At 38.2% G+C, this 246,364-nt stretch overlaps 23 protein-coding genes and 1 long non-coding RNA gene across 40 annotated transcripts; 7 read left to right on the top strand and 17 right to left on the bottom strand.

Annotated features, from left to right (window-relative positions):
- Positions 1–1,649: 1,649 nt before the first annotated feature.
- Positions 1,650–8,975, top strand: LOC311094342. Its single transcript, XR_014608643.1, has 5 exons — positions 1,650–1,781; positions 2,980–3,191; positions 3,435–3,489; positions 8,578–8,724; positions 8,838–8,975. It is a non-coding gene; the product is annotated as an uncharacterized lncRNA (long non-coding RNA).
- npas4a (neuronal PAS domain protein 4a) lies at positions 4,578–10,549 on the bottom strand. The gene is made up of 8 exons (XM_084132267.1): positions 10,027–10,549; positions 9,457–9,614; positions 9,209–9,311; positions 8,818–9,124; positions 8,591–8,700; positions 8,214–8,349; positions 6,359–8,124; positions 4,578–6,245 (listed from the first exon to the last, which is right to left on the bottom strand). Exons 1-8 carry the CDS (start codon positions 10,199–10,201, stop codon positions 6,217–6,219), a joined length of 2,784 nt encoding a protein of 927 aa, XP_083988393.1. The 5' UTR covers positions 10,202–10,549; the 3' UTR covers positions 4,578–6,216.
- Positions 10,550–22,863: 12,314 nt separating this feature from the next.
- Positions 22,864–34,528, bottom strand: efemp2a (EGF containing fibulin extracellular matrix protein 2a). Its single transcript, XM_084132919.1, has 11 exons — positions 33,968–34,528; positions 29,867–30,095; positions 29,621–29,669; positions 28,787–28,999; positions 28,113–28,235; positions 27,014–27,130; positions 25,626–25,745; positions 25,401–25,520; positions 25,173–25,299; positions 24,405–24,600; positions 22,864–23,741 (listed from the first exon to the last, which is right to left on the bottom strand). The coding sequence occupies exons 2-11, from the start codon at positions 29,960–29,962 to the stop codon at positions 23,580–23,582; spliced, it is 1,323 nt and encodes a 440-aa protein (XP_083989045.1). The 5' UTR covers positions 29,963–30,095; positions 33,968–34,528; the 3' UTR covers positions 22,864–23,579.
- A 1,671-nt stretch (positions 34,529–36,199) lies between these two features.
- fibpa (fibroblast growth factor (acidic) intracellular binding protein a) lies at positions 36,200–40,749 on the bottom strand. 2 transcript variants are annotated; one of them, XM_084133678.1, is made up of 11 exons: positions 40,454–40,749; positions 40,099–40,209; positions 39,812–40,010; positions 39,587–39,713; positions 39,369–39,469; positions 38,907–39,040; positions 37,949–38,057; positions 37,731–37,794; positions 37,563–37,649; positions 37,377–37,474; positions 36,200–36,518 (listed from the first exon to the last, which is right to left on the bottom strand). In XM_084133678.1, exons 2-11 carry the CDS (start codon positions 40,181–40,183, stop codon positions 36,449–36,451), a joined length of 1,074 nt encoding a protein of 357 aa, XP_083989804.1. In that variant the 5' UTR covers positions 40,184–40,209; positions 40,454–40,749; the 3' UTR covers positions 36,200–36,448. The 2 variants fall into 2 exon arrangements, with proteins under 2 accessions (XP_083989804.1, XP_083989805.1); XM_084133679.1 differs by having other exon boundaries at positions 40,599–40,733.
- Positions 40,750–42,366: 1,617 nt separating this feature from the next.
- ccdc85b (coiled-coil domain containing 85B) lies at positions 42,367–45,879 on the top strand. Its single transcript, XM_084132941.1, has 2 exons — positions 42,367–42,984; positions 43,102–45,879. The coding sequence occupies exon 2, from the start codon at positions 43,261–43,263 to the stop codon at positions 43,861–43,863; it is 603 nt and encodes a 200-aa protein (XP_083989067.1). The 5' UTR covers positions 42,367–42,984; positions 43,102–43,260; the 3' UTR covers positions 43,864–45,879.
- A 740-nt stretch (positions 45,880–46,619) lies between these two features.
- On the bottom strand, positions 46,620–51,423 carry fosl1a (FOS like 1, AP-1 transcription factor subunit a). Of its 2 annotated transcripts, none has more exons than XM_084132933.1 (4): positions 50,859–51,423; positions 50,000–50,260; positions 48,968–49,075; positions 46,620–48,874 (listed from the first exon to the last, which is right to left on the bottom strand). In XM_084132933.1, the coding sequence occupies exons 1-4, from the start codon at positions 51,012–51,014 to the stop codon at positions 48,296–48,298; spliced, it is 1,104 nt and encodes a 367-aa protein (XP_083989059.1). In that variant the 5' UTR covers positions 51,015–51,423; the 3' UTR covers positions 46,620–48,295. The 2 variants fall into 2 exon arrangements, with proteins under 2 accessions (XP_083989059.1, XP_083989060.1); XM_084132934.1 differs by having other exon boundaries at positions 50,000–50,257; positions 50,859–51,156.
- A 2,669-nt stretch (positions 51,424–54,092) lies between these two features.
- Positions 54,093–58,638, top strand: yif1a (Yip1 interacting factor homolog A). 2 transcript variants are annotated; one of them, XM_084132938.1, is made up of 9 exons: positions 54,093–54,156; positions 54,463–54,504; positions 54,930–55,171; positions 55,352–55,456; positions 55,791–55,869; positions 56,778–56,835; positions 57,030–57,185; positions 57,288–57,381; positions 57,459–58,638. In XM_084132938.1, the coding sequence occupies exons 2-9, from the start codon at positions 54,474–54,476 to the stop codon at positions 57,615–57,617; spliced, it is 924 nt and encodes a 307-aa protein (XP_083989064.1). In that variant the 5' UTR covers positions 54,093–54,156; positions 54,463–54,473; the 3' UTR covers positions 57,618–58,638. The 2 variants fall into 2 exon arrangements, with proteins under 2 accessions (XP_083989064.1, XP_083989065.1); XM_084132939.1 differs by having other exon boundaries at positions 54,095–54,156; positions 54,466–54,504.
- Positions 58,639–58,687: 49 nt separating this feature from the next.
- On the top strand, positions 58,688–63,084 carry LOC311094762 (uncharacterized protein). Its single transcript, XM_084132935.1, has 4 exons — positions 58,688–60,156; positions 60,265–60,386; positions 60,541–60,596; positions 62,024–63,084. The coding sequence occupies exons 1-4, from the start codon at positions 59,596–59,598 to the stop codon at positions 62,314–62,316; spliced, it is 1,032 nt and encodes a 343-aa protein (XP_083989061.1). The 5' UTR covers positions 58,688–59,595; the 3' UTR covers positions 62,317–63,084.
- Positions 63,085–64,156: 1,072 nt separating this feature from the next.
- On the top strand, positions 64,157–77,906 carry atl3 (atlastin 3). Its single transcript, XM_084132916.1, has 14 exons — positions 64,157–64,292; positions 65,350–65,573; positions 65,748–65,882; positions 67,894–67,998; positions 68,096–68,146; positions 69,806–69,862; positions 70,376–70,468; positions 70,565–70,703; positions 71,493–71,620; positions 71,705–71,761; positions 71,857–71,928; positions 74,694–74,885; positions 74,983–75,222; positions 76,559–77,906. The coding sequence occupies exons 2-14, from the start codon at positions 65,370–65,372 to the stop codon at positions 76,625–76,627; spliced, it is 1,542 nt and encodes a 513-aa protein (XP_083989042.1). The 5' UTR covers positions 64,157–64,292; positions 65,350–65,369; the 3' UTR covers positions 76,628–77,906.
- Positions 77,907–79,024: 1,118 nt separating this feature from the next.
- On the top strand, positions 79,025–83,709 carry cfl1 (cofilin 1). The gene is made up of 4 exons (XM_084132944.1): positions 79,025–79,166; positions 82,014–82,312; positions 82,571–82,647; positions 82,751–83,709. Exons 1-4 carry the CDS (start codon positions 79,164–79,166, stop codon positions 82,867–82,869), a joined length of 498 nt encoding a protein of 165 aa, XP_083989070.1. The 5' UTR covers positions 79,025–79,163; the 3' UTR covers positions 82,870–83,709.
- A 1,350-nt stretch (positions 83,710–85,059) lies between these two features.
- prss23 (serine protease 23) lies at positions 85,060–89,275 on the bottom strand. Of its 4 annotated transcripts, none has more exons than XM_084132921.1 (2): positions 88,828–89,275; positions 85,060–87,404 (listed from the first exon to the last, which is right to left on the bottom strand). In XM_084132921.1, exon 2 carries the CDS (start codon positions 87,384–87,386, stop codon positions 86,256–86,258), a length of 1,131 nt encoding a protein of 376 aa, XP_083989047.1. In that variant the 5' UTR covers positions 87,387–87,404; positions 88,828–89,275; the 3' UTR covers positions 85,060–86,255. The 4 variants fall into 4 exon arrangements, with proteins under 4 accessions (XP_083989047.1, XP_083989049.1, XP_083989048.1 ...); XM_084132923.1 differs by having other exon boundaries at positions 89,066–89,275; XM_084132922.1 differs by having other exon boundaries at positions 88,833–88,949.
- A 23,986-nt stretch (positions 89,276–113,261) lies between these two features.
- Positions 113,262–120,721, bottom strand: ubl3b (ubiquitin-like 3b). Its single transcript, XM_084132950.1, has 7 exons — positions 120,406–120,721; positions 120,207–120,308; positions 119,665–119,818; positions 117,097–117,205; positions 116,282–116,368; positions 115,999–116,076; positions 113,262–114,877 (listed from the first exon to the last, which is right to left on the bottom strand). Exons 3-7 carry the CDS (start codon positions 119,689–119,691, stop codon positions 114,825–114,827), a joined length of 354 nt encoding a protein of 117 aa, XP_083989076.1. The 5' UTR covers positions 119,692–119,818; positions 120,207–120,308; positions 120,406–120,721; the 3' UTR covers positions 113,262–114,824.
- Positions 120,722–121,079: 358 nt separating this feature from the next.
- Positions 121,080–130,327, bottom strand: slc7a3b (solute carrier family 7 member 3b). Its single transcript, XM_084132911.1, has 12 exons — positions 130,199–130,327; positions 127,396–127,808; positions 126,967–127,128; positions 126,461–126,632; positions 126,029–126,147; positions 125,717–125,939; positions 125,460–125,599; positions 125,260–125,362; positions 124,609–124,841; positions 124,297–124,463; positions 124,081–124,189; positions 121,080–123,581 (listed from the first exon to the last, which is right to left on the bottom strand). The coding sequence occupies exons 2-12, from the start codon at positions 127,763–127,765 to the stop codon at positions 123,451–123,453; spliced, it is 1,929 nt and encodes a 642-aa protein (XP_083989037.1). The 5' UTR covers positions 127,766–127,808; positions 130,199–130,327; the 3' UTR covers positions 121,080–123,450.
- Positions 130,328–130,639: 312 nt separating this feature from the next.
- On the bottom strand, positions 130,640–137,583 carry LOC311094748 (uncharacterized protein). 4 transcript variants are annotated; one of them, XM_084132909.1, is made up of 9 exons: positions 137,445–137,583; positions 135,039–137,004; positions 134,881–134,923; positions 134,156–134,314; positions 133,872–133,961; positions 131,286–131,351; positions 131,104–131,175; positions 130,920–130,987; positions 130,640–130,772 (listed from the first exon to the last, which is right to left on the bottom strand). In XM_084132909.1, the coding sequence occupies exons 2-8, from the start codon at positions 136,983–136,985 to the stop codon at positions 130,920–130,922; spliced, it is 2,445 nt and encodes an 814-aa protein (XP_083989035.1). In that variant the 5' UTR covers positions 136,986–137,004; positions 137,445–137,583; the 3' UTR covers positions 130,640–130,772. The 4 variants fall into 4 exon arrangements, 2 of the variants coding, with proteins under 2 accessions (XP_083989035.1, XP_083989036.1); XM_084132910.1 differs by lacking the exon at positions 133,872–133,961; XR_014608721.1 differs by lacking the exon at positions 130,640–130,772 and having other exon boundaries at positions 130,935–130,987; positions 134,156–134,331.
- A 1,748-nt stretch (positions 137,584–139,331) lies between these two features.
- foxo4 (forkhead box O4) lies at positions 139,332–148,413 on the top strand. Its single transcript, XM_084132912.1, has 3 exons — positions 139,332–142,366; positions 143,387–144,851; positions 145,191–148,413. The coding sequence occupies exons 1-2, from the start codon at positions 141,935–141,937 to the stop codon at positions 144,827–144,829; spliced, it is 1,875 nt and encodes a 624-aa protein (XP_083989038.1). The 5' UTR covers positions 139,332–141,934; the 3' UTR covers positions 144,830–144,851; positions 145,191–148,413.
- Positions 148,414–149,889: 1,476 nt separating this feature from the next.
- On the bottom strand, positions 149,890–167,867 carry sesn4 (sestrin 4). The gene is made up of 8 exons (XM_084132918.1): positions 167,679–167,867; positions 160,286–160,483; positions 158,262–158,690; positions 157,269–157,383; positions 156,937–157,061; positions 156,044–156,210; positions 155,696–155,840; positions 149,890–152,874 (listed from the first exon to the last, which is right to left on the bottom strand). Exons 1-8 carry the CDS (start codon positions 167,742–167,744, stop codon positions 152,785–152,787), a joined length of 1,335 nt encoding a protein of 444 aa, XP_083989044.1. The 5' UTR covers positions 167,745–167,867; the 3' UTR covers positions 149,890–152,784.
- A 5,864-nt stretch (positions 167,868–173,731) lies between these two features.
- On the bottom strand, positions 173,732–175,984 carry cUnhxorf65 (chromosome Un CXorf65 homolog). The gene is made up of 6 exons (XM_084132949.1): positions 175,812–175,984; positions 175,536–175,622; positions 174,799–174,921; positions 174,638–174,703; positions 174,165–174,280; positions 173,732–173,902 (listed from the first exon to the last, which is right to left on the bottom strand). The coding sequence occupies exons 1-6, from the start codon at positions 175,834–175,836 to the stop codon at positions 173,852–173,854; spliced, it is 468 nt and encodes a 155-aa protein (XP_083989075.1). The 5' UTR covers positions 175,837–175,984; the 3' UTR covers positions 173,732–173,851.
- An 861-nt stretch (positions 175,985–176,845) lies between these two features.
- On the bottom strand, positions 176,846–180,712 carry LOC311094763 (cytokine receptor common subunit gamma-like). The gene is made up of 8 exons (XM_084132936.1): positions 180,498–180,712; positions 179,971–180,058; positions 179,654–179,829; positions 178,224–178,372; positions 177,996–178,146; positions 177,820–177,916; positions 177,578–177,662; positions 176,846–177,490 (listed from the first exon to the last, which is right to left on the bottom strand). Exons 1-8 carry the CDS (start codon positions 180,583–180,585, stop codon positions 177,299–177,301), a joined length of 1,026 nt encoding a protein of 341 aa, XP_083989062.1. The 5' UTR covers positions 180,586–180,712; the 3' UTR covers positions 176,846–177,298.
- Positions 180,713–180,736: 24 nt separating this feature from the next.
- On the bottom strand, positions 180,737–182,348 carry LOC311094772 (UDP-N-acetylglucosamine transferase subunit ALG13-like). 2 transcript variants are annotated; one of them, XM_084132946.1, is made up of 4 exons: positions 182,149–182,347; positions 181,838–182,000; positions 181,327–181,465; positions 180,737–181,204 (listed from the first exon to the last, which is right to left on the bottom strand). In XM_084132946.1, the coding sequence occupies exons 1-4, from the start codon at positions 182,227–182,229 to the stop codon at positions 181,093–181,095; spliced, it is 495 nt and encodes a 164-aa protein (XP_083989072.1). In that variant the 5' UTR covers positions 182,230–182,347; the 3' UTR covers positions 180,737–181,092. The 2 variants fall into 2 exon arrangements, with proteins under 2 accessions (XP_083989072.1, XP_083989073.1); XM_084132947.1 differs by having other exon boundaries at positions 180,957–181,201; positions 182,149–182,348.
- A 984-nt stretch (positions 182,349–183,332) lies between these two features.
- LOC311094766 (cytokine receptor common subunit gamma-like) lies at positions 183,333–187,113 on the bottom strand. Its single transcript, XM_084132940.1, has 5 exons — positions 186,986–187,113; positions 186,458–186,545; positions 186,141–186,316; positions 185,006–185,154; positions 183,333–184,928 (listed from the first exon to the last, which is right to left on the bottom strand). The coding sequence occupies exons 1-5, from the start codon at positions 187,071–187,073 to the stop codon at positions 184,725–184,727; spliced, it is 705 nt and encodes a 234-aa protein (XP_083989066.1). The 5' UTR covers positions 187,074–187,113; the 3' UTR covers positions 183,333–184,724.
- A 98-nt stretch (positions 187,114–187,211) lies between these two features.
- Positions 187,212–188,831, bottom strand: LOC311094771 (UDP-N-acetylglucosamine transferase subunit ALG13). The gene is made up of 4 exons (XM_084132945.1): positions 188,636–188,831; positions 188,326–188,488; positions 187,815–187,953; positions 187,212–187,692 (listed from the first exon to the last, which is right to left on the bottom strand). The coding sequence occupies exons 1-4, from the start codon at positions 188,714–188,716 to the stop codon at positions 187,581–187,583; spliced, it is 495 nt and encodes a 164-aa protein (XP_083989071.1). The 5' UTR covers positions 188,717–188,831; the 3' UTR covers positions 187,212–187,580.
- A 990-nt stretch (positions 188,832–189,821) lies between these two features.
- Positions 189,822–193,440, bottom strand: rap2c (RAP2C, member of RAS oncogene family). Its single transcript, XM_084132943.1, has 3 exons — positions 192,563–193,440; positions 191,293–191,602; positions 189,822–190,717 (listed from the first exon to the last, which is right to left on the bottom strand). The coding sequence occupies exons 1-2, from the start codon at positions 192,833–192,835 to the stop codon at positions 191,324–191,326; spliced, it is 552 nt and encodes a 183-aa protein (XP_083989069.1). The 5' UTR covers positions 192,836–193,440; the 3' UTR covers positions 189,822–190,717; positions 191,293–191,323.
- Positions 193,441–200,260: 6,820 nt separating this feature from the next.
- mbnl3 (muscleblind-like splicing regulator 3) lies at positions 200,261–240,726 on the bottom strand. 7 transcript variants are annotated; one of them, XM_084132924.1, is made up of 9 exons: positions 240,435–240,726; positions 226,856–227,963; positions 213,677–213,841; positions 213,385–213,585; positions 212,509–212,742; positions 207,713–207,863; positions 204,898–205,005; positions 203,801–203,895; positions 200,261–201,994 (listed from the first exon to the last, which is right to left on the bottom strand). In XM_084132924.1, exons 2-9 carry the CDS (start codon positions 227,027–227,029, stop codon positions 201,977–201,979), a joined length of 1,146 nt encoding a protein of 381 aa, XP_083989050.1. In that variant the 5' UTR covers positions 227,030–227,963; positions 240,435–240,726; the 3' UTR covers positions 200,261–201,976. The 7 variants fall into 7 exon arrangements, with proteins under 7 accessions (XP_083989050.1, XP_083989051.1, XP_083989052.1 ...); XM_084132925.1 differs by having other exon boundaries at positions 226,856–227,967; positions 240,435–240,716; XM_084132926.1 differs by having other exon boundaries at positions 201,115–201,997.
- A 1,618-nt stretch (positions 240,727–242,344) lies between these two features.
- Positions 242,345–245,528, bottom strand: hs6st2 (heparan sulfate 6-O-sulfotransferase 2). Its single transcript, XM_084132917.1, has 2 exons — positions 244,675–245,528; positions 242,345–243,364 (listed from the first exon to the last, which is right to left on the bottom strand). Exons 1-2 carry the CDS (start codon positions 245,232–245,234, stop codon positions 242,518–242,520), a joined length of 1,407 nt encoding a protein of 468 aa, XP_083989043.1. The 5' UTR covers positions 245,235–245,528; the 3' UTR covers positions 242,345–242,517.
- Between the last annotated feature and the right edge of the window lie 836 nt (positions 245,529–246,364).

Below are 246,364 nucleotides of genomic sequence, written 5' to 3'. Positions count from 1 at the left end.
GCTAGAAACGTTTAAATAATGTGTGTTACCTCACCCCTACTGTACCTATTGCATTTCTCTCAGCATTTTTCATTAGTCCCCTTTTGTAATCTCAGCATGAATATGAATCTTGGAAACGGTTTCCTTTCCTGAATTTCCACGTTTTTTCTAATATCAGTTATAGCCTAAGCTTTGTTTCCATTGAGTTCTCACTGGAGAATAAATTATGCTTTCTGGTAACACTTTACAAAAAGATTCCTTTAATTAACGTTAGCCAGAGGTGGTCAAAGTACACAACTTCTTTACTTTAGTGAAAGTACAAAATACTACTTGTCAAATATTACTCCGTTACAAGTAAAAGTTGTAAAGAGTAAAAGTACAGAAGTACTCGTTTTTAAAAGTACTTAAGTATCAAAAGTAAAAAGTAAATGTCAATGCATTGTTTTATTAGTGTTGTATTGTTGTATGTAATACTTACAGTACCTTATGCCTCTGAATCTATGCCTGCCTACCTGACCTCATGTCAATATCAAATTTATTTCTAGAACACAGTTCCAGTAGTGGGAATGAATGTGAGATTGAATAAGTGCACTCGATAACATCCACAATGGTTTCGGACACCCAAATGGCTGTTCCCTCCAATAGTGCCCTATTTAAAGTTTTTTGGCTTTTGTATGAATATGTTAGCCTTACTGTTATCTATAAGCTAGTGTGCTCCAAAACAATGACAAAATTCGCATTTACAAGACCAAACCCAACGTAGAAAATGAAAATCAGTTTGATGTCAGAATCCAACGTCAGATTGACGTTAATCTCCAACGTTGGACAGATGTTGTATTGTGGATGAAAATGAAAAAAAAAACGTCAGAAACCAATATCAGTCGGGTTCTGACGTCGACCCGACTTTCAGTTCCAACCAAAATCCAACGTTTTGGTTCTGACGTCAATCCGACGTGGTTCTGACATCAAACCGACTTTCAACCATTTTCCAACCAAAATGCAACCCCTGCAACTAAAATCAACCCCTGACTGACGTTACTTTCCACTCAAGGACCTTGACAGAAATGTAATGGAGTAAAAAGTACGATATTTGTCTTTCAACTGTAGTGAAGTTAAATTAAAAGCTTTCCAGAAAAAATAATTCTCAAGTAAAGTAGGCCTACAGATACTCAAAGTGTCAAGTGTACTTAAGTGTAGGCTACTCAAGTAAATGTACTTGTTACTGTCCACCTCTGACGTTAGTAACTAATACTAATACTTAACTGTAAATAAAAATACAGTTGTTCATTGTTTGTTCATGTTAGCTCAGGTCCATTCAATTATTTACAGATATAACATTTTATTTTAATGATGTATTAGTAAATGTTGAAATTAATATAAACTATTAATACATTATTTTTTCACTGTTAGTTAATGTGTAGGCTATTAATAAATGGATCTTTATTGTAAAATGTTACATGCTTCTGAACGCCAATTTTATTGAAAAGGCTATTTATTTTTTTCCTAAAATTGCGATTTAATTCACAAGGCTCTTTGAATGTCCACACGATGGCACTGCATGTTTAAAGACTGTTGCAGGTTGCTCACAGACTCGGGTGATCATCCTATGGTGAGTAACTCCCTACAGTACATCCTAGAGAGTTACTGTAAAGCCCGAGAAACCAGTCAGATCTGTGTCCCTTTGTGCATATAATTTATAATCACGCCATGCGTAACTAGATGCTTTTGTCTAAAGCCTGAGACAAATTTCTCAGACGCTTCTCTTCTGATCTTGGCTTCTGACTGATCGTCTTCGAGCTCCAGTGAGTGGCTTTACTTTGATGTGAACTAACCTTTGTCAGCTGCCTCTACCAACTTCAAACGTCTTTTTCTGCATAACGAAGGCAAAAATTAGTTTGCTTTTAAAGAGACAAAATGGAGTGTCATGCTACATATCTGTTTAATAAATGAATATCATGCCACCCCGCGACTGGCGTGCTCTAATTAATGTTTTCATGTGACGTCGATGTCACAATCCAAATCCAAATATAACGTTACATGTAAAACGAAGTCACTCGCCAATACGTTTAGAACGGTCTAATTTTGAAAGAAAGCAGGTAGAATACTAATCTGGTATGTAAAACAAAAGAAAAATGATGTCATCATTTACTCACCTCATGTTGTTTCAAACCTGTATAAGTTTCTTTGCTCTGTTGAACACAAAAGAAGATATTTTGAAGAATGTTGTAATCAAACAGGCACCCATTGACTTCCATAGTGGTGGGGGAAAATACTATGGTAGTCAATGGTGCCCTACAGCGGTTTGATAACCAACATTCTTCAAAATATCTTCTATTGTGTTCAGCAGAAGAAAGAAACTTATACAGGTTTGGAATGACATGAGGTGAGTAAATGATTTTTTGAGTAAATGACAGAATTTTCATTTTTGGGTGAACCCAAAGGTCTGTGTGAAGGTCCAAATGTCTGTACCATGCGGTAGTTGAATGAGCTCAGTGTTACAGGATTAGTTTCAAGTTTCCAAAACCAAAACCAATCAGACTTTGTTGGTCCCATGACATTGATAATTTAAAAATTATAATCCATGTGTAATAGATTAAGGCTAATAATTACATTAATAATATCCAAATCACACAAAATAATTATTCATCGCTGAAAGACAGACAATATCGTCTTTAAAAATCTCTTTTTGTGTAGTAACTTTAATTTAGAGTAGAAACTGGGGGAGTGGCTTCTTTGTCTGTCTCTTTGTTCACACCAAGTCTAATTTCAGTTTGAGATCTCTTACCTAGAACATAACCTGCCCTGGAACAGGTTTGCCATGGAGTGCAAGTTATTATGGCGATGAAAAGCCAAGCCACTTTCATTGTGCCTAAAACACAGGGTTGGCACAAACTAAACTGAAACATACCTGGCTAGGCTTATCCACCTTAACTGGCTTCATGGGTGCTTCTCAATACTCAAATTGATGTTTCCTTGTTTCCTCACTCCTACGTCCTTAAGCCAGTGACCCGGAAACCGATCAACCTCGGCCATCTTGAAGGACATCTCAGTTCTCTAAGTGCACCGTGAGGAGGCGAGGAATATGGAGCAAGGAATCTTTCTAAGGAGTCATGAGCGAGGATACACAGGTGTTTCCTTCCCTCGCATCCTATAGGGGTGGAGCTAAGACGCAAGGAAAGGAAGCAAGAGAAACAGAATGAGAAGCACCCATGGTAAAAACCACAGGCTTCCACTTCCTAATGTGTGTGTATTTGTATGTTTCCACAAGGGGGAATCCGTTTTAATTTGTTTTATATTATATTTTATATCTTTCATAATTTATTATATGTATCCTTACTAATCTCTTAACAGCACTGATGACAATATATGTTCAGAGACTAAAAAAAATATTTTGTCTGTGTGATATATAAACACTCAGACTCCTGAATGCTTTCTATTCCATCATTTTTCTACAGGAGTGCTATGGACCCAGGGACCGCCAACCCAGAATGAAGAAGTAATATTTTCTAGGTAACATTATCATTTTTATTAATAAAATTCCTTGCTGTTTCTCAGCTGGTGCAAGCTGGTAAACCCTCTTGGACCAGCAACAAACTATGTACCAGTCATACAAGCTTAAGTTGGTCAAGCTCTATCCATCCATGCATCCAAACTGTAGTTTTCAATGATACATTTTTAGGATTACTACAGAGATGCATTTTATTTGACACCAGATGGTGTTAGAGAGCCAATCTGGGTTTCTGTGACACTGTTTCGTCTCAATAAGCTGCAATGGAGAAGCGATGAGAGGCTGGAACAAAATGTTCCCATGCTGACGCACAGCTTGGTTCTACTCTTTTATGGCAGATGGTTACTATACTTATGATGCTTGATTATTTCTAAGCTCCCCAAGGTGCATTGTGCCTAAAAATAGAAGGTAAGAGGGAGAGAAAGAAAAGAGTTAGAGGAGATTGCGCTTTACATAAAAGATCTAGAATTGGGAGGAGGCTTTGAATCGCAGCTTTTGGTGACTTAACATCGGTTGCTTTAATTGGCTGACTGGCTCTTGTACGTTAAATTCATTAGCATAGCAACACAGCTCTCCTCTCTCTCACATCTCGCTCTCTCTCTCTCTCCTTTTTGGGAAGGATGCTGTGAGGAAAGGGAGGAGGGGACTAAAATTGGTGCCCCTGAGCAGGAAAGCCCATATATGGAGTCTGATAATGCTGTCATGCGACGTCAAAATAGCAGGTACATTGAGTGTGGGCTGAGAGAAAAAGAGAAAGAGAAAGAGAGAGAGAGAGAGAGAGAGAGAGAGAGAGAGAGGGAGGGGGGGGGGGGCTACGTGCGTGTGGCATTCAGTACGTGAGTGCGTCAAAGCGGGAAGCTGACGGTCTGTGCGAGCGCCTCTGTGTCAAGTGCGTACGTCAGTCTGAGTCAGATAGCGTCTCATCGCGAGCGTGCGTCAGTGGTGTTGCTGAGCAGTCTGCACTCCAGGGAAAGAGTGAGGAGAATGCTCTTAAAACAAGGGATACGGGGATGATGGAGGAATGGGAGCGAGGAAAGGACAGTGGTTAGCAAAAGGGAAGGAAAGGAGGAACTAGAAACTGACACATGAGTACTTTTAAGTGCACTTTAATATAAATGCCTCTGTTTTGACAAACCAAATACACTTATCAGCGACACAAAAGAACACTGATCCACAATGTCCATTCTTCATAAATAGCATATGTCAAGTATGTTTTCATCTCATATGATACAAATGTCTCTGATATGTACAGACTGTTGTTTGTACAAATGTACAAATTATTACAATCTTTAACCATTCCGCATCATGCCTAGCTAGAGGCACGTGCACCAAGCACCCAGTAAATCAGCATACATACAATAAAATACTTTTTGTTTTTAAACGTAGCATGTAAATAGCTAGAACATAGGAATCAATCCTTTACTTGACCGTAGACAACTCTACGTTAGCATGTCGACACCATGGGCATAGAACCATTCTCAACCCGTGTCGATTAGTAACTGAATAGAAATAGAACTTCATCCCTATTTTCCTGCTCATTTTTTAAAACAAAACTTTGCTTCGTTTTTATAACCCCTCTCAAAAAAGAAGAATCAGTCATTCACACAGTCATTGTCACCACTCCACACCGCAGACAGCAAAGTTACGATGTCACTGTGGTATTCACTAAATAAAGGTGCTGTTTCTCTTAGGTCTGCAACCTCTTGATGTGCCAGGCACACAAGAGCTTCTGCAGATTGCAAGCATTACAAATATTGATGCTGCAAAAGTCCAGTGCAATTCCTTCTAGCCATGCCCATCAGAGTAGCCGACCGAATGGATTCGTTACTCCTTCACTCAGTAGTAGCTAGAAATAAGTCCAGTAATGTCCGTGCATGCAAAGCCATGCACAATATTTTCTCCCTCTCCCTGGCGGCTTCCGCTGCAGCTTTTGTCCACCGGCCAGTAGGAGAACAATGTGAAAACTTGACTTGTCTTGCACACAAAGTGGAATTTGTTCACATTTGTACATGTGAAATGATATGTTCAAGAATTGCATTCACAAACTCGAAGCCCAATGTAGTCTGAATTCTGTCATTTATATTATCATTAGTTACTGAGCTGAAAGATTAGACTGGAAAGTCAATCAGCTGTGGTAAACATGCTGATATTATTACTTTTACAAACTGTTCACTTTTTGAAATGACCAAATATTGATCTATAATGTGAATACTTTCCACACATTGGACTTTGTGTATGTGTGATGCTGGATGACAAGCATTGAGCCATATAAGCTATCTGTTGTTTCTCAATGGAATCTGGAATCTTTTTTTCATGTCCTCAAAGTTCACAACTGAGTTTTCACTACAAGTGAATACAAATGCAAGTCTGTAAGTTGGTTTACACTTACATAGTCAGAGCTGTAACTCTCACTCATATAAGCTCATGTTACATTATAGCAGAAAGACATAAATTGATCTCTTAGTCCTCTTAGGACTTGTTACACACTAGTATATTGCATTGCTACCAAAGGGTTGCACAATTATTAACATAAATGAATGGATAATTAGATGAACAATTGTGAACATGACTGTTTACTCTCATTGGATTTGAGAAAGTTCAAGTCTTTTTTGGCATTATATACATTATGTATATATTTATACAATTAATTAATATTCACTTTTCAGCAAAAGTAGCTCCATGAAATATGACAATATGCCATACTTAATGAAGTAAGTCACAGACTTATTTTAGAACGGAGGATCACTTCCACTCCCATCTGTAAGACAAAAAGAAGGAACAGAGGACATAATGTTATTAACAATAATAATAATGTCAGTTTGGCAAAAGTGGCAACGCAGCAGAGTGATCAGCAAAAAGACCAACTCTCACCTTTGCGGAAGCACTGTTGCGGTGCATGACATTGGAGTTGATACAACTCAGGTTGTTGCCCCAGGCCGGGGGCGATCGAGGCACCTGCCCCAAATATGGGTTCCAGGGCGACCAGCTCCTCGAGGAGGGACTGGGCGCAGGGCAGGCCGGGCGGCGCAGGGCTGACAGGCGTCGAGACAGGCACCGAAGCGGGGGAGGCGGTCAGCTGCAGTGGTGGAGATGTCGGTATGCCCATGAATAGAGGCGATGATGCTACCTCTGTCTCCATCGCAACCTCGCCTGCCGCCTTCCCATCTGCCATGTTGTCTGCGTTGACTGGCGACATCATAGCCCCTCGCCCGGCCTCATTGTTACAGTGCGCCGATTGGACGCTACAGAAGTGACCGGCACTCACAGCAGAGATCCCGTCAAAGTGCAAGGGTGGGCACCAGCACTCAGGAGAGGAGGGGGGGCTGGAGTGAGAGGAGTAAGAGTGAGTCGGTGAGAGGGGAGGGGAGGATGTGAGGTCCTGGAGAAGGGTCTCTAATATACTCTCTTCAAACAGAGACTCGTCATCAGAGAAGATGGGCAGGTCCAGGCCTTTCCAGGACTTGAGTGTGTAGAATTCACCCAACAGTGGGACTGTATCAAGTCCTGCAGAATTCAGAGACGGAGACTGAGAGCGTTCAGAAATGGTGGAAGGAACCAGCTTGGCCAGGAATGGATCTAAGTAGAAGCCCTCTGCTAGTGTGCTGATGTGCTGGGCTAAAAGCGAGATCTCCGTTCTCTCTTTTTCTCTCTCACGCAGTGAGGAGAAGAAGGGCAGGCTGGGCTGTTTTCCAGGTGAGGCTTCAGGTGTGAGGAGACCGTCTGGTGGGTAAGTGAGTGGCCCATGGGGGACGTCAACATACAGTGGACCACGGACTTCTGGTAAAGTCATGACCGTGCAGTCGCCATCACCTGGACTGTCAGGAGTAGGAGGGAGTTTTTCATAGAGCGACCCACTGCAAGGCTCCACTGGGAAGAGGATATCTGTGGTTGGAGATGTTATAGTGAGTGGCAAAAGAGTCGAGAGTGTTGTCGTTGGAGGTGGTGTGCTGCCTTGTGGGTTTGATGGCTCAGATGGAGAAAGAGATGGAGCCGTCGTTGTTGTTGCTGTTGCAGTTGGAGCAAGAGGAGATGGTGAGGTGGCACCGGTAGGATCGAAGCTGAAATGAGGCTCCCCGAAGGGAAAATTGCTTCCACCTAGTTGAGGTGTGTATGGGGGTGTGCACACAAACTCCTTGGTCTGTTGGGTCTCGGAGGTAGGTACAGGTGGAAGAGGAAGGGGCAAGGCTGGTAGAGGAGGATCTATCTGGAATGCCGGTGGCAGCAGAATATTCTGAGTGAGGAAGTCCAAGTCAGACACTGTTGCAACCGTGACTGGAATGGGAGATGATGCAGAAGATGGACTGGCCACAGGTTCACTTGGCTCATGCTGGAAGAAGCTCTCTTCTTCCATAGAGGAGAGACTGGAACGTGGGCCACTCTCCAGTTGTGCAGGCTCCATTGAGGAGCTGCCACCTTGTTCCTCAGTAGATCCTGCACTGCATGCGGCCGTGCTGAAGTCAAATGACTGCCCAGAGAGGCCACTACTTCCTGGCGTGAACACTTGGTCAGGGCTTGAGAGTGTTTCTGGACTCTGTAAGCTTAGGCTTTCTTGTTGGGAAGTACTTGAACCCAGCACCAAGGAGAGCTGAGTCTGTTCAGAGCTCAGCTGCTGCCTGATTGACCAAGCCTCTGTCTCACTGTGGCAAAGAAAAAGAGTGATATTAGTGATATTCCTACTTCAACTTGGGTTATATACTTGACTTGATAGATGTAGGCTGAGCCTTACCTGATGATGTAATTGTTACTGACAATGGGGTTTTCCCCAGTTTCCAGCTGCAAGACCATATAAAGCCAGACCCATGAGTGATCTGTAGTCTCTACACGAACCACCATCTCAGCTCTGCCCTCTCCTCCCTCTCTCACTGTGTGGTGAAAAGAAAAGATGGGAGAGTCAAAACATATTCAACTCCTTGTGAGATTTAATGTCATGTCTTGGTGGGTAGTCAGAAATGCTTTTTTGCATTTGTATTGCTCTGAATTGCTCGCTGTGAGTGTCAAATGTTGATAGGGAACTGTGAGGTACGAGAGTGCTCATGCTAGGCCTAACCAAGCAAATGAAGCTGAGAATATTTTTTTGTTTATTCATTCAGGAGTGAGACTCACATAGGCTGCAGTGCTGAGCTGAGGCGTGTGAAAGATCCTGAGGATGCAGGAAGCTGTACCAAGATTGGGACCGCAGAATCTCCACATTTAGTCCCAAATAAACATTCACACTGAAAGTTGGAAAAAGATAAATGGTAAGGAAAATTGTATCTTTTAAAAACACATTATTATAAAATTACTTTTCATGTATAATTTTATTTATAAAAATACTAGTCATTTAACCTCACCTGTCTTGTGCTTCCTGAAGTCTCATGTCACGGCTATGCTGAGAACGGAAACATGGCAGGAAGAAGTTGCTCTCTAGTGTTGGAGCTGAAGATTGTTCTCTGTCCGGGGCAGTTCCCCCTTGGGAAGTGTGAGGCTCCAGAGGAGCACAGAAACATACCCACACTGGGTTGGAAGTCCAATAAGATCCTGGGGAAGACTCATCGGGAGTTTCTGACAGGCAGTGGGCTCGGATTAAAACAAGCTTATTGCCTGCACTCTGCCTACGCACTGATTTGGAGGTGTTGAATCTGCAGCGGAACAGACGATCTAAGGGGGAGAGGCACAAAATAATGAGTCCTTGCATATCTGACATGTATTATCCATAAGTGTGTAAAATTTTAAAGATCTTACCTGTGTCAGGTGAAGTTGGAGGCAGCAGGTTACTCCTCATAATAAAGTGGTCTGCAGTGTCTATTATGTCGTACACACTGTCCCCTTGAGCGACCAAATCTACCTAAATATTCAAAAGAGAATATACTGTAGGTGAATGTCCTCTTTAATTCATTTTGCTTATAAAAAGACTGAAATGACATGAGATGAAAGGGAGAGGAAGGCTATAAAGATTTAATGAGAATAACTGTTAAGTCTGCTTTACTCACCATTGAGTGTCCGAGGTGCTCTGAGACGCTGTCTGACAGGTACAGTAACTTTCCTTCACCAGTCAATAGCATGAGAAAACCTGGCATAACTTGAACCAACTCATTCAGTTCATGAAATGAGAGGAATCCCGTGGCTGCTTCAGCACTGCCAGCTGTATCTGAAAGAAGTAATTTCAAGTCTGAATAAACTATCAAACTTCATCCATATATAAAACGTCTAGTACGAAAGAAAAGTTAGTTAGCACTATTTCAGCACCATGGACAGTGTTTATGTTTCAGTACCATGGAGAGAAATTGCGTTCTAAAGCGATGTTTTCACTACGTTATTTTGTATCTTTAAAGATATTTCTTAATTCATATTACCAAACAGATAAGCAGCTCAGATATTTCTACAAAAAAAAAAAAATGTAAGATGCACCTGTTGCATCTACTCGCGGCAATAAAAGAGTAATATACAGAAATGTCTCAACACAAACTCAAATCTAAAAAGCTTCTTCTAATTTCATGCTTTTATTCTAATTTCATTACAGTCTTTTATTCGACTATATTTGCAAAACAAACGATATTTACCTTGGCTGAAGAAGACAGACTTTCTCGTGTACATGCAAGCCAGCGACATGATGTGAAGATAGGACAGCCGAGACTTGTCCGCATCGGAGATAGGCAACAAGTCCTTCAGGTTCCTAATCTCCGCGTTTATTTGGTCCCTTCGGGCTTTAGAAGCTCCTTTAGTGGACCGATACATTGTGGTTACTAACGGAAGAGGACTGTTTCTGAGGTTCGCTGAAAGTGTTGACTATGGTGCAAGTTGAGAAAAGTGTGATGCTCTTTCCCAAAAGAGTTCAGGCGTGTTCACAGGTGTGTCATCTCAGCACATGTCCAGAGTACGGCTGCTCTTCTCCTTTCACCTGCCTCTCCCGGGTTTCCCCCTGCGGTTCCGCCACAGCGCCTGGCTCAGGTTGCGAACCGGAGGATGGATGGAGTCAGTCGGCTGCTGCTGAAGCCGTATCTCGCCCAGATATCAGGAGTCCGTAAATCTGGTAGAGTAACATTGCAAGCCAGTAACTTATATAGGCTGGGACTCCACCAGTGTAGGGGGGCTCCCAACGCGCCAACACCGACGTAAAAAAAGAGCGCGAGGGGAGGGGGGGATGGAGTAAAAAGGGGGAGGGGGAGGGGGGATTTATAGGTCTCATATCAGTGTAAGCAATGCTGAAACTCACTCATCTCACCCCTCCCAACCCTTGCGCTCTGACTCTGCTCCGACGTCAGCATCCCCTCTCTCCATTGATGACGTTGGCTTGAAATCGGGAGCTCCGGCGACGCAAAAAGCCCGATTTGGACAAAACCGAGCAATGGGCGGGGACAGAGAGTGAAACGTAGACGGAGTCACCGCACTCCAGTGTAAAGACGTGTGTAGAGAAAGGGGAGGTGGGGGGGGGGTGCTGTTTCTGAGCTGCATACGAACGAGACCACTCTGCCCGAATTCTCTTGCTGATTGCCTCCAACTGACCGAATTCAGATATGATTCAGAAACTGATTCCTATATTGTATTACAATGTCTTGCGCTGCATGTTCATGGATGCAGAAAGGGTTACATGGAAGCACGGATGCAATCCCTGACATTTTTGCTGTTATAACTCACTGCGTTATTTGCATCATTTTCCACATTTTACAAGCTCTGTGACCACAGAATGAACCCTTAAACAGATTTCCATTAAAAAAAAAGGCAGATTATAGTAGCTCTGGCAGCATGCGGGACACTGCAGTGCTTGTGATGGCTTTAAATTCAGCAGTGCATTTGCCCCAGTGAACCAGACGGTGTAAACGAGAACATGAAATATCTGCTTTATTGTTACATAAATGCTTTCTCTCTGTCCTTATAAGGGAAACATGGGGCAATCATAGACAAGGACAGCAGCTGTATTGAGTTATGTCTTATGAGTTTGTGTGCGTAAGGCGACATTGTGGGGAAGAGCCAATGGCTCACTCAGAATCTATCAGCGCAATATGTAGTCACAGACTCAGTAATATGGGACACAAAATTGGTTGCTCCATTATGAACTTGAGATGCTCCCGACGAGCGCAGTCTGAGACAGTAAGTTTAAAGAATTAAATGGACATCAGGTTTATTATCCATCACAACTGACTAAATAGATTCTGTGATTCTTATTTCTCAGAAAATGAGAACTGTAAGGGAAGCCTACAGTTTGCTTAAATGTATAAACTCACTTGTTTTGTGCACTGTCTCAAAGTTCGGTATGATATTCCTATAATTGTCTGCTTCGAATTAGGCTTAAGTACAGGCTAGCTCATTGTTGTAATCAAATTTACTTGTTAAATATCCCGCTTTATTTTAAACATTTGAACATTGGACGCAAATAGAAATGCATAAAACAGATTAACGACTTTTAATCGCTCTCACAGTTGTCATGTGGTCTATATATAGGCTACACTCTCATATTTTCTGTAATATAATATCCATTATGATCACAAATCATATTATAAACCACGTTTGAAATTTCACTTTCAAGTTCTACTGCACCTCAGTGTGGTGGTCATGTATGATTTAACCTCTGTAGCTCTTTTTAATTGGTTGCACACTCTGTATTGCACCACTCGCCGGTCTCCACTAATTAACTTAAAATACCTGTCAAAAAATGGCTCGTTTAAGTCACAAGCTCGACTGGCGCCTATTTGCATCCTCTTTGGACAGTTTGTTCCATCCGTAATGTGGACAAGACGAGTGTCATGGACAAAAGTCTCGTGCGCTCGCTGCGGTCCTGCCATTCGAGTCGATTCGTTTTCAGAAGAGGAAGCGAGGTAGCCTGTTCACTGAAGGTGAGCTATTTTTAGCAACATGCAGAAACTCCAGTGCTTTTAGGAAAGTTACAGTGTTATCCATGTGGCTTGGCGAGGTTCAACGATGCAATATCATACGTTACATTTTCATTCATGATAAATAACCAATCCCAATCATTAAAAAATATACATCTGGATAGGAATATCTATTCATTTATCAATACAAAGCTATTTTAGAAGTATTACTCTTTTACCAGTCCTTCTCAGAGGCACGAGCACATCACTGAAACCTGTTGCGCGCGTGAGATGACCGTTTCGCTTTTCTAAAATTAGCCTTTGGATAGTGCCTGACAAAGAGATTCACCGTCCTCGGCGACACATTTAGCCTTTTTAATAATACATTTGTGTATATTTGTGTATGAGTAATTGAGGGTCGAAGAAGATTTATGCGAGAATCTAATTTCTGTTTTTGTTGGTTTCGGCTAGAATTCTCCCAACCCAAATTCCATCTTAAACGCATCTTAAACAGACCAGCTTGAGCAGGATGGGAGATCGGCTAACCGGTTTACGTTGGTTTAAGAAATTATTTTCAGCATAAGAGAAGTTTTCAATAAGCTCGGATCACATTTAATACAGAAATTGTATACAGCATGAAAAACAATCACTTGTGCAAATGCGTTTATAGTGGGATTAGCAGGAGGATATAGCAAAAGAATCCAGAGAGTGTTGCTATACACAGGACTCTTAATTTCCCTTTAGGATCTCATTATCCAAATTAATGTCTTGTTTGGTAGGCCCTAGTCTATTGACTAAGTTTTGATTTAGTTCCTAAAGCATCTTGTACTTGCTAAGACTAATTAAGATGCTCTCAAATTCAGAATCATGCATTAATGCTGAAGATAGATCAACCCGATCCCTAATGATCCATCCTTCAGTGCACCATCCGTGATTAAACCCTGGCAGTGGTCACCCTTTAACAAATTTCACCTCTTAAAATAGTTGGCAGGTTTTTCTGTTCACCCAGCCCACAGAGTGATTCAGAAACACTGAAGCGTGCCAGGCTTTCTGTGTGGCTTTCTCAAGGTATAGATTGTATGAATAGCCTCTGCTCTTTGGCATCTTCAAAAGAGGGACAGTACAATATGGAACGCCAGTGTTCAGCCTTCATCACCCATTTATGTTCAACTGAATGCAGTCCAAGAGCACCACTGAGAGCAAATTCTTATAAGGAAGATGGGTGGTCACCTATTGTGAGGATAAAGTTTAATAAGCCTTCTGCTTTCTTTACGGACCTTAATATGAAGAATTGCACAAAAGAATACCAAAATAATGCATTTCCTTCATAATTCAGAATCATTCACACAAAATCAAGGAAAGCTATGTTAAAGGTGAGGATAAAACGCATATTAGGCCTTTTCAAAGTGTTCAATTTTATGTTGCAATCTTGGTTTTGTGAACCTTTGAAGGCAGAAGGTAAACGTTCAGTGTTTGACTGCCGGATGTGAGTAAATGGATAATGGCCAGCATGATACAGTATCCCACTGTTAGCAGTATATCCCAGGGAACAGGAAGAAGTCATTATGCCTGTGCCCAGAGTACATGACTAAGTTGACTGTGCCTACTTGAAGCCTCCTATGATTTTACACACAGTGGACAAAAATAACAATAAATTATTCTAGTCTTTTCAAGTATGAATGGTTACTTTTGAATTCAAGACTTGTGTGCAGGCATGTTAAAGATGAAAAATGAGGGTAAAAAAATAATGCGATTTATTGCAAATTTATATTACCCATCTTGTCATGCATTAAAATACGAATGCATTATGTTTGGACCCAGCTGAGGTAATTCTAAAGTAATCTGTGCAAGTTTAATCCTGCTTTTCCATCAAAGACTTTTGTGAGTGCAATCAAACTGCGCTAAAGAACAGAGTTGAGGGGAAAAAATGCTTTAATGAGAAACAAAATGTCATTGGCCTCTTGTGCAGTTGAAGTACGTTGGTCCTCTATCTCAAGATTCTTTCTCTCCGCACTGCTGTTTATTTTTACACAGAGAGAATCAAGGTCTTCACTCTGCCTCTTGAAAGAAAGGAGCTAACCTGTCGCCTAGCAACACCTCCCACTCCTGCTGAAGCCAGAGTAAGAGAAGAGAGGAAGAGGAAGGATTGAAACAGTCTATGAAACTGAGGAGAGAGATAGAGGTAAAGAGTGAGGTGTGGGGTTGACTTTAAAGGCGAGAGAGTCCAGCACATCATGTGCCGGTATGTTTCCGTTATCTAGCCTACTGAGAGGCCAATGAAGTTGCACCTGTCGTGGTATTTAAATAATCTAGATTTAAGTATAATAAATTATCTAATGCATTGTTCAGCCGTGGTTCAGCGCTGGTTGATTCATATAAACTACTGTGAGTGAGCAGATGTAACACTCAGACACCCACACACTCCCTCCCTCCCTCCCTCCCTCCCTTCCCCATCTCTGTCAGAGATACTTCCCCAGCCTGCAGCCGGGTGAGGTTGGTTCTTTTTGTTTTTTTTGTGCAGTGTATTTTTAGACCCAGGGCTCAGAACAGTGGGAACATGACTTTTGTTGAAGTATTTCTATCTCTCTTGTGCTTTTCAGTGTCTGTGAATGGTGACTGTACTAATTCATGACTCTTTTGTACATTTTCATTGACAAACGTCAGTACATTCTTTAGTTTTTGCATATCTTTCCCTTTAAATCACTTTCTCCATTTTTTTTAAAGAATCATTTCCACCAGTCTATAAATAGTCTAGAAAAAGCGTCCTTTAATTCCATAAGGTCTATTTTCTCCCTCTTACTGTTTAAGCTCACTACTCAGTTCTAGCGCTACATGCCAGCACATTTTGCTCTCACCCTCCTTTTTCGCTCTCTCTCTCTCTCTCTCTCTCTCTCTCTCTCTCTCTCTCTCTCTCTCTCTCTCTCTCTCTCTCTCTCTCTCTCTCTCTCTCTCTCTCTCTCTCTCTCTCTCCCTTCATAAGTTGTTGCTGATGCAAGGTTGCCATGGTGACGTGATGTAGATGTGACATCAAAACAGACCTCAAGCAGCAGATTTTTTTTCCCTTTTCAGTCTGTCGCTCGCTCTCTGTTCTCCCATCTCATTTCATATTACGCCAAAGGCATTGCATTACAAAACACCTCCATGAGCTTCTGATCTAAACCTCACAAAAGTAAGAAAGATGCAATTCCTTTTAAAATAATGCAGCTCTTAGTGACCATAAGAGATCCATTTTTCTTCGCCATTCAGGTCTGCCTTTGATAGTAGCAAGAAAATGATCAGTGATTCAGCGTGTGCTTCTTCTTTCTCCTTGCCCATCTCTGTGCATTTCAAATCTGACTGTAATGTTCTCAATGTGTAGTGCAGCTGTCTTTAAAACAATATTTGTAGTACCCAGGGTTGCTCTTCATCCCTCTCATAGTAGTGTGTTTGAAACATGTTGAAAATCTAGGATTTAAAAATCCTTTTAAGTCAAAGAAAAGAAATTACTAAAATGCATAAGAATATATTTTAATATATTGTTAAATAAGAATAATATCTTGTGGACTATTTCTAGGTCTCTCGATGTACGTGTTAATTTGTCAGTTCAACTAATCATTCAAATTGTTATATGCTGATTAAAATACAACTTAGAGAATAGAGAACATATATTAAATTAGAAAAATGCAAATGCAAGGTCGACAAATCAATGGAAAAACGAGAGAACATGAAGTTTGATAAAGCATTGCATAACTATTAGAAGAGAAGAGAGTGGGCAGAGATGGTTAGAAAGAGGAAGAGAATGAGGCGCAAGCAGGGAGGGAGGGAGAAAGTAAGGTACTTCAGTGTCTTTTTTTAGCTCCAGGCTAAAGTTACGATTATTGCTTTTATCCATCCTCAATTTCCCCTCGACTCCCTCTCTTTGCAAGCAAATATGTATTTCCCCCTAGGAACCGCTATTTTCCCCATGATTAGTGATTATTTCAGCAGCGTGAACGCTTCCGCACAGTTGGCAGTAGAGAAGCAGAATGACCTGTGTCATTCACCATTGCTGGATTTGAACAATAGAAAGGGTTTTTTTTGGGCTCACTGAATCATTGGTATGAATTTATGAATGGGGAGTCCATTACCTGACAGTTTCTCAACTCACGCTCTGAATCACTTGTGCCGAATGAACACCAAATCTGCTTATAAGGGTCATATGATAAGGAATCATATTTTCCTTCATCTTCTGAAATAAGAGGTTAGTGCGTCTGTATGAAATGCACAGAAACTTTCAGAACCCCAAATTTCCTCCCTAGCAAAAACAAAGACGATCTATTGAAAGTAAGCTGCAATGGATTGTTCCAAACTCCTTTAATGAAAAAGATTTCGTGAAGGTTTACTTTGAAAAATTTTCACATAGAAATTGCTTGTAAGTTTCCCAAATAATTACAAAGAACAGGCAAGTAACTCACTGAATTAAATGTGAAATTTGAATGTAGAAAGACTGAAATACAAAATTCTGTAATGAAACTGTAGAAGGTGCAGGAGGAAAGGTCCTTAATTTGCTTGCAATTACACCATTATCTATAGGACACAGCTGATTGGTTCCTGCTGTATCAGTAGTCAATCAGCTCGCTGATCAACATTTGCTACAGCAGTGCAGCGCGCTTTCAGAAACCCTCCACCTTCCCTAGCTCCACCTGTATATACGTTTACACATGGCCGGCTATTTTCATAAACGGACATTTCACCCTCTCCGTTTTCAAAAATAACATTGTGCACACCTGTCAGTTTTCAGAAAAGTGTTAGTTTCCACGAACCCGTGTATATATGCCGTCAAGAGCATGCCAAACCTGTAGGTGGCAGTGTAACGAGAAGCTCCAGCCCACGTTAGCCAATTAGAATCCTGAAAATAGCAACAACAGCAACGAATCACTTCCTCTTTCTCTTTTGAACAAGGTCGCACTTTTGTTCTGTCGCATACTGTGACGTCGGCTGCCTAAAACTGCCCAAAATCTCCACTCTGGCCGGAGTTTTTAGAAAGAATCATTTTCAGAGGCGAATTCTCCATTTGCGTGTAAACGAAGGGCATAAACGAAGGGAAATGTCTCAGTTTTTCAAAATAACCATGTACATGTAAAGGTACTTTGAGGGTTGAATGTACTTCCCCAGTGACAGGCTGATGTCTAATTTTTGCATGTGTTTTCTGACGGGTTTGAAGAAGAGCAGGACCATGAAAAGAGTTGTTCATTATATTTGCCTTAATGCTTCATGAACAGAATTAAGTCATCTGGAGGATCAGTGGAATGTGAGTGTGATTTGCATTTTTGCAATATGGTGTTAAATCTGCCTGATGCGTTATTTAGTTTTGCCACAGAAGCTGTTTTTTAACACCCTATGTTAACACTCAGCATTCAGACTCTCACCCGCAGGCTCATTCATGGTGACAGTCTCTCACACATTACTCATTCACTCATCATGAGGATAGAGTCGCTTTTCTGTCTCTCTCTCTCCATCTCTGACAGAGATGAGCAGCGTTAGTCCGAAAATACATTGTTCCCCTCTCTTGACATTCAATTTGAAGCAATAGGCCTCAAATCAAAATTGGCTATATGTGCATCCTTAGGCCATATGTGCATGAAATACATTAAGCAATAAAGGGTTTTGCTCATTATGAGAGTGCAGTGATGATTCTGGATGCTTAGCGTTTCATATGTTTTTACTGATTTAAAAACGTATGCTCCCTTCTTTGAAGGAATTGTCTCTTTATTGCCGTCCCCTCTGCTCGCACGCCCACGCGCCCATAGCAACACGTTGTCGTATCATAGTAACCACATTTGCGCAGGGAGAAAAAAAATTAGGGTGGGTTGTAGAGGTATCTTTCACTGACCACAATGAGCATGAAGCTTGATGATGGCTCCTTGTATTCAAGGGTGAGATTATGAAAGCATACAGTATAAAGAAATGTAGCACACTAAACCACATATTCGCTATAACTTCAAATATGAAATGACCTGTCAATCCTGATTCCCAGGTTGTGAGCCATATAATGTAATTAGCCATCCTCATTAGGCTCATCTGAATAGCCAATCAGTGGCAGATGAGGTAGATGACTCTTGTTATCAAAGTCACTCCAGCTCAGACGAGGCCCTAATCAAGGCGTGTTGGTAATATTCAGAGGTCAGTTTAATTCCCTTTAACAAATGGCCCAATTATCAGTGACCAACATGTGTCCCTTTTTACTCTCCATCTGTGAAAGAGCCCCCTGTCTGCTCTTCTATGGAGATCCTTCTTTAATCAGGACGCAGTGGACTGAAGCTAATGTCACATGCTAATAGAGCTACTGTGTAAACCCCAATCACCCAACTGTCCATCGAGGGTCGCAAAACATCACAATTGACACCTTTGATTATAAAGGCTATTTCTAATCTTATGTAACATAGGAACATAGGTGAGTCGGCCATATAGATAGATAGATAGATAGATAGATAGATAGATAGATAGATAGATAGATAGATAGATAGATAGATAGATAGATAGATAGATAGATAGTAGGCCTCCTCTCGTGCTGATTGGATAGATCATTTGAGCGTGTTCCTCCTGAACTTTGTTAATAAAACATCCATTTTGTACAATGTAATTGTTCCATAAAAAAGTTAAAGGTTCTTTATGGAACATTGATGTCAATAAAGAACCTTTATTTTCAAGGGTGTAGTTCAGGCAAAAATGAAAATTCCGTCATCAAAACCTGTATGAAACGGAATTATATTCTAAATATGCCTGATGTGTTTTTGTCCATACAATGAAAGTCAATGAGGTCCGGTGTTCGTGTTTGGGAAAAAAATCGTATTTTATGTTCCACAGAAAATAAAATCCAGCTATAATATAAACCACTTAGAACTAGTTTAAACTGGATTGTTATCCGGGAGGTTGGCATGTTTATTTTGTTTATATTTAGGACTAAAAGTAAAAGTCCTGTTTGCTTTGCCCACTGCCTCCCCACACACGCTTAGCGAATATAGATATCATGAATACTAATCTGTTGTTTGTAATGCCATTAATGCAGTGGATGTCACGAACGGTCAGGGCTTGTTTTGTAATGGCTTAATGTGTTTGAAAAAGCTGGTGGAGGGCAATAGTGTTTCCTCTTTTCATTCAAAAATAACCATGGATGTCCAGGTAAATATAGTGGTTCTTTCTCAATGACTGATAGCAGCAGAGTTTGTGGGGAATTTCCTGAGGGGTCCTGTGTCTCAATTAATGTGCGCACTCAAGCATGAAGGAAAAACGCTCTCGTTCCTAGCTATAAAAATGTATTCGTTCCTGGCTGTGCAATAAATAATCTGATCAGCAGTTTTTTGTTTTTGTTTTTTGAAGTTGCCAAAAAAAAATTGCCACAGTTTCACTATGGTGAGGACAAAATGAAAGATTGCAGACACAGCAAAAATCACCTTCACAGCGAGAAAGTGATGAATTAATACAGTAGTACTGCCTGTTTTAAGTCGAATAACAAACACATTTGGCCTTCGTTCATAGCCAGCAGTCGGTTCAAAAGAATTAAGTTCACATGATTCAAGATGATCAGAAATATGTGTTATGTATTATAATTTATGTTATGTTATATATGTTATATATATATATATATATATATATATATATAACATAAATTATTACATAATTACATTATATATATATATATATATATATATATATACATATATACATTATATATATATATTATAACATAACTTAACATAACATAACATTTAACAACATATAATATATAACATCACATTACATATAACAACATATAACATAACATATAACACAGCATAACAACTTATAATACATAACATCGCATAACATAATTTCATATAACATAATGTTATACATTATGTTGTTTTGAAAAGCCTGTTTTTGGTTGAATGGCAAACATATTTGGCCTTCGTTCATAGCCAGCAGTCATTTCAAAAGAGAGCGGAAAAGAACCACATGATTCAAGATGGATAATCAGAAATATTTTAATTTATGTTGTATAATGTTTTATGTTATATGACGTTATATGTTATGTTTCATAATGTTATATGTAATGTTATATGTTATGTTGTTTTGAAAAGCCTGTTTTTGGTTGAATGGCAAACACATTTGGCCTTCGTTCATAGCCAGCAGTCTTTTCAAAAGAGAACGGAAAAGAATCAAAGTTTACATGATTCAATATAAAAAGGGCACTTGAGCAAGAGAACAGTTCAATCCCAGGACATCTGGTCCTTTCCCATTCCACCCACTCACCTGTTCCTGACCCATAAATGAGGTCACATTTGGCATGAACTGTGGTGTGTTCCTCCACTCCATAGGACACCATGACACATGAGTCTGTATAAGTAACATTTTCACACACCCATGCAAATACACACACACACACACACACACCTTTTCTGAAGGACACCTCCACATGCGGAGGCATATTGGCAGAACTCATCAGCCCTCCTCGTTCTCTGTGCCTGCTGGGTGGGTACAGCACATCTCGCTCCTGCGTTTGTCTCACAGTTGGGTTTACCGTTTGTCTGCCATCCAACAGGAAACGGCACGAGAATGCCATGTTCTCACCCACATATATCCCCATCACCCACTTCCTAAAGAACACGTCTCTATATTGTGATCTCTGCTGTGAGGTAATGATCGAAGCAACCTGCTGGTGCCATCTGTGTCCATCTACGTTTCGGAATTAATGTGCCCGTTGTATTACTCACCTAGATTCTCAGGTGTGTATGTTTGTGTGTGTGTGTGTGTGACTGACTACATGCGTGTACGAGATACCATTCATTCACAGTTGAACAGTCTAGCTGGGGAACATGTAGCCAGTCAGTTTACAGGAAGGAGGTAAAGAATCTGGTTCACTGGACAATTAGGTTACAAAACCAGCTGCAAGATTCCATCACTTCAAGTTATGTCTATTTTGGGCCTTAGACTCTGTGTGCTGCACTGCCCCCTAGTGGCAGACTAGAGTTAGTTTTCAGACCTGCGATTATGTAAGACTTTGCAGGGAATGAGTCATCACTGGGTTGTATCAGAGAGAGTAGAACTCTGTGTGTGTGTTTGTGGGCACAGATAACTGGAGACAGGACAGTAGTGGGATGGGCGAGCAGCGCCGGGGACGATGAAACGCAAAAGTGGGTATTTTCCCATTGCTTTTTTCGGCTGTGATTGATCAGTGCAAGTGGTCACTTCTGAAAAGCTGCTAAAGAACAAACGTAAGCAGTGATGCTGTTGATGGCTGGTGGAAGGTTCTAGAACTGCATTCATGTTACTGCAAATAGTCTGAATGTATCTTTGATGCTGGAATGATCTTGATTTTGCTGTCCAGATCAGTCTATACTTGTGTAATGCAGCATAAATCGAACATTATGCATATTTAAAGTTTTTTTTTTTTTTTTTTTTAAATAAAGGCATAATCCAAAGAAGAAAAATCTGTAGTATATTATTGACATAATAATGTCATGGCCCTCTAGAGGATAAGCGTATTAGACAATAGATAATATAATATAACAATATATATTTGTCTACTTTTGAAATAAAGTGGCAATGTCAGTCAAAATAAGTTTAAATGCAGATATACTATAATATACAATATATAGGCTAATAATAATACTAATTATTATTATTATTATTATTATTATTATATAATAGCATAATATTAACATAATATAATATAGTGTATCCTAAGACTCTAGAGGATAAGCAGTTTGGAGAATGGATAGAAGTTCTTGTTCATATTAGGTTGTGCAGAATATTTTTATTTAAGTACAATATGTAATATACAATATATAATTATTATTATTATAAATAATACCAATAGTCTATATTTAAAATAAAAGGGACATTTCAGTCAAAGGAGGACTATTTTAATTCTGTATTATATTAATTATTATACATATTAGTACTTAACATTTATTCCAAAAAGTATGCATTTTAGCATGTACATTTTTTTATTTTTTTTTGCTATTTAAATATTAAATATTTTGCACCTAACATGAACAAGAACACCTCCTACACAAAATCATGTAAGTCTTGTGACATCATTACACCATTAGCCTCAAATACAGTAACTCCATTTATGATTCAAGCCACTGTAAATCCATTCAGAGAAGTTCTCTGCTATTCTGAGACAGGGCCCTCTTGCTGCTAGTGTTGGATCCGGATCAGATCCAGAAAGTTCTATTAACCTGGATCTGTGACTCAGTGGAAACAACATAGTATTGATTATAAAAGATTGAGTTTTGGACTTTGACTTTACTAAATAAATCGCCATTGTTTTCCACCTTAAACGTTTTCCCTATATAGTTTAGGCAAGATGCTGTAGATTATACTGAATATATATAATTCTCTCACCTCTAAATCAGATCTCTTTCTCTGTCAGGCTTGTGCTAATAAGGCTACAGAGAGGCGGACAGCTCCTCAATGGGGTTCAGTGTATCCCATGGTTAGATGACTCAAGAGATAGGAAGGGTGGGTGGAAGGGTTAAGCAGGGCACGTGAGCATTTTCCATTTGGCGGAAGAAGACGCATAGCAGAGAAATGCCAAGAAAACATCCCAGCGGGAATGCTAACATATGTGGGTCTGGAGCCAGATTTTTATGGTCTCATCAAATTTATTACAGTAATAAATCCAGGATCGAAAATACAACAATGGCACCGTGGTATAAAAAAAAAACAGCACAAGGAAATGTGAGCATTATTGATGGTGGTGGTGGTGGTAGAGGTTTGGAATGACTGAGTGGTTACTGAATAACAATAATGAATAACAAAAATACTGAACTCAAGAGATGGATTATACATAGTGGAACATTAATAGAGGCTTTTGACACTAAGAACATACAGAGATACTTTTTACAGCCTTGGTTTTGTAATTGCTACATCTATTTGAATAGGAGGGATTAATTATTATTGCTGACTTCTGAACTGGAAGAGCAAAACATAGGAAAGAGAGGAACAGAGCTGCACCCCTCATCCTGAGAAACAGGCATTTAGAAATGACAAAAGACAGTTTACATAGGTTGTACAGCAGGTTTGGGATCATAGTGCAGCTGGTAACTTCGCCATTTTCCATAAGACACAATATAGTGAGTTGTTATCTTGTAGACATATTGTCCTTAAAATATAATGCCAGCCTGTTTTATTATTTATGATGTAGAAGTTGAATAGGTTGGTACATGACTTCTGTACAATCTTGGAAATGATGTCTGTCATTTGGCAGACATATCAAGCCCTCCTTGTTGGATGAATCAATCAGTGCTTCCACTCTTCCACCCCGTTTACCTTTCTAGGCATCTCTGCATCTCTTTCAGTTAAAAAGCATAAGGCCCAACATAGATGGTTAAGCGCAGGGCAGAACTGGTGTGGTAGCTCATGAGTGGGTTGACAGAAACCATCTCCAAATCCAGCACATACTCTCTGGGGCCGTTCACGGCGCGGGCGAGAACAAGCATGGCACTGATGTTGTTGATTTGCTGAGGAAAGGCACATGACAGGCACAAGATCATTTCAAAACTTGGCAGTGTGAGATATGTATTAGTCGTGATGACACTAATCTTCTTGATTTCATGGACAAAACACTGTGACTTTTAATATTTATATATACACTGTATACAACTATATATCATTTTTTCCTTTTATTTATTCAGCAAGGGATGCACAAAAGTCACAGTAAAGACATTTATAATGTTACAAAAGATTTCTATTTTAAATAACTTGATAATATTTCTTTTGAAATAATCCTAAAAAAGTTAATCCCAAGTTTCTTGAGCAGCAAATCATCATGCCTCAGAATGATTTCTGAAGGATCATGTGACACTGAAGACTGGAGTAATGGTGCTGAAAATTCAGCTTTACCACCACAGGAATAAATTACATTTTAAAATACATCAAAATAGAAAAGTTACTTTAAATTGTAATAATATAAACCTATGAATGGTACTGTACATCCAAGAATATATTTTGCCAATGGGGTAAGAAATTAAATTTGATTCAAGATATAAATCTAGCTTGCTTTGAGGGTGTTTATATCATTGTACTGGAAAACAAGAAAAATGAATTGCAAAAACCAATAATATTATACAGCACACCACCAAAATAAAGTTTCAGAATCTGCAGTAATTAAAATCTGAACATACCCTGATGTAAAAATCTCCATTGTCATCTCCAGAACGGATGCGGAAGGTGTTATAGGCTCCAGGATAGACGCTGGTGGCCTGGATCTGAAAGATATCTGAGGGGACGGAGCGCTCGGATGTGATGCTCATGTAGCGATGCACAATGGAGTAGGGCATGTCTCGACAGCTGGGCTTTGTGACAGGACACATACAGCGACTGCAATGAAGAGAGACAATTATATCAGTTAGGAAAGACTGTAAAAGGTTTCAGCACTAAACGAAAGTGAATTGAATAGATATGAACTGATCTGCACTAAAATGAATCAACAAAATTGTACAGGACTGGACTGATTTAGACTGAATATACTAAATAGTATTGTTTTTACTCACTAGGTCATGTTTTGGCATGACTAATGACTGTGTTAGCCACAACTGTACCAAATTATAGAAGAATGTGTACCATATGTCCAGCAAACTGGCTTAAAATTTTGGATGCCATCCATCGAACCAGATATTTCTTCAGAAATGCCTGACCACCTGTTTTTCATTAAAAGCTTGTGGAACTTTGCAGATTATTTTTTGAGACCTGTTCAGAGGCACAAACTCAAGAACTGGCCTGAGATATGGAAAAATAAACTGGGTGATTTGAGAAACCATGTTAGGTATGTCTCAAATAGGCAGTAATGAAGAACAATGGACAATTAATGAAGAGGAAAATCTCTCCGGAGTTCCAATGCGTGAGCTGAACGGCCTGCAAGTGCTTGTGGTAATGCCAAATTGTTAACTTACTTTTCGGACACTTGCACATAGGGTTCCTGACAGCTTTTGGTGTCAACACATTTGTGACCTCCATGAATGTTCACACAAGTCTGTCCATCAGAGCACTGATGAGCTCCTGTCTCACATTCGTTTATGTCTAGATTGAAAGAAAAAGGGGGGAAAATAATGTCTCTTTTTATCCTATGAGTGAATTGGGAAGCAAAGCGTTTAACAAGAGAGCGTTAAATTGAGGCGAACCTTGGCAGAGGCGTGTGCCCAAGAGCTGATAGCCATCAGGACAGACACAGGAGAACTTGCCGTGCTCATTAACACACTGATACTGGCACAGGTAACTGGAGTAGCTGCACTCGTCTATGTCTGTAGACAGAGAAGGAATTTGATCAGTTGCTCCAGTTGTAAGTTGCCTAAATATTTTTCACAAATATGTGTATTTATTTTGGTTTATGTTTGCTCCCAGCTTACCATTGCAGGCAAAGCCATCCGACCCCAGCTCATAACCCTGCTCACATCGACACAGGAACGTCCCGTATGTGTTATAACACCTCTGACTGCAGGGGGCCCCCATGCCACACTCATCAACATCTGAGTGCAACAGAATGACAAAGCAGACGGGATCATATGTGAAAACATTCGGCGCAAGACAAGCAGTGAAGGATTGCAGTCACTCAAAAAGGCAATCGGATAATTGAGAAAATAAATACTTTCTGAGGTGGACTGGCCATTTTTGTCTAATAATTTTGTCTAATAAAAGTGGCTAAGCAAATCAAATCTCAGTTCATAATCGTTTGTTTTAGGGATACCCTAAAGGAAGGAAATTGTTCTGTTTAATTTTGATGCACCCAATGAGATTTTATTAAGTCAAAATTGACCCTATTTACTGATGCTTAATGCACACAGTAACACATCTTGCGTTGGTAATGGGGGAATATCTCGCCAAAGTGAATTGCAGCAGAAGAAAGTATAGTAGAAACCTAAGAGGAGGTTGGCATTTCACCGTTTGTATTTTATTCACTAGCTGTCTTCTATAAGCATTCAGCTGTCAAGTGTTACTTAAACAAAAGTAGTTCATAAGCAACACAAATAAAATGTATCATCCGATTCCCGCACACATGTGAGGCTCGAGGCACATGCAATTAGTAAACTGTACATTCCCATCACCCGGGAGGATAAAAAAAAAAGGTGAAAGGCTTTGTTCCACATCCTATTCTCCTCGTTACAACATTATTCTACAGAAATGTAGACACAAATATAGGGCATTTTATTCTACAGGCAAAAAATATTAATAATAATATCACCATAATAATTTGAAATTAAAAGACTTTATCAACATGATAAAAGTGTAATAGAAAAAAAGTAAAAAAAAAAAAAAAAAAAACTTTCATTTTCTACTGAAGTTACTTTGGCCTCTCAGGCTACTTGGATAATATAAAATAGCAAAATGGCTATTTTGAAGTTGTTTTAGCAAACTGGCATGACTCAATTCTGGGCCAATCAATTCCAATCAATTGGATAAAATCAAGTCACGTTCTGCTTCTTTTTTTTTCATGTTGAATATCTTGTTTCACTTGGAAATGCATCCAGTTATTAAAGTGCTGCAAACAACTGTTCACACTGACTTTAATGACTCAATTCCTCGTTTTCCTCCATGCACAAAGTGCTCTTTTACTGGTTTATATTTTGGCTCTTACTTAAAGAAAATGAGGTGTAGGATGCAGTTGTGTAAGCACGTGGGTTTGGATTCTGAGTGCTTGTGTGTGTGTGTGTGTGTGTGTGTGTGTGTGGGGTGGGTTGGCCTATGACTCAGGGTATGGCAAAACGGGGCGTGGGAGTAAGCGTGTGGGTTGGCTTACCAATACAGGAGCGATTGTTGCCAGCCAGCTGGAAACCAGGCTCACACTGGCAGGAGAATGAGCCAGGGACATTAACACAACGATGTTGGCAATAGCGGTACCGGCACTCGTCAATGTCTGAAAAGTATTAAAACATTAAATTAGATTACAAATAAATGTATATTCCTCATTGGTATGATTGGACAGACAATGACAGATCACCTTTCCATTTTATGTGAGTTAAGACACACTTCACTCAAACAGTGGTATCCACTCTTAACCATGAGAACAACTTAGTAAATTGAACTGATTATATTAATATGTGTGGATACAAAATTCCTAAGGTTCCAAAGTATTTTAAAGTTAATATTTATAGATATTTTTAAATATTAAATATCAAGATAATATTTAGATAATAATAGATACCAAATTAAGATCATATATCTCTTAATTTGTCAAGCTAGTAATAACATTTGAGGTACTGGAACCTCACATACATTTTTTTGTATGGCTTCAGAAGACTTGCAATGTACACAAGCCATATGTAATACTCTTAAAAAAATGTGTATGGTGATTTGTGTAATTTCTGAAGTGTTTTTAAAACAAAGAAACCCTTGTGGTAAAAGTACACCTTAGCATACTTTTCAAAACAGAACTTATTGTGCAAATAATACACTTTAAAAGAATATGCTTGTGTACAGTCGAATGTATGTCTAAAATATACTTGAATGTATTTTTTATTGCAACTTGTATGTAATGCATTTACATATGATTATAATTACACATTTAGAATTATGAAGTTACAATTTACTACATTTAAAGTATAATAACTATCATTAGTAACAACTATAGGCGTTATTAGAAAATTTATCAAGTACTTCATGTGTGCTTTAATACGTTAGTCGACACACCAAAATAAGTGTAATTAAAAAAGAATTATTAAGTTTTGAAGTACTCTGCAAGTCCACATTCAGGACAATGAAGCAAACTTATTTTTCACAGTGTGAAGGCTTGGAACGGCATGAGTATGAATGAATAAAGACAGATCTTTGTGATTTTTTGGAGACGTGAACTCTGTTGTTGTATTGCTACAGAATTAGACGGGCGTTTCATTTCTCACCGATGCATTCTGTGCCCACTTTGCGATACCCATCTGGACACTGGCAGGAGAAGGAGCCTTCTGTATTGAAACACTGCTGACTGGGCTGGCAGTCGTGACTGTCCCGTTCACACTCATTCACATCTGTTTTTGTGAGACAATAATGAAAATTTATTGTGGACACATCTCTGGTTCAGTTTTTATCTTTTCTTTGTCTTCTCAGTTTATGGCATTGGAGCTAGCATAACTCTGGAATGTAGCTATTGCAGTATTTATTGGTTTACTGCTCATGGGAAGTGAAAACTACATTGCGGTCTTGAGTAACGTTATCTGTATTTGCTTCCTCTTGACGATAGACAACAGCTGGGATGCCTCAGTCTTAGTAAATTCTTCGGCCCCCTGCAGACCAGCCACCTGCCAAGACTTCAGCATGACTCGCATAGTTGTCAGGGCGCAAAAACTAGCTGACCATTTCCCCTGACCACCTGTTTCTGCCTGAGTCATTCAAGCGCTAACAGTCAAAACTAAAACATTGCATGCAATAACCCCCACCACAACCATCCCATTCACATAACTGATTTTGACCTGGACACACATGACTCTCTACAAAGGCATGCTACTGATTACAAGAGCTGATTCCCGCACACTCACCTGACATCTGTTCTGAAAACACACACTCGTTTTCACACACTCACCCACGCAGCTGTCTCCCTGGGGCTCAAAACCTGAAGGGCACAGGTTGAATGACTCGCTGGCCATGTTCTCTAGGCTGGGATGGACCTGGTTGGGCGGATCAGGGGCGGGGATGACCGAGGCAGAGCGAGGAAGGCACAGGTACCCGCCATAGTGGTTGAAGCACTTCATCTCTCCCTTACAGGCCTCTGGGATTGTCTCACATTCATTTATATCTGCAGACAGGATAAGCAGGATATACAGTCTGTTTGAATGCCATGATCATGGGTCACAAAACTGTTAAGAAGAAGACATAAACTACTATTGGAACAGTCATTTTTCAGAATGTCAAATTATATTAATTTAAAGATATAATAATATACACTACAGTTCAAAAGTCTCTTATAATCATCAGGTTTTTGCATTTATTTGATACTGTAAAAACAGTAATATTGCGAAATATAATTGCAATTTAAAATGTTTTCTATTTTTAAGAAACTTAATATGGCTTAATAATATTTGATGAATAGAAAGTTAAAAAGAAATATTTTGTACCATTATAAATGTCTTTACTGTCACATGTGATTCATTTAATATGTTCTTACTGAATAAAAGTAATAATTTATTTAAATATATATATATTTCTGACCCCCAACTTTTGAACGGAAGAGTATATTTTATATAAATACACATTATATGTGTAATAACTAAGTAGGCTTATATATGACGTATATTACATATATCTATCATATCCAAAACTCTTAATCTGTGTGATTTAACTAAATGTTGTCTGTGTATATCCAAATATCCGTAATCAGCATTGAACACAGCATGAAATTGAAAATGTTTTAGGCTACCTTTGCAGTGCTGAGTCTGTGGATCCCAGTGATATCCATCTGTACATTCCTATAGAAAAACACATGAATTAGTTCATTAAACGTTATATAGGTGATCTATAAATCGAATAGTTACACAGTACAGTAACCTATGTGTAATGTAAGATATGAAGATGATATTAAATGATGTAACATTATGATATGAAGATTTATTTAGAGAGAGAAAAAGGAGGGAGAGAGACAGGGGAAGGTTTCGTTCCTCCTTACCGTGTAGGTGTCAGTTTCTGTGGGTGGCTGTGAAATAGCGCGACGGAGAAACACAGAGATGCACATACAAAAGACCAAAACACACCCGGGCCGCATCCTCACACACACCTTCAACAGGCTCTGATGAGCAGACACAAAAACACCTTCCAAGAGTGTTGAGAACAGACAGACGTGCACGCGCGCGCACGCTGGTACAGTGATGCTGCTGCGATAAAGTTCACTGAGGAACCTGTGGATGAGAAACAAACAGCTTGAGAAAACTTCAGAAACAAACTTTCAGGTTTGAACACATTTAAGTTATACCGCTGTATTAATCATAACTAAAAGTCAGAACGGATGTCTGTGAATTATTTCGGCTTTATTTAGTGTATCAGACTTTAATGTAATATCAGGACCTCTCATTTATCCAAGTGGTGCTGCTCACTCACTCAATGCACGGGACCGCTGAAATTGCTTGATAACCAGACTCCCTCTAGTGGTTGTATTAAAAATGCAACAATTTTGGTAACATTGTGATGGAAAATCAAATAGACTTGATCCTAGTCTGTTTCGCTGTGGACAATGTGAGGTAGACGGAAAGATTAAGACCTAGGCTCTTTACCTGTTCACAAAAGTAATGTTGCAATACTGTGGTGCAATGATTGTATTAGATGATTTATACCATGGCACTGAATGTTGATCATGTTAATGTTATTTACACAGGACTCCAAGGTACTTCACAGAGTACCAATAGCAATGGTACATGTGCTAAACATAAAAATTAGACCTATTTAAATACTAAATGTTTAGTTTATTAAATACTAATAGCCTACTACTAAATAATTCAATATTCTTAATTATTATGAAATTATACATTTGTGTGCACTGTATTAGCATGTAATGTTAATCTAGATTAATAAATGCTTCAAAAGCATTGTTTATTGTTAATGTAACCCCTTATTGTAAAATGTTACCAAATAAATTTCTTCATTCACACAGCACAAGAAAAATCTAAATATTAACTGAGGGGAGTGAAAAGTTGTTCAGTTTACACTGAGCAAAATATCACACAGACATTAAATGCAGCACTGTTTTCCTGGCGTTGTTTTCTGTAAATACACGCATATTGACATTGTTTGCAGCTGCTGTATGGAAACGCAAAAGCTGCTCCAACATGACACAGAGCCCAACAGTAGCTCTTGTTGTTGTGTGTGTTGTTGTTGTTGTTGTTTTTTTCAGAGAGTCCAATCTAAAAGTATTAGTCATTTTGACTCAGTGTGACAAACCGCAGACCACTGGATGACGTGCAAATCTGCACGTTGTATCTCAGCTGCATCAGCCTCCAGATAGAATTGTTGTGCTTTTCCTCCCAAACCACAAGAAATGATTCAAGCGATTTACAGTAGTCACCGTACAAGAAACACTTGCGACTTCACACGCACACACTCTCACAAATCCCTCATCTGTGAATTACCCGCTCCTATACTGACCTATACGTGCTATTATAGTTAAGTGGCATCCTGCTAAAATCTGGAATCAGGCTGTCCCTGTGGTGTTGCATCGGACTGGGAAAAACCTGAAATCAACCATCATAAACAAACTTGAGGCCAGCGAGAGCACGGTTCAGTCGCTTGGCCGGAGTGTGGGCAGTGTGGAGGCGTGGGTAACATCGTCTGCCATGTTGTCTGAGTGGCACTTGACCTTCTGGAATGCCAGCGGAGAGGATGTGGGCACCACTCTGAATAACGGTCAGCCAGACACTCGCTGTTTTTCCCACAGTATCACATTCCCGGGAACCCCCCAAGGTTCACTGGTAAGGTCAAGTGATTACCCAGAATGCCCTTTTATAAGTCCCAGTCTCTGTTCTACTGTTTTTAGATTTATTTAATAATTTTCTTTTCCAGATAATTCAGTATGGCTACAGATTAAATGTGGAGCATTCCAGATGCAACATGTGCTTTTAGATGGGAAGCAGCTCGTCTGTTTGCTTAACATTTGCTGGCTGGTAGTGCCGTGACTTTTGTAAAGTCTGCAGTGATTATACGACCGCCAATAACACAAGTAATAAAGAACGGACTTCATGAGCAGACCACTGCAGAGACCACACACATGTAATGACAAACGCTCTCCTCCTACCTCTCTCTCAACCTTATAAACTAGTCCAGTGTCATGTCTACGGTTAGCTCGGTGTGCTCAGCTGGACGTTAAACTCCAAATCTGACATGGTGGCCAAAGCACTCATACAGGGTCTCCAATTTGAAACCTTGCTGGTTGGTGCACTTATAATTTTATGAATACTACCTCCTTACCTCTCACCTGTGCAAACCTAAGTGGGTTTTTTATGTCAGGACCCCCATGGCCCCAACAACACGCAGACTGTCAACAAAGACATCATAGAGACACATGTATTAGTTGTTTCTTAGCTAATTTTCTTTAGGTGTCATTCTGGTCTTCTATCAGAGGAACCATAGATGCAGTTTATCTTATTAATTTATAATAATTAAACTGCAATCATTTCTGAAGTGACTCAATAGTGTGTTTATTGCTACAGTGTTACTGTATACAAAGACCAAAGATTGTCTTAGGTTTTACGACAACTTGAAACCAGCCAAGTACACTACTGTTGTTTTTCAAAAGTTTGTTATGCTCACCAAGGATGCATTTATTTGAAGAACAAAATATTGTGAAATATTATTACAATTAAAAAAATGTAATGTATTCCTGTGATGACAAATCATTACACCCATCCTTCAGAAATCATTCTAATATGCTGATATGCTGAAGAAACCAATGTTCAAAACAGGTGTGCTGCTTTTTTTTTGATGAATAGAAAACTTTTTTTACTTAGTAAGTTTAATTAATTTTAGACTTTTGTAACATTATAAATGTTATTACTGTCACTTTTGTTCAATTTAATGCATCCTTGTTGAATACAAGTATTCTTTTCTTTTGACCCCAAACTTTTGAATGATAGTGTGTACATTATACAACTTCTAGACTCTTTCTGGCCATCATCGGTGATGCTCACTACTTTCATGTTGCTTACTTTAGCAGTTCTGCCCTGAGATGACAAATTAATATTTCCAAAAATAGAGAACTAATGCGGCTATAACAGAGGCCCCCAGTCTGGCATATCCCGGCTCTCTGTCACACTCTCTGCTTTTAAATGAACGCTCAAGTCAGCATCCAGCCATATAAAATAAAACATCTAACATAAGTAATTAGCAGAACACATTAACAAAAAGTATGTAACAGCAGTGGCCTATGTAAGTACAGTAAAGCAGTGTTCCCTGTTCTGATGTCACATAGGCATTTTATTGAGCCTTCATTCTTATAATAACACCTGTGCTTCCAGAGAAGTTTAGAACGCTTTCAGATAAACACAAGTGTTACCACAAATTCCCCAACCTTTGTGTGTCCTCAGAAACCTTTGAGAGTCTGTGCGTAATAGTCCCATTCTGCTGTGTCTTTCACATCAAACCAGCTCGTACAAACAGACGGGAGTTAGTATGAATCAGCTTTTTGTCTTTAAAAATAGAAACATTATCTAAACAACGTCCCCCATTTTACGTTCACAGAGCTCGAGTAACAACATACAGTCAATGGCATTAGTCTGGTTGTGAAACAGTGCTTGGAAAAGAGATTGGAAAGTTTTGCAACACTTCAGACATGTAGAGATGTGTAAAACCATCATGATGGTTGAGTAATAAATGCTGAGGAAAATACAACACTATGTATGAGCACGGAAAGGTGGAAGATATGAGATGATACAATATGGTAGGAGATGAGGAATCTGCTGAATAATGTGATTGATTGTTCGTTCTATAGAGCGTAGTGTGGTGTCTGTAGTCGTGGAGAGTGAGCGTGACGTGTGCAGCCCTTCAAACAGCCTGGAGCAACCCGGCTAGTTGAAATTTTCCTTAGTCTGCCCTTAATCGCTTTCTCCCTGTGCCCCACTGTCTGCGGCAGAACTTCAATTCAGCCTGACATTTCTGCTTTCAGATGAGCAGATCCACAATGCCCAAAGACTCCATGCAAACAACAGCTATTGGAGTACTGTACAAGATGACATAATATTACAGTGCAATTTTAGATTTTCTCTCGTAAACATGCTATACTCACTTTCTTTCTTCCTGCTGTGTTCTTGAATTCAGTGGTTTATCTTCTTTTGTTCCGGTGGATCCCTCTCTTGCTTGTCTCTGTGCAGTGGTGGCACGTCTTCACTTCTATCCTCACTCCTCAGCCTGATAGAGTGAGTGTGGAGACGGACAGCTGGACTGTGAATGTATGCAAGGGAGGGAAAGACGGAAGAGAGGAGAGAGGGACGGCCCACTCCGACCCCCATACAGCCCCCCTGCACGGCCATCCTCCGCCCCCTGTACCCCCCTCGTCTGACCCCCCAGGATGAAAATTCCTGGTCTGCGGCCCAAATTCCAAAATTCCAAATGTGTCCAGCTCAACGACAGAAAAAACAGCATACGGATTCACACACACATGCAGCCAACCCCCCTCCATACACACATATGAACCAGCCCCCGCGCACACACACACACACACGAAGGCAAAGACCCCACCTGGTTTCATTTAAACTCGCCCCCCACAGCCTACAACTTTCTTTCTCTCTTTTCCCCTCCACCTCAAGTCACCCTTCATCTCTCCCATCTTTTTCGGTCTCTCGCTCTCTCTATTCCTTTCATTCGGCTGGATATTTATAGCTTGGGAGAAGCTAGTGGAATGTAGACAAAAATTGGAGAGCAAACTAGAAAGAGAGAGAGACAGAGGAGGCAAGGGTAGAGTGAAAGAAGGGAGGATAGGACACACGTCTTACTTGGAAAAGTTGGTTCGTTTTTTTTGCAGTCTAAATATTGAAACTGGAGGTGCTCGCAGGCTGATATTACTAGAAATGAGAGGCAATGGAAAGACTTTTACTTTTACTTCACAAACTCAAACAACATAGCAAGATTTGAAAAATGTGAGATTGTGGCTTGAAGACCAGATCTAATGCACTCTTTAACATAATTTCTCTTCTGGGAAAACCAACAAAAATATTGATGACTCATCCTGCACTACACATATTTTTGTCTAATCAAAAGCTCACTAAAAAAAACCCCAACAAATTCCAAAGAAATCTAAGTTATTTGGAACTACATAAACAGAATTCTGCCAAATGTATTCAAACACGCTTGTCTGAACTAAGAATTGTAATATCTTTGAAATATTGCTGCTGCTGTTAAATGATTATTAATTTGCTATTTGACGACTTAAATTTTTTTGTTTTGTCTTTATGAATTGTATTGTGATGTTAAGAGCTCCTCTTTTTATTCAATGTCACCGTTCTTTAGGTTTATGTATCAAGTGTTGAGGTCTTTGTATATAGTATACAACCTTTTAAAACTTAGATATCTTTGGTTTATAAGGTGAATACATAAACCTGTAGTTGCCTTCACAAATGTATTGGCAGAATGAGGCATTTTAATAAACAAATTACAAATGGGCAAAACAAAGAATCACTGAGAAAACTTGAAAACAAAAAATATATATAAATACATTGGTGCCTATTCTCAACAGTTCTTTTTTTACAGTCTAGAATGAGAATGTCCTGCCCACTAATACTAATAATTTCGATAATAATAAATATTGCTGGATTCAGAAAAGCATACTTAATTTGGCAGAAATTGTAAGAATAGTATGTTAGTAGATATACAATATATTTGTATTTTCTAATTACATGATTTGGTTTAGTTGAGGCTTTACATACATGTAATTAAAGAAATGATTATACATTGACCAAACTCCGTTGTCAAGTCACAAAATCAGTTGATGTTGGAGGCATTGCATTCAAGCTTTATCAAATTATACAAAGAAATAAACATTGTTTTGCTCTGCAAATGACAAAACGGCAAACAAATCTGTTTGCCATTACTCTTGTACCAAAAAATCCCTCTAGGGTAATGTGGTAGGGCTGACAGCTGTCATTACACACCATTATTGCAAAAACACACATGTACACTGTGCCACCAAGACCTGACAAATTGTGGCCCCCTACTGCTTTCCCACCCCTCAATGGGCCCACACACAGACCTCACACCCATCAGTGAGCCATGCGCCCACTTATTCTGGTCAAGCCAGAGGGGTCAGGAGTTTAAGGACCATAAGGGCTCAAGCCACAACATCCTTTGGACTGTTTGCATGTTAATTATCATTAGGACCCCCAAATTATGTCAGTCAAATCAAGTATGATCAGGGCATAATTTTGTTCCATCCATCATTACCAAATACACCATTTTTTTTCAGAGGGTTTGCTAAAAGGGAAACCCACAAAGCAGAGTTAATGAAAACACAATGCAGACAGTGTCTGTGGAAATCATGCTGTGTTTATTTACAAGTCATACAGTTCTGGAGGCCAAGGGGTGAAAGAATGAAACGGGGATAGAGGAAGAGGGAGGTGAAGACATGGACAGATGGTAGGGGGGGTTGGGGTATATTTGAGAAAAGATTAAAGAAAGATGATGATAGACAGGAGATATTAAACACCAGGCCATAAATTCATCAGATGCTAGACTGAGTTATCATGAAGAGAGAGAATGTGTAAATGAAGATTCTTTACTCATGGTACATTTTAAGGATGCAACTTTTGATAACTCCCATGTACCTGGTCCAGACAGAATGATGCCTGAGAAAAAAATCAGAGAGAGATTTAAAAATGTGTCATAACATACACTTTTTCTCTATTTGGTCTTATAAGAGCTTGTTTTTGTTAATACATTCAAAATGTTCACTTTGACCAATCAAAAGTTTGAGGTCAGTATGATTTTTTTTTTTAAGAAATCAAAACTTTTTTGGGGCAAGGATGCATTACAATTATCAAAAGACTTTTACACTGTTACAAGAAATGTCAAATAAATGCTCTTATTTTGAAGTTTCTATTCATCAAAGTATCCTAAATAATCACAGTTTCTATAAAAAATTAGGCAGCACAACTGTTTTCAACAATGATAATAATAATAAATGTTTTATTATTAAGCAAATCATCATATTAGAATGATTTCTAAAGGATCGTGTGTCACTGAAGACTAGAGCAATGATGCTGAAAATTCAGCTTTGCCATCACAAGAAAAAGATAAATTAAAATATATGAAAACAGTTATATAAGGAACATAAGAAAACAGTTATTTTAAATTGTAATAATATTTCATAATATTACTGTTTTACTGTATTTTTGATCAAATAACTGCAGCCTTGGTGAGCATGAAAAAACATTTGAACGGTAGTGTAGTTCAGGATAAATACAAAATTCCAAGTGATTTGAGGTGATTTGGTTTGAATAAACATAAAAACACATTCCACAGTGGTTAAACCACATAAATGACTAGACAGGAAACAAAGGTGACTACAGATAAAGCAATGTGCATTTGATACAGTGACCCCCACTGGTTGCAAAGAGAATTTCCCCTGAACTAAGACTTCCATATAAAGCAATTGTCTAGAAAAATACCAAAAGAAAATATACAACAGCCATAGTGACACTTACTTGAAGGTGTCAAGGATATGTGCCGAGTTAGTATAATGAGTAAGGTAGAGGTTCACATCTACTGATGTCCATTTGTCTGATCGGCAAGGTTCAATAAACTGTGAAGAGAAAAAAGAATAAATGCTTTGTGAAAAATGTGAGTGCTTCAGACCTGATAGATGCTATTATTAAATTTAAAAAAAGTACCTTTTCAACAAGGTCAATGAAGAAATCGCGGACATCTTTTGCGTTGATTAATTTGGCAGCGATATTCACAAGGCCTCTTGAGAGATTCTACAGCAGAAGACATTTTGAAATCAAAAATCATGTAGTAAAGCATTTATTTCACAAGAAACACATGACCAACTCTCTTACCTTAAAATTGGCTTCCATCTCGATGAAGACATTAGTTTTACCCCGCAGAGCAGTGCACACTAAACTGAGTGGATGAGAGGTTTCATTATTCAGATGGCTGAGACAGAAGGAGTAACCATGAACCATTTGGACATTTACAACAGCCCTCCTCAGACTCTATTCTAATCTCTATTCTCCCCATCCAAATCACTCACTCACACACAGTGCTGAACACACACCTTTTGTGTTGGTCTAAGAGATCCTTGTCTGTGATTAGAATTTTGAGGTCTTTGAGGTCTTGAAGGAATTCTTTATCCAGATCTACATCCATGTCCTCCATCATGTTATCTAATGGTAAGAGATCGTGGATTTTGAAAGTACAGACAGACAGACAAAAAAGGAGATAATTTCATCTATGTGTTTTTTCTAAACTACACAAGTGATCAGACAGAAGATGTCCATTAATAACCTCAGATTAGATGCTCAAGACACCATTAGGACATTTATGTAAGGGAAAATGTGCAGTCAGCCAGGCTTTATCGCAAAAAAAACCAAAAAAAAACGCTATATCAAACAACAAAAGACAAAAAGAAAATCACTCACTGCTCTTGACTGAATAACTTTTGTAGCTTTAACATAGATTAATCTATATTCAATTCATACAGTGAAGACTATACAGTGTTGTTTTGCATTTGATTATTCAATTTCTGTACCAGAGTACTTCTGTTACTTCCTACTTGAAAAACTTAAAAGCACTGTTTATTTCATTCATAATTTGTTTATTTGTTCTTATTGTATTACTGACTGTTCACTTTTCTTTAAAATCAAGCTTTTAATGTTGTTTATATGTCTATGATGTGTTTTTAATATGCTTTAAGACAAACCATGTGCAAATTCATAAGTCAACACCATCTCTGAGTATTTTCTCTTTGAAACTGCAGTGAACCAAGGACAGTCTCAAAAACGCGTTTCTGACGTCCATGTAACCAAAAAAACTTGTAATTTGTAATGATCAAAGATGCAATGTAATTTTGGTGATCAAAGATGAGTTTTAAGTTTTAAAATGATTGACTACATGTTTGAACTTTATATTAGTTATACTAGTAGTTTTTGCAGTGGTATAGAAATTGGAAATGAGATTGTGAAATTTCAAGTATTGCAGTTGGCTGTGTAAGAGCTGTGTAACTGGTCTTTTACCAACAGCTCCTAGAGTCCAGTTGTTGATGAGCTGCCCAGCACAGAAGGCAAAGTCCTGGAAGGTTAGATACAGCAACTTTTTCTTCCCCGTCTCAAAACGATTATTGGCAAAGAACACTATTGCAGCATAGTCTCTGGAGGAGGAATTGGCAAGATCGTTTAGCAAGAGAAGGTGAAAAAGCACCAAATCAGCACTGAAGCAACTGTTCATGGGATGAATATATCACTCAACATTTACCAATACATGTTTAAGATCAAGTGTATCTGTTAACATTATTTACATGAAAACCAACATTAGCAAAGGTTAATCAATGCTCTAAGAATATATCGCTCATTGTCAGTTCATGTTAGTTAATGCATTAACTAATGTTAACAAATGAAACCTTATTGTAATGTGTTACCGAAACTTCAAGGAATAGATCTAAGCAGAGTAATTTAAGCAAATGTTCATTTCTTTCTCACCTTGCTAATTGATCAGGTAACAGAAAGTGCTGCCGTATGTTTTCCACAAGGGGGCCCTTGAGTTCTTCCACCACTTTGAACACTCGCTTGAAGTTGTCAAACTATATTTGAGGAGATAGATATAATCATTTAATTCCCAAAAGTGTCTTGGAAAAGCATCCAAGCATAAATCATGTCAATGAGAAATATATAGTTTCAAATAGAGTAGTTCAGCCCACCTGTCTTCTGCAGCTCTTCAGCGTAATGCCTGTCTTTGTGCTAACATCATCAAGGTCTTTTTTTGTTCCCTTGGAGAGTTTTTTTCCCAGGACCTCTCGAACAAACAAATCATCAAAAGCATAATACCTAGAAGAAAATGTGAATACATGTAGTTTAAACTCAATAATACAAAACTATTCAATAAATAAAATATTTCAATTGGCAAGACACAAATCAGTGCATACCGTTCAATGAGCATGGCTTGTCGGTCTGGCGGTATCTGAAACAGAAGCTGATTGGCTAGTTTAGCTGGGTGGTGTAAAAGTCTCTCGCACATCTGGAAAGTTCTGTACTGGTCCATGGTGTCACTGAGCAGCACCTCTGCACTCACCTCACACTCCTCCATTACACCTCCTTCTATCCGCACCGTCACTGCATCATTCACTATGAAGGCAACCACATTGTTATAAATATAACATCAATTTCTAAGCAGGTATTACAGTAGTTCATAGTCTCATGCACTATACTTTACCTGTATATCCATTCAACCACAGTTGATACACCTCTTTGTCCATAATGGTGGTGTTTCCAACAAATACATCCAGCTCCACAGACATCTTGACATCGGCAATGTATGTTTAAGCTGTACAGAGGCACATGGTCATGGTAAGTTAATACCAAACGGATGCTTTTAACATTCAGTGACTTTGAGTTGCAAGGATAGTCTCACTCTTTGGCACTTTTTGCAAGTCAAGAACAAGACTTAGCTACAGCTACGGCCGTTAACTAATCATTAACCATTTAACTAATCCCTAACACAATTTAACACACCACACATCTCAGACATGCTACATGACGTATTTTCCAAATATCCTAAGAGGACTTACCAGACACACAAGCGTATTTACGCGACGGCTGGTGTTTAACTTAATCACATTCAGATATCACAACATTAGCTTTAGTTTTTGAATGTCTAAGTTAGTTCCTTTCAAAATGTACTCGCTCGAAAACATAAGCTTATCGGATACGTACGTAGAAATAATTATCACGAGTTAATTATGCATTGGTAACCATCACAGTTATGTTTACCAAACACAAACTGTCAAATCGAGCCACTTCGCTTCATCCATAGCAACAACACACCGTTATGATTACTTCCGGGTGTGCGCCGCATTCGTTTTACGTCACATTCACGTGACTGTAGTTTCGGGTAGTGAGTGTTCGGGTATCACAACAACTGTATATTAATATGAGCCCACTGTCAACTGAACTGGTCTTATAGTCAAATAGTGATATTTGTGACTTTAATAGGTTTGAATAGGAATACTAATACTACATACATAAAATATGTATGTCAAATATAGATGTCAGGAGGAGTAAAAAGAGATTTTGCTACATTGAATAGATCCTATTAAAGGACTATCCTACAATTTGATTGTTAAAATGGAATACGTGGTTTAAAAGAATCCATCATGGTGATAGTGGTAGCCTTCTAATAACAAGAGCTTTAATTTCAGGTAGAGGTAACCTAGATAACCAAGAAAAAGTTACTGACATCACAATTCTGGTCTATGATGCCCTTGAGCCATTTATAAAGGGAAATGTCGCTGCCCTAGCATAAGCAAAGCATCTGTGTGGTAAACAAAGTAACCAAATTAAAACGTTCACATTCCCTAGTTCACCAAAATCCCTCAACATTTTAAAATGTATTTTGAATCGTAAATTGACAGGGAAATAACATTTATAAGATGATTTTATATGAGAACATGATCTGATTTATTATTATAATGAAATACCAGACTCAGAGACAGGATTATCATCAAACAGGTATTTATTGAACAGATAAAACGCACAGATGAAGTAGGTGAATAGCGAGGTGAATAAAGAGTAATTGATGATTGATAATAGTGAATAACAAAATAATTTCCTTTTACCAGGTAGCTTGGGAGGAGACTATGACCGGTGAGTGGAGGAGACTGAAGAGCACACACTTTGTGGATGGTTGGAACAGGTTTGGAAACAAATAGTAAAAACACACATTTTTAAAACAGGAGTGCTTAGTTGCAAATAGTTTCTTACATTTCCAAGAAGAAAATTAGACTGACAAAGACACTTCTCTGCTTTCAATATGTTTCCAAGTAGCCTGGCTCTAACCATACCATCATTACCAGATTATTATTGGATATTTCATAATGTATAGGCTACTTTTTAATCCCCTGCACAGCAGTTTAGGCAACATAAATCTAAATGTTTTCTTTGCACCCAAACTGCAATTAATTAACTGAATCCACCAAAGGAGCGCAAGCGTGTTTTTGACATGGCCTTATTATTCTGCACCTCTCCCCTATTGTCTTGCATGCCTTTGTTCACCCCTCCCGCTCGTTTATCCGAAAGTGTGGCCTGTTTCCATTCTCACTCCAGCAACCCCCCTCTCACCCCTGGCCCTGGTTAACACCCACATTGTTATGTCCTCGTGCGAGCAATTGTGCTGGAGAGCAGGGAGGAAGGATGTGGCTAAATACCATGGCTTAAAGTAGAGAAAAAGCTTTTGTCACCCTTTCCGTTAGTTTTGTGTGTCCCGTGTGTATGCAGTCTCATCGTCGCAGTGGGAAGACCTCATCCAGAGATATTTCAACATAAACTTGTATAGCCTTTGAAATACAGTATATCTTGGTAGGAGTATCATGAAGCTTTAGACATTAGAAACAGCTGTGAGAGGGAAACTCTCCCACTAGCCAGGATACAGTGCAGATTTTACGGTAAGGGAAGAGGGGAGGGGGTGAAGAGAACAGGGGGAGGAGAGGAGGAGATGAGGGAAGACATCACTGCCTCCAACCACCACCACCGCCAAAGGAAACACTGTAATCTCAAGGAACATCTCAGCGAATTCCTCAGGAATCACCTCGAAGTAAACCCGCAGGCTGCCGCAATACATTTCAACCTCGTTGATTCGGATTATCCGGCATAGTTTTTTGGTAAAAACCGACCAATCGCATGCAGCACTAGTGTAACCAGCCTGTCCTACATTTTGACTCTGATTTATTTATTTATTTTTCATATTTATAACGCGTTTTAGGAACGCTAGCGATTGGATGTCTTGCCTATTTAGACAGTAAATAATAACGTGGTTATGCCGTGGATTGAACTGGAATGAGTGGAAGTTAGGGCGGAGAGAGAGCGAGAGCGAGCGAGCGAGAGAGAGAGAGAGAGAGAGAGACGGATGCGGACGGACATTGTGATCCCTGATAATACAGAAGAGAAGAGATGCTCCACGGGGATTATTTTAAACCTCTCTGTTGACCTCTCATCCCATCCCGAGGAGCAGGAACAAACGCGATTGAGCTTCAGTGCTTCCCAGAAGCCAAATACTGAGAAATTAATGCTGCCAAATACGATTTAAAACACCGAGGAGAGAGAGGTAACGTTAGGCCTGTTCAGTGTGTTTCAATCGGGATGAGCTTGTTGTTTTAATCGTTAAACACGGCCAAAGACAAGCCTGTTTGCATATAAGAACTGTGATTTTCCCTTATTGTAGGTTATAAATATCGGACCGAAGAGGAAATGGCCGTTTTCTTCGTGCCTGGGTGAGGAATGTTGCGATTCATTTACAGTGACAGACATCTCATGTGCCTCGTAAGCCTTACTTTGTAGTTTAATCGCTGTAATATCAATTGATGGTGAATTTGTGTACAATATGGGGAGCGACAGTGAAATATTGAACCGGGAGCTGTCAAAGATGTCCGATGAAGACTTGCTGACTTGTTCTAAGGAAGAGCTGGTGAATCGACTCCGCAAAGAAGAATCGGATAAGATGTCCGCTCTCATACAGCGCGGCCGATTAATAAAGGAGGTCAATAAACAACTGCAGGGACATCTGCTTGAAATCAGGGAACTCAAAGTCATCAACCAGCGGCTGCAAGAGGAGAACCAGGAACTTCGGGATTTATGCTGCTTTCTGGACGACGACCGTCTGAAAGTGAAGAAGCTCGCGCGTGAGTGGCAACTATTCGGCCATCACGCGGCCAAAGTGATGCGCGAGGACCTCGGCGGATACCTCAAGAAACTCGCCGACCTGGAGCGGATGCAGGACGGTCTGGTGAAGGAGAACCTGGATCTGAAGGAACTTTGTTTGGTGCTTGAGGAAGAGTGCGTGAGCAGAAGTGATTCCAGCCCGGGTGGCTCCACGGATCTCAACATACCGTGTATGGTGGCCCGGGATGTGGGTGACGGGAGCTCCAGCACTGGGAGTGTTGGCAGTCCAGACCAGCTGCACTTGGTGTGTTCACCAGATGACTGAAGGAGAGGAGCAGAGCCATATTACTTAACCTTCTCTCTTGATGCTGAGACAGACTTTTTGTCTACAAAAGTAGTTTACATTTTCTGGCAATGACATCTCAGATTTCAGTGGGGAAAAAAATAGACCAGGACTTCAGTAGGCTAGTTTACTCATGGCCTTTTGATGCCATAAGTACAGTTTCTCTATATTTCATTGATTAACATTTTATAGTTGGCAGACCTTTAAAACTTGAGGGAAATTATTGGGTGCCAGGCAAAATAGAATTATTTTTAAGCTTTAAAGTGACAGCCTTTTCTTTCAAAACCTGTCCTCGTGTTGGAAAATCCATCTTTAAGAAATAGTTTACACAAAAATGCAAAATCTGTGTTCATTTACTCACCCTCATGTCATTCCAAACCTGTAGACTTTCTTTCTTCTGCAGAACACAAATGAAGATATTGTGAAGAATGTTTATTTTGAAGAACTGTTTTTATCCATAAAATAAAACAGAATTGGACCCCATTGACTTTTATCGTACAGGCTTCACAAACTGGGGGTTTGTGAGGGAACTGCAAGGGGTTCATGAAAGCTAATAATTAAATTATAAAAATGTGAAATTAAAATAAATAATTTTAAAATAAAAAATAAAAAAATATTTTAGGGCAAAGTTTTTCAGCTGACAAAAATGTTTGGGAAATCCCTATGTATGGACAGAAACATAAGCATTTCATAATATCTTCTTTTGTTTTCTGCAGAAGAAAGAAAGTCATACAGGTATGGAATGAATGAGAGTAAATCATCACTTTCCCCTTAAGCTGTGTTTCTGAACATGGTGGCCGGTTTCTTGCTGGTCTAAGCTAGTCGAAAACCATCTGGACCACCTTAAAATGATATGACAAACTGGTCTAATTCTGGTCTAAGACGGCCTACCGGCTTGAACTTTCTAGAACCCATCCACCATGTTTCAAAATCTTAAAATTTTCCTGCAGGCCTATTTATCGTATTAGTAGCATTATTTGAATGTATGTTTTTCCAAGTGTTGCTGGAATGTTTCCTCTCATCTCTCACAGGGGTTGTAGATAGGGGCAAATTAGGGTTTAGTTTTGGGGTTGACATTTTAAACAACATTGGGAGAAACTGCTAACTTTTACCAGGTTTTACTGTGCACTGATCTGTTCACGGGCTGATGTTTCTCCTATGATGCACTATGACAGGGCTGCAATGAATCTTCAATCTTTAGAGATTCACATTTTTACTGATTAGAGCCATATACTACAATGATCTGTTTGAGATCATTTACAAAAAGCACTGAATCATTTTCAACAATGGAGAGGAACTGGTAGTATCAAATGATTGTGCAAAGCAAAGCCTCCATTGTAAGCAGATCAGATTTTTTTGTGAAATAATATGGCTGTTTCGCTATTGCGGAGGCCCAAGAATGATTCACTGGAAATGCACATGTTACTAGACCACTTTTCTACAGTATGAGATTGTTATTTCTTGATTATTTTGAACTGGACAGTATAATTCACTAGATGTAGTGACGTGTGCTCCACTAAACAGTGTTACTGTGCTCTGCACTGAATCCAAAATGAACTTTCTTTTGCATTAACCCCACTTTAACCATAGCTGTACTGTACAAAGCTTTTTGTGTTCAGTTGTTGCTTTGACAAGACTTTAATTAATACATGCTGAATTGACACTGATGTTTGGAGGGGAAAACATTGACAGAAATGTAGTTTTAAAATTATTGTGCTATATATTGTTATTATAATAGTCATTTTTGTTATATTTGCTGCATTCTACAAGACCCCTCCTACCTAGGATTGTTCTGTTGTACATGTTTTTATTCCAAATATATGATCAGTATTATTTCAATGACTTCAGTTATATAGCTACAAGACCCAGCTCTCTGATTGATTAGCATTTGCTTTGTTTCAGGCTATGCTCATAGTAATTGAGATAGCTTTAAATACACTTGACTGACACACCATGTTCTGTTCTGATCTTTTTTTCCTCATACTTTCACTTTCCATGAAAAAAAATAAAAATAAAAATATATATATATATAGTATTATAGCATATAATTAAATTTTCCCAGTCATGGCTTAACGAGGCTGTAGTCATGCTGTAGCTCAGGCCTTAATTTATTGATGTTTCACTGTTTTATTTTTGGCATGCTGTTTGCACAGCAGCACCGGAGCCAGAAATACTTTCACTGTGACTGGCATATACAGAGGTCCTTTCAGCAGAACATGTGCTCGCCGGTTCACTCAGTACAAACTCTTCATTATCTCAATCATATGTTCTCATGTCCCGTCTAAGTGACTCACTTGAAATCCAAGCGATAACAGAGGACGCAGTGTGGAGGAAATAGGGTCGCCATGTTTATTTAATAAGCTCTCTGTATATTTATGATGTTTTTGCCTCTTTTACCTCATACGCACTCTTTTACTTTCACTTTTGTTTATCCAGACTATTCATCTTTAATTGTTTTTAATGTATTTTCCATCTTTTTGTCACCATAGGCTATTAATTGCACTCTTAAAAATAAAAGTTCTTAATTGTTCCATGAAGAAACTTTAACATCAATTGAATCTTTCCATTGCACTGAAGGTCCTTTTATAGTGGAAAAAAGGTTCTTCAGATTTATTTAAACATTTCTCACACTTTTTTATTTTAATAATCCTCGCACACTTGTCATGCAGAGCACGTGATTTTTTTCCCATAAGCACAAGCATGCAGATGACACGAAAAAAGAAAACACAGAAAGTTTGTCCTGAGTAGAAATTTGATTTTTGTTTATTCTTTCAAAACATCACATTAGGATCAACACTGTTAGAGGAGGGACTTTAACAATTGTTTCGTGACTCGTTGAACTTTTTTTGACATCCTATTAGGAAACTGCCGCTTAACCCCTCCTCACACCCCTGCTCACTTTCCATTATGTAACTTACTAAGCATTTACTTCATTGCATATATCCGTGTGCCCCCTGAAATAACATTACAGCTACAAATAGACTTTTGAAGGGGCAAAACTTAAACAGTTTTTTCATACAGAATAGAAATAAATGGAATTCCTAATTTCAAGGCACTATTATTTTACAAAACATCTCAGAAGTCATAATATTGTGTAGTATTCCCAATAGCAGCACATATTTTCAGTAATTGTTTATTTGATGTTAAACAGCATGCAACATGTTTCCAGTAAAAAGTATTTTTATAAAAATATCTTGTTTTCAAAAATAAATACAAAACTATATGTGGTCAAGCAATAGTAGAATCTAACATAGTTTATCCAATACAGTATAAAGAGTCATCTTAATAATGTACTTCTACTGGCTTGTGAATCATTCACTTTTGTACTTGTATGGAAATCCCACTGTAGTGTAAGCACTGAAGTGTTCAGTGAAGTTCAAATATAATTTAACCAGTGTAACAGTAAACCGGTCATTGAAGTGTACGTTCTCAGTGTTGAGATGTGGTGTTGCAGACATTGTATGTAAAGAACCAGGTAGGCTGCATCCCTTCAGTTTCTTTCAAACTAGCTTATTCAGCACACACTGTTATTATAACATTATGTTTCTTAAAACCAAGGTTAAAAACATAAAATGACATGACAAAGAAATAGCATTACGCTGGCTGTGTAAATCCACAAACGTGCACAGCAAGACAGTAACCAATACAAATTCAGATCCATCAATTGAAACCAAAACATTTCTAAAATGAACATACTAATAAATAACTTATAATAGACACTCTTTAAAAATTGCTTTAAACATCCCTTCCTGAAAGGTATAATGGTTGTGCTCTCACCAACTCTAACTCTCACAGAAACTTGCTAGTAGGCCATATATTTAACTGCGACAGTACCGTCAATGATATACTAAATCTGTAAGTTAAAATAAATGAATATATCAATAATATTATCATTAATGCCACTACAGTCAAACGTTATGGGCTTTAATGTCAGTCAGTTTTCTTTTCAGTGTTATATATACAGTATGTGCTGTGATGATTTCAGTCTACTTCATATGAAAGATGCTTTTACCTCTCGTTTTGCACTACACATGCATAAAGGTGAAGTGTGTAATTTCTGCGCCACTATTTCTTTCACCAACTCAAATGGACCGTTCTCTGAAACAAATCACACTGTCTGTCATAGGTTGGACAAACAGATGCCCCTGGTTTAGCCAGTATTACTGATCAGCCAATGAATGGCATAGTTGTGTCTCCCTATTAAGCTGGGACAGGGGAAAGCGTTTCACCATTAAAAACTGTTACACACATCACCTTTAACTTGTGCTTCTGTATTCTTATGCATTTAAGTGACTTGATAATAGCCATTAATAAAGGTAAACAGAATACACAGGTAAAAGCATAACACATGCAGTACTTGCTTATGCTTGCGTGTAGTAGTAAGGACACTTTTGGAAGTCATGAACACGAGAACTCAAAGGGTGAGGATGGTTGGTGAGTTGAGAGAATGATCTGACTGATCCCCGCTGCTGCTGCTGCGGCGATGAGCGACACCACACGGCTGAGGGTTACGAGAATGCTGGCTGGTACCGTGTTGAGAGGGGGCGAGACTGAGGGATTGGGATGAAGTCGCTGAGCTGGTATCCATTGAAGGTGGGTAGCTGAAGACCAGGCTGGCAGAAAAGGGAGTCAGAGATGGAGTGGAGATGAGGACAGGAGTATGAAGAGACTCTGATTCTAGAAGTACGCTGGTAACAGTGGAGGCTGAAGCTGGAGGTGGGATGGTAATTTTGGGTTTGGGTTTGGGATTTTTAGACTTGGTGTAACTCTTTGATTCTCCAGAGGGTCCAGGAAGATCAGGGTCCGCAGGCTCAATCTTGATTCCACTCAGTGATGGGAGGTCATTGCTGGAGTCAGAGTCCGAGTCAGAGTCCTGGACTTTGCAGATGGGTTTATGGGCCTCGAAGACCAACTCAAGCTTTTCTTTTTGCTTCTGAAGCTCTGCAATCTCCTTCTGCAGACGTGATTTTTCATCCTCTAACTGGTCAGTTTGCTGTGAAAAGTTGAAATGTTCAGTGTTTGGGTCCAAGAAATACAAAGACATTTCAATTGAAAGGAGATGTCAAATGAAGCTAAATTAACTTACATTTTGCAGTGTGTCAGTCAGTTCGCGTCGACGATTCCTGCACTTAGCCGCAGCCATTTTGTTACGTTCCCTTCTAATTCTACGCCGCTCAAGTTCCTCAGTGGATAGCTGTAAAAAAATAATAATAATAATTAAAAACAAATTAAACATTATTATTAAAAATAATAATTGATAATAGTAATATATAAAATAAAAAAATATATACAAATCATAAAAAATAAATATAATTATAAAACTTTGTGTCTAATTGGAACCATGGTCAACTCAATTTTTATAGTTGTTAAACTTGTGGAAATACTGCCATCTAGGGGATGAGATTTTTAATTATATTTCAAAAATCATCAACTACCTTACATTCTGAGGCAATATGGCAATTTTCATCTCTGTAAATGCTCTATTATGAATCTATTTATATTCCTTTAATTCATTTCTCGCTGTCTTTCTTTTGTGAGCATCATTTGCAGTTTCCTGTCCTTGTATTGATGAATCACCTGCAAACACCCTAGTGACTCAGGAATGAGTCATATTCTTTTACTCCAGTGAATCACATGATATCCCATTTCCTGTCTCAATATTTCAGTCTCACGCTGCCATACTCAAGACTTGGAGTCAAGAAGGATTTCATGAGTTAATATTGATTAAGCATCTCTGCGATTCATCCTCGGTAGATGCTGTCTAGTATCTAGCATATTATAAAATCATAAGTATTTAAGAGTCTTATTCAAACAAACTTTTACAGCTCAATACATAGTTCACACTCTTCAATAAGCCCAAATGAGATTCACACCCTGTATGTATCAGCAAACACGTTCACAGATCACACATACACACTACAGACTCACAACAGGATATTACACAATTTGTGTCTTCCACGCTTTGATTTAGAATACACGCATGACTGGGTTTGGGTTTAGTTTTGGCCAAGACCACTGACAAAAATGGAGAGGATGACAGGTGAACATGGTGACAAACCATGCTGTCACCGTCTCCCGTCATGACTCATCACGTAGACAGACCGACAATTAAACTTACATGTTCATTATTTCTGCTTCTTGTTGAGCTGCCGACAGCTGTAGCTGCTCTAATAACACCTGGCCGGGACAGATGTGATAGAGTAAGTTGAGGATTCATAGATGGGATTCTTGGTGGCAGTGGGTAAGATGGTCGAAGTGCCCTGGATGGCCCCGGGGTGCCCAGAAGGGAGGGCTGGAGCATCCATTGAAGGTCCTGGTTTGAAGTTATAGCATTAAGACTGGGCACAAACTGACTGGATCCTGCCACAGAATACTTCTGCTTTAAAGTACAGGAGACACAGATAATATTTAATCAGTTACCAAGGCATTGGCATCAGAGATTTAAGGAGGAGACTTTATTATATCTCATTATGACGCAAAAACCCATTGTTGTTGTATTTGCAGAAACACCCAGATATGGCTTAAACACCATCCTGAATAGGCAATCACACTTATAAAGATAATAACATTTTTGATAATATCATTACTTCACTACTGTATGCTCTTATTTGGTCAATACAATTTAAACCAGGGGTTATAACTGTAACTTACTCCAGGAGGTCCACAAAGACATTTAAAACGTATGGAATTAAATTTTTCATGACAATTCAAACATGCCTGACTACTTCATGAATATGAATTACAACTAATTTCTAATTAAAATAAATAATATGTTAAGCATTTTAAGTATAATGATATGTTAGTTTTAAAATATCACTGAGGTAATATGTCTTTAATGAACAATGAAAATGGTACTGTAACTATCAATTATTATATATAAGTTACTTGGTTAAATATTAACTGAAACGGTTTTGAAATCTTAAATTCCTGAAAGAGTATAACATTATCTTGTTAGATATGATATAAAAGACGCTTACCTGCTGTTGTTGTTGCTGTTGTTGATGGTGGTGGTGGTGTTGAGTTGTGACAGTGGTTGTAACGTTAGTGAGAGATGCAGGGCTCGAGCCTGATCCAGAGCTGCTTTCTGGGAAGGTCCGGTCGATTCCTCTGCCCAAGTTTCCGTAGTTGTACATGTATGCCGTTTACTCTTTAGTAATCCAAGGAAAACTGTCGTCTAAGTCTGTGAAACTCTTGTGTTGCTGCTTTCTTTTCTGGGTCTGCTTCCCGAAAAGGTTCCTCCTACTTATATCACTGACAGTTCACGCGAAATTCAAAAGCAAGTTAAAAATCCACCTTATTGCGGGAAAGCGGTAGAATCCACCACGATACACCTGGGGGAGTCTAGAAGTTTCTGTCAACGTTCAAAATGTTCATATTGCATACAGCGACAGGATAAAATGTAAAAAATTAAAGTTTTAGTATATATATAATACAGTTCTGTTTTTCTGCCAGACTGGTGGTTCCAAGTGTTCACGAGAATAAATATGTGATCAAGAGCCGTACAGTTTTCGCCCCTCCCATCTTACGGGAAATGGTGCAGCCGGTATATTTGATATTTTTGAATGACGTATAGTCACATGGAAGATTACGTATATGACCATATTTGGATTTTTCCGGGAACTCCTTCTGCTTAAGCTAGTGATAGGCGCTCTCATCTCTAAACCGAAACTTGAGCTTTTTACAGCAACTTTAGTTTTTTATAATTTAGTTTTTAGTTTATACATCTATTCAGAATTTTTTTTTACTGGACTAGCATGCGGATTAATGTTAACACTTCTACATTTAATTGGTCACGCACAGCAGTTCACGTACTCTTCCGATGAGTAAATGTTAAGAGAGTGGTTGATCTTCCACAAGGGAAGTCGTGTGTGTACACTGAGGTTTCAGCACGTTCCTGTGGAGAGACCACTTTAAAGCACTATACACTAAATGAATGCTATGAATGAATGAAGGGTCATGAAACAATTTTCACTGCTTTTCACCATTTAGCTGAATCATCCCTACAGCAATGAAAGGGAAAATGATTCATCGTGTCAGGGAGTGAAATCTTGATTCATGACCTTTCCTTTTCTCTTTTGAAAACCACAAATGATTGGGCAGTTCACGGTAGACCTGCAATCTGGTTTATTTTGAGCGCAAACATTTTACAATCATAGAAGATACTTGAAGCAAGCCTGTGCTTTTTATGTAAGTTGCTCTCACTCAGTATAATTCCTGTTACTGTTCAACAGGTTCACTTCAGTGTCAGAAAAATATTTTGGCATCTTATGAGAGTACTTTTTTCCTCACCATATAAAAACACAGTACGTGACCCTTTGTTAAATGCTTCTGAGTCAATCATCTGAAATAATTCTAAATCCAAACAATTAAGACTAACATCACCAAGTATTAAAATTGTAAAAAATATTACAAGGGGCATTTTAATATCTGCTTGGGTAATTTTTATACATTTGGTGGCATTTTTGACCTAGTTAAGTTCTTATCCTGGTCCCTCTGACATCATTCGTACTTCCTGAATTTACAGTGCCAATTTCTACATACTGTAAATATGTTTTTCTTGTTTTTTTGTGAAAACACAAAAAATATATTTTTTTATTTTAAGTTTTATTTTTATTACCATTCAAATACAGTCATTGTTGTTTATGACCACTTTTCAAAGCATATGAGCATAATTTTCAGCATCATTATGACTCATTTTGGACTACAATTCACACTGATCTGATTGTGCCAAAGGAAATGTTTGTAAAAATGAAACCACAAGGCTGCTGGAGATATCTTATCTGCTTTCTCTGTGTTTGAGGAAAAATAGACTCCCCACCCCTATTTAAATGGTATTTTGATGTTTCAGATTGCTTCTGGCAAAATCTGGTTGTGACCAGATTTCTTCTGGCAAAATCTGGTTGTGACCAGAGTGTTAGTGCCTCATTAAGTGAATTATGACATAAGCAGAATGGAATGCTGTGATGACACACCCCTTTTGCAACTCTCTGCAACATGCCTTGACATGCAGGCAAGGTGCTTCTTGCCCAGTGAGATAGGATGTGCTATTTCCCAAGGCTTGGTACTGATGCAAGCTATTTACGTATGTTGAAGTTCTGGACACTAAGAAATTAAGGGCACTCCCCAATGCGCCAGTTATTACACGTATCCAACCAAATATGTTGCTATTCTTTCATTTATCACAAAAATATTACCAGTATTATACCAGATGATTTTACAGTTTACCAGATAAAAAATAATAATAATAAAATAAAAAAATATCTTATTATTTCTCACACACTTAGGTGTAATTATTGCATATTATGATGTATGAATGCTTTTATTTAAATGATTTCCATTCTCATAGTAATTGACTTTAAATGTGACATTAAAGACATGAATTTAATAAATTACGCATCATTTCAACAGGCCATAAAAGATTCTAAATTGTTCAATTGTTTGGCCTATTACAACAAATATATTGGGGTGTCTCAACTTCATGACTGCAAAAAACAGTGAAACATGAAAAAGGACAACTCTGTGGCAGTTATATCTTTAAGATAATCTCTCTCTTTATGTCCAAATCAGTTAAATATCTGTTCAATGTAGGCTATATTATTATCATGATACTCATGAGACTTATAAAGGAGTTTTTGCGGACCATTTTCCTGCATACAAGTTGAAGCTGTGTTTTTATGAAGTTGTAATTTGACACTTTTATGAGAATACTGACAATTAAATGTCACCAATTAAATTTTTTTAATCAATGTGGCTCTACAAATCAAATGACCTATGATTCTTTTTAAGCATCAGAAGCACATATTTGTTATGAGAACGTTTAGATATGTTTAATAAACTATTTTATACAGACCAACATTTGGTCCCAGTTTTCTAGCTAACCCCTACTGAGTGAGTTTAATTAGACCATTATTTTTTATATATATATTTAAATATTCATGGAGCCTTTTACACATTTAATTAAACGTATAAGAAAATGTAAGAAATAAAAAGGGATGAAGCTTAATATATGCAACTGATTTACTGTGTTAAAATCATAGACTGTAAAAAAAAAAGGGGGGGGGGGGGGTATTTTCCTTTCGGTTGCCTAGTACTACGCAGCGCTACTACCTTTTTGATTGCTTTGTTTGCAGCCAATCAAAATGCAAGAACTTCAGTCCACGCAACCGTCATTCTAACCAATGAAATTGTGATGTTTTTCATCTCTGCCACGCAGGCACATTTGTCATCAGCCAATGAGAAGCGAAGCGAGGAGGGTGTTAGGGTGAAGGCGTATCTGTGAGTATAAGCTAACATGAGAACTTATTTAAAAAACAATATTTCAAACTTATATTATACGTGACTACCAGTCGTTTGTATCCGCATGAAGATACATGTATTTGTAATCATTTTGGTATCACATTCAAGATTAATCGGACATGTTTTGTTAGTCATCTTTCAGATTAGCAACATAGCAAGCTAGTATATTATTACTAGTCTGATGCTGACATCAGATGCAACATTTTAGTGGGGAGACTTTAATCGCTTAGATTGCAGATTTTTTTCTGGTGAAGCTGATCAAATTATTTTTTTTGGAATTCAAAGCAGGAGAGAAGATGGATTTTCAACAGCATGGACACCGGGCAAGTACGTATGAAAGAACGTGGCAAAAGATTGTTGTTCTTTGACATACGTGGACAACTAACGTTACATACTGTACTTTAAAATCAGTCTGAAATGAATACATCACGTGCAGTTTGGCACCAAAGTACAATGCAGACTGTAGAGTAACTGATTAGTTATCTTAAACTAATTAGATCTCTTAGTTTGATGACGTGCTGGGTGAACTCTTTGCCACATCACATGTAATTAGCATGGACTGCTTTTATACCACAGGTCATAGTAAAAAAAAAATTAAATGGAAAGAAGGATCCTATTATTTAAGAAGCATAGCCATACATTTTATGTGAGAGTTCTGCAAAGGGGATGTTGCTTTATCCGTCATTTCTCATCGTACAAAAAAATAAATAAAAATAATTGTATATAATTTTTAATAATTTTTCTCCATGCAGCAAAACCCAGAGCCAGAGCATCTCCACCCAGTGGGGGTCCACTTCTTTTTGATGACACCAGTTCTGGGCCTCCTCCAATGAACAATCAGAACTACTACAGTTCAGGTTATAATATGGCTGAAGTGTCAGCGGGTGGTCAAGAGCCTGGAGTGGGCAACCTCTTTGCAGATCCGATGGCCAATGCTGCCATGATGTATGGCTCATCACTTGCCAATCAAGGCAAGGATATTGTGAACAAAGAGGTGAGATGCCATGTTTGACTTGGGAGGTGCACAGTGATATGTTATGATAATGTGTGAAAACAACTGATCTAACTATAGATATCAATCATGCATTGCATCTGGCTTCTGAAAAATGTTAATTAATTTGAATTGTGTAATTGATTTTTTTTTTTTTTGTCCACCCTGTAATCTCTTCTGCAGATTAACCGATTCATGCCAGTGAACAAGCTGAAGAATTTATTTGCAGTTGATACCAAATATGTCATGAAGAAACTGATGATTCTCATTTTCCCATACACACATCAGGTAAAATGTTAATTCCTAAATCAAATAGATAATTAATGCTTATTAACATTATTTTCTCATTTGAATCAGAATTACTACTTTGCTGGACAATTTTTTTGTCTCCAAATATTCTTAAAACTAAAAATGATTAAATGGAGCACAAAGTTTATTTAATCAGTTTTAATATGTTGTCCCTTTATCATAAATTAATTTCAAACTTGTCTTGCGTCACCCAAATTCATTCAGAAAATCTAATTTATTGCAAAATTATTTTAAAGGTTTGTCTTGCCTTTCTTTGAACAGGTTTAATATAATCTTTTGCTTTTTTTTTGTACGTTTACTCTGATATGATCAGGACTGGGAAGTACGTTACCACAGGGACACTCCTCTCACACCACGCCATGATGTCAATGCTCCAGATCTCTACATACCCAGTAATTGATGTTTATTATAAATTTTGAGCAACCTGAAAAATCATTGATCTATGCGTACAACATAAATTATTAAACATCTTGAAAATAATTTTAGAGTTTCTCTAAGGCCCAAAACAAACATTAAGCAAGTATTTGAATGCAAGCTCAAGCTTAATTTTGTGCATTACTGCACTCTAAAAATGTGTCAGAGCACAATTCATAGTATGCACTGCGTTCTCAGCATTACCACAAGTGCCGATGTGGTGGACATTTCCATAAACTGTCTCCTCCTACGGCTAGTATTCTCCCTCCAGTCAGCCAGGTCACTTTTTTCAGGTAATGGCAGAGCAGCAGTTGAAGAGAATCTTTGTGAGTAAGTTAGATTTTATAAACATGTTTATAACTGGCTAGCTACCCGAATAATTACACGTCCTGATGGCACAGACATTTGAAGGGAACTCTACTGCTCCCTTGGGTATTAGGCGAGTACTAGGCTTTGTTAAAGACGTATTCCCTGGTTTCACAGACAAGGCTTCAGCCTAGTCCCAGACTAAAATGCATGTTTGAGCTGTTTTAACTGAAAGCAACTTGCACTGATATATCTTTTTCAATATGTCAGTGCCATTGTTTTGTAGAAATGTTTTTTTAAACTTTTTTTGAGCTACATGAATGCCATAATTGAACTAAGGTGTAATCCTGGCTTAATCTAAGCCCTGTTTGTGAAACCGGGCCTAAGAGTGTGCAACAAAACTATGCTTACATTGCATTTGCATCTGTTGTCACATATTTGCATATAGTATGCATAATAGCAAGATCAGAAACAGTGTATTGGTGAATTTATAGATTTGTAGTGTTATTATTAGTTATTATATTACAATTATGTGCTCAGTGTAGATTTCCTCATCAAAATTTTTTTCATTTTCATTTAGCAATGGCTTTTATCACCTACATTTTGCTGGCAGGAATGGCTTTAGGAATCCAGAAACGGTGAGTAATGGTGATTATCATAGGAGAAGCACACTGATGTGTCATTTTATAGACATCCTGTTGGATTTGTATAACAATAATTAGTCAACTAGCCTATTACATTCAGTAACACTGATGTGACCCTATTAAATGGGATTCATAAATGTTTCATATGACATGAATTCATATGACATGAGTTTTCTCTACATGTTCAGGTTCAGTCCAGAGGTTCTGGGTTTGTGTGCAAGCACAGCTCTGGTGTGGATCATTATTGAAGTTCTAGTCATGTTGCTCAGTCTTTACTTACTCACCGTTCACACAGACCTCTCAACGTTTGACCTTGTTGCCTACAGTGGATACAAATATGTGGGGTATGTTTCTGTTGGATATTATATTGTATTAGAGCCTAGTTTGTAATTGGGTTATTTGTTTTTTATATAGAATTAAAAACTATTTTTGTCTTTGTCTTTCAGGATGATTTTAACAGTGTTGTGTGGACTGCTCTTTGGCAGTGATGGCTACTTTGTTGCTCTTGCTTGGTCTTCTTGTGCCCTCATGTTTTTTATTGTGAGTTTTGTTTAGGAATTTGTTTAAAAGTGATGCTTGCGCATTTAAGTTTTTCATTCTTTACATTTTTTTTCCAGGTTCGTTCTCTAAAAATGAAGATCCTTTCTTCAATCTCAGCAGACTCCATAGGTGCAGGAGGGAGTATCAAGCCCCGCTTTCGCTTGTACATAACTGTGGCATCTGCTGCCTTTCAGCCAATCATCATTTACTGGCTCACCGCTCATTTGGTCAGATGACCTACAGTATTTATACTTTGAAGGAACTTATAAAATGACAATGCTGGACTGGGATGGCTTCAAACTTTGGCATTGTTAAAAAAAAAAAAAAGTGACTTACCATGATTGTGTTTTTTCACAGAGGATTTATGTGGACTGATCTTCAATATTGGCTTCATCTGCAGATCAGTTGTTGAAAATATAATCTAAAAGTTTTACGGGATTGTGTTTTTCTGCCATTTTCACATGGAGAAAATGGGAAAATGACCATTCGACTGCTCTTGTGACTTTGCCATGCTGCTTTAGTGTCACAAAATCCAGACTTCTTTTTAAAGGGATAGTTCGCCAAAAATTAAAGGGATAGTTCACCCAAAAATGAAAATGCTGTCATCATTTACTCTTCCTCAAGTTGTTCCAAACCTGTATGACTTTCTTTCTTCTGCTGAACACAAAAGAAGATATTTTGAAGAAAGTCGGTAACCAAACGACTGATGGACCCCATTGACTTCCATAGTAGGAAAAAAAAAAATACTATGGAAGTCAATGGGGACCAGCAACTGTTTAATTACCAACCTTCTTTAAAATATCTTCTTTTGTGTTCAGCAGAAGAAAAGAAATCATACCGGTTTGGAACAACTTGAAGGTGAGAAAATGATGACAGAATTTTAATTTTTGGGTAAACTATCCCTTTAAGATTTTGTCACCCTCACCCTCATGTTTTTCCAAGAAAAGAAATACTATGGAAGTCAATGGGAGCCGTCAACTGTCTGGTTGCAAACATTCTTTAGATCATCTTTTGTGTTCAACAGAAGAGAGAAACTCATACAGGGTTGGAAAAACATTAGGGTGATTAAATGAAAAAAAATTTGGGTGAACTATCCCTTTAAGAAGCATGCTAATCTATCTGCCCAGTGCTGTGATTCTTGTGTGATGTGTAATTGGTGAACACATGGTCAACTCAAGTGCCCTTTTCTGGTTATCTGTGCATGAATAGCAGTGTTTTCCTCTTTATAGCAAAATAAAGTCCATAATTTAGGCCTTTGAGGTGTGTAGAACTGTTTTCATCTTGGAAAATTAAAATACTTGACTTTTGTTGTGACAGATCATGCGCTGTACACTCTGGGGCAAAATCCTGCAACCATGTTAGAATTACAAACGATGTTTTTCTATCGCATAGATGAGTACCAACGGCAAACATCAAACCAAACGCGTTTTATTTCATCCAGCTGATTGTCTCTTTAAGGAGGGGTCGCGCAGGAGGCGCGCCGGCTGCAAAGCGTCCTTCTGGTTTCCAAGGCAACGTGGGAAAGGACAGCGCAGACAGGACGGGATAGTGCGAGGCATAACAGCTTCTTTTGCAGATATTAAAACACTTTGACAGAAACTTTAAACTTATAAGAGAAAATAATAGGAGATTGAATGCTATAAATTCAGACCCAGTTGTTTAGGTAAGTTTTCGCTCTTCTTTCGCTCTTTTGTCTTGACATAAAGGGCTCACGCGAGCATGAATGCTTGGGTAATTATTCTAAATGTAACTTAATATTCTTGCGCCATTTTCTCAGGTGTATAGACCATGTGGCTTTGCTCTCTGTGGTAGAATAGTCGGAACTATTTTTATTTCTGTTTCATAAAGCCTGTTCATATTTCGCATTAATTAGGCTGTGTTTGTTTAGCACCAGTTGAATAATATGTCATTTCTCGCTTGACTACCTTGCTCAATGATTTACTCGCTTGTGTACTCAGTACTGTAAAAGAAATGATACTTCTGTGGAAGGGCAATGACTTTTACAGTGTCCTTCCTGAGTTTAATACCTTCAAGTTTGTTTATTTATTTAACAATTTCTAAATCGGTGTGCTTGTTTTGAGAAAGAAAAAATGTTAAAGGACGTGTTTGCACGTGTGTACATAATATGTACAGTGCATTAATATTAAGATGTTTGTGTGTTTCTACAGTTCAACAGGTTAATGTGTGGACCTGTATCTTGCTGCTGGGAAACAGATGGAGAAAGACACACAAGCACTGCCACCCCATTCTCCTCTACATTCCCCCCAAAATCATTCAGAAGCTCTTTCTCTATCCCCCTCTCTTCCACAGCCTGCCGCTGTTCTGCCTACGTCCCTCCCTTCCTCCCCAACCACCCCAGCCTCCTATCTTCACTTTTCATCAACCCCTCAGGTATATGGAGGATCACACTGCCCCAGTCCCTCCACAGTATCTGACCAGGATGACCTGACCTGCCTCAGCTGGTTGCATCAAAGAGGGAACCTGTTGCCCTTGCAGCCCCTGCCCAGAATCACGACACTGCCTCAGACTTTCGAGCCCATTCCTGCCCAACAGCTGCCTCCCTCCCCTGCCAAACCCCCGTACTCTTTTAGCAGTCTCATCTTCATGGCAATAGAAGACTCGCCTGAGAAGAGACTCCCTGTGAAATGTATTTATGAGTGGATTGTCGACAACTTTCCCTACTATAGAGAGGCTCCGGGTGGATGGAGGAACTCTGTCCGACACAACCTGTCCTTGAGCAAGAGCTTCCAACGAATACATCGAGACAAGAGTCAGGTGCGTCAGACCCCTTTACTTCCAAAACACATTAATCAGAATGTTCTGATCTCTTCTCATATAGATGGCTTAATTTGTTTAATCAAATATTCCTGTATTGTTTTACAGTCTGTTGGAAAGGGCTCATTGTGGCGTGTTTGTCCAGAATATCGGCCAGCTCTTCTGGAAGTTCTTAAGAAAACACATTATTGCCATCGTACCAACAGCAACTTGTTGAACAAGCCTGTTTTGTGAGTTTGATTCGCTTTCTTTTAATACACCACCTGTATGATGCATAATATTGAATTATCTGATTTAATATGCGTGATGTCAGATGAACAAATGACTCTTTCATTTTTGATATATGATACTGATACAAGCATATTTGACCTCCATTTTGAACAGGTTGGAGGCGACTGATAATGGGCAGAACATTTTGAGTGAGACCATGGAACTTTCAGGTCAGTCACAAGTTCACAACACAACTTTTGAACTTAACTCTAATGAAAATCTACTAACCACTTATTCTTTTAATCACAATTATTATAGTTTAGTTTAGTGTCCAGCCATGGCTAAAAATTGGTCTTTGCTTAGCTTGTCATACTAACAAACAATCAATTACAGCACAACAGACCAAAACACCTAGAATATCATTCATAGAGGTTAATAATAAAAATATATTAAATCTAGCGGCATAAAACAGACATGTAAAATAAATGCTCTAAAAAAACGTTTACAAGTATATACACTACTGTTCAAAAGCTGTATAAATGTTATAAAAAAGAATAAAGTAAAAACAGTTGTATTGTGAAATATAATTACAATTTAAAATAACTGTTTTCTATTTGAATATATTTTAATGTAGTTTATTCCTGTGAGCATCATTACTCCAGTCTTCAGTGTCACATGATCCTTCAGAAATCATTGTAATATGCTGATTTGCTGCTCAAGAAACATGGCTTATTATCAATGTTGAAACCAGTTGTGCTGGCAATATACCCTTTTTTCAGGATTCTTTGATGAATAGAAAGGTCAACAACAGCATTTATTTGAAATAGAAATCTTTTGTAACAATATAAATGCCTTTACTGTCCCTTTTGATCAATTTAAATGGTAGTGTATGATATTGTGCTAGCTTCTCTCGCATGCACTTTTTTTGTTTGCTAGCCTTTATCCACTTTTCCCAGACACGGTATGTTTGTGAGCTGTTGCCTTGGTAACAGCCAGACATTACCCTAGCAACTTATAGCCACTGACATAATGGCCGTCCTCTCTGTGTCAGGCTGTTTTACTACAGGGCCATTTAAGTAAAGATGTCTCGCATAATGGACAGTTTACTCTTCATTTGCACACATCTTTTACCATATACTACTAATTAAACAACAATGCAACAGTACAGTAATTGGTATTTGTTAGTGTGTGTTTTTTTTGTGTGTGAATGAAAGACATTTATTTAAAGGGATAGTTTACCCAAAAATGAAAATGTTGTCATCATTTACTCACCCTCAAGTTGTTCCAAGCCTGTATGAGTTTCTTTCTTCTGTTGAACTCAAAAGAAGATATTTTGAAGAATGTTTTGTAACCCCATTGACTTCCATAGTATTTTTTTTTTCTACTATAACAGTCAATGGCTACCGTCAACTGTCTGGTTGCAAACATTCTTCTTTTGAGTTCAACAGAAGAAAGAAACTAATACAGATTTGGAACAACTCGAGGGTGAGTAAGTAACGACAACATTTTCATTTTTGGGTGATCTTTCCTTTTAAAAAAATGATGCAACTGTGAGTCTCATATAGAAGAGTCACATAGAGTGACTGTCACACAAAATTCAGTCCTGTTCTGTATGGTACAATTATCTTAATTCCATCACTTTCGCACTGTTTCTCAGATCTAGATTCTCTGTCTTCAAACCCGCCGTGCTCTTTGATACCAGATCATGAGGAGCTGATCCCCATGGAGTCTGTGGAGCTTACAGAGGTTGCTGGCGAGGATTCGGAGAAAGATCCGTTGGCAGACAGCGGTTACATTGAGTTACACTATTATCAGTATCAGCAATATCAGTACCTGGTTCTTCCAGGAGACGCAGAGCTGGACCTGGAGACGGTTGAGATACTGCAGCTTGACGCAGAGGCTCAGGAGGCTGCAGGGTCACTGCTTGATCTCGCGGGAGGAAACCACTGAGAGGTTGCCTGTGTGCTATGTACAAGCATGGAGGGTTAATGGGGAGATGGGCCACTGTGAAAACTCTAGGCTTGATGTATTATTGGCACTTTATAACTGCCTGAACTTTTACTTACTGTCATAAAAGGTGCAACATAAGCAATCCCAAATAATGTAGTGATTTGAAAAGTCATTTGTAGCGACTGACAACAGCACTGTGAGAGTATCCTTGATATTAGTATATTGCAGGTAACTTTGGTTGAAAAAAGCATCTGGAAAATGATGAACGGTCATTAAGAACAAAATATTTATTGTTTATTGTCATGGTTGACAAGTTATATGTAATGCACTTCCATGCCATTGTTCATTAAGTCCCTCCTATTAAAATTCATCTAAAGATTTGTTGTATTCTAGGTTCAAATAAGAGGGATAAAGTTCTGATGTACTTTTTTTTGTAAAGAAAATTAGGTTTTTACTGTATGAAATTGTTCAAAATTATGAACGTATTCAAGTATTATTGAGACAAACTGCCAGCTGTTAGTTTGGGTAGATGGAAAGATTAATATCTAACCCTTATTTCTATTGTCTATTCTTATTGTTATGCTACAGCATTCTGTAGTGATTAGTTTTCTGTGTAGTATGATGCATGTCACATTTTTCTTTATTCATGGGTTTATTTTTTTGTTTTTGTTTAGTATGTTAAACAGGTTGACACTAAATTACACTCTGAACCCATTCTCTTCATGTGCAACTCATTTAGCAATAAAGTACTGAAATAATATGATGAAATCTTTGCCTGATTTAACCCATGAAATTATGTTTACCGTAGTTTCAATTAGCAAACTCTTAGTATATTACAGATATAACAAGAATACTTTGGGGAGTGAAACACTGAAGTTAACAATTTCTCGCATGGCTTAATTTATGAAAATTACACATCTTAACCTTTAGATAATGGTTGGTCTGCAGTGGTCTCATCTGTTAATGTGGGTAATTGAGAGAAAAAGACAGTGTTCTGAAAGTCGTCCTACTTAAGATGACCTACCGGTTTAAATGCATAATTTAAGATACACCTTAAACAGCGTGAGACAGTAAAAACTGTCCAGATGTGCTTCTGAAAGTGCTGCAAAAGTGGGTAGCATGTATGCAGTCTGGGAAATCATCCTGAGAGGGTGGCTTGGATTTTCAATACACCTTGTATGTGTTCCTTTTAAATGTAATAGTTATATAATACTAATGGATTGATGTACTGCCAAATGTACACATGAAAAGCAGCAAAGTAATTAAATATAAATGTATAAAAAAAAAATTGTTATAGTTTTTCAATATAGAATCAGTTTGAAAGTGCAGGTAAAAATGTCCCTTTAGAAATGTTTAATCATGAACGTGCTATACAGATTTAGGTTAAGCTCTGCATACCAGCTGTTGTGTAATGTAGTGAATAAGATCATGTTCATGGGTGGTTCTTGGTCCTGGCTACTCTCTATGAAGGCTGCCATACTTGTATGACTCATTATGAGAAACCTAGAAGACACTCCCTAGATATATGGCAAAACTTTTTTGACTTTATTGCTTGTACCCATTTCCATGTTGGCATGAGCTAACGATTTTAAATGCATTGACATACCAGTAAAACAGATCTGAATGTGCGTACAATGATGTAATATTAAAGGTAATATTCAATACACTTTTTAATAAAACGGAGTTTTAAAAACTGGTTAAGGCTCAATAATATCAATGTCCTCTGATTGGACCATGAAAACAAACCCCGCTAGTCAAGCGAGTTTTACTCTGGGTCCTCATGGATGTTGTAGTTCTTGTGTGGCCTGTTTACAGTTGGACTGTATGCAAATGTATTACCGTAAAAACTACCTTTCCTGGCAACACGCGCGGTGGGATGTTCTTTGACGGACAAAGTTGTGTTTATTAAAACTGAACGTTCATACTCTGGAACAGAAGAACCCGCGGAAGGTCTGCAGTGAAAAGCGAAGGACAAGGTACCGGAATGAATTGGTTGTTTTTAAAGTCAGTAATATGTAAGCTAGTTCAAGACACTTTTAAGATGGCTGTTTCGTCCGTTTCTCAAATACGTTGTCGCTTTGATTAAGAAACTCCTCAATGTTGGGGCGAGGCGACAGTAACTAACGTTAGCTAGTTTAATATCAGCTAGTTTAATTTTATATTCCAATAATATTCATGCATCCTTTAAGATCTTACCACGTAAACAACTTCTGGTTCATATATGGAAAATATTACATAAAGGGTCTGGAATTCAGCCAGTTTGAACAAGAAGAGGAGGAGGTGTCTGCACTGTTTCAGATTTACTCATAAGTATTTACTATTGTTTGATAGGACCCCGAACACATTTTGTAGCAACACTGGTTATTTTTATCATATTTGGCAGAAGTTGTTTAGTGGCAACTGCCACGTTTCTAATTACTACATTCAAATTGAGCAGTACTGCAATTGTCTGCATTTATAACATATTTTTTTAATAGACAGTCAGGAATTTCTGACATTTTTCAGCAGGTTTTTCTGTTCCACACCTCTTTTGACCGGTTCCAGTTATGAAATTTTATTCCTCAGGGTGTGTTGTTCTGCTTGTACACATATTTGTGCACAAACTCTTCCACCAAATGCAAAACTTATTGGCTTTGTGTAAATCTGTTTATTTCTTAAGATATTTCCACAGCAGTGTTGATTGTTCTTGTTATTTGCCCACGAGTGAAAGCAGTCAGAATGATTAAAACAATAAGTCACATTCAAGCTGGGGAATCAGTCAATGGAGAAGAGCATGCTTGAACCTTTTAGCTGGCTTGCCACATCGCAATTTCCCAACAAACCCTGCCTTGCTGGCCAACAGGGCCTGTACTGTCTCAATAATGCCTTCCAGAAATGGATTTAATACACTCTCTTTGATATGTCCAAGCAGATATTAACAGCTAGCTTAGCTTTAAAGGTCAAAACAAATAGTCATGCACTCAAATATGAACGTGTGCCCTTATTGTATTGCTGGTATTAAGCTGAAACATATTTATTGTCGCCCACTGAAAGCCTGTGATATAGGACAGAGGATGCGGGGTGAACCGGGGCCAGTTCAAATTGTGACAGTCAACAAGGAGGATCACTCCTTTGACCTGGATACAGACGCTCTCAGTCGAATTCTGTTGGCGCCTGAGGTTCGAGATAAGGATGTTGTGGTGGTGTCTGTCGCTGGAGCCTTCCGAAAAGGGAAAAGTTTCATTTTGGATTTCATGCTCCGATACATGTATAGGAAGGTCAGAAAGAAAGCCAATGCATTCAATATTCAGATCATGTAATGCTGCACATAATTTAATATTAAGGCAAAAATCTGCTTTGTTAGATTCCAAACACTTTGAAAGATCATTGGTGTACTGCTCTTGAACAGGTTCCTACAATATATTCACCTCTCCTTATTTTGTCCCCTGCAGCCTGATCAGGACTGGCTTGGGCAGGAGAATGAGCCCCTGACAGGTTTCTCCTGGAGAGGAGGCTCCGAGCCAGAGACCACCGGCATCCATCTGTGGAGTGAAGTTTTCATTGTGCGGAAGAAGGATGGAAGTGAGGTAACAAGCACCCAACAGCAGCCACCGCACTGCGGACATGTGGTGTTATTAAGAACTAAATACCAGAAACTATTTATTCACTAATAATTGCATACACTATTCGTATTTATACACGCATTTGAACTTCTCACAAAAACGTTCTGCCTAATTGTGCCACATGAATTTGTTCGCAACCTCATTCTAATGTTGATGAATTAGAAGTATTCTAAATGAGTGACCGCATGCCTGAGGTAAGTAATATGTATATATATATATATATATATATATATACTGTATATTATAATGTATATAAGACCTATATCTGTTTAGAATTTCATCTTAACGTGTTTATAAGGCCACCAAGTGTATGTGTGTTTTAGATGTTCCTACATTTTTTCCATAGACTTAGAATAACTTAGAAAAGTTATTGAGGAATCATGATTTGTTTGGAAAAAAAATGATTGCCTTTGAATGATTCCAAGCTGACTTATTTAACTGCAAATCATTACTTTTGGTCATATCTGCATCAAAAGAAATCAAAATTGTTGTGGCGTTAGGTTATTTTTAAGGCTTGTGAGATCAGTGTTACTAACTGGTTCTTTATATGACAATGTGTAGTTTTGTAGGCTTGTCAGGAACTTTATGATTTTGTTGTAATAAATGGAACTTTTTTAAATATTACCAAAAATAGCTGGATCAATTATTTGTTGCTTTCTTAGATGTACTGAAAATCATTAAAGGAGAAGTTCACTTTCAAAAAAACTTTTGCTGATAATTTACTCACCCCCATGTCATCCAAGATGTCCATGTCTTTCTTTCTTCAGTCGCAAAGAAATTAAGGTTTTTGATGAAAACATTCCAGGATTTCCCCCCATGTAATGGATTCTATTGGGACCCAAACGGTAGAAGGTCCAAATGACAGTTTAAGTGCAGCTTCAAAGGGCTTTAAACGATACCAGACGATGAATAAGGGTCTTATCTAGCGAAACGATCGGTCATTTCCAAAATAAATAAAAAAGTTTAAGTTTTATAAGCACAAATGTTCGCCTTGCTCTGTTCTGTGATGCGCGTTCGTGACGTCACGTAATACGCAATTACGTTGAAAAGGTCACGCTTGAAAAATTTCTGTCCTGAAGAAAATGTTCTTTTTGGCTTTTTAATATTAAAACACCCAGGATACGCACACGAAATGGGCATTTTAAACGATAAACTGACACAAATACATTTGAAAATGTGTATATGGTCCTCCTTCCGCACATTTGTAAACACGTCAAGTGTGACCTTTTCAACGTAATTGCGTATTACGTGACGTCACGAACGCGCATCACAGAACAGAGCAAGGCGAGCGTTTGTGCTTATAAAACTTAAACTTTTTTATTTATTTTGGAAATGACCGATCGTTTCGCTAGATAAGACCCTTATTCATCATCTGGTATCGTTTAAAGCCCTTTGAAGCTACACTTAAACTGTCATTTGGACCTTCTACCGTTTGGGTCCCAATAGAATCCATTACATGGGGGGAAATCCTGGAATGTTTTCATCAAAAACCTTAATTTCTTTGCGACTGAAGAAAGAAAGACATGGACATCTTGGATGACATGGGGGTGAGTAAATTATCAGCAAAAGTTTTTTTGAAAGTGAACTTCTCCTTTAAGTGGAATTCCCTACAATTCCTGTCATTAGTGGTCTTGCATGTTTGAGATAAATGGGGTGAATAAAGAAATGAGATTGAATGAAGAACTAAATGACTAGCATTAGTCAGTTTCAGTTCCCTAGATATTTATTATGACGGTTGCATTATGAACTTTATTTCTGTCTGAAATCTTAAGTGGTTTTTGTTCAGCAATCTATACTTGCACAAGCCCTGAAATCAGATTCATAGTACGTTTGTGGTCATTTCCTGTCAAGATTTTATCGTCAGTGATTGCGTAATGTTTTAAAAAAGTGTCAAAACACTTTGATCACTTCCGGTCACTTGCTCCCTTGAGTTTGGAAAACCTTATTATTGTTATTATTTTGTTCTTCTCTGTAGGTTGCAGTGCTTTTAATGGACACACAAGGAGCTTTTGATTATCAGTCCACAGTGAGAGATTGTGCCACCATCTTTGCCCTCAGCACCATGACCAGTTCTATCCAGGTTTCCACACTGCATCTTAACAATTTTGCCACAAATGACTTGAAAGAAGACGACTGGAAATGTGTCATAATTATAATTACTTTTTTTCTTCTTCTAGATTTATAACCTGTCACAAAATATTCAGGAAGATGATCTACAGCAACTTCAGGTTAGTCAACCCACAACTAGCCAACTGTTTTGTCTTGAGACTGTCCTGCATTTTCGATGTGGAAAACATTGTCTTTATTAAACCACAGAGCAATTAATGGGTTAAAATCAGGGTTTCTGCGAGTCTTGAAAAGTCTTAAGTCATCCATACACAAATTAAGGCCTTAAAAGGTCTTAAATCAGAGCAGAAAGTCTTCAATTCAGAGCAGAAAGTCTTATATTCAATAAAGTCATGGCATTAAATGTTTCATGCACTGCAAAAAATGAATATCTTGCTATTTTTGTCCGGTTTTTCAATACAAATATCTAAAAACATCTTTAAATCAAGATACATTTTCTTGAGATGCAAATGTAAAAAAATGAAGTCATTTATTTGGAATAGAAATCTTTTGTAACTAGTGCTGTCAATCGATTAAAAAAACATTTACATTACATTTTTCTGTAATTAATCATGATTAATTGCACCTAACATTAACGTGTGTAATATATATTTATATTGCTTCACATTTTTAATCTCCAAATTAATGTACAAACAACATAAAGACAGTAGCCTATATTTTAAATATTTGTTTAATGACATCTTTTTATGAAAAAGGTCAGTATCATCGATACCAATACTTCTACTGATGTCTCTATGAAATTGATTTTTTTCTTCAATTTTAGCCATTAATTATAGCCATTCAGCATTACAGTATAATTAAAAGGTATACATTTTAACATTTATTAGACTTACAACAATCTTCACATAAACTCATTGTAATAAACGTCACATTTACCTGTGCTCTTCAATATATCAGGGCTCATTTTTGTCTATTGGCCCAGTCAGACCAGTTCAGATTTTTACTTGCCCTGTCAAAATGCACAAAATGTTATTGTTTTCATTGTTTTTTGACCCATGTAACCTTGTAAACAGTGCTTTAAGATTTTTAGGTCGGTCTAACAGGTAGGATATATACAGAAATTGAATAAAGTTATCAAACACTTCAGTCTTCACTGCACAAATTATACATTAAATATAGATTAATACTAATTAAAGCTACAAAAGTGAAGAATAGTGAGTGATTTTCGCTTTTTCTTTTGTTCTTTGATTATCCTTAATGACAGACATCAGCATCGGTTTATTAGGCTGCTGTCACTTTAAGACATGACGTGGATCTGACACGCATCCCATTTTCTCACAGCTCTTTACGTTCATTGAAGACTTCATTAAACTCATTTAACACTAACACTTTCGAGGATACGCAACAAAAAAGGCATTTTGGTATAATTTTGTGTGTTCTTGTCCGTTCAAGCGCTGTCTGAAGCAGCTTTCTGTGTGCACGAGTGTGTGTGTGTCACACAGACAGGAGTTTCACAGACGCGCGCCAGTTCTGCACTGCGTTCTCTTTCGTTTCTTATCGGGCTTGAATGATTTAAAAGCATTTGCATAAATAACAGCGTGATCCTATGTAATGCTAGCCAAAGGATGATGGGGAAAAAACAGATGCTGTGTTAATTGCGTTAAATATTTTTAATGCGTTAAACTGAAAAGCCCATCTGTTCTGATGCATCTCTGTTCTTAACCTTACAGACCATACAGTATATCACAGTCATTAGTCTTTTTTTTTTAATGGTTTTTCTAACTTTTTTTATTACACCTGTCATTTTTGTGTTTGTGTAGCTGTTTACAGAGTACGGCCGACTTGCAATGGACGAAATCTTTCTGAAGCCTTTTCAGGTATGAACACACCTTTCTGATACTGACATTGTAGTAATCGCTGTTAGTTTAAATGTGTTTGTGTCTGTGTGTACCTGTAGTGATGCATGCCTTCTGTGCTCACATTTGTATTTCAAATTTGTGGTTTTTTTTTGCTTGCCACTCATTTAACTTTGTGAGCAGAATAACCTCAGGACCTAAAAAGACCTCTGGTGACACTGTGTTAAAATGATGGTATCAAATGCCAATATCATGGTATTCGAAATATTCTATTGAATGATTATCATAATTACATCTCATTGTATTTATATCCGTACCAAGATTCTTCAGAGAATACAGTGGTAGTACCGTGGTACCTATCCAAAATTACTGCATTAATATGAAAACATGGACAACAATATGTGAGAGCTCAGGACAGATGAATAACTTGAAACTTGAAGCTGCTTATCAGAGTGCATCTAGACAGACATGTCTGTGCTTGTGCGTTTTATTGTGTGTTTCCTTAATTTTGGTGCAACTCTTTCTTGTCCACAGTCGCTTATGTTCCTGGTCAGAGACTGGAGTTTCCCATATGAGTATAAATTTGGGTTTAAGGGAGGAAGCGATTTCTTGGACAAACGTCTTCAAGTATGTGACTAAGAATGACTTAAGGTTCACTATTTGTTCAGTTGTGTGTTTGTCTTCAGTGATCTCTCTCTTGTGTGTTTGTGTGGTGATGTTCAGGTGAAGCAGTCTCAGCATGAGGAGCTTCAGACAGTGAGAGAGCACATTCACTCCTGTTTCACCTCCATTTCCTGTTTTCTCTTACCACACCCTGGCCTGAAGGTGGCAACAAGCCCTGCATTCAGGGGACAGCTGTGTGGTATTAGACTTCATTCATGTTTTATTACTCACACTAAACACTCTACCTAGAGATGGGCACAAGTACCGGAGCATTTGATACTGCCAGCAAAGATTCAACTTGGAAGCACAATAACTTCAAAACATTTTTACAACAATTTTGTGATTGGTTACAGTACGTTTTTTCAGTAATTTGTGTTCAGATTTGTTTGACAAATTATTAGAGATGCTTAAAAAAATACAGTGTGGTGGGATGCAACATACACCCACAATTTAAAAGTTGGGTGACGGACCCTCAAATTTGTTTCATTTATCTGTTTGGGCAAAATGAACAAAGTGCCCATTCCTAATTCTGCTGTTACACATCCACACAAAAATGACATGCATAACCATTCAAACGTTTGGGGTCGATAGGATATTTTGTAATGCTTCAACGTTTTATGCCAACCAAGGCTGCATTTATTTGATCAAAATATAGTAAAAAACGTAATATTGTGAAGTATTATTAACATTTAAAATAATATTTAGAAATCATTCTAATATGCTGAACTTTTGATTCACTTTTGATCGGTTTAATCCATCGTTGCCAAATTAAAATATCAGGCAGAAAAAATCTCACTGACCCCAAACCGTAGTAAAGTGGTGTATATTTGTCAACACTCCATTTACTGATATTTGCCTATCTCACTGTGTGTGTTACTGTGTTTCATTTGCATTTTCAGAGCCTCATTTTATACTGGCATGTTTATGTTATTTGTTGTGTTTACATGTTCTAACTCTCTTTAACTATCACTCCATCTTCGATTCTTAGATGTGGCTCCAGAGTTTAAGGAACAGTTGCGTGAACTCATTCCCAACCTGCTCAAGACTGACAATCTGGCTGTGAAAGAGATCAATGGGAATAAGGTGACCTGCAGAGGCCTGCTGGAGTTCTTTAAAGTGAGCACACAACTGGTTTATGAACATCTTGGTCCATATTTGGTTGAACAGCATTTTTCATGAGTTTTGTTTGTAATTTGTTAGGCATATATTAAGATATATCAGGGAGAAGACCTTCCACAACCTAAATCCATGCTAGAGGTAACATAATATGGTTTTACTAATATTTGGTATTTATTTGGTATTGCTTTATCACAAGATTTCATGGTTTTGATGTGATGTTTTGACTCATTCAGGCTACAGCAGAGGCCAATAACCTTGCGGCAGTGGCGTCAGCCAGAGACCAGTACTACAAGAATATGGAGAAGGTATGTTACCTGGAATGTGTTAAACTCTTGTTATGTGTACAATAATTACAGTCCCTCCCAAAAGGTCAATGCATAATGCAACTGCTGAATATGTTTTGTCCCGTGAAAATCACGAATCATTCATGTTCATTAACTTTCACCTTAGTAGAAGATCTGTGTTTTGGATTCAATAACATTTTCCTACAAATTCTGAGAAATAATCAAATGTCTTAAATAATAAGCAAGAGACAGATAAATTGTGCCACTACTCGCTTGTCACTTTCATTTTGTTTTACTTGGTTAAGGCTCGGTGTCATTCTCACAAATAGGGTAACATGGGGGAAGATGCCCCCCTTAAGAACAATGTGGATTTACTTTTAACCCCCTGAGGTCGGCGGTATCGCCGGCGATACCAGCTCGCTTTTTTTTATCAGTGTAAAAGAAACTCATAAATACTCTGTTGACTTTGATTTTCCATAGGAGTTTCATACATCAATCGATTCTGTTAAATGTGTATTATTTTTGTGTATACTCACAATAAAAACAAAGTGTTGTGCTTTTTGCCAAATAAAGAAAAATAAACACGAAGCGAGTTCTGCCTTCTCTCTGCCAGTGAAGTCCATTCTGAAACGCGTCCGAAAATGAACAATAACTCAGCGAATACTCAGTCAAACAGGCATACAGACACACAGGCATGAAGCTTGAATTCTCTTCTTTTAAATGAAGTAATTTATATAAAAAACAAATATTCTCATCTTGTGAAATCTGTATTAAAAGAGAGCGATTCCAGTCGAGCTCATTACAGCTCATTCAAATGTAATGTGGCACGCCCACGGAGAGCGCACGCTATTCAAACGCAAATGATTGAGGCAATCCACGCAAACCTGTGAACGTCCCCATATCAGCTCGAGAAAACACAAGTTTATTCAGATCATTACTTGTTTACACCGTCTCGCAGCGCTGTGAGGAATAATAATAATGGAAAATGTACCTCAGAAGTGCGGGTATATCGAGGAGCGAGCTGAGGAATACTGTAGTAAGTTTTTTTCCTTCTCACGTGAATCGGGTTTCTGTTTATGAATGAATGAACGGCAGAGATGCGCGCTGTTTACCACAGCTCGCAAAAAGACAGTTTAAATTTAAATCGCGTGTGTGAATGAATGATGATGTTTTAGCAAACTGTATTGCTATACTGAGATGAGTAAAAATCGACTGAAATATGTTGAAATAAAATGTAATTTCATATTTCCCTAATATTTCATAAAAACAACGTTACAGTCAGGCGAAATATGAAAGACAACATTTTGTTGACTAGATTTGGGTACAGTTTTTACTGTAGAATATACTGCCACATCAAATAAGCTTTTGTTTAGCAATTTCTATATATATAAAATACTATTTTTGTCAAAAATAAAGTCATCAACTAAGATGTTAGCTGTTCCAATGTTGGCTATATTCAAACTAATGAATACATAGATAAAATGTAGGCCTATAATCTTTTTCTTTTTTTACAAAGAAAGTGCACACTTGAAATATTGTTGAAATTGTAATTATTGTTGTAATTGTAACCTTTTTAATAAAATAGCAAAACATATTTACAAGATAGATGTAAGCAAAATCTTAAATGGTCAATATAAGTCTTCTTCTAAATATATCTTTTGTCCTCGCATTGTGGCTCAGTCAGTTTCACACCTGAATGAATGGCTAATTATGCAGAGTGGGTGGGACATTGTATTCTCAGGTGTAAACCACTCCTCGTTCACGCCCCCCTCGCATATTGGCTTTCCAAGCAAAACCTGTTTTACATCAATTTAAATCAATGTATTGTTTTATGTGAACGATAAAGCAAGACTATTTTCACATAATTTTGAAGCCAGAACTCGAAGCGACAACATCCATTAGTCAAAAGTCTTATTGACACATATTTATTATGAGTTTTGTGGTCTTATTTCAGCAACTTTCATTTTTATTTTTTTCAATAACCACGCATAAACATTATTCTCTTAAAAATTCAAAAATATACATGCATGGTGATCACATATTTTGGTAGCCCTGTTTGTGCTATATAGAGTGAATTTACACCTTTGCCATTAACATGTTTATAAATAACTGAAAAAAGCACAAATGTCAGAGCATGTCAGAACACCTCCAGGGCCCAGAAAACCGCTCAGACTCCAGAGGGTTAAACTGTAATATTTTGGTATAAGTTTAGCATGTTCAGGATGATTATGTATCGGTCAGTGTTATTATAGGAAAGAAACAGAAACATTTGCTAATTTAGTTGTTATAGCACAAAATGTCAAATATCAAATACCCCTTTCTGGGGTAAGAAGCCAGATAAACCTTTACAGAATTTATAAATGACTTTTAATATATAATTATTATTAATATTTATGTTTTAAATTATCATTAATTTAAAATACTAAATAAACTATTCGATTTACCTTCCCCAAGGGTCTCGTTTTATCTTTTTATCTATAAACATGAATGTGTCCACAAATCCCTCATTAACAAATAGACACAAAAAAATTTGATATTCAACATAATGATATTCCTCAACTGTTTTCAGCTGACTAAATCTCACAAATGTTGATATTCAAATGACAAATTTAAAAATTGCACAGCCATTCATCAAAAGGCATCTTACCCCATGTTACCCTACACATTCTGTGCTGCAAACTATTGACATTTGCATTGGCATGTGGTGTTCGAACATTATATAAAAGGTTAAATGGATATTATGTCCTTTTATTTCTTTTTTTTTATAAATTCCCTCTCACTGTTAGGTATGTGGTGGAGATCTGCCTTATGTGGCTCCTGACTCACTGGAGGAAAAGCACCGCTTCTTCCTGCAGGCGGCCCTTCAGCTCTTCTCCAGCACTAAGAAGATGGGTGGGCGGGATTTCTGTCACCGATACCAGGAACAGTTGGAAACAGAGCTGATGGAGCAGTGGGAGTCCTTAAGGAAGCACAACGAGGTAACGGCAGCATTGTGAGAAAGAATCAAAAGAATTGATGTGAGAAAAATATTTAGAGGATTTTATTAATTTCTTTTTGTATTCTTGTTCCTCTCAGTCCAAGAATGTTTTCAGTGCTTTCCGGACACCTGCAGTGCTGTTTGTCCTGATCTGCCTCCTGTATGTGCTGTCAGGAATTTTGCACTTCATTGGCCTGGAAACTATTTCCTTTGCATGTGACTGTGTAGTTGGTCTAGCCATGATTGCTATGCTGACCTGGGCCTGTATCCGGTACTCTGGCCAGTACAGAGAAGTAGGCACAGCCATAGACCAAGCTGCTGGAGTAATACTAGAGCAGGTAAATATATTCCTTTAATAAATGGTGAAGCATGTAGTTTCTGCGACACTAGTGGCACCTAGCAGAATTACAAAAAATAAAGCGTATTTTCAAACAACCTTGCAAATGCCCCCTTTTGCACATCATGTCTCCCCCAACTCAAACATCACAATCACAGCTTTTACGGGTGCTTGTGAAGGCATGTCTCAACAGGTAAATGTAGCTACATTCAATAAAAGGTCCAAAATATTAGGAATACTTTTAGCTGTGTTGGTATGTGTCATGAGTAAGCAATTGAGTTGTCTAATAACACTGTCTTGAGCGAATGTTAACGTCTCACTTATAATAAACCCATGCAACGTACCTGCACAGGGCGCATTTTTGACTTGAGGCTTTCTACGCTGGACACATCTAAATAAACATTATATACGGTTACATTTGTCTTAAAGGGTTAGTGCACCCAAAAATGAAAATTCTGTCATTAATTACTCACCCTCATGTCGTTCTAAACCCGTAAGACCTTCGTTCATCTTCGGAATACAAATGAACATATGTTTTGTAAAATCCAAGAGTTTTCTTTACTACCTTTCTTGGTAATTACATTGCAGTCTATGTGGGGTCAGAAAGCTCTCTTAATTTTTATTCCGAAGATGAAAGAAGGTCTTACTGGTTTGTAACGACATGAGGGTGAGTAATTAATTACAGAATCTATTTTTTGGGGTGAACTATCCCTTTAAGAGTTCAATACCTGTTTAATCTTTGAAGGTTTTAATGCAGAAAAAAAAAGCCTGCTACAGAAGCCACGCCCCTAACTCTCGCTATAGGTCAGTGTTGCCAGACGTACGATAAATCTCATATTTGTACGATAATTTTGACCTATGTACGATCAGGTATAACGAACCTGCACTCTGGGTTCGGGCCGAACTCGGAGCACGCCAAATACGCATTAAACTTTACCCCCTCTAATTGCATGTAAGTGTGAACTCGTGAAATAGCTGTATTCTGTACGTTTGACTCGTGTACGATAATTTTCTTCCAAATATGATAATTTTGAGGTTCTGGTATGATACTTGGACATTTCCAATCTGGCAACACTGCTATAGGTTGAGCTGGTAAGAGATTGACAGATCTAAGCAGACCGCTCTCAGTGTATGGTGCCTGGTAAGGCTCAATATTTACACTTTTGGGGGAGATAAACCCATGAATGACATACTAATAATAGTCAATGAACAATTATCTTGATTAGGAGAATGTATTTTAACATAAAAATCTTACATTCTTCACCTTAAAAAATGTCCTTAATGGTTAGAAATGTTTAATTCTAAAGTTTTTTTCTCCATTTTTTTTTTTTCCCCAGGCTACAGATGTGTTAAACAAGACAAGAAGCCAGGGTCAGGTGGCTGCACAACATAAGAAGACTAGATAGCTTCTCAATCAAACCGAAGATGTAAACTGCACAGACGCGACCAATGATATGATACCAAATATCGCAGATCTCCGAATATAGCACTTAAATCTCTACTTATAATGCAGGTTGACAGATTTTTTGCAAGATGTCTTAAACCAGATTTTTAAATATCAACACAAATATGAATATAAACCAAATATCACAAACCAGCAGTTTTTCAGGGACAATTATGTAAATTGCAAACTAATCATGTATTTAGCACAAGGGCTAAACTCTCCACAGAGCTGCATTGTTACGTTTACAGTTGTTCATTCCTGTACAGCCAAATACATCCTCCATAGCAGGTCAGGGTCGTGTAACTTTTGGATTGCACTTGCATTGCGCTCTGTAGACACGTTGTTGGTTTGTTGTCTTTAGCCATGAATATCTTTGCACATGAACTGCCATTATTTCATTAAGGCTTGAGCTTGATATGATGTTTAGTATTAAAAGTGTAAGTACTTTATATTATGTGATCTTTGCAAGACCTTTGTTTTATTATCTCTGTACCAAACTGTGGCCTTTCTGTGCCTTCCATCTCTCCATCTTGTATACATCCATTTTTGAATTCTGTGATAAATCATGTCAATAAGTTTGTTTCACTTTGTTTCATCGGGGTAACAAACATATTGTATTCCATTCCAGTTATCTTGAGTGCTCGATTGGTCCTGTACACCCCTTTTTAACTGCTGGCATGTTTTTGGGTGTTCAAAACCATCCTGACACTTTGATTAAGTTGGACTGAAAGTATTGATAGAAAAGCCAATATTAACTATTAAAAAATGCCTTGAGGAAAGCTCAGTCATTGTGCACTATTCTGTTAATCATGTTCATATTTGCATATCATATTAGTAAACACCTGATTTGATTCAGTTTTTTTAGTGGTTTGAGCACTGTTGCATCTTTCATTTTCATTTTTGTCATATGACATTCTTCTTTCTTGTATGATGTGGCAGTGAAAGAGTATACCTGTACCTTTTTTCCAGATTTTTACAGACAATGACAATATGTGTTTGCCCCCCAAGGCATGTCTGTAATGTGTCTTTGTGGCATTGTTCTTTGTTGCATTCCACCAGAGCCTCGGTTGTGGGGTTTTGAATGTGTCCTGTGATCTCTTCACATGCATAGACTGTAAAAAAAATGGACCTGTCTAAACTGACCTACTAGGGATCATTCTCTGTCCCTGTTTATACTTTTTACTATTACATACACTTTACATATATAAACCCCAAAAATAAAGATTTAAGCATGCAATGCACTCATGGGTCTTGTTTGCATTCAGATGGAAGCAGAAATGTCAAGAATAGTCCAATTTTGTACACTAGGTGTCAGCATTGATTTGAACTGTGAGAACATTTCAGCGAGGACCGTAAGCATTCATTCATGGACACGTTTTGAACAGCCGTTAATTTGCAAGAGTCTACGAATGAGCAAACGCGAGTAAATGGAACTATTAACTATTATGGTTGATTGCAAATTGAAGATAATAAATTATATTCTGTGTTATTTGGTCTGCGAGATATGTTCTTCCCTCTTTGCAGTTTCATTCTTTCTTTGCTGCTGTACACCGCTCCCTCTAGCGCTTACTGTGTGAATTTTTTTCTATAGAAATGAAATGTCCTTGTTTCCTTATATGGCGATCGGAGTCGCGAGCCGCCTGATGTGCGCGGCTTTGGCTGAAGCGCGCTCACGACTGTCACCATTTGCTTCCTTATTTGGAAGCGAGTTAAGCGAACCTTAAAAAGGGGCAGAGACAAGCACAAAGGGTTAGGCTCAGACCACAGTGTGCCCTACGAGCCACTAATATTGCAATCGGTGTTATATGTTTTCAGTGCAGAATTAGTAGGACCAACAGCGCTTTCCATCATGTCATGTTACCGTAAGGTAGAAAGCGCCATCGCAAGAATTTCCCAAACCTATTTAAATATTAGATATATTCATGTTTACATTTAAATATAGTAATTAAATAAAGTCTTGTTAAATATTGAGATTTAATAATTAAGATTTAATTGAGATTTAAGATTAAATAATAATAATTACACACACACACACACACACACACACACATATATATATATATATATATATATATATATATATATATATATAAAAGAGTTGACATACATTTTAGAGTACTGTTAAACATATGTGCTATATATTGTATTTATGTTGTAAAATATAACTGAATTTTTTTTAATAACAAATGCTTAATAAAAAGTGCAACTTTAAAATGTACAACCTTGTATAAACGCTTTTCAACGACCATACGTTTGTGCCAATGTACTACTGACAACAGTGAATATATTTTTATTGGTTCATGACCATTTGTGTGGAGGCCAAAACTACAGTTCCCATAAAACCTCAATAAGCGCGTGACATGGATGCTCGCTCCCATCTGCCGCGCGGCCACGCGCAAAAGGGCGCGCCCGAGCGTTGTATCAAGTGTGAGAGCGAAGGACTGCATCACAGCTCATTCAATTCCTATCCAGACGCCGACTAGCACAGAGAAACAACCATGGTATGTTTATATTTAAATAATAGTTATACGATTTACGGCTATTTCCAACGTGTTTGAAGAGTTTAATGACTAGGCTGTGGGCTTTTTAGGGTGAATGAATAATCTGAGAATCAAATCTGTCAATTAACGCCTCCGCCGACTATAGCTGCAGGCTACGTTAAGTGCCGTAAATTGTTAGAAAAACGTTTCCTTGGCTCTTATGGCAGTGTTCTTTGAGCAGTTTTATTTCTGTATATATATAACGTTGCAGTTAATCTCACAGCTCTCGATGTTTTGGTTGTGCATGGCCTTCAGCTTTTCGGATGCGATGAGATTGGCAAAAATGAGACCCAAAAACTACTGGCGCCATTTCCCCGCTCAGCTTCCTTTATTTCCGTGAGTCGAGGCCCAGGAAAGGCCTCGCTGCTTTTCATCACACTCTACCTACAGGCCCCATCTCTCCACACGCCATTAGATCGCACGCCGAAATTAAGAGAGGATGTGTATAAATCAATGTCCGCAAACCGGTGTGTGTTTAACTGCGTTTTTCGTTTGCCAGATGAAGCGCTTTCATGAGTCTGTCCTTTGTCTGAACACGGCCAGAAAACACCATCGCTCACATTTGCCGCACCAGAGAGACTGCGGGCGTGTGTAAAAACGCAGATTATTCCCTTCTACGGTCGAAGCCCCAAGTGTTTATGCTACGCTTTTCGTCTTTGGAACGCGTTAATTTTGCGGATATTTGGAACGCATGCACGAACACCGCAACCGTGGCCCCACCCTAATTCTTGATGCACAGATGGTGGTGGTTTATTTCTTTGACCGAAAAAAGATACCTCGACTAGGGAAGTGTTTTAGGTCGATTGCAGCTCGGGTTTATATGAAACATTATAAAATATATGCGCTGGGAGGAAGGAAGCCGAGTTTAAGATCCGTTAACGCACTTGTGCGTTTGCGTATCGTCAGGCAACGTGTGCACGACTACACTCTTCCTGGTTAGACGTAACTTTGGTGAATCGTAGCGTATCGGACGTTTTATCTTTGCTCGACGCGTTTGTTTAATTTCCATAATGTATATGCATTTCGTTTTATCGGCATTTTGTCTTTAAGCACATGACGTTTCTTGTCTGTGACGCGCAGTGCTTGTGGATATTTTGGTGAATATGCTTTGCTTGCTTTATTATTTAAGCCGCTGCTGCGTCGCTTTCGTCAACTTGTTTCTGTAGACACGAAGATACTTGCGAAATTGAGAGGAAATTGCGTTCGTGTCGCGTGTAGGCTGAAGGAAATGCCGGTTCCGGTGTGAACAGTCTCGGTATCCTCGTCACTACGACAATATACACGTCACAGGCCACAAACAAAATCTCTTTCTGTGAGAGGCAAGTGATGACTCGTTATACATCTTTTCAGCTCTCTTTTCATTTAAGGGCCCACGATGTCATTTCCTGTATCTCATTTATACTGTGAGTTTCACTTCTCAGTGAACGTGGATGATTTACCTGCAGCATTATTGTCCTTGTGCTTTAACTTTGGACTTTTACTCTTTTTTTTTTTTTTATGACACTAGATGACAGATGAGGGTGTGTGTTTTTTTTTCTTAAGATGCTGACGGAAGATCTAGAATCTTTGGTGACCGTTCAAAACAAACTTAATCTTTTAAAAAATGTTAAGCTTTTGTCTTAAACATTTGTAGATGATTCTAAGATAAGTATCTAAAGGGTATTTTCACCTGAAACAAGGATCCCAAAATCATGGAACGTATTTATACAGTTAGTCATAAAAGACTGAAAGTCGTGATTCATTGGTCAAAAGGTGTGGGAATCCTGATTATCCCTTGGGCCTGTAATGCCCTATTTCTTTCATTATTTGTGATTGTTAGGTAATGAGGCATCTTAATGCATTCCTGACACTCACACCTTAAGCAGACCCGGTTTCCACCCGTTAGATATGCGTTTCCTGTAAGTGGGCCACTCAAACATCTACCCCGCAGGGCTCCTTATTTCCACCTTTTCACATGTCCTAATGTGCTATTCAGAAGCTAGATCTGCACTAGAGAACTAAATGTTCAGGTTTTCTCATTTCTTTGAGATGTTGAATGTTTGGTTATAGCAATGCAGCATTACACTGATCCCTGTTTCTAATGGAAATCAGAGGACTTGAGTAGGTTCAATGGGATTGGTGTGACTGAGGCCATTTTGATTTTTCACAGAAGAATCATTGTTTTGCAATCTAAAGCTGTACACCAGATTTGAATGACATGGCTCTCTTATAATTCTCTAAGGCCAATTTTATCCACATTTAATGGTCCTGCTTTAAATCAGATGCTCAGTATAAATTGAATCAACTCTTATGAGGAAGTGCCCAACCATCCCTCTGTTCAAATGTGTTGGAGGATGTCTGAAGTCGTGTGACCAGGAAAGAAATGGTGCCTTGTTCAAACCGCCCTTTTTCTTTAACTTGCTATTTAGTTTTTTTGGGAGTAGAAACCACATCACTGCAACAATATATAATTTGCACCCAGGATGTCATTCAGGTTCTTTTGCTATGACTCTCATTCCACTGCCCTTGAAGTGTGCAGTCCTGTTTCTCCCATGGCTGGGTTTTTTGTTTAGTCACTCGCTTCTGTCTTGTGTTGCAAAACCTGCAGGCCCAGTAGTTTGGATTCAGCCAAATGAGGTCCAAGTATTCAGTTTTGTTAAAAGGGCAGCCCGTCTAACTAGATCAGACAAGACGGTTTGGTGCAAAATCCCATTCATTCACTTCTCGTTTTGCACCCACACATTCATGCATCCTTGCTCATCAGCTCACTCACTTCCCTCTATTCAAACCCATGTGACCTTATCCTGTGTGTGTTTTGTGTTCTCGCAGGCCTCCGGAGTCACAGTGGAAGAGAATGTCTTGACGGTCTTCAACGACATGAAGGTTCGCAAGGCTCATAGCAATGAGGAGGAGAAGAGCAAGAGGAAGAAGGCTGTTCTTTTCTGCCTGAGTGAGGATAAGAAGAAAATCATTATGGAGGAGGGCCAGGAGATCCTGCAGGGAGATGAAGGAGATCCCTACCTTAAGTTTGTCAAGATGCTTCCTCCCAACGACTGTCGCTACGCTCTCTATGATGCCACATATGAGACTAAAGAGACCAAGAAAGAGGACTTGGTTTTCATTTTCTGGTAAGTCTGCGAATGTACTTCGTTTAAACCAGGGGTTCCTAGTCCTGTTTCTGTAGATCTGGCTTTCTGCAGAGTTCAGTTCCAGGCCTGTCTGTAACATTCAAGTGTTCCTGAAGGTCTTCATTAGCTGGTTCAGGTGTTTGATTAGGGTTGAAGCTGAACTTGGATCTCCAGTAACCGGACTGGACATCTCTGATGTAGACTTATGTCAAATGCTTGTGTGAAACAGATGATTTGATCTCTTGTTGTGTTGTCCAGGGCCCCGGAGAGTGCCCCACTTAAAAGCAAGATGATCTACGCCAGCTCCAAGGATGCCATCAAAAAGAAGTTTACAGGTAATGCTGTCCATCAAAAAAGGAAAATCAAAATAATGTACAATTATAAAATGTATAAATAAATGTGAGATCTGAAGCATTTTTGCTTTTTTGTGTTTCACAGGTATCAAGCACGAGTGGCAAGTGAACGGTTTGGATGATATCAAGGACCGAAAGACCCTTGCTGAGAAGCTTGGGGGTTCATCAGTGGTGACTCTCGAGGGGAAGCCTCTGTCCGATTGAGGCTGACACATTTCAGGGGTTAGCCGTTCATTCCGACATGGGTGGGGCAAGTGGGCCAGCACGACTGTTTGTGGGGCCACGGGGTGGGTTAATGTGGGTGGGGAGGGTTGGGCAAAAGTGACAGTTTCCAAACTCCACACTTGATGAAAGATGTAGGCTGTCATTCCAGTTCACACATACAATGAACAAGAACAAAAACATTAAAGAGAAAAAAAAAAGATCTTAAAAGTCAAAAATGAAGGATGATGATTATAAAAACAAAGTAATATAACTGTAAATGTGTACTGGCAGGTTTTCGTTCTTTCTGAGTTCCATGGGATTGTCGAAAGAAAAGACTGAGACAGCAGCCGTTACAATTCAGCTATACAACATACTCTTTGTTCTTAAGATTTAGGTTTTTTCTTTTTGTTTTGCCAAACATATAGTTCAGTTTTTCTAAGTATGTGTGTTGACTAGGTTAAGTACAAAATTTTCTCCAAAATCACACAATGTTATTGGACCATTCTGGGAACAGTTTACTTGCCCCTTCCCCCCCTTTTGTTTTATTTGAGTTCACATGTTATTTTAATGATTCCATCTGATTTAAATATTTCAAAATGTAATTCAAAACAATGGCACTGGTGTCAAGAAATTGTACACATTCCTTTTACCTGTAAAATCTGGGACCTAGTGGGTGAGCGGTCTGTTGATGAATTGGATTGAGTGGATGGATTGGACACGTATGAAGTTAAGATGGGGAGCGATATATTTGGGCAGCCTGTGTACAGAGCTTTGATTGGTATTGGTCAGTGGATGTTTTGTATCGTCTCCTTATCTCTAATAAAAAAAAGCACTAAACAACTCTGCTGTTACAACTGGTTTGTTTCTTCATGTTTTGCAAATCATCAGTGTGACGGCTGGCTTTATTTTATTTTTATTTATTTTTTGTGCCCCAAGGTGAATCTAATTTTTAAAGTCTTTGAATCTCGAGTTGATCTTTAATATTGGTATATATATATATATATATATATATATAATATATATAATATATATAATATATGTGCTTACATTTTGTTTATTCTGCATTTGTTGCTGTTTATCAGTGTTTAGCATGGTTTATGCACTGATATATGTGATGGTTGCAAAATTCATAAAGTTCAAATGGATCCAAACAAAGAGACTCTGATTGCTTTGTCATCCTCCCTATAGATTTGATGGGTGGCTTGGCTTTTAATAATGTTCAGTAGACTACAAGCCAATAATAAAAATTGCTGATTATATTGAAACTATGATTGCAAATCCATCTTGTACAATCATTCAGTATTTGAAGATGATGGCATGTCAACTGCATTGGATACTATTAATAAACATGCAATTCCATTTATAATCAAATCAATTCCTTAACAGGCTAATTGGTTAAATCTCTCTTTTTGAGAAACGGCAGCAGTATTGTTTCACTGACATATTGATATTTGTGGCATAAAGATGTTTCCTCAATATCTTATGCCTGTCATTTTTTTACATTTAGAATAGATACCACATAGAAGAGAGATGCAGGTGGGGTGACTGACGGGAAAAAAAGCATTCACCGTATGCACTGCATATCACATCTAGTATGTAGAATATAAATGTGGATGAAGCTATTGCCAGTAAACTGCCTGAGGATGGGGATCAGTAATTGAGAACATGCTGATAAACCGTTATTAAAACATTTGTTTCACTAAAAGTACCACAGGGATGTCTCTGAACAATTTTGAATGACTTCAATGAATTGATGTTTGTGTGTAGTATGATACGCTCCAGTTTGTTCTTTAAAACATATCTTACCGGACAATTTGTGCTATATTAAATCGCTGAGCTCCTGCAATACTGCTGAGTAATGTATTCACGTCAGTATAATCGCTCCTGAGTCCTGACTGACTGACCGAACCGCGAGGACTTACTGTTCAGCCATGTTGTGAAAGACTCAATGAAAGATGTACACGACAACCATTGGAGGGCAGTAGAGATTCATTTCAAAACCTTACTGAAAAAATGAACCTTCCTACTTCCTGTGCTGAACTACAATCGTCTGTCTGCACCTTTGCCTTTCGTAGTCCAGTATTTTTACAATTATGAATCAACAAACCACAAGCTATTAGTAGCTATTACAACACTGAACTCGCATATTCTCAATGAAATATAAACGAACAATAAACAATACAAGCCAAAAAGTGTAAGTGTAACTGTAATTGATGTTTAAAGGTTGCCAATGGTTTCTGGCAGTATTTTTACGTCTTCCTCTGCTTACCACCAGAGGGTATCAGCGTCACATTTTACATACAGCAATAATTGTCAGATTTTTTTTGTTGTTGTTGTTCTTTTTATCATACTTGAAATATACAACACAGAATCATATCTGCTATTATTACCACTTTACAACATAAAAAAAGTCAAATTTGCAATGAAAAAAGCAAAAACAAGAGACATATTTCAGTTTATTAAAATAAAAAGCTTTTTAAAAATAGAACTATAATCAACATTTACCCCACAACCTTTCTCTTAGTTTGTGTTTGTTTGGTCTTTATATTAATTCAACATAAAAGAATAAGAAAAATAATTTACAAACAGATACTGTAATTTTACCAATATGAGGTCTTCATCTATCTTGAAAAAGCGTATGTAACTGTAGAAGAGTGAATTGAATTCATGGGTTACAGATCCAGATGTATGCATTAAAATAAACTAAGGATCTATATGCTTTTAATTTCTATTAACTCTCAACACCCACACTACATCTCCAGTCATCGATTTTGTTATTGTGATGTTCAGGGATGGAAATTAAGGAAGCTTAGCCATTTTTCCTCTACTTTAAGTCACCAAATAAACTCAGCGTATGTTAATCTAGTGTTACACAAAACCCAAGGGATGAGATCAGAATAAAACCTCCATCCCAATTCTAGTTTCTAAAAGTGCAAACAACAGTTTAAAGCTTCTGTAATGTGGAATCTGAAGGCTGTGGAGAGAATCACTTAACCCGAGACAGCAACATAGTGTCGGCCCAGATCCGGCCCACATCTGGTACGTGTGGATTCCACGTGTACCAGATGTGGGCCGGATCTGGGCCGACACTATGTTGCTGTCTGGGAAGAGGGATCAAAGACTTGACAAGATAAATCTGTTGGTGTTGTCGACCTCAGAGTCTAAAGCTGAGTAACGTTGGCAGTATGGCGAGCAAAAACTAAAGGTAGTGGTTAAATGAAGTCCCAGCTCAACCCATGTGAGTAGCGATCTACCAGCAATGGACCGTCTTTCGTCTCAGATTCAGTAGCCACACCCGTAAAAGACTGTAAAGTGCAGGTTCCAAAATCAGGCACGTTGTATTTTGTCCATGATTTTATATTGTCCCATTCCTCTGTGTCATGTCTTCAGTCCTGATTGCAGTCCACCTTATTTCCATGAACCCAGTAACAGATCTGAGCAAACTTCAGTGGAGTGAAGCGAACAGCCACGTTGTAGTCACGATTCTCTCCATTGATTTCCAGCCACTGGTGGCCCGAGAAGATCCCGATGACCTTGCGCTCCCATCGCTCTAAAGTATCGTCCCACACACGTCCGTAAACACCAGAGCCACTCGCACCCGGACGGGCGTCACAGTGCTGGTAGATCAAATCGTTGGACTCATCCTCCACCGGACAAAAGCGGTACACCAGTTCCCCGGGCCGGTCACTGTCAAATCCAGAGAAGTGGATGCGTTTACCAGCCAAATTGTCTGAGGTGGGTGCCACAGCCAGCCGCATGAAGGGACGCCGGTGAGGCCAACGTAACTCTAGAAGTGCGTAGTCAAAGTCCATGCTGACCTCTTGAGGACCTTGAATCCAACCTTTAGGAACTCGGGTCCGTTTAACTCTCACCCAGCGCACCAAGGGTTTCTTCACAGGAGCCTGACCCGGCCTTGTGCCGTTAATAGACGGAGGGATCAGAAAGCCCACCCTGAGTTTCCTCGCTCCTTTGACGTAATCCTTCCCATCGTGCACGCAGTGGGCTGCGGTCAGGACGTGCTGCTGGGACACCAGAACTCCAGTGCAGCCGGTAGAGATACGGACGGCTGTGGAGAACGGGTAGTCCAGAAGGAAGTGGTCACCGCGGATGTTAAAGCGCCCGTCTGAACCGTAAATCTGCCGTTTTAGCCGCTTATGTCTGGGAGCGGTTACTTTGGGCTGCCTGAAAGGAAGTTCAGTCTCATTTTCATCCAGGTCAACAGTAGTTAATGTTCGGGAGCCATCTGCATAAAGTGTTTCGAAAGCTAGGTGCTCTTTATCCATGTCTTCTTCTTTGTGGTAGCAGCTCTCATTGCAGTGAGTAGTGAGGTCCAGCTGAGCTTTGGCGCTGAAGCGAGAGCGGGACAGCGGTAGGGTGGCATGAGGTATCAGCGAGGGGAGGTGGGCGGGAGACTGATGTCGAGGTTCTCTCACTGAAACCGAGCTGGGCAGGAGGAGTAAGAACAACAGGCCAACACAGCAAGGATGGGCCAGTCCCAGTGCGTGGTTAGGCACCATGGCTAAGATGTATGCAACCTAAAAGCAAACACAAACATATATGCAAGCATGAAATAAAACTCAAGATGTTCTTAATTTTGCAGATATAAGGTTATAGAAATTTAATGGCTTCACTCTTAAAAAAATTTTTTTGTTTTGTTTTGGCATCTATGGTGCCATGAAGAACCTTTATCATCCATGGAAACAAAAGGTTCTTTATAGTGGAAAAAGGTTCTTCAGATTATTAAAATGTTCCAAAGGTTGGAGTGTAAACTTGTCCAGGCTGTAAATTGGGGCACAAATGTTGTGTGGGAGTGTATTTCAGCCTTAAGAAAAAACTTCACTGAAAGGAAACCAAAAAGGCATTGCTGTGAAAACCCGTTTACAACGTTTATTTTTTTAAGAGCATTGACATGTTAAGCTGGCTCTTATCCATTCTAATAGTACCAGTGGTTTTGGACTTATCATACTGATACCCATCTGCCTGGATCAATAAAGTTTGTTTACTAACTACTGTCACTTCATACCAAAGCTGCTTGTTTATCTTTTTTTTTTCTTTTTTTTTGGTCTCATGCTACACTCTGGAATTTGAATTGTAATTTTATATTGTATTTAATTGTAATTTAATTTTGTTTAGTAGGCCTACTTTATGCATTGTATATGAGTTAAGTCACTTCATTTAGAATAAATCAGCTTTTTTAGAGTGTACATCATCACTTAATGTTGTACAAATTAGCTAAATACAATAAAAAGCTGACTTCACCTGTAAGTTTATATAGGGAAAAAAGCTGAGCTACTTATTATTCTTTAGGTTTTGTCAAATACGTGCCTTGCCTATTCATTTTTCTGGTGGAAAATATCGATAAAAAAAGATCAATACGCGATGCACATAATAGTCTAGACATAGGCCTTATATAAATTACTTGATATTGTCCCTTTAAACTAGCACTTCTCATCTGCTCTATTCATCATGGACACCCATGTGTGACACCTGAGGAATTCCCTGGACACAACCTGTTCCCTATACAACATCCCTTTGTCCCGAAAGCCCCTCATTTCGTCTTTTTTGTTGTCTTTCACATCATGAATGAATGTCCAACGAACCCTACCCACGCCTTGCGTTGTTGTTAAACTCAAGGAAAACAAACTGTGTTTACCTACCCTCACTTTCCCATCGCTCTGTACAAACCAACAACTACAATGCACTTGCGCCAATGGAAGCCAGGAGATAGCCTATTCAAAGATCTACACAAACTGAGCATTTTATAATGGAAAAGTGCGTTAAATAAAATAGATTTTTACTTTTTTTTTCTTTCTTTTTTTTGCAGCTTGTAGAGGCATCTCGAATTAAACGGGAATTTAATTGTGTACAGCCAACAAGAGCAACAGTGTTTGACCCGTGCGCCAGAGCTTTACGCGCGCGTCAATGACACAAAACAGTTTCGGAATTCGCGGAGGATACTTAACTTCAAGCTGTGTTAATAATGATCAAGGCTTGTTTAAATCCAAATCACAAATTCGTCTCCAGGAAGTTCACCGGGTATCCCATTCTCCAGGTTTACTCCCATCTCCACTGTGAAGTGCTGGAGCGCGTGACAGGTCCACCAAAAACATACACAATCCTTTTAACCTCCAGCTTTTATTCAAAAACGGCTTCTTTTCAAGAGTCCTTATTTCAACAAAGCAGACAGCACACTTACTCTCCGCTGAATGGTGATTGCGGTAGTGCAAAACTGAGGTCGTCCAAGCCCAATAACCGAGGCGCAATATTGCGCATCCCTGCGGGGTCCTAGTGCCGCCTTACAGGGACAAAGGGGAAGATGGTGTGTCCTAAACCAACATCAATGTGTGAACAGTCTGATACGTGTTCAGTACAGCACGTCGTTATCTCGTAATTCTATAAATGTAATGACAAACCTGTCTGCTAACAGAGCATTTATTCTGGGCATGTCTTGGCACACATTAAAATATTTCTACAGGTGTTTTTAAGCTGTCTATCAAACATAGGTGACAGTCAAGGCAGGCATGTCTTTAGGATATACATTCCTTCTCAGTTCAGTTAAATTAAATTGCACTGCATTTACTATGCCACTCAACGCAAGTACGAACACATGTACATGTGTTCAGGTAATTCTTTTAGCATGTATTGTTTATTGTGACTCCTTAAATCTATAGGTGTAACGAATCTTACCTGTTAGGGTTTAAAGGGGTTAAAATGACCGATTACTGTGGGTTGGTCTCATGGCAGGACACATTCCAGAAATATTTGGGTGTGTTTCAGTCGTGATGGCGTCTTGACTGACCCATAGTGCAAGCTTGAATATAACCTTCTGACCTTGATCTACCTCAAGCACTCACACCACTTGCCCTAACCTGCACAAAACACGTTCGTTCTTCCTTCCTTTCTTTCCTTCCTTCTTTCTTTCTTTCTTTGGTCAAAAGATTTCCATTTCTCAGACGCATTGCAAAAAACTAGGGACTGTAATGGCTAAAATACACTGTCTCCAACACTGTGCGTGTGAATGTTGCAGGGGGAAAAGCATTTCGAATGCTTTTGTTGCTCAAGTGCATAGCAAAAAGCATATCAAATTTGCTCAACTAAACTAGCCACACATAGTGCCAAAGTATGCAAGCCTGCAGTTTCAGAGTAAAAAAAAAGGGGGTAATTGTGAGATAATATGTAAAATAAGAAACAAATTCACATTGTGGAATACAGTTACAATTGTGAGATTCTAAGTCACATTGCAAGAAATAAAGGCACATTGTGATACATAGTCACAACTGGTAGATATAAGTTTCAATCACTTACTTTTTACTTTGAGGCTCCCATACTAAAGATAATGTTACATCTGCTTCATTTCCAATACAAAAGATTTTTTCCCCCACAATACCCCAGGGCTGTTCTCTCAACCTGCGGTTTCGCACTAGGTTAAGGAATGCTTGAAGTCTTGGTTCTGGAAGGCTGTAAATGTCTAATACCATAGCAAAACACTGTTCAGTGATGGTATCAGTACTACATTGAGTGTCACTGTGGGTGAGCGAGATTTGGTTGATGTGTGCTGGCACTGACACGCTGTTCTCATTGTCTGTTTCCTGCTCCCCTTTCTCCTGGTTTTCTTTCAGACACTTCCAGACATATATCTTATTTAACATCACAAGCCACCAGAGACTGAAGTGGATATCATTCTAGCTGACAAGCCACTGATATTTGCTATGCTCTTTCACAGTTAGCGATAAGGGGTTAGGACATAGGAAATGCAGCCTAAAGCTCATTCACTCGACAGGAATCTGCTACCTTGGACAATCCCCAGATCTCTTTACAGTGGGACTCTTGTTCTTGACCTGTCCTGGCTTCATGCCTCGTGGAGGGAGGTGGAGCGGGGGGTTCGCCATGAGGAGGGGCCTTTGAAAGTGTGTCCATTCCTCCAAAGCTGATCTTTTATCACCTCCAGCTCCAGCTCCAGTCCTGTGCCTCTGTGGCCTTTTCTCTATTCACCAGGCTGTCTATTTTCAGAACAACTGATTCTTGTCTTCTCTTCTTTGGGTTTTTTAGACAAACTGAAAAGCCTTTTCTCCAGCAACACCAGATCATTTGCAGAGGCTTTGAAGCGCCTATAAAATGAAAAGGGGGAAATTCTTTCACCAAAGGAAGCAAAATAAGTCAATGAAGAAGACACTTGGTTTCTTTCAATTCACAGACATATACACAACCTTCAGTATAAAGCCACTGAAGAACAGATTTTGAGGCATGTGTTGACATATCTCAAAAGTCAATAAGCACAAATTAAAGAAGCTGAGAAGAAACAACACTTTTCCAGCTAAATACATTTTGGGAACCAAGAACCGGTTACATAAAAAAAAAAAAAAAAAACATAACTGAATGATTTATGTAACAGCTGATGGAAGACTGCATTCAAATGTTCTTGATAGTGTTCCATTTATTACTATTCAGCGCAATACATACCAGTGAAGTCTGATTTTCAAGCAACTGACTCTTATTCTTTTTAGTAAATCCAAAACATACAGCATGTGCCCACTGAAGGTGATTTTTATTCAAAAACTTCAGATTCACAAGCAAAAAACTCTTACATTCTGGTCCTTTTTAGTGAATGAAAAACACATGACCATGTCACGTTGGACATGGTTTAGAGTTTGTTTTTATCTGTTTTTCTGTTCATTGTTTCATTGTTAATCTCTTAGTTTGTTAATTAGTTCAGTTCTCCACCGTTCCTATACCTGTACTCTGTTCAGGTGTGTCTTGTCAATTATCTCGTTTGCTCCTTCGTTTGCCCATGCATTCAAGCCCTCTGTTAAGTCAGTCTTTTCCCAGACAGCAACATAGTGTCGGCCCAGATCCGGCCCACATCTGGTCAGTGTGGAATCCAAATGTACCATATGTGGGCCGCATCTGGGCCGACACTATGTTGCTGTCTGGGTTGTCCACCATTGTTGATCGTTTACGTGTGATGTGGTTATGTTCTAGTGGATTTCTTTTTTTTCCAGTCGAACAGATGGATTATCAATTAAAGACTGTTTGTTCTATACTTTCCTATGTCGGGCGCTTCAGTACCTATCGTGACAGACCAGTGAAGTCTGATCTCCAAGCAAAGACTCTTTTTAGTGAATCACAAACACTTGAATCAGTTGGAGTATCTGAATCATCATATTCGACTCCATGAACCAAGAACTGAAATTGTTGTACTTATGGCCAGTGAGACCAAATCAGTGTAATTACTGACATGTTGTTTTAAAGATTCACTTTATTAGTGGTATATTACATTGTTATTTGTTGTTTTATTTTGATCACTGAAATGGTTCCCACAGTTTGCAACAGATTTACATTTCAGTATCTATCATATTTCTTCCTCAAATTCAAAAAAAAAAAAAAAAAAATTAATGGAACCATTAAGGAACCAGAATCATTCCATTTTTTGTTTATCCCTGATTACAGATAATGTGTGATTGACAGATAATGTGTATGGGGGATAGATGATAGCAGACTTTTTGTCTTGGACTGTAAGCTGAGAAGCCACAATAGCTTGAAGAGTATTCAATAGCATCCAGTCCCTTTTAGGGGGCCATGCTTTCTTCTCTGGAATACAGGAATAAAGACCCAGACCTATTCAGTGTCAACTTAATGCAGTTCCTGTTAACTGCACTTTCAATGTATGTATGAACTCTGTCTTACATACACAGGTGTGGTTAGCGCACAGTTTCAAATCATTAGGGTGTAGTACAGAAGTCCCATTCTTTCCCAGCTCTTAATTCCCATCACACTGAGGCTGAGTGTACAGTAGCCATCCAAGCAAATAAGTATTGTTAACAAGATCAGAGACTCCCTCTGTACTCTTTAATCCATTAATTGACTTCTGGTTCAACCCAGTGCTTTGGACTCACAACAGTGGAAAAAGCTTTTCATAACAATAGTCATTGTGCTTGACTCGTTTCCACAACATACTGCCAATCAGAGTCATGACAATGTGTGCATGGACTGGGGTGAGTGAGGCACAACCTGACGCGGGGCTAGTTGTAACACACTTGTTTTAAATACTTCCACACATACAAGGATGACAAAACTTAGTGTATTTACTAGTTGCCATATCAACAATATAGAGAAAAAATTGCGCCAAAATTCAGAAATATTTGGAAGATATCACTGAACATTTATTTAAATTTCTAACTTATGTTAATTTTTTTATCTCTGTTTTTTGTGTTTATTTAAAATTAGACACATCTGATATTATTTTAATCCCCAATCTGTTATTTAACAGTTGAGATGGTTCTTCGCTAATCAGCAGAAGATACTAGTCGGGTTTAAATCCCAGTTGTGCAGGTGGGGCATGTTGTAACACTGTGTTACAATGTGCCCTTATTAGAACTACGCTATTCTATTCTATACTTTTATGAATTCTATTGAGAAACCATGAGAACAAGGTGAATAAAGACTGAGAGTCACTGTTCAGAAATTATTAATTATTATGTTGTGAACTATGCTGCATAGCTGTGTTTTGTGGTGTGTTTATTGTCAAACTCAAAAATTAATTATTTAATTATTTAAAAAAAGCCATTATTTTATATGAAAAAATTAATAATTGTATTTTATCAAAAAAATATTTTAGTTTGTCTTGTATATATTTTTGATTAGATCAGTTAACATTTTAATCTGTAATTTTCAGAGTTGGACAGTAACAAAGTACATTTACTTGAGTACTGTACTTAAGTACACTTTTTGAGTATCTGTACTTGAGTATTATTTTTTCTGGAAACTTTTTTCTTTAAATTCACTAAATTTGAAAGACAAATATCGTACTTTTTACTCCACTACATTTCTGTCAAGGTCCTTGAGTAGAAAGTAGTAACGTCAGTCAGGGGATGCTTTTAGTTGCAGGGGTTGCATTTTGGTTGGAAATTAAAGTCAGATTGAAGTCTGAACCCGACGTCCGATTGACGTCACTATCCATCAGACAGACGTTGGATTTTGGTTGAAAAGAAAAGTCAGGTTGACGTCAGAACCCGACGTAAATTTTGTCATTGTTTTGGAGCACACTAGCTTATAAACAGTAAGGTTAACATATTCATACTAAAAGCCAAAAAACTTTAGACAGGGCACTATTGTCCGAAACCATTGTGGATGTTATCGAGTGCACTTATTCAATCTCACATTTCACATTACTGGAACTGTGTTCTAGAAATAAATTTGATATTGATATGAGGTCAGGTAGGCAGGCATTGATTCAGAGGCATAAGGTACTGTAAGTATAACATACAACAATGCAACACTAATAAAACAATGCATTGACATTTACTTTTTACTTTTGATACTTAAGTACTTTTAAAAACGAGTACTTCTGTGCTTTTGCTAAAGTAAAAATCGGTCTTTACAACTTATTATTAATAAATATTAATACATATTTTAAATAATACATTAAAATAACTATTAATAATTCAAATGACAAAAATGCTAAAAGTATATCAGAACTAAGAACCATGCATTGCCTCCATAAATGACACCAGACCTTTATGAACCTAAACAATGTAGCTTTTTTGTTCTTCCATCATCAACAGTTTTTTTTTATTTATTTTTTATTGGACCTCATCAATATGTCAAACACCAGCTCTTGACTGTCCTCATCTGTTCTGTTGTTCCCCTTCAATGGGTCTGACATCTCCTCTCCCACAACACAGCTGTCCACCGACTCTGACCACTACTGTGCTACACAGTTTCTTCTTTCTTCTTCTCTAACCTCTTCTGACAAACTCTATCTCTCCCTCTCTCATTCTGTACTCCCCCTCCTCATCTCCCCAGTTCTCCCCAGGAGCTCCAGAGGTGTATAAATGCAGCTCTGCTTCCCTACAGTATCAGCTCATTCCCAACTTGGCAGCTCGAAGGAGTGAAGGGGAAAATCGACACAAAAACAAGTCGAGGAATGCAGAACAACATAGTCTTATCGCAAAAACATTTATAAAGACCATGTAACTGGCTCCAAGCACTGTTTTGTTTAAATAAAAAGTTATTAATACTAATTTTTCCTAATCTTCAAACAACTTTGATAAACCGCTAAGTGATAACCTGGAATTTATGTTTGGTCATTACAAATCTTTAGAGAAATAATTCAAGATAATTAGCATTATGAGATCCAGACTTTTTAAATAAATGCAGAAAAATGATAATGATGTTTCTATATTTGATTGATTTGTCCATTTAGAAACAAAAACAAGGAAAGAGCAGCAATGTGACATCCGACCGTGCTGGCATGATGGAAATGAACGCATTATTACCATGCTGGAAAATGATTCTCATGGTGAGAGATGAAGCCAAGAAAAAGAGACGTTTTACTGAACCAACCGGCTGTCTGCAAAAGAAATGTCTTGCTTCTTGCAGTCTTACATAAATGTTTCTTTTTCCAATTACAGTAGCTGTGAAACACATTTCATACAGCACTTCAAACTATAGTTCACCCCAAAATGAACATTTTGTCATAATTTACTCTCTTCAATGTCATTCTAACCCTGTATTAAGAAATATGTTATGCAGAATGTACAATCTGCTCTTTCCTATAAAAGCAAAAGTGGGTGATTGCTTTAAAAATAACAAAAAAGCAGCACCTGAAAGTATTGTAGATATCTCGAAATTGACTTTCTTTCTTCTTCTCTAAGCTCTTCTGACAGAAAGATTTTGTCTTTTAAAGACCAAAATGCATACAGGTTCGAAATTCCCGCATTAAACATAATCTCAGTCTTTGTGTTAAACATTAACCCAAACTGAAAGACACAAGAGCAAGTAAGTTACGACAGAATTTTAATGTTTACATTTTCATGTTTGTTCACTCTTTCCATGTGGTTGAAAATGAAAATCGGGTGTGAAACCCGACTTTCATTTCCAACCAAAATCCAATCCAAAATCCAACGTTACTTTCTACTCAAGGACCTTGACAGAAATGTAGTGGAGTAATAAGTACGATATTTGTCTTTCAAATGTAGTGAAGTTTAAGTAAAACGTTTCCAGAAAAAATAATACTCAAGTAAAGTACACAGATACTCAAAAAGTGTACTTAAGTACAGTACTCAAGTAAATGTTCTTTGTTACTGTCACTAGTGTACACTAATACATTCATACATGAAAACAAACAAACAAATGACTATTGTTAACTGGTATAAAAGTGATTTCTGCTGAACATCAAGCTTGATCCACATCTGAGAGGAGTTGAGTAAATGATTTGGCCATGTTGGAGATTCCCAGCAGTGTTTTGAGTGTAGTCATAATGTCAGGACTGGTAGACAGAGACAGCTGTAGAGAGTGTGTGATGTGACTGTTGTGCAGATGTTACCACAGACACACTCCAACACTCATCTGGACGCCTGACCTTGTGAAAGGACTCCCTAAGTATTGGCCACTTTAAAGTGATCCACGTCAGCCTTGCGCGAACGCGTGCTGTTTTCAAGCCATTCTGAGCAAGAACTTTTATAAATGTCATAAATATTGCACTGAAACACTGAGAGCTTTTATATAAGCACAGTGAGATGATTGGGAAAAGGACTTCCCAAACAGCTGAGCAAATAGAAAATTCTGCCATAATCATGGCAGATTAATGCACATATTTGGGATAATAGTTCTCCACTTTGGGTTAATTTATGGTTCAGGCTATGAGAATGAGAGGAAGGATTATGAGGGAAAGAGAAAAAAGAAAGAGTATAAATGAATTTCAGTTTCTCAGCTGTAACTGAAGAAAACATCATGAGTCACACAGAACATAAATGAAACAATGAAATTACGCTTTTACCCACGTTGAATGAAATGCCTGCATTAAATATCATCTCCATTTTCATATTCAACATTAATCCAAATAAAAGGTATTTAGTAAACATCAGAAATACAGAGTCTTCTGCCTTCTTGACCACATACCTTCAACAGAAACTGATAACACACTGAAAAGCAATCAATTGAGCTTATTGCTTTAACACTGCAGTATTATGGCCATGTTGGGGAAGAGAGCAGAAATCAAGATGTCAAAACCGGTGTTCAGTTATGACAGACAAATGGACTCCAAGTTAAAAAAAACAGAGAGAAAAATATGCTCTGAGGCTCTCTATAAACAATCCAAAATATTTGCGGTGGATCTCACGGTGAACTGCTCTGCACTGCTTCTTTGTCTCTCACACGTGTATTTGCTCTGTATTATCAGACACTGACTGCCAGGATCACCCAGTCTCCGGCGGTGGCACGGCCAGAAATGTTAAAGTGAGTGGACCTTGGTGAAATAGGGTGGACCTCAGTGCCTACTCTCAAAATACATCATTTTACAAAACATGGGATAAAAATAATTTGACAATTAGGATTAGTTATTTATTGTCAGCCAAAAGTGTCTTGAAAACAACTAAATCCATTTATAAATAAACTAACCAAACAACAGAATACGAACAATAAATTTAAATGAGCGTGTTTAAGGCTTTAATTCCCCTAGCCACGGACATGAGGCGGATGGACATTTCTCACTCAAATCACTGCCTGCTGCTGCTTCTGATTGCTTTTAGAGGGAGAAACTGCTCATAATTGCTGGTCTAGAATCAGTTGCAATAGCATATTGGCGATTTGGCAAATGATCCAGTGTGTATCTTTGTTTGCACTCTGGAGAGCGTCTGGGTTTCCATTTACAACGTGTTTTTTCAGCGCTGAGAAACGTAGACAATCGCGGACAAATCTATTGATCTCTTGAATACAATGGCCAACCAGAGGTGTTTAAGTTAGAAGTTTTCGAGTTTTTGTTCAGTGCTGAGCTCTGCATGCTCACAAATCCTCTCATTATAACAACGTGTTTACATCATGTAAATAAGAGATTCATTGTGCAGTGTAGACAGCATCATTGATTATAATCGGAACTTTGTGAGATCGCATCATCGCTATGAAACAAGGTGAGTGACAGGTTTTTAGTAATTATAAAGGGAGCGCTCTTTGCGCACTTCCTAGGTGATATAGAGCCTTATAAGTCCAGAATTTGGATAAATATTTTGTTTTTCATGCTTGACCAGCAGCATCAGCTAAATTCATGTATTTGAGCGATTATTATTGTCCAGTATGCGTGATAAAAAAAAAATTTTGTGTCTCATTTTATTGGGTGGACCAGCCGTCAATCTGAGTGGGCCAGTGCCACCCTGGCAATAGAGTGGTGCAGGTATGATGTCACTTTTGTAGGCCAACAGGCAGTCAGCATCCCGCTGGTTCCCTCGACAAAAAACCCAATAGGATTTTTCCATAGGCTTTTGGATTATCGCTAAAAACAAGCTCTGTGATCAACAAAAGTTTATTATACTTGCACATTTTGTCCATCAAGATAATTATCACAGATGAACACAACTATTATGAATTTTTAAGCCTAAATAAAGTAAAAAGCTAAAGGCATAAACGAACTACACCACGGTCCAAAGAATTCAACGTCACCATCACTTAAAGGGATACTCCACTTTTTTGGAAATAGGCTCATTTTACAACTCCCCCAGAGTTAAACAGTTGAGTCTTACCGTTTTCGAATCCATTCAGCCGATCTCCGGGTCTGGCGGTACCATTTTTAGCATAGCTTAGCATAGATCATTGAATCGGACAGGACCATTAGCATCTCTCTCAAAAAAATGACCAAAGAGTTTCGATATTTTTCCTATTTAAAACTTGACTCTTCTGTAGTTACATCGTGTACTAAGACCGACGGAAAATGTAAAGTTGCGATTTTCTAGGCTGATATGGCTAGGAACTATACTCTCATTCCTGCGTAATAATCAATAAACTTTGCTGCCGTACCATGAATGCAGCAGGCGTAATGATATGACGCAGCGCCTGAAAATAGTCCCCAGCTCGGTGACTTCCAACGTGACCGGGACTAAGTTTGTCTAACCTATTAGACCTATTTTCAGGCGCTGCGTCATTTCATTACGCCTGCTGGACTCATGGTACGGCAGCAAAGTTTCTTGATTATTACGCAGGAATGAGAGTATAGTTCCTAGCCATATCAGCCTAGAAAATCGCAACTTTACATTTTCCGTCGGTCTTAGTACACGATGTAACTACAGAAGAGTCAAGTTTTAAATAGGAAAAATATCGAAACTCTTTGGTCATTTTTTTGAGAGAGATGCTAATGGTCCTGTCCAATTCAATGATCTATGCTAAGCTATGCTAAAAGTGGTACCGCCAGACCCGGAGATCGGCTGAATGGATTCGAAAACGGTAAAACTCAACTGTTTAACTCTGGGGGAGTTGTAAAATGAGCCTATTTCCAAAAAAAGTGGAGTATCCCTTTAAAGCTTCCGACAACTCTTTCAGTTTTTATGTAAAAACATTTTCCCAAAATGTTTGAGTTAGAATAGTTTGTAAGAGCACTATTATAACCATAACGAGGCTGTAAAAGCGGACCTTTTCGGCGTGATGACGTTTAATCTCCTTGACAGCCTCTATAGTCCCATTTAGCCACTTGATAACAGCTTCAGAAAATCACGAGTGAGGTAATATTGATGTATTTTATGTCGTAGAACAAAACGTGAAAGTGTCTTGAGCTTGTGTTCACCACAAACATTATTTCAGCCATTTAACCAAAACCCTATTCAAAAAAACAATTGACTTTGGGACGATGGAACCGGAAGTGGTAAAATGTTAGCTCGCTTCCGCGCTTTGGCCTACAAAGTGATGTCATACCTGCACCACTCTAAAGAGACAAAACTAAGCTGAACAGCAAACTGAGTTGAGTTGGGAATTGATAAGAATGACTAACAATTTACACGTCAACCATGACAACAGGGAGTGACCCGAGTAGCAGGCTGAAAACCTCTTGAGGGAGCGAGACTCATGTGGATCTCTGTCTCCGCAACTGGATTGTTCTGGAATGACTAACGCAACACACATAAAAGAAAACTACAATATAAACCACTGCTCATGATTAGAGCAGTCTGCCTGAAATATGAAAGGCCAACATTTCAGTTTTCAAAAATATATTCCTTTCTCAACCACAGATTTATTTTCTAAGCTGTCAGAATTAATATATATCTATATATACACATCACAAGCTCGTAAATTAGCAAGATGACAAAGAGACAAACAGAACAAAGACTTTTTCATCTCCTGTGTTTCAAATGGGATTTCTAATTCACCACAAAGACACGTTTGAGCCTCCCAGTGCATTGCATTCGTCTGCACGACGGCAGTTTTCCTTCACCACAGCTCAAACTAATTACCAGATGTACTTCACAAGCCAAACAAACTGCAGCCTACGTTTCGTCTCTGATATTGCGTAATGAGACATTTCCCCTTTGACACTTCACAACAATACAAACACAACTGTTTTGCTTTCCCTTGCACTTTCCCGATAGGTGTTGTAGACACCACACATCAGTAAAAAACATTGAACCATACTGAGTAGATTTAGAAAGACTTTTTTGGCTTCATTCAAAATGATGCAAAACTATTCCGTTCTGCCACAATGTTTTCTTCCAGCCTGAAGCATTTGGAGTACTTATTCCTGCCAAAATTGTGAAACGGGGGAAACAATGGATAGGAGAGTTTTATGTTTTTTTATTAAGAGAGAAAAAACAGTGAGTCGGATGGAGGGAAGAAAATGTGGCTTCTTTTCCTGCTGCATTCTTTCCTTCATCAGGAATTCTCTGAGGTTTTGGCAGGACGCTTTTATGTCTATCTGCTTTACTTGGTGAAGGATAGACTGTGCTGGGATAACAGTGCAGGACACTGAAGTGTAAATCAATATACAACCTCTCTACTCCATCTATTCATAAATAACAGCCGTAAGACTGGGTCAAAGCAACCTCACACTCCTGGTGATAAAAAACATCTCATAAATAATATTCTAGGATTACATGTGACCTCTTCGAGATTTTGATTTAATCTTCTTTACTAATCTCACCTTTGGTATTTCAATATATTTCAAAGAGCCCTGCCCTGACATGTGTTTTTTTTATCCACTTCTTTCCCTCTGATGTGGATTCCAGTGCTGTACCGCGAGCATCACTCCTCTGGGGCATTAGCACCAGCAAGACCAGGCTCATCACATCAGCACTGTTAATGCATGTCAGTGTAGCAGAAGATCCATGCACGATCTCAAACATTTAGTGTCTGGCCAAAGAAAACATGAGGGGAAAACATCATCCCTGTCCATGACAGCAGGAATCTATCTGAGAGAAGCTTATAAAAACAGAGCGACGGTGCTATAAAAGAGTGGATTGTGACAGCGGGTTTGTATCAGCAACAAAACCAACATCCCATCCTCGCATTAATCTGCTCAGAACAGCCGCATTTGACACAAGCTCTGTGTTCTATTCAGGACATAAAGTACAGAGAGAATGAGCTTGTTACAAGACCGTTACACTTGCATAAAGAGACGATGGGAATGAAGCTCTCTAGGGCCTTCCCATACTTCACAGCTGAAGTGAGTAAGCAATTTTCTACACTGTTTTGTCAGGTTGACTCAAAACGCACTTCATGTGATAAAATAATTGGTTTATTATAATATTTCATTAGCCAAATCAATCTGACTACATTAGCTGAAGTGTAAGTTTTATTTCAAAGGCACACCATGCAAGATTTGTACCTTAATATAACAGCTTCGAAATCATTTTGATGGTAAACGAACTCGTAGTAGGGTGAATCATCCCGATAGCAAAGCGGGGGGGGGGGCAAAACCATACACAGTAAAAGAAATGGACACAGCGACACCAATGGATTCAACGGAGAAAAGTGAAGTCAATTAGAAGCTCTCACTTCCTTATGGCTGAGCGTACTGCACAGACTCAAACTGAGTTGACGACGTAGATGTGACGTGAGCAACCCGTCTGTCTTCTAGTAGCTGTGCCAAAAGAAATCATTCCTTTCCGAAACTTGCAGAGATGGAGAGCGTGAGTAGGAGATGTCCATGAGCTGGAGCAGGAGCAACTTTTGCTAAGTATTCTGATTAATTATTTTGTCATTTTGCCTCCACGTCCCCCCGATTGCCCGCGAGCTTCTCCTCCTGTCCATACGGTAATTTCTCTACTGTGCAACAGAGAGTCGTGTGGTTATGACGCAATCGTTAGCCTATTTTTACAAAAACTGCTTCTACGGGGCCATAATGTAAGATACAAGGTAATGGAGCCTTTTATACATTTTCGTGTTTCTTTAGAAATAAATAATGGACAAATGGAGTCTTTAAACGCCTCAGATGTAAAGTTATTCGCTGTCAAAGTGACGCCAAAATGAATGGGAGTCAATGGAATGCTAACAGCAGGTGATGGTCTGCGTCTGCTAATCAATGGCGGCCCCCGGGGAAGCTTCAGTTTCCGGCTGATAGATTACCCCCCTGGGCAAAACCAGCAATGCAGGTTTGAGAGGTGGCACCCTGACAAATCTCGCGAAAATCATGACTTGCTTTACGGCACGATGTCACATACATCAACAACGTATGAAGCAGCCTCTGTAGAAGACACTAGCACGCATTTCAGACGTGAATCATGGCAGAGTCGACGAAGAAAGCGCGGTCGGAAGAGTGCAGAGACGGCTCTGCGTGAGTGGTATTTACGGCAGTAACGTTAAATACAAGTACTCCACAGCGACTCTAGGGGTCGCTGTTTGAGAAAAACGGAAACTGCATAGTGTGCCTTTAAGTGTCATGCTTGGTTGAAAAAGCTCTTTATAGATTTACAATTTTTTAAATTTACTTTATTTACTGACCCTCATGCCATTCTGTGACATTTCGTTATATTTTTTATGACACAGGACATGGATAATTTGCAGAATATATTTGCAGCTCTTACTGGCAGTTCATACCCAGCAACATTGTGTAGACCAGATTCGGCCCACATCTGGTACGTGTGGAATCCACATGTATACCAGATGTGGGCCGACACTATGCTGTTGTCTGGGTAGTGCCCATATATGTTAGATTAAAAAAGGACAAAAAAACACAAAAAGCACTATAAAAATGATTTGTTCTTGCTGGACATCAAACCTGATGCTTGCTGCCATATTTCGTTTGACAGCTATACACAGGATAAATTGGCAAAATCCCACAAAGTTTATTCAGAAATTCTCTTTTTGGATTACAGATAAAATATACCATCCAGTTTTTGGTTTTTGAAACAAAAAAGGTAAGTAAAAATGTACTTTTTAAAAAGAATATAAATATTATTAAAATAAATAATAGAAAAGTAAACATGAAAAACATGGATGTCATTCACATACAATATTATATACAAGAAAAATCTTTTGAGAGCTGTTATAGCTCACACCCTCTGGTCTTCAGTCTTTCATGCTCTGATGCATGAAGCTTTGATCTGAAAGCAGTCCTATGATTTAGTATTTTAACAGTGATCTGGGCCTGTGGTGCGTGAGGTGTTGGATTTTTAAACGCCCCATATGTCATTAACAGCAGACTCACAGCAGCACAAATGAGCCACTCATAACAAATACAGTTTCTGTTGTGCAACATTAAAGATGAATGATGCAAAGATGTGCAATAAATGTCCCGCACTGACTTTCTGTTATCCTCTTGTGTATCAAACTTCAGCTCAAAGCATGCAGGCACAGCTGTAAACAGCACTCAGACTTGAAGATCAGTCCCGCTGCTCCTTAATTAATAGCATGAGAGACTGAGATGAGATGATGCAGAGACTGGGCTGCAGCTGCGTGTCCTCTTGTTCAACCTCTATCTCTCTGTTTGGTCCAATTGAGCACAAAATCCAGTATCCCAAGAGAAAGCCTAGTCTCCCTAATACTCTGCCAAGCACAGGCTAATACATCCTCCTTCACAATTTTCCCCGGCACATCCCCAACAGCGAATTCCCGGAGCCAACAGTCTCCAGCATGCGGGAGAACAAGAGCTCCAACATCTTTAAAGACGAAATCCAGCTCATCCTTCTACACCTATATGAGAAATGATGAAGGTAAATGAATCATCCAGGAGTTTAGATATTATGTACTGCTGCCAGTGTCGTGTCTGAATTTATGGTGAAGATCCAGAGCCACAGAGCCAGTCCTGTTCTAAGGCCAATAACTGTCAGTGAGGACCAAATGCGAAGCAGCTGTTATTATGCAATACTTCCTAAATGACCCACAGCAATCGCCTCAGGGTGGCTGGCACAACCTGAGCAGATTGTAAACTACTGACCTCACAGGTACAATCCCATCTGAAGACTTCCTGAGCCAATCTACAGGGAAGGTGTTGCAGATTAATGTGCATAGTTTTCCAGGGTGTTAAGTGAAGAGGACACTGAAAGCTGTCAAACTAAACTTCTTCCTGCAGTGCTGAAGCATAGACGGAATATTTTGACAGAATAAAGGAATATTCCGGGTTCACTATATAAATTAGACAGCATTTGTGGCATAATGTTGTTGATTATCACAAAAAAAAAAAAAAAACATTTTCACATGTCCCTCATTTTCTTTAAAAAATAAAAAAGCAAAAAATCTGGGTCGCAGAGAGGCACTCATAATGGAGAAAGGGGGCGTTTGTAAACACTGAAACATTTTCTACAACAGTTTAGCCAAAAGACAAGCAATATAGCTTTGTAACCTTTTTTGAAGAAGATATATCCAATTTTAGCAACTGGTAAAAAATAATAATAATAATGCATTTTATTTAAGGTGCCTTTCAAATCACTCAGGGTTATCATACATCAAGAACAAGAGATAGCAATAACAATGTCAAAGTAATAAATAATAATAAATAACAATGCCAATAAACAATAAAAGAGGAAAGCAACAATTACAAACATAACAACTGTTAAAAAAGCCTGATCTGAGTGCAGACAGTAATCATGAAGGACAAGCTATTCTTAATAAGTGAGTTTTGAGTTTGACTTTAAAGTGGGATAGTGAGTCTGAATCACGGATAATAACTGGAAGAGATTTCCAAAGGCGAGGAGCAGCACGGCTAAAGGCCCTATGGCCCATGGTGGTTGGTTGATGAGTAGAGGAGATCCAGGAGAGTTCGAGTCGGGGTGTAGGGCTGTAAAAGATCTGAAAGGTAAGATGGAGAGAGGTTATGAAGAGATTTGTAAGTGAGGAGAAGAATTTTGAATTCAATGCGGAATTTAAAAGGGAGCCAATGAAACTGTTGAAGGGATGGGGTAATAATATATGTTGTATAGATGGAGTCCGGGTTATGATACGAGCAGCAGAATTCTGAATCAGCTGGAGTTTATGAAGAAACTTGTTAGAGAAACCAGATAAAAGAGAATTACAGTAGTCGATGCGAGAGGTGACAAGCGAATGAACAAGAATAGCGGAAATGCGCAGGGTGAGAGATGGACGGAGGCGAGCAATACTACGAAGATGAAAATAACAAGACCTGGTTATGCTATTGATGTGAGCTTCAAATGAAAGAGTGCTGTCGAAGATGACCCCCAAGTTCCCAACCTGGCGGTAAGGAAAAACGGAAGAACCGTCAATGGATAACGAAAAACTGCAGGACCTAGACAGAATAGATTTAGTGCCTATAAGGAGTACGTTTAAGAAAGTTGGCAAAAAAACAAACTTTTATTTCGTGAAGGCAGTTGGTAAGACAGGAAGGCGGAAAAATGGAATCAGGATTTGTAGATACATAAAGTTGTGTATTGTCATCGTGACAATGGAATTTAATACCAAATTTAGAGAAGAAATTACCAAGTGGGAGAAGGTAAATTAGGAACAATAAGGGACCTTGGACAGAACCTTGGGGGACACCACAACTAACAGAAATAGGTTGAGATTGAAAATTATTTAGTTGTACAAACTATGTGCGGTTTGAAAGGTATGAAGTGAACCAGGCAAAAGGAGTACCAGTGATACCAATGGCGCATAAACGGTTCAGCAAAAAAAAAAAACTTTTAAAGCCTAAAACAACTGTAAAATGATTATTCAAACTGCTTTAAACCTCAAAAACAGTTTTTAATAGAACAATCTTTGCATTTAATCTTTGCATTTCTCCTTTTAAATCCTCCAAAAATGGGCCCGATTTACATACATTGTACATTTCTTATCATACCCTGTTTTTGCCTTTTTTTTTGTAAAGGGAGGAAGTCAAAATGATTATTATTATCAACATTATGCTCAACCCGTTTTGAACCCAGAATATTCAGTTGCTTCCACTGATCTTCTTACATCGTGACTTTATGTCCCCATTATGTATGAATGCTAAGCCAAAAATAGTCAAATATTTATCTAAAAACCTTGTTTAAAATAACCAAATACAAGCTGATATGAATCTACTATAGTAGAATCTGACAATATTATAAGCTTGGCAAAAATTTGACAGCACAGCAATATGTCGATTTTGTAAAGAAGAAAATTGCAGAGTGGAGCCTGAAGCAGAGTTTGGGAGATCCGACAGCAGAGTTGATTTATAGCAGGGCGTCTCTGCTCTTTATATGATCATAATACAAGGGCTTCCTCTGCGTTTTTTTAACAGGCAACCGTAATGGAAGCCAACACCTAGCAGAACAAACTGACCACCTGTCTGGGGTTACACACATTTCTGTGGGCATCCCAGTGAAGGTTTATAGCACATTGTACAAAAAGGGATAAAGGGAAAGATGAATATCCTTGACCTTCACTTTACTTCAAGCTCATAATTCCCCCCAAAGTTTCCATGAAACATTAGATTGAACCATGGACACTATCTTCTTGGATGCAGATGAACATGAACTTCTGACATGCTCTTTCAGTGGAGGAGACATGAACGGTCTGCCAGTAAATGATAAAGTGAGCTGAATTTTCCACATCAGTCAGGAGGCTGGTCTGGACACGTTTCACAGCACTGAAACAGAATCCCCAGATGTAGAATAAGCTGTCCCTGCTCATATCTCTATAACACTCAATATCACACTAACAATTGTGTTAATATTCAGAAAAATGGAACAATTGCAAGTTTGATATTGCTTTTATAGGACAGCTCAAGAAATAAACTTTACATTGACTGAAACTGAACTGACTTACATTTTAGACACAATATTGTCAGTTTCTTTGTGTTTTTGTTCCCTCAACGAACATTTCAACAAAGTTCTAAACAAAGCCAAAGCAGACTCGACCTGCTTGTCTGAGGAAAGACTGTGGTGTTTCACTAAATGAATAAGTGTTTTATAATGAAGCAAATGATTCAACGGTTCAATCATGTCACTTGTCGCAACGTGTGTGTAACAATTTAACCTACAGAGTCAGAGGAATCCCAAAAATCCCCAGATTCCCCACCGTTAATAATAGTCACAGTCTGTCTGGAATGCGGCCAATCAATTTCGAGGACCGGAACAAATTGTTTTGTTATTATGTTATAAAACCATATAGGCAATTTGTATACATATATGTATATTGGGATTATTTACTTTCAGTGTTAAAAAGCATTAAACTGTTTAATTTATAATAGCAACCAATATAAATTAATTTGATAACTACAACAGGCTATTATGAAATTAATTTACGCATTCACTTTAATATGGTGGGAAAACTGCAGAGATTCCATTATATACAAAGGCAAACATTAAAAAACATTAACCACAAGCATTCAAAAAGGTTGACTGAACATTGCAAATATGTTTTGTACACATCTTCAGTATATAAATCAAACACAACAGGAACCAGTTAAGGCTTTGATGAGCATGACAAATTCCAGGAACAAAAAAAAGGAGACTAGCTGAAAGCACTGATGTTGTTGTGACAAAGTAGTGGGAGAGGTTGAATTAATATCATCTGTTGAGTCCATATAGTGAATTTTGAACAGAATTGCCTATTAGCCATATGAAGCACAGATGACTCAAGTTTCAAACCAGAGAGACACACAGTGAACTGAATACAGAATGTTTATTCTTTATAGGTCAGTGAAAGGCAGTGTATGGATGTAGCAAACTCTCTTTCTGTGTTTCTCTTTGACCTTTTATAAAACATATTGGAACGTGATTTTTTTTTTTACTGTTTTCTCCCTTCTTTCTTGATCCAACCTGTTTTTCTCATTTTGGCTGGAGCTGCAGGTACAGAACATCCGTGGAGCCGCAGAATGCCTAAGCGAGTCCAGAAAACTTTCAGCGCTTTGTAATCCTTCAGCTCTTTTCCTAATGACTGACCTTAAATCCTCAGTGTTGTGAGAGATATTGTGCTGTTAAAACAGCAGGACAGCATGGCAACATTAATCCTTGTTAACAAAAAAAAGTGATTCCAGCCATTATGGATTACAATCATTTTGAATTTGCAGAAAGACGTGTAATAAATCTCACACTGTGAAATATAATGTTTTTGGATTCAATTGTTTGTCCTGCAGAAATCAAATGGAGAATTGACTTCTAGATGACATGTAGCAATCTTCGACCTACTCCTGGTTCACACTTGTTTTGTCCAGCAGATCCTTCATTTATTAAATGTCTTAAGTAACATACAGAAACAAAATCCTTCATACGCCTTTTGAATACACTGTCACATAAACGCACTTATGGACTTTTAGTGCTGGATGACTAAATGGAATGACAGACTCCAGTGACCTGAGGGTTGGCAGGCCATTTGGTTCCCGAAAAAAAGTCCCATGGTTATACAATGTGAGAAATAATTCGGCAAGCTTTCTCAAGTCAGAATGTACTACTCTAAACAAGCCACCATAAATCATGCGCACAGATGGATTTAGTCCTCACGTACCACATCTAAAAGCAAGACGTCATATTAAGTCATAAGCGTGTGTTTGTGTGTGGCAAGCTGCTTTCACAGATTGGATGGATCCACTTTAAATGCTTGAGAAAGATTAGCAGAGAGGAACGCAAACAAACACACAACAAAATCTTTACGACAAACATAGCAACTGAGCTAATGTTTGGTTTAGGAATGTGTTTGTATATTTTGTTTAGAAGAAGCCTAATGAACAGTTATGGATAATGGGGGATGTTTTTGTTTACATCTCAGAGATGATAAATGCAAAGGATCCCCAGACATGTGCAGTTGCAATGAAGTATAAAGCCATAAAGAACAGCTCACACTGATTTTAACAGCTTTAATTTTGTGGTTTTAATAATTTCTAAACCTGTAGAATACAAAAATCTGAGGCCACTATAACAAAACAAGTGACCGGCTGCATCCAAATATCCATACTTCCCTACTATGTATAGTAGGCGAAAAACAACATGGCGAATGCTGTACGCCTGGATTACATTCATGGTACACACATTCACATTATATATAGTAGAACATACTTTTTAATGGATGCAAATTAATTACTTATTCAAAAGTAGTACTTAGAGATTATGCGATTTCAGATTTCAGTGGCTGCCACTGTCTTAATGAATGAGTCATTGAATTATTCACTCAACAGATTCGAGAACTCAACACTGATCATTCAGGAATTAAACACCAGTAGTGTGATTTATTTTGTGGTTAAGGACAAAATAACTGGCTATTTTGGGTCTAAAATGTAAGTCAATATTGATTTCTCGTTTATTGAAATGTCATATAAAATAAATCACATTAACAATCGTGCTGTTAGTCTAAGTATCAGCAGACTTTGATGGCCAGCAGTCTTGCTCATGTGATATTGCATAACGGTTTTATTATTAAAACTTTTTCAATGCGGTCTGAGACCTTTGGGCCCCACTGCATGAATGAATGGCTTTCAAATGTGGCCACTAAACTTAGCAGTATGTGAATAAACGATAAAGAAGCCAAATGCAAAAAATATCTCAAGAGAGGAATAGGCAGTCGACAGATTTTCTGTGGTCTGTGCTTCTCCTTGTTTGTGACTGACCCCTTAGCTGGAAATCTCCATAGTGATCCCAAAGGCTATTCGCAGAGCATTTGGCTCCCTCTCATCAGCTTTATACAGAGGGTCATACATCTAAAGCACCATCTCCTCAAAGAAAAAGAAAAAAACAAGAGGAGAGAACTCAGTGCTCTTAATGCTTACTCACTACACAAAGAAAGACAGTTCGCATGAAAATGTTCCAAAACCTCAACAAAAAAGACTCGCTTATTGTTCACACATCATCTGTGAGTAATTTGCGAGGCAGCAAAACCAGAGCGCTTGTGCTCTGATCTTCTCTCGTTAAGACCTATAGTTCTCATTATATTCTTCACAACTTTTTAACAAGGAGAAAATAATGTTTGTTTGGATTGTAAACCCATAGCAGTGAACACAAAAATGCATTATTCCTTTTACCCCCTAAAAATTGAAATTGTGCACTCCCTGTAATGGAGATCCCCTGAATGCCTGCCGTAAAGAAAACCAGGCAATAGGGCTCTTGAAGGGCTCCAGACTCAATTTGATGATTTAGATGCAACAACTTGACACTTATTTGGTGTTTTCAAAACAAGTGCCTTTAAGTCGAATACAAAAAAGTGGTAGAATTTCACCCTCATATAAAGTATGTTTCAAATTATAGCTATGACAATTATACATTCGTAATTTGTACTAAATGGCTCAATTGAAACATTCAGCCTTCACATTTTATGTGCAAATTCCACATAAAAAAGCAAAGAATAATCAATCAAATAGAAATTGCAGCACATGAGGGCACTGTCTAAAGAGAGGATAAGCGATAATACTGAAATGGCTGCATGACAGCTAGAATGAACAACAACAGCTGATGTTTACCACATTGCTGTACTAAAACAGTGTGAGAAACTCTCCACCCAGAATGCTTTGAGGCACATGTCTGCAAATCCTCTTTAGCTGGCCTCCCTCTATACCCCTCATTCTCTCTCCTTCCATCACCACAAGGTACAGAGCTCACATTGTTATTAAACGGCCCTCCCTGCAGCCCTCCCTCTCGCTCCTACTTTTTTACAGTGGCATGTTATTAAACTCAAGGGACCACCTGGTAAAATAAACAGGCAAATAAAAGGGGAGATGTAACAAAGCCCCGTTGCCTCCTCCGGCCCTGCCATGAAAATAAAGAAGCGTGTCCGGTTCTCCTCCCACTCCAGTCAGGCAGCTCCAGCTCACGGGTCTTACTTTACAGAATTTCCTATGTCAAACCACAGTCGTATTTGCTCGTGTCATTCCTGTAATTGAGAAAATGGCTTCTGGAGGAGCTGGAGTGAGTGGTGAGGGGCGTGACCTTTAGTGCAGCCACGAAAGAGTTTCGCACATTCAAGACGTGTATCCGCCAGCTACAGATTCTCTCATGCCTCGAGCAGCAACTTGGCAGGGGACGCAAGCATGCGTGCAGAATGACAGCGCTGGCACACACACTCATGCCCTCTTTGTGGCAGGGAAATTGGCTTGACACACAATACTCTCCCAGATGCACTACAACTTGCTTCTCTGATAAGCGACGGAATACCACAGAGCAAATGATCTGGATGGATGGTCAGAGAGTCCAGGCTAACGGTAGCCTGCTTTGTTCACAGCTGGTTTTAATATCAGCAATAATGACAGTCTGCGAGTAGGACTGACAGAATTGGAACCTGAAGAAAAAGCAAAAACAGAACCATGCTGTTGCTGAATGTGACACATCCATCATTCTGTGCGTTTATTATTTTCCACTCATTTAACACGGAGGTCACATGAAAGATTGTGCATTTTAGAGTGAAAGATATATAGAGCTTGTTGGATAAAGGTCTCAAGGGGTTAAATAGATCACACCACTTCGACTGACCACATACATATTTGTGTTTGACCTCAGGGAATCCCTAAAACCAAACAGAAGGATAAAGCAAGGGGTTTAAGTTGAGGCAGCTGCTCCGTCACTCTCATTGTTTCGTTAAAATCACCCACGAGACTTCCTGCTAAACCATTAGTGGAGCTTTCTGTTTAGGTCGACCCTGGATCTGATCCATCCCTTCACACATAACAAGCAACAGAGACCTGAACTCACACAGGTTAAGTATATTATTACAGCTAAGGTTTAGAAGATTGACAGGATTCAGACTGACTATACAAGTATATATTCAATAAACATAACTAAAAATGCTGTAATACATTAACTTTTGGGCTGTGATTGGTTTTTTTTTTGGAAATAAATATGACAGTAAGTAGGCTACACTACAGTTCAAAGATTTGGGCCAGTAAGATTGATAGTGAGTAATTAAAGACAGACTTTACATTTTTGGGTGAATATGCAGCATAACTGCTTTCCACACTAAGAAGAAATGTTTCTTGAGCACCAAATTCAGCATAGGCTGATTTCTGCACTGAAGACTGGAGTAGCTAATGATGCTGAAAATTCAGATTTGACATAAAAGAAATACATTACATTTTAAAAATATTAAAAAAGAAAAGTTATTTTAAAATTTATATAGCTTAATAGTTTACAAGTTCAGGGTTTAATTGTATTTTTGATCAAATGCAGCATTGGTGCATAATAAACGTTTAAAAAAATCAAACTTTTTAACGTTAGTGTACACAAGTATGATACTACATTGGATGTAGGCTATATTATTTTATATGTTTAATATTAGATATTCAACAGATAGGCTATTTAGCTTATATAATTCATTCTGTCTTTCGCAACTCTTTAGTGTTATTATAATTGTGTGGCCCAGTCAGTGCAAAAAGAAACACCACGAGAAGTTCACTATGAAGCGATTAAGAGTGTGCGTGATGGAGTCAGTGCACGATCTGGACAATTCCTCTTCCTCCAGTTCTCTGCCAAAGTCAACTGGAAACCTGGACATGTCTCAACAATAAGTCATGAAAGGACTTTTCAAAAACAGAAGGAAAATTTTATTAAACGAGAAAGGGTCTACAATAAATTAAGGCTCGTTGCAATCATTAAAAAGAGGAAAGAAATGTTATAGGTCAAGCGACTGGGCCTGCTGTCGAAAGGTCAGTGGAAATTGATGGTCATAAACAAAGCGACGATACGGACTTTCCAGAGTGAATACTATCATGGATATAACAGTGTTTGTGCTGGCTCGTTTATTTAATACATGTTTAATAGAATGCTAATTTCCTCAACATAAGAGCTAGCGAATATTAAACCGTGATCAGACAGACAGGCCAAAATCATGAGGAAAAGCACTCAGTAAAGGATAGATAACGTCACAGAACCACCCAGAGAACCGGAACCACATCGCCATCTAGAGGCAGAACCACAGCACAACATAAACACACGGTGCAGCTGATTCATTTATAAAGGACGTGAGAATGACATTCAACATGTGTTATTATTCACAGAATGCATCACTAGACCCAAAGTGTATATAATAATGTATATTGTATACAATACTGTGCCAGAAGATTTAGTTCCTGAAAATAGTGTTAATAGCAGTAATTCATTGGTGTTGCAGTTACATACGCATTGTGATTTACGTCATATGTTATTTAGTAATATCGTGATTTCTGCATGACTAACATTGTTGGCCAAGTGTTGGCCAGTAAAGGCTTGGGGAGATATAATTTTTAGTTGATGATAAATCAATAAGTATGCTAAAAAAGAAAAAAGGATAAACAACAACAATATTTTAAAATCCACAGGGACACAGTATTATTTGAAAGATTTTATTAATTTATAATACAAGATTTAGGGATTTTTTTTACATGTAATAATTTGTAGCTAATTTTCATAGCAGTGACAATGATAAAACACTCTTGCAGTAATTGGCCAAACAAAAGAAGATTGGAGACAGTTTCTGTGGACATTTCCACAGCAAACTCACTATCTTTCCAAAAAAAATCCTCATCCACTCTCACTCCCACACACACACACACAATTAACACGAGTCAGCCATCTGATGTGTACTAATAAAAACTCATACTTGGACAAGATAAAAAGGTCCCAATTATTACTCCATTATTAATAATATTAATTTCCCACAATCAAAAGGCAAACAAAACAGACGGCTTACAAACATTAGGAAATAAAACACTCAATTGTTTCTTTCTTCTGGCCCAGTGGGAGGCCATTAGGGCCGGCCATCCCCAACGCACATTTTTACCTCTAATGCAACAACGTAGCAGGGGGTCCATGAATCCATAGCGCTTATAATGGGGGCTTTGACCAGCCCAGCCCTTCGCTCCAGACAGAGGCTTTCGGATGATTTCCTTATTCTTTGCACCTGGACTGTGTCCCTCAGGACGCATTTTAGACAAGCATGGGACAGGATACAGATGATATATCCTGACTGGGCAAGAAGAACAGTTTGTGTCACTTCACATCAAACACATGCTTCTTCAGCGGAGACGAGGAAAAGAAAAGAAAAAAAACTCTATTCAAGTAGACACAGGGTGAATGGTTTTCAAAGGCGGCTGGTACACACCCAGGGCGAGGAAACACTAGACTAGGGTCATGCACAGATGTTGACGTAACTAGGTAGTAAGAGGAGTCTGGCGACTTTGAGATCCACTCTCGATTGGTCCTAGGACAAAGGCAAAAAACGCAGGTGGCCATGGCACAGTCAAATCCACCAGCGCTATAGCAGACTCCCTCGGTCCACAGCAACAGACTGGTGCTTGTGTCATCACACCTCTCTCTCTCCGTAAGCTCCTTCTGTTTGAGGCAGGCAGGAGGATTAAGACTACAACACACACAGTGACTTCAGATAAGGATCCGTGTTAAGTGCAAACCAAAGTCTGTGATAATGACGCATATTAAGCTTCATCTGAGTCAGGCGTGTAATGCCAAGTGAAAACTGACACTTGGGTGTTGGGAGAACAGGAGGTCTCTCGAATACAGGACGTCCCTCTGAAAACCTGTTCGCACATCCGTTTACATAATTTCCTTTCAATGATTCAGGTATGTCATATTTGCACAGTTTAATATTTTCAGAGGCGGCGGCCTATAAACAAATGGCCACTTTACCAAGCAAAAATCAATTTTGGCAACCAAACGAAACGAGAAAACCAAACCAAGGCAAACGTATGAGATTTGATAAACTTGGCACAAGAGAGTCTCCAGCTACTATAAGGAGCAAAAACACTGAACGAAAACCTAGTCGCACTGTCCCTGGAGCGGTTCTGTAATCATCCAGAATGCACCACGGGTTGGTGAGCAGAGACAGGAGCGGGGAGCAGAAGGACAGGAGGAGGTGGGGAAAGCTTTGTCTGGGTTTTACAGCAGTAGACAGCAGCTGCTCTCTGTAGTCTTCTCCCTGTTCCTCTGGCCTATGAGAAGAGAGCAAATATTAATTGACACCTAATAAATCAAAGAATCACAGGCCCTCCTCTGAAACACTCTTCAGTTACAAGAATGCGAGGGAGAAGAAGGACACTATGATGACTTAACAGAGGAGGAAATAGCCCATTTTCTTCCTTGAATGACAAGGTATAGTCTATAATTAATGAAGGGTGGTATTAAAATCAACAAACCACATTCAGAGCAGAGTTGCTTCGGTAATGTAATGCATTTCAGAGTGAAAGAGAATATTCAATGAGAAATGCAAATACAGGACTTTATTTTATACATCAGGAATGGATTGGATCAAATTCGACTTCAAATAAAAGCTGTTCTTTTGAATTTTCAATCAAATAATCCTGTAAAAAAAAAATTGTATCACGGTTCCCACAAAAATAAAACACTGATAATAATAATTCGAAATATTTCTTGAACAGCATATTTGAATGATTTCTGTAGGGTCATGTGACTGAAGACTGGAGTAATGATGCTGAAAATTCAGCTTTGATAAATTACATTTTAAATTTTAGCTGTGTTTTGGATCATATAAATATAGCCTTGGAGACTTCATCAATATATATCCTCTTTTCATGTTGACTTTGCATGAAATCAAGGGAATATAAAACCACAAAGACTGAGGGCTACAAATGGGCCCTTTGTTCATGTTAACTATCTATTGTGAAGCGACAGTGTGAATGCTGGCTAAAACAAGCCTCTGCTCTGAAGCCAGTTTCTCTATTTTATATTATCAATACATCAAAGCATGCAACCTGCTTCCTCATTCCAAATATAATAATGACAAGTCATAGTGAACAAGAAGCTTGCTTCAATAAAGCCAGCACAACTGGTTAAACCGGAAGTACCAAGGAAGTTTACAGTTTTGACTCAGCATTGTGTGACTGGATAAAGTTCAGTGTTAATGTGACTGTTTGCATCTTTATTATTATAATGTGTCTGGAAGATTTAAGCCAGTTGCTACCTGGCATCAGTCCTCCAATTACTGCTGTGTCCTTGTCCTTAAAACAAAAAATGGATGTGGATAGGCAAGCCAAAGACATTTAGCCGTGTTTAGAGCAGTAGGAGCTTGCCAGAGGAATATATCAGGACTTACCATGGGAGTTCGGCTCTGGCAGCGTCTCTCTGGCAACCAAGTGCATGACAGTTGTTCGGCCAGGGGGCAACTTCAGAGCTATTCAACAGAGAAGTGGCATTCTGAATATCTGCAAACAACTTGGCTACTTTGCCCAGTACAAACAGCTTCTGACCTCCAGCATATTTTAACATCCACATTCACTGTCCTCACAATAACGTAGAGACAGACAAAGAGAGCGAAACAACAGGACTGTCAAAGTGCGTTGACTGTGACAGACACGCAGACAAGGTCTGGTGCTCACCTCCTAGTGTGACATTGCCATGCAAGAAGCGGCCCTGGAAGATCAGCCTCAGGATACTGGGGCTGCTCACACTCTCCTCCTCCCAGCCTGCAATGCAAGTCATTACATTACATTCAAATTACATTCACATGAAGCTTCACTATGAAAAAAATGGTCAAGATCATAGTTGGACCGCATGTGGTCACAGATGATATCCAGTGAAAGTAAATCAGCAATAAGAAAAGTATCTAATCCATATATTTATTCCATATACATCTATGACAGACACTACCATTCAAAAGTTAAGGTTTTATTATGCTCACCATTTATCTGTGATGGCAAAGCTGAATTTTCAGCATTAATACTCCCGTCTTCAGTCACATTATCCTTCAGGAATCATTCTTATATGCGGATTTGGTGCTCATGAAACATTTCTTCTTACCATCAATGTTGAACAGTTATAAGTTATGTTTAATATTTTTGAGAAAAGATTCTTTAATGAATAGAAAGTTCAAAACAACAGCATTTATTTGAAATAGAAAACTCTTTAGTCACTTTTAATCAATATAATGCATCCTTTCTGAATAAATGTATTAATTTCTTTCAAAAAAATCTTACGGACCCTAAACTTTTGAATGATAGTGTTGCCATTTCAAAGTGATTGTTAACCAAAAAAACTAACATTGTTAGTAACATTTTACAGTGGATGATGTTTAGCAGTTCCACATATATTATTATTGAGTTTAACAAAAAAGGTTTGTGCACAAAAAAGTGTGTTAAACACAAATACAATACTTTAGCTACAAATACAATTAAAATATACACTCAAAACATACCAGCTGGCCAGTTTTCAAAAACATGGCGGGCAATGTCTGTGGCAGAGTCATTCGGAGAGAAAGTGAAATCCTGTGTCTTCCCACTTACAAGGATCAGCCGTAGATTCACCTGTATCCGAGTGAAAGGAGAGAGGAAACTAATTAAATCTTTAAATTGTGAAGCAGTGCCCTATAACTCATACACAGTGACATTTCCACCAAATAGACCTCAATGACCCTTTAATCTGTGCTCACCCCACAAAACATGAGACGACCTGGAGAGTCCTTTGCAGAAATGGGCATTCCCTCCTAATTAGATTTATGTTCAGCTTTAAGGGTGAAACTAGCGGCTACCCTCTTTAAAGGTTCCTGTGAAATGGTCTGGTGAGTGGGGAAACGTAGGGTAGGGCAGAGAGGAAGTGCTAATGCCTTTTCGTTTGCATGTAGTGATACCAGCTATATAAAAAAAAAAAGAAGATTTTACTATTATGTAATTACTATTTTATAATAATGATAATAATAATAATAATAATACTATAATAATTGTAATTAATTTTAAATAAATTCCAGCAATAATAGATACAACAGCTATAAATCCAGACATAATTTTGCTGGAAAACAATAACATACAGTTCCAAACCTTACTGATTTGTTAAGCATTTTTAACTCATTCTAATTAGTGGTTTCAATTTTAAATCAGTTTGCAACAATATCCAATACATCAGAAAAAAAACAAGAAAAAGAAGTTGACATGACCTTGATCAACCACCACAAGATAGTGATTTCGCCACACTGCCCAATTTAGGAATTGAACTGAATAAATTTGGCAACATCCTCTTTGAATATAAAAAGCACCATAGGACTCAATGTCTGCACAGAAAAGACACAGAGTGTCACTATATCAACCCATAATTAAAATCAGACCAGGAACTTTGAGATTCCAAAGAGTCTCTTGTTCAGTTTATTTCTTCCAGGGTTTATACGTCCCCCTGCCGCCTCATGGTTTTCAGTGACTGCACTTTAAAAATTACATCACCCAAACTCAGTGTACAGAGCTTGGCTGGGCATTAATGCTTTCGTTCAGAATCAGATGAAGAAAGGGGGGGTTAAGAAGGTGAGCCAGTTGGTCCTGGCACTGCTGTGTATGAGCCACATACGACAAAGCACAAAAACGAAGGAAAACTAGCTTCATGGAGACACTGCAACCAGTCAGCGGACCAGGAACAACTTTCAACATGTTTCTGAGAAAGTGGAAGTGAAAGACGACATTCAGTTCCTCTCAGTTTCAACTGAAAATGTGCGAGTACAAGTTGAGTAAATCGGTTTAAATTATTATTATTTAATTTGAGTTAAACATACTATATTCGTGGCATTAACACCAGCTCGCAATGGGGAGCCCCGAGTTTTCCTTCCACCCCACCGTGACAGCAGCCCAGGTCATGACCCAAATAGTGGAAGCAATCAAATAACATGACAGGAAAAGGACAACCTCTTCCAGCCACAAAAATGTGTTCATCCTCTCGCACCACGTGCCAGCTAAATCCTTACTAAGGGCCCCCCAATGCCCTAACCTAACCTACTGTGAAATCAGGCTCCTGTGCCGAGGGCATTTGCAATGTAGGGCACCCCACCCCCATTCAGACACTCTTGAAAGTATTCGGCTTTCACCTATGGGGACCAGCAGTGAGAACAAAAGAGGTCAAAGCATGACGCATGACGTCATGATAACAGACTGTTTACAAACCCCCGATAAAGGCACGGAAAGCCCTTCTCCAGCCTGCTCCGGTGGATTTAGGGTGTTATCAGCAAATCTGTGATGGATAATATAGACGAGAGCATAACAAACAAATAAGCACTCCCTGCTGCCCCAGTTCTTAAAGCCTTGACAAATACAAAACACCAAATCTGCCTAAATGCCCCAGAAACAGTACGCAAACACCTCTATAATCTCACGGCTTATATATTTGTCTGCAATAACTTCAATCATGTTGCTTTCATCCCAAAATTCCGAGTACGGGACACCATACTTGGCTACACGTCATGTCACTTTCAAATCGAGAGCTTAAAGGCATCACCATTTGCCCCATCCCCAAATAATGGCAGTAAAACGACATATCCCAGAAACAAACAGGTTCAGAAAACAAGAAGTAATCTCAAAGCAACAGTTAGACTGAGACTGTAACATACAAGATTCATTTAGTTAGTTCAAATCAAATTGCAAATTTTAGTCTATTCATCAGATAAAGCCATCAAAGGCTTCAGAAGTTTTGAAAAATAGTTAATAAATCATTGTTTTCCCCGTCTTATAACTTGACAGCCATGGTCACCATGCACTTTAATAGCATGGAAAGGAGCAGCATGAACATTGTGCTAAGTAACTTTTATTGCATTTAACAGACAAAATAATGAAAATATAATCAGTTCTGTGGAGGAACAAGGTAAAAATAGATGACAAAAATGTACATATTTCAGTGAACTCCGCACCTTTAAGGTTTGAACGCATTCTAAAATGACACCTGATGCTCCTCATCATATTGATATTGTGCAATGGTGCATGGTGTAAAGAGAGATCTGGCCTGATATACTCACTGTGTCAGAGTCTCTCTGAGAGGTCATGGCTGTGATCAGAGGTGGAGGGCAGCCAGGAATCGATGGTTGACCAGCAGTGAGAGGGCAGCACAACCCCTGGCACAAAGACTCAGTATGTGTCTTCTCCCTCAGGCCTTTCACTGCCTTGCACAGCCTAACACCAAGTCAATTATTCACAACATGCCACACAGATTTGTTTACTATACACAGTCCAGTGGTCAAACCAGCATTAACACGAGATAACTAATTACAATCTTAAGTGACATACTTTACTAAGAAAAACTGCAAAGTCTAACAACATACAGGTGAGATGACAAGACATTACAAACACTAATTGACGAGATCCTGGTGAATGTTTGGCGAGTAAGTTAACTGCTAGGTAGTAACTCTAACTTAAGTGATCCGATATACTGATTAATGAATCACCTAAACAATATGCAGCCATATAAACAATACAGTGCATATGGCTTATAAACAGATAACGTTAGACGTTTAACAGCGGAGATGTATAGGGAAATGCAACAAAAACAAACGTCACATACCTTTGCTCTACTTGACGTGAAGCCAAACTGTTGTTTGTGTTACTGGATCAGCATTATATATCAGCTTGAGTGCTTGAATCCGTGTTAGGAATCCAGACCTGCCTGTGAATCAGACACCAAACCAGGATGAGCTCGACTGATGATCAGGAAAAATATATAGTACAAAATCAAAGACACATCAAAACGATGATACACGAACCATTAAAGAAGAGAGATGTCTCGATTATGATGCGAGAGATGTGAAAGGTTGTATGAGCAGAGAAAGTGCGCGCGTCCGCTGGCCTTGAGCTGGAATAATTTTGACTGCGGCAAAATAAAGAGGAACTAAAACGACCGCTTTGATCGAGTTACAGACGCCTATCAAATCAGGCGCGGTCGTTTGATGGTCCAGTGCTTTCGTGATATATTAACTGATGGGTATATCCATCGTTATAATCAGATTAGATGTAGCCAAAATCACTCGCAGCGTTAGATCAGATTAATGGTTGAGAATTTAAAGACACCGGAAGTCAGCTGGCCATATATGCAGGAAACGGAGCACAAGGCTTTCTGGGACTTGTAGTTTTAATGCAGCTCTCCATTTTGTTCGCACCTTGCAGAATGGCAGTCATTTCACATGCTGTGTGATGGAATGTGGGGTGTTCTCTCTCTCTTTTTTATATCTAAATGAGCTTTTCATCTTTTGCTTGTCTTTGATTTTAAATGTGTTTAAACGTTCTCTTGTGCCATTATGTTAAACATTATGTAAGCAAACTCAACATTTGGCATGAATACTGACTTTATCTTCTATATGAAATTCCTTATAGAATTTAATTGTTTTCACAGATAGACCCTCTATTCGGCAATCTTCATTTTTAAAAGAAAGCAACTGAATGACAATATTTCATATATTTATTTGATGACAGCATAGCACATAATAAAGGCACATTGAATAGGCTATTTACATTGGAATAATTCAAGCTGAAGTGTGTCATTTTTTTTCAGCGTCAAAATACTTTCTCGTCCTAATATGCAGAGATAATTTAAAGTAAGGATTTGTTTTCCTATGTACCCAAAAATTGTAAATACTGCAGATCTATGTAGCCATCAAAACATTCCTCTGTTTAAGCATCCCAACCGGGGTGCGTTTCCCAAAAGCATGGTCGCAAGTTCCGCTGAATTGTGCTGGTAATGACGGATACTTTGCGTCTGCTACTTTTGACCAATGGCAGATGGTGGTGCGTTCTGGAAACATGTTTGAAAACAGTAACTATTTTTGAAATTTCATTTGCTGGCATTAGTGGCACAGAAACTTCACACTTCAGCTTTAGAGAGAAAGTATGTACATATATGGTCCATAAGTCTTACAATACAGTAAACAGTGATGTCTTTTCGATTACAGTAGCAATACAATACAGCTATTCAGTCATGATGTAAATTTGATGTAAAACAGCTTTGAAAGAGTGAGAAACAGCTAGTCACAACACTGAGCCATGTAAAACCATTACTTCTGAGGAAATCTACAATAGTACCCATAAGGGTCTATTATAAGAGAAGACAGTATCTGTTCAAAGGTAATACAACTGACTCATCATAACTAATAGTAACAAGTAACAGATATGATTTTATAATAAACTGGAGGAAACAGTCCCAGCTCAAGTACACAGCAGCATTGTGTAAACATTAACTGTAAAACAGGCTTTAAAGTCACAATATTTGCAGCAAATTGTAATAACTTTTGAAAAATATACTGTACAAACAACTGTGTAGTGTAAAGAGCCATGTCAATAAAATATACAGTATCACAGCAACAAAAAGCCACTAAATTCCCAAAGCTCCATAATCTCCACTTTCAGACCTACTTTTCCTTTAAGAAAAAAAGCATTTACATTGCAAAGTTTTTACAAAAAACATGAAAACAGCATAAACAATGTTATCTTAAGAAGATAACTACAATGGCAAAAATCTGCATGACAAATAAGAGCACTTAGAGGCTGACGCTCAATGTGAAAAATTACAAATTTTGTCACAAGTAAAAAACAAAAGACTATTTTAGAAAATAAGACAATTATGTAATGTCTGATTTTGCTATTAAGCACATTTAAGACAATGAAGTTTTCCTATTTTACATCCCAAATATGTACAGCTCAATAGAGACAACTTTTAAAAAAAACATTACAGTACAATAAACAATAAATATATTTTCCTTGTACGGTACATAAATACATCCATAAAGTTACAAAAATGTACAAGAATATACTTTTACATATAGAAATCTACTGATAAAATCCAATATTTTTCATGCATCACTTTTTCAATCATATCAAGTTTATAAATTTAAGCTGGACGTTTTGAGTTCAAAACAATAAAGCATATAATATTTTACTAAATATATTACACTTTCCCAATTATCTCTGGTCCAGTAAACATGTTTTGGTTCTGTTTACACAAATCCGAGTCGTCTTTAAATGTGAATTTAGGACTGAGATTTTGAGGACACTGGACATTGAGGACACTGTGATTTTCAAGGGATGAATTCTGATCCGTTTACTTACAGTAGATAGGCTAGTAAATACCTACATTGGTTGCTATAGTAATGATGTAAACGCCAGCATAATGCAAACAGACTCATACAACACCTGTTGGGGTGGAAAGAGAGGACAGACCAGTTTCAATTTTGCCATCTTGCCACAGTGCTGAACTCATGAGGCACATTAGAGAAACTCATTGTGCAATTAGTCACATTCACTAGTGAATGTCAGTGTGCTATAAGAGAAAATGAGTGAATTTGGACATGAAGGAAGTTAAATTCACGTTGCATCAAGAATTACAAGAAAACTTCAGTTGGATACGCCCAATGAGATATTTGCTGCCTGTCTGAACTAAGTCTTTGAATAACCTATTTATTATGAACGAGATGAGTCACCCTATGACCAGAGAACACCCAGTTCACAAATGTAACCGTTCTGGTCCATCTCTTAACTGGTACCAGAAAAAAAAAACATGTGCATACTAAGTACATGTAGGACAAGACCACAGTCTTGTCATAATGAAGTCTAGACATACATAAGTAACACTGATACACAGTACCACTACGCACTGACACAAGGTAAACTATTAGTAGGAAATACAGTTTACCTACTGAATAAAATTGGTCGTTTTTCGATGCATACTTCAGAAAAATGATATGGTGCAAAAATGAAAGTGACTGCATTTTACAAAACTGGTTGTTACGCAGCCGCCATACCAATCTAGTTTGCTCTTCTTAAGGAGTGGGCCCCTCATGTTCACGGTCATCTTCAGACAGGTAGATTGGCTTCTTTCCTTGAAAAATGGGCTCAAATTTTTTACCCTCAGAGCTGTTCCTTATTCCATACGCAAAATAAATAAGAAAACCTAAAAGAGACATGTAATGAAGTCAAACTTTGAATGAAAAACTGGCAAAATATCCATATTAGTGTTCAATTACAATACCATTCAAAATTTTGGGGTTGGTAAGATTTTTAAGTTTTTGAGAGAAGTCTCTAATGCTCAACAAGACTGCAATTGAAATAGTAATACTGAAAACATTACAAAGCTGAATTTTCTAATTTCTTATCATCAATGCTGAAAACAGTAGAGCTGCTTAATATTTTTGTGGAAACCGTGAACATTTTTGTTTTTTTCAGGATTTGATGAATAGAAAGTTCAAAAGAACAGCATTTATTTGAAAAAATACTTCTTTTGTTACATTTATAAATGTCTCCACTGTCACTTTTGATTTATTTAATGCATCCATCCTGAATAAAAGTATTCTTTTCTTTCTTACTGACTCCACACTTTTGAATGGTAGTGCACATTTAACACACAATTACATCAATTATCCAAGTCAACGATTTGATATGCCATAACTCACCAAAAGCCATCCATACTGCGAAACGAGCCCATGTAGGTCCATCTAATTGCATCATGAGGTAAATGTTTACAAAGATACTGACCAAAGGCAGAATGGGGAGCAAAGGCACCTACGAAATGTAGACAGAGGAGTATTATAAGTACCTAAACATCTGACACTCTCAATTTTTCAAGCACAAGGGTAATAACGCAGCTCTGTTAATGTAAGTCTCTGTACCTTGAAACTGATAGCCTCTTTACTCTGGGGCTGTCGCCAGATGATGACGATGCAGACAGCAGACAGAACAGACAGGAGAACAACCAAAGTGATATAAAGAGGGTTGCCCATCCCCACCTGCTGAATTTGCACTGACAGCACCACACACAGTAAAGTGAACAGCACAGCTGAAGAGCAAGAGAGAAGGTGGTTATCTGCCTGTTCACTTTATGAACAACAAAAGTATTATTTTACATTTCCCTGGGCTTAACTTTACAGTTACATGTTGCAGCAAAAAACGGTATCATAAGCGGGACCAAAGGAAATGCTTACATATGGTGCCAGTGGCAAAGTAAACAATGATTCCCGAAATCTTGGTGGGTACGTCATGGATAGGTTGCACCAGCATCCTGAAGGAAAACCTCTCCTTAAGGGGCGTTGTCTCCAGCTCCTGGCCGTACTCATCCCCACTATCCACATCTGCCATGGCTCCTTTAGCCTCCAGCCTCTGTAGTTCCATTGGCTTCTCATCCACAGCCCTGGAGCTAAGGCTGCCTGGTTGGTACCTGCAGATTTAAATAAATAAATAAATAAGAATTTTTTTTTTTTAAAAGTATCTTAATCCAGGCTCACCAAGGCTGCATTTATTTGATTAAAAATACAGTAAAACAGAAATATTGTGAAATATTATTACAACTTAAAATAACTTTTCTATTTGAATATATTTTTAAATGTAATTTATTCCTGTGATGATGGCAAATGTGAATGTTCAGCATCATTACTCCAGTCTACAGTGTCACATGATCCTTCAGAAATCAATATAATATGCTGATTTGGTGATCAAGAAACATTTATTATTATCATCAATGTTGAAAACAGCTGTGCTGCTTAATATTTTTGTGGAAACCATGAAACATTATTTCAAGAACATCTGATGAATTGAATGTTAATTGCATCCATATTTCTTTCTAAGTATATACTCACCGGAGAATGAGTACACAGACAGCGACCAGAGTGTATGCCAGCAGGGTCCCAATTGACATCAAGTCCACCAAGGCAGCGAGATCAAACAGGAAGGCCATCAGGGCTACAGGGAGGAAATAAAGGAGATTATAGGAGTTAGTCACAATTACTAAAAGAGTTATCTATTGACAGACATTATATGAATAAGAATGCAGTTTTACCTGCTACAATGCCAGACACAATGGTTGCCAGCACGGGTGTCTTGGTTTTCTTGTGCATGCGGGAGAGGGAGCGAAAGAGCAGACCGTCCTCAGCCATGGCATAAATCACACGAGGCATAGGGAACATGGAGCCCAACAAGCTAAAGAACATCCCCACCAAAAACAAAACAAATAAAAAAACAGTCAGAAAGGCATTAGTTGTTTCATGATGACTTTATGTCAACGTCAGTAATGTAATTACGGCTTCATAAACGTACCTGGTGGAAAGGGCACACAGAGACCCCACAGCCACAATATAGCGAGCAGGCTGCCAGTGCACATAATCAAAGGCCTCAGGAAGTGGACTCAGGTTGTCCAGTTTGTAATAGGGTATCATGAGTGTGAGTGCTGCAGACACTCCGAAGTAGGCAAAAAAGCAGATGAGCAGAGAGGCCACTATGCCGATCGGGATGGAACGCATGGGGTTTTTGGCCTCTTCACCTATGACAACATCATCAACAAAGCTGTGGTGAGTTTGGTTTTAAAAGTAAGGACATTCTGGTTTCACATGAGAAGTTTGTTGAACTTACTTGTGGTTGCAATGCAGTCAAAGCCCACAAATGCATAGAAGCATGTAGCAGCGCCAGAAAGGACTCCGGTAAAGCCAAACGGTGCAAAGCCACCTGAGCCGAATTCTTTTTCAATGTTGCTAAGACATGAAAGATATTTCAACTTTAAGTTTACAGACAACATAATGCATACATTTTTATATACATTTATTTACACACACAGTATATAAAATGTTTTACGTATTTTTTGTTTTGTTTACTACCCTTTCATTATCATTCATTTAATTGTCATTTTTATCTGATTTATTAATTTTATCTTTCTTGTAATTTAGTTGTATATCTGTGTTTAGTAAATATGAACAAACTGATCAAGTTTGAATTATGCTCGAAACTTGTACTTTCCAGATTACTATTGCTTTGCCAACATATAAAAGTTGAGGAAGTGTGACTTACTGTGCTTCAGATTTGTTGGTGCCATTAAGGTAGTCCTCCACAGTGAGGTTCCAGTTGGCAGTGTCGCCTTTCACAAAGCCCGATATGATGACAAATGTCAGAACCACCAGGTTGATTCCTGTGAAGATCTTGTTGACAAATGCAGACTCACTCACTCCAAATGCCAATAATCCTGTAGTGTGGGAGGTGAGAGGCAGCGAATTCACACCATTATGGTCTTTTGCATGGCAATGTTGAAAAGAAAGAGTGAGCAACAGTCCTAAGACTAACATATATTGGTGAAGCGGATTATTTAAAATGATTTAATTCCTTCAGTGTAGCTTGTGTAGTAGAACTAAAAAAATCAGGTGTTGGATAAGAAGTGAAGTCAAGAAGATTAATTCTGGAACAAAGATCCACTGGGTTAATGGAATAATGGAAGTCTTGACTTTGACTTTGAGTCAACTAGGAATTAACTAGGCACCATCGTGTTGGACAGAAAAAGTAGTCAGAAAAAAGTTTCTTACCAGTGAGCAACAAGACCAGGATGAAGGCAAACAGATCTGGATACTCCGCTAACACTTTTCCAGTGTCTGGAAATGACATGGAGCCATTGAAGAAAACAGAGATCCTTTTCTGCACTAGATGGTCGAAAGTTGAGCTCCAAGCTCGTGCCACACTAGCTGTGCCTGTGGCGAAGAGAGGAGCACATATGTAAATGCAAAAGACTTCAGAACGTCCACTTGTTAAGTTAAACTTAAGCACTTGCTCAAGAGTCCTTCACTCAAGTGAAGTAAACACTTCATGCGGTTTCAAAACCACTTCAGCTCATTCGTAATCGCATATAATTGGTCAAACTCTTGGGCTTGCATTCAGAATAAACTCTTGGGAGATGACAATTAATTGTTATATTTGAATTCAAAAAGGGAAAAAGTAATTTTAGTCAAAACGCTCACCAATCACATACGACAGAATGAGGTTCCATCCTGTGATGAAGGCCCATATTTCCCCAACTGTCACGTAGCTGTACAGGTAAGCGGATCCCGTCTTGGGAACACGTGCACCAAATTCAGCATAGCACAAGCCAGCGAGGACAGAGGACAAGGCCGCAATAAGGAAAGACAGCACGATTGCAGGTCCAGCCTTCTCTCTGGCCACTTGCCCAGCCAGGACGTATACACCTGCACCCAGTGTCGCCCCCACACCGAGGGCTATGAGGTCCAGAGTGGTGAGACAGCGAGCAAAGCGGGTTTCGTCCTGAGAGGTGTCCAGCATGCGGCGCCTAAGCAGCATCTTCCCAAAGGAGGTCAGTTTATTCTCAATCATGATGGATAACGTTGAGAAGACTGGGATAATAAAGCTGAAGGCACTAAAGGAGAAGAGAAACAATAAGTATATATATACATACATATATAAAAAGTATTATTTTCCGTAAATACTGTCTTTTTTGATAATTAGGGCTATTATTGGCAATAACAATAACTATAATGATAACCATATTATCACTACAACGCACTATACTGTTATGTTTATTATAAGCACGTACTGCTTAAAATGTTTAAAATCTGGCTGTCAATGTTTTTATCATTCATTAGCTGGGGAAAAATATTATTCTGAAAGTGATTCAAACTATATGGTTATCGTTATAGGTGTGGTGTGGAATTCTCTATTTTTATTGAATTAGAATGATTATTAAAACTTTATAGTTTTTGTCCTTGGTGTGAACGCCTTTTAACCAAGTCATTACATGTAAAGGGCATTAATATTAGGGTGTCTTCTTCACACCACACCCGTAGACACGGACAGAGCACTTTATGAACAACCCATTTCAGCAAAGGGCAATTCGATCCATCATTAATAAGATTAACATCTAAGAGGTTTATATTGCCTTTTCATTATTGAGCCATAATTCATAAAGTACAACAGCTTTAGAGCATTGACATTGGTGTGGCCGGAAACAATTTTCAGGCAAGACCAAACTGATTAGTCACAATTTACTGGCTAAATGAAAAGAGCAGACTGGGTGAAATGGGAATAGTATCATGGCGGAAGTCAAAGAAATAAAAAATTACAGGAAACATTTAAAAAAAGAAAAAGAAAAAAAATAATAGGGAGGTAACTCACCCTCTGAATGCAGATTGGTGAATATTTTAAAAATGCTATTTGAATACAGTGTTTACATATGACAAATAGTAGCGGCTGATGATAAGCAGTGGCAGTCCAAAGCGTTGCACACTTTCATAAGGAAATAAGAGCACATGCAGTGAAGGTCTTGTGTGGGTTTCTGACCAGCAGCTTTGAGTAGTCATGCATCTTTGATCAGGTCCTGTCTATGGAACACTAGAAGTAAACCTGCACCTGCTTACATGACTATTTAACAGTTAAAAACTTTTAACACTAATCTTTAAGCATTCTTTAAGCATTTGTGATCAAAGCATATACTCACACACAAAAATAAAACAAGGATGACTTTTTTTTCCCCCTCACATTAAACTCTTTCAGTCTAGACACCTATTTTTGCTAACTCCACGATGTCACTACACAGAAATCATTGACTTCCTTCCAGGATTTTTATATAAAACCACTAACACACACACACACACACAAAACAAAAACTTAAGAATAAAGCAAACTATAAATCTAGCTAGCCCATGAAAATGGTTGTTAAATTGCGATGATTATCAGTAACCTCACATAATGAACTGCCCTGTCCTAGACGTTCCTCTACCCTAAGCAATTAAACAAATAACTAATTCCAAGTAATAAGCAGGCAACTTAAACAGGTTTGGACAAGGTGAATTCACAGGTCCACTATAATCTGACTATCCTGGCACCTGCTTCACCCTACTGATGAGTTTGCTGGTCTTAGAATCAGATTCATATATTTCAAGATGATGTCTGACAGCAGCCCAGGTTTTTGAAGCAAAGTGGCCATTTCACTTGGCCATAATTATTTATTTATTTAAGCATTCAAATTGAAAACACTGATTTAAAGATAAAGCCAGTGATTTAACTTACATGCATGAAGTCCAATACTGCACAATTACTGGTGCATCGTTTACTTTTCAAGTGGAATAGACCAGCAGCACCTGTATGACGCCTATATTTACAGTAATGGAATTTCATCATGACTTAATGAAACTAACTTACACTACAGCTCAGCAACCCATTAATAATACTATAGTTTTAGACCCACAGGACATGAGTTACATATACATGTACTGATGCATTCAGTTTGGGATGATTTATTAAAACTAATCGAAGAGGTTTTATTTAAACCATGTTTAAATGAAGTAAAACTGTACCTGGAAAAATAAACATCAAGACACATGTGCAATGACTGCCTACATGATGGAAAGTATCATAGTGTCGCACGCAAGTATAATAATGTAGATGTAAATTGAAAAAAATATACATGGACGTATATTTTTCACATTATTAGACAAATATAATACGTTTTGGTGATACGATAACAAAAATATAATTTTCTCGGATTGTTTGAAATGTATTATGCTAGTATAAATAAATAAATACAAATAATAATATAGAAGAGTAGCCTACATTAAACATCGCGCGCTATTTCTACACGAGGATGTGTGATGCAATGATAAACATAATGGGATTTCCACTTTACCGTTAAAGAGGCTCTCAAACGCTTGACAGAAAACATAATTCAGATCTTTTACTTCACGAATACGTCACATATGTGAAGATTAAGAATGACATTTTATAAAGAATAAAGGTTAAAAAGGTAGTTACCCTCTCTTGAGACGATGAACTGAAAATCCAGACGAGACGATACGATGTGTGTAATCTAATCTAGAAGAATGAGTGGCTGACTGGCAGGACGTGAATACTAAACTCAGGCGGAAATTCAAGCCTTTTAAGGATAAAGTAATTTCCCCTGAGGCAGGGTCGTGTTTTTTCTTTTTCCTTTGCTGACGTCAATCGTAGTAGGACGGGTTGCCATCGACGACAATCATTGTTTTGAGAGAGCGATGGTTTTTCCAGCATTTTTAAAGTCCTGCTCTGCTTATTGCTGCATTTATTTGTAATACCACAAGATGACCTAACTAAGGCAATGTGTTACAGTGGAAAATGTAAAATATGAATCTTCTCACATGCCTTTAAAACAAACAATAAACAATATTGTAATATTTCAAATCATTTCATAATTTATTAGGGAAAGCCTAGAGACAATTTTTAATTGGGTTACATTTTATTAACAGTGTCTCATTTTTAGAAGCACATAAGCATGCATAGAACTGCATAGAAATTCCACAACTGGTAAAAGTTAAAACTTTCTTTGTCAACACTTCTCTTCTTTTCTCCTCTAAGTGTGGGAGAGAGAAAAGACAGAATCAGGCAAAGGTATACAATATTGCTTATATTAATATCAGCATAATGATATCATTTGATATTTATCTGTAAAAATAACAAAATGCCAAGAATAAATTGTGAAGAGACACAGAATACCTACTTAAATTCTCTTCAGTTCCTTTACACACATCTCAAGTTTTTCCTGCAATGGTCCCCAGTTTTTACACTCTATAAAAGACAGTTACGCAAAACATAAGACATTATCTCACAATAAATAAAGAGGGTAAAATTATTGGAGAAAAAAAATAATAATAATAATAAAAAAATAATAATAATAGAGATACCTGAACGCAAACCCATTAGTTCTTGGAGGACGCTCTCAAGTTTGCCTTGAAGTTGCAAACAATTAACACAGCCTGGATGGGGGGTTAAAAAGATTAGGTAGGTTTGAAAATATTAGACACTATTTGTGAATTAGAAAACTTACTACATGAGCTCTAAGATAATAACAACCACCAAAATTCACCTGATTCATGTGCTCCGTCAGCTGGATGCACAGCATCACTCTCTACTGTAGAAAGAGCAGCATGTGCTATGGATACAAACACACATGAAATACATTACAACAAAAAAGTGTTAGAATATTTCACAAACATTTACTATACAGTTTTTGTCTATTCAAGTTTTTGTTTTTAACAACATACGATGGTAACAAACTATACCAACCAATATCTTATTGTCTTAACAGTGTTTGCTCACCATTCACACTTGCTCATCCATATGAACACTACCGTTAAAAGGTTGGGAATGACAAAGACATTTTGTTTTTAAAAGGATTTAATATTAGCATGTAATTGATCAATCAAAAACATTTCTAATGCTGCAAATTATTATTAATATATATAAAAAAAAAAAAAAGGTTTTATCTTTACTAGCGATGCCAAAGCCATTTTCAACAGCCATTACCCCAGTCTACTAAGAAAACACTGTCACCTACTTCTGTGCTAATTTGGTACAAGAGGACACTTTCTTCGTATACAAGCACAGTGGCTCTTAATTGGTTCTTAGGAGAAAGCAAACTTAGCCAAACCAGGACAGAGAGAAGTGGGCAACAGAGGACATCAAAGGGTCTAGTTTGAGAAACACTCCTCTGAGGTCCTCATTTTGCAGCTTCATTAACCAGGGAATAAATCCATGTTTGAGTTGGTCAAAACAGCTTGATCCTAACATCCATAAAAAGTGTCTAGTGTGATCCTTTAATGAACAGTTTGAAGAACACAGAACTTATTTAAAACAGAAAACATTTTATAAAATATATATATTTTTTCTATTTTACATTCATAATTAATGCAGTGCATTATGGTGGCACGGATGCCAATGTACCATCCTATAATTGAGTTTGAACAGACCTATAAATCTCCATTTCAAAAAGAATGAAAACACTCAAAGGGAAGGCATGCACACACTACTCCTTCAACATGCATGAATTAAAAAGCTTTCAACAACAAGCTCCCAAATGCACCAATCTATTCAGTAAGGCTATTACTGCGCCCTTCACAAGTATATCAATCCGTCTGGATTACATCTGATCAAACAGGGAAAATATCTTTAATGACTCAATTTTCTTGCCCAGATTCCTGGCGGCTTCAGGAACGAATATTTTGCAGTGATATATCAGGAGCTGTCCTGTTGAGATTTGTCAGTGTGGCTTAAGGCAATGGGTGGCTATTTTCCACATTTTAGACACTATAATGTTCTTGAACATTGCTTTGACACACCCAATGCTTTTTTGTTCATAATGGACCAGATTTACTAAACAGGGCAAATTAGCGTGAGCGCAATCCCATAAAACCGCAGATGGGAATGAAAAGTTCTGCACGTGATCTACTGAAGACGCGCAAATTTAAGAACGCAGACGCAGCCGGGTCATTTCCATAATGACCAATGAAATCTATCAAGAGCAGCGCAAATTAGCGTCTGTTTTAAGACATGCTTTTTTTTTGGGTGCAACTGGTAATAATTGCGCAAATACCAGTAAATTGACTAGCGCAAACCTTAGTAAATCACCTTGCGTGATTCATTTAAATACTGTCCTCCCATAGATTTTGCATCTGAAAGGGAAACTCTTACAAATGCATATGTAATAAGTTAATCCGCAAAAATAACCCTGTCCATGATTTTTCAGTGCTCATTTTTCACTGACAGTAATTCTTAACAACAAAAGAGGGTTTGCGCTGGTGTAAGCTGTTAGTAAATCTGGCCCAATATCTTAATGTCTTTTAATTTTTAAATATCACAAAATATTGTCAGTAGCTAATATGTTTCGATCCAAAGTTGTTATTTTTCAAGATTTTAATCCAGTTATCCTATCACATCCACTGCGGATGCAAAGTCATTATGAGGTTTTTTTTTTTTTTTTTACACAATAAAGGGATTTATTCAGTAAATAATACCATACAGCAGGGATAGGCAACTCCGGTCCTGGAGGGCCACTGTCCTGCAGAGTTTAGCTTCAGCCCTGATAAAAACTCACCTGCCTGTATATATCTAGTAATCCTGAAAATGTTGATTGCCTTGTTCAGGTGTGTTTAATTAGGGTTGGAGCTAAACTCTGCAGGACAGTGGCCCTCCAGGACCGGAGTTGCCTATCCCTGCCATACAGATACATATGCGCATGTCTTAATATCGAATCAGAAATGTATCTGCCTCAATTGAGCACATATGTTATGTTTTTTGCGCATGTTAATAATTTATGCGCATCCTGGCGTTTCCATCCAGTGTTTTTTATGCAATGTCCCAAAATGCGCATAAACATTATTGTAAAACATTACAATAATACTAGTTTTAAGAGGGTATAATAAAAAATTACCACAGTCCCGGCCAACCACCACAAGAGAAAATACACCAGAGACTCATTATTACTTTAGTTGGCTTTCCAACTAAACTTCATTGGTTTAAAATAATTAAGTGTTATAGTGTTTAAAAGGTGTTGTAGACCTTCTGAAAGTATTAGAGATATACCTGTTATTCAGTCTGTCTCACTAATGCACTTATTTCCTATAGTTGTTAAAAGTAAACAATCATTATAAAAAATAAGGACAAATGATCGCACCAATTCTTTTTCTCTTTGCCGAAGGCAAACCATCATTGTTCAAGTGCGTTTGGCCCACACTGGGAAGCAGTGAATTCCTCGTCCTCATACCTTTTATAGATAGAATTAGAGGAAACATGATTGGAATGACAAAGCATTACATAAAACCAGAGTCCTTCATTTACATAATCATTTTGTCTTAGTATTTACCATGTATCCATGTTGCATAAAAGTATAAAATCAGCAACAAAATCTGAAGATACACAAAGGAAAAACTATCATGGAAAAACAATCATGAATAGTACCTTGTAATCCTGTTGTTGGTTTACTACTGGGCTGAGTCAGAATGGTTTCAACAGTGGATCGTGTGGTTTGAGGCGTCTTAAGAGCGAGTCTTTTACGGGTTGGGGGATGTAGTCCTGATGGTTTGTTTTGCGGTATACCAGAGCTTGAAGGCTTTGCAACTGCAACCACATTACAGCTTACAGAAAGCACAATTACTATATAATACACCATAGTAATAAAAAAAGTACAGTCATGTACACTATCATTCAATTTTAAAAGTCTAATGCTCACAGAGGTCAAAAATACAGTAAAAACAGTAATATTGTAAAATTATAATTTTCACTGTTTTCTATTTTAATATATTTTGAAATGTAATTTATCCCTGTAATGCAGTCACATGATCTTTCAGAATTCAGTATAATATGCTCAAGATTGGTGCTTAGCTGCGAATTTATCATCAATGTTAAAAACAGTTGAGCTGCTTTTGAGGGGAACTTAATATATTAAGGAATTTTTGATGAATAGAAGGTTCAAAAAGAAAGTTCAGCATTTATAGTTCTTATATATCTTTTGTAACATTATAAATCTATTTACTGTCACTTTTAAATAATTAAATGCAAACTTGCTGAATAAAAGTATTTTAAATAAAAACAAAAACCATGAACATTTGAACAGTAATATAATTGTGCATGTGTAAAATGTGTTAAAAAAAAAGAAAATGAAAAAATGTGTATAAGCCACTCACCAGCAGTAGAGTTATATCCAGTGACAGAAGAAACCATAGAGGTCTGTTTACCAAAAAATAAATAAATCACATTTTAACCCAATTAAACCCAACAAGTCCAACATTTTTATGCATCCAAGTGACTGATTCATAGCGACATAAAGCATAGAGTTTCCTACCTTAACAGTGCTAGCTGACACTGTGTTCTTGACAGGTGCGATGTTCTTCCCCTTGTTCATCTGTACTGACTTCCGGTTGCCAAGCAGGGTGGTGGATGTTGTGTCGCGATATTGTGGAACCTGTGTCCCTTGGATATTCTTTGGTTTGTCTGCTACTGAGGAGTGCATGGACGACTGTGGCTTTGGTGGAAGACTGGATTTGGGATAACTGAGCTTAGAGGAAAGTTGTGGAAGCTGTCTTTTAATTGGAGGTTTTGTGGGAGGCTTGTTCTCATTTGCTGGTTCTGATGTACTGTGACTTGAAATGCAGTTCGATGTGACCTTCTGACTTGAGCTCTCAGTCGCCTGCACAGCACCAGTTCCATTGTGATTACTCACACCAACAAGCTCATCATTCGATTGGGCCTCCATACTGTGGATCACAGACAGTCTTTTTCTCATAGGTGTGGGCTTTGCATCTCTCAGTATCTCAAATCTGGGTTCTCTGCCAAAAACGATAGGTGTGGATGTAACCATGGAGCTTGTTTTCATGTCCAAAGTATCATCCAAACAAAAAATACTGTTTCTGCTGATGTTTCCCATATCAAGTGAGGGAATGGACTCACTTTCAGATAATCCAGGTCTCTCTTTTATTTTGTGATGCTCCTCTGCTTTGAGCTCAGGAGCATCATTGGGAGCATCTACAGAGCAAACAAAAGCTAAGGTGCTTATCTCAACGTTTGTTTCGCTGCTGTTAGAGACTGGTTTAGTGATTCCCACCGAGTTAGAAGCACCACTGACCTGGTCTAATTCTAAAGCTAATTCTGTGCTTGAGGGCTTAATTTCTAGAGTGGTGTCCTTCAAAACTGGAACTTCTGGCACAGGAAGATCAGTGGTTGTATTATGTTTAGTAAACATCGTCTTAGCTGGTTTTAAAATATCTGAGCTCGATTGTTCAATCTCGCTAGAAGGTAGATGAGGTGCACTGGCTATTTGCTCCACAATATCAACCATTACATTGTCTTTTAAATTAGCTTCCGCTGTGTTTTTTATATTATCATCCAAAGTAGAGTTAAGATTTCCACTTGGTTTTTCTAGTGGCTGAATGTCTATGGTTACTTCAAGCTTTTCATTGAGCTGTTCTGTTGTAGTGTTTAAGGGTGCACTATTCACAGATGAATTGGTTTTAGAATGTGCACTATCTAGATTAGGAATATCCACAGTTGCATTAACCCTAGTGTCATGACTCTCTTTAGGGTCATGTGACTGGACCAGGTCAACAGTGGTATTTCCTGACTCAGTCTTAATATTGGGGACATCAATATCCACTGTTGAATTAAGTCTAGGGTCAGACCTCTCCTTTGACTCTTGACACTCAAAAGTGCTGTTCTTCTCCCTGGTGTTGTGTAGATCAACAGTCACATTAACACCAGTGTCAGACCGTTCTTTCAAGTCTTGAGTCACATTAAAAGTGCTGTCCTTCAACACTTCACTCATAAAATCTGATTTCTCTAAAGATGTAGTGGATACCGTGGGTTCATTGCAGTGCCCATCTGCTTTATCTGCAGTTGCACTAATGTCTTTCTCATTCTGTATTGATCTAGTAGACATGCTTCCATCTGCTGACTGACAGGGCGCTACAAGAGAGCAACTAAGACCGGATCCGACGGCAGCCTCTTTACTTAGAGTTAAAACTCTCTCGTCCTTATTTTTTGTTTGATTTTCTGATGGTGTGCAACCAGGGGAATTCAACACAGTTCCGGCTTCATTTGAAAGAAACGACGGGCCGACAGTGTCATCAAGAAATCCAGACACTTGGGGAAAAGGTTCATCTGCAATTGAATAGAAACTAGAACACACATCTGGCAATTTGATAGCCTGGTATGAAGAAATGGGTTTCTGAAGAGATGATCCACCCATTAGGTTGCCAGAGGCCTGGGCAAGCCTTTGCCTTAGAAAGCTCTCCATTTCAATAACAGGAAGGTCTCTGAAAAAAAAAATTAAAGTCTGGGAATTCTTTTGTGGCTTCCTGAAACCTAACTTACTTACTGACAATCGCACATCTCACAGAGGATGACACATGAGGAAACAAATATAATATACAATACAAAATATAGCAGCAGTTTAAATTCCTTAAATACTGATCTAAAATTAAACACTAAAGTACCTCATTGAAGAAACCCAAATGTGTTATTTAAACATCGGATAATAGTTCAGGAAGTATAACATTACACAACAGACTAAAAATACTAGAATGAACTCAGCTTGTAACTGACAACTGCAACGAATGTTTTGCTCTGGTAACAATAACCCTTGACACGGAAAATTAGTAACGAGCCTACTTTCGATAAGGAACTAACAAACTCAATACTATTTCTAAACAAATAAACACATCATAATCATTAGGAAGCATTATCATATTCTTACCAGGTCTCTAACATAGGGGGTCTCTAAACAGGCTCAGGCTGACTCTCTCTGAGTGTTAGATACTTCCGTGTCTGATGATTTGAAAACGGCGACCTTCTAGTCATTGGACAAGACGCTCAGACCTTGACCAATCAGAGCGACGATCTGTGAGGCGTTTAGAAACATCACAGCGCCCTCTAGTGCTGGCAGTTATATAGAACAAAGACCTCAGTTCTTTCTTAGTAATATACATTTGCATATTTAACATAGATATATGCGCACACACCTATTTGTTGTTTCATTGTGCTCTAAAACAATTGCCTACATACGTGTCAACCTTCTATAGGCTATATTAAGTGAACTATTTATTTATAACAAATGGCTGTCGGCCACAGATAACGGTAGTCAGTGAATTCGCGATATAGACGATGTAAATTTATAAACTTTGTTATGATTGATTGCATACATTATAGGTTGTTAAAAAAAGAAATAGGCCTACTTTTCAGTATTAACATCATAGAAATGGTTTACTCTTTTCTTGTTAACTTTAAAATCTGGGTAAAAAGGGTAAAATTCCATATTAGGCTACATTAAATTTCGTATTTCATTTAAAATTCCATATTACATGTGAAATTCAATATTACATTTAAATTATCCATATAACATTTAAATTATGCATAGGCTATACTTTTATTGACATATGTAATGTGTTTACATCAGTAATAATTATATGTGACAAATTCATTATTAGGCTATTATTTTTATTTTTAGAACATTAAATGCCAGACATCAAAAAGGTAGGGGGAGACCAGGGCGTGGTTGTAACACATTTTGTTACAGCATCTGTAACTAGATTGCTCAAACTTTTATACAAAGTATATTTGTTTACTACAAAAGATGCCAATTCAGTCCTCTACAAAAATATCACAGCCCTTATGAGTTGATGTCATATACATTTTGTGCCTTTGTTACAATCTAGCCCACTGCTGGGGTAAGTTGTAACAATTAAACAAAAGATGCAAAACCAGAGGCCACATTATGCAATAAGCTTCAAAAACAGGTATTGAAATGATCCAAAAGAACAACACAAAACAGTGTCTCTCTTTCTGTGACTGACCATATCAAATCCTGTTTGCCAGGTGTGTGTAAATTAGTCTACTCGAACAAACTCCCTTAACAGTATAATGAACACTCAACTCAGTGTACCTGTCTAAAGAACATGTAAGTCTAACAAAACAAAAAACAGTGTAAATGTGTGTGAGAGATTGTGTGTCTATAACAATGGTGAAAGTTTTATAGGCTTGGTGAGCCCATGCTGCTTGGCACAAATTACCCTCCCATTGACTTTGAGTTGCCATGACTCCATACAGGTTAAAAATGCATTACATTTTGCTTGAGAAACTACAATTTGATGTAAGTTATATTATTGTATCTGCAAATGTTTAAGCGTTTAACGTTTTTCTTTATGAAATCTGCATGTGCCTATTTACAGCCTTGACAACCATTATATGGGATCTGGGATGAAGTGGGTAAATAATGAAATGATCATAGGACTCAGCTCAGGCCTATCAAATTCATTAAAGCGTTGAATGTAAAAAAAAAAGCCCTGTTGTAAAAAGTCTAAAATTCTGTATTAAATCACTTCACTTTGACTATTGAATGTTTATGTGACATCAAAGGCAAGTTAGGTCAGACATGGACCATATAGTGTCAGAGATTGTCTGATTATTGGTAGTGTCGATGTAGTGATTTACACTCCTAGTAAAATGATATATTTTTTCCAACCACAAAACTAGGATCTGCTATTAACACTTATTTATTTTAACAATTATTTAAAATTTTATTTTATTACTTTTCTTTGTCAATCTTCAGTACAGGTTTTCAGAACCATAAACAGGAAAACATATCTTATTGTTTATTTTCAATTTAAAAGGGTTAACATAACTTTTTATTGCATACATATCTAATTGATAATGAGTACTAGTGGGGGCCGTGGGGTGTCAACTACTGATTAAAAAAAAAAAAAACATTAATAAAAAGTGGTGTTATAATGTGTTTTTGTTCAAAAAGACTGTTCAATTAAAATGTTTTCAAAATAAATAAATTACTTAATCACATATCTAATACTGGTTTTCACCAGGAAGAGTTGCATCATGCTGTGTCCATACTGGGAAAAGGGGTAATGCCTCGGAAGGTCCTGTGGGTATTGTAGTTCTCATGGTAGATCCGTGACCAGGCAGACAAACACATGCATTAAAAAAAACTTACGAGCAACAGCTGACCTAGAATGAACAACAACACAGTGACAAGTGAAAGTCTGTTTTAAAATGAGTACATTCAGTGGAGGTTATATTACACCACTGAGGGGGCTCTTCAAAATGTAAATGTATTGTAGGCCTATATAAACTTGAATTTAATTTCAAAACTACGTAAGAAACCTAGCCACGGGGCGATTTCAAATAATGGCGCGTCTTAACGATAACGACATTGTGGCGTAAACATCTAACATAAAAATAGCTTCCATCCAATTGATCTTAATTAAAAAATGAGATTGCCATTTCAACGGGAACCATTTGGACAGCATGAGGTAAGGGGATTCCATTGCATTCCACTGGAAATCTATTAGGGGATTAAGGATCTTCACCCGCTTCATAACAATACAGAGATTCTAAAATGACAAAACCATTTAACCACAGGCAGGACTCCCTCTCACACGCACACACATATTTAGAAACTATTACATAACATTTTGCGTGATCAGTCTTTTTCGGGATCCCGGTTCTCTCTGGTTGTGTATTTACGGACACGGTACACGACTCATCACATGACTGACTTCAATTCCCATCAATCCCTTCGACGCATGCGCACGACGCGTTGTCTGGCAGTGGTAAACAGACGTCAGAAGGGAGTCTTCGCCTCGAGTCAAAACAAAACAAAACAAGTAAGATCTACGAGGAATGGCTGTTTGTCTATCTCCATTAACAGCAGAAGAGAAACGATTTCGCATTGATTTCAAGAGACGACCAAGTTATTGAAAAGAAGCAGGTTTCTTCGACTTTTACCGGAGGGATTTTAACTCATAAAAACTGGAGTTGGCTAACTAGTTACTCCCTCTGTAGTAAAACTACGCTTTCGAGTTTTCTCCCAGAGGCCGAGGTGCCGGTGATTGCCAAGAAGCGAACGGGCTACAACTTTTTAATCTTTTCGAAGAACACATCGACTGTAGTGTGATTTAGGAAGGCTTCAACGGGACCGACACGTTCGGCTTAGCTGTGCCCGCGCAAGCATCGTGTGTAGCTGCGTCTCGAGGAACATGGCAGATGGTGACACGCGCCAGCAGCACACAGCGTGGAGGACCGTGCAAACTTGAACGACAGTAACAGAGATTTTTTGTTGTACGGTAAAAAAAAAAATACATAAAACAACCCGTAATGATCGAGCACTCCTGTAAGATGCTATCTTGGTATTTTTTTAAATGTAAAATTTTGATCGTGATTAATTAAGTTAAAGAGCCTTTTCCCCCGTAGTGCTTCTTTTGGCGATTAAACATTCTTGCTCAACGCATTTGAGTTAGGATGTACTTTAAGCCTTGCATTTATTTGTTTTAACTTAATAATGGATCCCAATTAAAAAATAATATGGCTTTGTTGACTTTGACAGGCAGCTCTAACAAGTAATTTCCATTAACTTGATTTCGTTTACAAGTACAGTATTCGTACACTGTACAGAAATACAACACTCAGTTTACAGGAGGGGTTGTTGTAAAACCCGTATTAAGGTGGTTTATCGCTTTTTGTAGAGTTCCTCAATTTGTCTGCTCTGTTTTTTTTTCTTGTTCAAGTCTAATTGCGAAAACCAATCAACCATTAGCTGCTATTATAGGAACCAGTTGCAGGTTGATATTTTAGCAATTACGGCGCATGTTATGATTGGTTTTGCTATTTCACTTATTTAATTGCTTCGGCAATAATTTTTATCTGTAAAAAGGTGTTTATTTTTCCATGAAAAGTTCATAGATTATCTCGTCACTCCAGGGCGTCCTCTTTCCTGAGGTTTATTTCAGTAGTTGCTCTTGACAATCCAGCTGTTTTGATGTGTAGTGAATTTCCTTTGTTCTTTCTACATAAACAAAGAGACCCCCATTCTGTCCTCGTTTGCTCTATGCAAATCAGATGGTTTATGTTAGTTACTATTAAGGAGATTATTTGCCTCCTTTAATCTCCAATCTGAGGATTAACTGACGCTATATTGGTGTGTTCAGATTATTACGAATGTGCTGTTACCATAGGCAGTCACGGTTAAATTTAGTCTGGATTCTGTAGTGTAATATATCAAGCAAAAAAAAAAAAAAAATTCTAATCAAAATTATTTTACTTATTTAGTTATAAATAGTCATACTCTTACTTTCATCGCCCAGTTGGTGTATTGAGCCGTGTTTTTAAAAGCATCGCCCCAAAACTATTTCACTTAAATCCAGCCTTCGTCTGAAATTATCTGGATTGCATCGCACAATGGAGGAAGAAAACGTACCCCCGATTGACCCAGATTTTGAGCCGCAGAGCAGACCGAGGTCATGTACATGGCCATTGCCTAGACCCGACATCTCATCTGTCAAAGCCGGGGGGGCAGACGGCTCAGAGTCCGCTGCTGGAACTCCGCCCGCCGAGGAAGATAAACACGAGCCTCAGCCAATCATATCCGAGCCTGAGAAAGTCTTGCTCTCTGAGGGCGGGGTCGTCGCTGGAGTGGGCGGGACCACGCCTCGAAAAGGAACTTCCCGGCGTAATGCTTGGGGTAATCAGTCCTACGCAGATCTGATCAGCCAGGCGATTGAAAACTCGCCAGAAAAACGACTTACTCTGGCGCAGATCTACGATTGGATGGTGAAAACCGTGCCGTATTTTAAGGACAAAGGAGACAGTAACAGTTCTGCTGGGTGGAAGGTACGTAGAAGAAAGTATTGATTGATAATTTTGAGTAATAATAATCAGGGTTTGAAAATAACCTTTTCACTCACCAACCTAATTAGCTACTAGAATTTTAAGTTACCGGCCAAAACAAAAATATCAGAAATAAACCACATTGTCAAAAATCAAAACTTATATTGAAATATCATATTGAAATCTATTTATTATAGAGCATTAAAGCCTCTCCTCCACTGATTAAAGAAGTTAATGATCATTAAAATCATGCCCTGTTGTGGAAAAAAATTATCTTTTCTTTTATCTTATTTTCAGTGATTTAACAAATGAAATGCCATACATTTATTTGGCTGTATTTTGAGTTTCTTTTATAATGTTGATACAGCTGGAAGGTGTGTGTGAGACTTAAGAGGTGGAAAGATTCCTGGGGGTAGGGGAGCCACAGGGGTTCCCCTGTTTCTTTTGTTTGGTGGGGGCTGTAAGAAATAGCTTTGAGGAGAACATTATAAAACTGCCAGCAAAACACCTCTGAGGGGTCTCACTCCGCCTGCAGCTGGACTGTGGATGGACTGGGAACATTTCTTGCAAGAAATAAATATCTTTTAAGGACAATTTGAATCATGATGTCTCTTATGCCTGATGCTGTTTTGTTAGTTATTTGTTTTTGCCTCAACATGCCCCAAAATATCATCATGATGACAAGGTTATACCCAAGCAATATTATTTCATAATGTTAAAATGTTCATGCTTCACAGTAAAGATGCTAGAAGGCGCTTTTGGCGTCTGTATAGTGACACGCAAAAGTCGTGGATGTGCAGTATTTTACTACTGACAGCTAGGGACGGGAGTGAGACTTTGAGTGTGATAGAATGCAATCAAAACGCTCTGAATTGGCTAGTGAGTTCATAGCGTTACCTGCCACGGTTGATTGGTGGGATTTCAAACCCTGATGATCCTAACCTTGTTATGCAGTAACATTGTTTCTATTTCATGTTTTTTTAAATTTGAGATTTGATTTTTTTTTGTTGTTGTCCTATTTAGAACTCCATTCGCCACAATTTATCACTCCACAACAAGTTCCTGCGAGTCCACAATGAGTCCACAGGAAAGAGCTCTTGGTGGATGCTCAACCCTGAGGGTGGCAAGACCGGCAAAGCCCCACGCCGCCGCGCCGCCTCCATGGACAACAGCAGCAAACTGCTTAAAAGTCGTATGCGAGCAAAGCAGACTAAAAAGCAAGCTGGGGCAACTGGGATTGGAGGCTCTGGAGCTGCCCTGCAGGGTGAGGGTGCTTCCGGCGCCAGCGGTGCGGACAGTCCCGGGACTCCGGGTCAGTTTGGAAAGTGGGGAGTGAACAGCAGCAGCCCTTCCTCTCGTGGCAACCTGGATGACCCCGACATGTGGACAAGTTTCAGGCCACGTACAAGCTCCAATGCCAGCACCCTGAGCGGTAGGCTTTCTCCCATTGCCACGGGGCAGGAGGACGAGGATGACCTACCTGAGGACGGCCTTCTTGGTGGCTATTCTACAGGGAATCTTCCCCCAACACTAACTGAGACCCTCATGGAAGAACTGGATTTGATTGACGGGCTCACTTTAATGACGGGTTCGCAAGGGGGTGCGAGCCCAAGCACGGCCCCCCCTGCCCCGCCTCAACCTCTACCCTCTGCATCCACTCTGCTGCCTCGAGGGTCCAGCTTTACATTTAGGCAGCTGCAACCAACGAAGGCTTTGCAGGGATCCACTCCATCAGGTCCGCAGAGCTCGGTTCAACCCACCGCCAGATCCAGCACAAGCCCTTCCAGCTTTGGAAACTCCCTCTTCAGCCCTCTGCCTGGTCCTGGTCACAGTGGTTTCAGTGCTCGCGTGCCCTCCAGCCTCGAAGCTCTCCTGACCTCTGATTCGCCCCCACCAAGCGACGTCATGATGACCCAGATGGATCCTCTCATGCCTAGCCAAGGAGGTGGTGGCCTTTTGGGGCTTGCAGGATCTATTTCCAGCAGCCAAGCCAAAGCAGGTCAGATGATGTTGAGCAAAGGCATTGACACAAGCACGGTGGGGCAGATGAGCCTTCAACCTCAATCCCAACTCCAGCACTCACAGATGGGCTTTGGAATGATGCACTCACCCATGAACCAGGAACCGCCTCAGCTCGCAACCATAAAGAACCAGCATCATGTGCCAGGCGCTGGGCTTCTGCAGCATGGAGCTGTCCCGTCACCTGGTGGGAACGGAGGCCTGCAAGGTCTAGGCCAATTTGCTTCAGCACCCTGCTTCATGCCCTCCCAGGACCGTCTACCTACAGACTTGGATATTGAGATGTTCACTGAAAACCTGGACTGTGATGTGGAATATATTATCAACAGTGATCTAATGGATGGAGACTTGGTTGACTTCAACTTTGACCCCATCATACAGGGTGGGCAGGGCTATTCTGGGCCAGCGACCACACAGAGCTCCTCCCATAACTGGGTGCCCAGCTAACTCCATTTTAAGATGAGAACAGGTAATGTATCAGAATTTTAGTTTGCTTTAAGGGATAGCTCACCCAAAAATGACATCTCACCTTCATGTCGTTCCAAACCTGTATGACTTACTTTTTTCTTCAGAACACAAAAGAAGACATTATTTTTATATATATATATATATATAAAACGTCAGTTGGGTCAAATGCTGTTTTGGCCCCATTGACATTAATTTAGCAAAAATGGTTGAAACATCCTTCAGATATCTTCTTTTGAGTTTTGTTTTTGAGTGTATGGTTTTGCATTATTTATATAAAGCTGCTCCTCTTTGTCTCCTAATATGTTAATGTTTTTTCTATGTATTTTTTATGTTTTTACAGGATTATCCCTCATCCTTAAAACAACTTCGAAAACAGATGTGGCACACTCAAATTTTTGCCTCTGCATTTGCCATTGTACCTCAAATACATAAACTGCTTTGGCTAAGGACAACACACACTTAGCCAAGAAGTCTTTGTCAGAATTTTCAAATAGATGACAAAATCAAACCTCATACATGTCAAGTGCCAATGTCAACTGAAGAGTGTGCTGTTGGACACAGAGAACATGGTCTTGAAACACATAGTTTTATCACTTGTCTTATATGTGCGACTTTTTTTTTTTTTTTTTGAAAGGTGCTGTTTTTTGGCCAATCTTGGACTAAAGAAGCACAACTAATAAACAGCTAATCATGTTTATTGCATTAAGGCCTATGATGTGTAGTATAAGATGGAGATGGTACTACTCCTTGATCTTCTTCACACTGATAATGGAAGTCATTCAGCCAGGAGGATCAAACTCTGCAGCTTTTCTTGATGTGAACTCTTGCTCGTTGAACAGCAGTGGAGAAGTCGCGATTCTGCATTGATGGAGTGACTTGCTGTTGCTCTCAGCCCCCCCTCTGAGGATGAAAACAACATGGCACCACAGGAATGTTAAGTTGAGAACAACATTAAATGGCGATGATTGCAACTACCCCTGAACACAGAGCAGCTGAACTTTTACGCTCTCTCAACGACATGATGCATACTTGTGCATCAAAGGGCTGAAACGTTGCTGAAAGTTTCAAGGTGTTTGGTGACGATGTGGTTCAATGTGCAATTAGCTTGACTTTTATGACCTCTGCTCTCAAGGGTTTTTCCCTGTGATGTGTTGAAGAGGCTGATAACTGAATGATGATTTAACTGTCTGCTCTTAAGTGTTTGTTAGTGATAACAACAGTATGAAGAAATGTGATTTTTTTTTTTTTTTTTTTACAGGGCATTTTGATGCATTTTTAATCCTGCCAACAGGTTAAATGGTATAGTGTTATTGTTGGAAACTCGGTGCCCTTTTGCAGAATGCAATATCTGAAGATTTTTTGTGTGTGCTGGAGGGTGTGTGTGTACATTTGTGTGCGTGCAAATATGTTTAATGCTCCCGAAACTTGATTCCAACACACTGACAACAGATTTTAAAGTTATGGTGAATCATTTCAAAAAGGCACAAAAGAAAGTTTGTTTTCTGAGTTATATGCGAGTTTGAAGCGAATCTTGAAGAAACATGGCTACGATAATGAGATGTTATGGTTCCTCTGGCATGTTTGACTTTGTCAACAGAGGCACAGAAGAAAAAACTATTTTCTCATTGATCAGTTTTTCATAAACAGCACTACTCATATTTTGTTTAAAAAATGTTATTAAAGAACAAAAACCGTTGGATATAACGACTATAATTCTAATTTAGATTGGAGAGTTATCCTTAACAGACTAATAATAAAAAAAAAACATGCTGTTAATTAGCTTTTTTTAACAGTCATTTTCTATGTAATCTTTTATTTTTGTAAAAGATGAGATGCATGTAGATTTTATACAATAACCAAAGGAACACTAAGGACTGCATGTTGGATGGATGGACGAATTGCAGTGCGAATAAGCTTTACAAAACCTTTCCGAAAAATCAACATGTAAACTAAATCTTGATTTGATTGGTTGCATGATTACGTTTATCAGAATACAATGCTCCAAAAGTTAAAATATGCTATAATTGTTTGTGCTAAAAAAAAAAAAGCATCATGAATTTTCTAGGCAATGAATATCATCTCAAAATGCTAGACTGGTCCAACCGAAAAGGATTAATCCAATGTTTCACTCTCAGGGTTCTGAAAAATAATAATTACAACAACTTCTGTAAGGAAGTAATGAGATAATCATATTATGACTTCAATGCTCATGGCTTTGTCTAAATTATAAGTCAGTTATGCAAGCCAACGTCACAGATATTTTACCATTGGAGAAATATATCTAATGTCGCAGTTTATAATGAGAGATTTAATGTATGCTTTTTTTAGAGTTCCTACAAAAACTTGTAAACTGCCAATGAACACTATAGCATGTCGCTCCAGAGCAAACCATACAGTTTTAATGCCCTTTTCTTTTCAACTTTTACCTTTTCTGTAATAGAAGGGTTAACTTTTATTTTATAATTTTCTCAGATGGTTTTTACTCTATTAGTTTAAAACCAGCAGTCTGAAGGTTTATTCATTTTAGGGGTGTATAAATTGGCTTCAGTTTGAGAGCTTGACATTAGTTACTCTTATGACATCGATGTAATGGTCTGAGTACATTAGATTAACTTAAAATGCTCTCTCCTTACAAAGGAATAATTTTTATCCTATTCATTGGTGCTAGATATTAAATGACAATTAAAGAGGGCCATATTTTATTGGTGCATATGTAGATATCAGGGCCTTTAATAAGTTTATGCAACACATATTGAATACAATTTCTTAATGTAGAACATAGTATGATAAATGTACCTTTGTTTTAATTCCCAAACTCAGTTTTTCTATTCATTATAAAAGAAGCTGTGAATGGGAAGGGAGGGACTTTGCCATCTCACCACATATTGTGAATGGTGTCAGCGTGGTGTAACGTTTGATACAGCAACTGATGATTTCCAATCAACCGTTTACATTGATGTTCTTGTCTTTTGGGGCATCTTTTCTCATGTTGTTATGTTTGTACTTGTAATGCAGAACCTTTAAGTGGTTATACCTGCATGGTACATCTTCCAGAAAGCTTAAGGCTGACAGTCACCTTTGGCATTTTCTTTTGTCATTTAAATGTGTTGATATAAGTTGAATTTTTATGATTAACACCCTTGCTTAGTTTCATTTCTCAAAGTACAAATATTGTATCTGCCCCATCAGACAGATGTCACAGGGCTGCTGCATGAAATGCAGGAATTCCACACCTTCCCTCTTTCCAAATCAAAACCTCTCTTTCCTTGTTTGATATTATAATTTTTTCCCTTTAGTATTCATTCTTTTAGTTCCTTTAATTTTTCCAAGAGTTTGCTAAGTATCCCAGTTGATAACACAGGACATTAGTTTAAGGTCTGGGTTGGGTTTTTTCCTCCGTTTTTGTTTCGGGTTATGGCGGGATGTAAGACTGACGAGTTGTGCATAGCCAATATACTGTATATGTACTTGATTGCTTATTTTGTTTGTTTTTTTGTCCCCCCATATTTTGTTAGTCAGAGGCCATTGAAAGCAATAGAAATAAACCTAATCTGTTTAACGGAGACTGTTTTGTTGTGTTCATTCTGTCATTGGTCCATTCATTTGACATTAGCACACATGCAGGGCATTCATTAAATCCAGACTAATTAAGCAGTATAAACATGATACACATTACAGCAGTTTGATAAACTGAGGCTCAGAGTAACCATTAAACATGAAATTAAACATATTAAATCTGAATGACCTGGCTGGCATGATGGTCGCACAAAAACTTGAGCTGATAATGCATCTCACCTTAAAAGAATATTCCATGTTTAGTAAAATTTAAAGTCAATCGACAGTGTGGCATAATGTGAATTAATTTGTTTGAAAATTAATTTCTAGGCTACTTATTCCTCCTTTGGCTAAAATCTTGGTTACAATGAGACCCACCAAGAACGATAACTATGACGTTTTAATAATCATTCTAATTTTATCAGAAAATTTACACCCTCAAGTTGTTCCAAACCTGTATGAGTTTTTTTTTTTGAACACAAAAGAAGATATTTTGAACAATGTTGGTAACCAGACAGTTGACCATAGCCATTGTCTTCCATAGGAAAAAATGACTATGGAAGTCAATGGGTGTCTGGTTATCTTCTTTTTAGTTCAACAAAAGAAACTCGTACATAAGGGTGAGTAAATAATGATGGAATTTCACTTTTGGGTGAACTATCCCTTTAAGCATTAAACCACTCACTGTTTCCATAGCTACAAGACGTAAATAATACGCATGTCAACATGATTTAAAAAAATAAATAATAATAATCAGATTTAACCTTTTCCGTGTAAAGAAGGTAAACGGTAAAGGTAGAAGGTAAATATATACAACTGTCACCATGACAATGCTATACACCACGGTTCTTCAAAATTGGCCTATAGGACTGGAGGTCCACTGTCCCCCAGAGTTGAGCTTCAGCCTTTATTAATATCACCTGTCTGTAATTTTTCTAATAATCCTAAAACCTTGATTAACTTGTTCTGGTGAGTTTGATCAGGGTTGGAGCTAAACTCAATGCTTCAGGGCGCGACAGTGGCCCTCCAGGCCAGGGCATATTTAAAGAACCCGCAGTAAACTCTAAATTTGAACAGCTTTACAGATCAAACAATACAAAGCATTTTAAATGAAGAGTTAATGTTAGTGATTTTATAACATTAGTTATAAACATTACTTTATAACATTTTATAGTATCACATTTCTCCTTTTAAACGCTCCATTTGATTAATCCTGGAATATTGTAATGCTTTATTTGAATTGCTCGTGTTATTTTCTCAAAGTGATTGTGAAGGGAGATCTACCACTAGATGGCAGGATTGCAGTTAGCAGTATCAGACGCCATTATTAAAAAAAATAATTCCTAAATAATTTGGATGCCGCGGTCACGCTGAAAAAATTCCCTTTAAGTTATTTGTAACCATAACGCTAGTTTACTGAATCTAGGCTGATAAAACTTATACACATTCATACTTAAAAACGAAGTAAAAACAAGACACATCAATAATATTGCATATCTTTATAGAAAAAATAATCTTTCACATTTCAAAACTTTTTTTTTTTTGCTAGGTTTTTCAGTGTCTTTTATTTTTTTCTTTCTTTTTGGTCAGTTTAAATTTTTATATTTCCTACATTTACGTGGTAAATAAACATTTTGGCAATAGCCAGGCTCGTTCAGTCAGCATCGCTGAGGAACCATCCTTAACGTCTTCCAGCTGAGGAGGTGGTGGAGACGGTCTGGAAGTCTCCACGTTTCAGGGATTTGGCAGACTGCCATTCAAGAGCAAGCATTTAAGACAGTCCTGCTTAAGGTAAGAATGGCTGTGCTGCAGTTGTATTCTGCTCCTCCTGACAAATGTCTCCGGTTGTCTGTTGCTGTTGGTCAGCCCGGATGATGCACACTCTTGACTTGTCTTCCATTCTCAGCTAGATTTAATGCAGTTTAATGCCATACTGATGAGCCAAGAGCCAAAAGTCAAAAGGCACAGAGCGTCCAACACAGACTGCGGCTCATGTACTTCTTTACACATTTCTGCTGATTTACATATCTTAGTATTAAATCAAAACAGTTCGGAAAAGAGCAAAACTGATACAACAACATCACCCTCCCTCAAAAACAAGGACAAAAGTAATGCAAATGATAAATATTAAAAACACACAAAACCAACCATAGGTGTTGCCCAAGTCATTCTGCCAACTGTAATTAGTTAACCAGAGCGATGAGAGTTTAACACAGTACAGGTATTTGGCCTTGTCAACAAAACTGGACATTGAATATATATGTTCATGGCATCAGAGGACTCAACGCCCTGTAACAATGACAGCTGCAACCACACTTGAAGGGTTTTGTGCAAAAGGTTCAGTGCAAAATAATAATAATAATAATTTTGTGCAGGTCAGCTGTGGGAAAGATAGTGATGACAGTCCCAGACATCTTAGTATAGTCCTGTCAGAAGCCTTCATTTGATCTATACCAACGTGTCGACGCTAAAATCACAAATTATAAGCTTATTCTGAGCCCCTTCTCACATACATCACAAGGTGACTTGATTTTTACATGGTAAAATATTTTAAAACAAGTCCTAATTATTGGATATTAATTTCTCGTGAATAAATGTCTACACTGGACAAGCCAGTATTACATTAACCAGTGCTTCTCACTGATCGCCGCTCCTTTCAGAATCCATTCAGTGTGTGAATTACTTAGGGCCTATTAAAATTGAAGACTGTAAAAACAATTTTAAACAGTTTTCAAAATTAGCATACAACATAATGGATTTCAAATACATACTGTGTTAATTTGGCCAGTCCGTAAAGAGCAGGTGAAACCGACTTTCTGCCCTAAGAAACTGAGAAAGTCTGAGAACATTACCACAAAGCAAACATACAATTTAAAGTAATTTAGAAAATGCAATTCCTTTCAAATGCACACTGTAAAGCTGTTTAGATGACTACTGAGATGAATGGGATTAATTATTATGGATTCTATAAAAGTACCAATAATCAACCTTTATAGCACCCATGCAGAGAGGAAAGCACGTGGAAGATTTCGGAAAAATGCTAATCGATCTGGGGTGCGTTTCCCGTTCAATGATGTAAGTCGCTGCTTAACTACCACGATGCATCGTTGAAGAAATCAACTAGCTAGTCACAACTGTTTCCCAAACCATATTGTCGTAAATTGGTCGTTCAACCACATTGGTAAATGATATCACGCAGGCGGTGGAGTAATAACTACTTGTAATGAATCTGTTTGAGATCGAATTAATGCTAGATGTTTTGCTACAAATCATGGACAAGGCTTCTGAGGACTATTTCTCATTTTTCTCAGTTATTTTGCTTCATTTCCAGATTTAATCATAGGCTCGTACTTGCGTAGTAGAGCTTGTATGCACATGCGCACTCTTCAATAACAACGCTTTAAATCTCGACAAACTAAGATACGTAAATTACATTATGTATTCTAAATAAAATATATAGATTGTACTGAATGTTAGCTTGCTTATTTGGCTCAAGATACGGATTTATTGAGTCCACGTCATGCAAACAAGAAACTCTGCTTCTAACCACAGGTCGAGAACTGCAGTTCCAACCACAAAACTTTGCGATACTGTTTGCGAATGTTCGTTAGAACTATGTTTTCGGGAAACACAGACTCGTTGATGCTGAAAACGATGGAACTTGCGACCAAAGTTGGCTAATGATGCTTTTGTGAAACGCACCCCTGATAAGTGAAATCAGTACTCGGACGACCTGCTGTGTGCTGAACGAAGCCACAGCCGAAAGCTTATTGAGATATTATTTAGATGGATACTGACTTAAAAGTGCTCATTAAAAAAAGAAAGTTGCAGCCGTTGAACCTTCTCTTACCCTTTGTTAAATTTTGCTCTGGTCTCACTATTCTACATTCAAATGAAATATCTGGAAGCCATGTTAAGCAAGCACCTTTGTCCAGTCACTCATTTCCTGTAAACAGTGACCTTTCCAGAATTTGATACCTTGGAAACGGACAGTTGGACACTGCTCTCAATTGAATAGCAACAGAAAAAACAAAAACAAATGGGAAAATATTAATAACAACAACAAGTGAATAAAAAGAATTGCACATTAACCATCTGGGATAAAGAAAAAAGAAAGAAATTGTACACACACAAAAGAACATCTAACAAATTCACGTAGGAGAAACACATGCAGAATGACAGTAGGGGTGAGCGATTGCTTTGCACTTTTTTTCTTTCTTTCTGAAGTTTCACCTTTGGCAAAGAAACTTTTCACAGCAGTACCTTACGTCACACTGATCAACTCAAGAGACAACAGATACAGAGACGGAGAGACAGATCTCTGCTTGTATTTCTTTGCCTTGATTTCCGTTGTACCACGTTCCCTCTGTGGCGCTGTCCTATGCGATCATGTATTGGGTGATGGCTCTGAGCGCATACAGCAGCTCCGCCTGCAGACGGGCCTCCATCACTAACAAATTTACATGAACCTAAAACACAAAACCACAGAAAGATTTGCATCAAAACACTATTATAAAATATCATACAGCCATTTAAAGTAAATGCCATGTCAGCAGCATCTTCATGGCGAGAACAAAGTAAATAACTAAAATACATTCAGGTGATGAAAAAAATCAGTTAATCAGTAATCATCTCAGATGTATTTGACTACAATGTTATCTCAAAGTAAAAACATTGTCCATTTACAATACAATGTCCAGTAAAGTATGTCTAATGTTCAAACTGAACATAATATGCAATTCGGTGCAGTTGCTGATATTTATATGGTCAAAAATTAGACGTGAAACGATACATTGTTATATTAAGATACCGCGATATGAAAATGCGATGTAAACAATATGATTCAGGATAGAGTTAGTTTTATCCAAGGCTAAGCTTACTGTATTTATAAGGTACTAGTGCAAAATGCCCGTGCAAAATCAGTTTTTAAGTGTGTTTTTAGTAATTGTTGGTTTGGTGTGTTTGAGTGCAGATTGTTACAATTACACAGCAAAAGTTCAGTGACATTTTTATTTGTGCATGATAGAAAACACAGTGAACTCCGAGAAAACGCTATGCTTGAGCAAACATTTTGTGAATAGGCAACTATTCAGTTTTTGTGGCAACTATTCAGTTTTTGTGAGCTGATCGCTGAACAAAAAAGTTCAGGAGATATTTCTTAGCGATGGCTGATTTCAACAGTTTCAATATGATAAAAAATAACTTTTATATTGATTCAATGGATTAATTGCATTTTGGGGAAAAAGTGTCATGAATTTATTGCATTTTTGGGGGAAAATAATCCGTTTTTATAATAAATCTTTGAAAATCAAAATCTGGATTTGAATTTTTTATGTTATTATAACCTAAAGATGCTATGTGAAAGTTTGAAACAGAAAATAGTGGTTTTCATCTTGGCACTTTCTTGGTAAAGAAAACACATTTTTATTTAAATTAATCAAAATGGATTTATCACGTTCTGGAACCAAACTATAATATTCAGAAGTAAACAGTGTAGCTGACAGAGTGTTTATGTCAGAATGTTTATTTTTAAACCACAACCTTCTAAAAATGATATATTTAACTATATCTTTTGCATTTCTCATCCAAACAACGTCAAACTTGGCACTGCACTTACTCGTGTCCGTAGCGAGACACCTGTCGAGTTTGAAATCCATCAGACTAACGGTTCGAGAGATATGCGAAGAACAGACATACACACACACACACACAGACAGACAGACAGACACACAGACAGACAGACGTTTCTGTAATTTATAGATAGATAATTAACCCAAAAATGTCAATTCTGTCATCATGTACTCACCTTCATGTCGTTTCAAACCTATAAGATTTTTGAAGAGATTTTTTATGAAACCTGAGAGATTTCTGTCCCTCCATTTAAAGTAAATTCCCCTCAAACTTAAAAGAACCAAGAAATGTCATAAAGGCATCGTGAAAAATAATCAATCGAGTGGTTTAATCCAAATCCAAGTCTTCTGAAGAGACACGATGGCTTTATATGATGAACAGATTCACAATGACGCTCATACTGTAGTAAAACACGGACAGTCAAATGCTTGCGTGGCGAGCGAAAACAACATGAGAGTGAGTAAATGCAGAATTCAATTTTTTTTGGATGAACTAACCATTTACAGTTTGGGAATAGTCATTTTGACATGCTTTCTTGTGATTAGAACTGTGCACGCTGTCGAAACGGCACTCCGTTAACATCATTTAAATCACCATATCACATGTAGTTGTAGAAGTACGATTATTTAAAACATTTTAGATGGTATATTCTTATATGTATAGTGCATTAATAGTGGGAGAGGCGGGACACAGCAAACACAGGGAGAGTCTGTGTGTGCACGGATTGTCTGTGTAAGAGATCCAACGAAAACCTGCATTGAAAGCGCGAATACTGTCTGCGTGAGTTTCAGTGACGTTACTACATTAAACTGCTATATATATATATATATATATATATATATATATATATATATTTTGTTGAATGTAATGTAGAATAATGCAATGGGGGAATATTTGTAGGTCCGGATAATAAAATAGGCCTAATTATATTATTATTTTAATAATAATAATAAAGTAATAATAGTGGGAAAAAACTCTTTATTTTGACTTAAATTATCACTATCGTATCATGACATGAGTGTATCGTTACACCCCTACATTGAAACGCATAAATTCGTGTCATGAACCGCACAGAGTATACCGTCACGGGTTTACATCTCTTCCAAATTACAGTGGTTATGGCGTGAACTTGTTGTTTTGGTTCAGGGGGAACTATAAAAGGTGGCTGCTGTTTCGGTTGCGGTGCTCTGTGACTGACGTCTGTCTAACTATGCATAGCATGAAAAGCGCTGATGACGTGTGATGTCTGCGTGAGCAGATTGCGCGGAGGTATGGGAATACATATGTTGTCAGGCAGGTAGGACATTGTACCATTGCATTCGGACCAAATGATTGGACGGACATTTTATGGTCCTACACCTTTCACAGACAATAATACACATATACAGTAGTAAATGCATTTAGACCACTTAACTTAGTGATTGCAATCAGGATGTGAAGAGACTTTCAACCAACATAACAATAAATGTTTCTGGAACAAATCACCCTCCCCATCTTTAACATGATTTAAAAATAAATAAATAATAGTTTCAAAGCAAAGATCATGTTGATCATTTAGAGGCCTTAGAGATTTCCATATTAAATATGATACAGTAGACTTAATAGGGTTAAGCAGATGGTACTGAAGTGTACGCAGCACAAATTTTGATAGGAAATCACCTTCTCTGAAGCTTTGACAGGGCCCCAGGACAGCGGGCATATAGGGGTCTTGCTGGAGTCGGGGTAGCAGGCCACAGCTTTAATGTAAAGTTTCAGTCCACGCTCCAGTAACCGGTTAACTTCCCCATAATCGTAATCATCATATCTGAAGGCAAACATGTCAATGTAAGTGCTTTTCAGCATGTTCAAGTTGATGAGTCACAAGAAAATTTTAATGTAGGAGTGTGTAGTTTAAAGCTAGGCTAGAAATAAACTCTAATTTCATTTCATGTTTCTTTTGCATAAAAAGTGCAAACTAAAACCAAATTGCAAAAGTGTAAAAAAAAAAAAGAATTCAGGGAACTGTACCTGATTCCATAGATACAATGAATGTAGTTCCAGATGGCTCGTTTGAGATCGGGACTGTGAGGGAAAGGGAGGGAGGCCACATTGCGGAATCGCTCGTCTAACAAGTGCCCTATATCAGAGTAGAGCCTGTTTACCAACGAAAAACCATGATCCTCCCATGAATAGTCCTGCGCAGAAAGACAAATAAATAAATAAATAAATAAATAGAGTTCATAACATCAACTTTACCACAGAATTTTAAAGATTATTAAAAGGTAATTTCTGTATATAATATTATATATAAATATTATAATTTAAAATAACTATTGCAATATATTTTCAAATATTTTTTATTCCTGTGATGCAAAGCTGAATTTTCAGCATCATTACTCCAGTATTCAGTGTCACATGATCCTTTAGAAATCATTTTAATATGTTGATTTTCTTATTCAGTTGCGCTGCTTAATATTTTTGTGGAAACTGTGATCGTTTTTTTCGGGATTCTTTGATGAATAGAATAAAAAAGAACTCTAGTAATAATATTACTTTTGATCAATTTCATGCATCCTTGCTGAATAAAAGTATTTACTTATTTCTTACTCCAAACTTTTGAATAATAGTGTTAGGATAAAAGTAAGAAAGTAGTAAGTTGGAATAAAACAAACTATATTAACATCAAAAAAATGTAACTACAGGAGTTGCATCCAATTCCCATTTAAATCAAATGTAGGAAGCCTAACAGGCATTTGAGAGGACTTGTCAGTGGCACAAAGCCTCCTTTTAAGGTTTTGAGAGTAACGTTAAGTTCTGACAGTCTTAAGAAGGGCGGGCATGAGCTGTATTTCTGACCCTTAGTACCCTTTCATGCTACTACTTTTGGTAGGTGACACCCAATGCAAACTCTCCGTCCCCACCTGCACCCGGAATACTTGGAAATGGTCCTCCTCCCGTCTGGCAAATTCCTGGTAGCCGAATTCTGGATCTGTGACGAAGCGAGAGGGGTCTGCAGAGAACATTGCCTCCTCCTCCTCCTCCACATCTAATATGGAGTTGCATTTGAGAAAGAGAAAGGCAGGTTACGAAAGAGGGTCCATGAGAGAGAGATATATACACACAAGAAAATGCCCTTGTGTAAAAATAACTCGAAACATTCGTCCCAATCCAAAATTACGCTTCCTGTTTACAGCAGCGTTTGGAAACATGGTTACACAACACGCTGTCTTTAAACTGGTGAACAACATCTTACCAGAATGTAGGAGTGTCTGTGAATGAAGTCGGTCTCCTTTTCTTTCCTTGATCTCCTCCTGTGATTTTTGAATTTGTTCTAGAAGGCAAGCAACTTCACAGCTGGAGTCTAGAGACTACAAAAAAAAAAACAGACCACTGTTAACAATAAGACATTCTGGTTTTGCCGAAATTACAACTGACTTCACAATGCTTGCACACCGCTGTACTAGGGTTGTCAAAAAATATTGTTACTTAAGAATCATGCTGATAGTTAAAAATAAGTAATGCTGCAGTATTTCTACAGTGTTGATGGTGCCAATTCAAAGTATCCAAATGGTATGTCCATGATCAAGCCAGCCACGATCCAAATATGTGTGTGCCTATTGTGAATATCAGAAAATGAGTAGAAAGATCGTACTTGTGCTGTATGAATGTTTGTAGAATTCAGTTTTTGTAATATAACTGAAGTAGTCTCTTGTCCTCACCAATTTATTTGATCAAAAATACAGTAAAAACAGTAATATTGTAAAATATTACAATAATTAAAAAATTTGCTGCTCAAGTAACATTTCTTAATATTATCAATGTTAAAAACAGTTGTGCTGCTTAATATTTTTGTGGACACCGTGATATAATTTTTTTCAAGATTATTTGAAGAAATGTTTAAAAGAACAGCTTTCAGTTGGAATAGAAATATGTTGTAATATTAATGTTTGCTGGCACTTTTGATAAAACTGTCAACTTTATAAAAAAAACAGTAGTGTATATTTGATACTTTTTTACATTTCTGAATGTTTACCTGAATACTGACACTGCAGTTAAATACAAAAATGTTCCACTGTTTACTTCATTTGCATCAGCGATGTATTGCTTTAATTGAATAATAATTAATATTTTTATAATATATTTAAATATATTTAATATTTACCAGCTGCTTCAAAACCCGAACAAATCTAATTCAGAGTCAAAACATCTTTTATCAACTGAAACTGTTGTGAATGATCATTTATACCCTTCGGCGTGATGCCTTCTCTGTGGGTCCGGCACGGGGCGGTGATAAGGCCGTGTTGCCGTTAGCAGCATCACAGAGACAGTAACCGGGGGGCGTGCCGTGATGCACTCTGGGAGTGGGAGTGCCATCAGAGTCAGAACCAGAACCAAAAACAAAACTGCAAAGGGAGTGACAGTGGGCCAGCAGAACCACCGCCTGAACGAGCTCAGCCAGAGACCAGCACTGCTCTCCCGTCTTGAGCAGAGCCTGTATGTGCGAGCGTGCCGTGAGCCAAGGCTGATGGGCCAGGACCTTGTTGATGTGGTCAAGGTGCTGTAGACGTGGGGGTGCAGCCTCCAGCCCCTGAAGCCATAACGGGTCACCACCCACACGCAGAAACTGAGCTGAGTGCAGAGACACCAGGTACCTACAGTGATGCCGTGCTGCAGCCTGAAACACAAATATGGGTCTTCAAATAAAAGCAATAAAATCGAGATATTACTTGAGCCTGTGATCAACTGTAGAGCACGTGCAAGTAGGGCTGGGCAGTATGATAACATATTTATCGTGGCAACAATATAAAACCTATCGTTGGAAATTTCGCTATATAGTTAATATTGGGGTATGCAAATATGTCCACATAGCACAGTACTATTTAAAGGTGCTTTAAGTGATGTCACACGTTTTTTAGGCCAAATTTTTTTTTGTCACATCCAGCAAACATCTCCTCACTATCCGCTAGCTGCCTGTCCCCTGAACACACTGTAAAAAAACACGGTCTCTGTAGACAGCCCAGGCTCTACAAACGGCAAGAAAAACAAACTGGCCCAGCCTTGGCCACGAAACATAATAAACAGTGTTCCAGCCAATAACCGACAAGAATGATTTGGGGGTGGGGTTGGGGGGGTTAGTGCACGTGCACATGAAGGGGGGTGTGGGGAGTGGAGGAGAGAGAAGCATGAAGAGGGAAGTTAGCTAGAGGAGAGATGTCCTAGACAAAGACTAACGTTAAAATGGTATGTTCTTGAGAATTTTGATATGGCCAACACCGACCAAAGAGACATTCTGATGAACAAATAACAAAGAATAGGGAAAAGGAGAGGGAACGCGAAGTCACGAATTTACAGCCGGCAGAAGGGCTTCCAATCCGACATTCAGGTGGCCCTGTTTTTGCTGGACAGGTGGGTAAATCCAGTTTGTTTTTTCTAAATGGTTCATGACTGTTTCAGGAAGCACGGAAGGGAGGGGGAGGGGACGGGATGAGGAGGAGGGAGGGTCGAGCTAGCCTCAGTTTTGTTTGACAATACTTTGAATGTCAACAAGAAGTGACGTTACCCAACATCACTTAGAGCACCTTTAAAGTTCTTGACACTTTAGAGTGATAAAGAAACATGTATGAATGAGAATAAGAATAGCACATGCAAGATGTTAAAAAGTTATTGAGTGCAATAGGCCGTGAAATAAAGAGCTCAATGTGGTGATCGTGCTGACTGACACACATCCGAAGCACACGCATAAAAGACGACGCAAAAAATTTGAAAAATAAAAACAAATTTGTGACATAAAATTTCTCGTAATTAGGGCTGGGGCGGTTACCGCATTACCGCAATACCGCGGTCACATGATGCCTACCGCGGGTCTGAGCTCGTCACCGTCATCACCGAAAAAAAAAAAGCATTGGCCTGCACATGTGTGCACGTTGTGTCTAATTACATTGATTCTAATGACATGGATTGTGTCTAATGACATTGTGTCTTACATAAGTTTTGTTTAGAAAACCTTGAATCCATCAAAAGATGGAGCACATCCGACCTTTCGCGAGTTGGGGAGCGCAATGTTCCATGACACATAATAACATTCCACTCGTATTGACTATTAGGCCTATATGCGAGAGTACCTACAGGGGGGGATTTACAGCGGTTTACCGCTATACCGCGGGAATTTCTTGCTTTTCAACCGCGGTAAGAAAAAATCCATACCGTCCCAGCCCTACTCGTAATGTGAAATAAGACTTTGGCCATAATGCCTGATCATTCTGTTCTTACCATGATGGCAATGTAGTGGCGGTAGGGCAGGGGCAATGGGCCATCCATATAGAGGATGTAGTGCTGTGTGCGCAGGAAACTCTCCAGGTATTGTGGGTGAGAGGCCATCTGCTGAGACACCGTGTCCAGACGCCCCCTGTTGGCCAGAGCCTTCATACACAAGAGAGAAGCACGGTCTTTCTCAGAGTTCACCATCACCTGCCAGAAGAAAAAAAAAAAAAGAAAAAAAAAAAGAAATTTGAATTTACATACAAAAGGAAGATAAAAAGAGCATTTAGTGAATGAAACATACCTATTCAGTGCAGTTTTTGTGTTTAAAGTTTGTTAATCTCAAAGGAACCACTTCAAAATAAAATTCCTTGAAATATTCCTCAAATAGTTTCCCAAAAAAAAAACAACGAGTAAAGGAATATTAGCAAACAAACACTGCTTCTGCCACGGGTCCTGTGGGTTTCGAGGGACAGCAATAGACATTCCACACTTAGTTCCTCCTTTGGTATACAGACTAGACAGACGTCTGTCGACCTCAATCTCCCACTTTCACGCCCCAAGATGCTTAAAATACATCAAGATGATAAAAACAGCAACTGGACACCATACCCATGGTCATGAATAACCACAGGCATAACTTGAGATCTATGGCTCAATCATCCCTATTTAGCATATGGAGTCTATTTTACACAATTAAGACACCTTGTGGAAAGGAAATCGATGTGAATATAGCAAATATAATCCCTTGATGCCATTGTTTAATCAGTGTTGAGGAGATCTGCTGACTCATGTCTACATGCTCTTAAATGCTGACTGTGAAGGCCAATCGAGGCCTTGTTCCTCTGCCTTTGCCCTGCTTTGTGTTTGACTGTGGGATTATGGAAATCCTGCCTACTCCCCTCCTGTTTCTGCGACTCACAGAGAGAGAGAGAATACTGAATAATAATCGTTCACTAATATTAAGTTACATTCTCCAGTTTGAAACTACTTTTTTTCTGGTGGTGGGGAAAAACTATGAACCAATTAATATCAATTTCACAATTCCACACAGAAATACGTCACATTATGGAAGTTCAACGTTTCGAAAGTGCATTTTGACACAATAACAGCTCTGTGGAAATGGTAGATTTTTGATTAACTAAGCAGTGAAACTACATTGGGTCTAGGCTAAGGCTGCACAACGTGCAAAAACACATTTTTTTTTTTTCCTGTATTTTTTCTATCACTATTATTTTCTATTATCATTTTTATAACTAATGTATGATAAGTACATTTTATAATAAAACAGTGATATATTTGACATTATCTTCAAAATAAATTGAACTCATTTAGGCAGTTTGTCCTGAAGACCTTTCAGTTTCAATGTGAATTTGACTAGCTTTTCTCAAACAAAAAGGTGAAATGCTCAGAGGTGAATTCTCAGAGCAGCTCTGGGAGATGATGAAGTTCATGTGTACGGTCCACATACAGTGAAGACGGCAAACCCTGAAAAGAACCATGACAAAACTGAGCCGCTCATTCACAAAGAGACTTTGAAACTTTTTGTCACATGCACCTAATCATCCAGATGTGGGCTAGTTATCATTGCTAGTGCGTGATATGAGATCAATTCTAGTGTTCGACTGTCCGTACTGGCAGCAGTTATTCCTTCGAGTAAAACACAGCTCCGTGGGTCTGGCTGGAGTTCGGTTACACTTTCTGGGGGGAGAGAAGGTGGTGAGCTCTGACAGAACGCAAACATGAACGTGGTCACGTATTGAATGAAATCTTGTTACATAGCTACGGGGGACAACTGAGGGTCATGGCCAAAACAGCCCTGGACCATCATAACTCTTCCTGACACTACTGAAGATTCACACTGATAGCAATCTCTTAACATTTTCACAATTTCGTCGAGCGTTTTCACTTGAATAATAACATGTTCACTTTGCGCCCTCACAAACCGATGGGGCCTTTAAAATCTGGACTGTCAACAGTATCTGTATGAATGATGATGAAGATTTTATTTCTTTTGAACAACTCAGCACCTAGTTTAACATCCCTCATTCACATTTCTTTAGATATTTTGCAATCATGTAGTAGTCTTATCATGCTAAAAAAACATAGCCTATCCATTACCACATTTACTTTAGAAACTGTACTAGAACTCAAACCACATGCTGAGAAGATTATTGAAACAGTGTATTCAATACTGAATTCAGATTACCAAGATTTCATGACCTTATTGAAAAAACATTGGAAAGATACGCTTGAAGTGCAAATGCCAGAGTTGTCTTGGCAAGATGCTTTAGAAAGGATACATTCTTAAGTATGCGTCACACAATCATTCAGTTAAAAAAAAAAGTTTATAAATTGCACTGGTCTAAGATGAAGCTGGCCAAAATGTACAACAACAGTAGATGCAATATGTGATAGGTGCAGAACAGAACAAGCCAGTCTTTCACATATGTTTTGGTCACGCTCAAAACATACAAGCTTTTCAAAAACAAAATGAATTGATATTATTGCAAGCCTGCTCACTTTCTTCAATGTTGATTGTGAGGGAAAGTATGTGGGTAATAAATTATGTCAGGACTACAGATTGGCCTTCCCTTCCCAGCTCTTCATACAGCGGCTGGCAGAAAGAAGAGGGTTATAAATAGTTCTGGAGGACAGCTGAGATAGCACTTGCATAGATAACATAGAAATGCCATTCCTGCACAAGGGACACCACGAAGAAACAAAGATCCCAGCATTTGCGCGAAATATAGTAAACATCTCTCCAGACAGGTTCTTAGAGTAAACATTCTTGAACTTAACACTAGACTAAACCTTCAGTCAATATTTGTGTCTTAACCCAATTTAAAGTGCATTTTTATTGAAATGGGGTTCTGCATTGAGGTGCAAACTGTGGTTTGTTCTCTATTTGGAAAATGTGTCAGCCTAACCTGTTTACTGAGGTATTTGAATGACTGAAGCTCAATATTAAATATTATGACCATTTAAAAAAGACTGGTTGATGACAGATTTTGAGAGGCACAATGATGAAACAGGAACACAGACACTCTTCTTCTATCAAAGAAAAATATCTGTGTCAAGTCAGCGCTGAAAGTACGATATGTTTCTGCCTGAGAAAAGGTGTCTTGTCATTCAACAGGGTCAAGGCTCGCAAAACATGCAAGCACCATGGACTAACATTACAGTTACCTAGAAAGTCAGGCATTTTGATACACGTTACAGATCAAGAGTCTACCAAGGCCTATTTTTATATAACTTCCATACATATGTTGTGTCCAAAATGACACACTATACACTTACACTATGCACTATACCTTCTAGTGTATGAACTTTGTATAGTTATTTTGTCATTAGAGTCTGATCAACCCTCCACCTCCGGTACGCAAGGAAAACTGTGGCAGTTTCACAGTGTACAAAGTTTTCAATATTTCACACTTCGTTTTTTCAGTTTATTAGGCCTAAGTGCATCATCCAGGCATTTAATGTTTAATTTTCAGTATGAACACACTATTCATACTATAAAATGGCAGAAAATAGTACTACATAACATTGGGATGCACCTTTTGTTTAGATACCGTATAGTGCACTAAGTTTTAAAACTAATGAAGTGAAAATATGGTCGACTAAGGGCCATATTGGCAATATAGCACAAGCCATAGAGACAAGTCATTTAAATGGGATTAAGATGTTGAAGTCAGCTTCAAACAACGAATCAAACACTAGTATCCATTGGGACGCACTTTCCCTGGTAAACAGATCACATGTCTCAGAGTCTGTTCGCAATGCCCAAAACTTTTCAGCGGTGACCCAGAAAAACAGGCAACTGCAAATACAGACATATTCATCATGGGTCAATACAGAGTGTTAGTTTCATAGCCTGTATCGGCAGCTTCACAAAATCACAAGGGGAGTCTCTATACCTGGAACGAGACAAAACAATTTGCAATTAACTACTAATGAAACTTCAGAGGGAAATTAGAGACTAATGCAAGTCAGATGAGAGGCTGAGAGACGCTCACAAACCCACACAGATGCGGCTCAACGAAACGCTGCAGCAGATGCTGTCAACTGAGGAGTTTTTTATACCAAAACTGCGATCAACAAAAGTTAAAGGTTAAACTTGATATTTAGAGTATACAGTTCAGAAATAACAACTTCCCAGTTCATGGTCAACTGTGTAGGGTTATTTTGAAACTTGGGGTGATTTCTGTCAATACAGTATGCCTCTTTAGCACCAGTAACATGCACCGACATGTCTTTACCAACAGTCAACACGAAACAGGAAGTCATTCTCATATCCTCTTGGTGAGTCGCTCAAATTCATCCGAAATCTTATTTATTGGGTAAACAAAGTGCCACTTTCAGCCATCATAATTCCTGTTTCTGTGAAAATAATGATGCCATGTATGGTCTTTACATAATTAATCAATTATTTGTTAGATAAAAACAAGTTAATGTGCTAAGGAAAGCAGAATCTATGTTTTACAGATTTAAAAAAAAAGAAAAAAAAAAAGAAGGAGTGCATGATCACTCCATGAACAAACAAAACGTTTAGATTTGAATAAATTTGCATGTACCCTTGCATTGAGATTTGAATGAGTTCATGTGCTTATTCTAGCTGGTCAAAAGGTCTAAATACCACCAAAAAAAAACCTTTTTTGTAATAGGGGAATAGAGAGCTAAAAGGGAAAGTCCACTCAAAAATGAATATGTACTAATGAAATTGTTAACTCACTGTTCCAAACCTGTATGGCGTTTTCTTCTGTGGAACATAAAAGACATTCTGAGAAATTAATTAGATTTTTTGCAAACTATGGTCACCAAAACAGTTTGGTTACAAACATACTTCAAAAAAAAAAAAAAAAAATCATACAGGTTTGGTTTGGAACAGCATGAGGGTGGGTAAATGATGACAGATTATTTGGGTGAATTATCTCTTTAAATGTGCAACATCTTGTCATTCACTAAACCAAAATAACCAAGACAGCGGACATAGTGAAAACAGACAAATATAAGCCTACTGCTCGTCTTTTGTCATTTGAGTACTGTCTAAACATGAGGCTCTAAATGGCGGGGGGCTTCAGTTCAGGGCCTGAGTCCAGAATAAGAGCAAGATGCGATATTTAATCTGCATTCTCAGAAGGCCTGGAGGGCTCCATCCTTGACACGCGCAAATGTCCCAACTGCAGTTGCACAAACCCCATCGCTCTGCTGCCTCTCTACAAAGGAAACACTATTTTGGCCTGCCAACCTGGAAGCCAGGAAGAACAAAACAGCCAGCTGCACCTCACTGGGGGTTGGACTGAAACAAGCCCTGCAGCAAACACACACACTCACACAGTAACACACAAACAGACAAACATGGCAAGCCACATATGGAAGCAGTCAGACAACCAGGAAGACTGACATTTACATAAACAGACGGTGACATATATTGAGCAGCTTGCACATGAATGTCAGTGAAGTGAAGGCAGATTATTGATGAATCACATTTCTGTTTGGAAAGTCCAAGCTTTGGTCTGCTGGTGAAATCGCTGAATTACGTTATTTTGCCAGCGTTGTGTTCTTCATATCCAGAAGTGAATCATGGTGTCAGTTATTCCTCTTATTTGTATCCCCTTCCTCCCACGTAAGCTGCATAACAGATTACTATTGCATTACAATGTTTTTCAACTAATTTTACCATAATGTTCTGACAAGGTCATAATAGATATATAAATATATATTTTAAAGATGCTCTTCATGTGAAAAACATCAGGAGAGATTCGAAACATACTGTGCCATTAAAACACTTCTCCCCCACAGATATTTTTCCTGAAGTGTGTCTCTTACAAAAGGACTAGTGGTTAGTTTAAGGGAAAATGGAACGAGTTTATGATGTTAACAATCCAAGTACAAGCTAGGGGGATTTTTATGGGCTGGCAAATGAAGAGCATATTTCTGAGAAATGATTAAATGACACATTCCTCTATTGTTCTCCTGTATGCGGAACAGCGCCGTCACAACAGCGGCACCCTCAGGTTTCAGAGGGTAGTGCACGCGATTGAGGAGAAAAACAACTTTGATTGGCAGTACATCAGCATCACATCGCATAAATGGAGAAAGAGAAAACACTCACACTTCCCAAAACCAAATAGTCCAGAATGAAGAAACGGTAATACACGTTACATCTTCCCTTAGAGTCGTGCAGGTTGTCGTGTCACGTCTTTTATGGTTGTAACTACAAAGGGCTTTGTGTCCGCGCGACATGAACTGCGAAAAAACACTACGGCCGCGCTACAGACAAATTGCAGATTTTCATTTTCACAAATGCTTATACACAAACTTTGACAGGATGATAAAGCATGCAGTTAAACATTAAAACTCAATACCAGAGGACAAAAAAAAGAAAACAGAAAAATACTAAATCGATTGTCTTCATGTATGAAACAACAAGAGATTCACCTTTTAAATGATTCAACAAATGGCTCAGACATGACGGAGAGCGTCAAACCCACAAAACTTCAACATGCCAGCATAAAAGCTTATTGTCATGTAGGTTTACATCATTTCTTGAAATCCATAACCATGACTTAATCTGCACCAAAGGCTCCCAAGATTGTTCCAGACTGCATTCTTAATTCCCCAAGAAGCTTAAATGTAGAATATCTCCAGCATTAACAGCAAAACGTCAGGTTTTTCAAATGCACATTGCACACTTTTACGAGTAGCCTAGTCCAAATAATAGTTGCAATATGAAACAATGGTCATCTGAACTAAGCATATGCGCGATAAAAGGGGATTATAAAGCTGAAATGCAAAGGACTTGCACAGCTTCTTTTAATTAACGTTACATAAAACGCAAAATAGGCGACTAAATAATGTCAGAGGATCAGTATTGTTATGCGAGCAGACTTTGGTTACAGATGAATGGCAGGGCAGCACAAACGTCCTCAAAGTCAGATTAACTGTAAAACTGCATCTTTACACCGTGTAAGCACTTTGGTCTTGTCATAAATAAACTTTATTTCAGGAACAATTAATAAATAACACAATGAATTAGCGTTTAAATCTCGAAGTGAATAGTTACTGGTTGAAAAGTAGCGATCAGAAGAACAAAACCGACCGAAGAAAGAAAGACATCTTGATTCTGCAAATATGTGACTCATGACATTCATGTACGCTTAAAAATAACGGGTAATATTTATGGCGATGAGTCTTTTCTTTCAAAGAGGGTCTTTTGAATAGGTATGCAATTTAAAATGATGACATAAGTAACGTTATGCGATTGAGGAGCGTTTTGAACATGAATGAATGAACGATATAACTTGCTATAGATGAACTGTCAACTTTGAAACTTCCCAGCAAGAGTCTAGATACGGTTAAGGTTTACAGACAATATCTTCACTTCAGTGATATATGTTACCTGATTTTGAACAAACTGACACTGGGTTCCAATGCGATAATCCATGATTTTCGTGCAGATGATCATTTTCCTCCCTGTAAGTGCATGAATGCGGCTCCTCTGGCTTCCTTGGTTCTTCTCACCGACTCGCTAACAAAGGCCAAGCCGCTATGAGAGCTACATGTCCGGACATACAGCTGCAGTATCAATGGGTGAAAAAAAAACTGTTGACAGACACGTCCAGTGATGTTGTCCAATCAGAGAGTTGGGAAGGTGGGTCTAAGAGTGGAGCGATGGCCAATCAACTTTCAGTACTGGATTTTGTGCGCGTGTGACGGCTGTGTTTGTCCGACATGCGAGCCAATGAGCGCTGTCATGTGGTGGAAAACTACCTGTCTGTTAAGCACGTAAGCCCGCCTACTTTCATGACGCAATGCAGCCTGACAACTGATTACAATATCGCGCTGTCTGTGAGAATAACTTATATCTTGTTGTGAATAATTATTTGGCCGTTATTTCTCTGGATCAAAACTGTAATAGACATACATAGTCAACATACAACATCATTGATTGATTTGATTGGTATTTTGATTAAAGACTAGGCCTACAAGGGCACATAGTATTAAAAAAAAATATGTGAACGGATAAATCATTTATAATAAAAAGGCTACAGCAATATTCAGTAAAAAACAAGAATTGTTGGTTCAATGTCAGTTATTCTGGAAGGTGCATATAAAGGATAGTCATAATGTGTGATGAGATTGAATGTGATTGACAATGCTGAACTGAAACTGCCTTACTGGCCTATATTACAAAGTGAAGGTTGCAATTCAATATAATTTTTAAAATAGAAATCATTTATGGTTCCTATTTTCTTCCAGTTGAGACTCTCACAGCTATAAATGCTTTTTATTTATTTATTTTACTTTGTAACAAATTAAATATGCTTAGTCATGCATTTGGAAAAGCTCAGTCAGATATATTCGACTGGAAATTGGACCATAATGTAAACACTATTATATAGTGGAGGCTGTTTAAGTGAAGGTGAGTCATCTGTTTCATATGCCTTATTACATAACAAATATGAAAAAAGTGCTTATTCAACATGCCATGTCCTCTAGTTCCGTTCACCTGAAGTCAGAGTGATCTTAACAAAAGCCTTTGGGCTCTCATTGTCTGGACTCAATCCATCATCTCTCCTACTACATATGAATAGGCTCTTGTTTTGGTAAAGGTCTTAGTATTTGGAATACAGTCAAATGTATGTCGTCGGTTAAACTAAGATGATTTCTTTTTACTTTGGATAAATACATGTCATGTGATACCTGCAGATTAGATCCTACAATGGAAGTGCATCAGACCTGACCCCAGACACTGAATATGTCATCTTATTCTTTTTTATTGATATTTGTAAAATGAGCATTGCAATCTTGCAATAAAATATGTTTTACCATGTTTGTCTTAAGGGGGGTTGAAGGGTGAAATATCAACAAATATTTTAGTTTTTATCACTGTTTGATTGTCTGAGCAAAATGTAACAGAATGTGATATACAGTGAGGAAAATAAGTATTTGAACACCCTGCTATTTTGCAAGTTCTCCCACTTAGAAATCATGGAGGGGTCTGAAATTGTCATCGTAGGTGCATGTCCACTGTGAGAGACATAATCTAAAAAAAAAAAATCCAGAAATCACAATATGATTTTTTAACTATTTATTTGTATGATACAGCTGCAAATAAGTATTTGAACACCTGAGAAAATCAATGTTAATATTTGGTACAGTAGCCTTTGTTTGCAATTACAGAGGTCAAACGTTTCCTGTAGTTTTTCACCAGGTTTGCACACACTGCAGGAGGGATTTTGGCCCACTCCTCCACACAGATCTTCTCTAGATCAGTCAGGTTTCTGGGCTGTCGCTGAGAAACACAGAGTTTGAGCTCCCTCCAAAGATTCTCTATTGGGTTTAGGTCTGGAGACTGGCTAGGCCACGCCAGAACCTTGATATGCTTCTTACAGAGCCACTCCTTGGTTATCCTGGCTGTGTGCTTCGGGTCATTGTCATGTTGGAAGACCCAGCCTCGACCCATCTTCAATGCTCTAACTGAAGGAAGGAGGTTGTTCCCCAAAATCTCGCAATACATGGCCCCGGTCATCCTCTCCTTAATACAGTGCAGTCGCCCTGTCCCATGTGCAGAAAAACACCCCCAAAGCATGATGCTACCACCCCCATGCTTCACAGTAGGGATGGTGTTCTTGGGATGGTACTCATTATTCTTCTTCCTCCAAACATGTTTAGTAGAATTATGACCAAAAAGTTCTATTTTGGTCTCATCTGACCACATGACTTTCTCCCATGACTCCTCTGGATCATCCAAATGGTCATTGGCAAACTTAAGACGGGCCTTGACATGTGCTGGTTTAAGCAGGGGAACCTTCCGTGCCATGCATGATTTCAAACCATGACGTCTTAGTGTATTACCAACAGTAACCTTGGAAACGGTGGTCCCAGCTCTTTTCAGGTCATTGACCAGCTCCTCCCGTGTAGTTCTGGGCTGATTTCTCACCTTTCTTAGGATCATTGAGACCCCACGAGGTGAGATCTTGCATGGAGTCCCTAGTGTCTTTTTTTGTCTCTATTTGTGTCTTTGGACAGCTCTTTGGTCTTGGCCATGTTAGTAGTTGGATTCTTACTGATTGTATGGGGTGGACAGGTGTCTTTATGCAGCTAACGACCTCAAACAGGTGCATCTAATTTAGGATAATAAATGGAGTGGAGGTGGACATTTTAAAGGCAGACTAACAGGTCTTTGAGGGTCAGAATTCTAGCTGATAGACAGGTGTTCAAATACTTATTTGCAGCTGTATCATACAAATAAATAGTTAAAAAATCATATATTGTGATTTCTGGATTTTTTTTTTAGATTATGTCTCTCACAGTGGACATGCACCTACGATGACAATTTCAGACCCCTCCATGATTTCCAAGTGGGAGAACTTGCAAAATAGCAGGGTGTTCAAATACTTATTTTCCTCACTGTAAGTTTTCTGATGTTGTAAAAGAGTTTGCTGACATGCCATTTACTCAAGGATGTGTCTATATGGTAAATAGGATAGAATTTACACGTTAATAAATAGAATTTATGAAATCTCTTCAAAATGTAGGGCCACATGTCTGAAGAGCAGTAAAACATTTGTGTAATATCAAATGCACTACTTCTTTGCTGTGTCTGTGTTAAAGCACACTGCACAAATCACATTTTGTTTTAATCAAAGTACATTCTCCTAAATGGTGCACTGTAAACTAATACAAGCCTCTTTTACTCTATCTCAAGCAGAACAACCAGTCGATTCAGCTGCCTCACTCTTCTGGATCCCTCAAAAGTGCCAGTTACTGCATCATAAGTACTGAGGGTGACCCAGAGTGCAGCGAATGCTTAAAAAACAAGACCCTCTGTCCCACAAGGAGAAGGGACTTGTGTTCCTGTGTTAACAGTGAATAGCAGATTTTTGAAAAGACAGAAACTCACAATGGCACAAATTGATGCAGGAAGCAATATTTACACGAAAAAATACTTTTTTTTTATTATTATTTTTTTTTATAAATATGGCCCAGGGAGAAGATTCTGGAATTACAAATAAGAAACACTGAAAATAAGGCATACGTAAAAACTATGCAATGAATAAACAAATAAAGTTATTTCTAAAGATTCTGGTAAATAAATAATAAAAAATAAGAATAAGTAAAACATCTAAAATGGAATGTTTTAATATATTAGGATGCTTTTTTTCCCCCACTGCTAGTCATTTTATGACTTTCTTCAAAGTACAGCCACAAGGGGGCAATTTATACAAGTTTACTTTGAAAAGTTGAGCTCATTACAATATACTTATCTTTTATACCATTATACCAGCCTCCTCCACAAACATCTCATAAAAACTATTTACACACACACAGGAATGCTGGTTGATATCTAATTATGAGAACTTAAATGTACAAAAGAAGCCCAATGCAACTCTACATGGTTGTTCACACAAGGGGAAGTGAGGCATTACGTATTGAGCACAGGCAAGACAGCTGCAACCTTCACTTTGTAATATAGGCCAGTAAGGCAGTTTCAGTTCAGCATTGTCAATCACATTCAATCTCATCACACATTATGACTATCCTTTATATGCACCTTCCAGAATAACTGACATTTGACATTTCCAAATTTCACAACCAGAGCTTTAAAGAAAAAAAAGAAAAGAAAAAAACAGCCAGGAGGTATATGTGCGGTACAACATCAGGGAAGGATGTCACAAAACATTATAATGGCCACAGACGGTAAAACCGCTAACTGGCATTTCACCCACTCGTTCCTGTCTAATGGCTGCATTCCGCCCACATTGTGCTCTGGTGAAATGCTGAAAAGGAAAAATCTATGTGCTGAGTAACACATCATAAAGTTCCTTGCACCTGCAGGGCCTACGTACGTTTTGCTGAAAGTCTGCAGCTGCATGGATGAGAGAGACATACAAGATACTGATCTTGAATTATATTTCAAGATATCATCATGACTCTGGCATAAAACTTATTGCAAAAATACAGTTTACACCCACTCCGTCAGCATTCAGACAGGTTGATTGCTTACCAAATATAGATACATACAAGCATTAAAGTTTGTGCAGTAACTACACACACCAACCTAATATTCCCTCTTAGATTCTCTCTCAATTTGTACCCAGCTGGGAAAAGCTTGGTAACAAACAGGTATTCATACTAACCAATCACAGGCAAGATGATGACCTCATCTGTTGCTTAATTTCAAGGGGCCAGTGGAAAATTCCAACATTTTTTTAAAAAGAAAACAGAGAAATAAGGACAGAAAGACAGATGCAGTGTATATATTATAGGGGAGAGCGGGGCACAAAGTAACACTTTTTGACTTTCTCAGTTTGTGTAAATCTACTTATGGTTCAGAGTATTTATTTTTTCCCACATTCATTTCCCACATGTGTTTTTGTTTTATCAATACAGTATATACTTTTTTCTTGATATACCCCTAAAGAATGGAAGTGAAATGTGACAACATGCCCCATAGGTGGGGTACATTGTAACATGACCATATGACAGCTTAAAATGTTATCTGATCTAATAATACAAAACAAACTAAAATATTTTCTAAATAAAATACAATTAAAAAACTTTTTCATATAAAATAATGGCAATTTTTAATAATTAAATATAAACTATTTTTTGAGTTTTGACTATGAACACATGAAAACACAGCTATACAACATGGTTCAAAACAAATAAATAATTAGTAATTTCTGAACATTGACTCTCAGTCTTTATTCACTTTTTTCTCAAAATTAATAAAAGTATAGAATATAATAGCATATTTCTAATAGGGGCACATTGTAACGCAGTGTTACAACATGCCCCCTCCTGCACAACTGGGATTTAAACCCTGCGCGTGTCTTCTGCTAGTTAGCGAAGCATTAAATAACTATCTCAACTGTTAAATAACATCTTGGAGATTAAAATAATATCAGATTTGTCTTATTTTAAATAAACACAAAAAATAGAGATGAAAAATTAACTTAAGTAAGAAATTTACTTTTGCTATGGTTTAATAAATGTCTATGGATATCTTCCAAAAAATAAATCATTTTGGCGGATTTTTTTTTCTATATAGTGTTGATATGGCAACTAGTAAATACACAAAGTTTCGTCATCCAAGCATGTGCGGAAGTTAAGGAAGTTACCCGCGTTAGGTTGTGCCCCGCGCTACCCTATATTCAGGTTAATTGGGACACTTTTTGCCATTGATATGACTAGAAAAAAGTGTCCCAATCAACCTGAATTCACACTATATATATATATATATATATATATATATATATATATATATATATATATATATATATATATATATATATATATATATATATATTATATATATATATGTATGTATGTAAATTCCTTCCCTTCCCTTTCATCTTCCAGCAGAAGGATGTACCTGAGTTTTATATAGTCAATATAGTAACTTTGAATAATAAAAGATAAAAATTAATACAGCATTTCTGATGAACACGTCTGTATTTGAATAAATTAAACTGGGACTCAACATTAAAAAAGAGCATGAAGACTGAAGTGATGGTGTTTTCTCAGTTCCTGCTCTTCCTGTCCCCTGTGTGGCGCTGGACTTCATCACTTACATGCGTCATCATTCACAAGCGTAACTTTCTTGCGCTTTTTAGTCTGCACAGCCACATGAAAACAACACACAAGATTAGATTATTGTTCACATAAAGTTATATTACCAGTTGTTTTACAGGTACGTCTGTGTATGTCTTACAGTGAATATCTGGCCACAGTATACAGTAAATTTAACTGTTTAAGATTTTTTTAAACAGTGCAGCTGAATACTGAATTTAAAGCTGAATAATACAAAGTCGAGGTGACAGCAGGCGAACAAATATGAGAGAACAGTGAAGTTCAGACGTGGCTCTAAAACACTCACGGTTTTAAGCAGTGGTTGAGAATTGATTTCCATTGATTTAGCCATAAGAGCCTCCACAACTTGAAGCTGCTTCAGACGAGTTTTCTCAAGATTGTCAATCTGAGTCTGCAGAGTCTCTGGAAGTCAGTCATTACACACACATATACACACACATTAACAAACAACAGTGTATCAGCAATATAAAATACAATGCAACTGCTACATAAAATAGCTCAAATAATAATAAACTTGTAATAGACTAATATACAGCAAAAAAAGTAATTTTGTCTAAACATGAATTCACTACATATCCAACATGTTAGTATTAACGCAAGTTAATTTAATCTATATTCTCTGAAAACAATGCAGGATATTAGTTATCTTTAGAAAAAAATATTAGAAAAAAAATTCTTCTGAGCTAAATAATGTTTAGATATATATATTATAAAACTGATTAAAAAAATATTTTTCAAGTGTACAAAATGCAAGTGCACCTATCAGAGCAGAGTGAACACTGGATAGTAGAGATGTGACAGAAGTATAAGCCCCATCAGACGTACCTGTAAACACACACACACACCCCTGACTGTTACTTTAAAAATACACAAACTATTCTCTTCAGGTTATCAATATCATGCGAAAAACTCAAACTCACGATTAATAATGCAAGCAATGAATGACTCTCTAGCACTTAGCAGTCCACTACCATTCTCCTGTGAATTCTGGAGCATAAAGAGGAATTTCAGCACTCCTTGTTCATCACACAGGTCTATGAGCTCTGAAACACACACACAGACACCCTCTTAAGGTATTTGTTTCACACATGTGTAATAACTGTCACATAATACGTGTTTCCGGTCTCTGTACAACATTTTAGCCCGCACAGAAGCGCAGAGACGCGTTAGGGAGGAGGACAGTGTTAATGACAGTGGTAATGAGCACTCCATTAGTGATGGGCTGATCCCGGGTAATGTCCCTTACTACATGCCACAGATGTAATCGGACACCGTTGTAGGAGTATGTGCTAGAGAGAGTGTGAAATATTAACGCCTGAGATCCGTGACCTCCTGCACAGAGGTCACGTCGAGTTTGAAAGAGCACGCTGGGCTCAGCTAACCTCCTCTGACCTGGGATCTCTAGAGCACGTCAAGTACAGCCAGTTTAACCTACTCTCAGATACGCTTAGGGGGCAAAAGGCATTTCTTTGATGTGGAATATTCACAACAAAAGCACAGCTCTGGAATGACTGAAAGTATCTTCAAAAGACAGTCATGTCATTTTTAAGATTCTGTTCAATGAAAGTGCCTGAAACTGGAAAAAAAAGTACATATAGTTTGACTGATTATGTATTTTGATTATCCACATCTCTCCACATCATGGAGAGAGCTGTACCTGACTCAGCAAGTTGCAACCTGGTTTTAATGTACTGCATGAGGACAGCAACTGGACAATCGTTGTTGACCAGGAACTCTTCATTATCTAAATACACAAACATCACACTGATCAGTTCTTTGACATTTACAACAGACCAAATAGAGAAATAAAACAATTTGTGTAGATAGAAATCAAATTTTGTAAGTTACTAAGCAATATATAGATCTAAAACAAATATCAATGCATTTATTGCATTGATATTTAAACAAGTTGATTAATAATTGTGATCCTTACCTCCATGTTTAATGCAAATAAACATTGCAGCAGAAAATAACTTGAAACCTCAGTCTGCTGTTCAGTTTTAAAGATGCTGCCTGCTGTAGCTGTGCTTACAAATTAGTGACACAGCAGACAGAGAGTAACATAATCATCAAGACTGTGATGTCACAATGACATGGAATCAGAGTAAGACTAGTGCAAAGTGCCCGTGATTTGATTATAATGATAAATTCTGCCAGAAAGAATAGTAGGCTACTAAACTATGTATACGAAAAATATGTCTTACTTTCTTTATTGTTTAATAGCCAAGACTTGAGAGAATCATTTTATAAAATGTTAGCCATTAATATTTTGTGTGTAAATACAATTTAAAGGGTAACTCTCGCCAAAATTGAACCTAGGCTCTTTTTGTTAATCTACCCGAGTCAAACTTTCATGTAAAGGCATAATTAGAATAGAAATGCAACTTTAAAGATTGACCGTATTTTCGTTTTAGGTCAAAATGCCTTTTGAATGGGAGTGCATGGGGCACTTATTACATGATCGCTATTTTTAAAACACTAAGAAGGCTCCACACAACATAAAACTGTGCTCGAAGTATCACCAGGGGCTCTACACACGAACTTGAGCATTGACTACATTGTTTGTGTAGCCTACACAAAGTTTACTAAAAAGAACTTCAGGAAGTAGGCCGTACACAGTGTAGCTGACTTATTAATAATGTTTAGCTGACATCATCTTCAACGTGTGCTTTTTTTTACCGATATCTTTTGCATTTCTAATTCAAACAACGTCAAACTTGGCACTGCACTTACTCGAGTCGTGCCCGTATAGCAAGACACCAGTCAAGTTTGAAATCCATCGGACTAACGGTTCGAGAGATATGCAAATAACCAACCCGATCTCACGGGAAAATGTACAAATTCTACGAGGTGGTTTGCTTCAAGTTCACCGTTAGAAAGTGTACAAATACCTGTAGTCTTAAGTTTAACTTGAAACAATACATATAGTTTTAGAATGAAAAAACAAAAAATACCCAGTTTCTATTTCAAATAAATGTTGTTTTTATTCACAAAAAAAAAAAATCCACTGTTTTCACAAAAATATTAAGCAGCACAATTGTTTTTAACACTAAATCAGCATGTTTTCTGAAGGATCATGTGACACTGAAGACTGGAGGATTGATGCTGAAAATTCACCTTTTCCATCACAAGAATACATTTTATTTTAAAATATATTAAAAATAGAGAACAGTTATTTTAAATTGTAATAATATTTCACAATATTACAGTTTTTACTGTATTTTTGATCAAATAAATTCAGCCTTGGTGAGCGTGACGACCCAAACATCACAATTTTTTAGCAGTTTAACTTTCTTATACTTCAGCTCTACATAAAATGAAATACAATGGTAAAAAGTAAATGTGCAAAAGAAAACCTACATTAAAATGTAGCTTGTGAACATGTACAGTAAGAATGAGATGACAGTACAGGTGAATGGCTTATGAGCTCGGCTGTTCTGCAGGCTCTTCTGCAGTGCTTGGTTCATCACATGTGTCAGTTTGAGAAGCGGGACTGGCCACAGGTGTGGGACCGGCGTCACAAGGGGACGTTACCTCACACACATCGCAGGACAGCTCTGTGTAGTCTGGCTCAAAGGCATCCTTCAGCTCTCTGGAGATGTGAACCCAGCTCTGAGAAGAAATTGAGAGGGTTTCAAAGCACATTTACTCATGATTTACTCGCAGAAATACAGCACAGAGAGTAAAAAGGTTTAATACCTCAACATTTCCATCATGTTTATGGAACAAATCCTGTAGGTTCTTGCTAGGGTCAGGCACAACTGGAAGTAAGATGATTCTTTTCCTATATAATATGGATTGGATTTTTTTTAATTATTACATTATATTATTTAATACAATAAAGCATTTACTAATATATAAATAGGACATAAAGTATTAGTATAAATTGTTTAAAAAAATAAGATTAATATACTGAGTGAAATGTCTTAAACATCCCTCACCTCTCACAATAGCACAACAACAAACCCAGCAACAACAGCAGAAGGACTGACAGAATACCATACAACCACTGCCACCAGCCTTGTCTGCCGATGTCCTCTAGAAAACAGAGAAGCATGATTGGAAAATATAAGACGACAAATGAGAGCAAATCTCTCCGTGTCCCTCACTGGCCCACCTGCACTGCCCCACTCCACTGGAGCGCTCCAGTCACTCCAGAAATCCGAAGCTCCACACTCATAAGCAACAGAGCTCCGGACTTGGAAAACATAGTGCTTGTTCTGTGAGACCTGAGAGAGACTGTATGACATTTCTGTCACGTTTGACGACTGGGAGAGAAAGAGAGACGAAGATGAGACAGTTGGTAGAATGAATGTAAAATGGTCATAATATCGTATCGTCTCACCTGGTTTGTGTCTTTCTGGTTGCACAGAATGCGCACCATATGGACTAGACAGTTTTTTTTGAGGGGGCCATTGCTGTCCCACCGTAGTAAAAGTGTGCTGTCGAGCTCATTCCACATCACTGACAGGTTATAGGGTGGATTTAGATGCACTAAACAAATATATGTACAATAACAAACAAATGAGTCGTTAGTTTGGAGGGAATCAGTTATGTCAAATAATTTACAATAGACTCATTAAATATATCTATAATACATAAAGGGATAGAGTCATTATAACAAAATAAATCCTAAATGAGTCTATCTATCTATCTATCTATCTATCTATCTATCTATCTATCTATCTATCTATAATAACATGGATATTAACCAAATAAATAAAAGTGGACATGAAATATTGATTTGAGTTGAAATTTAATTATTGAAATTATATGAAGAAAGAGACTGTGGAGTGATATGAGAGATATAGTAACTAGCACAGCTGAAATCTGTTCCCTGGCACAAGAGCCTAAAGATTGTTGGTCATAATGGAAAGAATATTTGGCAAAAGAATGCTATGCTTCCCAATCAGAAGCAAGAAATACAGAGAGAAATCAAATGATTTTCAGTTTACTAGAGGAAAAGAAAAGGAAAATATAAGAAATTATGTTTATTTATTAGGGCTGTGAAATGATTAATCGCGATTAATCGCATCCAAAATAAAAGTTTGTGTTCACATAATATATGTGTGTGTACTGTGCATAATTATTTTGTATATATAAATACACACACACACATGCATGTAAATATTTAAGAAAAATGTGTTATTTATATATAAAATATTTATATTTATTTATAATACAAATTATATATAATATATATACAGTATATTTAAGCAAATATTTCTTAAATATACATGCATGTGTGCATTTATGTATATACAAAATAATTATGGACAGTACACACACATATATTATGTGAACACAAACTTTTATTTTGGATGCGATTAATCATTTCACAGCCCTAATATTTATTAATAATATACACTACAGTTCAAAAGTTTGGGGTTGGTACGTTTTGCTTATGCTCACCAAAGTTATTATATTATTATTATTATCATTATTATTTAAAATAACTGTTTTCTATTTTAACATATTTTAAAATGTCAATTATTCCTGTGATGCAAAGCTGAATTTTCACATGATCCTTCATAAATCATTCTAAAATGCTGGTTTGCTGCTCAAGAAACATTTCTTCTTATTATCAATGTTGAGAAATGTTGTGCTGCTTAATATTTCTGTAGAAACAGATTCTTTGAAATTTCAAAAGAACAGCATTTAGAAATCTTCTATAACATTATAAATGTCTTTACTGTCACTTTTGAACAGTAGTCTAGATTCACAAGTATTTTTTGACACACCATTGAGACATTGCAAATCTGTTTGTTTTCTTACCATTTCTCTGGAGGGAATCAAAACGTGTTATAATACTGTGGTTTCCTTCAGTGAATACAGTTGTTTCAAATGCTTCAAACCTCGCAGGAACTGTAGGCAGAGGAATTCTGCAGCCTACAGTGTAATTGTGCTCCAAGATGTATTCTGTACAGTCATGGGAGTCGTGGTTTTTAAATCTGACAAAGTAAATATAAAATCTAATATTATTTCTCACTTATCAATTATTACCACAAAACAACATTCAACAATGATGTATTTACAATTGCATACATAGATGTATTCATGAATATGAGTAAAATGGGTTGTGGGAGACTTACACACTGCTGAAGGTGTAGTTCGCTGTTGATGTGTTTGGGTGCCAGATGCACTCCACATACTCAAGGTTGATGATCTTACACTGCACACCTACGCGGGCCAACATGTTACCAAAAATATCCATGTAACAATTCACAAATTAAAAAAAAAATATGACCTTTTTTTTTAGTCTTGAACTTTTTATTGTCTAACAGTTTCCCGTAACCCACACAGAGAGAATGCTAATCAGCCTCAGAATCACAAACCTCAAGAGCATCATCATACACACAAAAATTACATCCAAAAGAAAAACCGTGGAAATCCCCACTGAAACAATCCAAACGCAGCTCTCAAACTTTTTGTCTTTTAGAAGACAAAAACTAAAAGCAAACGTACAATCAGAATCCTTTTAAACAAACAGTATTTTTCAGTGAAGATTATATTCCCAAACTTGTGATAATAACTCATAAAGGTGTGTGTACCTTTATAATGCCATTAACCACAAAAACGCTGTGCAGACACACAATGTTGTGTGTAATTGTATACTTACTCAGAGCAGCTGCTGAACAGCATAGTTGAAAGGACAAAATTAAGAACAGAAGCACAAAATATAGTCTTGATGTGTGAATGTAAGTCATGCTCTCCTCTGAGCGTCTGAGCAACAAATGAGTAAGGTCTGATTCTACACAGGATGTTCATTACAGCGTGTTTCCTTGACAGCTTCCGGTCCTTCAAGTAGAAATATCTTGATAAACAATAGAAGTCATGAGGAAAAAAAAAAAGATATAATAAAATGTATGAAATATTTTATTAGTAATTACAGAGATATGAAATTTTATAATAATAATATTTTTTTATTAATCAAAATAACATCTTTTTCAGTTTTAACAATTGACTTTTTTATATTTTAACACAAATAACTAGCAAATAAAAAGACAGAACATTTTAATACAGCTGCATCTCACCACTATGGTGTCATTATTATTCAACCCTTCAGTGCATATATATCATCAAAGGTCAGTTATTAGTTTGGTAAAAAAAAAACAGTTCTTCTCAACCATTAGACTCCCGAGGGTCCAGTGCAGGTATTTCCATTAAAACAGGTTCATCCTCAGCCCAAACTGGCACGGCTCAAGAGACGGTGCTTAAACAAGTCCGATGGCTTTATCTAAAAAGTTGGCGAAGTTCTGCGGTTGACCAGGCACATAGGTCGACAAAGCAGACAGATCCATGTCCCGCAAGGTCTGAGGTAGGCTACTGTCAAAACAGGTTAAAAAACACGAACGTGGACATTTGCCGTCAGCACATCAAATGTAACCATAACAATAGTAACCACTTAAATGGTTAAAAAAGTGAATGACTTCTCGTATAAAACAAACCTGCAAGTGCAGTAGATAAGATGTGAATCTGCCTGCAGCTGCTTTGCGAGCTCCAGCTGATGATTGTCCATTAATTTATCATTGACCACAACCAGGAGAGGTTTATTCGCTCCGAGTGCTTCCAAACAGCTTCCTGCTCCTAATGGGGATAGAGCCGATATTAAGACTTAAACTTATTTCTAATCTGGGGTATAACTTTTTGTTATATAGAAGTCCACAACAAACTATATTACATTAGATGAGGGGTTTAAGATAAATATGAGCATCCTTGTGCGAGGGACCCCCACCCAAAAAATGTAAAAGAATCTATTAGTTAAGTATAAAGACCCAATTAATACTGAAAAAAATTCTGGGAATTTGATATTCATATTCGTCAATATAAACAACTGATCTGATGGTTGTTATAAAGTGTTTCCTTAATTTGCTTGCCCCAAAAAGAATAAACCTTATTTATGTTTTAACTAAACTGTATTTTAGAGTAGTGTTTGGGGCACAGGGAGCTTTAACCCACCAGCATGACTGATGACCAGGTCTGAGTGTCTCATGTCCTCAGCGATTGAGTCTTTGAAGCGAAACACTTGTAGTGTCAGTCCAGGACAGCTGTCCGGATCAGGCACAACTGAACCTCTGCCAACCTGAAGCACCATGTCTGTGTAGCCACGGTGAATGAATGCCTTCATTCAGAAACATAAACAGGACATACGTGTTTTTCAGTTAAAACTCACGGATTATTGCTAATAAAACTGAAGCACAGGTAACTGTTTCCGAAACTTATTTGTGTTGTGTGTCATGCAGCTCACTGTTTATGAATGGTATTATTACCTTTACAGATTCATCTGAAGTCACAGTGCCAATCAGATCATCAAAACTTGTTGTCCCGACAGTTACAAATACAATTTTCATTGTATAAGTGTGACAAGCCTTACTAAATGTAACAGAAAACAGGCTCGAAAAAAGAAACCAGAAATCGTGAAGAAAACATATACATGGAGATTCTCTTCACCCTTCAAAATAAAAGTCCGACTGGTTTATAAGTGCACTACAAGTCATCCGTTATCTCAAAGTATTTACACTTAGCCTTGTCAAAGGTGTGTGATTTGTCTCTAAAATTATTTTTTTAAATATATAAGCATATAATATGAGTATGTTTGATGAAAGCAAACAAACAACAATAAAAAATAAACACTTAATTTGCATGGCCCATTCCTATTATAGTAATTTACTGCACATCTCATCATCTCTTTATATTAGATAAAATATAACTTTTTTTTTTTAATATGAAAATCATTCTGTTATCATAGTATCACAACTAGCTGAACATAGGGGAGATCATTTTAAATAATTCCACGATTTTCTGGCATTTATTTTTTATAGAATTATGTCCCTAAAACAAAGTCGCATAAAATGTATACAGAGTTCAAAAGATACTGCCTAACACCAAAGACTCATACAATTTTTAAAACCTTTTATATTAAAACCTATTTAGCACCCTTTAGAGAATTTTATTTTTTCCCCTCTAAATCTGGATAGTGATCCAAGGACATTGAAATGACTCCTCAAGCCACTCCTGTGATGGAGTCGCAGGCCTTTAACTCAGATGTGCCTTTTGTCTTGTCATTCTGCCACAGATATCTAATCAAGCGATGCACATGGTCACCATTCCAACAGGTTTTCCCATCTCCACACAGAATGTTTGAGCTGCTACTTTCTTGCCCATCTACTTGACCACAGGCCTAATGTACAGACAGCAAAAGGGTGAACCTTGGTGACTTCACGTTCAACTCCTCAAAGGCTTTCTCTTTTTTGTATTTAATGCTGCATTTAAAATACTTTCAAGACCCACATAACCAACAAGCACAGTGTCCTACTTTAAGCTCATCATGAGACCCCTAGATTTCAGACATTGAGTTTCCTGCCACAAGAGAGATTGTTGGAAACTGATAATGACTGATTTCCAGGCAACTTAAAGGCCATTATCAAAAGCCTATTGTGAGGTATTGCATGCATCAATTTCAAGTTCTTTATTTAGTTGTTTCGGTTTAAATGTCTCAAAAATGTCATTGATTACCAACTTTGGCATTTGTCCATTTTGTGTGTTTACAGTTTTAAGAGCTAAGAGTTATATTTACATTACGGTGATGAATGACTGAACATTACAAGTTTCTATAGAAGCAGTGGTGGAAATGTGTGTCAAAAACAAAGATTACAAGAAAAGAAAGACAACACAGGTTTTAGACTGTAATCATTTAAGGCATCATCAATGCTGTACTTCAGAAACAACGCATACTGTAGTCACAAAAAGGTTTGTCACAAACGATTGAAAGAATCAAAAAGTTAAGGAAAACTTGATTTTGGAAAATTATAAGCATGATTTGCTAAATTAGGAATGTTTTTTGGAGTTGCAATATTGTAAGGGGGTTATTATTCTGTTGTGTACTTCCCATATTAAGAAGATAATGAAAACTAATTTTAGAGGGCAACTAAATCATATATTATTAAGATTGGACTTATATACCAAATTGATATTTACAATCATTGGACGTTGATTGAAGTACCTCAAATGAGGACAAAAAAAGATGATTGATGAGCCTAAACCCCTCCCCAAGGTTGACCCTGTCTGTGATGCGCAAAGAGTCTGGGTCGAAAAGGATATCTACACCACAAGAAGAACTTTATAGTATAAGGGATTTTTATGTTTGATATATCCTACATAACTGTGACAATAACAGACAATGCTGAATCCACACGCTTATAACAATGTTTGATTTTTGATTAGGGAGGATTCGAGTCTTTTACTTTCTCCATTGAAAGAAAAAGAAAAAACAACTGAAAGAAAGAAAAATGTATGGAGAAAGATGTTTGGCTCGATTGCTCCTCCGGAGTGTGGTGGCATAATTTTAGTAATTGAAAATAAGAATGAGTGACTTAATTTAGTCACTAAGGTAGTATAACGGAGGGGACTGGATTTTGAAACTACACTCTGGAAAACGATAGTGAATGTGGGGCTTAAATGGCCCCCACAGTCACCAGATCTCAACCCAATAGAGCATCTTTGGGATGTGGTGGAACGGGAGCTTCGTGCCCTGGATGTGCATCCCACAAATCTCCATCAACTGCAAGATGCTGTCCTATCAATATGGGCCAACATTTCTAAAAAATGCTTTCAGCACCTTGTTGAATCAATGCCACGTAGAATTAAGGCAGTTCTGAAGGCGAAAGGGGGTCAAACACAGTATTAGTATGGTGTTCCTAATAATCCTTTAGGTGAGTGTATATGTATAAGCTGGACACAGAATGCGAGCGCCTGGTCTGCAAAGGAGGCGTTCGGCTTTGTTTTGAAATTTTTGTATATTATTTTGTATGTTGTATAATATTTCTGGCATCAAAGATCTCTGAAGTCATTTCCTCGATTGGCACCACGACAATCTCTCTGTGTCCCTCACTGGCCCACCTGCACTGCCCCACTCCACTGGAGCGCTCCAGTCACTCCAGAAATCCGAAGCTCCACACTCATAAGCAACAGAGCTCCGGACTTGGAAAACATAGTGCTCGTTCTGTGAGACCTGAGAGAGACTGTATGACATTTCTGTCACGTTTGACGACTGGGAGAGAAAGAGAGATGAAGATGAGACAGTTGGTAGAATGAATGTAAAATGGTCATAATATCGTATCGTCTCACCTGGTTTGTGTCTTTCTGGTTGCACAGAATGCGCACCATATGGACTACACAGTTTTTTTTGAGGGGGCCATTGCTGTCCCACCGTAGTAAAAGTGTGCTGTCGAGCTCATTCCACATCACTGACAGGTTATAGGGTGGATTTAGATGCACTAAACAAATATATGTACAATAACAAACAAATGAGTCGTTAGTTTGGAGGGAATCAGTTATGTCAAATAATTTACAATAGACTCATTAAATATATCTATAATACATAAAGGGATAGAGTCATTATAACAAAATAAATCCTAAATGAGTATCTATCTATCTATCTATCTATCTATCTATCTATCTATCTATCTATCTATCTATATATAATAACATGGATATTAACCAAATAAATAAAAAGTGGACATGAAATATTGATCTGAGTTGAAATTTAATTATTGAAATTATATGAAGAAAGAGACTGTGGAGTGATATGAGAGATATAGTAACTAGCACAGCTGAAATCTGTTCCCTGGCACAAGAGCCTAAAGATTGTTGGTCATAATGGAAAGAATATTTGGCAAAAGAATGCTATGCTTCCCAATCAGAAGCAAGAAATACAGAGAGAAATAAAATGATTTTCAGAAAATATTAAAATAAATAAAATAAATAAAAAATATTTTCAGATTACTAGAGGAAAAGAAAAGGAAAAGATAAGAAATTATGTATATTTATTAATAATATACACTACCGTTCAAAAGTTTGGGGTTGGTACGTTTCGCTTATGCTCACCAAAGTTATTATATTATTATTATTATCATCATTTAAAATAACTGTTTTCTATTTTAACATATTTTAAAATGTCAATTATTCCTGTGATGCAAAGCTGAATTTTCACATGATCCTTCATAAATCATTCTAAAATGCTGGTTTGCTGCTCAAGAAACATTTCTTATTGTTATCAATGTTGAGAAATGTTGTGCTGCTTAATATTTCTGTAGAAACAGATAAAACATTTTCAGGATTCTTTGAAATTTCAAAAGAACAGCATTTAGAAATCTTTTATAACATTATAAATGTCTTTACTGTCACTTTTGAACAGTAGTCTAGATTCACAAGTATTTTTTGACACACCATTGAGACATTGCAAATCTGTTTGTTTTCTTACCATTTCTCTGGAGGGAATCAAAACGTGTTATAATACTGTGGTTTCCTTCAGTGAATACAGTTGTTTCAAATGCTTCAAACCTTGCAGGAACTGTAGGCAGAGGAATTCTGCAGCCTACAGTGTAATTGTGGTCCAAGATGTATTCTGTACAGTCATGGGAGTCGTGGTTTTTAAATCTGACAAAGTAAATATAAAATCTAATATTATTTCTCACTTATCAATTATTACCACAAAACAACATTCAACAATGATGTATTTACAATTGCATACATAGATGTATTCATGAATATGAGTAAAATGGGTTGTGGGAGACTTACACACTGCTGAAGGTGTAGTTCGCTGTTGATGTGTTTGGGTGCCAGATGCACTCCACATACTCGAGGTTGATGATCTTACACTGCACACCTACGCGGGCCAACATGTTACCAAAAATATACATGTAACAATTCACAAATTAAAAAAAAATTATGACTTTTTTTTTTAGTCTTGAATTTTTTATTGTCTAACAGTTTCCCGTAACCCACACAGAGAGAATGCTAATCAGCCTCAGAATCACAAACCTCAAAAGCATCATCATACACACAAAAATTACATCCAAAAGAAAAACCGTGGAAATCCCCACTGAAACAATCCAAACGCAGCTCTCAAACTTTTTGTCTTTTAGAAGACAAAAACCAAAAGCAAACGTACAATCAGAATCCTTTTTTACAAACAGTATTTTTCAGTGAAGATTATTATTCCCAAACTTGTGATAATAACTCATAAAGGTGTGTGTACCTTTATAATGCCATTAACAACAAAAACGCTGTGCAGACACACAATGTTGTGTGTAATTGTATACTTACTCAGAGCAGCTGCTGAACAGCATAGTTGAAAGGACAAAATTAAGAACAGAAGCACAAAATATAGTCTTGATGTGTGAATGTAAGTCATGCTCTCCTCTGAGCGTCTGAGCAACAAATGAGTAAGGTCTGATTCTACACAGGATGTTCATTACAGCGTGTTTCCTTGACAGCTTCCGGTCCTTCAAGTAGAAATATCTTGATAAACAATAGAAGTCATGAGGAAAAAAAAAAAGATATAATAAAATGTATGAAATATTTTATTAGTAATTACAGAGATATGAAATTTTATAATAATAATATTTTTTTATTAATCAAAATAGCATCTTTTTCAGTTTTAACAATTGACTTTTTTATATTTTAACACAAATAACTAGCAAATAAAAAGACAGAACATTTTAATACAGCTGCATCTCACCACTATGGTGTCATTATTATTCAACCCTTCAGTGCATATATATCATCAAAGGTCAGTTATTAGTTTGGTAAAAAAAAAACAGTTCTTCTCAACCATTAGACTCCCGAGGGTCCAGTGCAGGTATTTCCATTAAAACAGGTTCATCCTCAGCCCAAACTGGCACGGCTCAAGAGGCGGTGCTTAAACAAGTCCGATGGCTTTATCTAAAAAGTTGGCGAAGTTCTGCGGTTGACCAGGCACATAGGTCGACAAAGCAGACAGATCCATGTCCCGCAAGGTCTGAGGCAGGGTACTGTCAAAACGGGTTAAAAAACACGAACGTGGACATTTGCCGTCAGCACATCAAATGTAACCATAACAATAGTAACCACTTAAATGGTTAAAAAAGTGAATGACTTCTCGTATAAAACAAACCTGCAAGTGCAGTAGATAAGATGTGAATCTGCCTGCAGCTGCTTTGCGAGCTCCAGCTGATGATTGTCCATTAATTTATCATTGACCACAACCAGGAGAGGTTTATTCGCTCCGAGTGCTTCCAAACAGCTTCCTGCTCCTAATGGGGATAGAGCCGATATTAAGACTTAAACTTATTTCTAATCTGGGGTATAACTTTTTGTTATATAGAAGTCCACAACAAACTATATTACATTAGATGAGGGGTTTAAGATAAATATGAGCATCCTTGTGCGAGGGACCCCCACCCAAAAAATGTAAAAGAATCTATTAGTTAAGTATAAAGACCCAATTAATACTGAAAAACATTCTGGGAATTTGATATTCATATTCGTCAATATAAACAACTGATCTGATGGTTGTTATAAAGTGTTTCCTTAATTTGCTTGCCCCAAAAAGAATAAACCTTATTTATGTTTTAACTAAACTGTATTTTAGAGTAGTGTTTGGGGCACAGGGAGCTTTAACCCACCAGCATGACTGATGACCAGGTCTGAGTGTCTCATGTCCTCAGCGATTGAGTCTTTGAAGCGAAACACTTGTAGTGTCAGTCCAGGACAGCTGTCCGGATCAGGCACAACTGAACCTCTGCCAACCTGAAGCACCATGTCTGTGTAGCCACGGTGAATGAATGCCTTCATTCAGAAACATAAACAGGACATACGTGTTTTTCAGTTAAAACTCACGGATTATTGCTAATAAAACTGAAGCACAGGTAACGTTACCGAAACTTATTTGTGTTGTGTGTCATGCAGCTCACTGTTTATGAATGGTATTATTACCTTTACAGATTCATCTGAAGTCACAGTGCCAATCAGATCATCAAAACTTGTTGTCCCGACAGTTACAAATACAATTTTCATTGTATAAGTGTGACAAGCCTTACTAAATGTAACAGAAAACAGGCTCGAAAAAAGAAACCAGAAATCGTGAAGAAAACATATACATGGAGATTCTCTTCACCCTTCAAAATAAAAGTCCGACTGGTTTATAAGTGCACTACAAGTCATCCGTTATCTCAAAGTATTTACACTTAGCCTTGTCAAAGGTGTGTGATTTGTCTCTAAAATTATTTTTTTAAATATATAAGCATATAATATGAGTATGTTTGATGAAAGCAAACAAACAACAATAAAAAATAAACACTTAATTTGCATGGCCCATTCCTATTATAGTAATTTACTGCACATCTCATCATCTCTTTATATTAGATAAAATATAACTTTTTTTTTTTAATATGAAAATCATTCTGTTATCATAGTATCACAACTAGCTGAACATAGGGGAGATCATTTTAAATAATTCCACGATTTTCTGGCATTTATTTTTTATAGAATTATGTCCCTAAAACAAAGTCGCATAAAATGTATACAGAGTTCAAAAGATACTGCCTAACACCAAAGACTCATACAATTTTTAAAACCTTTTATATTAAAACCTATTTAGCACCCTTTAGAGAATTTTATTTTTTCCCCTCTAAATCTGGATAGTGATCCAAGGACATTGAAATGACTCCTCAAGCCACTCCTGTGATGGAGTCGCAGGCCTTTAACTCAGATGTGCCTTTTGTCTTGTCATTCTGCCACAGATATCTAATCAAGCGATGCACATGGTCACCATTCCAACAGGTTTTCCCATCTCCACACAGAATGTTTGAGCTGTTACTTTCTTGCCCATCTACTTGACCACAGGCCTAATGTACAGACAGCAAAAGGGTGAACCTTGGTGACTTCACGTTCAACTCCTCAAAGGCTTTCTCTTTTTTGTATTTAATGCTGCATTTAAAATACTTTCAAGACCCACATAACCAACAAGCAAACAGTGTCCTACTTTAAGCTCATCATGAGACCCCTAGATTTCAGACATTGAGTTTCCTGCCACAAGAGAGATTGTTGGAAACTGATAATGACTGATTTCCAGGCAACTTAAAGGCCATTATCAAAAGCCTATTGTGAGGTATTGCATGCATCAATTTCAAGTTCTTTATTTAGTTGTTTCGGTTTAAATGTCTCAAAAATGTCATTGATTACCAACTTTGGCATTTGTCCATTTTGTGTGTTTACAGTTTTAAGAGCTAAGAGTTATATTTACATTACGGTGATGAATGACTGAACATTACAAGTTTCTATAGAAGCAGTGGTGGAAATGTGTGTCAAAAACAAAGATTACAAGAAAAGAAAGACAACACAGGTTTTAGACTGTAATCATTTAAGGCATCATCAATGCTGTACTTCAGAAACAACGCATACTGTAGTCACAAAAAGCCAAAACAGCCAAAAGAATATAAAAACGCAATATTCATCTATCTCGGTAATTAAAGACTTTAATAAATAGAGTATTAGGAGAGAAAGCATACATACCAGTAGTTTAAAAAAAAATCAAGAGGGGGGAAAAAAAATTAAAGAAATGTTACATACTGAGGTCTCAAACCTGCATAATGGCTGTTACAGTTTAATAATTAGATATCAAACTTAATATGTTAAAAGAAAAAACAGGGGACATTTACAACAGAGCTTCTCCAGGGATATTATAGCCCTGAGCTGACCTGCTCGTCATAACTTTCCCCTATATACGAAAAATAGCTATTAATAACCCAAAGGTTTTCTGTGCTCCAATTCACAGACTGTACTTATTTCCAGGTAACCAAAACATAACTTGAAGATATTGTATATGTGCTCTACAATCCAGACCCTGGAGGATTTGAGTTTTGAAGACCCTGCGATGATTTATTTCCGGGCAGTAAAGTCAAGCCTCGGCCAGATGTCTTAAGTGTCAGAGTTCAAGGGGCTCAGTGGCACAGGTGTGGCTCAAAGGGTCATCCGATCAGAGACTGGTTCAAAAGAGCGTCCGTCCGGATCATGTGTCTAAGGAACACAGAAATGAGAAATGTGCTGCGGTTACAAGAAATATAAACAACATTATATAGCATTATATGTATAAACGATACAATGGATTTTCTTTAGAATTTAACTTTCAAATAAATGACGTCTCTGTTTGAAGATCATCTTCAATCAGCAAAACCTGAGACTCTAAAAAACTGTTTACATAAAGACAACGCTGAAACGCCACATCTCTCAGGAACACCATTTCCTGTTTTGCGACATCACTTTCCATTCAGGATGTTTGGATTTCCCCTTTCTTCACAAGGATTTTCCAGACGGCGCGGTCTCTTCATGCTGCTTCTCACTGGTATTGGGATTAAGCAGTTTTGTTCTTCACGTCACATTCTTATTGTGATCCAATGATAATTTATATACATATTTATCATTGGTCAGAATTATCACGACAGTATATTTCAAAGTAGCAGTGTACATTTATAAAGAAAATATATAGATTTTTTTTTTTTTTTTTAAATTGGGCATCACAGACTCAATGAGATGTGAGTGCACTGGAGAGCCTGAATGTTGGTTTGTTTACTCAAGGTCTCGCCCTCTCATACCTGGAGTGAAAGTAAGGCCGGGACGCGACGCTCACTGCACAACGCAGGCGGTGCAGCACTGCTCTTGCTTCTCGGGCAAAGTGGTGTAGTTCATCTGCCTTACAATCTCAGCGAACAGCTCATCAACCATGCTCTTGCTCTTGGCCGAGGTCTCTATGAAGGGACAGCCCCACTCTTGTGCAAGGGCACGTCCGTCAGAACCCGCGACCTCCCGCTCTGACTCCAGGTCCACCTTATTCCCCACCAAGATCAGAGGCACCTTCTCAAAGCGCTTCACACGGACGATCTGGTCCCGCATTGGTCTGATGTCCTGCGGAGCATGGAGATAACAGTGTTCATAGGAATGGTTCATCAAACAAAAGTATAAGATAACACAGTTTAAGACCGCAATTTAGTTTTGTTTGCAGAAAAATTGACACGGAAGTAGCAACAGATCTTTTCTTCTGTATTGTGATACATTAGAGTGTTAAAAAGGAAAAATGTAGAGTGAGGACTTGATTCTGTCCATAGGTTGACTGGATTTTGAGATGTGGGCATTGCACTCAAAAGTGGAAACAGATGAATGCGAGCTTGAAGGGCGTGGTTTAAACGGGAAAAATGACTGGAGAAGTCCTGCATACGTAACCAGTCGTTTCACCAGAATATCCAGTTATGAAGGCAATACTTGGTAATTTATTAGTATTCTTTTTTTTTTTTAATGAAACATGCCCAGATGAATTTTTCACAGTTTGATCTAACGTTATAACATACATTACAAAATATATAGGGTGAATTTTAATGGAGAGTCTGGTTGAGGTGTAGGCCTCAAGACTTAAGATATAAAAGTAACTTTTTCCACATTATTTCTGGCTTTAAGTAGACATTTTATCATACTACTTTTGTTTCCTTTTGTGTATTAAGATCTCATCCAATGTTGTTGCTCTTCAATAAACAATGTTATGTGAACAAGATGTTTGAGTTGGATAATAAATAAATAAAAAGTTATGAAACAAATGGGTGTGTGTGAGATCATCACCTGGGATCAAGTCTCAACCTGTTGCATATGACACAACACTACTTTACCTTATGATTTTATGTCATCTCCAGTTGGACTGAAGGGGTTTAGGTTTGGTAAACTTCTAAATCACAGATGTTCCCATGCTATAGAGTGATTTTCTGACCTCGTTTGTGGTATTACGCAAGTAACAGTGGTAACTAATAATGTCCTAATCTAAACCTCAAGTGCCTATTTGCTGAACTTGTATAGCCAGATATGAGATGCAGCACTCACCTGAAATGACTGCTGATTAACCAGGCTGTAGACTAAAATGAAGCCTTGCCCATTTTTAATGTACAGATCTCGCATGGACGCAAACTGCTCGGTCCCAGCGGTGTCCAGGATCTCCAGCACCGAGGGGGACGAATCCACCTCGATCTCCTTCCTATAGAAGTCCTCAATGGTCGGGTCATATTTTTCTATGAATGTCCCGGTCACAAACTGGACCGTTAGTGCGGACTTGCCCACGCCGCCGCTGCCCAGCACAACCACCTTATACTCCTTCATTTGGTCTGATCCAGGCTTACGCTACAGCTAACTTTATCTGCTCAGCAACGGCCATAAAAACATAAAAATACCACAGCACTTCTAATCTAAACGTTTTACAACCAAAACAAACACCGGAGGAGCACTTTTCTCGGGTTCGAGGAAATCAAAGCCACGATTCAAGAGGAGTGTTTTCTCTGAGTGAATATCTAGTTAAATCCACAACGCCCCTCCATCTGCGCTCTATCTCCATCGAGATCCGATCATCCGAGAGTTTGTTAGCCACAGAGGCGATATAAAACACAAGTATTGAGTGTAGTCGTGTCCATGTTTGGCGTCCGTGTGAATGGAGCGCTACATGACTAGCGTTAGCTGGCTAGTGCTTCTCAAAGAGCGAGGCTGCATTCACACACAAACGGCCCTTTCCTGCTTTAATACCGCGTCTGAACGACGGATATAATAACCAGTTTCAGGTTTCTTGCTCTGGGATCAACTCATAGATGCCGTCTTGGAATCCTGCATTGCCTTCTCTTCTTGTGTTTCTTTCCCCCGGCCCGCCTCTGCATATCGGCCCAGACAGCAGCAACAGCAGCGGCCCCGCAGCGGAGCTCCTCTCACACAGAAGCGTGAACGAACAGTTTTTCCGATTCGGATCTTTTCAGTGAATCGGTTGAATTGGTTCACGGACTGAGCGAATCGGACTGAATTGGGTCCGAGTAGTTCTCGTGAAATGGCATTTGGAACCAAGGATTTGACTGACAGACCGAAAGTTAATAGCAGAAATGTTACAGAAAACGTATTAAAAAACGTTTACTTGATTGTATGGTAATTTTATCAACACAAAGTTGGTCTAAATAAATATTTTTTTTTAAACGTGGAAAACGTTTTTCCAACAGATATAAGCAATAGTAATTTTAGTAGTAATAAATTAGTAGCTGGTAATTTGTTTTAAAATTACTGAATTTTATACACTGAATAATTTGTGCAACAGACTTAAATGACAAACATGAAATAAATACTCTTTTTAGTACAACTCCAGAACACGTTTATTGGGACGCCACTCAGAGGCAATGTTGTGACGCAATTCTGAGCAAAGGGTTCGCAAAGTCGTTTTTCTGAACCGGTTCTATAAAATGAACTGTTCAAAAGAACCGATTCGCTGACATGAGGCGGGCCCCGCAGAGAAGCGCTTTTCTGTCTCACACCGCACACTGACCAATAAACATCCGCCGGAAATCACATCATTCTCACAATACAAAAAGTATTAACACAGGACAGCAATTTTAAAGTAATTAACATTTGTTGTGTTTTTGTAAATCTGAATGGCAATCAGGCTAATTAGATATGAAAACTTAAAATGAGTATAGCAGAAATCTCAGGCTCAGTGATTTAGGGGAATTGACTCTTTATATACCAGCACTGCCACACCTAGGCCTACCTGGAACCTTAATTACTGTATGACTCGTTAAATAATTCATATTATTTATAATAATACTGGTATATAATAACCCTCCAATACAGTCTATGTATTCAGATATTGAGACAATTTTTACAGATTAAATACATTTACAGATTATATAATTTATAATACTAATATTATAAGATAATTATAATAAGATAAAAGATGAGAGAAAGTAAGGCATAGGCACAGTCAATGAGCAGACTAATAGTTATTTGACAGTGGCTAGTGTGTTTTCAACATATTAACAAGGGTCAAAACTAGGCAATTTAAAGCATGTGTAATCATGAAGTGGTCAAGGAGCTGTCTCTGTTAGTGGACACACCTTGGACATCCTTTACAACACACAAAAAGTCACAACTGATGGCATTATCTTACCATGTACAGTGTTTTGAATAGTTTTGTACAGTTAAGCAAATGATTCTTAAAGGAACACGCTGACTTTTTGGGACTTTAGCTTGTTCACCGTATCCCCCAGAGTTAGATAGGTCCATACATACCCTTTTCATCTCCGTGCGTGCCGTAACTCTGTCTGACGCACCCACCGCTAGCCTAGCTTAGCACAAAGACTGGAGGTAAATGGCTCCAACTAGCATACTGCTCCCAATGAGTGACAAAATAACACCAACATTTTCCTATTTACACGTTGTGATTTGTATAGTCACAGCGTGTACAAATAACAAGGTCACATGAGACACAGCCATCTTCTAACCGTATACACATTGGGAACTATATTCTCAGAAGGCGAAGCACTGCTATTTCTGCGGAGTGATTTACTCCAACTCTGAGCGAACTCTCTGCTCCTCACCACGGGGCTTCTCAGGTGCTGCGAGCAAATCACTCCGCCCAAGTAGCAGTGCTTCGCCTTCTGAGAATATAGTTCCCAGTATGTATACGGTTAGAAGATGGCTGTGTCTCATGTGACCTTGTTATTTGTACACGCTGTGACTATACAAAATGTTGGCGTTATTTTGTCACTTATTGGGAGCAGTATGCTAGCTGGAGCCGTTTACCTCCAGTCTTTGTGCTAAGCTAGGCTAGCGGTGGGTGCGTCATACAGAGTTACGGCACGCACGGAGATGAAAAGGGTATGTATGGACTTATCTAACTCTGGGGGATACGGTGAACAAGCTAAAGTCCCAAAAAGTCGGCGTGTTCCTTTAAATCCAATTCTTTGTTTGTTTTTTTACATCTCTTTAGAGCAGTTTGTATTTGAATACAACCAGAAAAAAACACACCAAACACAGCCCAAAATTGCCTTTTAAGTGCTTTATTAAAATGTCAAACAAAAAGAACAGAAGTCTTAAGTATGTATATATTCCATACATTTATATATTGCAAAGGGATTGACAAGAAGCACAGTTCTTGAAGCACATACAAGCACAATAAGCTAAATAGAAAGAGAAGCATTTCATATAAAGAGTCAAAGCATTCAGTTTTATCTTGTCCTACAGTGGGAGAGAGAGGAATCTATTTCATATGGCTTTGAAACAATGTAGACATTCTTAGAACGGTTCCACACACACAATAGCATTTACAGAGGCATCAGCAGATGCCTTTAAAGGGACATAACCTCTGCATCAACGAGCGATTTCATTTGAAACTATACAGCTTTGTACAACATTAATGTGATGCTCCGGTCTCAGTGACTTAGTGACATGTAAACACAAACCAATGACGTTAGTGTTCCAGTCACAGGTATGATGATGACGTGACTGAATGTAGGGCACAGTTAGGTGGAAGTCTAACCTCAATGGCTTTCTTTACAGACCAGTCCTTTCACATCACACTGAATGTTTAGGCACAGGATAATGGACAGCAGAAGAGCTTTTGTTGATTTTCTCTGTCAAGCACAGTGGTAAAAGGAGCGTCCCGTGTGTTCGCATTCAGCTTCTGGATGCAAGTCGGGACCCTTAGTCTATGCTAAGTCCTAAGTGCTACCTCAGCTTTACAGTCAAAAGGCTGAGGACCATATTCAATTGGTCCAAAGGTGCGTCTATATGCAAGAACCTACAAAAGACTCGGTCTCTCCCTCACTATTAGGGCAAGTGCCATGGCAACAAAATTATTGGCTTCCAAAGCAACTGTAGAGCACAGAATGTACAAGTTTTCTTCAACAGAGGGTTTTGTCTGGCGATTTAACGTGGGATTTTGAAGGATATCCTGTGAGATTTTCAGGTTTGTTTGTTGTTCTTGGTGAATGCACAAGAATGGAAAATGTCCGTCAACAACCAAACCAAACGGAAAACTGAAATTCGGTATTTTGTAGAACCTGCAGCAATGCTTTCCAGCTGTGGTCTGATCCTGAGGTGCTCTTTATGTGCTAAACCGCCCCATGCTGCCCTCCAGGTCTTCCTGTTACTACACCCGCTGTTTCACCGCATCTCGTGGGACTGCACAGAAAACAAAACTGTGAGCCTGAAACTCACACGATGTAGAGGTAAAAGAGAATCAAGTTGGCCGTTCTTTGGTTTCCGGACACAACCGCACATCGGGATCAGACGCAAGCGGACGCAGTGCTCAAACTCGACGCGCTTTTGTAAGCTATGCAAAACTACAAAGCCTTTTTTGACATCATTATTTCCGCAAAATGCAATATCATGCTTAACGATGAGAACGAGGGCATTAGCAAACAGAACAAACAACACATTTCTTCGCAACACCCCGGCAAAACAGCATCTATCTCTTTAACAGTTTACCTGTATTCCAAACAATACAGACATTTGATTTGAATCTGCTCTTCTACATATATATATATATATTTATTCTTCTATGTATATTCAAAATAAATTCTGAATATTTTGACTCATTTATGTACATAAGTGCAAACAAGGTGAATAACACACATTCGTACACCAATGGGGTGACGTGAGTCACCAGGTCCCAGCACAGCTGGGGTGCAGTCTGGGCGGGCCAGAGGGGGACAGACACCGAAATCAGGGGCTCACGTTTATGACATCACAGGGCTGCGTTATTTATAAAAACCGGAACGCACCATTGCGAATGCATTGCCAGCCCTTTTTGATCAAATTCTAAGACAAGAAAGTCTTTTCCCCCAAATTGATCCATCAGATTGGTTCAAAAGCTCAGATGCTGTTTAAGTAAAGATCTGGTTCTTATCTAAAAGTGATCAGCAACCCCAATAGAAAAATAATAATCATTAAAACAGAAATAACATATGATGTCTCCAAAGGGCCTCTGGACATAAAGTATCTCACAAGTCTGTATATATATGTATTATATATATATATATATATTTTTTTTTTACAAAATAGTCAATCATATCTTTTTTCCAAGACAACTTAAGAACACATTCCCTTTCTGAATAAGTTAACGTTGTACATTATTTCACTTGAAGTGTGAAAAAATTCACAATTAAGATATACAAAGGTAGCCATGTTGTAGTTTTGTTGCCACAGCAACAAGAACTTACTATCATAGGTAACAATGAATCTATCATTGTAATACATACAAATGTGTATATTGATATATAGATATATAGATTAAGTATTTTTTAATCTTAAACCACTAACTGCACAAACTATGATGTAGATTATTTAGATTATTTTAATTTCATGCGATGACAGACTTTACGATGTAAGGTAAGGAACCAAGTAACGCTAATGATCAAACGCAAACTACCATTGACAGCGTTGTCAAAACACACCGTAACATGACTGAAGTCGTGAGGATATAGTTAAAACAGGTACCGTCATTAATGTCTGTCGATAAAAACTAGAATGATGACGATGATGAATTTGTAATACATACACATAGATTATTCTAGCTAACTACTTTATGCAGGTATGCACACTTCTTAAAAAGTGAGATCTTAAAATCCTAAAGCCCCTGATGAGGCACATTGTTTTTTCTTTATCAAGTATTTCGTTGATTCCAGCTGGATTGCAGTTGGAGAAGGCATAATTCTTTATATAAGAGAGAGAGAGAGAGAGAGAGAGAGAGAGAGAGAGAGAGAGAGAGAGAGAGAGAGAAAGAGAGAGAGAGAGAGAGACAGAGAAATAGAGAGAGAGAGAGAGAGAGAGACAGAGGGAGACAGAGAAATATATAGAGAGAGAGAGAGAGAGAGAGAGAGAGAGAGAGAGAGAGAGAGAGAGAGAGAGAGAGAGAGAGAGCATCTACACCTTGGCTGGGCAATGGAACTCAGTTACAAAACACAATCCAACACATCAATAAACAGTAGAGATCCTTCCTAAAGAAATCCACACGTATTTGCCCCAGTATTTCTTAAAACAATCTTAAAACACATGAACATTATACAGAGATGTTTACAATACAGATATTTCAGTTATAACACAGTATAGTATCATCTTGCTCTGAATTTGTGTTGTTTTAGACCACCATTGTATGCTATCATTTCAGTTGTGTTTGGCCTAGATAGTGTGTGCTGATCAGCAAAAAAGGTGCAATGATGGTTTTTAAGGACTGGTTATCACAAAAATAAAAGAAAAAAACGCTTTATGGCTCTCTCTTGGGATTATTCTGTTGAAACAACATGGCTGTCCCAAAGGAGACAACAGTTTAGAGAAGGGTCTTTGAGATAAGTGATGATAAACACTTTTTTTCTCAGTTTTCTGTCTTTTTGTACATCAACAGTGGATGGCATTGGGAGGCTTTCACTTCCTTGATATGTTGAGAAAGGTTGTAGTTTCGTTCGAGAGAAATGGTGATACAGGCATCCAAAACCTCTCGTGACATTCTCTCTGTCTTAAATGTCACATTCATTTATGCATGTAAAGGCCCGTGAGGGGCAGTAATGTCTTGTCAATGAAGCTTTGGCTGATGAGGGCCTTTACTTAAGTACCCAGTCTGAAAATAATTAATTTTCTTTTTTTCCTTTAATGGTAACATGTCTACACGAGAGCCGCAGCTTTCAGCTCACAGTCCAAACAAGAATAATATTCTGATGTCGCACGGTCATCTACGCCCTTGCATTTTAGAGTCTGCCGACTTTTGAAAGTAAGGACACAGTCAGTGATTTAAACCTGTTCACACTCTAAACATGAACACAACAAACACAAACACAAATAGTCTTAAATAGTCAAAATTCAACCAGATGTCTCTCCCGAAGTCAAAATGGGCAAAGAAAACTCCAGTACGACCCTAATGGATTGCAGGCCTCTGTGTATCGTCTGTCTGACACAGTTTTCATGTTCCATCCATGGACAATCTATCAATAATATATTACAGCAATAATCTAATAGAGCTCTTGGTTGGCAAGGACTGGAAGTCTGTTAGTACGGCGTCCACTGATGCAGCAATAAAAACAGCTGCTGAAAACCACCCTACTGTCAGTTTCCCAACTGTAGGACTCGCCTAATGAACGGTAGCAATAACTGAGATGTTTCAAAACAAAGCACAAGATAATAGCTTGCTCAAGTGGGTTTACATTTTCTGCTCGGGTGGGCACATTTGCGATATTGCAATTTAAATCCATCTGGCTCGTGACCTTGGCGTGACAAGGCCCGATTGCGCAGTCTGAGTTCTCCGGTGATTGGCACAGGGTGACCTGTCTGAGAGTCATTGGCACAAAAGCAGTGCACTTGACATGTCTGTGCAGGGGGGCGCACATGGTGCTGAATACAGCAAACCAGTGGGAGAGACGCAGAATAATCAAATCAGGTACCAGTCTGTAACTTCTAGACATGCTTTTGCATATCTCCTTCTTGTGATTTGAAATGAGCGTAAACAGCTAAACATTGCAGTTAGAACTGATTATGTGAGATTCATTTTGGCAACTAACGACCATTGAAAACAGATCTTATAGTGCTCTGGGATGCACCAAACATGGCTGAACAAAAAGAGAGACGAACAGACTGTCACACAGCAGGTGGGACAGAGCATAGATTTTGGCAGAGACAGTCCAGCCATCAGAAGGAGGTTGTCTTCAAAAGATAGACATGGTAATAGGGTGAATCTCATGAAAATATGTCAAATTTCACACCAAAATCAGAACAATGCAAATTAGATTTTGCATAAAGATGAAGCCTCATTTTAGGATTGCTTAGCGACGTCATTCTTATGACAATTAAACCACATTTCCGTAATTTTGAGTTTTTTGCAATTATTTATTTGTAACTAGCAAATTATTATTTTTTACTGTAAATAGCATTAAACAAATACAACTGTGATGTATAAATACAGTTTATTTATATATAGTTATTTATTGTGTATTACAGTGATTTTTTTTTTTTTGCATTATGGTAATGGCGATAGGAGGCAATGTGCTTAATTGTCTTTTTTTTTGTCATTCAATTGTCTTATTTCCTCTGCTTTTTGGGTGATATGGACATGTTTCATTAAGATACAGCCTAATAACCATAGAAATGTGATATGTAATTATAATCTAAAAAGCAAATAAATGTGACTATTTTTTACAGTATTTGAACATCCAGGACATCAGACGATAGTTTTGCAAGAAACAAGTCCAGCTGGAATTAAAAAAAAAAGTCCAGTTAAAATCTTCTCAATGAGACGTGTTATACATCCAGAAGGCCTGCAATCAGACCTTACATTTCAGTGTGCAGCACACTGTGAAACAAGAAGTGCTCATATTTAGTCTGCTTAAGGCAGTTCTATTTTTAAAACGGAGGTACTAGTATGTGAACCAATCTTGTGTTTGACCGTCTCGACGTGGAGCTTGAAATGCGAGGTGAGATACTTCAGGCATGAATATTAACACTTATCTCAGTAGACCAGTTTTAGCCTGTTAGACAGTGGTTAAATAAATAATACTCTTTCATGAGACCAAGAAAAACCATGTCACTCACAACAACACACATCTCTAAGTTGACGGAAGAACGACACATTGATTCTGAAAGGCTACACAGGTATACTTTCTTAGTCTATGATAAAATGCAAGTCAGTTGTAGTACAGAAGACATCCACACACTTGTAACTCAAAGGCACGAACAACGACATTTTGAAAACCTCTCAACGAAAAACCTAAATAAGTATCATGAACAGATTATCTTACAAAAGAATCATTTTCAAATAATCTTTTTTTTTTCTACATTTCGAAATGTAAACATGAAATAAAACGTGCCACGTTCATTAATTATAATTAAATGTGAAAGAAATTACCACCACCACAACTATGTAAAATATCATTAGCAGGTGTTGCTCTCACACACTCTGTAGTCACATTCAACGACGGAGAAACATTCTGTCTGCTGATGATCTGTATCGGCTCCATCTCTTACCATACATCGGCTCTCAAATCTAGTGTTCACCTCCAGAGAATTCATTTTCTCAGCTAATTGGTTTGCATGTATTCGTATGGCTGTGAGTTACGAGAGCGTTCCGTCTCCTGATTCAGCATCTGCACGCTCCTTAAGTCTCCTTGCTTTGAGATGGCATGCTTCCTTGTACAGTTGTAGGTCCAAATTTAAGTATTGCCTGTTTCAATATCAACAAACCTCTGTTGACGTCAAATGAAGTGGGCATCTCTGATATGAGGATGAATGTATTGCCCGTTAAGGACTTACTGATTAGGCACACGTTTGTTGCATTCATTTTTCTGTTGTGTTTGGGCACACGTTGCATGAGTGATGGGCCTGATTAGGTTGTAGGATTGCGGGAGAGGCTTACTGGATTCAGCGTCATAGGTGCGGCCACCATGAGTTTAGGAACGGGGTAGAAATGGGCCTCCATGGGAACACACTGGAGGTCCATGGGGTCGGTGCTCAGTACCTCGGCGGCGTCTACTGGAAGACAGGTACAAATACAGCCCACAGATAAGGTAGTGCACCTCTTACAGTTAAAAAAGCAATATGCAAAGAGAATATAGTCAATTCTTATCTTATCTACTCGAACGTCAAACCCGCAGTTCATTCCGAAAATGAGAAAAAGAATTACAAGAGAATGAATAAATATCGGGCCATATCATCACACAATGCATCAGTTATCTTGAGACCTGCAATTCCACATTTGTAATTTTGCAAGACATATTTCAGCATAAAAGCAAGCGAAGCAGGAAATGAGCGCTGACACCTCAGGTCTGCGCAGAATATACCCGTACTTTAAAATTGCTTTTAGATTATAAACTAGAGCTAAAAAAAACACTGAACATCTCGGCAGCTTACATAACGCTAAAACAATCCACACTTTAGCTATTTAGGAAATAAAGAGGCAAGCAAAAACAAAAGGTTGGTCGTGTCAAGCTCGTGGCTCATCTATGATTCTGCAGGACACATGAACTAAACAGACTAAATGGTGAACTGTCTGTTTCCTCACATTACGTACTTTGAAGCTAACTGTAAGATTAAGACAATGAAGGAGGAAGGACAAACAAAAATTCAGAGAACTGTCATCTGAAAACAGACACCCACATCCAATTTACAGAAAAACGAGGACAAGTATACCATCTCACTCTAGTGTGAGCCACAGAAACAACTTGCTCCGGTGCAAAAGTATCAAAACATGGTGAAGGGGGTGGAAAAGACAATGAACTTTTGAGCTTTGACATTTAAAGTAACAGTATCAAAAATGATACTTCTGTCATCATTTACTCACCCTCATGTTGTTTCAAACATGTACGATTTTTTCTTTCTTTGGTGGAGCGCAAAAAGGAGAATTTTGTGTAGAATCGTTGCACAAGTTCCATACAACAATAGTTCATATTGACTAAATCTGTTCATTTCCAAAAATGACTGAACACCACACGATCACCAAAACAAGAACATAAAATAAGTCCATACCACTTGAATTGAACTTGAACAGATCAGTCTTTGATGATCAGATCAAATAGTTCACTGAAAAGAACTGGCTCAATAGAAAAAATTATTAATTCAAGAATTATTCAAGTAATTTAGGAATCAAATCAAACAGTTGGATAGCAGAACCGATATCTTATCATATAAACTATCATATAACTTCACAAGACTTGAATACAATCGTACAGGCTACTTTTATGGTGCTTTTTTGTTGTATTTTCCTTTACATGTTCACTATGAACTGTCTTTGTATGGAAAGAGCTGGCAAATAATTCACCATTAATGTCTAATATTATGTTCCATGGAAAAAATGGCAGCATTCAGGTTTGGAATGACACGAAGGTGAGTAATTAAGGAGAGAATTTTCATTTTTGGTGAACTATCTCTTTAAATGCAGTTGTTTGCTCTAACACACAGTGAAGACACAGACACAGACAGACAGAGATGTGAACACACACAGACATGGTTGAACTGGGACATTGTGCTAAAGAGGTAAAGAGGCTCCTCACTGGTCCACAGAAAACTCAACGACTCAAGGTCATTATGTTCTACCATTTTGGATCAGAAAACATGAATTACCACTGTCTTTACTCAGATCTCAGACATTCCATTTTGATTTTAAAGTGTTTATATATATATATATATATATATATATATATATATATATATATATAAACACTTTAAAATCAATATGTAATGTATATATATGTATAAATATAATCAAGCATTATGGTCTATGGACCAGTTGGATGCCTTACAGCTGTAAAAAGGAGAGGCCAAAATGAAGGGGCAAACCTGGTTGGAGGTGGCTGATTCAGCAAAAGGAACATTGGTGACTGGGGTCGTAGCCGACGAAACAGTGGAAGTGGTGGCACCGTGCATCATGGGAACTTTTTTCAGGCGAGTCAGACAAGAAACAAGGGAAAGGGGAAGGTGGAGGGGAGGAGGAATGTTATGAGTACCATGACATAATATGCCAGAGGAACAGGCTGAGTCATGGCAACTACGTCTTTATGTACTGCAAAGATGATGTATTCACTCAAGAACAAACATGCAAAAGAACTTAAAAACACTTTCATTACGTTTTAGCTTAGAGAGTTTTATCCGATCACAATTACTTTTAGATAAAACTATTGAGAAACCTCTAATGGGGAAAATAAAAACATGGCCGTAATCAAAATCACACACATTTGGAACAGACAGGATCGTCTGACTGTCATATTTTGATGGGGGCCGGAGAATGGATAAATATACAGTAGGGGAAAAAAGCAGGGAATGTAAATATGCTATTCATTCCCGTCCAAATATTGCCGTAAAATAATATGACACTTTATTTCTTTGGTTTTATTTGAGTTAACCTGATATTAAGACATTCTAAAACACCCGTAAATATGAAGTAAGAATTTAGGACTATCTAATAAAACCAGCTATTAGTAATAAAGATAAAGAGATAAAGGTCATATCATATGAAAAACTGCAAATTAACACAGCATGATATGTACACAGCAAGTGCATTACAGATGTCAAATAATGAAAATAAAAGAAATAGAGAAAATGCTATGTCTCTAAAAATAGAGACATGCGCACAGGCACACACTGGCACACTCACTGGTTCAACGCAGATCTAGTGTTTTGACAGGACTGGTGAAGTTGTTTCCCAGCTAAAGGACTGTAAGGACAAATTTAACTTGGCCAGGTAAAAAAAAAGTTCATTGTACATCTACGGGGATGGAGACGTGTGTACAACTGTGTTTCTGTTAGATTCTGTTCGGGAATATTTAAACCGATAGTGGTCAGAAATGGGAGGGGTGATTTCTACCTTTCTAAACAGGTAAATGGTAAGGTTGTGAGTGTGTGTTAGTGAGGGGAGGGGACCTAGACTCTACCCTCACCAGTATGTCCAGGCCCTGACAGGTAACGACTTTGGGGGGGCCTGCAGTTGGTCCAGTCCCGCCTCTCCCAGCGGCCATCTGTCATTAGGCCTTGGGGTTTGAATAGGCCTATAATAGATTTAAGGAGGTGAGGGAGAGGAGAGGATGAGGAGGAAAGGGCACAAAGAAAAAGGAACCAGTCTTAATGAGTCGCGTTGAAGGCTTAGGCCTTGCTTATTTGTGCCCGCACTGTGCCGTCAGCTGCACACAAAATCACACACACACATGCAAGAACAAATGCACATGTCATACATTGAGCCAAAATAATGAGCAAACAATAACAAGCAGTGGAAGCACACAGGTTGGGTGTAAACACAGTGACAGACAGGACAGGGCTAGGCCTATGGTTTGAGGCCTCATGAGGAAAATGACAGTGTAAAGAGCATATGCTAAGCTGTCCTCGTCTTTTTTAGTATAGACCATTAGATACGTCTCATATTGATGTGTTTAGGTGTTTCTTCGACTATGAGCACTTTTTTTTGTGTCTTTTTCTCCTGAAAGTCATGAGCATTTCCACCATGTCCCAAACAATGTACTGTGTTTAATAGAATTCTTTGGTGGAAATTAAGGTGATGGAAATAACATTTTATTTTTGAAATAAAATGGCAAACTGTATAACATGACACGCTTATTTCTAAACTAAAAATACCACACAATGAAAATATTGTTCACAAGTGATATTTTATTAGCAGCAGTAAAAGACAGTCATAATGTGTAAAAATGTATATATCATTTATTTGAATAATCAGTTATTTTCAATTATTGACAATTAAATTTGAAATTATTATTATTTTTTAATGACTATTCATATTTAATTATGAACACTCTTTTTTATTCTCCTCAAAGTCGGTTTCCATCCCATCCTATATGATGTATTGTTTATTAGCATTCTTTGGTGGAAATGGAACTTTAAACAATTCTTTCAATAGAATGGCTTTAAAAAAAACAGCAGCAAGACTGTAAATGCCACACAATAAAAATATTCTGTTCACAAGTGATATTTACCTTGATTTTTTTAACGGCAGCTGTAAATATCGCAATCTTATGGTGTAAATATTCATATAAATGATTGATTTTAATTAATGATTTAAAATGTACAATTAAAATGGAAATGGTTTATGATTATTACTTTAAAAAAAAAAAAAAAAAATCATGTCCCCTGGGACATAAAAGTGCCCACAGCTGGAAAAAACCCTATGATACACTGCTGGGCTTTTGGAGTTGGATGACCTTCCTGTCTGCCACAGATCTGAGATGTTGATGTAAGGTAAATGTTGATCCAAATAGACTGGGAAGTGACCTACCAATGCCTCCAGATGGAGCCATGCAGAACACGGAGCCTGCAACACCATGCACAAAGAGCCCAGGAGAAGAGAGACCGAGGAGGATGGAGGGGTGGAAGAGATGGGGAGAAGGGGGAGTTAAAGCAGCGTGAGTACAAGACAAAACCACTTTAGAGTTAGTGACACACAGCGAAAGAGCGATGACCGTCATTATGGACAACATGGTGGCGAGATGGAGACATGGACACAAAGCAGGGGGAAACCAGAAGGAAATGAATCACGCTGGCAAAAAAAAAAGGTCCTCATCAGGAGGTGGATGTTAACCTGGATGCCAATCCATTGTTGTGTCTCGTCATCTCAGTAGCCCAGTGCTAACAAGTTCAGCTTGACTGTTGTTTAATATTAAAATCAACATGCTTAAAACGTGTTGTATATTGGAGTTAAATAGAATATTAATCAGGATCAAATCTAGAATGGGGCTTCATTTCATCCATAAGGATTTGATTCAATCAAAGTGTATTAGGCTATGATACATATGAAAATAAAAGTCATTTTCAGGTAGATAAACCTATTGCATGCTTTAAAACAACATGCATTGGATAACCTACCATGAAACATTTATTAAGTTAAAGTTAAAAGGGCCCATTTTGATTCCATGTAGTCTACAAAGACCTCATGAAATGGTATCATCAGTAATACCCCCTTGTGACGTGGGAATAGTTGTCAGAAGCTTAATGAAAGTGTCGCTGAAGTCATGTGATTGCGGTGTATTTTGTTCATAACCTACATTTACATTTTTACCTACGGCGATTGCATTTAGGCTTAAAATTCATAAAAGTTTGTGTTCATTTTTGAAAATTATCATGATGAACGAAATATGTAAGAAGCAAACTTAAAAAAAAGGCTTTTTTTTTCTGTAATAATCCAAAAGCCAGAGGAAAAAATCATGCTGAGTTTTTATCGAGGGAACCAGGGTGATGCTAACTTCTGGGTAGGCCTTTAAAAATACGTCATCGCTGCAGCGCTTTATAGACTCGGATTAAAAGCCACACAATTCCAATTTTGATATTACTGGGTCATTAAAACTCTCTGCTGGGTACCAAACCTACTGTAACTATCCTCTCAGAGCCTTTTTATAAGGCCGAAGGGTTGCTGCTACAGTCATTTAGGCAAAATACAATCTAGTTTCTCTTACCGAATGTGAGAACAGCAAATATTGTGCACTGCAGAATCAGAACAAGAGTGGCTAATGCTCGGGTGCATGAGGAGACAATGCCGGGCTGTATGCATCATGGGACTAATGACATTGGCATAGGGAGGACTACTATAAAGAGAGCAAGTGGGCTTACAGAGAGAGAGTTGGCAAGCAGAAAATGTGCTCAAGTCCTCGTCTAGCCGGGCACTTTGTCTTTAAAGTGCTGTATGTATGCAAGCCAAACTATTACAGGAATACAGTGATATTAGAGCGCAGTCATTTGTCTGCGTAGGCTCACCTGTGGGAATGAACGCTGGCTGCTGCAGCTGCATGCTGGCCAAAGCCTGCTGGTAGTGGAACATGCTGGGGTTGAAGACGGCAGCCGCGCCGTTGGTCTTCTCCAGGGTCGGTCTCTTTGGTAGCTGTTGCATGGCTCCTGGTGGCAGAGCCTGAAGTGATCAGGATGACAAAGAAGAAAGAGGAGAAAAACAAAAAGAAAGAAAAAGAAAGATAGTGGGCGGAGGGAGAGGTCAGTGACAGCCATGATATTGAGCCACAGAAAAATTTCTACTGTGTGTGTTCATGTCTATGCATGACAGTGATATCTGACATATTGTGGATATGTCATTCTAAGTGTTGCAGATCATGCGTAATAAATATAATAGAGAAATATTATCAAACCTTTGATGGGGATGTATTTGATTACTTCTTTTAGGATGCAACAGAAAATGTTTGTTATTATTGCATTATATTTTATCATGCATATATGCTACTGTTTATAAGTTTGGGGTCAGTAAGATTTTTTTTTTTTTTTAAATAAATTAATAATGAACTTTCTTTTCATTAATAAATCGTAAAAAAAAAATAAAATAAAAAAATCACGTTTTCCTCAAAAACATTTAGTAGTATATTAAGCATTTCAACATTGGTAATAATAAGAAATGTTATTTGAGCACCAAATCATCATATTAGAATGATTTCTGAAGGATCATGTGACACTGAAGACTGGAGTAATAATGCTGAAAATTCAGCCTTGCCATCACAGGAATAAATTACATTTTAAAAGACATTAAAATAGAAAACAGTAAATTGTTATATAAGTATATTAGGTATTTAGGTATATAGGTATTTTCTCTAAGAAATTATGTTACTAGGATTATTTAATAGTATTTTTAAATAATTGAATTGTTTAAAGATGTATTTTTAATAATTAAAAAAATTAAGATCTGAATCTAAAGGATTACTATTTAGACATTTTCTCAGCTTGTTTGCGATAGCTTGTGTACTCATCAACTCTTATTCTATCAAAATAAATAAAACTGACCAAATTTGACTATAATTGTGTTGACTGTAGTTTTGACACAAACTGAAGATTTTCTTATTCATGTTATGCTGTGGCTCCATCTCTGGGAAATGTCTGGGTCTGCTTCTCTATTTCTCTATAAGGGGTGTCAGCAGCATGAGGAAGAGTGATATCAGAAACAGAAACTGAAGCGAAGCGTCCTTATCTGCCTCTGATAATTAAACTGAGAATGCTCAGCCCAGATGAAGGCATAATGAGGAGAATGTACGGCTGTCTTCCACTGTGTAATTCTGTCTGAAGACTGATATGCAAGGTGATAAGAGCAAGGTCAACAGGAAAGAGGATATCTGTGATTCACTAACGGAGGGATGATGGGGGAGCAGTCCGACCTCATGATTTACATGTGAACTCAATCCCAAGTAACTCAATAATAATGTGCTGTACTGTATAGCACTCAACAGTCAGGTTCACAAAGTAAAAATATCAATTCAAATCTCTATAGTGATTCTGATTTCCAACACTAATATACAAACCTTTCAAGAAAGACTACCAATCTAAGGTTATTATGATGATGGTGTATGTTTCTAAAGAAGAAGAATGAAACATCACTGAACTTACTTAAGCTGGACTGTGACGATATTTTCTTCTGGAAACAAACTTTGTTGCATTATTTTCCTGTAATCTCTATAAAGCTGATTTGAAACGATCTGTATTGTAAAAAGCGCTATATAAATAAATGACTTGACTTAAAGAAGGCATAAGCCAGTGATTTAAACTTCACAGAAAACAATCGCTTAACTGTCGAATTAATTACAGATGAAGTATTGCACTACCTACAATACTGTGCGAGATCCGCCAATCAGAAGACGTTGTTTGAATGGAAATTAGCTGTAATCTCTGCTACATTTTTTTTAATTTGCTTGCAGCTAGGTACTATTTTTACATAGTTATGTAAGCTAAAGATAACTGCTACCTACCTTATAAGTCATTACGGGAAGTTGTAGTGTAAGAGCATAAAACATGTTTTCCAATATGAATATATATTAAAAAGTTCATCAATCACTCACCCTCAGGTCATTCCAAATCTAAATTACTTTCTTTCTTCTGTGGAACATAAAATGGATACTGTAGGATACATTTTTTGCCCATACAATGGATGTCAGTGGTCAACAAAGCTGTTTTGTAACCAACATTCTGTTCCAAAGAAGAGAGGGTGAGTAAATAATGACAGATTATTGTTTTTTTTTTATTTGGAGTAAACTGTCCCCTTCAAAGAACAAATATTCCCCAGTGCATTATGGGATGAGTAGTTAATTCATTCCCTCATAAAAGACTAGAGACTAGAATATATGTTATGGCATATATAACCACTAAAAGTCTGATATTAAAATTCTGTCTAAATAAATAACTAAATAAAGCATTAAAAACAAAAACCAATCATTATAAATGCTGCAATTTGAATTTGCATATAATTTACAGATTATAATGTACAGTGTGAAAAAATTATATTTATTTTATGATTTGCTTAAGATGTTTTTTTAAAGATTAACTTTAATTGTTAGACAATGGAAATATCTAATATTGACCAATACATAAAACGACTATTATCAGACAACAGCCAATATGGTACTGACATATTTTGCATCCATATAAAAGATGTGAAATACATTCTTGTGTCTCTCGTTTTTTCAAATGTGAATCCAATTTTGTGATTCTTCTTTGAGCTAGTAGGTTTGGTTCAGAGTTTCAATTTTCTGAAGTGCCTGTGGAGAACATGAATGAGAAATATACTAGAACCCAGACTAATAAAAAAAAAAGAAAAGAAAAGATCTCTGCATATTTATTCAGTTTCATTTCACTTCTAACTGAGTAGTTTACAGAGGTTGTGGCTGGTTTCTTACAGTATTGACACGTTCATATGCATTTGAGCTATATGCAATATGAGCAATTAGAAATGAACAAATTAGCAAAGAAAAGACACAAAAATGGGTGAAAGATCAAAGTACCAGGTTGAAAGTTGGCTGTAGGCTGCGCTTCAGAGGACGCACTGGGGGCTGGGTATGCGAGCAGTGACCACATGACGATGGCAAACCAATCAACGACAGTGGACATAAACACAAGACAAGAGAATGAGCCGTGAAGGAACAGATGCAGCAGAGGTTAGAGAGAGAGAGAGAGAGAGAGAGAGAGAGAGAGCTGGGTAATAAGCTTGTAGGACAACAAAGAGAGCTGTGAGGATGTAAAGACAATCAAGCAGTGTTCAAAAAGAATGACAGCATGAACTGAGAAGGAGTCAAATAAAGCCAACATGTGATAAAGCCTAAGGCAAACCAGGTGACTGCAAGAAGCAGGGGAGGATATCTGGATAAGGTTCCCACATCTGTGCACTGTAAATAAACCTGCAAAAATGTTACACGATAAGACTAGGGAGGACTGGGATAAAGATGACACATTATTAAAGGGAAATTGGCTGCAGTACGCTCTCGGGTGAGAGGCTGCTAACTAGTGGAGTTTCTGTGGGAATGAATTGCTTGTTTTCTCCTTTCTTATCATTTTTCTCTCCTGCACCTGCACTGCAGACACTGTTTGCAAGCGATCACGGAGCCCTGGTCTTCATACATCACACAAGAGACAAAGAGCTCACCTACAGACACACACACACACACACACACACACCCACCCTCCTGTGGGGGATCTGAATTATTTAATACACTCCTGAAACTCACATTGAAGGTGTGTGGAAAGTGAGTTATAAATACACACACCTTCATCTGACACTAGTAGAGCTTATTGAAAATGGCATACTGGCTGAAACTATGGTTGCTGGTCACTTAACTCCAGGTTACGCCAGCGAGACTGTCCCTGTAATATGTGTAGTGAAAGTTGCCTTGGATGAGACTGTCCTTGTAATATGTGTAGTGAAAGTTGCCTTGGATAAAACCGGATGCTAAAATGGCTATTTGCTTACAAGAATTGCCCAGTACAAGACATTTCAGTCCAGTTATGACATGAGATGTGATAAATTACTAACCTTGTATTAAAATAATTCACTGAAACCTCCTTTTCCACCAAAACGGTGCTGAACGATGACGAAACTTGCTAAAATACTACATAAAATGCCTACAAATAAACAGTGCATTTTGGTCTTTGTATGTGATACTTACGAGTTTGAAAACAAACAAAACATATATGATATAATATCATTGAATAATGATTGGTAATCATGAATGTTAATAATAATGAATACGTTATTCATTTTTTAAAATAAAGTGGTTTGAGTTTTGATTCATTTTGATTTATGCCATAACAAGCTGCTTATGATTAAATGGTCAGAATTTATTTAAATATGTAGCAAATTCAATAAATAACAATGACTTTGCATTTATGATATAACACAATTTTATTCGATTAGATTCATTTATCCCCCAAGCGCGAAAATTCAGAGTTTATTTACAAATTATTTGAAAATTGATGCTTTATTTTATTCATTTTAAAATAAATTTCAAAATTCAGATGGATAGATAAAATAAAGCACTTTCCACACAATGATTCTAGATATATTTATCAAGGTCTTCACTTGCTAAACTAGTTTCAGTGAACAGTGCATTAAATTATGTTTAGCCCAATTATCAATATGACTACTACTTTATATTGTTGCCTTATTGTCTTTACTGATGGCATTTTTACACAGAACATCACCTTCTGTACAGTATAAATGATGTGTGATTGTCGTAATTATGAGAATTAGTGTGTGTGATTGTCATTGTAATGGGATCGTCTCAGTAACTCACCATGGCAGCAGCATTCTGGCTGGCTTGGTGCTGCGCCGCCTTTATCCGGGCCTGTAAGTGAGCCGGAGGGTGAAAGTACTTGCATTTGTCACGGGTGCAGCGGCCCTTGATGTAATCCATGCAAACAATGACCGAGTTCTCACTGCCGTCCACCATGGCGGCTTCCATTGGGTGGGCGTAGCGGCAGTCGTTCTCCCCACGCGTGCAGTTTCCCCGCTGGAATTCTCGACACACCTGGGAGCAGGACAGCAGAGATTTACCATCACCCATTAGTTATGCTGAAAATTAACCTTAGTGACAGTAATCTTAATGTGAGTGGCCTTTGTCCAACTCTGTGTTGTGAGTGGTTGCCAGGGTGTTGCTATAGAGTGCATTAGAGCCCACACACTTTTATTAGTAACATTGGATCCTAAAGTATTTTTTTCATTAATTTTTCCCACAGGAATTTAAAAAAAAGGTCTTTGTTAAACAGAACCAACTCAACCAGCTATGAGGTGCATCACAATATAACAAATGGTGTACTTAACGGCTTAAGTGAGGGAAAGAACTACAAGAAAAAAATACAGAACTACAATCCCATAAAGCATTGCAAATATCATTCATATATATATATATATATATATATATATATATATAACTATTCATTTAAAGTTGTTGATTATATCTATAGACAATTTTACGTTTACTGCAAACCATGCATATATATTGTTTTATTGCCAAACAGTTAACTAAAAGTGTGATGGCTTTGGAAAAGTGACAGAACGCAATTTGAGATATATTTCATGTCTGTAGCAGTGTGGAATGAGTTACATGCCAAATATGTATGTTTAGCAACAGTTATAGTGATATTATTAGAGATCACTAACTGTTCAACACCTCAAGTTTGTCTGTGCGAACATGTTTCTGCGTTGAATTTCCGTTGCCCATGGCCATGCCGGTGGGGCTCCCCGGGACCAGCACGGGGGCGCTGGGCAGAAGCTCGGGCATGAGACTGATGCCCGGGCTCATGTGGCTCAGGTATGGGCTGAAAGCCATGCTCGGACTGTTGGCCAAGGAAGGCGTAACTGGGAAAGAGGTCTGGATAGGAGACAACAAGGGATAATAAACCAATGTTTTCAAGCCGACAGAAATGATCGTGACGTTATTGGTTATGAAAATCTGATCTCACGATAGGCTGCAGCTGAGCTCCAGGCAACATGAACTGCATCTGCTGGGCCAGCATGGCGGCTGCGGTCTTCTGCTGGATCAGGTTGTTCCTGCCGTTTATCTCCAGCTGGGTCTTGAGATGAGGCGGAGGATGCAGGTACTTACAGTTATCACGTGTACAGCGTCCCTTAGAGGGGTTGAAGAGGGAGACACAGAGAGAGAGACAGAGAGATGAATTGCACTGAATCTCAGCTACTAAAAGATCCAAGACTTCGTGCAGTGTGACAGGAAGATAAGGACTCCATGATTGAAAGGATAAATTAAACAGGAATCCCTAGACATTTGACAGTACCGATGCCAACTTTCCACTACAATAGAAACATCCAAAACCCAATAAAATGAAAAGAAAATAGCATAATCTCAGGAGTGCTGGAAGGTCTGAATATCAAACGATCAGACGAAACAGCAAAATGACAGCATTGGGACACGGACGGAAAAAAAATTCACTACTTCCAAATGAATTGACAGTGACAGCCTTCCCTTTCTGCCCGTCTGTGCGGCTGACAGATTATATAGCCCTTGTGGCTGTTGTACACACTCATACTACATATGGATTGGATGCATAGCATGATGCTTATCACCCAGCTGTCTGAGCAACATGTTGATGGGCGAGCAGCAGACACGGTTAAATACACACACCAAACGTTCATGAACGGGGTCGATTAGCTGCGAGACAAACTCAATGAACCCATGGAGCAATGCCATTTGTTCTGCACTGCGTACGGTACTGTAATAACCCAGTAGGGAAAGATGTCGTTCCATCAGTCCGACAGTTAAACACTCTGGCTGATGTTCTATGGATAAACCTTCTCTATTTCCCTTAACATAAATTTCTTTTCTTAAATGTTCTACCCTTTTCAGGTTATGGAGCTCTTGGGGATGGAGAAATAGAGCAGAGACCTATGGTACAAAACTGAGAATTGTATGCTATACCTAGCCTATAACAATTAGGAAATGGTAAAAATGGTAGACTAATAGAGCTGTTAAACTTAAAACTTAAAGGGACAGTTTCTCCTAAAAATGACAATACTGTCATCATTTACTCACCCTCATGTCATTCCAAACATATAAACTTTGGTTAATACTTTCAATGGAGGGATAAAAACCTCCAAAAGGTTTCATCAAAAATATCTTAAATTGTGTTTTTAAGATTTTTTTGATGAAACCTTTTGGAGGTTTTTATCCCTCCATTGAAAGTTCAGGTAACCAAAACTTTGAATATCCAAAAAGGTCATACAGACATAATGAATCCATATGATTCGAGTGGTTTAAACCAAGTCTTTGGAAGAGATAAGTTTGCTCTATATGAAGAACAGATTCAATTTAGGTTTTTATTCACATATAAACACACATACATTAAACAAGTCACATATGATAAACAAAGAGGCTTAAACAAGCTTTGACGTTTACCATATGTGATATCTTAATTTGTGTTTCGAAGATAAACCAAATTCTTATGGGTTAGGAGCGTCATGAGAGTAAGACATTTTTGGGCGAACTACCCCTTTTAATGTTAATCTAGGGAAGAGGTTAAGTAAAAAATACTGCTGAAATTGGCTGAAAAGGAAAGTTGTTTCAGAGGTGGAGCGACATTCAATTTGATGAAATATTACAAACACAAATGTTTCTGATTCTTTCTTAAAGTGATAGTTCATCCAAAAGTGAAAATTCTGTCATAATTTATTATTATTACCTTATGTTGCTCATAATGATTTTCTTTCTTCTGCAGAAAACCAAAGACCTGATATAAAAGAATGTGTGTCACTCTTTTACACACAATGAAAGTGAATGGTGACCATGGTATCAACAATATTTAGACTTAGGCCTAACTTAAGCTTTCATATGGGTTCAAAAGACTTTGAATAATAAGTTATGCAGACTACTTATATGGCCATTCATTTCTGGAGCTTGACAGACCAAGTCTTTCACTGTAAATGCATGGAAAAGAGCAGATTGGACTGTCAAACATCTATTTTTGGTTACGAAAGAAAGAAACCCAACCATGCCCACTTGGCTTGTTTGGTGAATAAATTATGGAAAAATGTCAAATTCATTTAACATAGAAATAAATTCCGTATTAAAGAAAGCAAATATTCTATGAAAAAAAAAAAAAAATGATTCTAATGTCATGCAGACATTTTATTCTAAAGGAAGATTTGTACTCCTCCAGCGCAAATCTTCAGTGCTTAAAAAAACTAACAAAAAACATGGTTTGGTGCACTTTCTTCCTTCCTTTAATGCATTCAGATCTGTGAGGGAGGAAGAGTTTAAACACATCTTAATGCTTCATGTTGCTCTTTACAAACATCATCTGCAAGAATGCCTGAAGAGTTACAACTATCTTCGTCAGCAGGCATGCAAAGGCAACAGTGATTTGATTTGCTGTTAAAACTTTTCATTCTTTGGTTAGATAAGAGACTCTATTTTTACTCAAGTCATCACAGCCTTTAATGGGTTGTTGGGCTCACAAATCGAATTGAGCTGCGTAGCATGCAACACGTGGTTCCAACAGGATGGAATCGGAATGGAATTCTGATGCAACCCTTATGGAATCCAAATGAAATTTGGGGAAACAATGAATACAAATGGTATCTGTGCAAGGCTAACTGTTCAGACGGAATGTCACACTGTCACTCCATATGAATGAGATGTATAACTGTCCACCACCAACAGCAATTTAAACACTTGTCTGTGTCTTCAGTAGCCTCTGGGTGGCTTTTAACAGTGATGAAGTCCTAACAAAATTTGAAGTGAGTGAGTGTGGGGGTGTCTCTTTGTGGCCAGTGTGATCTGGTGCACTTAATGGAGATGAGAGTGGGTGTCTGGAGTGTCAGCGTGCAGGCCAGGGACAGTGTAATCTATGTGTGCTGTCGAGGAGTTGGAGATGTTCCACCATCCAACTGCTGCATCATTCAATGCAACTCCCACACAGGCAGCTCCATATGACACCTAGTCGCACGTAGTCAGATGGCATAAAGTCATGTCCACATCGCTGCCTGTTCTGGTCAAGAGCTGTGCCCTTGGCTCACTTGTAAATGAAGCGAGTTCAATATAATTAGAATTGGAGCGTTTCTCTATAAATAGATGACATTCACTGCAAACCCTGCGATAGTGTGTTAAAGTACATCACAACAAGCAATGTTCATCCATCGGTCTCCCTGCATCATCCCACCTGAGAATCCCATCAGAGCCCGCTGGAAGAGTAAGCATATACACCACCTAAGAATTGGTATTTGGTATTCTTTAACTTCAATACACAAACATTGTTATTAAATTAAGTAAATAATTATTTAATCAACCTAAACTCATAATAAACACAGTATAATGTATTAAAATATAGTGAGCTGAAATACATTTATACATTACTGTTGAACTTTGGGGCCAGTAAGATTTTAAATGTTTTTGGAAGAAGTCTCTTATGCTCATAAGGCTGCATTTATTTGATCAAAAATACAGTAAAAACAGTAATTTGAAATGTTTTCATTCTAATATGCTGATTTGCTGCAAGAAACATTTCTTATTATTCTTCTCAACGTTGAAAACAGTTCATATTTTTGCAGAGGTGGACAAAGTACACAACTTCCTTATTTGAGTGAAAGTACAGATACTACTGGTCAAATATTAATCCATTAAAAGTAAAAGTTGTAAAGACCAATTTTTACTTAAGTAAAAGTACAGAAGTACTCGTTTTTAAAAAGTACTTAAGTATCAAAAGTAAAAAGTAAATGTCAATGCATTGTTTTATTATTGTTGCATTGTTGTATGTAATACTTACAGTACCTTATGCCTCTGAATCAATGCCTGCCTACCTGACCTCATATCAATATCAAATTTACAGTGAGGAAAATAAGTATTTGAACACCCTGCTATTTTGCAAGTTCTCCCACTTAGAAATCATGGAGGGGTCTGAAATTGTCATCGTAGGTGCATGTCCACTGTGAGAGACATAATCTAAAAAAAAAAAAAATCCAGAAATCACAATGTATGATTTTTTAACTATTTATTTGTATGATACAGCTGCAAATAAGTATTTGAACACCTGAGAAAATCGATGTTAATATTTGGTACAGTAGCCTTTGTTTGCAATTACAGAGGTCAAACGTTTCCTGTAGTTTTTCACCAGGTATGTACACACTGCAGGAGGGATTTTGGCCCACTCCTCCACACAGATCTTCTCTAGATCAGTCAGGTTTCTGGGCTGTCGCTGAGAAACACAGAGTTTGAGCTCCCTCCAAAGATTCTCTATTGGGTTTAGGTCTGGAGACTGGCTAGGCCACGCCAGAACCTTGATATGCTTCTTACAGAGCCACTCCTTGGTTATCCTGGCTGTGTGCTTCGGGTCATTGTCATGTTGGAAGACCCAGCCTCGACCCATCTTCAATGCTCTAACTGAGGGAAGGAGGTTGTTCCCCAAAATCCCCGGTCATCCTCTCCTTAATACAGTGCAGACGCCCTGTCCCATGTGCAGAAAAACACCCCCAAAGCATGATGCTACCACCCCCATGCTTCACAGTAGGGATGGTGTTCTTGGGATGGTACTCATCATTCTTCTTCCTCCAAACACGTTTAGTGGAATTATGACCAAAAAGTTCTATTTTGGTCTCATCTGACCACATGACTTTCTCCCATGACTCCTCTGGATCATCCAAATGGTCATTGGCAAACTTAAGACGGGCCTTGACATGTGCTGGTTTAAGCAGGGGAACCTTCCGTGCCATGCATGATTTCAAACCATGACGTCTTAGTGTATTACCAACAGTAACCTTGGAAACGGTGGTCCCAGCTCTTTTCAGGTCATTGACCAGCTCCTCCCGTGTAGTTCTGGGTTGATTTCTCACCTTTCTTAGGATCATTGAGACCCCACGAGGTGAGATCTTGCATGGAGCCCCAGTACGAGGGAGATTGACAGTCATGTTTAGCTTCTTCCATTTTCGAATGATTCCTCCAACAGTGGACCTTTTTTCACCAAGCTGCTTGGCAATTTCCCCGTAGCCTTGTGGAGGTGTACAATTTTGTCTCTAGTGTCTTTGGACAGCTCTTTGGTCTTGGCCATGTTAATAGTTGGATTCTTACTGATTGTATGGGGTGGACAGGTGTCTTTATGCAGCTAACGACCTCAAACAGGTGCATCTAATTTAGGATAATAAATGGAGTGGAGGTGGACATTTTAAAGGCAGACTAACAGGTCTTTGAGGGTCAGAATTCTAGCTGATAGACAGGTGTTCAAATACTTATTTGCAGCTGTATCATACAAATAAATAGTTAAAAAATCATATATTGTGATTTCTGGATTTTTTTTTTTTGATTATGTCTCTCACAGTGGACATGCACCTACGATGACAATTTCAGACCCCTCCATGATTTCCAAGTGGGAGAACTTGCAAAATAGCAGGGTGTTCAAATACTTATTTTCCTCACTGTATTTCTAGAACACAGTTCCAGTAGTGGGATTGAATGTGAGATTGAATAAGTGCAAACAATAACGTCCACAATGGTTTCGGACACCCAAATGGCTGTTCCCTCCAATGGTGCCCTATTTAAAGTTTTTTGAGTAGTAAAGACTTGAGTAAAAGAGTATCTGATTTTAACAGTACTTAAGTATTTTACTAGTACTGAATGTAGATAGGCTCAAAAATACAGTAGTTTGCAACACCTAAGAGACATGCCCATGAAAAACAGGAAACAGTTGATTTATGACGAGAGCAATCAAAATAAAACTGAACACCTCAAAATTGCAATAAATCAAGGTCGACACAACAGCCTCTTAAACGTCTAAAACACTCAAGTCTCAGTTGAGCTCAAGTGCTCAAAAAGAACAGAAGTAAACCAATATCCTTTTTCAATATAACGGATAAATAAAATAATGTTGAGTAAATTTAAATAGTAAAAGCCTACTTGCACTGGACGTGCTGGTTACTTTCGGCCTCATCATCACCGGCTGCAGCCATGCCCTCATTTCATATATGAAACACCTGCGATTCAGCAACTACCTGCTAATGCACTCGCATTCACATAAAGTAGCCTTGTTGACAATTTTAGGTGGGTATGGGCAAAACGCACGAGATATAGTACCTTCAATGCCCTGTAGATGGCGATATCACTTCTTTTGTAGCAGAAATAAACTGCTGCAGAAAAAGTTAGGTGCCATCATAGACAGTATATAAACTGGACACAGCGACCCCATAGTGTTCAACAAAGAAAAGTGAAGCAAATTAGAAGCTCTCACTTCCTGATGGCTGAGCGTACTGCACAGACTCAAACTGAGCTTGACGACGTAGATGTGACGTGAGCAACCTGTCTGTCTTCTAGTAGCTGTGCCAAGAGAATTCTGAATCATTCCTTTCCGAAACTTGCAGAGATGGAGAGCGTGAGTAGGAGGTGTCCATGAGCTAGGACCAGGAGAAACTTTTGCTAAGTATTCTGATTAATTATTTTGTCATTTTGCCTCCACGTCCCCCCGATTGCCCGCGAGCTTCTCCTCCTGTCCATACGGTAATTTCTCTACTGTGCGACAGAGAGTCGTGTGGTTATGACGCAATCGTTAGCCTATTTTTACAAAAACGGCTTCTATGGGGCCATAACGTAAGATACAAGGTAATGGAGCCTTTTATACATTGGCATGTTTCTTTAGAAATAAATAATGGACAAATGGAGTCTTTAAACACCTCACATGTAAAGTTATTCGCTGTCAAAGTGATGCCAAAATGAATGGGAGTCAATGGAATGCTAACAGCAGGTGGGGGTCTGCTAATCAATGGCAGCGCCCGGGGAAGCTTCAAATTTTTACGAAACATTGGCCCCCTGGGTGCCATGCAAAATGTAACGAGTAATTGCATAACTCATCACAAATATATTGGAGTAAAGAGAACATGAAAAGCAGAGAGTAAAAGTTGCTAATAGCTTTGATACTCAGTCAAACTACAAAGTAGCCAAAAAGGTACTCAAGTACAGGAACTAATTACATTTACTCAAATACTTTACACCATTGCTTTTGTGTGCAACATGCATCAGTCAGTCTATGAACGATCTGGTTTAGTGGTTAATGGGACGGTCGGAGGTCGTGCCGTCTGAGCCTGATAAGATACCAAACACCACCCGCTTCAATTCCTCTCCATAAAACCATCATAGGCAAGAAGCTCACATGCAAGGATGTACACAGTCACAGATTTGTGTAACATTCTTAATTGCGTGCCCTGACACTTGTACGTCGCTTTCACACACTGACATTGAGAGCAATTGCATCAGCGGCGTGTGTTGTGGGAGTGTGTGCGGGTAATGAGCAGACCGTCTCAAAGGAGCAGACAGGTGATCCTGCCAAAGCACACGAGAACCAGCCTCACAGCCAAGCTTTAACATTCTGGAAGACAATGAGAACATGCCGCTCATTTCAATAGTACACAGTGATAAAGACAACACAGGTTGTCACCACAGAGAGATGCAGCAAATGTGCAGAGGGCTCTGACAAGTGTCCCCATGAGAAGAAACATTGCAGAGATGAAAAGCTGTAAGTCATGTCATGTAGGATGGACTAGGTCAGGGATCTCCTCTGCGTCGTCATGGTAACACACCCGGCAACCGAGAGTAAGTTTTGCCTCATGCTGTCTCCTAACTACTGATTGGCCAGTGAGGAAGAAAGGGAGAGGGAGGAAGAAAAAGAGAGACTGTACAAACGGAGAAAGCAGACTGCATATTTGATTATACCACAATAAACCTAAATTAAAATCTGAGCGCTGAACCTTTTAATGATGGCGATTTTCCTTGTTAAAAAAGCATTTTTTAAAAGAGATTATATTCCACAACAATCTTAGACAATATATGTTGTGCCAAAGACATCATAATTTCATTTTTTCAATACAATTTACCCTCCTTATTAGTAAATGAGCTGTTTTTGCTACTGTACCTTTAAAGGTGAACTCAGTACTTCTTCATGTTGCGATGGACAATATGGCAGTTGTCTAGGACTTGTGGTGTAAAGCCTAGCAAGAGTAACCTCTAAGTGAGTAGTATTTAACTTGTCATGTGATTTCAACATGGTGGCCCCCATAAAGTGACCCACTCCATGCATGCTTTTATTAGTCTATCAGCATGACTGGTGTCAGTCTCATATGAGTGTACATCATGTAAACATTTTTCAAAAGAGCTATTCATTTATAAAACTTTTGTTAATGAGTGCAACTTTATGATTTTAATATATAAGTTACCTCTGTACCACTTGTCCTATATAGGGTAGAGGGGATGCTGGAGTCTATAGCACCATTTAAAATGAGGATGATCATTAGAAATTGTAAGAGCTGTTGATGTAAATGACTGTTGTGTGTGTCATTCTAATAGGGATGAGCACCTCAATACTACAGTATCCATACGCAAAAGCTAATTATTTGGCATCAATACCTAAAAAAAACTAAAAGTTGATATTTAGATGATATCAATACAAAATGTGAGTTTCTTCATTACTTTCAAATGTTTTAAGTATTTTTTTGTTTGTGCCAAAAAAAACCTGATATATTTAGCAGGCCTGTGTCACATGACTGTGAGTTTACAGCTATGCAGCTATGCACGCACACACACACACACTTACTTCCACATTAAACTGAGAGAGATGGAGAGAATGGCAGAAAGGAAATCTAGTTTGGTGTGCGGCTACTATTCACCTGTTGATAAATTTACAGAAAGATGCAATGATATATGATATGACATGGTATTTATAGTTTATTTTATTAATATTTGGTATAGTTAATTACTTTACTATTATTTAATAATAATAATTATTCCAAAATTTCTGTCAAATACGAGATAATTTTTGCACCTATTATTAATTTTAAGTTTTTATTCTTGCATTGTCTATTCTAGTTGTTATTATTATTGTGCTATTTATTGACGAAGCTGCTTAGACATACACTCTAGTTTCTAAGGTTTTATTGGTTAATGTTTTTATCTTGTGTTTTGACCGGGACCTTAGTACTTAGTTTCGTTCCTTCATGTGCAAATGTGTATGGAATGACAATAAAAGACCTTTGAACTGTTCATGCATCTGTCAATTTTGATTTTACGGTTTGTTTTTTCAGACTAGTGGAAAGAAAACATCCAAAACACACTTTTAAATTTATCTTTTATAGCACTTTATCTATTTGCGTCTGTAGGTTTCAATTACAGTACATCTGTTTTCTCAAAATTATTTTTGAGTCAGAAATCTACACTTACACACACCAAACTTTACATTTGTATTCCCATTTATATTCTGAAGGTTTTTACTGAGGGGTTTGTTCATATATAATTTGCCTGATTTTATTTAACTTTTTTTTTCTGGCTGTTGACAGTATTTTCTGATGTATGAAGTGATAAAAATAGATCCAAAATCAAAATTCATATTTAAACATAACATTTTGGAAAACCTGCAATCTTTGCAATTCTTAATGTAATCAATCAGCTGGGGAAGTATGGTGATATATAGGCTAGTAGTTAATTTTTTACCCTATTTACCTGGGGTGTCTTGCCTTAAAATATATTCAAATAGATATAATTATTTATATTTCACAGTATCACTGTACACACTGCATTTTTAAATCAATATTGCAGCCTTGGTGAGCATTAGGAACTTTAAAAAACTGCCTTCACACATTGATTGGTACTTTAATATTCACATAATACTAAGTACATCAACTCTTTTATTGCAAAGGAGCAAGGAAAATCTCTCTCGTGTTTTCCAAATGTCCCCATTAAATGTACTTCCTGGAACAGTGTCTCTCAGTGGCCATTTAGTTGTCCTATTTTCTAAAAATAACTTTTCAACTCATGTTCATGTGAATAAGACGCAGTCAATGACAGTACCTGCTGATTTGGTTTTTCGGACAGAAGCCTGTGCCAGCATCAATAACTCAATCACATTTACATGGACTAGCTGACTGCCTAATTCATGCATCCCTGATACGTTTTCAAGCAAAACAAACCAGATTAATGGCCAACAAACAGCAAAAAGCAAGACATTGTGCATCAGGGTCTAGTGGAAGGAAGAACAGAACAGCAGCCATTAGCTGATGTCGATAAATTAGAAGAGATGTGGAGGTGTGGAGGGGTGCAGAGGGGAGAGAGAGGCCTGGGGGGATGAGATTGAGCCTGGAGATAAATGCTGGAATTATTTTAACATAAAAAAATGCAATGATTGTGATTGAAGGGGGCTGCACGCAAAACCTGAGATCTTGCACAATTAATTACAAGATAATTACAAACTTTTTTGAACTGCAAAACACTTCAGCAACTACGTAGCAATGCCCTGGCAACCACCCACAACACTAGTGTCCGGCATACTAGTACTATGGGTGGATGCCAGTTGTTCAGCATGTTTTTTTAGCATGTTGCTATGCTGTTGTTCTGGGTGGTTGCTGATGATTTGTTCTTTTTTTATTTTTTTCAATCAATTTTGATTTAAAATTGATTGGTCGGACCACCTAGAAAAGTATGACGCACCTAATGACATTAGCATGAGCATGTGAGCATGTTTCTCTGCCAGTTTTTTTTTAGCAGAGAGGTTCTGCATGCAAAGGCTTGTCTTGTCTCAAGGTTTTTTGTACAAAGAAGTGACATTTCAATAGATTCAAGAAGCATTATTAAACAGTGTAACATACAGTGCACTGATTACAAACGGTACCATACAGTACAAAACGGAAAAAAGTGAAGCGGTCATAGCAGTGCTTCATCATATATAAAACACGGTTAGTGATTGTTTTATAATATAAATTATTTATCCATACACCTCTTTTTTTTTTTTTTACATGCGCCCTTATAATATTTCATCAAAAACATTAACTTTCCTTCCCCTTACAACAACATCTCTTCTCTGATGACGTGCGCACCAGCGTGAGGGCGGGGCAATAAGCTGTCACTCACACGACAATGATCCAATCAATTTCCGACAAACAAAATCAAGTCCCGCCCTACATTATTCATATTCAAGAAGCAGTTTCACTCGGATATACAGTATGTCACAATAATAGAGAAGAAAAGACAATCGCAATTTCCGTTTCATGTCGACTTTATGTGCACCTCTTAGCACTTCAACAGGCACCATTTAAACTCTTCACACACACGCACACACACACACACACACACACACACACACAAGAACATCACGAGGAATAAACCGCAAACAGTTTCTCTCATTTATTTCCTCTAGCTTTTATCTCTCTCAGTCATAACAGCAATCTAACCTCGAGTTTTTCTGATAGTGACGGCTGGCTACTTTTACTGTTCTGATAAAAACAATCCAACAATTGGATGAGTAATTAATCTACACAGGCCACTGGCACACAGTGCTAACAACTGTAACACAGTTCATAGGGATTACTGTATCCAGTCGGCTGGCGCTGTTGCTAGGCCACATGTAGCTTTCTCTCTCACTCCTCCTCATCCAGAGCTCCCCCACACATGCTGCCCACAGCCAAAAAAATGGCCAAATAATACATTCTAGCTCAATAAAAGAGGAGACAGCTGCTGCACTCAGACAGAGAGGGCCTTGTCAAGCTCTTTCACTGCACATAAACACATAAGCAGAGACATAAACACACAAACACATTTGTTGTGCTCATAGCTCAATGCTCAGAGTCCTGATTGACCCGCAGGTCCAGAGAGTTGCTTCCTGAGATGAACATGGACAATCAGAAGATAAAAGGTATAACATTTGTGACCCTGGATCACAAAACCAGTCACAAGTCGCACGGGTATATTTGTGGCAAAAGCCAACAATACATTGTATGGGTCAAAATTATTGATTTTTATTTTATGCCAAAAATCATTACGATATTAAGTAAAGATAATGTTCCATGAAGATATTTTGTAAATGTCCTACCGTAAATATATAAAACATTTATTTTTGTGAGTGAATACAGCACAATCGCGAACATAAATGGACAACTTCAAAGGCGATTTTCTCAATGTTTAGATTTTTTTGCACCCTCATATTCCAGATTTTCAATAGTTGTATCTCGGCCAAATATTGTCCTATCCTAACAAACCATACATCCATTTGAAAGCTTATTTATTCAAAAACTGACCCATGTGACTGGTTTTATGGTCCAGGTTCACATTTGAGCTTATAAATCAAGAAATCACCTAAAGCTGAAAACAATAAATGTAAACTGTTTATGGAAATACAAATTTTAAAGGGACAGTTCACCCAAAGATTCTGTCAGCATTTACTCACTGATGTTCAAAATCTATATTAGTATATTCACAAAAGGAGAAATTATTTAATGTGCTGGTTGTTATCTTTCATGCAGTTACAATGAATGGGGACTGAGGATTGCACACTCAAAAGCTCCAAGAATGCATCATAAAAGTAATTATTATGACTATATTTCAGGTTGTCTAATGGCATATAACAGCTTTGTGAAAGAAACAAAATAAATATCACTAAAAATCTTTACATCCACTAATGATGAATCATGAATGAATGAATCATTCTTTTTTATGAATCAGTTGATCTGACTCACATCCATCTGAATTATATATTTATGAATCTCTGATCTAGTTTCTGAGTTCCTACTCACTGACTTCATGGTCCAGTCAAATTATCAGCAAATAATAACTTAAACTACTGTGATGACAAAGCTGAATTCAGCATTATTACTCCAGTCTTCAGTGTCACATGATCCTGTAGAAATCATTCTAATATGCTGATTAATTATTAATATTGAGAACAGTTATGAGTTAATGATGGTGGAATTGATGGAACTGTTCAGTTCAAGGAAAAGCATTATTTAAGAACAAAAAGTAACAAAAATCACCATGGATTATTTTGGAGATAATACAACAGTATTAGCATGTTTTTTGGATATACCATGGTATTCCTAGTACTTTTTTTATTTTTTTTTGATGACATATTGAAATAAGAATGTCACATATCTTTTTAATCATTACTAACCAATCCCAGACCAGAGGTTGCAGTGTTTTAGGATGACACAAACATACACTCAAAGACTGATTTCATCAGCTGGAGAGAGACCACTACTCAGCAAAAGATCCTAGAGGTGTTGACAACATGACCAAATATTGTTTGTGAGTGATCTAATCTGCACTAAAACTTCAAATAATGCTCCTTATAGTTAATATATCACAGTGCAATAATAATGTGTGCATGTGTATTTACCTTGAGTGAGTCGAAACAGGCGATGACGCGGCCGTTCTCCACGTGGCATGTGCGAGAGGGGTGAGCAAACTTGCATTCGGCGTCCGAGCGTGAGCAGGTTCCTCGCTGGAACTCTCTACACACCTCCAGCGTCAGCCACTTGGTGTCGCGGCCCATGGTCACATTGACGGCCATGGCGGTCCCTCGGCGAGTGGCGGGTGAGCGGAGGGCTTGGGTGGGGCAGCCAGGCGTGATAAAGCACAAAGGCTGCAAAAAAATGAGCACAGTGGCGAGGAGATCCTCAGACTACCAGTCTAGAGATGAAAAACAAACTCTCTTATTGACAGGTAGGGGGCATAGTCTAGTGATTAACCAAAGGGTAAGTATGACGAGAATATGAGATTAGTTGAAAGTCAGGTAGGGAGAGCGACGGATCGAGAGAGCTGAGGTGGGGTAGGTCACTGTGACATGCTGCGGTGCATCTTCGGCTGTCTTCCAGGAAAACGAGGCATTAAAAGTAGAGTAGAGCGGCACTTTCTATTTGTCTGCAGTGGTCGTCCCACTGTCTAGACTCACCCTCGCCTCGGGAGTGTTGGGTTTAAAATAGCTTTCTTGCATTGATGTAAAACGGACTCTCTCTAATTTTAGGCTTCCGAAACCCCCTGCCCTGTTGCCATAGCCGGAGCAGTCCCTAAAGATGCTCGCATGTCTGGGTCACAAGGGATGGAGAGACTGCAGAAGTGAAGGGAGAAACACTTTGCGAACCCAAAAGGGAAACTAATCGACTGGTGTCCTTGTATTATAAGGTGAAATGGCGAGTAGGCGAAGTTGGAATCGAGGAACAGGCAAATGGGTTGATTGACTGTCAGGGTGAAATATAGCCCATGCCAAGGCCAAGCGCACACCGCTCAAGTCAGCGGGGAAAAGAGCGTTCCGAAGCAGAGACCAGCCAGGATGGGAGTGCAGACACAGGAGGGCTTCCGCAGCATCCAGATGAGGCACTTTATGGTGATGCAAGTCTTCTTTTACTTGAATCGCTTTCTCATCCCTCCTGCTTTCCCTGCATTCCTTTCATCGCACTGTGACTTGTCCTCGCGCACTTCTAAGAGTCCTCTTGCAGCAGGAGAACCTACCTTTGCAAAAAGACACAAAAAGCAAAGGCAACAAACTCAGTTAAAACAGATTGTCCTGTTCAAAACTGCAAAAACACTTCGCAAAAGGAATATTTCGCAAGAAACAAACAATAAATGTACAAAATAACAAAAGAAAATGCCTGAAGCCGCAGCTGTTTATGTTGCAAACCTGTAACTGGGGAATACAGAGGTGAGCAACAAACAGAGAGAGGCTGAAAGCGCATGGCAGAAAGCGCGAGTGAGAGAGTGCACGAGAGGTAGAGGAGGAGTGCAGACGGGAGGCAGCCAGCAATGCAAAGGCTGTGTCTTGATTAAGAGATGGAGGGAGGGAGGGAAGAGGGAGGAGGCAAAGAAAGGGACAGAGACAGAGAAAGCACATGGGAGACAGCAACGTCACTTTATGTCTGTGTGGCAGATCGAAGTCACAGAAAGTTAGCGGAAAACGAACCGGCGCTCGTTGCGGAGGCCATAAACTATGCGGCGAATGCCACTCTCAGCATTCAGGATCTGAACGCTGCTTTTGTGAGAGAAAAAGGAAGTAGAGCAGCTGAGAGGAAGGGCAAATCCCCATAGCTGCAGCTGCTGAGCAGTGAACACTGCAAACAGCCAATCCGCAGCTGCGATGCAACCAGGCAAGGTGAATCGACCAATCAGGAGGAGCCTAATATATTGATCGTTAGTCTCCCCACCCTCTTTGTCATTGCATTGCTCCTTGGCTGAATCCGAAGGAGAGTGGCTCTCTTGCTTCCCTGGAGCATTAATGGGAAGGTTTTAAAGTACAGGCAATCGCTGCGGCGCCTCATCGGAGTCACAGGTGGGAGGAAGAAGGGAAAAGAAAGGAGAAGCGAATGGGTCGTTATCGCATTCATTCAATGCGCGTGGCGATGTGGGAAGGTGCAAGGGTGGAGAAGTGAAATACCGGGGGCGGTGCAACACTGGGACGTGAGTGGGTGTCTTGGGTGGGTCTGACAGCTGATATGTGGTCCCTTGAGAGAGAGAAAGAGACAGTACAGTGAAGAATAATCAATGCCGTGATGACCAAGCACACTCGAAACCGATGCGGGAGGGAGGGATGGCTAAACAAATAAAAGGACGGGAAAATGAAAACAAATAATGCAGAGGTGAACGAGCAGACAGTGAAGGGATTAGAGGAGAGGTTAAGGGAGATACTATCTGTCTGTCCCTGTGTCTCACAGCGACAGACACAGACGGAGGAGGAGGGGGGGGGGGATCACGCAGACAGACGGTCCAGAAGGAGAGCAATGCGGTGAGCGGATGAGGGAGATCGGGAGAGAAAACGAGGGAGAGGATAGAAATTGAATTAATGACACCCACCTCCAGATACAAGAACAAAGGCACTAAATACAGCGCAATGTAACACCAGGCAAAGCAGAAAGTAGGTTTTACAGCAGGCTGAAGTGAGCACACCCTCCCCCAATATCAGCCCTACAGTAAGATCGATGAAGACGCCCCTCCGGGGAACGCAGACCTGCATTGAGCTGTTTGTCAGCACTGAAGTTAGCACATCTCTGTCTCAGAGCAGCATGGCACCTCAGCCACACCTGCTTCCTGCATGCACAGTGAAAGGCCAATTATCTCATTTATATGTAAGCAGGTGAACGGAGAGGTGATCCGTGAAGAGAACATGTGGCTGTGACGTCAGCCGCTGTGTCTGATTCCCTCCACAGACGCCGCTGCTACCTTAATATGTAGTACAAGCGTTGCCCTCCCAACGATTGCTAATCCCCCTCGCAATGATAATCATCGTTATTTCCCAAATTGGATGATTTTTATCTTCGCGGCTTGCAAAGCTAACGATCACACATCCCCCGAAACAATGCGACCTGTTATAAATAGATGTCTCGAACTGATTATACAACGTGATGAAGTAAATTATTAATGCAAAGTAGACCGACAAAACGCAATCTGACTGGTTGGTGTAGGTCTGGCCTAGTTATTACAACCTGTATTTACTGTAAAGACATAAAAGCAGATAACACTAAAAGAAAGGCATATTGTTTCATCTAGGACGACTGAATGAAAAGTGAAAAAGCAAGACAAAAGTTTTGGGAAAGCAAGGTTACTTATAAAGTTAAACTAGGTAAAGATCAGTAAACATATTCTATTGAAAAAGTAGTTATTTACAAACAATTTATGAATTGTTCACAAGATCAATAACATGCATTTAGAAAATAGATATCAATTCTTGATGCTCATTTCAATAAAACAAATAGGTGATTTTACAGTATTTACAGTTAAAATTTTTATATCAGCTAGTACCAATATTTTTTTTTTTATAAATTATTCATCTCTATCGAAGGCCGATAACCGATTCTGTACTGATATACCATGCATCCCCAATGATACCAGGGACTGTAATCAGTTAATGTATTGTTTCATAAACCATCTGAACAGTGCAAAAAGGAATCAGAATATGAACTGCCTCAACGTGCTCAGGCTGAGCATGCAATACAATGTGACATTAAAAACAGCAATGCAGCGTTTTTAATGCACATTGGAAAAACTAGCTTGTTAAATTGAAAAACTACACTATTGTGAAAAGAGCTAGTAACACACTACTGAAAAACATACAGGCTAGATTAGATGCATCTAAACTTGCATTGAACCTGCAAAGAGTAATGGTAGAAAAAGTCTTAAAACCTTAAAAATTAGAAGAAAAAAAATTCTAATTGCACAGACAAGACGACAAATAACCAAGTGCTCGATTCTAATAACGTCAGCTATATGTAGTACAATTGTTATTCAGGCTAGTGTAAGTGCTGGCTGTGTAGTCGGTTTACTTTGATGTTCTCTACAGCAGAAAGACGGCTGGGCGGAGGATATACAGCACAGTATACGTGTGTGTGTGTTTCTGGCGCAGATCTACAAAGGAGGCTGTAAATATCAGAAGTGTGGAGGTGGCGATTGTATTGTTTCTACAAGATCACCGAGCTGTATACACATCGCACTTGTAGCAGTGTCCTTCAGGCACCGCATGTGGCCATGTACACAAGAATCAAGTAATAACTGGAATGTATAGCAGAAGACTGGGCGTTTGAGAAACAGATCTTTCATCAAAATCAATATAGGCATAGCGTGCTGTTTGAAACCGTCAACAAAACCACCTACTGTCTGTCTGTGAGAAATAACATTATTCCTGCTAAACGCTATATGCTTTAAGTCGGCATGAAATGAAAATTCACCGTATTTATTTTGTAAATCCATGGTTTTAAGTCCATCCAAAAAAGGTACAAAAGCCGTCACTAGGACGATACCCTTTCAAATGGTACACCTTTGTACCTAAAGAGCTCATATTAGTACCTTAAAGGTACATATTGGTACCAAAAGTTTTTTTTTCTTTTTCAACTGTGAGTGTTGATGAATGCTGGACTTCTTCATCATTTAGTCTGCTTAAAGACGCCCCTCCACAATCCAATCAACAACCGATGGATAGAACCAAGTCCTTGCCCTACATTTTTTTCTTATTCTCTAATAAATTTCACTCGGATGTCCGTCCCAATACGGAAGAAAAGATCTGTCGTTACATCCGTTTCATTGCAAATTTAAAGGAATTGTTCATCCAGAATTAAAATTCTGTCAATTTATTTAACCCTCATAACCTTCATTTTGTTCCAACCCTGTGTGACTTTTTTTCGCCTGTGGAACATACAAGAATGTTTAACTGTTTTTGCCTATCTAATGAAAGTCAATGGGGTCCAAAACAATCAGATCATATTAACTTTCATTTTACGGACCAAAAAACTAAATTTCTCAAAATATCTGCTTTTTGTATACCACAGAAAAGAAAAAAAAAAACATGCAGGTTTGGAACGACATGAAAATAATTTACTCACCCTCGTTTTAGGGTAAACTTCATTACTATGCTTTAAAAAACAGAAAACCAGTCACCAGAATTCGTTGTCTATTTGAGACACACTTGCTGAATGAGCTAATCTTATAGATCTTGGAATTATCGATTATACAGATCAATATGACAACAGCTGCCCTAGGTAAAATAATTACAGGGATCACTAGAGTAAACATTGTGAAGTGTTCATTTGAGGTCTATTTTAACCATTTTCAAAAAAGCCTTTCACTGTAACTCGTCATGTACGAGGAATTATAATTAAATTGAGGTAAAAAAACAGACTACAATGTGGAAAAATAAACTGCCGACCAATATATTTTAATAGCCAACACAAATCTCATGGCTTGATGAAGCAACATTCTGCAGACGTGTCTTTTTTTCAGGTCCCAACGGAGTGCAACATTTTGCTTATGTAAATAAACCAAAGGCCACGGGGCCTTTTGAACATTTTATTTTTCATGGAAGCTCAGTCTTTGGGACATGACTAATGCGTGAATAGGGAAAATGGAGCAATGCGGCTGCATAATCATAACTAAAGCTGACCTTGAAATGCTGGGAAGGTGATGATGGGCAAACAGGCGCAGCATTCAAATGATAAGCATTTTCAATACGGGTTTGCCATCACTGACACTCTGACAGTCGACAGTGGCACAGAGTTCCCAAATAAGCTCAGAAAAGCAAGTGAACGAACTACATCGGAATGATATGCAGAACCAACGCATGATTGAATCTGGTTCTCTGCCTCTGCCGTACTCGTCCTCAGAGACAGCAGTGGGAGTGCGAGGGTCAGTTGGCAGAGGTCAAGGCAGGAAAGAGAGGAGTCTGCTGTTCCAACGCACTGCAGCGCTCAGCAGCACTGGAGCGCCACAACATAACCTTCATACCACAGAGCTGACGCATACAAGGCCAGCCCAGCATGACCAGCACATACTGCAGCTCCACCAGCACAGCACATGCTCCCCACATGCATTCAGCTTGCTGCAGCTTGTACTGCAGCATTTCTCACGCTGAAGTGAGAGTTCAGTAGCTCAAAGTTAACCTTTGTAGTGCTTCTTAGTGACAGTAATCATTTACATCATTTACTCACAATCATGTTGTCGCAAACTTGTACGACTTACTTTCTTCTGTGGAAGATAAAAGAAGATATTTTAAAAGTAATATCTTTCGTCCATACAATGGAAGTCAATGGTGACCAAAACTGTTTGGTTACCAACATTCTTCAAAATATCTTCTTTTCTGTTGCGCAGAAGAAAGAAAATCAAAGAATTTTGGAACAACATGAGGCTCGAGTAAATGAAGACAGACCTTTCATCTTTGGGTGAACTATGCCTTTAAAAGTCTCTTCTGCACTGCTTAAGTTGCGGAGGTGAAATCACAGAGAAATGAAACTGAACCCACGTGTATTCTCAGAAAGAGAGTCATGCTTTGGGGAATTTGAGATTTGAACAAGGTTTGCTGTTTTAATATGATTTCAAATAGCTGTTTATTCATTATTTACTGTTTATGTAGTTCATCCAAAAATGGAAATTATGGTATTAATTTCTCACCTTCATGTTGTTCAATCCTGATTTTCCAAGCTTCTAAAAACACCATAAAGTATCATAAAAGAGGTCCATACGGCTTTGTGTGAGGAACAGAACAAAATTTCAGTCATCGTTCACTGGAAATATTGACATTCATAGGTCTTCTTGGTGTGTTCATGAGAGAGCTAGGGACGTCTGATTCATGAGCAAATTATTATTTTAAGTCAGATCTTTTCAACAAATTGGGTGATTTGGTTTACGAAAACGGACAAGTTCACAAAACCATTCTCGAGACTCAATGATCTGGTTGCAATGTTTCAAGGTCCACTGGAGAGGAAGAATATCAGAAAATAACAAATTTCACTCTGTCACTCAAAGCTATCATATGGCTTTATTGAATTTTAGAGCGCAAGTCATATGGACTACTTACATTATACTTTCATTGTGCTTTTTTTTTGGTCATTTTGGAGCTTAAAGGTCCCGTTCTTCGTGATCCCATGTTTCAAACTTTAGTTAGTGTGTAATGTTGTTGTTAGAGTATAAATAATATCTGTAAAATTATAAAGCTCAAAGTTCAATGCCAAGCGAGATATTTTATTTAACAGAAGTCGCCTACATCAAATGGCCCGTTTGGACTACATCCCTCTACTTCCTTCTTTAATGACGTCACTAGAACCGTTTTTTGACTAACCTCCGCCCACAGAAATGCTCCCTCAACTCTACCAAAATTCGTTTATGTACTTGCGCACTTCTTATAACGGTGATTTTCTGAAGTAAAACCGACGCTTCATCTTTTGTGTGATGTACAATAAACTTTATTAAACTCATCAGTATATGTTTGATCATCATTCGGACCTGGTCCGAAACAGCAGACTTGTAGGCTATTAATAAATAATGGATACATACAAGCAGATGACAAATACGTTATAATAACCGTAATTAAACTACTAAACTATACCTTTTCCATCTCTATACAGCACTCTGACTCTGTAGGCATTATTGTCCGACTCGAAATGAACACCATTACTGAGAGTTTCTGATATTATCATCATTCCGTGAGATGAAATTGTCCTGAGAGACTGAGCACGAGCTCATGAAGCTCCGCCCCCTGTGCCGTCCAGCAGCAGTTTATTTTCATTTAAAGGGCACACACTAAAACAGCGCGTTTTTCTGAGCCCCAAAAAATGACAATTTAAACATGCTGTAAATGATCTGTTGGGTATTTTGAGCTGAAACTTCACATACACACTCTGGGGACATCAGAGACTTATTTTACATCTTGTGAAAAGGGGCATAATACGGGACCTTTAATGGCGTCATGAGGGTGAGTAAATGATAGCAGAATTCTATTTTTTTTGTGGACTGTTCCTTTAAGAAGAGTTTTAATGAGTAGAAATGGCTGCATACTTTTCTTAAAAGGATAGTTCACCCAAAAATGATTTGTTCATGAATCAGACTGATCCGGGTTTTCAAGACTGAATTATCTGGTCACAGTGGTTTTTAGTCCACTGGAGTAAATGAAAATCATCATCAAAGATATCATATAGCTTAACTGAATTATAGTGCTCGATTCCTATGGACAACTTTCATGAAATTGTCACTTTTGAAATTGACAGCCTTCAAATTCACTTTTTGTGTTCCTTCCTTTGAAGGGTTAGTTCCGCTTGCACTCGTCTATATAATGCCAGTGAATAGCGACCAGCATCAAGCTTTTTTTTTAAAGACGCAAAAAGATCATGTGACGTATATTCCAAGTGTTCCAAGTAATTTATGACTACATTTTCATTTTAGGGTGAAATATCCCTTTAAGAAGAGTTTCAATCAGTATAAGATTGCTGCACACTTCTTTAAATGATTGAATCGTATGAATAGACACACTGTCCTGGCCATTACAGGGAACAAACTGTCTGAATGACATTTAAAGGACAAGGCTGATCAGTGCAGAGAATCTGATGCAGAAGTATGACCCAAATGTAACCGATATTAAGCCATGTGCGTACTTCCCTTAATTGAAAGGAAGCAATGCAAAAATACACATAGTTCTCTGTTCCTCAGAGCCAGAACTGCAGCATTCACTAAAAAAAAAACCCACAGAAATGGACAGTTCTGACAGCTAAGGTGGAGACATGCTCTAACATGGTGGAGAGAAGTCTTGAGAATCAAGAGCTTGTGAGACGGGACTGGCAGAGGAGAAAAGCCCCCAGCCACAGGGAAAAATAATTAGGTTAAGTATATATAATCCTTTCAGCCTATTACAGCCCCACTGCCTCCATTCATAAAAACATGCAGCTGCCTGAGCTCGCTCAAAAACTCACAGCAAGGACAGAGACACGTACAGTGCTCTGGAGAGCACAAACAAACTCTAAAATCATAGACTTAAAGCAACATGACACATTACAACAGGCTGAGCCTCTTCCCCTCTGCCCAGCTCAGTGTAATGTTGCAACAACAAACTGGAGAAACGAAACGACTATGAGGAGCAAGTGCAGGATCAAATACATCATTTTATGCAATTATAAACATCACAAGATGTTCAAAAGCAGGTCAGCTATTTTAAATGAAGCACAGACTTGCCAAAGCCTCATTTGCGTTCGTGCAAATGCACCCAAATTATATTTAATAGTGCATTGCTCTTTACAGAATAGTGGTTAAAAGCTCATTTGTGAGTAACACAATTTGAGCATGTCATAACCTACTTGCGAAAAAGAGGGCAGTGGCCATATTTATAGAACGCAATAGTCTAGTTCTTATAGATTCAGTAGACAGAGAACCGATATTTACAGCAAGCTAGCTAAATACGACAGCTCAATCAATATTATAGCCGCTCAATGTTTGATCATTTGTTGCTTTATCAGCGCAGCACCACGTTTTATTGCCATTTCAAAGCATATGGCATAAACTACCATGTTTGCTCCAGCAAAGCGGGAGAGGGGAAATGAGGACATGTGTACAGTAACCTTACTCTCTGTTCTTATCATTAATTTTATAGGGTGAATGAAAGCGAGAGCAAAGTCCACGGCGTCAGTGGCAAACGTGCCTGAACCTGTGGTGCAGTTTCAGCACATGCGGCAATATGCGGATATGAGGTGCTAACATGGACTGTGTTTGAAAGATTGAGAACGTGTGCACGTGGGACCATCGAGTAGGGGTGGGCGATATGGCAAAAATATCATATCATGATTGTTTTTCAGGAAGATCATGTATTTTATTTTATAGATTTTATCACAATTATTTTACATATTGGTTTTATTATAAGTCACTGAGCAGCACAGCAAATCTAATTTGCCTATTTAAAAAAAAAAAAAAAATCATTACATACAAATCTTTATTTCTTTATTTTATCTTTGTTATTAAAAAGAAGAACAAAGAAGCAAATTACAAATACAATAATATACAAAAGAAATAAACAGTGCTTTACATTTTTCAGCTGTAGTATTTAACAGTAGCATTCAAGTAAGAAATTGAATAGACAAATGTAAAAAATAAAACACTACATAGACTTCACTGTACAAATGATACATTGATTCTTATTAAAGCAACTGAAGTTATTCAGTGAAGAGCAGTAAGAGATTTTCTCTGTCTTTTTTTGATTAACATTAAAGCTACACTGTTTAATTTTTAAGTTGATTCTTAGCAAAAAACACTTTGTTCTTTCAAAATGATATGTGCTCATTAATGTGTAATTACTTCTACCAACTAATCAAGTATTCTCGTAAGCGTAGAATCTGCCATTTAGAATACATACGAGCGAGTCGTTCAAATGGCGGCAGCCATGTTGTGCCTCCATCTTGAAAATACATTAGACAAAGAGGGACATACCTGGAAATTCAAGCTTCGCCTTTCGCATTTTGACACTCAGCGGCACCGTGACGAATGCGAGGGGGAGATTACTCGCGACTGCCGGCAGATTTGAAATAATACGGCCACCGTAGGAGTTAAAACGCCCTCAGAATGGGAGGGGCTAGAAAGCAATATTCAGTTGGTAGTCATAAACAATTTCACCGCTAGATGGGAGAAAATCCTACACAGTGTAGCTTTAATGATAAATGGAGGCAAGTATATAAGGCTACGTTTACGCGGAAACGATCTGAAGAGAAAACGCAAAAGTGATCACTTTTTATTCTGCGTTTAGACGAGCGTTATCGGGGGAAAATCTGCGTGCATATGGTGACGCAAAAGTGTGTGAAATTCAATGTAGTATGCACTCCAGGTGGCTAGGTGGCAATGTGAAGCACTGATCGGTGCCTTCACTGTCTAGCAAACTTTTGCGTTTTTACCGTTTAGACGGAAACGCGACGGTGGAGCGTTTTTAAGATTTCCACTCTGGAGGGTGGTTTCACTAATTTGCGTTTTTTAAGCCCCGAAAACGCCGTCGCCGTCTAAACGAAAGGCACATCTGATCAAATATTTTTACGTTTTCACCCGCGAGCGTTCTCGTGTAAACAGGGCCTAAGACTGCTGTCACTTTAAGACCCCATGCGTGGATCTAATATACAGACACACAACTGTTTATGTTCACTTAAAGGGATAGTTCACCCAAAAATGGAAATTCTGTCATTAATTACTCACCCTCATGTATTTCCAAACCAGTATGACTTTTGTTCATTTTCAGAACACAAATGAAGTTCTTTTTGATGAAATCTGAGAGAAATCTACGCTAGACTACGCAAAGTCTAAATTCAATCTGTTCATCATATAAAGGGATCATGTCTCTTCACAAAATCTCTTTATGAACATTTTGAAGCATCAAAATGGTAGTTGCATAGACTGTCAATGGAGGGACAGAAAGCTCAAAAAGATCTTCATTTGTGTTCCGAAGATTCCAAAGAGGTAACCACTGTGTTGCTAATCATGTGATGTGAATGTACGTCGCTTGCGTTGTACAGTGTGTTGGCACAAGGGTGCCTCGCCAGAACTGCAACTGACAGAATGTGCACTGTAACACGATACTACGATATTTCTTCAAAAGCATCGTGGAGACATTTTAATCGTTCACAATCTAAAATCATGACATTGCACAGACACACACACGTACCATCAGGGGGCTTCCTAATATTTTATTCCCTATGTTCCCTATGAGGTAAAAACCATAAGGAGGATTACTGGCATCTCACCTGATTTAACCCCACACCTCTGAGAAGGATTTAGCTCTCGTTTTCTCTCGTCTATGGCTATCTGACCAGTTGTGACCAGTGGGAACTAATGGAGCTTGTCGTCAGACAGCGTTCTGTCTCTGTGTACGCCGTATGTGGGTCTAGTTCTAATTTAAATCAGGAAGTGCAGGATAAACAGACCCCTCAGGGAGAAGGAGGGCACGTGCTATGTATTAACCTGGTATTACCACAAAAATATTTTACTTGTCAGCCATGTGAAGACCTTTAAATCGCAGACATAACTAAAGGGCAGCAATGCCACTGAAGTCTGACAGACACCAGCCCTCTAAAGCAGGACTCCTCTGACCTGACCTTTGACAGTGCACATCACAAGGTGCGAAATCAAACAGAATGTCAACTGCCACTCACACGACTGAAGGTGCTCTCGCACCTTGACTGTTTGGTGTAACTCACCCACTTCACTTTAAAGCAACTGTATTGTCATGCATATATTCTTCACACAAAATCTGTGGCCTATAACCAAATTAAATCAAAAAGGAAGCCAAGATAGATTTTAACATTTTTAATATGAAGCAAGTCCTAAGTGCAATGCAACAACTGGCAGTTTCAGGGACACGATTGTCCAGACCTCCACAGCCCTGCTGTTTTCATTTCTGTACAGGTCAATAAAACACTCAATTTTCAATGTCCGATTGTAATCCATGGAATATGTCATCGCTATACTTCTTAATGTACAAATGTCTCGTCCTGAAAAATCTTCTTGAAATTAGATATAATGAACTAACAATTATTTTTTTTTTAGCATTCTTTTTTTCCAAGTTCATGTTAATTCATATGCAAATTCATATTAGTTTACAATACATTAATCTTAATCAGTACAACTTAATGTTAAAAATAAATTAGTGTAGGTAAAACATTAACATTAATAATGTAAAATTGCTAAATTTTTATGTTAACTACTGCATTGGCTAACGTCAACATTTACAACCTACCTTTATAAAGTGTTAAACATCTATCTAGGTGCTAACACATATTGTAGATATTGTAGAAATGTCCATGATTTTTAACATCTAATTAATTTCCTGAGGGACTATGGGAACCCTGTATACTAAACCATTACCATAAACAGGCTTGACAGTGCAAAATAAAGGTCATCAGACTCAACAATATGTTGTAGAAGGAATGCTTAGCTATACACTCAAGCCTGGACAACAAAATAAACTAAAGCATTTGGCTTTTGCCAGTTGTCTGTGCTGGCAAATGTCCGATGATGTTAAGGGTAAGCGGGACAAAGGACATTTAACTTCAACCACACCAAGATACAAAACCACCCTCACAAATGTTCCAGTCCCACCTTTTACATGTTCCAGGAAATCAAGGACAAATTCAGCTCAAACCGTGGGTGAACACCTTATGGTTGGGACTACATCCAGCTCTGGCCATGAAAAATTGAAATGTCAGCATGACAGAATTACTTGTTTGAGATGCCAGACACAAATACAGCATCAGAAAAGACACACAGCCCACTGCACCTGACTATTACAGGGGCTCATAACATGTGAGCAGAGTTTGAGCTCCATCCAACCAGTTTACAAACTAGGTGCTGTTCAGGGCACCACAGCACTGATGGAAAGCTCAACAGCTGTCAGCAAGTGTATGATCAATGCTCGACACCGAACTGCATTACGGACGTTTTATTACAAGTGACAGCTTGTGCGGTAAGGTCAAATTATAGACTTGACTACTAAGAATATGGAGAAAGTCAAATTCTAGTTTTATGCGTCACGGTGCGAAGAGGCCATGTGCGCAAAAGCAAGGTTAGAGATGGAGACCCATAAACGAGCCAGCGTCAGTCGTGACAGCGAGCAATACATTACACCCATCGCATTTGCAATAACATGTGTGCGGCAAGACTGGATAAAGAATGTGAAATATTGGTCTTTATGAAAGCAGATGACTCACCTGTGCAGACGGCGCGCGACTAGAGCTCGGGTGACATCAAATGCAGCGCAAAGCGAAATAAAGATTTGTCAATAACTACGTCACGATCACTGGCTGATGTGAGGCGCGCGCTTTGGTTGCAAAAGTTCCCGCGTTTAACCGAGAGCTTTCGATCGCGCAGTTTGCAGCTGAAAGCCTCGTAAAATGACCAGCGGCTGCGGGGTGTTTCGAGTTGAACGACGAAGCTAGCGATGGGGAAGCGTGAAGCGAACTTGCTAGCTGCTGCTAGGCAGAAGACGAGACGAGGGAGGGCAGAAGGGAGGAGTAGAATGAAAGTGTGCACGGCACTACGTGCATTCCCATGTATTGCCTCCATTTTAGGGGGATTCCCATTCGACCTCAGTGCAAACTGCGCCTCATGGATATGAGGACACCTATAATGAGAAATATTTCACGCAAAGCCTTAAGGAAAAGTGGATTTAAATGCATTTGATGTCGTACAGTACAGCTGCTTTATTAAGACAAGAATGCAACTGTTACTTTGCTTGTGAGTAAAGGGTGTTTAAAGGTGCACTCAACATTTTTTTAAACTAACAAACTTTACATAAAGAAATTAATAGTACTTAAATGAAATATTATAAAAAAAATCTGTATACTCGCATGAAATAGTCCCCGAAATAGTCTTCTAGAAAAGACCGATTTATTGTACATAGAGCGGGTCGCCCCCTCGTGGACGCAGCCATGATGACATCACATGACCTGACGTATCATACAATTAACCAATTACTAATAATGCATGTTATTTTATATAATGGGCAACAAATACATTCATGGGCCTGGGTCAGTAGAATATGGAAAAATGGTATGGCTACGCATGTGCATGATCCAAACAAAACGAGAGTAACTAAAAATATAAGGGGCAATACTCACAGAAGAGTGAATTAGTGAATTGCAGCAGCCAGCACAAACCAACAGCGACAAGCAAAAACTAATTGTGGGATTTAAACAGCAGAAGTTAGTAAGCTTTATAGGCTAATTACAGTCAAAATGTGTATTGTGATATAGGACACCTTATGTACAACAGATCGAATGTGTTTATACATGTAAGCTTCCATTCAGAAGCAATTGGTGTTACTTTGGCTCCATCTGCTGTGAAGGGAAAAAAAGGCAAAAATGAAGACTCGCCCTTCCAGATCAAGTGCAACTAGATGCAAGCAATATGGATTATTATAAAAAAAAATATTTATTTGTACTCACAAATATTATTAATTTTCCAGCAGAGCAATCTGAGTTCCTCAGTACAACCTATGGTGTGGTATAAAGATGAAGTAATTCACAATGTTTTTTTTTATTATTATTTTCAAGTAGCAAAATACCATGAGCCAACCCATATCATGTGATCCTATTAGCAAACATATAAATAAAAGGAATGAGAAAGAAATACATTTCATATAAAACATCTTAAATAAAAAAAGAACCCAAAAGACAATTGCTGGACATCTTCAACAAAAGGCAACATATGTGCATGGGATTGTGACTGTTGAGGACACTTGAAAAAAAAAAAAAAAGGCAATATTTTTAAATCTTGCATTACAGGTATGTAAATAAAAATGGGCTGCCACCAGCTTCTTCCTCAGAACAGCAAGACCAGAAAATGTTTCATTCCATTCTTTGGCTTTAACGATAAGTACTTACGCTATGTATTCCATAGTGATTTTCAGTACATTAATTGCAGAGATGATCTACCTGCAACCTTGAGTCATAATGCCCTCTCTTCAAGGGCAGAGTGGGGATGGGACTCTGGATTTTAGCATCTTTTCAGTTCACAAGTCACAAGAGAGGTCAGGCAGCAAGACAATAATTTAAACTATGATACTTGACAAAGAATGAACTGGTGCTATGAACCAATATACATGGGAATTATGATGTGCATTCCACAAAATTCATGTGTCACAAAAAAAGCAACCCGCAATTAACAACCCGTACGTGCTAATATTTAGCAGTGATTTGGGCTAAAAGGATTATAGTACCCCATAGTAATAAAATGGAATCACCATTTTCTAATTCATTATTGAGTTCAACCCCCTTCCCAAATAGCTGTTGGCTACCGCCACTGCTCCACATTTTCTAAATAGTCCAACATGGTTTCACTGTCATCCTCCTCTAACCAGTTGTCCTCTACCTGTCCTTCTGTCTCACTCTCCAGCTTTTGTCCAGCATCCACTTCTTTTTCTTCTGAGAGAGCGGGATATTGTTCTGTCATTGATGGCTCCTTGGTGGGTTTAAAAACAGCTTTTCCAGTCACCCCCCACCAAGGCTTCACCTTAGCACGTAGCTTGCGTCTCTCCTGCAGGCGTCGCTGACGGGCCTCCCTGCGCTCCTGCTGTCTGGCATACTGAAATCGCTGCAGGAAAAGGTCCCGCGCATACTCATACAGCTCCACGTCCCACTGGTTCAGCTCTCGAATCCTTCGCTGGGTCTCTGGTTCCACCTCTACGCTCGCAGCGCGGGTGCCATTGAGCTGTGTGAATGGCGCGATGAAGGCCAGGCGGAATGTTTGCTCGAAGAGGTACTGAGTCTTGCGTTGATATTCTGTCAGACCAAAAAAGGCCATGTTTCGCAAGTTGCGTTTGGCACTTTCCAGTAGCATGACCCAGCGCTGGCTCTCACTCATGATGGAGAGGTTATAGCAGCCCACCAGGCTGAGGTCGGCCAGCATACGGGTCTGTCTGTTGTTGGCCAGGTTGTAAGGACACGCCATGAATTCCTCCAACGAGCAGCCCGACCAGTCGTCACCAGTGTAACAGCTGGGCAGCTCGGTCAGGGTGGGTAAACGGCCATCACAGATGTGTTTAGAGGCCTTCCATGTGGCACCGCGCTGAACGTGCCTCCATTCGCTCAGGTACCGCCACACTGGATCCCTCAGGATCGTGATGTAGTAGTAGTTCCTACTACATGAGACAGGAAAGAGAAGAATTTATCAAAAAAGTGGCTAAATGAGTTTAAACTAAAGCAATCACACTGCTGACTATAAAAAAAAAGAAACAAAATGAAATGTAATATTGCATATGAATCATTAAGTGGAGTAAAGCTGTCATATTTTGTGCATGTTCACAGTAACAGAATTATTCATGGCGTAGTTTCTGTTGGAGTGTGTCAGGGGAGCGATCTTGATGGAAAACGGAATGAATTATTGCTGGTTGACTGTAATTATGGGCATTTTAGCATAATGAGCAAATAAGAAGAATCATCTTTCAGCTCACATCCTGAACAGTTTCCATACGAATATCAATTAAGACTGTCTGGACAAATCCATTCAACACCAGCACAGAGAAAGTCTCTGGTGAGCCTCAACTTTTTCATTACTTGCAAGCCAACAATGAGCCCATGGGATAATGATTTGATCTAATTGTGTCCATTTGAAAAACAGGCCTTTCATGCATTTATATCTATATACATCAGTCAATATTGTTGTATATTTTATGCGCCGAAACTTTGGAACAGCCTGTTTTTTATTAGAATTGCCCCTATACTACACAATTTTATAGTAAAACATATCTTTTTGTAGAAACATTTGTTCTGCTCTGAAAACAGTTTTTCTGCTAAACATTTTTGTGGAAACCGTGATGCATTTTTCAATATTCTTTGGGAATAGAAATTTTGTTACAACATTAAGTGTCTTTACTAACACTTTTGATCAACTGAATTCGTCCTTGCCTAATAAAAGTAGTAATTTCTTCTTTCTTTTTTTAAAAACAACTTTTTAACAGTAGTGTAGAACAGTACCAACCTACTACGCTTATGGCACTCAAAGCTTATATATCAAAAGCAATGCCTCCCAGTGCAAACATTATCAAACACTGCTTATCCCATGCTACGGGGAGTTTGTTTAAAGGACAAGCCTGAGAGAATGGCAGATGTTCTGGTGCCAGCAGGCTGTCTGCCCTCCAGGGTGTCTGAAAGGGTGAATGATTATGATGATGGGTCCCCTGTTGCAGGAATGCGCTGAATGAAAGCACTCTAGGGTTGAGCCTGACCTGTTGGAGGCCTTTTGTCTCCACATAATTGACTTGCTGAGAGGCTTCAGCACTGAACTGAACGAGAACAATATGAGGGGAAGGAGTGGAGAAGCACACCGTGACACCATACAACACAGAATACCATAACAAAAGAAATAAGTTTGTTTGTGAAGACGCGTTCCAGTCCATTATAGACACTAAAATCAGTTTATTACACTGATAAAACCCAATTAAACACTCACCTGGGAATCCCACGCCTCTCCTGAGCCTCACGGTTGCTCATGTAAGAAGGCACGCAGTTAGTGAGCTCCGTCCAGTCCGCGTGCAGACCGCAGGTCCAGCCGGTGGAGAAGCGAGAGAACAGCCAGGTGTCCCGTTTGCCTGGCCGGTAGCAAGTACACTTCTTCTGGCCCGCATGGCACTCGCACGGCCTCTCCAGCTGGATGTTGCGGACCAGGTGACGCCCGAACGTGGTCCCCCCGGTTTTCTGAATGTGGAGGAACACTATAACATCGTCCCCCTTGATATTGAAATCTACAGCGCGTTTAAGGTCTTTGGTGGTGAAATTAAAGCGAGGCACAAAGCGAACCAAAGCACCGTCTTCTGAGCTGTACGGATCTCCCGCACCGGCTCCGTTCATGCGATCCCCGGGCGCGCGACTCCCTAGTCTCGAGGACAATGATGCCAGGTGTAGCAACTGGCAGTCGGACGTAGGACATATGTATTGTAATACAATAACGCCGAAACACAGGACCATCAGCAGTGCGATAAGGAGTCGGCTGTAGTAGGATTTTTCATCCATCTTCTCGCTGGAAAAGTGAAAGCATTACTCAGTTGTGCGGTTCCCCACCGCGTCTCGTCGGCCGGGATGAATGTAGAACAAAACCTGTGACTCGAGCCTCAGCACATCCAAACATGAACACGCCCAGCGCTTTTTGTGAATGTTTGTCTGCTAGTATCGAACGTAATTAATGTTTACATGTTTTCACGAGGCTTTCCCGTCCGTAGTTACATCGTATCGCTTTGAGATCTACAGATAACTTCTGCTGTTTACCTCTACCACAATTTCGTACTCGCTCTTCCCCGTTCCCTCTGCACCCGCATTTCTCTCTTCACAATAAAAGTCCTCGTGAGGACAATTATTTTGGGGAAGAAAAAAAACACAAATAATAATTTACAAATTCTATTTTCTCCTTTCCAATACAAGTGGTTGTCTAGACAGTTAATATTATATATATATATATATATATATATATATATATATATATATATATATATATATATATATACTAATTATTAATATATTACTTTATAAGCAGATACTTCCCAAAGATTTGTTATAAACAAACCACCACAAGTTAACATTACTTATTTATACGGTATATATATATAAATATTTTGAATACTGAAATTAAGATAAAATAAGATTAAATAACTTACTTTACAAGAGCGAGGGGGCATAGTTTTTTTTTTCTGAGGTGAAAAACCTTTCTTTTAACTCAACAAACAAGCACTTCTCTTTTCCAATACAAATGGTTGTCTAGACAGTTAATTAGCTAAAATGTCTCCTCTGATAAACAAACAATTTGTTTTATATTTCACATTTATTATCGTTGTAAACTATCAACAACAACAAAACACAACATTAAATACCTAAATAAATAATGTTAAATTGTGGTTGTTTGTTTATAACAAATCTTTGGGAAGTAGCTGCTTATAATAATAATAAATAAAAAAAATGTAAAAAATTAAATATATATATATATATATAGCAGGGGAAATAAGTATTGAACACTTCATCATTTTTCTCAGTAAATATATTTCCAAAGGTGCTATTGACATGGGTTGTTACCAACATCTGGGGCCTGTTTCAGAAAGGAGGTTAAGTGAAAACTCTGAGTATGTTAACCCTGAAATGAGGGAAACTCTGAG

Source organism: Abramis brama, assembly GCF_963993115.1.
Source record: "Abramis brama genome assembly, chromosome: 13".
Taxonomy (NCBI): Eukaryota; Metazoa; Chordata; class Actinopteri; order Cypriniformes; family Leuciscidae; genus Abramis; species Abramis brama.
Note: the sequence above shows the minus strand (reverse complement) of the source record. Positions and strands in the feature narration are given on the sequence as shown.

Bases quoted from the DNA above. Each gene is read 5' to 3' on its own strand.
- npas4a (XM_084132267.1), bottom strand. From the start codon at position 10,201: ATGTATCGGTCCACTAAAGGAGCTTCTAAAGCCCGAAGGGACCAAATA. The intron at 8,701-8,817 runs GTGAGGTTAAAT...TCCAACTTTCAG, and splicing joins CTTCAGGAAGCACAAGACAG to TGTGAATGTTTATTTGGGAC. The intron at 8,350-8,590 runs GTGAGTCTCACT...TTCACCACACAG, and splicing joins AGCTCAGCACTGCAGCCTAT to TGAGAGAGGGAGGAGAGGGC.
- efemp2a (XM_084132919.1), bottom strand. From the start codon at position 29,962: ATGCGGCCCGGGTGTGTTTTGGTCTTTTGTATGTGCATCTCTGTGTTT. The intron at 25,300-25,400 runs GTTCGCCTCAAT...CTTTCAATCTAG, and splicing joins GGGCACACGCCTCTGCCAAG to ACATAAACGAATGTGAGACA. The intron at 23,742-24,404 runs GTATGTTCAGAT...GCCTTTCCTCAG, and splicing joins ATGGAGATTTTTACATCAGG to CAAATCAACAACATCAGTGC.
- fibpa (XM_084133678.1), bottom strand. From the start codon at position 40,183: ATGTCTGTGGAGCTGGATGTATTTGTTGGAAACACCACCATTATGGAC. The intron at 39,714-39,811 runs GTATGCACTGAT...ATTTTCTTCTAG, and splicing joins CAAGCCATGCTCATTGAACG to GTATTATGCTTTTGATGATT. The intron at 37,650-37,730 runs GTAAGAGAGTTG...CTTCTGCTGTAG, and splicing joins AGATGGAAGCCAATTTTAAG to AATCTCTCAAGAGGCCTTGT.
- ccdc85b (XM_084132941.1), top strand. From the start codon at position 43,261: ATGGGGAGCGACAGTGAAATATTGAACCGGGAGCTGTCAAAGATGTCC.
- fosl1a (XM_084132933.1), bottom strand. From the start codon at position 51,014: ATGTACAACTACGGAAACTTGGGCAGAGGAATCGACCGGACCTTCCCA. The intron at 50,261-50,858 runs GTAAGCGTCTTT...TGTACTTTAAAG, and splicing joins AACAGCAACAACAACAGCAG to CAGAAGTATTCTGTGGCAGG. The intron at 48,875-48,967 runs GTAAGTTAATTT...AACTTTTCACAG, and splicing joins TGACTGACACACTGCAAAAT to CAAACTGACCAGTTAGAGGA.
- yif1a (XM_084132938.1), top strand. From the start codon at position 54,474: ATGGATTTTCAACAGCATGGACACCGGGCAA. The intron at 57,186-57,287 runs GTATGTTTCTGT...TTTGTCTTTCAG, and splicing joins AGTGGATACAAATATGTGGG to GATGATTTTAACAGTGTTGT. The intron at 57,382-57,458 runs GTGAGTTTTGTT...TTTTTTTTCCAG, and splicing joins GTGCCCTCATGTTTTTTATT to GTTCGTTCTCTAAAAATGAA.
- LOC311094762 (XM_084132935.1), top strand. From the start codon at position 59,596: ATGGAGAAAGACACACAAGCACTGCCACCCCATTCTCCTCTACATTCC. The intron at 60,157-60,264 runs GTGCGTCAGACC...ATTGTTTTACAG, and splicing joins TACATCGAGACAAGAGTCAG to TCTGTTGGAAAGGGCTCATT. The intron at 60,387-60,540 runs GTGAGTTTGATT...CATTTTGAACAG, and splicing joins TTGTTGAACAAGCCTGTTTT to GTTGGAGGCGACTGATAATG.
- atl3 (XM_084132916.1), top strand. From the start codon at position 65,370: ATGCGGGGTGAACCGGGGCCAGTTCAAATTGTGACAGTCAACAAGGAG. The intron at 65,574-65,747 runs GTCAGAAAGAAA...TGTCCCCTGCAG, and splicing joins TCCGATACATGTATAGGAAG to CCTGATCAGGACTGGCTTGG. The intron at 69,863-70,375 runs GTATGAACACAC...TCTTGTCCACAG, and splicing joins TCTTTCTGAAGCCTTTTCAG to TCGCTTATGTTCCTGGTCAG.
- cfl1 (XM_084132944.1), top strand. The intron at 82,313-82,570 runs GTAAGTCTGCGA...TGTGTTGTCCAG, and splicing joins GACTTGGTTTTCATTTTCTG to GGCCCCGGAGAGTGCCCCAC. The intron at 82,648-82,750 runs GTAATGCTGTCC...TGTGTTTCACAG, and splicing joins CATCAAAAAGAAGTTTACAG to GTATCAAGCACGAGTGGCAA.
- prss23 (XM_084132920.1), bottom strand. From the start codon at position 88,706: ATGCCTCTACAAGCTGCAAAAAAAAGAAAGAAAAAAAAA. The intron at 87,405-88,667 runs GTAAAAATCTAT...GTTTGCTTTTAG, and splicing joins AAAAAAGAAAGAAAAAAAAA to GTTGCATACATCTTAGCCAT.
- ubl3b (XM_084132950.1), bottom strand. From the start codon at position 119,691: ATGACCTCTCAGAGAGACTCTGACACA. The intron at 117,206-119,664 runs GTGAGTATATCA...ACTCGGATACAG, and splicing joins CTCAGAGAGACTCTGACACA to GTGAATCTACGGCTGATCCT. The intron at 114,878-115,998 runs GTAAGTCCTGAT...CTCTTCTCATAG, and splicing joins GCCAGAGCCGAACTCCCATG to GCCAGAGGAACAGGGAGAAG.
- slc7a3b (XM_084132911.1), bottom strand. From the start codon at position 127,765: ATGATTGAGAATAAACTGACCTCCTTTGGGAAGATGCTGCTTAGGCGC. The intron at 126,633-126,966 runs GTAAGAAACTTT...CCCACACTACAG, and splicing joins CCTGGTCTTGTTGCTCACTG to GATTATTGGCATTTGGAGTG. The intron at 125,600-125,716 runs GTACGTTTATGA...GATGTTCTTTAG, and splicing joins CTGTGTGCCCTTTCCACCAG to CTTGTTGGGCTCCATGTTCC.
- LOC311094748 (XM_084132909.1), bottom strand. From the start codon at position 136,985: ATGGAGAGCTTTCTAAGGCAAAGGCTTGCCCAGGCCTCTGGCAACCTA. The intron at 131,352-133,871 runs GTGCGATCATTT...TTGTATCCATAG, and splicing joins GGCAAAGAGAAAAAGAATTG to CACATGCTGCTCTTTCTACA. The intron at 130,988-131,103 runs GTATCTCTATTA...TGTCTTTTATAG, and splicing joins ACTAATGGGTTTGCGTTCAG to AGTGTAAAAACTGGGGACCA.
- foxo4 (XM_084132912.1), top strand. From the start codon at position 141,935: ATGGAGGAAGAAAACGTACCCCCGATTGACCCAGATTTTGAGCCGCAG. The intron at 142,367-143,386 runs GTACGTAGAAGA...TGTCCTATTTAG, and splicing joins ACAGTTCTGCTGGGTGGAAG to AACTCCATTCGCCACAATTT.
- sesn4 (XM_084132918.1), bottom strand. From the start codon at position 167,744: ATGATCATCTGCACGAAAATCATGGATTATCGCATTGGAACCCAGTGT. The intron at 157,062-157,268 runs GTAAGATGTTGT...ACTCCATATTAG, and splicing joins ACAGACACTCCTACATTCTG to ATGTGGAGGAGGAGGAGGAG. The intron at 155,841-156,043 runs GTACAGTTCCCT...GTTTGCCTTCAG, and splicing joins CATTGTATCTATGGAATCAG to ATATGATGATTACGATTATG.
- cUnhxorf65 (XM_084132949.1), bottom strand. From the start codon at position 175,836: ATGTTTATTTGCATTAAACATGGAG. The intron at 174,704-174,798 runs GTGAGTTTGAGT...GTGTGTTTACAG, and splicing joins CATTGCTTGCATTATTAATC to GTACGTCTGATGGGGCTTAT. The intron at 174,281-174,637 runs GTGCACTTGCAT...ACTGACTTCCAG, and splicing joins TGTTCACTCTGCTCTGATAG to AGACTCTGCAGACTCAGATT.
- LOC311094763 (XM_084132936.1), bottom strand. From the start codon at position 180,585: ATGACTTACATTCACACATCAAGACTATATTTTGTGCTTCTGTTCTTA. The intron at 178,147-178,223 runs GTGAGACGATAC...TTTCTCTCCCAG, and splicing joins ACCAGAAAGACACAAACCAG to TCGTCAAACGTGACAGAAAT. The intron at 177,917-177,995 runs GTGGGCCAGTGA...TCTGTTTTCTAG, and splicing joins AGTGGAGTGGGGCAGTGCAG to AGGACATCGGCAGACAAGGC.
- LOC311094772 (XM_084132946.1), bottom strand. From the start codon at position 182,229: ATGAAAATTGTATTTGTAACTGTCGGGACAACAAGTTTTGATGATCTG. The intron at 182,001-182,148 runs GTAATAATACCA...TTCTGAATGAAG, and splicing joins CTTCAGATGAATCTGTAAAG to GCATTCATTCACCGTGGCTA. The intron at 181,466-181,837 runs GTGGGTTAAAGC...TATCCCCATTAG, and splicing joins CCTGGTCATCAGTCATGCTG to GAGCAGGAAGCTGTTTGGAA.
- LOC311094766 (XM_084132940.1), bottom strand. From the start codon at position 187,073: ATGACTTACATTCACACATCAAGACTATATTTTGTGCTTCTGTTCTTA. The intron at 186,317-186,457 runs GTAAGTCTCCCA...TTACTTTGTCAG, and splicing joins AACTACACCTTCAGCAGTGT to ATTTAAAAACCACGACTCCC. The intron at 185,155-186,140 runs GTAAGAAAACAA...ATATTTGTTTAG, and splicing joins TGATTCCCTCCAGAGAAATG to TGCATCTAAATCCACCCTAT.
- LOC311094771 (XM_084132945.1), bottom strand. From the start codon at position 188,716: ATGAAAATTGTATTTGTAACTGTCGGGACAACAAGTTTTGATGATCTG. The intron at 187,954-188,325 runs GTGGGTTAAAGC...TATCCCCATTAG, and splicing joins CCTGGTCATCAGTCATGCTG to GAGCAGGAAGCTGTTTGGAA. The intron at 187,693-187,814 runs GTTTGTTTTATA...CCGTTTTGACAG, and splicing joins CTTATCTACTGCACTTGCAG to TACCCTGCCTCAGACCTTGC.
- rap2c (XM_084132943.1), bottom strand. From the start codon at position 192,835: ATGAAGGAGTATAAGGTGGTTGTGCTGGGCAGCGGCGGCGTGGGCAAG. The intron at 191,603-192,562 runs GTGAGTGCTGCA...CATGCTCCGCAG, and splicing joins TTAATCAGCAGTCATTTCAG to GACATCAGACCAATGCGGGA.
- mbnl3 (XM_084132924.1), bottom strand. From the start codon at position 227,029: ATGGCCGTCAATGTGACCATGGGCCGCGACACCAAGTGGCTGACGCTG. The intron at 212,743-213,384 runs GTGTTGAACAGT...TCCTGCTCCCAG, and splicing joins TTCGCACAGACAAACTTGAG to GTGTGTCGAGAATTCCAGCG. The intron at 207,864-212,508 runs GTGAGTTACTGA...TGATCACTTCAG, and splicing joins GCCAGAATGCTGCTGCCATG to GCTCTGCCACCAGGAGCCAT.
- hs6st2 (XM_084132917.1), bottom strand. From the start codon at position 245,234: ATGGATGAAAAATCCTACTACAGCCGACTCCTTATCGCACTGCTGATG. The intron at 243,365-244,674 runs GTGAGTGTTTAA...TGTCTCATGTAG, and splicing joins GAGAGGCGTGGGATTCCCAG to TAGGAACTACTACTACATCA.